This window comes from Phyllopteryx taeniolatus, chromosome 2, assembly GCF_024500385.1.
Source record: "Phyllopteryx taeniolatus isolate TA_2022b chromosome 2, UOR_Ptae_1.2, whole genome shotgun sequence".
Lineage (NCBI taxonomy): Eukaryota > Metazoa > Chordata > Actinopteri > Syngnathiformes > Syngnathidae > Phyllopteryx > Phyllopteryx taeniolatus.
In genome coordinates, this window is record NC_084503.1 from 2,376,529 (window position 1) to 2,620,321 (window position 243,793).

General features: G+C 41.8%; 15 protein-coding genes across 41 annotated transcripts in view; 9 read left to right on the forward strand and 6 right to left on the reverse strand.

Annotated features, from left to right (window-relative positions):
- The window catches only part of pde8a (phosphodiesterase 8A), a 67,792-nt gene extending 31,270 nt beyond the window's left edge, over nucleotides 1-36,522 (forward strand). For 4 of the 5 annotated variants that reach the window (XM_061752183.1, XM_061752145.1, XM_061752164.1 and 1 more), the window contains 21 exons: nucleotides 6,069-6,125; nucleotides 14,108-14,298; nucleotides 16,670-16,726; nucleotides 17,748-17,802; nucleotides 18,086-18,174; nucleotides 18,627-18,705; nucleotides 18,783-18,923; nucleotides 20,255-20,343; nucleotides 21,508-21,559; nucleotides 21,644-21,686; nucleotides 23,084-23,161; nucleotides 23,357-23,427; nucleotides 24,668-24,832; nucleotides 27,535-27,583; nucleotides 27,726-27,861; nucleotides 27,946-28,144; nucleotides 31,201-31,418; nucleotides 32,483-32,615; nucleotides 32,957-33,121; nucleotides 34,590-34,719; nucleotides 35,156-36,522. In XM_061752183.1, coding sequence (XP_061608167.1) covers nucleotides 6,099-6,125; nucleotides 14,108-14,298; nucleotides 16,670-16,726; nucleotides 17,748-17,802; nucleotides 18,086-18,174; nucleotides 18,627-18,705; nucleotides 18,783-18,923; nucleotides 20,255-20,343; nucleotides 21,508-21,559; nucleotides 21,644-21,686; nucleotides 23,084-23,161; nucleotides 23,357-23,427; nucleotides 24,668-24,832; nucleotides 27,535-27,583; nucleotides 27,726-27,861; nucleotides 27,946-28,144; nucleotides 31,201-31,418; nucleotides 32,483-32,615; nucleotides 32,957-33,121; nucleotides 34,590-34,719; nucleotides 35,156-35,262 — 2,274 coding nt within the window. In that variant the 5' untranslated portion in view covers nucleotides 6,069-6,098 and the 3' untranslated portion in view covers nucleotides 35,263-36,522. Of the gene's footprint in view, nucleotides 1-6,068; nucleotides 6,126-14,107; nucleotides 14,299-16,669; nucleotides 16,727-17,747; nucleotides 17,803-18,085; nucleotides 18,175-18,626; nucleotides 18,706-18,782; nucleotides 18,924-20,254; nucleotides 20,344-21,507; nucleotides 21,560-21,643; nucleotides 21,687-23,083; nucleotides 23,162-23,356; nucleotides 23,428-24,667; nucleotides 24,833-27,534; nucleotides 27,584-27,725; nucleotides 27,862-27,945; nucleotides 28,145-31,200; nucleotides 31,419-32,430; nucleotides 32,616-32,956; nucleotides 33,122-34,589; nucleotides 34,720-35,155 lie in introns of those variants that run through there. The other variant, XM_061752175.1, reaches the window with a different exon arrangement.
- A 1,821-nt stretch (nucleotides 36,523-38,343) lies between these two features.
- On the forward strand, nucleotides 38,344-48,997 carry LOC133467391 (KH homology domain-containing protein 4-like). 2 transcript variants are annotated; one of them, XM_061752218.1, is made up of 14 exons: nucleotides 38,344-38,519; nucleotides 40,259-40,523; nucleotides 40,609-40,728; nucleotides 40,818-40,894; nucleotides 41,868-41,920; nucleotides 43,221-43,411; nucleotides 43,658-43,866; nucleotides 44,965-45,025; nucleotides 45,276-45,333; nucleotides 45,526-45,761; nucleotides 46,480-46,584; nucleotides 46,930-47,012; nucleotides 47,091-47,209; nucleotides 48,259-48,997. In XM_061752218.1, exons 1-14 carry the CDS (start codon nucleotides 38,359-38,361, stop codon nucleotides 48,387-48,389), a joined length of 1,869 nt encoding a protein of 622 aa, XP_061608202.1. In that variant the 5' UTR covers nucleotides 38,344-38,358; the 3' UTR covers nucleotides 48,390-48,997. The 2 variants fall into 2 exon arrangements, with proteins under 2 accessions (XP_061608202.1, XP_061608211.1); XM_061752227.1 differs by lacking the exon at nucleotides 46,480-46,584.
- Nucleotides 48,758-56,959, reverse strand: LOC133467398 (fibronectin type III and SPRY domain-containing protein 2). Its single transcript, XM_061752238.1, has 13 exons — nucleotides 56,169-56,959; nucleotides 55,951-56,100; nucleotides 54,836-54,931; nucleotides 54,303-54,536; nucleotides 54,178-54,200; nucleotides 53,936-54,057; nucleotides 52,715-52,879; nucleotides 52,493-52,627; nucleotides 52,149-52,305; nucleotides 51,170-51,303; nucleotides 50,928-51,060; nucleotides 50,216-50,392; nucleotides 48,758-49,291 (listed from the first exon to the last, which is right to left on the reverse strand). The coding sequence occupies exons 2-13, from the start codon at nucleotides 56,089-56,091 to the stop codon at nucleotides 49,033-49,035; spliced, it is 1,776 nt and encodes a 591-aa protein (XP_061608222.1). The 5' UTR covers nucleotides 56,092-56,100; nucleotides 56,169-56,959; the 3' UTR covers nucleotides 48,758-49,032.
- A 223-nt stretch (nucleotides 56,960-57,182) lies between these two features.
- On the forward strand, nucleotides 57,183-68,301 carry LOC133467381 (WASP homolog-associated protein with actin, membranes and microtubules). Of its 2 annotated transcripts, XM_061752195.1 has the most exons (11): nucleotides 57,184-57,874; nucleotides 59,448-59,621; nucleotides 60,401-60,551; nucleotides 60,696-60,865; nucleotides 61,355-61,574; nucleotides 62,073-62,257; nucleotides 62,923-63,009; nucleotides 63,179-63,274; nucleotides 63,483-63,864; nucleotides 64,770-64,915; nucleotides 65,583-68,301. In XM_061752195.1, the coding sequence occupies exons 1-11, from the start codon at nucleotides 57,287-57,289 to the stop codon at nucleotides 65,730-65,732; spliced, it is 2,349 nt and encodes a 782-aa protein (XP_061608179.1). In that variant the 5' UTR covers nucleotides 57,184-57,286; the 3' UTR covers nucleotides 65,733-68,301. The 2 variants fall into 2 exon arrangements, with proteins under 2 accessions (XP_061608188.1, XP_061608179.1); XM_061752204.1 differs by lacking the exons at nucleotides 62,923-63,009; nucleotides 63,179-63,274 and having other exon boundaries at nucleotides 57,183-57,874.
- A 2,487-nt stretch (nucleotides 68,302-70,788) lies between these two features.
- Nucleotides 70,789-100,880, reverse strand: homer2 (homer scaffold protein 2). 6 transcript variants are annotated; one of them, XM_061752285.1, is made up of 10 exons: nucleotides 100,742-100,880; nucleotides 97,966-98,099; nucleotides 88,401-88,557; nucleotides 80,221-80,352; nucleotides 79,941-80,033; nucleotides 78,899-79,038; nucleotides 76,501-76,657; nucleotides 75,380-75,490; nucleotides 74,329-74,409; nucleotides 70,789-72,205 (listed from the first exon to the last, which is right to left on the reverse strand). In XM_061752285.1, exons 2-10 carry the CDS (start codon nucleotides 97,968-97,970, stop codon nucleotides 72,017-72,019), a joined length of 1,065 nt encoding a protein of 354 aa, XP_061608269.1. In that variant the 5' UTR covers nucleotides 97,971-98,099; nucleotides 100,742-100,880; the 3' UTR covers nucleotides 70,789-72,016. The 6 variants fall into 6 exon arrangements, with proteins under 6 accessions (XP_061608269.1, XP_061608279.1, XP_061608260.1 ...); XM_061752295.1 differs by lacking the exon at nucleotides 97,966-98,099; XM_061752276.1 differs by lacking the exon at nucleotides 100,742-100,880 and having other exon boundaries at nucleotides 97,966-98,396.
- LOC133467444 (RNA guanine-N7 methyltransferase activating subunit-like) lies at nucleotides 95,550-103,793 on the forward strand. Of its 2 annotated transcripts, none has more exons than XM_061752333.1 (3): nucleotides 95,550-96,275; nucleotides 102,175-102,345; nucleotides 103,223-103,793. In XM_061752333.1, the coding sequence occupies exons 1-3, from the start codon at nucleotides 96,181-96,183 to the stop codon at nucleotides 103,413-103,415; spliced, it is 459 nt and encodes a 152-aa protein (XP_061608317.1). In that variant the 5' UTR covers nucleotides 95,550-96,180; the 3' UTR covers nucleotides 103,416-103,793. The 2 variants fall into 2 exon arrangements, with proteins under 2 accessions (XP_061608317.1, XP_061608308.1); XM_061752324.1 differs by lacking the exon at nucleotides 95,550-96,275 and adding an exon at nucleotides 100,788-100,945.
- Nucleotides 103,794-106,877: 3,084 nt separating this feature from the next.
- On the reverse strand, nucleotides 106,878-116,109 carry LOC133467405 (BTB/POZ domain-containing protein 1-like). 2 transcript variants are annotated; one of them, XM_061752253.1, is made up of 8 exons: nucleotides 115,549-116,108; nucleotides 112,406-112,562; nucleotides 111,615-111,720; nucleotides 111,334-111,531; nucleotides 110,215-110,344; nucleotides 110,043-110,130; nucleotides 108,488-108,634; nucleotides 106,878-108,391 (listed from the first exon to the last, which is right to left on the reverse strand). In XM_061752253.1, exons 1-8 carry the CDS (start codon nucleotides 115,959-115,961, stop codon nucleotides 108,233-108,235), a joined length of 1,398 nt encoding a protein of 465 aa, XP_061608237.1. In that variant the 5' UTR covers nucleotides 115,962-116,108; the 3' UTR covers nucleotides 106,878-108,232. The 2 variants fall into 2 exon arrangements, with proteins under 2 accessions (XP_061608237.1, XP_061608245.1); XM_061752261.1 differs by lacking the exon at nucleotides 108,488-108,634 and having other exon boundaries at nucleotides 115,549-116,109.
- A 1,120-nt stretch (nucleotides 116,110-117,229) lies between these two features.
- Nucleotides 117,230-127,075, forward strand: LOC133467453 (transmembrane 6 superfamily member 1-like). Its single transcript, XM_061752346.1, has 10 exons — nucleotides 117,230-117,498; nucleotides 117,619-117,722; nucleotides 119,058-119,155; nucleotides 119,241-119,344; nucleotides 119,448-119,530; nucleotides 120,259-120,377; nucleotides 122,106-122,210; nucleotides 122,287-122,379; nucleotides 122,806-122,925; nucleotides 124,891-127,075. The coding sequence occupies exons 1-10, from the start codon at nucleotides 117,407-117,409 to the stop codon at nucleotides 125,080-125,082; spliced, it is 1,110 nt and encodes a 369-aa protein (XP_061608330.1). The 5' UTR covers nucleotides 117,230-117,406; the 3' UTR covers nucleotides 125,083-127,075.
- Nucleotides 127,076-127,726: 651 nt separating this feature from the next.
- zrsr2 (zinc finger (CCCH type), RNA-binding motif and serine/arginine rich 2) lies at nucleotides 127,727-134,513 on the forward strand. 2 transcript variants are annotated; one of them, XM_061752436.1, is made up of 11 exons: nucleotides 127,727-127,981; nucleotides 128,707-128,786; nucleotides 128,863-128,944; nucleotides 129,091-129,199; nucleotides 130,033-130,119; nucleotides 130,689-130,727; nucleotides 131,080-131,210; nucleotides 131,359-131,572; nucleotides 132,285-132,340; nucleotides 132,442-132,551; nucleotides 132,770-134,513. In XM_061752436.1, exons 1-11 carry the CDS (start codon nucleotides 127,938-127,940, stop codon nucleotides 133,573-133,575), a joined length of 1,758 nt encoding a protein of 585 aa, XP_061608420.1. In that variant the 5' UTR covers nucleotides 127,727-127,937; the 3' UTR covers nucleotides 133,576-134,513. The 2 variants fall into 2 exon arrangements, with proteins under 2 accessions (XP_061608420.1, XP_061608429.1); XM_061752445.1 differs by lacking the exon at nucleotides 127,727-127,981 and adding an exon at nucleotides 128,050-128,315.
- Nucleotides 134,408-140,773, reverse strand: ap1s2 (adaptor related protein complex 1 subunit sigma 2). Its single transcript, XM_061752472.1, has 5 exons — nucleotides 140,591-140,773; nucleotides 139,363-139,541; nucleotides 136,322-136,430; nucleotides 136,085-136,222; nucleotides 134,408-135,527 (listed from the first exon to the last, which is right to left on the reverse strand). Exons 2-5 carry the CDS (start codon nucleotides 139,539-139,541, stop codon nucleotides 135,480-135,482), a joined length of 474 nt encoding a protein of 157 aa, XP_061608456.1. The 5' UTR covers nucleotides 140,591-140,773; the 3' UTR covers nucleotides 134,408-135,479.
- A 465-nt stretch (nucleotides 140,774-141,238) lies between these two features.
- phka2 (phosphorylase kinase, alpha 2 (liver)) lies at nucleotides 141,239-162,463 on the forward strand. 5 transcript variants are annotated; one of them, XM_061752358.1, is made up of 32 exons: nucleotides 141,239-141,626; nucleotides 143,316-143,474; nucleotides 144,064-144,111; nucleotides 144,281-144,449; nucleotides 144,575-144,657; nucleotides 144,771-144,851; nucleotides 144,928-145,026; nucleotides 145,593-145,739; nucleotides 146,097-146,150; nucleotides 146,309-146,431; nucleotides 146,534-146,629; nucleotides 148,295-148,402; nucleotides 148,465-148,543; nucleotides 149,657-149,791; nucleotides 150,071-150,180; nucleotides 150,261-150,405; nucleotides 151,899-151,977; nucleotides 152,253-152,404; nucleotides 152,515-152,685; nucleotides 152,980-153,083; nucleotides 154,965-155,101; nucleotides 155,228-155,390; nucleotides 156,368-156,447; nucleotides 156,514-156,592; nucleotides 156,669-156,798; nucleotides 156,970-157,071; nucleotides 158,547-158,665; nucleotides 158,747-158,770; nucleotides 159,009-159,062; nucleotides 159,959-160,192; nucleotides 161,062-161,262; nucleotides 161,336-162,463. In XM_061752358.1, exons 1-32 carry the CDS (start codon nucleotides 141,549-141,551, stop codon nucleotides 161,507-161,509), a joined length of 3,717 nt encoding a protein of 1,238 aa, XP_061608342.1. In that variant the 5' UTR covers nucleotides 141,239-141,548; the 3' UTR covers nucleotides 161,510-162,463. The 5 variants fall into 5 exon arrangements, with proteins under 5 accessions (XP_061608342.1, XP_061608350.1, XP_061608367.1 ...); XM_061752366.1 differs by having other exon boundaries at nucleotides 152,518-152,685; XM_061752383.1 differs by lacking the exon at nucleotides 159,009-159,062.
- A 460-nt stretch (nucleotides 162,464-162,923) lies between these two features.
- On the reverse strand, nucleotides 162,924-176,445 carry ppef1 (protein phosphatase, EF-hand calcium binding domain 1). Of its 4 annotated transcripts, none has more exons than XM_061752415.1 (19): nucleotides 176,097-176,400; nucleotides 174,748-174,908; nucleotides 173,632-173,661; nucleotides 172,423-172,550; nucleotides 172,274-172,334; nucleotides 170,233-170,396; nucleotides 169,282-169,396; nucleotides 168,291-168,337; nucleotides 167,979-168,145; nucleotides 167,694-167,730; nucleotides 167,476-167,625; nucleotides 166,891-167,027; nucleotides 166,571-166,811; nucleotides 165,396-165,581; nucleotides 165,184-165,326; nucleotides 164,794-164,900; nucleotides 164,564-164,727; nucleotides 164,246-164,330; nucleotides 162,924-164,127 (listed from the first exon to the last, which is right to left on the reverse strand). In XM_061752415.1, the coding sequence occupies exons 2-19, from the start codon at nucleotides 174,824-174,826 to the stop codon at nucleotides 163,916-163,918; spliced, it is 2,253 nt and encodes a 750-aa protein (XP_061608399.1). In that variant the 5' UTR covers nucleotides 174,827-174,908; nucleotides 176,097-176,400; the 3' UTR covers nucleotides 162,924-163,915. The 4 variants fall into 4 exon arrangements, with proteins under 4 accessions (XP_061608399.1, XP_061608391.1, XP_061608409.1 ...); XM_061752407.1 differs by having other exon boundaries at nucleotides 166,571-166,814; nucleotides 176,097-176,398; XM_061752425.1 differs by lacking the exon at nucleotides 173,632-173,661 and having other exon boundaries at nucleotides 166,571-166,814; nucleotides 176,097-176,396.
- Nucleotides 176,446-178,387: 1,942 nt separating this feature from the next.
- Nucleotides 178,388-183,684, forward strand: rs1a (retinoschisin 1a). The gene is made up of 6 exons (XM_061752459.1): nucleotides 178,388-178,696; nucleotides 178,990-179,015; nucleotides 179,527-179,647; nucleotides 181,556-181,697; nucleotides 181,779-181,974; nucleotides 183,010-183,684. Exons 1-6 carry the CDS (start codon nucleotides 178,579-178,581, stop codon nucleotides 183,160-183,162), a joined length of 756 nt encoding a protein of 251 aa, XP_061608443.1. The 5' UTR covers nucleotides 178,388-178,578; the 3' UTR covers nucleotides 183,163-183,684.
- A 4,197-nt stretch (nucleotides 183,685-187,881) lies between these two features.
- Nucleotides 187,882-214,276, reverse strand: cdkl5 (cyclin dependent kinase like 5). Of its 4 annotated transcripts, XM_061752504.1 has the most exons (22): nucleotides 214,146-214,276; nucleotides 213,961-214,027; nucleotides 211,263-211,582; nucleotides 210,390-210,424; nucleotides 205,954-205,999; nucleotides 205,727-205,863; nucleotides 204,292-204,412; nucleotides 203,784-203,843; nucleotides 203,011-203,101; nucleotides 202,272-202,374; nucleotides 201,312-201,398; nucleotides 200,837-200,917; nucleotides 199,058-199,233; nucleotides 195,928-196,775; nucleotides 194,447-194,787; nucleotides 193,760-193,864; nucleotides 193,514-193,619; nucleotides 192,575-192,710; nucleotides 192,203-192,308; nucleotides 191,355-191,519; nucleotides 189,521-189,733; nucleotides 187,882-189,341 (listed from the first exon to the last, which is right to left on the reverse strand). In XM_061752504.1, the coding sequence occupies exons 3-22, from the start codon at nucleotides 211,297-211,299 to the stop codon at nucleotides 188,931-188,933; spliced, it is 3,405 nt and encodes a 1,134-aa protein (XP_061608488.1). In that variant the 5' UTR covers nucleotides 211,300-211,582; nucleotides 213,961-214,027; nucleotides 214,146-214,276; the 3' UTR covers nucleotides 187,882-188,930. The 4 variants fall into 4 exon arrangements, with proteins under 4 accessions (XP_061608488.1, XP_061608498.1, XP_061608481.1 ...); XM_061752514.1 differs by lacking the exon at nucleotides 213,961-214,027 and having other exon boundaries at nucleotides 214,146-214,228; XM_061752497.1 differs by lacking the exon at nucleotides 214,146-214,276 and having other exon boundaries at nucleotides 213,961-214,053.
- A 2,201-nt stretch (nucleotides 214,277-216,477) lies between these two features.
- Nucleotides 216,478-243,535, forward strand: scml2 (Scm polycomb group protein like 2). 3 transcript variants are annotated; one of them, XM_061752536.1, is made up of 14 exons: nucleotides 216,478-216,629; nucleotides 221,891-221,964; nucleotides 222,104-222,169; nucleotides 222,632-222,702; nucleotides 223,261-223,495; nucleotides 224,262-224,350; nucleotides 224,482-224,725; nucleotides 234,411-234,721; nucleotides 235,402-235,531; nucleotides 235,628-235,834; nucleotides 237,959-238,132; nucleotides 239,032-239,244; nucleotides 241,027-241,181; nucleotides 241,383-243,535. In XM_061752536.1, exons 2-14 carry the CDS (start codon nucleotides 221,943-221,945, stop codon nucleotides 241,506-241,508), a joined length of 2,043 nt encoding a protein of 680 aa, XP_061608520.1. In that variant the 5' UTR covers nucleotides 216,478-216,629; nucleotides 221,891-221,942; the 3' UTR covers nucleotides 241,509-243,535. The 3 variants fall into 3 exon arrangements, with proteins under 3 accessions (XP_061608520.1, XP_061608530.1, XP_061608539.1); XM_061752546.1 differs by having other exon boundaries at nucleotides 241,030-241,181; XM_061752555.1 differs by lacking the exon at nucleotides 239,032-239,244 and having other exon boundaries at nucleotides 241,030-241,181.
- The last annotated feature ends 258 nt before the right edge of the window (nucleotides 243,536-243,793 follow it).

A 243,793-nucleotide genomic window follows, 5' to 3' on the forward strand; every position in this document is an offset into this window, starting at 1 on the left:
GGGGGGGGGGGGGGGGGGGGGGGGAGAAGTGACAGTAGCAGATGCACTTTCTGCCATTTATTCAATGTGATGAAGACATGGAGAACCACATAGCATGGCCTTTCAGTCCGCTCGATGAATGCTAAATAGCATTTATGTTGCAGTGCTATAACACTTTAAGCGACGCATTGAACAAACATATATAAGTCATATATTATTTAATCGCTGCAAAGAACGACTAATGTTAGTGTCGTACTGATGAGTTGGGAGGAGTCCCTCTGTCTTATACTGCTCCCAGGTGGCCAAAGCGGGCATACAAGAAAGAGCAGTACAATGGCCATTCAACTGATGCAGTGTGACAAAAACTGTTTACCGTAATTTCTCGTGTATAATGCGCATTCCCCCCCCCCCCCCCCCCCCCCCCCCCCCCATAAAAAATGTCAAGAGTCAATAGTGTACATTATAGATAGGTATAGGGGAAAATGGAAAACAACTTTCACATTTTATAAATGCATGCCGCCATCTAGTAGTTATGAAAAAGCTGTACACTTTCATTCCAAAATGCCACCGTCACCTAGTCGTTATAAATAAAGTGTAGCCTACACTTTCATCCCAATATGACACGGGTACGTATGACTGCATATATGAACAGTTGTGCCCATAAATTTACATACCCTGGCATAATTTGGAAAATATTGTTTTTTTTAAATATGACTGATGATTGAACAACAACCATCATTCATTTCTTTATGGTTATGTTTTGTTTAACGATCATGTTTTTCTGGAATGCTTGACCGTTTAATTTGAATCCCATTCAAATAAAATTACAAGTTTCGCCTGGTCCATCTTTTTTTTCAATAATTGTACCCGTCTTACAAATTCTACCTGGGTAATCAAACATATGAGCACAACTGTGTGTTTTCTCATTTACTAAATATAAGTAGGGCTGTGAATTTCAAAATAAGAGCAAATCAATTTAAAAAAAAAAAGGTTTAAAAAAATGAAAACTAACAAAATACAGATAATACTTCATGTTTTGATCATATAGGTAGAAGCAAAATCATGCATTGTAAAAATGCATTATACATCGGCAGAAGGGTTTTCCAGAATTTTGGTCAACTTTGGGGGTGCGTATTATACATGGGTGCGCATCATACCCAAGAAATTATGGCAATTATTTTTAAATATAGTTAATTTTGTCATTGCTGAATTTTTTGGGAGAAGGCTGGAACGGATGAATGGCATTTCCATTCATTTCAATGGGAAAAGATTTGAGATACAAGTATTTTGAGTTATGAGCGTGGTGACGGAACGCTCGTACCGCAAGGCACCACTATAATTGAAAGTAAAAATTCATTTTTACTTTTTTTCTTTTGAGTCCAGCAGTTGAGGGCAGCAGTGGAATCAGTATAATTCTACATACAGTACATCTTTTCTTCCCCACACAACTTATTTCTACTTCAGTACAGAGTGCGAGTACTTTTGCCTCCTCTGGTTTGCAGTTAGTGTACAAAGCGTTTTCCCGACTTCTCGCACTGGAGCTGTTTGAGCAGCTGTCACGTGCTCCGTGTTAGTCGTACAGTGTCGCATGGCACTCGCCATGTTTGGACTGCCTGCCCGCTGGCCTACATACTCACTCGCTCACTTCCTGTGCCTTGTTTGTCTCTGCTTGAGTGCCAGTATGATGTTTATGGGATGCAAATGTTTGGCTGATTCATTGCACAGTGCGCGCTACACACAGCATTTGTGTGCACTGCATTTGTGGACTGTGTGTGTGTGTGTGTGTCGGGTAGGATTTGTGGGGGGGGGGGGGGGGGGGGGGCACACAGCAGCTGCAGTTGGAATGGTCATGTCAGTGTCTGTTAGAGAGGGACGTCTCTTTGGATGGAGGAGCACTTGCACTCTGCTAAACCTCAGCGAGCTCAAGGCCCCGTGGCCAAACTCCTTACGTCAAGGCTTTAACCTCAGCTAATTCCCTAACAATCGGCATCGAAGGGAAAAAAAAAAAAGAAGGGATTTTGAGAAAGAGAGACAGCGCAAGCAAGAGGGTTTGTCTTCCATCAGGGACATTTACCCAGCGGTCGCATGTGCAGGAGAGAATGTTCTGTTTCACATCTCCAGGAAAAATGAATGGCTGGTTGGAATCTTTAGTCATAGTTCATAAAGCTGACGGCCGAGTTATTTGTTCTGACACACATGGTCAACGTCATCGAAATCAAATGTGACAGGGGAAAGTACAGCCTCTGTTTCGACTTCTATGCATGCAATGAACAAGCGTGAAAGTGGTCTTGGCTGCATGCGGGATTTGGACTGTTGAAAGGTGTTGGGAAATAATTGGAAGCTGTAGCAATTTATTGGATTGAAATATCTCATTTTACAGCTTTGTAGTTAATAGAGTGCATCTATGTATTCCAAATCCACATTTTGTTAGTGTTATACTAAAATGTAATAAATAAAACATTTTCCTTCGACGTCTATGCAAAACACCCCATATTGCCATGTTTTGTTGTTGTTGTTTTTTTTTTAGGGGGGGGAATTCATTAAGGATTAAAAAACTCAGAAATCACCTTCTACATAAGTAAAAGTACTAAGGTATTTGTAGCATTTTTAACAGTTGGTGCATTGATGAATCAAAATAACTTAAAGAAAGGTGTATCACAACTGTGAGTTGGCAACCTGATTTAAATCTTTATTATTGTATTCTAGCTATTCTATCGGTTGTAAAGATAACAATGCTGACTTTGAATTGGCCCACACAGAGAGGTATCTTATTATTGTACTGTATTGTTATACTGTATGTTTATTATTGAGATTATAGTTTGCTGCAGTGTAGAACTGTGCTTCATCATATTGAGATGGTTTTGTCCTGCTTGTGGTTAAATAGGTCCCCAAAATATTTGTTATTTGTCAATAAGATGCAGTATAGTTAACCCTGCTTATTCCTGGTTCGACATTCCAACATTGACTGATTTATTTATTCATTTATTTATTTATGTTTTCTTTTGGGGTGCTTAAAGTGTTATGACATAACATGGAGGCTAGTTTTTTTTAATTTAATTCTCATATATGGCATTTTTTATTGTTAGCATTATCCTAGCACACATTCGTCAAAGTTATGTGGTGTTTTGGGAAATACACTGTGTAATTTTTTAGGAAGTGTTAAATCAGATTAATTGTTGTTTCAATGTCAAGAACTATCCAAGCAAGATATAATGAACTCCAATGGTGGGCAGTAACCAAGTCAAAATACCTTTACTGATTTTTCAGGCACTGTATCTGTGCTTTACTTGAGTATCCATTTTTCCGATGACTTTCAATATTTCTCCCTACATTTGTAAACAGATACCCTAATTTCTCGTGTATAATGTGCATTTTCTTTCCTCCAAAAATTGTCAAAAGTCAATAGTGTGCATTATACATGGGTATAGAGGCAAATGGAAAAGAACTTGCACATATTATAAATTTATGCCGCCATCTAGTGATTATGAAAAAGCTGTACACTTTCATTCCAAAATGCCACCGCCACCTAGAGGTTATGAGAAAGGTGTGCACTTTCATTCTAATATGCCACTGCCACCTAGTGGTCATAAAAAGATGTACCCTACACTTTCATTCCAATATTACAGGGTACACATGACTGCATATATGTGCAGTTGTGCTTATAAGTTTACATACCCTTGCAGAATTTATGAAATATTATTATTTTATTTTTTTCAAATATGACTAATGACTGAACAACAACCATCATTAATTTCTTTACGGTTATGTTTTGTTTAATGATAATGCTTTTAATTTGAATCCCATTAAAACAAAATTAAATGTGTTTCGCCTGGTCCTTCATGTTTTCTTTAAAGAATTGTACCCATCTTACAGATTCTGCCTGGTTGATCAAACATATGAGCACAACTATGTGTTTTCTCATTTACTAAAAAAAAGTAGGGCTGTGAATTTCAAGATAAGAGCAAGGAAATAAAAAAAGTATCACGTGTTTAAATAAAGTGCTTAACTTCAGAATAATTCAGAATAAAAAACTCACAAAATACAGACAATACTTCGTTTTGATCATATGAGTACAAACAAAATCGTGCATTGTAAAAATGCATTGTACATAGGTAGAAGGCTTTTCCAGAATTTTGAGGTCAACTTTGGGGGTGCGTATTATACACAAGAAATTACAGTACCTGTAATTTCTATTATTGTCAAAATAGGCTTGTTACCTTTTTCAAACCTAAAAAAGAGGTAAATGGAGAGAAGTAAAGACAACCGCGGTTGCGATCTTCTATTGACTGATTGAGATCTTGATGTTGTGGGCATGGTTCATGGAGAATGCGTTTCCTTGTGCCAGATGAAAAAGAGATGCAATTGACAAAGATATATCTACAAACATGTCCTTCTTAGCCACATTAAATTTGAATACTATTTTGCCTTGGTTTAGTGACATTTAATGTCCAGGAAGCATTCAATGAAATTGGCTTAATTGCTTTCACTACTTCCATTGTTTCAACGTCAGAAACCTCCCAAGCACGAATTCTAAGCTATGAATTGTTATCAGTCAACACTTTCAAATGGGCAATGTTTACAATTCAAAATAAGGGAGAAGCTTTCCTTCATGATCGTGGTGACCCAATTTTGACGAAACAACAAGAGAAAGTATACACACACACACACATACTCAGACACACACACACACACTGTTTCTGTTCATGAGTTAATTGGTCATGCGGCCAGTGTCCTCATGACTGTGAGAGATCAGATGATCACAGGGCATTACTTTGATCACGCAGCGTCATACTATCGCAACTTCTTCGACGGCAACAAACGGCCCAGTGTCAGGATGACGTCAGTGGCGCTACTCCGAGCGCTAATCAGCTTTGTTCCCCCTTTGTTGTCACTGAGCACGCAGAAGGCTTACAGTTCAGCACGAAGTGATTTACGGCTGACGGACATGCTCAGAAATTCCTCTCTGGATTCTGCTCCACATGTGTAGATTGTTTACGGAGAAGAGGAATTCTAGTGGGATCGCTGTCCACAAGGGGCTTGGTTGCTATGGTTACTAACCCCTGAGCTGGGTTCCATTTAGCAGACAGGAAGTGAAATGTGTTGCAGACAGAAACAGGCTTAAGTGTATTGGATGAAATCCTATGAATGTAAAGTTTTCATCTGACGATTAAAAAAAATATGAAATCTATACATCTAGCGACGTATCAACTGACATTTTATTGTTCCACAGTTTTAATTTATGAGATGTTATCAGCTGCTCACTTTTGTTATATACTGTAATACAGAGGTGTCAAACTCATTTTTGTCACGGGCCACATCGTAGTTATGGTTTCCATTTTGAATGTAAATCCATAGAAATGTACGATCACCTCATACTATTACATATACACAACTAATTTATGGATACCTAGTTTTGAAATCAAAAGCCAGTAAAAAAATTGTCAACTATTATTCAATTTATTTTAAAAGAGGGATTGGTAAAGAAAATGCTTACAGTGTAGGCAATTAGAAATGTTGGTATTTTAACAAGAAACAAAGTTGACACACATGATTTGCTTTCACGGGTCCCATAAAATAATATGGTGGGCCGGATCTGGTCCCCGGACCTTAAGTTTGGCATCTGTGCTGTAACATATTAAATTTTGTCCAACATATTGTTTTTACAACAGGTAATGATGCTGTATTTTTGGTACTAAAGGAAGTACAGTAAACTCCCGCATTTTCACGGTTCGGCATTCGCACATTCACAAACTGAGGACAAAAGTTTTGCTTTGTTGGGCTTTGCAACTATCGCGCGGCATCTTGCTGCCAAGGAACTATGTTGAAGTGACCTGAGGAGCTTCATTGAAACAAAAGTTGGGCTTTGCCACCATCTTGTGGCATCTTAGTGCCAAGGAAGGAACTAAGTTGAAGCGAGTTGAGGAGCTTCATTGAGACACTGGCAATTGTTGATAATGACTGATCTGGTGTCATATGGTCATCTAGTGACATACTGTCCATACAATAAATGCCTTGTTGAACCTCAAAGTTGGACTGAATGTGACGAGAACGTTTTGTTTCTAACGATCCTGTTTTTCTTGTTCTTTCAGACCACATTAACAGACGTGCAATTTGGACCAATGAAGTTATTTAAAGACCCACTTCAGGTATTGTAAAAGCGTCCTAGACGTCTGAATGACACTTGCAGTACGTGATTGATTGTGTTTTACTTTACCTTTACTGAAGTGCCTCCATGAAACATTCATTCATTCAAGTTCCTAATATTTAGGAGCTTTTTATACAATTGCAATACTAAACTTGACATGAGTGTTATCTTTTGGGGACATTTTTCTTGGAAGGAACCCATTTCTTAAGTTAATTGAAGACTCTAAATTGTCCGTAGGTGTGAATGTGAGTCTGAATTGTTGTTTGTCTATACGTGCTGTGCGGTCGACTGGCGGTCAGTTCAGCTGGGGTAGGCTCCAGCTCACCCTTGACCCTATTGAGAATAAGTGGTACAGAAAATGGATGGATGGTATTCAAAGGTGCATTTTCCTTTTTTGTTTTAGTTAGAACTGTGCTTCTATTCAAAGAAAGTGTATGTGTGTGTGTGTGGGGGGGGGGGGGGGGGTGGCTGCTAATGGATGTATTGTGTGCGATGCAGCTTTCGGTTGTCAAGGCAACAAGGCCAAACATTTATGACCAAACGCGTACTATAATGAACAATGCATGTTATGGAAAAAGTATACAGAGAATCCATGGAACAGTTGGGGCTTCGATGCATTTTGTGATGTTCAACGCTCCCTTATACATTTTGCTCGCTGTGTGCTTCCGCCATGTCTTGCAGAATTCACTTTGTTTGTATTTCAAAGCAATCATTTTCAGACTGAATAACATAAAATACAAATAACTTTGAATGAATTTTTGTTCAACTTAAGAGACCAATGTTTGTTTTTTGTGTGTGTTGGGGGAGAATTTATAACCAAAGGAGCTTTGGGGCTTTAGTAGTTCCACTGTATTATGAGACAGACTACTTATTGATAGTCATTTTGATTGATTCTGTTCAGTCTACAATTTCCACAAAGGAAAAAACTACACAAACATTCCCAGCAGGTCTAAGCTCAAGACAAGAGGACACAATGGCATGCATTCAAAGTGATAAAATGAAACAATTCAGTGTAAATTGAAAAACTTGTTGAACACATTTAAAATGCAGAACTGATAGTGTAAAACTTTATTGCTTTATTTTACAATGACATCTGTTGGCTACCCAAATACAACACAGTAGCTACGTTACAGTGGCGTCTCTTAAATTGAATGCCCGTCAAATATGTCTCTAAAGTCGCACAAATCTGAAAAGTTTGAACCACCTCGTCTTTTCTTTTTCTTTTACTTTTTGTGGCTTTTTGGGTGCATTTATTTCAGAAGGTTCAGCCTCAAAACGGTTGTTAAGAGAATATGAATGTGAGAAGAGAAGAAGACTATACACCAAATGCCGGCTGATGTCTGTTGATGTCAATATTAACAGAGGTGAAGTATTACAGTACAGTACAGCAGTGCACCATCAACACTGTGTATAGTGGGGATGCTCACCTCGACTCGGGACGTTTTGAGCCGGTGGGGAGAATACTTCGAAGACCTCCTCAATGCCACTGAAACACCTTCCCATGAGGAAGCAGAGCTCCTCGGTGGCAATGCCCCGGGGGTGGATGAGATTCGCCCGTAGTTCCTAAAGGCTCTGGATGTTGTGGGGCTGTCCTGGTTGACACGCCTCTGCAACATCGCGTGGACATCGGGGACAGTGCCTTTGGATTGGCAGAATGGGTGGTGGTCCCCCTTTTTAAGAAGGGGGACCGGAGGGTTGTTCCAACTACACGGGGATCACACTCCTCAGCCTCCCTGGTAAGGTCTATTCAGGGGTGCTGGAGAGGAGGGTCCATCGGGAAGTCGAATCTCACATTCAGGAGGAGCAGTGTGGTTTTGGTCGTGGAACAGTGGACCAGCTCTACGCCCTTGGCAGGGTCCTCGAGGGTGCATGGGAGTTCGCCCAACCAGTCTACATGTGTTTTGTGGACTTGGAAAAGGCGTTCGACCGTGTCCCTCGAGGATCCCTGTGGGGGTGCTTTGGGAGTATGGGGTACCGAAACCCCTGATACGGCTGTTCGGTCCCCGTACGACCGGTGTCAGAGTTTGGTCCGCATTGCCGGCAGTAAGTCGGACTCTTTTCCGGTGAGGGTTGGACTCCGCCAAGGCTGCCGTTTGTCACCGATTCTGTTCATAACTTTTATGGACAGAATTTCCAGGCGCAGCCGAGGCGTAGATGGGGTCCGGTTTGGTGGCCTCAGTATTGCATCTCTGCTTTTTGCAGATGATGTGGTTCTGTTGGCTTCATCAGGCCGTGATCGCCAACTCTAAAAGGAGCAGTTCACAGCAGAGTGTGAAGCGGCTGGAATGAGAATCAGCACCTCCAAATCTGAGACCATGGTCCTCAGTCGGAAAAGGGCGGAGTGCCCGCTCCAGGTCGGGGATGAGATCCTTCCCCAAGTGGAGGAGTTCTAGTATCTTGGGGTCTTGTTCACAAGTGAGGGAAGAATGAAACGGGAGATCGACAGGCGCATCGTCTGCAGTGATGCAGACTTTGTATTTGTCCATTGAGGTAAAGAAGGAGCTAAGCCGCAAGGCGAAGCTCTCAATTTACCGGTTGATCTACGTTCCTACCCTCACCTATGAGAAAGAACAAGATCCTGGATACAAGCGGCCGAAATGAGTTTCCTCCGCAGGGTGTCCGGGCTCTCCCTTCGAGATAGGGTGAGCAGCTTGGTCATCCGGGAGGATCTCAGAGTAGAGTTGCTGCTCCTCCACATCGAGAGGAACAAGATGAGGTGACTGGGACATCTAATTCGGATGCCTCCGGGACCCCTCCCTGGTGAGGTGTTCCGGGCACGTCCCACCGGGACCCCGGGGACGACCCAGGACACGCTGGAGAGACTACATCCTTCGGCTGGCCTGGGAACGCCTCGGGATCCCCCTGGAAGAGCTGGATGAAGTGGCTGGGGAGAGGGAAGTCTGGGCGTCCCTGCTAAACCTACTGCCCCCGCGACCCGACCTCGGATAAGCGGTAGAAAATGGATGGATGGATGGTGAACTATGACAGTGAAACTTAAAACCTCGCTTGTACTGTTCATAACAGTTCCATAGTGGCAACGGTTTGTCCCTGGAACACCAGATTCTGTGAAATCCTATTTCGCGGTGCCTTGCCTTACGATTCTAATTTGTTCCACGACCAAGTTTATAATTTAATTTACTCAATATTCCCCATGAAATTGAATTGAAATGCCCTTAATCCGTTCCAGATCTGTTACCTGTTTTTAATCAAGAAAAATAGCACTGTATTGTAAAATATAAGTATAAAAACATAATAAAAGAGGATGCAAGGAAAGAAACCAGTTTTATGAGGTGCCATTAAGCCCAAAGTCTCACACGCATACACGCAGTTGTATTGGTATAATTTGTACCTTTAAGGGGCGTGGCCTAGTGAGTGACTTCAGCAGCTCTGACTCCTGCCCGGCTTTGCCATTCACCACGCGGTTAGTCTGTCAGGATCTTCTCCATGCTCCTTGTGAATGTTTTCATTTTGTCTTTGTGTGTTTGACGGTCCCGTTCGATAAAAGGCTGAAAGTGCTTCATATTGCTGCCCCTTTTTCTTTTTTCTTTTCCCTCCACTTTACTCGAGTGGCTGAAGCTCGCTCGTAACTAAAATTTTGGCTCGCAACACAAAGCAACAACGGAAAAAAAACGCTGAACTCGGGGCACTCGAAAGTTAAGGTACCACTGTATTTTACTTGGGAAAACCACAGAAATTTGAGGTTGGCCAACATCCTGGGACAGAGGTTTGGCTGCATGATTTAGTGCCATGTTGGGCCAGGATTATGGAGATTAAAGTCAAAATAAATCAAATCAGAATTTAACAGAAATCTAGGAATTTTATGACATTTGTGTTATAAGGCCAGTGTGACTCAATGGAAAGTAACGAATTACACGTCCTGTCATTTAAAATGGGAGTGCACAGAATAGCTTTGACTGTCTGATGCGCTCCAGTAGGAAAACGAGGGAGAGATAACCCCTTCCTGTTTTTGTCGATCCCAGCTGATCTCTACTCCTCCTCCTCCTCTTGTGGCGCACACGATTTGGCCTGGGCGTCGTGTTTTCAACATTTTCATCTTGTTCTTCTTCCCTCTCTTTATTTTACTGCATGTACATACATTTCCCTTTTGGTTTTATTCTTGCAGGCCTCCTGACTTTAGACATGAAATATATGTAAGTTTTCGTCGATTATGACTGCTCCAATGCCAGCACACATCAGGAGGGGGGGGGGGGGGGGGGGGGGGGGGGGCGGGCTTCTTATCCTAGCATACAGTATGTCACCCTGCTGCAGCTGGAATGTTGACTGTTTCTACAAACATCCCAATGTGGAATTCTGTTCTCCAAATCTGTGTGAATACTGCATGTCAGTAGTGATGTATTCACGAGCAAGACGCTTTGTGGTACATGTAATGAAAGTGTTAAAATTGCCAAATATGGTTTGCATTAGTAAGACTCCTCTCAGGTTTACAATGATCTTCTTGCCTTTTGGCTTTAAGCGTGTTTTGTTACTTCAGACCTGAACCAATTGTCCCAATGAATCAAACTTGTCTAAACATCCAACTTTGGGCAGACAAAAGCCGCTCTCTTTTTTTTCTCAATAAAGTCTGGTCTCTGTAGCCGAACTTGATTGAACGTGATGTAAAATTGCAGAACGAAACTTTTGGCTCTCTGCATTGGGTCTGCTCCCCGCTAAGAGCAGGAGGTGACGTGTGTTTGAGAGGGTGACTCATGAATCCACTTAGTGCAGCGCTGCTCTTGGAGGCGGGCCCAGATCGCTGGTCCAGTATTTCCGCAACGAAGAGGTTCTAAGGAAGTCTTCTGGCAGAAGCCAAGCGGGCTCTCAATGACGTGTTTGACGCCATAGGCGTCACTTTCGACTCCGGGGGAGGGCTGACAGACGGCCGTGAGCACCTTGAGTGATTGTATCATACATCATGGCAGCGCCTCGGCTTCGGTCAGGAATTTTCATTTCAGTGCATCGTTGTTGAAAGTGTTATACATTTCAGTACGCTACCACTTTTACTGCAATAGCAGCTTTTAATTATATGGCAGAGCCCTGCAAGATGACTCTTACCTACGAACCCTTTTTAAGGATTGTAGAAATAACACAAAGAAAAGGAACAGACTATTGTGAAAATGATATGAGTGGCATTTGCCAAGGGCAAATGCTACAGTAAAATTCACATCAATTTACAGTCAATTTTAATTGAAGTGAATTATCAGTTTTGTTTGCTTTGGTTTTGTTCTTTCGTTTTGATCAGTGATTTTGTGTACAACTAATGTGTGGTTCGTTTTGTGCACAAATAAAATACATATCTGCATATACCTGTTTTGAATTTGAAATAAACCACATTAGCTTTTTTTCTGCGCCAATTTAGTCAGGCCTCAAAATACACATTTATTCCTTCACTCGAATGGTTCTATTCCACAGGCTTTATTAAGGCAATTAAGGCACATCTCATCATAATCTGATCAAGAGATACTGAATATGATAAGAATGAAGATCAGTGAATAAAGGCTAAAAGTCAATGAATAAGTACAGACTTTGTCATGTTGTATTTGAAATGGTATTCACTTATTGATTCGAGGTTATACTTTCATAATATTGATGCTATTGATGCTATTGCTCATGGGCAACCATTTCCATCTCCATTTCTCTGTTCCTCTGTTCCCCGAACCAAATCTTTAAAGACTGAGGTTGTTGTTGATGCTTACAATGACAAATTTGAATAATAATAATACAAAATATATTTATATACTGTAAATATATTTATATACTGTATAGTTCCGTTTTTCATAAGTTTCCCCGTGTAGTCCAAGCCATCTCGATTCACACAGACCTGGAAAATCTACCGAAAATGATGTAATATAAATGCAAATCAAGTAATAGGAGAAGAAAAAGAAATGGTGCTCGTATGCATGGAATGAAACTAAACTAGCAATTGATTTAGATGGAAACTCTAACACTAATCACCAGACTTGTGCTTAAAGGTTCGCATTTGTAAGGATCCCCAACGCTGTGGTCATATATATCAGTTTTCATTTCAAAGGTGTTGCGTACATGCCACTGGAATCCCTGCTGCATTAATTGCAAATCATGTTCAACCTATATTTAATTGAATACACTACAAAGATATTTTATGTTCAAACTGATCAACTTTATTGCTTTTAGCAAATAATCATTAAGTTAGAATTTTATGGCTGCAACACGTTCCCAAAAAGCTGGGACAGGTGGCAAAAACGAGTGAGAAGGTTGAGGAATGCTCATCAAACACCTGTTTGGAACATCCCGCAGGTGAGCAGGCTCATTGGGAACAGGTGGGTGCCATGATTGGGTAGAAAAGGAGCTTCCCTGAATTGCTCAGTCATTCCCAAGCAAAGATGGGGTGAGGTTCACCTCTTTGTGAACAAGTGTGTGAGAAAATAGTCAAAACAGTTTAAGGACAATGTTCCTCAACTTACAATTGCAAGGAATTTAGGGATTTCATCATCTCCGGTCCATAATATCATCAAAAGGTTCAGAGAATCTGGAGAAATCACTGCATGTAAGCGGCAAGGCCGAAAACCAACATTGAATGCGGGTGACCTTTGATCCCGGAGGCGGCACTGCATCAAACACCGACATGAATGTGTAAAGGATATCACCGCATGAAAACCAATGTCAGTAAATACAGTTCGGCGCTACAGCCGTAAGTGCAACCTAAAACTCTACTATGCAAAGCAAAAGCCATTTATCAACAACACCCAGAAACGCCGCCGGCTTCTCTGGGCCCGAGTTCATCTAAGATGGACTGACGCAAAGTGGAAAAGTCTTCCGAGAGAAAGTTTCTCATTGTAACGAGAAAGTTTCTGGTTGCAATGAGAAACATCTACCTGTCTGTTTATCTGTGAGTGGTATCTTATTTACACACACACACACACACACACACACACACACACACACACACACACACACTAGAAAATATGGCTCAGCTATTCTATAGCCTATGCTGCTATATTCGTGTGGTGAAAGTTTACATTTATACTCACCTTATCCTCTTTTAGTTGGTCGATGACACTATCAGGTATATTCCTTGTTCTGCGGAAAGAGAGCAAGTCCTTTTCTGTTGCCATTCTCTCAGCTGACATTCGCTGGAAGCAAGTTGTAAATAAGCTACTGTACGGCTACCCGAACCCAGGAAGCTACCGCTAGCAGATGAATAAGCTAGCGCTCACAGAGTAGACGTTTCTCATTCAAACGAGAAAGTTTGTCATTCGGACGAGAAACTTTCTCGTTTGAATGTGAAACAAGTTTCTTTCTTTGTTTCCCCCCCCCCCCCATGTCCCTTTAGGGGCTCCGTAAATTGCTTTGATTCAACCTTTTCGGATTACCATGACCCGGGTGACTTAGAATCTACACAGACATAAAGGAAAAAAACAATTAAAATTTGCAAGCCAGTTTTTTGATTTTGTGACAGTAAGTTAAAAAATAACTTGGGCGGTTGTGCTATTAGGCTAACGAAATAAAAATGTTTGAGTGAGATAATCACAAATACAGCACATCATACTTTAATTACTACAGAATCAAACACGATGTTGATTTCCCCCCTCCCTCCTTCCCTCCACACACACACACACACACACACACACTTAGAACTTAATGCGTCATCAGTACTGTGCAAAGAAAATCATTATTTGCAGTATGTGTAATTCAAACTGAAAAACTCAAATTTACTCTTGACTGGATATGCATGTAAACAAACAAGTACTTGATGTTCTCTAGGTGTGAATGTGAGTGCAAATGGTTGTTTGAATGCGACCATTCCAGGGTGTCCCTCGCCTCTCGCCCTATGTCAGCTAACATGGGCTCCAGCTCACTCATGAGAAAAAGCTGAATAGTAAATTAATGGATGGACAGTTTATTATTAGCTAAAAGTATAGCGTCATGACATTGCATAAGGTCAGCGATATAAGTCATCAAATGAGTCACAAGGCTAGATGTGCTGAGTCATCTCTTCTGTTGCAGGTACTTTTAGTTTTTGCCAAAGAGGACAGTCAGAGTAATGGCTTCTGCTGGGCTTGTGAGAAGGCCAACTACAGGTGCACCATGGCACGGACGCCCGAGTCGGCCCTCGAATGCTTCGCCGAGAAGCTTCACGACCTCGTCATCATTGACCACAGACATTCCAGACACTTTGACGCTGAAGCACTATGCCGGTAGGACAGCTCACCTCATCGCTCATGCTCTTTTACTTCTCTACTACTCCTTACATTTAAGGTGCCAACCGCTCAGTTAGCAAATCTTTTTTACGTCGTGTCATCATATGCAGAGGTTAAAAAAAAAGGAGCGAGCCTATTTCAACAAATTAAGGAGTAGAAAGTGCACATATCTCTTTTTAAATGTCGAGGCTAAAGGTAAATGGTTGTCAGAAAAAAGTATGGATACCTACTTAAATTTGAACCGAAGTCGTTGTCGTGTTTTGTTTCTAAATGTGAAATACATGAGATAAATGTGAAAAGACTGAGAACAAATTACTGCTGAATTGTTGCGATATAGCTTAAAACTCTTTTTCACCATCTCAGTTGGCCGGATTTGTAGGGCGGGGCTAAAAACTGCCCGTGACGACAATGAATTGAGGCGTATACTTTTTATGTCATCAGGTCCTCCTTCTCTCTATAACTAACAAGCGCTGTCTACGGCTATTTGCCAGAATTGCAAGTTACCTAGTAATATTAGCTCGGCCTCTTTCTAGCACAACTACATCATACAATTAGCCATCAAGCTCTGCCTACAATCCCAAAAGTAAATCTTCCCTGTAGTGTTTGTCTTTGTTGTGGTGACCCACGCGAGCATGCTGACGGCGAGTTGGACGGCTCCACAGTGACGTGGCCTGCTACTAGCGGCTAGGCTAGTACGTATTAGCAGCTAGTGGGCTCGTGGACCGGGGGACCAGCGTCGGCTCTATCCAATACTCCACAGCCTTGCTCCAAGCGCCGCGCGTAGATCCACATAACAGAGAATCTTAAGGGAAAGTTAACTGTTTCTACGTTTGCTAGTGTACAAAAGACTCAAGTATTTGTATGTTTCAGGCAGGCGATGTTCGGCCAGCTAGGTTTGGCTCGTGTGTGCGCCAGTGGGTGAGTGAGGGGGAAAAAAAAGAGAGATAGCTGCACTGCGAGCGGTTGTGTTGTTAGTGTGATGCAGTTAGATTTACGACCTGTCAGTTAAGAGCGAGAGGTGTCTGCGTTCCCTTACCGAGTGCGCGACCATGAGAGAGACCACAACCACATAGAAACCGATGTAAACATAGACACATACAAGACACCGCAATCACTCCAAATTCCCTACAAAAACGGAAAGCTACTTGAACAAAGTTCATGTGGACAATATTGGCTGTTCTTGGAAAGTGTAGGAATGAAAGGACCTTTATTTGATAGATTTGGATCAAGTTGAATTGCATCCGCCTGCCTCCTTATTCCGCCACCTTGCCTTCACCCATCCTGGCCTCGAAGTAGCGCTCTGCCCGGCGCTCCAGCTTGCGTAAGATAGAAATTTGGACTGCCCCTATTATAGTCATTATTCACACACCCGCTATCGACATAGCCTCCAAAACGTTAATGGTCCTTCGAGCCGGATAGTGCATCGCAATCAAGCTCGACAAAATGGACGCTGCTCAGTTGGAAGCCTATGGCGCACGTCCACGACGCCACAGGCGACTCACCCTCCGTTACGAGGACTATGATACCGACCTGGATGGCCCCCGAGCTAACAAGTTGAGGAGCTCGCTCGAGCTCGGCGGGGTCGTCCAAAACATCAGCGCCTCGCTTGGAGTTGATGTGTGTGGATCTCCCCACATAACAGACAGAACCACAACGGCGCACGTTATTCTGCCAAGTAGCTGACTACTGACACTTGAGCACATCGCGTATGAGTGAACGTATTTCATTTACAGGTGAAGGGGCTGTGTACAGCGCCCTTTTTTTATTTTTTATTTTTTATTTTTTTTTATTCATTCAAATGTACAAGACATTTTGTTGGCCTCTTTGGTTCAGCTTTAAGTATAGTTACTTTGTGTTTGTACTTTGTTACCTCATTTGAGTACATTTGGTAGTGTTTCGAGGATCAACTGTCCAATGTTGGGATCTCCAGTTTTGAGCTCTTTTTTTTTAATCACGTTAACTGGTGGGGTAAAATAAATGAGAAATGAGCCGTGTCGGCCCATACCGCGTTTCTATCTTTAGTATCTGCCCAAACCAAAAGCACATTTACAAACATTCATTTGCCCTGCCCGGCGTGTATGTTAACTCCATTCATTTTGGCCGCTCCATATGTTCAGTGTACACGCTCGGGCTCAGACGGGGGGGAACTAAAGGCCCTTTATGACCACTGGCCGGGGAAAACCACAGGCGGATGAGTGGCCCTGTATACTGCATTCTTTCACAGGCCTCGGCCTGCTCGCAGAGCTCCGTCATTGGAGCTGCCCGGGAGAATTGGAGCGTGAAAAACTGAAAAATACATTGATTTGATGCCACAGGCTTTTCCGACAGTCGGCTGGCGGGCTAAAGGACTCTCTGTGTTTACCTTCAGGTCAATGAGAGCGGTCAGCTCTTCAGAAAACACTGTGATAGTCGCTGTTGTGAAGAGGTAAGTACAACTCACTGACCCCCTGCTCAATAGCTACATTTTCACCAAGTGCTGCAGTTCAGCTCTGCACGGAACAGCTTTGGAACTGTAAACCCTGGTTTTGCGTTTCCGCTGTGGAGGGTGTAGGTGGGATGACATTCATCAAAACAGTACTATATGTCCAACTCTCAATGAAAAAGCTGACAAAAATAATGTTAATAATAAGTCATTTGAAATTATTATCATATTTAATGGTTTATTATTGAATTTGTAATCATAATAATTATAACAAATACAAGTTGTCTACCCGGTATTTTCGCGGCTTTGTAGTTATGTGTAGGCATAATGAAGATGTGAGACGTAGTAGCATCCATTTTCGTGGACAGGTGACACTCAGCGGACGCGCCCATCGTGTTTAAGAGCGGCAAGAATAGCTTGATTATTCATCACCCTGAACTGGTCGCCAGCCAATCGCAGGGCACATACACACAAACAACCATCCGCAGTCACATTCACACCTACGGGCAATTTAGAGTATTCAATTAACCTGATGTGCTAACCAGTCGGCCACTGTGCCGCCATTACTTTTTTATATCATTCAAATTTGTCAGGGTTGTTAACAACACTTTTCTTCTCTGTGGTGTGTCGAATTTAGAAGATATAGTTATTTTTTACTTTACAGGGACATTAAAATGATTTCATGGCATGAAAGAAAACATTAATTTTACAAAATAGGTATATTTTAGGTAGGTATAGTCAAAGCATGAGTAAAAAATTTTGGGACAAACCGTGCACTGATTACAATACACAGCAAAATCTCATTTCTTCAGTGTTTGTCCCATGAACAGCTATAAAAAAAATTAAAAAAAAGTTACAGAATTGCGAGGAGTGAACTTACTTTTATTACTTTTGGTGTGGTGCTGTGCTGTGAATTTTTTTTCGAATGTAAAATATGTGCCTTGGCTTAATAATGGTTGGCGAAAAGTGGTTAATACTCATTTGTCAGGCTGAAGTTTATGTGCTGACGTGTTCTCTTTTTAAGGCCAGACAGGGAGGAAGCCTCTGTGATGCCTCTGATCAACGCTGGCTTTAATAGGGTGAGAGACACAATGTGTTTGTGTATGAGCTCTACCTATATTTGTATTACTCTTATGAAATCTTTTCATACCCCTTCTGTCAACACTATATATCAGGCAGGGATATGGATTGTAAATCTTTGTTTGCACGGGGGGAGACATCCATTGAGATTCCTATACCAGATCGTGGCTTTTGTGGTGTGGACTGCACTGCACAATTACAATACCATGAAGACCGTATCAAAATGTAACTTTTGTCACCTTTGACTGATCGTATTTTGTGCTGTTGACCTCTGACACTCAGAGATATGTGGAGAATGCCAACATGATGGCCTGCTATAATGAGCTACTGCAGCTGGAGCATGGAGAGGTGCTCGCACAGTTCAAACTGAGGTGAGTTGCGCAACTTTTTGTTTGTCTTTTAGTTAGATTATACAAAAGTACACCTTGCCGGGGGGAAAACTGACTTCCGAATATCGTATTGGGACATTACTTGCAAAAAAAACAAAAAAAACAAGGATATTCGCCTTTTGGGTCAAATTTCATGATTAAACCCAAAATGCACTTTAACCTTTACCGATGAACTTTATTTCACCTTCTCTAAACTTATGAAAACGCATTACATAACAAGGTGCTAAATGACAAAATTCACAACAGGACAGACAGAATTATACAAACATGTCCCGTTCAGATGAACAAAAAAAAAACCCGAATTGGATATGTAATTAAAAGGAGTGTTTAATACTTTTTTGTACAGTATATTAGATTTCCCGCTTAGATGCTAACAAGTCGTTTTGTTCACATGGTAACAATGAACTGTTGTGTTCTCTCACCACCTGTACAAGGGCTGGCAATGCTATTTTCACAGCTTTAGAACAAAGCCAAGAGGCCATAGAGATCACTTCTGAAGATCAAGTCATTCAGGTGGGTTTGTTGCAGTACTGTGATGCAACACTGGAATGCTTCCATTATCAAGCCTCACTCTCGGTTTTCCTTCACAGTATGTAAATCCTGCCTATGAGTCCGTTATGGGCTACCAACAAGGTGAGCTCATAGGGAAGGAAATAATAGAAGTGCCTAAAAGTGAGAAGAATAAGCCTGATCTCCTTGAAACGATAAACTCCTGCATCCGAAAAGGGAAGGTAAAGAGCATCCAGTTTGCATAGTGTATTTTACTTACTGTTAGGATTTCTGTACTATATATGGGTCGTTTCCGAATTAGAAGACAATTTAGGCGCCAACATTTTTGGAAAAAAACAGACTATTTGTTTTGTGTTTGTTTGTGTTTTCAAGGCAACCATTTAGTAAACCATCACATTCATATTTTAAGAGCTGTTTTATTTGTTATCATATACAAAATGTTCTGTATTTCAAATATATTGCTGAATAAATCCTCTGCAATTAAATAAAGAAGATACATTTTTTTTAAAATACTTATCAAATTTCAGTATTAGTCTAATTACAGTCACAGGGTTACAAACAAATCAATACTAATGAGACTTTTTGCTCAAAGGTGCATGCTAGCTGTGTGGACTGCTATGCTAACCATTTCTGCTGAGTCATATACAATAGCTCTTGCATTTATGTTGAGAAACATAACTGCGGCGCATCCTTAAATGACTATTTAAAACGTGTCTGTGATAAAACAAACAAACGAACAAAAAAACTAATACAATGAAGGTTTACTCCAAAAATCATACGCAAAAAGTTGATTTAAAACTTATATTCGATATGTCACTTGGTTATCCAGACAGATGGACAAAGGAAAGCCAGCTATTTGGTATTTTAAATAATAGTTAGGAATCACTTTCACAACAGCTATAGTTACATCACTCTAATTTACATGACAAGTGCACGTTTCTGTTTTTTGTGCATGGATTATTTGAAATCTCATGTCGGGGACAGGAAATGTCCACCAATCCTGGAATGAACACTTAAACGTAGTCTGATTGTTGATGTATTTTGAGAAATGTCATGGAACACACATCAGAGTGCCGAGTTATTCTGCACTACTGGTCACACATTTGCTGTGTTTCATGTAGCCAAGACCAGCAGCTGATGGCTGTGCTGTAATCTTACTACACAGAGAGCAAAGGTCAGTCTCAGAGCTGCGAACAGCAAGAAGGCTCTTTTTAAATTGCCACAACAGTCTGTAGGTGGGAAGGGAAGGGAAGGGAAGGGTAGGGTAGGGTAGGGTAGGGTAGGGTGGACAGGAAACAGGTGCTCTGGACTCCAGGTGCGCCCCTGATACTTTTAAAAGCCGCTTAGTGCTCTCTGTAATACTTTGAGCGACCCTTTGACCTCACCTGTATCACAGACATCACTGTCCTATATGCATTACCCACCTTGAGGAAAGAAATGATTCACAAGATCTATTTTACAATGCAATAATATATATATTTTTTTTTTCTGTATTTGCGGTTACTTCAGCATTATTTCAATGTTTGGCTGCTTGTGTCTTGATGTTTTCGAGGAGTGGCAGGGGATTTATTATGCCAAAAAGAAGAATGGAGACAGCATCCAGCAAAATGTGAAGATCACACCTGTAATTGGACAGGGAGGGTAAGTGACCGCATGCTAAATGTCGAATTGTCAGTGAATTACAGTGAATCCCAATTTGTCGCAAGGGATACGTTCCAGACCCACCCGCAGTGGGAAAAAAATCTGCAATACAGACTTTATAACGCAGCATAACACTAAAACACATTGGAACTTTAAAAAAAAAAAAAATTTAAGTATTCCTTCGTGCCTTTTCTCACTCTCTCGAACTGTTCTTCAAATGAGAGTCAAAGTGTGCGTGCTTCTGTTTATTTGCAACTTCCGATTGAAGTTGACTGTAAAACTGACAAATAATACAAAAGAGAATTAAACACTGTACACTTAAACACCATAATGTTCAATCGACGCATATATTTTCATCTGAGATTGCACTAGCTTAATGCTAACATATTGCAAAACGGGATAGTCAGACAGATTTTATCTGCAGTATACAGTGCCAATTGACGATAGACGTTATCTCAAGGCACGCTACACATTGAGCAGGTCAACAACCCCACTCCTCATATGTCAAAGAAAACCGACTGAACCCCACATGAGCAAGTACTTGGCAACGGAGTCAAGGGGAAAAAAAAAAACTCTCTTGAAAGGAAGAAACCTCGAACAGAACCCAGGCCCGGTTGGGTTTAACGTGGAGAGACAGCGTAGAGGGACAGACGGGTAGATAGAGAGAGAAAACGGGATAGAAGAAGGGTTAAGCAACCGGGCAGTGACGAGAGAACAATGGGCACAACAACACTAAAGGTCCTACCAATCATGACAGCAATAACGACGTCTCGGGTCCGGTTCCAATACCTCCGTCCCTGGCCTTGCCGCCGTCAATAACAAATAGGACAGTCGAATGAAAATTCCCATCATTCTTATTGTACCGATAATTATCAACCTTTGAGCACCTGCTGCTTTAAACACACACGGAGCAGCAACACATACAAATAGAGCATACAATAATACTTGGACTTATATTCTCTCTGCTCTGTGGGTCAAAATTAATATTAAAATGGTAAAATGTGATACAGTACTGAAGTGGCATCCTTGATCACTTAAAATGAAACGAAAACGATATCTTAAAAAGACGTAGCAGGGGGCGCAAACGATAAACTGGAGAACGCTGTATCGATTATGCTGCTTTGTCTATCTTATGCACTAACAATAAGCTTTTGCAATTCGCAGAAAAATAAGACACTACGTGTCAATCAACAGGCCTTTAAATGATAATAATAAGGTGAGATGCGATTGCAGTTTTCCAGTTCACGACTGACAGTACCTCATGCACCGTACCGTTTTCCTTTTCCATGTGTCCATACAGACTGATAAATCAAGTGAACGAGTGCAAGCCGAGTCGCAAACAGGTAAAACCTTTTGGAAATTCGCCCCGGTGCATGGAAAAGATGACTTCTCTGTTGACCTTTCCGTGATTTCGAAGTGCAGTCGTGACAGATTCTGCGAAACCATTCGAAAGACTGGACTTGCGCAGATTTGAGTGTCGGGGGTTCTCTCCGAGGGGCAATTATCAGCAATTAGCGAGGGATGTTCTTTCCATGACAACATCGGCAGAAGTGTTTGTCAGCAGGAAACACAACGTTGACTTCCATTGTTGGGGATTTAACATTGGGGGGAATCTTTTTACATTGAATTGAGCAGGGCCAACACAATGACAGAACATTTCATCATTCCGCAACCGCTTCGCGTAGGAGGGGTTATCCTTTCCTTTCATGTTGCATGTTAATCGCTATCAGGGAATTTATCAGATGATGTCATGGCTATAAAATAACAACTTCGAAGAGTTCACGCCTCGTTCATCACGCTGCATTCATATACAAAGTACACGCTCACCACTGACACCGTTAGGTTCACTTTTCACATGAAAAGAAGGTGTTGTCACGGACACGGATTTTGATGGGCCGGCATATAAGCAAATAATAAAAACGCGCTTTAAAGAAAACAAACTTTTCTTTTCATGGCTGGGCACCAGCTCCATGTTTGAGCGGCATTGCTCGTAGCAGTTGTAGGTGGCAAAAAAGTCAGCTGGCACCGATATTCTTTGCCAATAAATGGCATGACTGAAACGCTGTGATAGCCGACTCACAGCGACTCATTGATCAACTCGCTAAAATATCTTTTGTTCAGTCTCTCTACCTACTATGCTATAAGTGAAGTGCAATATGATTTATTTTTTTCCCCTTCTCGGGGTGCTGGACTTAATACGGCCTCTTAAGGGAACGTCCACATTTTAGAGTTGCTGCAGCCAGCATGAAGCTGCGCAAATGACGGACTTACGTGGACGAGAGAATCTGCGCAGCCAGAAAAGCGCGCAGCTTCGCCTTTTTCCTCCCACGCAGACGGCAGAATATGGCCCCTAGTAGCAGTTTAATCTATTATTCATTGTTTTTCTTCCCCCCCAACCCCACATTTTGGCTTCCTTTGATGTGCCCCTTTGCCTCTTTTATCTCGTGTGTTTTAACACCACTTATTTATTTGCACTGGATGGCGCAACATAATGTAACTCACACATTTTATTGGTGCTATATTTAGTTGAGTCCATAAATTGTCCCGCCATCTCTGATCGCTCAAATACCGCAACACCTTTGAAAGGCCACAAAGCAAATACATATACAGAACATACAATAAGCAAATGTGGAGATTTTGCTCATAGTTTGTTGGATGCCTTTGTGGCGTGGGGGTGATTTATAATGTTTTTTCGTGTGTGTGCGCGTGTTTAGTTAAGACGTTGTTCTCTTCTCCCCAGACATCCAATCCAGTAAGCACAAAGACCGGAGGAAAGGCTCTCTGGATGTGAGATCCACAACGTCTCGGGGGAGCGACGGTGGGAGTGATGGATGGAAACTAACACTCTTATGAAAGCTCCCCAGTTGTCTGTTTGTATCAAGTGTTAATTAGGCTCATGCAAACACTCGTTAGAAAATAAAAAAAAGTAAAAGGGGAGAAAAAAAAATCATAAACGTTAGTGATATGACTTTTTCTTTTTTTTTTTCTTTTTTTTTTTTTTTTTTTTTGGCAGGGAGCTCACAGCGAAGGCACTCCTCAATGGCCCGAATCCACTCCATGACGATAGAGGCTCCCATCACTAAGGTGGTGCCTCAGACTCAGTCATATGATCATTAGTGTGTGCAGATGCTTTGAATCTCATGACAACACTGCGATTATAAAAACCACCACCGCCGCCACGAGCCCTTTTTGTACATCACCAGAAATAGATCCAATTTTATAGAAGCCACGCAAACATGTCAAGAGGGTATGGTGATAAAATGCCGCATTTCACGCACAAGAAAGCATGCCGCGCCAGTCTGACCTGCTGTTTGTGGGCCTGAGGTTGTCGGAAGGATGTACTGCAACGACGGAAACACAAAGTCCCAGGGGAAGGGTCATATAACATACTACAATTTCTCTGCTGTATCGTTTGATTGTGTAGGCAGTCCCCCGTGGGCGTCATCCTCTCCAGAATAAACCACTGTTAGATGTTAGAAGGCCTAATGCTGTGTGCGTGTGTGTGTGTGTGTGTGTGTGTGTGTGCGTGTGCGTGTGCGTGCATGCACAGGCGGCCTTACGATAGCAAACCAATGTAATATTTGAATGCTTCAATTTAAAGCAGCCATCCATGAGGTCGTGATCGTCCGTTTCCATATAAACGCTAAGAAATTCCCACATCCTTTTTGTGCGCAATATCGTGTTTGATTAAAGCAAATTTAGCCGTTCATGTAAAGTGAAAACAAAAGGAGAGCAATTTGCCATTGCACTTTTATCTGTTTATTGAACAGAACAAACGATCGTACAAAAAAAAATAAATAAATGAAAACGGTCACAAGGAGGATGGAGAAAACGCTCACGCTGAACTAACCACATGATAACTGGCCAACCAGAGCTGGAGTCAGAGCTCCTGATATCACTCACTAGGCCACACCTCTTAAAGCAACATATCAACACACGAATACTACACTGTGTGTGACGTTCAGCCTTTACAACACCAGTTTATTCCTTTAAATTCTGAAATTCTCAATCTTAACTCTAAATTCTCATATGCTGTTTTACATTTCCATTTTACAATATAGTGCTATCGACCCTTTATTAAAAAAAAAAATAAAAAAATGGTGGTGGTTTTTTTTGTGTTTCAGTGGAGGAAATTAATTTGATACACTAATAAAATGAGTTACAAACTTTGCTACGTAACGAATTAAACTCCTAAGTCAACGTAACCACTGTATATTGTCAAACTGTCGAACGATGTACTGGATCATACAACCGTACCAGCCAATAGAGGATAAATACCCTGATGAGTGCACATCATAATTTTTGCACTTATTTTATCCTCCAGGTCATAAACATCATCAATGCAGCACAGGAGAGCAGTCCCATGCCTGTGGCAGAGGCCTTAGACCGGGTACTTGAGATCCTAAGGACCACGGAGCTCTACTCCCCACAACTGGGTACCAAGGATGAAGACCCCCATACCAATGACCTCGTTGGAGGACTGATGACGGTAAACAGACCTAACAAGACCGGAATTACAAATGACATCTTAGACAGAATTGATGTGACAGTATGCTGCAAGGAACACAACATACATTAACTTATCACAAAAAGCCTTTTGTCAAAAAATGCATGCCTGCTCGACAATCATTGGACTATCTTGTAACTTTTTACTCAACTGACCCAAGACCAACTCTGAGTTTGGGAAACACTGCTGTAAATACCCAAACAAGCCAGCAGCTGTATAAAAGCCAACTTTTGTTCATTGAACTTGTCACGAGGGTGTGGGAATTGCATGGAATTGCCCATCTTGTGTCACACCGCGTTTAAAGCCAGTGGCCACGGTGCGCTGAAATGACCCAGCGCGAGGACATGCAAGATCGAAAGGAGTTTTGTCATGGGTGGGATGGCATGACTCCATCTTGTGACTTGCTCCATGTCTCAAAGTTTGGTGCCTGGGCTCCCGCTAGCGGTTTGTGGGGGGAGAAAAATCACTGGGCAAGAACACTTCAGTTGTATTGAACCTTTTGCGTGTAATCTTTAAAAACTGTTTTTCGTTATTTATTTCGGTACTTTTTACTTTTATGCGCGATACATCTTAAATGAACCAGTTTTTTATTTGTATTTATTTCATTTGTATTCTCTGTCACTGGTTAGAGCGTCTGCCTCACAGTTCTGAGGACCGGGGTTCAATCCCCGGCCCCGCCTGTGTGGAGTTTGCATGTTCTCCCCGTGCCTGCGTGGCTTTTCTCCGGGCACTCCGGTTTCCTCCCACATCCCTAAAACATGTGTGCGGGGTTAATTGAAGACTCTAAATTGCCCGTAGGTGTGACCCTTGTGAGGATAAAGCGGCTCCGAAAATGGATGGACGGGTGGATGTTTATGTCTAAGGTGATATTTGCAAAGCTAAGCCTTTTTTTTTTGAGAGGGTACTTGGTGCAAAAAGTTTGAGAAATCACTGCCTAGATCATTCAGAAGCTCAAAAATTGTATTGCTGAATAGGCGATATGTCTTGATCATTTCTGTTTCTGGCATTTCCAAAATGGCTACGTTCCCTGTCACCTCTGTTTTTGCCTCTGCCTCCACCAGTCATTGACACCTGCCCTTCCGACGCGATATTTAAGACTCCAAATCCGCCATCGCAATTTGTTTCAACTGTGATAAATCATAATTGCATGTACAAGACTAATCTATTCCTCCCAGCATTTTGCGTGTTTTGCAAACCAACCTTCAGTATATCAGGCCTATGGTGTTTCTTTATAATTTATTGCATCGCCAACTCCAACGTTTCATACATTTTTGCAATTTTTCATGGCAAAAGTTTTAACAACATTGTCATCTGTACGATGGGGGTGGAAAGAAGAAAAACAAAAACCTTTACTGTTGAGGCAGAGAGAGAGAGTCATCTAAGTGACATTACCAGGCAGCGATGGTGAAGTTCAGAAGTAGGCCAAGTGCCAAGTTGGCAGTCTTGGCAACGACCACACAGGAAGTGTGAGATTGTCCTTTGTGCTCCTGGAGGCTGCAGAGAAAAGCCCGCCCTCTCTTCCACTCACCAAATCCCCCCCCCCCCTCCTTTCTCTCTGTCCCTGCACAGTAACGCTCACATGTACCTCTCGTCTCCTGCTCGTGCAGGCTCGGAAACATCCTGTTCTCCTTTGGATCAGATGAATAAGCATGACTTTACTCCGAAATGTACAATGTGGATTCCTAAAACGAGGGGAGGGGTTACGCATACACATGACCCGCCCTGTAAAAAGATGTTCAGTGAAAAGGGATGACGAAAAAAAGTTATCAATTCATGATCACGTTTCATATGATGATTTTGTTTTGCGGTCATAGTAGAATAGAGGGCGCCCGTGTTATTTTTGCTTTGTTGACGTGAGACTGAGCTCAAAAGACCCGGTGAACATTGCGAGAGGAGTTGTCATCTTTCTGAAGAGAAAGTCTTAAAATAGCTCGTGTGTACAGAGGCAGTGCCACCATGAGAGGTCAAAGATGAGCTAGTCTCCTCTTCCTTTTTCACTTGTCAAGTAAACATTTCACTCGGCAACACACGCCCATGTACACTTAATATATACATATACTGTGTGCCTTTTTATAACAAGGCCTTTTTGTATATTCCAGACAACGCAGGCTTTGAGCGGATAGTTTTTTTTTTGCCTTTCATGCATGTAGTTAGTTAGTTATGTGTACATACAAAGAAAGATGCTGGCTGAAATAGCATCCATTCTTCCAGGTCGCGGCAGAGGTATTTGATTGACAGCTGAGCGGGTCAAAGCGGACAAAGATTTTTCATGATTTTGAAGCCTCTTTTTGCGTACGGGTGCTTGTTACTTGGGTAATCGTTCAAATTTGACAGGGCTCTTCACAACACTGTTCTCCAATTCATATGTTGGAATGATCTGAAAATCACAGTTCTGGGACTTGCCACTCGCAAAGATGTGTTCTAGTATTCTTAAAAAAATATCTGGAAAGTCTACGCCTTGGTTCCTCCCTTTCTACTTGATATAAAGTTACAAAATGCTTTCAATGTTTCAACTTCCCTTTTCCATGAATAAAGCTTGTTGTCGCAGAAGTGCTAGTGATTATGTAATCTGTTTAATTTTTGTAGCCATCGGGTCGGGAAATTTAAAAAAATTCCAGTTATACTGTGTAAAGTGAAAGAACGTACATGTTGGCTTACTAAATCTCCTTTTTCATCGTTTGCAGGACGGTTTGCGCAGATTGTCGGGAAATGAATACATCCTTTCCACAAAACGTGAGTTGTAATGTGTTTGTTGTGAAACAATCAAATGCGGTTTAGAGGTGAGGTCATTATTTGTTTCAAATACGTTTTCCTGTGTAAGATACAAGAGCAGTACAAGACACATTTTTTTTTGTGTCTCTTCCTTTTCATTCAGAGCCCCACCACATCCCCAGTCACCTGGCCACTCCTCTTTCCCTAAACGACATCCCCCCTCGGGTAGCTCAGACCATGGAGAGTGAGGACTCTTGGGACTTTGACATTTTCAACTTAGAAGCTGCAACCCTGAAACGGTGAGGCAACCATTTGTAATTATGCTGTTGTGTCTAATACAGAGCAAGGGTCAAATATCGCCATGCTGTATATCCCCATTCCAGGCCTTTGACCTTCTTGGGTTTAAAGATCTTTTCTCGCTTTGGGGTTTGTGAGTACCTCAACTGCCCTGAGGCCACTTTGCGCTCCTGGCTGCAAGTGATTGAAGCCAACTACCACTCCAGTAACTCCTACCACAACTCTTCCCATGCGGCCGATGTCCTGCATGCCACCGCGTATTTCCTGTGCAAGGAGAGAGTTAAGGTACATTCACAAGCCTGAAAACAATCCTGACAATGCCACAATACATCATGGCCTGCCACAACACGTTCCTATAAATGAGCAGTATCTAAAATGTTTCTCTACAAAGTAATTATCACAGTATTCGTTTAACCACATGCTAAGTTACTATTAGGTTGTTGGTGTACAACTGCACTGCATTTGTTTCAGATATTTGGTAAGTCTATTTAGCTCGATAATTGAACTGTTGTGAAACAACCCTTATTATTAAGCAGGGCAGTCTACACTACTGTAAACTGCAATCCCATTACTTAACACGGTTAAACTAGAGCAGAGGTCACCAACATGGTGCCTGCGGGCACCAGGTAGCCCCCAAGAACTACATGAGTAGCCTGTGGGCCTGATCTAAAATAGCTCGTCAGTAATGGGACAGTGTGTGTAGATGTGATCATTTGAAAAATGTAAACAGTGAGAAATCATTCACACGACCAGTCTCTTCACAGAGATGAATATTATTAATGGTAACAAAATTAAAGGTAATTAACGCAAATTTGTTATTTTTGAAGTGTGTATCACACTGGTAGCCCTTCATAGTAATTTGTACCCAAGAAGTACCGTAATTTCTCGTGTATAATGCGCACCCACAAAGTTGAGCTAAACATTCTGGAAAACCCTTCTACCTATGTATAAGGCATTTTTACAATGGATGATTTTGCTTCTACCAATATGATCAAAACATGAAGTATGATCTGTATTTTGTTAGATTTTTTTTTCAAATAATTATTCTGAAGTTAAGCACTTTATTTGAACACATAATACTTTCTTTTTATTTACTTGCTCTTATTTTGAAATTCACAGTCCTACTTTTATTTAGTAAATGAGAAAACACACAGTGGTGCTCATATGTTTGCTTGCCCAGGCAGAATTTTTAAGATGTGTACAATTCTTTCAAGAAAATATGAAGGACCAGGCGAAACACATTTAATTTTATTTTAATGGAATTCAAATTAAACTGTCAAGCATTTCAGAAAAGCATTATCATTAAACAAAACATAACCATAAAGAAATTAATGATGGTTGTTTTTCAGTCATCAGTCATATTTAATATATATATATATATATATCACAAATTGTGCCTGGGTATGTAAACTTATGAGCACAATTGGAATGAAAGTGTAGGCTACACCTTTTTCATAACCTCTAGGTGGCATACTAGAATAAAAGTGTGCAACTTTTTCATAACCTCTAGGGGGCGGTGGCATAGTGGAATGAAAGTGTCAATTTCTTTCATAACTTCTAGATGGCGGCATACATTTATAAAATGTGTAAGTAATTTTCTCCTATACCCATGTGTAATGCACACTATTGACTTTTGATAATTATTTGGGGGGCGGGGGGGGGGGGGGGAATGCGCGTTATACACGAGAAATTACGGTAGCTCTCCTTTAAAAAAGGTTGGTGCTTTGTCTGTAGAAATTGCATAAAAATGCTGAAGACCAAAAATTGCACTGTATGGTGGAAAGAACTTGACTCCACTCACTTCACAAGAAGAAACATTTTGACAGATAGTGAACAATTCTTTAAAAAAAAAAAGAGGCTCTAAGCTGTTCATTGCCACGCCCAGTTGAAGTAAACTAAACATAAAGTCAAACTAAACATAAAACACAGAGAATTACACCTTGTTTATTTTAAACAAAGACATGGCTTCAGCATGGCTAATAAGTCTGTTTAGCTTAATGCTAACAAACAATGCAAAATTCCATAGATGGGCTAACGAATAGCATTGGTGTTGCGCTGTTCTAACCCTCAAAGCAACAGATATTTGAACACGTTGAGCAACACGTACAGATCATATATCAATACTCACAAGCATATATTCTTTATCCTCTGCGAAGCTGTGACCGTCTGCATGTATATCCGTGTACCTGTATTATACTGTCGCCAGCTGGCCAAGGCACACACACCAGAAGGAGCAGCACAATGTCCATTGAACTGAATTGTGAACTGTTGAATTCTTTACATTCTATTTCATTGTTTTTACTGTATGTTTTTATAAAGTAAAATGCGATAAAGTGCTATTTTTCTTATTTAAAAAAAAAAACGTATTGTTGGTTATTTTGAGAGACTGGAATGGATTGATGGCATTTCCATTCAATTCTATGGGTAAAAACAGATATGAATATATTAATAAATTCATAATCAGAATAACTGACACAATATTTATTACCGGTAAGATTCAAGTCATTAGCTTTGCATCCATCCATCCATCCATTTTCTTCCGCTTATCCGAAGTCGGGTCGCGGGGGCAGTAGCTTTAGCAGGGAAGCCCAGACTTCCCTCTCCCCAGCCACTTCCTCCAGCTCTTCCGAGGGGATCTCGAGGAGTCCTCAGGCAAGCCGAGAGACATGGTCTCTCCAGCGTGTCCTGGGGTGTCCCCGGGGTCTCCTCCCGGTGGGACGTGTCCAGAACACCTCACCAGGGAGGCGCCCCGGTGCCCGAGCCACGTCATCTGGCTACATCTACTCTGAGCCCGTCCCGGATGACCGAGCTTCTCACCCTATCTCTAAGGGAGAGCCCGGACACTCATTAGCTTTAGCTTTAATATTTGTTATAGCAAGTATTTATTATTCTTAATTGTGATGATTGATTTGATGCACTGTATTGGTTTATCAACACCAGATATTTAAAATATATACACACAAAGTTTAATAATACCAAAAAGGGAGGTGCCTCATGAATATAAAACCTGCGCGTATTAATAACAGTACAATTGGATACTCTGTGTTCCTTTCCTAAAAGTAAACTTGTTTCAACGTTTTTCTTGAGATGTTCAGTATTCCTCCCAAACATCTCATAATTAAATGTCAAGTTCAGCATGTTTTAAAATATATTTAACAATTCAACCTGTGAGCCAAAAGTGAATGCACACCGTAGCTAATAGCTGTTTACAGTGGGATGTGGCATGTTTACGTTACACTTGCATGTTCACTTTTACTTTTGATAGCAGCCCGGTGATTTCCTCCAAAGTAACATCCCGTGTTCATATTTCCTCTGCTTTGCATGTGGCTTGTTTCTAACAGCAAAGCTTGGATCCCATTGATGAGGTGGCCGCCTTGATCGCTGCCACCGTGCACGACGTGGACCACCCGGGCCGCACCAACAGCTTCCTGTGCAACGCGGGAAGCGAGCTGGCCATCCTGTACAACGACACCGCTGTGCTGGAGAGCCACCACGCAGCGCTCGCCTTCCAGATCACAACCCGAGATGATAAGTGCAACATCTTTAAGAACATTGAAAGGTACACCGGAACACACTACACATAGCTGATCACAAACCAGAAATATCTGTCAACATCTGCAGTTCATCAGTGATCAGTCACCTTGACTTGTTAAGGTTGTTTAACTGATTATTACAGTGGTCCCTTGAGTTTAATTCATGCCGTGACCACCCTCCTAACTCAAAACATTCGTATCTCAAATCATCTTTCTTTAGAAATGCCGTTAAATCTTTTGGGTTTTTTTTTTTAAATAAGGAAAGTAGCACTCTATTCTTTATTTTAAAAAATACACTGTAGTATAACATAATTAAATAGAATGGAAATAAATAATTTTATGAATCATGATTCGTACATTGCAGCTCCTTCTGTTATTTAAAAGGCTGCACGGTGGGGACTGGTTAGAGCTTCTGCCTCACAGTTCTGGGGACCGGGGTTCAACTCCCAGCCCCGCATGTGTGGAGTTAGCATGTTCTCCCCGTGCCTGCGTGGCTTTCCTCCCACGTCCCAAAAACATGCATGCGAGGTTAATTGAAGAGTCTAAATTGCCCGTAGGTGTGAATGTGAGTGCGAATGGTTGTTTGTTTGTATGTGCCCTGCGATTGGCTGGCGAGCAGTTCAGGGTGTGCCCCGCCTCCTGCCCGATGATAGCTGGGATAGGCTCCGGCACTCCCGCGACCCTTGTGAGGATAAGCGGGATGGATGGATAGTTCAAAAGTGAGTATTGTAGAACATTACCAAACCACAGCGTTCGCGGACATAAGCTTGCATGTGCAACGACAATTCGTTTATTTACCCCCAAATAATTGATTTCGTTTAATCAGTATCCAAGAAGTAGCTGTGATTTACAAATGGAGTCAAGTGAATGTTTTGAAGTGTTTTTTTTCCTGTTGAATTGTAAATTTAGGGCTTCCGCTGTCATTTAAGCTGCTCAAAACCCCAAATGTCTGATGCAGTAGGAGTCTCAGGTTGTCAAAGTTGTGTGTGTTTGTTAACATCATCTGGGTAGTCATGTGATTTGCCGCTGTCCCTGCAGTCGGACTGGATCGCTCACTTTCCGTGTTACTTTGTGATCGCCACCTCCCCAGGAATGAGTATCGAACACTACGACAGGCGATCATCGACATGGTGCTTGCCACTGAGATGACCAAACACTTTGAACATGTCAACAAATTTGTCAACAGCATCAACAAGCCGCTGGCTGCTCTGGAGGAGAACGGGGTGAGCCGAACACGGTCTTAGTCCAAATAATGCAGTTTAAAACAAGAAATAAAGAAAGATTCAGCTGACTTGTAATCTGGTGTTGCCATGGACACGTATATCTGTGCGAGGGGAGAATTTTACAACTCTGTACCATCTTTCTCGTCTTAGTGTGGAATGCCCTGCGCAGACTTTTTAAAGCTTGCCTGGTCTTTTTAAGGCAAGAATGATATGGGCAAACCATCAAGGGCTTACTTTCTCTTGCCTTTTTACACAACATATGCAAATTGAGCGTTGAATTATTTGATGACAATAAAATAAAATAAAAATCTCTTTGACGCATATCATCTGTCTGTTTTCAGGGAAATAACGATGAGGAGTCTTCGAAAAGCATTTTGACGTCCCCTGAGAATCGTATCCTTGTCAAGCGAATGCTGATTAAGTGTGCGGACATTTCCAATCCGTGCAGGCCACTGGAGCTGTGCATAGAATGGGCCGGACGCATTTCAGAGGAGTATTTTTCACAGGTGATTTGAAATCTATACTAGGTGGCTTACAGTTTACAACAACCATGAACCCGTTTTGTACCTTGGTTTATTTAAGGCTCAAGCTCTATTACGTGGTGCTGGTGTCATCAGTAGGTGAATGAGGAGACAATGTTAAAGCGCTTTGAGTAAACGCGCTATACACGTGAAAGCCCAAGGCCAAAATAATTCATACGCTGGCCAGGTTTGGAGTTAGTTATTTAAAAAAAAACAATTATTATTATTGGACTACGTAGCTTGCAATGACGCAATAAAGTAGCAAAAGCCGTAAAGAAATCTGATACACATGGGAGTCGTGAGAGTTAACTTTCTTCTCCTGAATCAAGCTCCCTTGAAAAGTAAACACATTTATTTACATTTCATAAAATGTTTTCCAGAGTTTGTAAGCGAGAAATGTGGACTCGAGTCATTGTGACTTGGACCCGAGTCCACTGGAGTCACTGCTTTCATCACCTGTGACTTGATGAAAACTTGGACTTTCCTTAACTTGGGAGTTAAAAAACGCAGGACTTGACTTGAGACATGATGACACGAAGCACTTGATTGTTTTTCACTTTGTATGTTAAGTTAAACGATGACAGTTTGCAAGGCCCTACTGGGAATGTCACTGTCACGATTGAGGGCTTAGCCTGTCAGTTATTCAAACTTTATTGAAACTAGCCTCATTTGAGTCCCAGCAATATGCAGCCATCTGCTGTAGCACACTACCATTATACTGTAAATGTTGACACTTCATTTCAAGTAGAGAGCTGTTCCTTCTTTTTAACTTTTGTTGGTCAATAATCCGCCCGACATTATAGTCTCCTTTTCCACGATTCTGCGCGTGTCCCCGCGAGGCTCGTGTGCTCTAGAAGTGCGTGAGCAAATGATCGACATACTATTCAGTCACGCCGACTGTCTATACACCCACTCATTGGCTATTCTTGTCCGCCATGCCCAGTTCTAAAAGAATGATTCAAATTAAATTAGAGGATGATTTTTCAAAAGATAATTTCAATTCTATTCTGCTGTCAGGTCCAAAAGACAAAAAGTGTTTTTTTTATTATTATTATTTGTTTTAAAACGGCAAATTCCGGCTTTAACAATTGAGTGAACCAAGGGCTAATGATTTTAAAATGGGGTACATTTATGTTAAAAACAGTAGATGGAATACATCAACTTTGAGATAAAAAATTGTTTTGGGTCACTTGACTTAAGACTTGCTTGAGCCTTGAATGTTACGACTGGAGACTGACTTGAGATTTGCACATCCGTGACTTGATCCCATCTCTGTTCTAATACGTTGTTTCATTTAATCGGCATTGTAATTGGCCATAAGAATATCATATTCTTAACAGGACTGAGAAATTGTCCTCTTTTCCGAGAAAGGAATTTTACCATGAAACTGTGATGAGTTCTAATTTGATGTGTGAAAACAGTGCGGTGATGGCGACTGTTGTCTTTGTTACAGACGGATGAGGAGAAGAGCCAAGGCCTTCCAGTGGTCATGCCTGTTTTTGACAGAAACACATGTAGCATCCCAAAGTCCCAGATTTCTTTTATAGACTACTTCATCACGGACATGTTCGACGCTTGGGATGGTAAGGTTGTGAATACTAAAACTTAATAATGAATGTACCTTAAGAAAGGGTTACTGTACATCATGTTCCTTATTGTAACCCTCTTACCTGAACAATATGATTCTGCATTTCAATAGGTCTGGAACATTAAGATTTTTTTTAAAAAGAAGGGGGAAAAAAAAGGGGGTTACCTAGTGTTGTGCGATGCTGCATATTTTGATATCGATCCGTTACTAAGTAAATACAAGGACAGTATCTCCAATACTGCTCCGGCTCACCCTTGACCCTAATGAGAACAAGCAGTATAGAAAATGAATTCATGGATAGTTGCAGTGTAATAGAATATACCTCATCACACTGTATGTACACCTCCTGTGTAGCTAAATCTGGTAACCAAAATAATACACGCCCAAAATCTGATAAACGGTGATGAATAACGTTTCTGAACTGTCTCCAGCTTTTGCAGACCTCCCCAATCTTATGCAGCACTTGGACAACAACTTCAAGTACTGGAAAGGCCTGGATGAACGAAAGCTGCACAGCCTGCGACCGCCTCCGGAGTAGGCGCTGCACTCCTGCTTGAGTTGTGTGCGCGCGTACAGAAAACGCAGTCCTCAACAATGACGTTCTGACAGGCAGCTGCGGCGCTACTATTATGCCGGCTCTTACAAGCTTGTCCGAGGAGATCTATGGGGGGAAGAAAAAAAAAAAAAAAGAAAAAGAAAAAACAAAAACGGACGTGGACACACGACAGCACCCTTTGGGAACTTCTCATGCCTCTCAGGCGTTTGCAGTGTAGCTTGAGAAGGGGTCCGGACAGGCCTCGTGAATAAGCTTCAATCCCGCATGTACCGCACGGGCTCTCCTGCCCGCCTGTGAAGCTGACCTTGGCGTTTGAGGAGAAACTGCTTGTTACTGAAGGAGCCAGCAACACTGGAGGACAGAATGGAAACACGGTGCGAATGTATGAAGGCGTTCAATACGAGGCAGGTCATACAATCGCCTTCATGCTCCATCCTTGTTCATTCAGCAAGGCAGGACTGTTCCTTCTGCCTCTGGAGGCTGAAATATGAAACGCTCCCCCCCATGCCCCCCCCCCCCCCCTCCCTCCCTTCAATCATTGCCCGTGTATTTCCAGGTGTCCTACAGAAACGCATCAAAGTGGCATACAGTAACTGGCACGGGGGAGGGGATCTTGTCCTGGACAAAAATTATATTATTCTGTATGCTCACGTATTTAGACTTACCATATTTTCCATATGAAATATCCTAATTGAACTTGCTGGTAAATAAGAAAATGAAGAGAGAAAAAAAAAAAAAGAGCCAAAGTTAATGAATTCAGATACTACTATAACTCTCACTATTATTCATATGAAACATTACCATATTCAACATTTTTATTTTCTTATCAAAAGTACAGTACCAGTTCAAGACTTTTGTATTGCACTGTAAACCATATAAGAAATGTCTGTCTCAATGTCTGGGGATTTGGGTTGTCGCATTGGAGAATAAGCTGTCATCGTTGATCATCAGGAGTTGTCATGTGGATGCAAGCAACAATTCCCCGCTCTTGCTTTCATGCTGTAAACCGCTTGACAACAGCAGAAATGTGAAAAAAAAAAAAAAATTTAGGACTTGAAATTATTATTATTTTTTCCTCTCACAGATTTGTTTTGTATCTGGTTTATCCTACTGAAAAGACTGCCTTATTTTATACAATATTTATACAGTACATCCCACTGTGCAACTGCAAGAGACATCTGGAGTTTTTATAACATAGTCGGGTTATGTTCAAATAAATCTCAATATTTTTATAGACTTTTACACTGGATTTGCAGCAAATGACGTCAACCATTATAGCGATCTGAAAACCTGTGAATTTGGTGGTCACGCAGAGCATGTGTATAGAAAACAACATAGTTAATGAAGGAGGATGTGCGTCATAGAATTGTCTATCACTGTTTTAAGGCGGTCACCTGGAGGCCATCTTGCATTGATTTCAATCCAACAACATTCTATTTTGGCCACTTGTCCAACATCCTTCTGCACAGACCCACAGAGCAGATTTGTCTTCAAGGGTGGATTCGGATTGGTTACTAATAATATATGTCGAAAAGATTGCTGATGAAGAATATTTCCTTGTTAAACAGTATACAAATGCCATTGACAAATAAGTTTGTCGGACGAATGCAGTTACTTTGTATGTTAGTTTCTCGCTGATGACACAACTGTACACGGAATCAGGAGACCTGTTTCTTCCTTCTGATTCATATCTTGGTCTGAGGGCACGGGGGGGGGGGGGGGGGGGGGGGGGAATAGAAACGATTCAATGAAAAATAAAAAGAAATTATTCAATGTCTGTGGCTGTAACTCATGTTACTGCCTCTTTCAGTTATCATTTAGCGCAAGTTGTTTTCTGTCAGAGCAAACTTTTTGTCAGGAGGCAAACCTCAAATTTTCATGCCGAGACACGTGCCACAAATGTTTCACTTGTGATGCAGACGTCAAATGCACAATGTTGACCACCAGATCGCCAATGTAGACGGAATGACTTATAAAACTTTGCAGTGGGAGTGACGCACGGATTTTCTCTATTCCGGAACGGCTCTTTCCCGATCCCTAACACTGTATGCATATGTATAACTTCTGTATATGTATACGTATATGTATGCATATGTCCAAACACAAAATGTTTACACGGGTATGTGCCAAAAAAAAATTACATCAAGGGAAAGTCCATTTATTTCAATAATTTGTTTCAAAAAGTGAAACTTGTATGTTATATTAGTTCACCACACCTAAAGTGAAATATTTCCAGCCTTTATTTGTTTCAATTTTGATGACTATGGCAGAAAGACAAAAAAAAAATCAAATCCAGTATTTTACAAAAACATATCATCATGAGAAAGTTCTACATTGTAGGTAGGCTCCCTGTGTCCCAATCTTATCAGCTAATTGTCCCAAAACAATTGTTCCTCCGCCTTTACATGGCCTCAGTCTGGCTTAGTAGGCTTCAGAATCATGGTGTCAGTGCATCAAGAACCACCACATACGGACGTACGCATGACATGGGCCCCAGCTGGAGAATTCCACGTGTCAAGCCACTCCTGAACCAAAAACAACATCTGAAGCGTCTGTGCTGGGCTAAGGAGAAAAAGTACTGGCCCCAAGTCCTCTTTTCAGATAAAAGTAAACTTTGCATTTCATTTGGAAATCAAGGTGCCCAGAGTCTGGAGGAAAATTGGAGAAGCGCAAAAGTCAAGCCGCTTAAAGTCCAATGTGAAGTTTCCACAGTCAGTAATGGTTTGGGGAGCCATGTCATTTATCAAGCAGCTGTCTACCAGGACATTTAAAAATTTTAAAAAATAAAGGCTTGAAATATTTCACTTGCGTGTGGTGAACTAATATATAATTTCCACTTTTTGAAACCAATTGTTGAACTAAATGGACTTTCCCTCGATCTTCAAATGTTTTTGGCACATAACTGTAAATAACTGTTGAGGTCCCCCGGAGAAGGTTGCGTAATGAAACAACCGCAAGCCTCTCGCTTCTTTTTTTGTATTTTTTTTTTTTTTTATTATTTTTTTTTTATTTTATTTTGTTTTGTTTTATTTTTTTGTCTCCAACCGCTCTTACTTCCGTTCGCTCCCACTCACGACGATGACATCGCAGGAAATACGTCACAGGAAGTTGCCGGCAACGGGAGCGGGCTTCTCAAGATGGCTGACGCAGTGGTCGTCGAACGGCGTTCCAAACACTTTTAACTCTCATGCAGGTTTACGTACTGTTGCTATGTCTTCAGGAATGGCTCGGCAAACGCCGTAAGTTTCTATTAACGTCTATATTTACCCGTGTATAAACCACGTTAAGTCGTGCTTTGTAACAAGGGCCAACGAGCTAATTGCTCGTGGCCTGCTAGCTTTTAGCGTTTGTGGAATCTTGTGTTGCGTGGTACAGCCAAAACGTGTCTTCGAGTTATCGCATAAAATATGACAGATTTTTATTAAGTTTTTAAACTTATGTTATTAGGCATGTGTGTAAAATTTCAAAGATTGATTTACATAAAACCAGCACCGGACCACACCTTTTAAAGACTATTCCAGTGATATAACTATCATTTTTTTGTGACATACAAAGTCAATGGGGGAGCTCGAGATTTTAGTTATGGTCTTTTATTATTGAATCAGTCTCTCCCAAGTTTGACTTTCCTCATCTTTATCCTATTTTCAGAAGGCTGGGATCATTGGAAAGCTTGCTAAACACCTAAACAAACAACAGATAATAATGATGTTCTAATTAATGAATTCCAATCACTACATGTAACAATAGGTCACTCTTGAGATGACCAAATGTTCATAAGTTGAAAAAAATCATGTTGCAAACTATAATGAATATTAGGTCCAAAGTTACAATACAGAATAATGTGAGGACCTTATTTTAGTAAAGTATTATAATTTACCAAAGTATGATGAATGTAGTTAATAAATAAAGCTATATAAAGGCTTATTGCTTTACATATTTTTTTTAATAGGTGCCATCAGGTAATTAGGTTTGTATATACAGTATGTACATATATTTGTACATAAATGTGCTATAGAACATTTAAATCTGGTGATCTTTAATCATAGAAAGCCGAGAGCCCAGCTTTAGAAAATTATAGTTAAATGTCGGACAGAGTTTGCAGATGGCGGTCAGATGATGGCACTCAAACAGCCAATATAAAAAAAAAAATAAGTCGTGAATTACCAAATACTCCATACGTCCCAAAAAGGTGTGGGGGTCAACTATAAATTCAGGAAATGGTTTCTGTGTATTATAACATTCCATTCTTCCCTCACTCGCGAACAAGACCCCAAGATACTTGAATTCCTCCACTTGGGGCAGACTGAGGACCATGGTCGCAGATTTGGAGGTGCTGATTCTCATCCCAGCCGCTTCACACTCTGCTGCGAACCGCTCCAGTGAGAGTTGGAGATCACGGCTTGATGAAGCCAACAGAACCATATCATCTGCAAAAAGCAGAGATGCAATACTGAGGCCACCAAACCGGACCCCCTCTACGCCTCGGCTGCGCCTTGAAATTCTGCCCATAAAAGTTATGAACAGAATTGGTGACAATTCCCCTGAATAGACCTTACCAGGGAGGCTGAGGAGTGTGATAAAATGTAATAATAATAATTTCAGTGACCTCACCGGCGTGGAGTCTTAAGTGCCAAACATATATTCCTTTGCAGGAATGACCCGTTCAGACTGTAGGATTTAAAAATAACAAGATATGGTGTCTCATATCCATTGTTTTACCACACAAGTCCTGCCAAAACTGTACCAAGAGTGCACCGTAAACAACAGTGTTGGAAGTTTGCACGATGGCAACTATAAATAATAGGGCCAAATTAATATATGCATGTAAAGAACTCAAGTAAAATGCCACATATTCTCATATTCTGCATATCTTTTTGGCAGGACTTGTGTGGTAAAACAATGGGTACGACTGAGTCCTTTTTTTCCTTCTTTTTTGGGGAGGCGGTGGGTGCTAATCCTTCAATTATTGTTGTTTCAGGTGTCTAACCAGCCGATGGGATCAGCCAGCCCAGTCTGAGCAGAACGACAGTGGGAATGTAGCCCATCGTGTTTCAGGGGTTATCGGCGCGTCTGCTTCAAACAGTTCCCTCCCTCTGACACAGCAAGAAAGCAGCGTAATGGCTGGAGCAGAAAAGCCAGAACCTCAGGGAGGGGTTGAAATGGCCGCTGCCATGGCTGCTAAAATAAATGCCATGTTGATGGCAAAAGGGAAACTTCTGACTCCCCCACCATTGTTGACAAAGGTTGCTTCATGTTTATTTAAATCCTGTGCAAGTCTTTGTCCCATACTATCATGAATGTGTGTATTTATTTTAAAACTTCACCCAGACCCCCGTATGCGTGCCAGTGCCGCCTCCCACAGAAGAGCTGGCTGTCACTGAGGTTGACATAAATGATGTGCCTCTAAATTGCAGAGACCTTCTCACTAAAGGCAAAACCCAAGAGGAGGTATGTGCACCGTTATGGACGTTTTAACGCTTGCTTTAAATGCTTTCAAAATGTTGTTACTTGTGGTCATGTTTCTTGAACTATTTCAGATTCGGCTGTGTAGCGGGGCAGTTGTCTCAACTAGAGGACATTTCATGTCTGATGTTGAAAGGGAAAAATCTGGAGGGTATGTACTCAGACACACAACTTTTGCATTAAAAATAGTCTAGGATACATAGTATAAAATATAAAAATAGTAATGGGAATTGTATGTCCAGGGTGAATACTGCCTCTTGCCCAAAGTCAGGTGGGATAGGCTACATCTCACCCTTGAACTAACAAAGATTTGCGCAATACAAAATGTATGAATAGTTATCAAAATTCAGATTTTGAGGAAGTAGATTTATGATTTAGTATCTATTGGTTTTTATGATTTAGGTTGAATCTTTATTATGGCTAGCAAAGCTGAGGTTTTTATTTATTTATATATATATATATATATATATTGAAGTGCTTTAGAAATGAAGTTGAATATCCTTACTGTAATGCCCTTGAATGAGGGGAAAGAAAGTCACTGCATGTTTATTGAACTCCGGGAGAGCACTAAAATTTGGACACTCATGCGCACGCATACTTGCTGATGTCACTGTTCAAATCCTTTTACAGTGTCTTTTTTTTTTTTTTTTTAAAGTGTTTGTAGAATATTGGAGGGGCAAAACTCTAAAAACAAATGCTTATTATATGTTCTCCGTCGCAGATTTTCACCTATTGGGTGTAGGCCTGAAACGTGTCCCCCGTGATAAACGGGGTTCACTGTGATTAAGTTAACAATACCAGCGCTTGTGGCTACATTTGACAGTAATGATGCCAACACAAGCAGTATGCTAAACCGTTTGAAAATATTGCAAAATTGGTTTGATTTCTAGGTGTTTTGTGCATTTGACAATCGCACCATTGTTTCTCTTTAAAATGAGAGACTGTTCTTTGCTAACACACCAATAGCGCTATGCAAGAAATTTGACAGGCAAGCAGGATTGAGCTGTCTCCGCAAACGCCACGTAAGCAGAAAATGTTTTGTGTACATGTTCCTTCATGTGTAATGATCAGAGTGTGCAGAACTTCCCTGTTGTCCATGACGTGTCTAATTTGTCTCCTTTTAGACAAAGACCTTTGTATTTGCATGTCCAGGCAAAGACCCAGGAGCAGGTCAATAGTAAGTGGCACTTAAATCACCAACCCTTTTACCTACAGTGAGAAGAAAAAGTATGTGAACCCATCCATCCATCCATCCATTTTCTACCGCTTATCCGAGCTTCTCACCCTATCTCTAAGGGAGAGCCCGGACACCCTGCGGACGAAACTCATTTCGGCCTCTTGTATCCGCTTGTGAACCCTTTGGAATTTATTAAGTTTCTGCATAAACTGGTCATCAAATGTAGTCTGATCTTCACCTAAATCACAGGAATAAACAGAGTCTGCTTAAACTAATGCCATGCAAACAATTATATGGTTTCATATTTTAATTGAAAATAACGTAAACATTCACAAGACTGAGAGGAAAAGGTAAGTGAACCCTTGGATTTAATAACTGGTTGACCCTCTGGAAGAAATTACCAAACCAAATGTTTCCTGAAGTTGCAGTTTGGAGGTGCACGATAATCATGATGAATTTTGGACCATTCATCTTTACAAAACTGTTGCAGTTTAGCAAGATTCCTGGGGTCTCTGGTGTGAGTGACTCTCCTGGGGTCATGCCTCAGCATCTCAATCGGGCTGGGGTCAAGACTTTGGGCCGCTCCCGAACACATTTTGTTTCTTCTGAAGTCCATCTGTTGTTGATTTGCTTCTGTGTTTTGTCCTTTTGGAACATCCATCCTGTTTTGACCATGATGCCCATTTCACCATGCTTCACATTTGGGTAAGGTTTCGATGTTGGTGTGTGTGCTGTGCCATTTTCCCTCCACACATGGCATTCTGTGTTGTTCCCAAACAATTACATTTTAGTTTCATCTGTCCATAGAATATTTTGCCAGTAATGCTGTGGAACATCCAAGTGTTCTTTGGCAAACTTCAAACGAGCAACCTTTTTTTTTTTTTTTTTCAAGAGAGCTCTTCACACCAGACATCCCAGGAATCTTGCTGAACTGCAACAGTTCCAAAATTCTGATCTGGAACTACAGGAAAAGTTTGGTTGAGGTTATTGCTCCCAAAGGAGGGTCAGCCTGTGATGAAATCCGAGGCTTGACTTACTTTTTCCTCCGTGTCCTGTGAATGTTTACGTTATTTTCAATTGCAATATAAATTGAAAACGTAATTGTTTGTGTGGTATTAGTTTAAGCAGACTATTTATTCTTGTGATTTAGATGATCAGACGACATTTGATTTATGCAGAAATTCCAAAGGGTTCACATACTTTTTCCTCCTACGATACATGTATTCATTATAAAGAACAAGTATCACAAAGTCTCTTTGTGCCAACTGATGTCTTTCCCATAACTTTTCTGCAAACGTAGAAGCTGTCGCGAGAATAAAAGAGATCATCGCTGAGGATATGTTGAGGGCCTCTGCGGCTTCGGGGGGTCAACCAATGCCCATAATTCCCCCGCTCACACTGTACCCTCAGCCTCCTCGGCCCGTCATCCAAACACCTAATACCAGCTCAACACAGAGTCAGGGGCATCGGCCAGCTGCGCCTCATCCAGGGGTAGGCAGTCTTGATCGAAAAACCTTTGTAGCTAGATGTATTTTTTAAGTATGGAGGTAAAGAAAGTGAGTCAAATGAAGACCATGTTGCCTTCACTGATACCCACCTCCCAAATTAAATAGCAGAGAGAAGATCCTTGGTCTAAAGATGAGAGCCATGGGTTACTGCATCTGCTGACATGTTTTGTTGCATGTATTCTAGTACCAACCCAAAATGTGTGTTAAAAATGTAATTCTTTCTTCATAGAACTTTGTCCACACAAAGATATTTGTTGGCCTAGAACAGTCGATGCCATCATTCAACGTAAATGAAAACGTCGAAGGTCCAGGAGGGACATACTTGGGTCACATCCAGACAGAAACGGGGGCTCGAGTCTTCCTCAGGGGCAAAGGTTCTGGCTACATTGAACAGGCGTCCAAACGGGAGTCTTTTGAACCGCTTTATGTCTATATCAGGTAATATACAATTTCTTAATAATGGTTGGGAAACCCTGCCCTACTCTACTACATGCTCATACTGTACTGTATATGCGTGGTTTGTAGCGGAGTCCACATTACAGTGGCACTTTAGAAGGCCAGTCGTGCTCACCATTGTTGGCACCCCTTCATTTCTTTGCAAAACCTGGATAGTATCTTCAGAAATAAATGGAAATGTACCAAAGTTATGTCATCATCAGTTTTTCAACTTAGATATTGTCATTTTAAAGAGAAGAAAAAACAGAAAACAGCCCTCCCTAATATTTGGTTGCACACCCTTTGCTAGCGATGACAGCCTCCAAACATTTCTTGTATCCTTTTTGCACTTCTCAGATGGTAATGTCTTCCACTCCTCAAGCTCTTTAACATTTGCAGAGCTTTTTCCCCAATGGCAGATTTCAGCTCCACCCAAATATTTCCCATTGGCTTGAGATCAGGACTCGTTCTTGGCCATTTTTGAAACGGTCCATTTTTTTCCCTTTTCAACCATTTCTCTGTGCTTTGGATCTATGTCTCGGATGATCTTCGCCACAAACCAAGTTTTCTTACACCGGGGTAAGACACTTCGATCTAAAATCTCTTGAATTTTTTTATTTCACAATACTTGTGATGCAGTCAAGGCCTCCAGTACCAGATGTAACAAAGCAGCCCCATATAGCATTATGGATCCTCCTCCATGCTTGACTGTTGGCAGGGTGTTCTTTGCCTTAAAGCCTTCATTGCGCAGTCTGTCTGTGTGGATCACTAAAAAGCTCTATTTTTGTTTCATCTCTCCATAAAATATAGTTAATCATGTGCTGTTTTGTATCAAGCACAAGTTCTCTATAGAAAAGTGTTTCACTTGATTGATTTTCTTGAAGACATTCCAACATTTACTCATTAAACTTCATGGGTGCCAATAATGGTGTGCATTGACTGATTGATTTGAATAGTTATCAAAAAATATTTTTTGGGGTGGGGGTGACGTTTGCAAAACATTTATCGATCCCGAACGGGCATTGCATAGAAAACAAGCTGTTTGATCCATTTTTCCTTTTGGCCCTGTCATCACACTCTTAACAATGGAATTTGTTACAGCCACCCAAACGTAGCGGGACTGGAGGGAGCCAAGCAGCTCACAGAGAGTTTGTTAGAAACTGTAAGTTGATCGCTTCTCTGAACCTGAATGAGAGTTGTACGGAGGTTTAAGAAGGTGATGCTATCAAAGCATATAGTTATCACTGATACCCACCTCCAAGAGTAACAGCGGTAGTGTGAACCACCCGATCTCCAGAGATAGGTTCTGGGTGCTCTGCACCTACCCACAATGCATTTCAACTGTTGATCAACTCTGCTTTTGTACATTTATTGTTAATTATCTTTTTTTTTTTTTTTATCTCCATCCACAGGTGAGAGCCGAGCACGCTCGCCTAAAGTCGTCGTACACGGCCACCACCTCAACTCAATGTGAGTTTCCTTTCACTTTTTCTGACCGAACAGGGATGACAATATTAAATGTCACCTTAGGTTTCACTCTTCTCATGACACTTCCCACATCCTGTCTTTAGTGAGTGGTCAACTGTAGGTTGGTCACAGGCTGTTACTGATTGATGTATGTGACCGACGCCGTTAATGCCACATTCTATACTTTCCTTTCAGCATACGCAGCTCATGGATTTCCACCTAATAGCAATTACTCTAGCCAGTCATCCTGGTATAACTACCCAGCCAATGGGTATGCTGGAGGCTATTCAGCGTACCCAGGAGCCGGTGGTTATTGGAGTAATGCAAATGGTCCCCCAAGTCATTCTAACATGTCGACAACCCCTCCATCTTCTCAGGCAATGGTTCAGTACCCGGTGTGTCCACGGAAACCAAATCCGTATATTGTGGAGGTAATCGCAAAGATTCAAACTTTTACAGTCTGTTGTTATGGACTTCTTTTATATTAACCTTGGTCTTTTCAGTACTTGCTAATTTACCCACTTGTGAAAATACTGCAGCGCATAAATGAGACTTGCCTCTCATCTACCCAATCAATGAACAATGAACTTAAGCCACCACTACACTGCACTACTAATGAATAAATCAGTTAACACGTTACTGGACATAACATTTGGATAATAATTAATCAAACACACCAAGAACTTTGTAAAGTGGAACTCAGTTGACGTTGATATGATTCTGCATGTCATTGATTTATTAATTTGTCAAACCTACGATTGGCTTGTTAACCTTGAAAGGTGATGTCAGTCCTTTGGTCCCCTTAACGTAATGCGACACAAATAGGGTGAAAGCAAATGTTTTCAAGTATGCAGTAGTCCGATGCTGACATTAGCTATGATTATTAATGATCATAGTTTTGGAATTTGGTGACTAGTGTCTCTTTTTTTAAGACTATAATAAAACTATAGGTCATTGCTAATTTCTATCATATGTGCTCTGCTCACTTTACCTTTACACTTCTAAAATAACGCTTGTGAAAATGTGTTTTTAATGTAAAAGAGGTTTGTAGCATTTGTGTATGATTACCCAATACAATTGCCAGTTGTATTTTACGTTGTTTGACAATACAGTAAAGATTCTGAATGCGTGGGGTATTTTGTGTTAAAGGGTGTTGGTAGCCGTGACACAGCGGACCCTGTAGGATCTTTACACGCTCAGCAGGACGCAGGAAGTTCAAATCAGAAGTTCCATGAAGTCACTGAGGAAGAACAGGTTAGATGTAGAGTCTGCACTCACTCTGAATGTGATGTGATGGACGTTGCACAGACTTCATTAGGATAACGGTTTAACACACTCTTCAAACATCAGTTAGGGTTGAGGAAACTTTGGTGCTCACGGGCTACCTATTGTTTTTTTTTTTTTTTAAATGTACAGTGGGGCAAAAAAAGGATTTAGTAAGCCACCAATTGTTAAAATATAATGTAAATGCCCAGTGGCCCGGATTAAGAACAGAGTCATATGTGCCCAGGGAGCCTTCCATAGATGCACAGCTTTACATGTTAAATGCTTGGGTGGACTAAATAAAGCTCTTCATGGACATTTTGGGCTTGTGTTTAGCCAACCAGCTCCTCCCAGGAGGCTCCTGCTCTTCGAGAGTCCACGCTTCCTTCTCCTGTCATCCAAGACAAAACAGTCGAGAGGTTTGTCCTTCTTAGTTCTCCTTACTGTACTTCTTCCTGAAGCTCCACTTGTGTTAATGGACATTTTGGACCCTTCAGGATCCTCATGCCCCCGCCACCGCCTCCCTTTGCTGCTCTCATCTCTGGCCCCCGCAAGCGACCAAGCGACACGACGCCCCAAGATCCAGGCAGTGCGCCCGACAGCGCCGTATCTTCGGGTACGCACCTGTTTGTTTTCTCATATTCTGAGAGAAGAAGCGTACCCATCAAGAGACCTTTCCACAATGGCATCACACACATTTGTGGGTGGCAAAAGCCTTAGCTTTTCTGATCACACCACAAGTAAATAAACATGTCACTTAACCAAAGTAGCACAATTGAGAAAATAGGCTAAATGGTTTGAATGACGACTTTAGTCTTCTTCCCTACTGTCATAGTTTCAATGTTTGAAGTGTCAGCCGAAAAGATGATGTTGCATGAGGTAAATTGCTTGGGAGATAGAATGCCGGTCGTAATTTTACATTTTAAAAGGTAAGTTGAGTCAAAACAAGACATGGTAGAAATTCAAACATAATTAAAATATGAACATTGACGAACTATTGCTTGGATTAATGGCACACACGTGTCCTCTTTTGACAGAGAAATTGATAGATAGCGCGCTGATGTCAGCTAGCAGGCTAGCCATTATGTTGTGCAAATTTACTCAGACAACCCGACCAAATGTTTTTTAAAAACCTGTGAGGAAATGTCTTTCTACAAACCTGATGTTGGAGGTTTCGTTCCCAGTCTGTCCCTTTTAAGAAGGTCACAAGTAGCCACTTCTAAAGTAAAATGACACGGAAGATTTGTTTACTGGTGGTCCCGTTTGGAGAACTTGCCCCTTTTGCTACCCAGAACGTGTGACGTCATGGATAACTGGTCTTTTGACAAGTGGTCTCTTGCATGACATGGCATCTCCACCCCCTGTGGAGCAATGGAGGAGGAGTAAAGACGTGAGATTTTCTCTGCTGCTAGAAGCCACTAACATTGTCTTTTTCTATATGTCTTTTTGTCTTTCCCTTGTTCTCTCTCTTTCTCTCTCTCTCTCTCTCTCTCCACATGTCCATGGACCTACCTGCTTGCCACGGATGTCCTGACCTGGTTGACTGGGCGATCAAACTGACTGTAAACCACCTAACATGGGGCTCATCAATGGGTTTCTCTTGTTGTTTTTTCTCTCCCTCTCTCTCTCCCTCCCGCTTCTGTTTGTTATGATGTTTTCCAACAGGTCTTGTTGAAGATGTGCGCGAGAAGAAGCCCAAAGTGGTGATGGATGCATCAGGGCTGGTGCCCTACGGCGGAGACTCTTCCGATGAGGAAGAGGAGAGGACGCGTAGCAGTAAGAGCAGTAACTCGTGACCCCTTCAGAGATGTGCTTGAATTCCCCCCCAAAAAGAAAAAAACAAAATCCACTTTCACACTATAACACCGGTTTGAGACGTCTGTTTCTTCAAGTTCTATTTGAAAAGAAGACACACCGTAGTTCAAGTTCTTATATAGGCAGGAAATGTTAAGTTAAAAAATTTGCAGTTTTCCCTTGCCTACTTGCAAATAAAGTTTGAGGTTTTTGGGGAGGGAATATTCTATGCCGTTTGCTGAAAACTCACCTATTTGCTGTTTTTGTGCACAGGCTACAGCTGCCACCTTGTGGCAATCTATAGGCAGTTGCAAATGTTTTGGGGGTTTGAATAGCCGAGGAACGCTGAAAATGTCCACCGAGTACTTCATGACTACAATGTAGCACAGTTTGTTTGTTTTTTTAATGAAAATCACCAGAGATTTATTAATCAGGACATATTTTATTTTTGTTGATCACAAATCAGCCCCGTTTTGTTTTTTTGTTTTTTTTTTGTGAATAGAGTTCCGATCAGTTTCAGATGGTATAACCACATGTGAGAGTGTTTTCTTCTCCTGGAAAATGGATGTATGTTCCCATGGAATACTATAATAAAAACACCTTAAATTGACACTTATTTCAGCTGACTCTTTTATGGAAATGTGATTAAGGATGACCTATGAATGTGTATTTTGGAGCCTCTATGCCATTGTGTATGGTCAGAGCTCCTGGGCTGTCCAGGCCAAAGCAAGGCTGGACATAACGTCGAAAGTGACACTGGAAGGTGTGCAGGTGTTGTTCCAGATCTACGTTAAAGAATGACAGAGTGCCCCGGTCATAGTCCAAAGCCAACCCTATTCGGAATGGGTTCACCGTGATCCTCAGGTCAGGGCTCTGGCCGTTGTGCAGAAACTCATACTTGTGCCTGGGAAAATGGAAAAAAATGGTTTCTTAAAAGTCTGACATCATTGAAATATGTAATGATATGGTTTACAGTAGTACTGACAAGTCACTGGTAAAAAATGGAATTTCATCAAGTACTGGACTACACTCACTGACAATTTATTAGCGCACAAGCTAAGATCCTATTTAAAAAAAATATATACTTTTGCAAAGAAATTCCTTGTATGACACGTTTAATAATAATCCAGTTTCAAATTCAAAATGAGATATTTGCAAAAGAACAATAACTCTCATCAGTTTGAACATGAAATATCTTGTCTTTGTAGTGTATTCGGGTTGAAAAGGATCTACCGATCATTGTATTCTGTTTTTGTTTTCACATCTCAATTTCCTTGAAATTAAGGTTTGTACTAGTGCACTGTTTGTCCTCACTAGTAAGACAATTCAAACGACGGTCTTTCCAGAATGTCCTGCACACTTCTAGGACAACTAGAAGGCATACTAGTACTATTTAGTTGACATTGAGCACTACTAGGTGAAGTGTTGAATGTTAACTATTAGAATTTGATAATGGTACTAGTAGCATGGATCTTTCAACTTGTGCAGTTTCATGGTTACGAGTGAGGTCAAAGAGTGTATGAGTACATGGATCTTAAGCTGAATAGATGCTCAAACAGCATTTTTTTTTTACAGCAAGGATATCAGATATGTTTGAGTGTTTTCTACAATATCCTGTCTATGGCATATATTTGATATTAATGAGATGGAGAGCGTTTGATCATTTATTCATTTTCCAGTATTTGTAGGCCAAAGTAGCATTAGAAATGAGGAATGCTAGTGGGCTGATTCTGGATATCAAGGATATTGTCACGTTTAAGGAGGGACATCCATGTTCTGTACAGAACATGGAGATAAATGACATCGCAGTGAGATGGCGCTCTGGTACCTCGAAGTAGTGAGGATGTGTCTCATACACCAAGAGGTGTCGTTGCCTCCCAGATAGGAATTTCTCTCCGTGTCCGCGTATGCGACTCCAATCCTGAACTCAGTCCTGTCGTCCACCTCCACTTCCCAGTAATGCCTCGCTCGCACCGGAGTCAGATCCCCGAGAACCGCTACACACCTGATAAGACATGTTAAGAATGTTTCCCACGAGAAATCTCGAATGGAGACATTTTCCAAGTCATATTTAACAATCTATTCAACCAATTTGAACCATTACAACTTCAAACTGTTCAACTCATTCAAGATATCTTGGGAACTATTTTTCACATTCCAGAAGTTTCCACATTTCCAATGACCGCTCCAAATCAATGCAAACATTTGTTCGATCTACAGTAACTCTTTCTTTATTTCTCAACCGATTCAAACAAGTCCAACTTCATCATTTCCAGTTCATTCAGCTAGGACATACACATTTACACAACTGTATTCACATTCGCCAAATCCCCAAACTTTCCACATACACTAGCTCCCAAATTACTTTTTTAAAATTTTACATCTCTTCCATATTTTTTGACTGACTCGAACCATTCCAACCTAAAAGTCTCACATTCTACATCTGAACTCAATTCATTCCACATCATTTCATTTCAGTGTGAGCTCTTCAGCATTCTCACCCAATTTCTTTCAGAAATTGCATTTTCTAGTTTTCCTACCTGGTAAAGTTATTATCGTCTAAGGCCATAGCGCTGATTGGCAGTTCTTCGTCCCCATAAAAAATAGTGAAACCATCCTCAGAGATGGACAGACATGGATGGGCAGTGTCCTCGAGGAGATAGAAGAATGTGCCTGCCAACAGAAGAACATCATTTTATTCATTTGTTTTTTTTTTAGACGGTGTTTACTGTTTATTCAGTAACCTGTATCCAAAACAAAGTAGGAAGAGGCTGCTTCTCACCGGAGGTGGAGACGCTGATGACCTCACTCGTGTCACTGGACCCACCGATATTGACTGCTCTCACAGAGATGAGGTAATGCTGACCTGCTTGAAGCCGGATCAGACACTGACACGTGGGCACTGCTACTACAGACCTGGGAATTAGGACAGACATTTTCAATATATGAAACACAGTATAATTTCTTACTCTTAATTTCTCCCCCCCCCCCCCCCCGACACACACACACACGTGTTTTATAATTGATTTGCATTCATCTTTTCACTCCCCAAAACATTGTTATATCTGGACTCAAAAAATGCACAAGTGTCCAGAGAGAAATCATGGAAATGACCTCAACTGCTGAGGATAAGCGTGCTGAAGGATCTGATGCTAAGAATAGATTTTTCTGGGACATGCATCTTGATTCAGCAGCCCAATAACCACGCTGGCTTGTTTGTGGATGGGAAAAAAGATCAATTACTAGAGGAATGTAGGCTACTGTTGACTTTTTTTTTTTTTTTTTTCTCGATGGCCCAATTTTGTAATCAAATGTCAACTGGGACCGCTTGCTAGTTTGCTACTGAGCACTGCTGACGTGCTTTTATGCAAGGCACCGACCGGCACCAACCTGCTCAGTGGCAAACCACAAGGCCTTCTTTGCTGGCCTAAACACTATCAGAAGTACTGATGTAAATTTACAATAATATTTGTTGCTTGAAATTGTATTTCCAACAGTCTATTCTCTTGGCCGCACTGCTTCCAGTAAATGTATGTGGCTATGACCTTTTTTTTTTTTGTTCAATCAGATTTTAGCCTCTGTGTTGTCATGTCAGTCTAATTGGCCCAGAGCCTTCAGAATCAGTCGGGCCTTCCCGGTGTAAACTATATTAGCCATGGGACTTTTCCTTAAAGAAATGACATTTGAAATTCAACGTCCCAAGGCCACCTAGCCGGCTCGTAACAATAATCGCTGTTGTAAATCTTGTAATGCCCTCTTACTCAGTGACCCCCTTCTCAGTGCCGTTGGGCGCAAACAGCTCAGTAAACTCCACAGTATAGGAGTCGACAGGGTCAGGGTTTCCAGACTCCCAGCGTATGAGAGCCGCCTCCGGACAGTTGCAACACTCCCTCTGCTTGATCACCGGAGGTGACGGAACTGCAGCAAATTGACAAAAGATTCGGCTTTGATACTGTCCGTCAGTCACGTGAGGTAGAAAAAAGCACTGATTTCTGTTTTCCAATGAAGAAAAATGAATACAGTAAAGTACAGATCCCTGAAAAATAGTACAATCATGAGGTATTTGTACTTAGTTTCTTCCCACTAATGATTGATAGTTTATTACCCGTCATGTAGAAGGCCTTCTCACTGGCCGGGCTGATGCCTGTTGTGTTGGTGGCCGTCACCCAGAGCTCATATTGTGCACCGGGCAGAAGCTCTCTCACTGTGCAGTGGGTCTCTTTCACTTTTAACTTGCTTACTAAAAAGGGGAAAAGAATGGGTACCGGTTAAAAAAAAATGAATAAAACGTGCATCGAGAGCAGATGGGGTCGTGACGCAGGCGTACCATGTGGGCCAGCGGTGCTGTCCGCAGGCGCGTCCTGCAGCACGGCTCTGTAGTACAGCTCATAAAACTCCACTGTGTCGTCGGAAAACAGACTCCAGCACACACGCAGGGACGTCTGGGTGGCCGAGTTCGCCATTTGCGGGTTGATAACTGGGGCGGATGGAGCTGCGGACACCCTGTGGTCTTTACTTAGCAGCCAGTGTTGCATAGTTACAGAAAGCAGCTCACAAAAGTGACTACAGTGGTGCCTTGAGAACCGACTTTAATTCGTTCCTCGATTACGCTTGTAACTCAAAAGAGTAGCTATCGCAAATAAACTTTTCCTGTTGAAATGAATGGAAATAAACCCCAAAATACTGTACATCCTATAAACATACAGTAATGATATAATTACGGGTAAACAGAGTTTTTGCCACACTTTCTCATTCAATTCAATGCACATTGTGTTGCTCATCCTGGTGTGCGCCCCTTGGCCACCTGGGGGCAGTATAAGATAGATCCATCCATTTTCAACGCCGCTTATCCTGGTTAGGGTCGGGGCGATGGAGCCGATCCCAGCTGACTTCGGAAAAAATGTAATGCAATTATAATGGCTGTCGATTATCTGCGGATTTTCACTATTTGCGGGTCGTTTTTTTTTTTTTTTTTTTGCAGAGGATAAAGAATATATGACGACGAGGACCCTTATATTGTCCGCCTACATGTGTTGCTGAACATTTGTGTTCAAATATCAGTTGCTTAAAGGATTATAACCCTGCTCAATAGATGCTAATGGTTAGCCCCGGCCTATTACGTTTCCCATTATGTGTTAGCATTAAGCTAGTGGAGTAAAGGGTAAGCCATGTGGTTGTTTTAAATGCGCAATTTGTAATTCTCTGTTTTACGTTTAGTTTGACAGTAAGCCTCGACTGGGAGTGGCAATAAACATCTTGACGTCTCTTTTTTTGAAGAAAACGTACTAATTCTATCGGACAAACTGCTGCCTGTTGTGAGGTGAGTCGAGTCAATGGTAACCATACCGCGCTCGTATCTCAGGCTAACACTCCGAAGTCAAAACCAAAAAAGATGGCCGAACGACAGCTCTTATCTCGAAAAAGTCTCAATTCAAGTCACTCGTACCTCAAGGCACCACTGTCGACCACTCGCATTTTTGTAAATCTATTTGTCATGGGACAACTGACACAGTTGTCATAAAAAAGCGCCACAGCATGGAAACCAAACCTGGGACGACGTTAATGGAGTCCATCATGCTTTTGACATCCGACAAGTCTGCGAGCGGCGTTTCAAAATCAAGACTTGTCGCCAGCGTGAGGTCCCGCTCCTCTTTGGCGAACTCCTCAATTCTTACAATTTACAAAAACCGAATGGTGAATTCTGACATTTCCCTGGATTAACGAATACGAATCAAATGACTTGGAAAGTACACATTACCACCTAGTCACACTGGATGCGATCTTGCTTACCGCTTAATGGTGGGAACAACTGCCTGTCGAAAAAAACATGGAGATGATTTTAATGATGTGGATTGTAGATCGATGGGAAGATATCATACGGGATTGACAGACAGGGGAAGTGGATGGCCGAATACCTTGAGAAAAAGTCTGTCGTCCTGGCTGCGGTAAACCTCCTTGGCTTCCTCGATGAGCTCCTTGGAGGCATCCAGCGCGTGCCCACAGGCCAGCAGCTGAGCGTACAGAGCCTCCAGCTTCCCCTTCTTTTCCGTTTCCAATCCGGCCGCACGCTCGTCATAACGCTGCGATATTGTCTGAAGCACGTCGGCGTAGTGACGCTCCAAGTGCTGCTCCCGTCGGCCAAAGTTCTCCTGCGCGTGCGCGTTTGCGTCATTTAGCAAGTTGTCAAACTTGACCTTACCTTTTCCCAATGACGTCATATGTACTGTATTTCCGGGTGGCAAAAGAGGGCGCTTTCTCTTGTGGTAATACAAGTAAACAAACATTTTGGGGTGTATCTGGCAGTGTAACGCAACAAAGTTTTTGTCATTGGTTGAATTCAAGTCAGTGAGAGTCAATCACTTTTCTGCCACCCGGAAGCATCTCGGCGCCCACTGTCGACACAAACATTCCGATTTACTGTTTCATTCTTATTAGTCCGACATTTTACCTCTACAGTCAGAAAGATTTCTTCCAGGTGTCCTGCAAAGTTCTCCATCTCGGCCACCTTCTCTTGCAACTGATTCCTGGTGCCGTCGATGTCGCTCTGCGAGGGTTGCGACAAACTTAAAATAGCCCGCATATTCAACGGAATGAACCGTGTATGAGCATTTTTAAAAGTGCCGCGATTTATTATTTTTTTTACCGACAATAGGAGTCAGGGCCACCATAAGGGTGAGAAGAACGATGACAATACTACGGCCCCGTGACTGACGAGAGCCCTAGAAAGCAGTCTTTTCAAATTGTGACATTGATGTAGTCGGGTATGGAAAGCAGTTTGAGCGTAGTAGGACAGACAAGTCAGCGCACTAGTAGAACGACTAAGCCAACCTAGTAGAATGTCTGTCTTACTAGAAATGTTTTATTTCCCTCTATTAGTGCCACTTTTGGCCTACTAGTATGACCTTCAATTTGATATAAGGGATATGGAATAAATACTCGAGTGGCTTTCTGTATGCTACTAGTGCGTGCCATTTTCTGCATGCTAGTAGGTTCACTTTGTCATGCAAGTTGGACAACTACACGTTACTATAAGGCAAAACTGGGCACTAGTTGACAACTGTGTGCTACTAGTACTAATAATGACATGCAGTGCTTCACGAGTAGTACTAGTAGCATATGTAGTAGTAGCATATGTCAACTAGTGCACAGATCCGTGTACTAGTAGGCTCTTTGTCCTTGATAGTAACACAATCCACAACTACAGTATTGCCACTTTTGGCCTACAATACATAATGAAACCTTACTGGTAAACTACTATGTGTCACACACTAGTAGCCTCCTGGACCCTACTAGTAATAGCAAACTGTCCGTGTAGTGTACTGTCTGCTATTATGGCACAGTTGTCCTTTTAGTGTGCAGAACTGTATAAGAAAAAAAGTGTGTGTGTTGGAGCTTTCAGGGGGGAGTGCAAGCCCAGTATTAGGGGGGCACTCCTGTCACTCTACTAGTGCGCTGAATTGTCTCGCGAGTGAGCACGAACTAGTCACTGGACCTTTAGCTGGATTTCAAGCATATGGAATAAGCGCTCAAAAGGCTTTCCACTGTGGCGTTTGTTTTGCCCACCTCGATTCGAGCATCGTGAAGCACATCGTCACGTGCGGCCTCAGTCGCCCCAGTGGACTGCTGGGGGCTGGACATGTCCTGGAGTTCAGCTTCTTCTGCAATCACATCCAGTCGCGCTCCCCTAATCTCATACAGATCCATGGGGAATGACTGTGGGAGAACATTGTAATACGCAATGAACACAGTAAGACAACATGAAAAGCCGCAGTGATATTTACCGGAATAAATCAGCGTTGACGCGACCATTGCAGGCCAAAAAAAAAAAAGTCAACTCTGCCCGCAGCTGCAACACAAGCAGAAGCTGTGACAGAAATAGACGAGGCAGGCCCACACGGACGGATCAAATGTCAGAAACATGTGAAACATCCTGAGAATAGAGGCCAACGCTGCATCTGTTCAGACTGAATCAAATCTACAGTTGCAACAGAAAAGGAGATTCAAGTGACATTCAAGGGTTCAAATACGTTACGTTCTGTTTATGTTAACACAGGATGGAAATCCCCAAACTTGTGACTCAAAAGTTCAGCACTACACCAGGGGGTCTGGTGCCTTCACTGACCCTCGACATTTCTACATTTTGTTGATAATGGATTCATTTCACATTACTTTTCATTCTCCTTTTGTGTGTGTGTGTGTGTGTGTTTTTTTTTAAATAAACAAATGTTAAAAAGATGCAGCAACCTAACAAAAAGTATCTTTTTTTTTTTGGAGCTGGATCATGGTTATTAGCTATTCAAACTTGTTTTCTGTGTCCTATGTGCGTGTGTATTTCTTTCGCCCCAAATAATTATGTAGGTTCAACCCTCCCTATGCTAAACTCAATTTCAAACTAGAAAATGCAATTTCTGTAGAAATTGCGCATCATTGATGAAAAGTTGAACTGAAAATTAAAATTGCTGTGACGGATAGCCACTGATGGAAATGATGGCGCTCAGTACTTATATAGTAGTTGACACTTATGTCAGAAGCCCAAGTGTGTACTTGGGCTCTGTTTTAGCCACGCCCCACCCCAAGACAAAACCAAAAAAAAACAACATACGACTAAGATGGCGAAAAAGAGTTTAACGCTATATCTCATCAATTGGATTTAGAACGGCAAAATATAATATTACTAAGAATAATAATAATAATGAAAAAGTCGCATGAACGCTACATCGACGTGGTCTTGCTCCTGCGGGGCGGGGTCACTTGGATAAAGAAGCCGTAACCTCGGTTGTTAAAATCCCCACTCTCTCTGCGGTCCTCGAATGCACCCCGCGTCAGGCAATATGGCGGCCGTTGTAAACAGAGGTGCACTTTCGACGAGGCGGCCCGTCTCCCAACGTCCCCTCGAACAATGACTAACCTGGAGTGCGAGCGCCCAGACAGCCTGGAAGGCTGGGTCGCGGTCAAAAGCAACATATTCGAAGAAGCCGAGGTGTTCAAGCTGGGTTTTATCGTCGAGTGGAACGTTATCGAGTGCAAGTTCGCCGTCACCTGCCACGACAGGACGCTCCAGCGGCGGCGGCGGCGAGACGAGGCGAGCGTCGCCGGGGGCCATCAAAGCAGCTGGGCCGGCCTCTTCTCGCCCGGCGACTTGAAACGCGTCCACCGGCAGCTAACGTGCGTCGGCGAGCAGCTGGCGGCTTGCTTCCCCGACTTGTCCGAGTTCGAAGACGGCAACATTTGGGATTTGCTCTTCCCGAGTCGGAAGTGCGCTTCCGCCGAGGAGCACAGGGACTCGTCGGACTCCTCGGACGCGTCGTGTCGCAAGCTGGAAAAGTACTTCAGCACCGCCATCGACGTTTGCGGGAGGACGATCGTGCTCGACACGCTCTTCGCCCAGGATGAGCGCGACGTGGACGACTACTTCGAGAACCTCCAGGAGTTCAAGAGGGCGAGCATGCGCGAGCAGATGTCGCGGGCGAAGGCTCACCTGCGGCAGGTAGCCGAGTCGCCGGCCCGCATCGCAAACTAGTCTTAAACTAACTAACAAGCTCTCTCTCTCTCTCTCTCTCTATTCCCGTATATACGCTTTTCTGCTTAAGAAAATGCAACTGGCAGCCATTTCCAATAGGATCATTATCGCCAGTTAACTCATTGCCCCGGGAACGCCCCTTTTTCCTTGCCCAAATGGACTGTGACGTCAGCGGCGGACAGAGGAATGTAATTTACTTCTATTTTATATATCGTCAATTTCTGCCAGAAACCCCTCACTTTAGAAAATGCCAACATTTCAGCAAATAAAAACAACTGTTGGCGTTCTATCTTATATTGCTATCGCCAAGCTGTCACATAAATAGTAAAACAAAACAAAAAAAATACTCATCTTATTTGAGCCTAAAATAGTCATTTAAGTTTCGCTAACTTAATTGCCCACCTTAAAATTTTATCGAAGCTTTTTTTTTTTTTTTTTTCCCCTTTTTTAAACCGTGTACTGTTGCACACTCACATGAACACAACACAAAATTATGTCCAGTCGCTAATGTAATATGCCAACTTATTACGGTGCCATCGATTAAAATGGCACAAAGAAGCACTTGCCCGGCACCAAATTAACAACGTGACAAAATTTCCCAAAAGTGACATTCTGTCAAAACTGTCATGTTTTTCACTTTTCCACTTTATATGTACAAACAAGTTATTGGGAGAAAGAAAATCTGATTTCTTGCTAAAAAAAAAATGCAAAATGTGACATCCCACAAATATTTGAAAACTGTCAACAGATGCTCTCTTTGTGCATTTTACTGACTGAATTGACAATCGAAGCGTTTAAATCAGTCTGGATTCCATTGAATCACAAGCCAATGAATCGAAATTTGGATGGAATCACGAGATTCTTAGCGCTACTCAGCCCGCGATGTTGTTGGGGAACGCTTGTTGAAATGCAAACGATGGCGTCGTGACTCTCGTCTCGATTTACTCGCCAAGTGACTTCATGTGAAGTCTGCCAGCCTGGATGATGCGGATGCCCAGGTGGATTGCACCTTCTGCTATCTAATGGAAAAACATTTATTTGGTCTGCCTGTCACTATGTGTCTCTGGCATAGATAGACAAAGATTTATGACCATTTTTATTCTAGACTACAAAAAAATGGAATCCACAGCATGTTTGCTGGTTGCGGCCAATTAGTGGAGCCCATTTTGCCTCAATTGCTTCAACACAGGCTGTCAACAGTTGTTGATATCCTCAAACCTTTTGGGACTTTGACTTTGTGGGAAAACTTGGAGCAGTTGCTCGCAATCTTGAGTAAACATTTCAATAACCAATGTCTTTGTACTTCGGGACTTTTTGCAAGGGAATCGGGTGATTTTACTTTTGAGATGACTTCAAAGTGGTTCGCAAGTCCCATGATTTCGTTCCCGTCATCCGCACACATTCTGCCCCCCGCCGCAGTGTCATTCCGCACAATCATATTTATAGGTTATTCATAATTGTATTGCATTGTAATTGCATTGTAACAACGTGCGCGGCGTGAGTCAGCAATGAGCGATCGCGTCCCGTCTTCCTCTCTCAGCTGCTGAAGAGCCACGACGGCGCCGACCGGTTGGTTGCGCTGCTGGCCGTCTACGCGGAAGAGGACGAGGCCTACCAGGAGCTGGTCACCGAGGCCACCGCCTTCTTCCAGTACCTGCTGCAGCCTTTTCGAGACATGCGAGAGCTGGCCTGCCTCTACAAAATGGAGATCCTGGTAAATGAAAGCATGCCATTTGAAGGTCAAATTGAATTAATTGAGCTAATTCCCTTTAGCCGCCCATCGCTGACGTATTGTAATGGACCATAGCAAAGGAGAGGCACAGCCGCCGCTTTCAATCACTTTATTCAATAAAATGAAACAAAACATGTCATAAGCACATACGAGCTCCAAAGTCAGTAGAATGTAAGGATGGCAAGCCAAGGAAGGGGGGGGGGGGAAAAAAAAAAAAAAAAAAAAAGTGAAATGCTGATATTTAATCACAACAAAAGCTCTGAAAATTTTGCATTAGATTTTCATTGCAATTTTTGGAACATGCTGCTGTGAAATCTGGCATTTTAGGCCATAACACAAAAAAAAAAAAAAAAAAAAAAAGCCTGTGATGTTAAGAGGGAGCGTAATCCAAGAATTAACTTGGAAGGAGACGACTCATCAGTCAGGCTCTAAATTGTCCTAAAGAGAAAACAAATAAATACAAATAAAAATCATCATCATCATCATTTGTCCATAAAAGTAGAAGCACAGCGGACAAGCAGTGCGCCTCACATTCAAGAGGTTTTTGCTTCGTATCTCGACTGAGGACCTCCTGTGTGCAGTTTGTTGTCCATAGGAGCGGTTGTTTGCCTCGCATGAATGTCTATGTGTATGCTTTGACACTAAATGGACTGTTTGAGTCCATTTTTCATCCATGCAATTCTAATGTGCCCCAAAATAAGTTTACTCAAATGTTGAAGCAGCTTTAAAAAGGTGGATGTTCCCGCTGCTGTTTTACGCAGAAGTCCCTGGAGTTTGACGACTTGGGTCCTAAGAGGATTGAAGCTCTGGAGAGGGAAGCGGAGGAGTGGCGGGCCAAAGCGGAAGATGCTGTCGCTTCTATTCAGGACATCACCGTCACCTACTTTGCGCACACTTCCGAGGCCCTGGCTGGTGACGCATAGTGTTGAATGACGCGTAGTGTTGAATCCCCGTATTAATAACATGAAGGCGGCCTAATGAAGTGACAATAAGTGCAGAAACGAGGTCACGTGCGCAATGGCAAAACTGACTTCTACCGCTACTGCGCACGCTCAGGTATGGTGAAGCAAATGGAGGAGGACAAGCGTCGCTTCGGAGCCGCTGCCTGGGCTTCTGCGGCTCCCCGGCTGGAGAAACTCTGCTTCCTGCTGGCCAAAGAAGCCCTGCAGCACATGAGGTCAACTGAGATGTGTCTGAACAGCAAGAAAGCGAGCATCAAAAAAGAGGTGAGCATCTCGCTCGCCGCTTCGGCGTGAGCACGCTGCTGATTTTTCTTAGGTTTTGGGGGCCGGCGACGCTCTATTGGGAGACGGTCACACTCGCACACTTCCGCTTGATATTCCTGTCTGTTGTGAAACTCCTCCCATCTACTGACAAAGATTCCCGTAAGCGCAAAGTCCGATAAAACCTGCCCGGGAAAGAGATTTTGTGCACGTTTTGAGTTTGTGTCTTTTGGTGTGTGGGTCTGTTTTTGTATTGGTGTGTACATGTGTTTGTGTCTCCCTATTAGTGTGCGCGTGAATATTTCTGTGTATCTGTATCGTGTGTGGCCAAAGTGCTTTGCAATTTGTATTCCCATTTTTGAAGACTTGCTGAATTCTGGAATGAAGGAAGTGTCATTACAGATATGTTTTTGTTGTACAAATGGGACATCACCACACTCTGCATATTTCATGGAACTGACATTTCATTCTTCCATTTTTTTTTTCTTCCAGTTTGTCAGCTTGTACAGCAGAAACCAGAGTCAGAAAGCTGATTCTGATTCTGATTCAGATTCTGCGTCTGCGCAAGACCGACAGCAGGACTCTGTCGACCGATTGGAGTTGCAGTTCTACGAAACGCAACTGGAACTGTACAACACCAAGTTCGAGATCCTGAAAAACGAGGAGCAGCTTCTGGTGACTCAGACAGACGCCCTGCGACGTCAGATCAGAGGTATTCGTACTGCACGCATTCTTCAATTGAATTACGATGTCGAAAAAACGCATCTTTAGAGTGATCATAACAGTACCAGATGCTCTAATTCCGGAATGGTCAGCCACTTGAATAGAAGATTCGCCAAACTCCGAAAGGCTAGGCCAGGCCAATCGCGTTCCTCGCCTTCTTTTTGCAATGCTGTGAGCGCAGTAGCGCGCTAAACATGAGTGGATCAAAAGTGACATTTTTGCTTGCCTGAAAGCCTAAAAATGCTTCGTCCGCTGTGCCCATTTTATACAAAAATCTATGCAAGCGCATATGCAGTACCTTACAAAAGTGACTACACATTTTTAAATGCTGTAATATAATTAAAAAAAATGCCACCATCAACAAACTACGCCATAAAAGTGGGCTGGACAGACTGAAGCACGTCATCCTGTCGCACAAGTTGGTGAAAGAAAACAAAGGTTGGACAGAAAGTTCAAGATGGCTGACCGAACCTCGTTTGTGTTTTAGAGCTGAAGGAGGAGGTGTTGTATTATGATGTGTGTGAAGATCCGGAAGAGCTTCACAGCATGGTCCGCACAGGACCTCAACACGCAGAGCCTCCAGCGATCCGCCAGCTCAAAAGACGCCTGCAGAACCTGGAGAGCAAGAGAGGCCACATTTGTGCTCGGCGAGCATACCTGCGCAACAAAAAGGTGCCGCAAGCCGAAAGCTTTTACCCTCGCAAATGCGCATGGTCCATGTGAAGAGCAAGCGGCGTTGCGTTATTTCACACTGTCGTCGTGTTTGTATGTAGGCGAGGAGCTAAGTTGAGTTTGGATTGTTAGTGGAGAGTCTTTGCCGCTTGTGCATGGACATGCGCGTTTCGGGTTCACATATAACGATTATTAGTTGGCAAGGAGGCTGAGAACCGATATTTGGAGCCGATATTCATTTTTGCCATCAAAAATAAATAAAATGCATGCAAACTCCAACGCTTAACTTTGCTTCAAGGCCTTTCAGCATGAACAACAACTTTTCAGATTTGCAACATGCTAAAAGTTTTTTTTCATCTTCGACAATAGACATCTTTGTTTGAACATTTGAACAAAAAGTGCAGAGAGCTCCGGACCATGTCTTTATCAAACTATGACCTTTACGGGTGAGCTTCATTTGACCTTTTGGAACCTTGCACATGTCGGGCCTGTTCAATTTTGAGTGCATTTGATTTTATTTTTTTTTGGTCACTATTTTTGAACAAAGTTATTGATTGTAATACGCCCCGGTTGTGGGCCGTCATGGAGCTTGCGATTGGACAAGCTTAAATGTCCGCGCTAAAGTAACAAGAGATGATTCCTTTGGTCGTGGTGCGTGTCTGTAGGACCAGTGTGTGGAGGCCCACGAGCAGAAGCGGCTCGCGGCCGAGCACAGCTCCGTCGTCTTCGCCCGGCATCATCAGGTCCACTTGGTATGTCGCCGTGGCAACGGGACAGTCAGAGTAGATGCTCCCGCAACGGCGGCAGCGCTTAATGATTCACAATCGGATTCTCTCGTCTCCTCGCCGTGTCGGCTCCGATGTTTTTCTCTCTCTCTCTCTCTCTCTCTCTCTCTCTCTCTCGCTCTCTCGCTGTGTGCAGAAACGAGAGAAGAGGAAGGAGGAGGAGCAGAGGAGGAAGCAGTGGGTGGACCAGGAGCGAGAGAAGACTCTGAACAGATTAAGATCCTTCAGAGAGGTTAAGCCTGCTCTTTAAATACAACTTTAGCAATATTCTTACCTTTTTTTTTTTTTTTTATATAACTTGACCTTGTCATGCCATAATAATGATTTTTGTTTTGTTGACGTCAGTGTGAATACGTGTTTGACAACAAAGTTAACAATACACACGCAATTGGGATACTTTCGGTCTTCACTGTCTTTCTTTCTCTCTCCGCTCTTGAAAGAAATGTCACGGGCAGTATGTCCTGAAGACCCCTCAGTCCCGGAGGTCTCCCGCAAAGTCGTCCCGTTTCTCCCAGCCAAATTCCATCATCAGCCTTGGCCCGCCTCCCTCTTCGGATGGGCTCGCCTCCGTCCGCGCTGCACCGAGACGCAAAAAAAGTCAGCTGACGCCGCAACCTCAAGACCTGCCGGTCCAAATCTACTCTTCACCGTGGCCTCCATCTGGAATCACCTCTTCTGTCGCCCCAACACGACCTCCTCCGCCTCCTCCGCCGCCGCCGCCGCCGCCTCCGCTCAGTACTTCCTGTGAGGACAAACCAATGCCGCTCAGTGAGCGAGAACAAGCGCCTTTTCCAGCAAAGACCACACTCACACAAAACATAGGTGAGGCTCCAACTTTTTATCTCGAACATATATACAAAAAAATTACTTTTAAAATGTCTTTATTGCAAAAATACACAAAAGTGTACACCTTGATCTTTTTTTAATGTAAAAAATATGCAACCGTTTTATCTTGAAGATACAGACTTTTTCTTCCAATGGTTTTAGATTTTTTTTTTTTTTTTTTTTTCTTTTTGGGCTAGGAACTAACTAAATATGCAACTTTTTATCTTAATAATATAAATATATAAAATATCCTCATTGTATGTTGAAAACATTTTTTAGATTTAAAAATAAATGTTATCAGGAAAATATACATTTTATCCTGAAACTGTGACTTTTTATCTGAAATATAAGGCTTATTTCAAATATATGACGTTAGCTCGAAAATGTATCATTGCAAATTATTGTTTATTGCATTATTATTGTGGAAAGTTATTTTATCTTTACTTTTTGTTTTGCAAATATACAAATTTGAGAAAAGATATTTCCTTTTGAAATGTTGAAACTATGTAACTTTAATCGAGAAAATATGCAACTTTTGAGTCTTTACACAAACCCAAAGAGCAAAATACAAACTTGGTAGCAAGTCCTTATACCCTGGCGGACATTTTGTCAAATGTTTGTGCGACTTAAGGCCAGAACTTGAACGTGTTCCATTAACGAGCGTTTGCAGGCAGTGTGTTTTGCGCGTACACACTGTTGTGTCCTAAATTCCCGTCTCCCCCCCCTTGAGGCCACAGGAGGTTTTTTCCGCCCGTGCCGCTTTGCGTCCGCCCTCGTTCCAGCCAACACGGCTTCTTTTTTTTTTTTTTTTGTTTTCCCCCCCCCCCCCGTGCTATTACGGAGGATGAAGGTCATCGACAGAAAGGTGAACTGCTTGCGGATGTGCTGTGTCGTTGCTATAGGAACCATGGACGAAGTGTTAGCCTCGCTGCAGCGCGGGCGGATCCGCCTCCGAAAGGCCCCCGGACCAGAAGGGCCGCCTCCCTCCGCCGGGGACCCGAGAAGCAGTCTGATGTCGGCCATCCGACAAGGAGTCACCTTGAAGAAGGTCAGATGTTCCTCAGTGGAGAAGCTCCGAGGTTTTCTTAAGATAGCGCTCGTAGTTGATGATCCTGCATTCCAGACTGCTGGGAAGCCCGAAATATCCGACACCTCGAAAGAGAAGGACTGATGGTGGCGAATCGGGATATTTAACCTTGATTTACAAGTCGAATCTGTTCTGTTGCCGTCCTCGCATCTCAAATCATCTTTCCCCATTGAAATGAAGGAAAAAAAAAGCCCTTGACAGTATTGTACTTTATAAAACGATGCACTCGAAATATAAGTTAACCGAATGTAAAGAAGGAAAGATTTTATGCATCGTCATAATTCAATAGGCATTGTACTGCTCATTCTGGTGCGTGCGTGCGTGCGTGTGTGTGTGTCCCTTGGGGTCATATGGTACATACACGCACGCATACTACAGTGGACCCCTGTTATTTGAGTTATTTATTTTTCTGAACTTGTTTTTGATGTATGTAAGAGAGGTAAATGTTATTTTTGGTCCGTACGGCTCCTCATACGTGACAGTTGTGTTACGTGACATCACCCTTTTCCTCGTCGGATGTGGTAAATTCCCAGTTTTCTGGAATCATTATTATTATTATGGTTGTTATTATTATTATTACCGCGGAGTATTTTGCACCGAAGAGAACGCGGTTGTCGCTGTGTTGCAGGTGCTTCCGACTCGCGCCGAACTCCACGGCGGCAGCCGAGACAACGACCTGGAGCGCAGCATCAAAGCCGCCATGATGAGGATGAAGAAGGTGTCGGCCGACTCCGACGACGACGACGAGGACGCGCACAGTGGAGACTGGGACAGTTGAGGACTGAGATAAAGTCATCCGCTCTTCCGACACCTTTACTGCTTTATCGGCTTACGTGACGGCCAAATTTGGGTGCGGAAGCTCGCTCGAGTTGTTTTTCAGTCGCCGTCTACTGTTATGGACGCCACGATCGGGACTTGCGTCTTCTCTTTGATGTTTGCAGAATTCACGTTTAGTGGGGACGTACGGAAAGCTGTTGGAGCATTTATTCCATAAACCTGACGTCCATCTTAAAGTCCATGTATTTAGTGCGCTCGCGACCCAGACAATCCACTAGTAGAGTAGAAGGACTCTCCAACTAGTAAAGGTTATTCCCTACTGCAGGGGGTGTCAAACTCATTTTTGTGGTCAGCCATGTTGTTGGTATGGTTTCCCATATTCATCTTTCGTCGCCTCGTCGTAGACGAAACATGTCAAACATAATAATACGCATCAAATGATGTGATGGGGCCAGCTTTGGCCCCCCGGGCCTTGACTTTGATACCTGTGACGTTTCTGCACAATACAAGGGACAACTTCGGCATACTCGTCGGACGACTACTTGTTGCTCGTGCGGCAAAACTGTACACTCGTTGACATATGTGTGCTAGTAGTGCTACTTGTAAACTGCTCCTGTAGATGTGAACAAGTCGAGTTTGATGTCACCGGTACTAGTGGCACAAAAGTATGCGTTCATCCCACGTGTGTTTATCAGCGCCGAGCCAACTTGTCTCATCTGGAACAAGGAAGTGAAGTGGGCGCTGTAGCGGCCCAGCTCATTATCGTGCCTTGACAAAGGTCAGCTGGCGGGCTGGGTATAATTGGCGGCGGGCCGCTATTTGCCAACCACTGCACTAGTAGTTTCCTGGACCCTATACTCTTAGCGCCGAAAGGCCAACGAGTATTTTTGCCTCACTAGTAACATGTTGTTGTCTTACTACTATGCCAAAGTTGCTCTACTAGTGTGCAGAAATGTCATACGCTAGTGGAAGAAATGTTACTAGTAAGACACAGTCGTTCTACTAGTGCACCCCAATTGTTCTACTCGCATGGAAAATTATTTTACTAGTGAGGACAGAGAGCGTGTGCTCAGTCCGTGGACCTTCAGCTGGATATTGACGAAATAAATGCTGAAACGGCTTTCTGTGTGGTGAGCGCTCCCGCATCAACGGCTGAGGTTCAGGGTTCCAAACGTGCACGTTAGCTTCGCTTCGATGAAGACTCGAGATGTGAATGTGAGTGGGACTGCAGCGAAGGATTATTTTAGTAATCCATTCGGCTGTCGATTATTTTTCAGATTAATCGACGAATCGGATTTAAAAAAAAAAAAAAAAAAGAAATAATAATAATAATTTGAATTTTCCATTCTGTTATTCAAAACCAGGAAATAGGTTTAAAAAAAAAAAAATTACGATTCAGCTACTGGTTTGGTCTATAACGTCAAAAAAATGTGCAAAAATGTTGATCATAGTTTCCATAGTAAAAGATGTTTGCAAATGTCTTCTTTTAATTGCACACAAAGATTATCAGTCTGCGTTGTTAATACAGTAGACTATAATAAGTATAATTATTATTTCCTGATGAGAGGCTGACATTCCGAGGATTTGGGCAATTTCAGGTTAAACGAGGTCTCTAAACGGTTCATCGATTATCAAAAAATGATCGATTAATTTGATAATCTATTAGTTGTCGCTTAATGGTTGCACTCTCGAATGATTATCGGCGTGGAAGACGGTTGGCTGGATTTTGGCTTCTTCTTGGGATATTTCTTTTCAGTGCGGCCTCAACGCTTCACTATGAGTGACTCGACTATTTTTCTTGCTGTTTTTTTTTGTGTGTGTGTGTTTTTTTGTTATCCAGTATTGTGAATGTATTTAAACCCCAGAAATCGAGATCTGGATATTATTATTATAATTATTTGTATCCTCAATGTGTCAAAACTTTGTCTTGGACCCGCAAGCACTGAAATTTGGAAGTTTAAGTATCGTTTGTAAACCGAGATTATTATGGTGTGTGTGATTCAGCTGTGGGATGTCATTAGGTTGAAATGTTTATATGCACTCCATCCATCCATCCATCCATTTTCTGAGCCGCTTCTCCTCACTAGGGTCGCGGGCGTGCTGGAGCCTATACCAGCTGTCATCGGGCAGGAGGCGGGGTACACCCTGAACTGGTTGCCAGCCAATCGCAGGGCACATAGAAACTAACAACCATTCGCACTCACAGTCATGCCTACGGGCAATTTAGAGTCTCCAATTAATGCATGTTTTTGGGATGTGGGAGGAAACCGGAGTGCCCGGAGAAAACCCACGCAGGCACGGGGAGAACATGCAAACTCCACACAGGCGGGGACGGGGATTGAACCCCGCACCTCAGAACTGTGAGGCTGACGCTCTAACCAGTCGGCCACCGTGCCGCTATATGCACTCCAGCGAAAGAAATTGTAAAATGATGACATATGGCCGTATTTGTCCTTTTGAGAATTATTATTCTTATTTTATTCTTTTTGCAGAATGTTTCTGTTGCTGCAAAGATTGTATGACAAGTGTGTGAGAATGTTTGTTTTAACAATAAACAAGTTACGATTGAACACTGACAGAAGTGCGTCATCGGAAGGAGTCATCCTCACCCGCAGTTGTTTATTCATTCGATATCCTTCGTATCAATCTTAGGGTCCGTGTTACTAGTACACCCTTTGTCCTCAGTGGTACTATCACTTAGCACACCATTTCACTGTTTGACATTTCTGCACAGTAGGAAGACAACTACATGTTACTAGTGAGGCAAAACTAGTACTTGGCGTTTCGGTTCTACTGGTAAGAGTCCAAGAGGCTGCTAGTGCGTTACAAATGCCTACTTATTGGGCGTATCTTACTAGTGCAACACAGTACTGTGCGTAGTTTATTAGTAAGGTTTAATTGCGTGCTCGTCGGACAAAAGTTACACTAGTAGTGGGGGGGGCAAAAAAAAATACAAGACACTGTAGTTTGACTAGTGTGCTGTTGTCATTCTACTAGTGCGCTACATTGTCTTACTAGTGAGGACAAAGAGTGTACTAGTACATGGAGCAGGATATGGAATAAATGCTCAAGTGGCTTTCCATCCAGATGCCTTGTGGACATGTGATGTGAGTGTACTCGCGTGGATGAGCTGCCCACGTGAAGATGATGATGATGATGATGATGATGAGTCATATTTGTTAATGTGTCATAGCGGCTGTCAATTTCCCATCGCTTGCTCATTGGCTGAGACACTCCTCCGACTCTCCTGGCGGAGGAGCTCCGGACGCAAGCCGCCCGTTGCTATGGCAACAGGGTGTCTGGATGTCTCCTTGGGACGTTTGTCCCAAAAGTTGAATACAACTGAACTGCGCTTGACGTGTGTACTTTACTGTTTAAAGAAAGAAAAAAAAAAGCCGCTGCATCATATGATGCACAGTTAAAACATTTAATTCAGTCTTTTTCTTATACCACTAGTGGTATTTGTACATTTTTGAGAACCAATGGATGTAAAAAAAAAAAGTTCATTTCTCATAATTGGTGAATTGATGTATTGTAAATCAAATGAATTTTGCATACACTTTCAACATTTTTGTTTTAACAAAGATTAAGATTGCACACCTATTCAAACTCATTACAAGAAAAATAAAATACAATTGATTTACTTTTACATTTCAACTTCAAATAATCTTGGCACACGGAAGCGCAAAGGTTACTAGTTGTGCCTTTTAGGACTCAAACTGAATTGAGAGAGGTCTTGTTGCAGGGTCGTCGGTCTTCAAATGCGAGCGAACTACCGAGGAGGAAAATAGACAATTAGGTTAGTTTTAACTTTGACCTGTTGGTGGTGCTGTCGCGCTGCTGAGGTTAAAAGGGCAGACGGGGGAAGACTAAAAGCATGCTTTCTAAACTGTTTTTTGAAATAACTGCACAATATTCAATCAACTAAAAAGTCCTGTTAAGAATTACGATGTATTCAAGTCAACCAAAAGAAGCGCCAGTATTGCCAAACAGTGACAGTTTCCCTCAGGGGTGCACTCACCTTTGTTGCCAGCGGTTTCGACGCTAATGTTGTTCTTGTGAGGAGACCGTAAATACGCTACTTTAAATTGCCGCAAAGTCTCATTTCGTCGTCGTTGTCCCGTGAAAGAGGAGGAGATGTGAGATCCTGACCATTTCTCATTCACTCCCATTTGGTTTTGGAAATGAAAAAAGAAACCTCAGTGAGTGGGATTAAGTTGCCAAGGCAACCTGTCCTGCGATCCTCCACTGCAGATATTTCCTCACTGGGGTTTTTCCATCCTACAAACAGCTGCTTTTTCTGTCTTTTTTTTTTTTTTTGCTCTGACATGAGAAAAACCGTTGGTCAATCCCTGTTCACTTGTTGGGCTTTTAGCCATGTTACAGTACATTGTACGGAGCTGCCTCCTATTTAGGCACCAGAAATGTTTCAAATAATCAAATCAAATCATATGTGGCTCCCGTTGAACTCCTCTACAGTGCTTAAAGTCTCTGTAAAGTGAAAATGGCCTGCAACACAACTACAACCGAGAAAAATGAACGCTACTTCGTCAAGCGTCTTTCTTGCACTCGCACATCCCTAAAATCAATCGATAGCTGAGATACATTAACGGGGTTGTCGCCGGGCTTTTCCACGCAGCAACGAGGCCACACGCTGGCTGTCGCGTCAAGACGTTTACAAAATGTTTCTACCTCGCTCCTCCGCCTTCTCTCTGTGACCTGCGCACACTCACGGCCAACAACGAGGCGCTCTAAAGCTGCCACGCCAGCCCGATGCCTCTGTGCACGCACTTGCTGTCACAAGGGGACTTTGGGATTATTATTTTTTTAAACCTCACTGTTCCACCTTTCTCTGCATGAAGCACATGCACTCATGGCCGACAACAAGGCGCTCTAAGGCAAAAAGAAGCTTCTCTGTCCTCATGGAGGCGAGAGAGAGAGAGAAACAAAATATATACTTCAACGCAGCATTGTAATGAAACTAACTTTTAGCAATCGCGTCATAATGTACAATGAAGAGAAGCCACGCCGCCACCGGTGTTCACAGGAGTCATTGGTTCAAAAGAAAAGCTCATTTTGTTTGTCTTGGTTTCACATAGAATAATAAATTCCAATTTTATGACAGAGATGCAAGTACATGTGTTTCTTGTAAATATTGAAAAATAGATTGTTGTACAAAGTAGCTCTGATAAAAACCTCAGAAGCCAGAAGGTTTGGTATATTATTATTATTGTACATCATGTGGATTGACTTTGCTCATACTAGAAACACATAGGAGTGAGGCACCCAAATAAATAATAGACAAAACCCACAAGTCCCTCAGTAGTCGTCGTGTTGTTGTTCACATTATCCGCCCGTGTAGCAGCACCACGTTCAACGCGCCCCAAAAATCACCACCAACACACACAAAAAGAAACGCTTGAGTGGAAGGAAGCACATCAACAGCCTTGTAGACAAGTAGACCCCCCAAAAACAAACAAAACAAACAAAAAAAACAACCTATTGCACGCTCTCGCACAACAGGTGGTTGAAAGTGACTGCCAAATTGGCTTCGATTCATTTCGGATGACTTGCGGATGGTGAAGAAAGCTATGGCGACATCAGTTGTACCCGTCTGCGGAAAGGTTTTACAAATTAGTGGGAAGTTGCAGTACCACTTACTCGTACTACTGTGGCATTTCACTCCATATCCTTGATATCCAGTTTGAGGTCCACGTACTAGTACACTTTTCAGAACGGTCTTACCAGTGAGGACAAAGAGCACAGTTGTCGATGGACCTTCAGCTTGATATGAAGGATACGGAAGAAACGCTCAAGCAATTTTGCGTACGACTGACTTTGAGCGCCGCCGGTTTTCATGTTGGGCCGCTTCTCCTCACCAGGAGGACTTAGCTCAAAAAGCCCCCCTGGAGGCACTTATTGTCACGGCCATTCGTCTGGTGGGGGCGCGTCTTGCAAGTACAAAGTGACACACCTGAGCGGGAGGGGGAGGGGGGGGGGGGGGGGGTTCACGATAACACCAATTATTACTTGAGTGACACTCGGCAGCATTCCCTTTGTGTGTTGTTACTTGTAGCCCTTAAAGCAGAACCCGCCACCACCAGCAGCGCCCCCCCCCCCCCCCTCCTCTCCCCATCACAAACTCCAAAGTATGACTCCGCTCCTCCTCCGAGCACGCCCACATAGTCTCAGAGTGGACCTTTTTGAGAGAGGGGGGGGGGGGGGGGGGAGCGTGCGCCAACGAGTAGTTTGTGCCCCGAAGACGTAAGCGGCGGCCCGACGGGCTCAGTTATCGATGCCCAGCCGGGACAGGCCCCGCCGGAACTCGTGAAGCTCGTCCAGCTTGATGTCCAGGACATCCATGAGCTTCTTCAGCTCGCCCTTGACGTTGCCCTGCTTCTGGCGACTGTCGTCCACGTCCATGTGAAGAACGTCGATCCTCCCCTCCAGCTCTCTGTTCTTCGTCTCTGCAGTCTGGAAAAAAAAAAAAGGGAACTGCATTTGGGGCGGGAATAAAAGTTAACTCAGCAAATAGGTGAATTCCACTCGTAGTTCCCGAGATGTCCTGAATGTGCTGAACAGTCGGTTGAGAAACGTGGAAGACGGTCCGGTAAATGTGTCAAACATCTCTTAATTTCATTATGAAAAAGTGGATTGAAACATTTTGGAATGAAGTCTTGAACGAGCCGAATACTTTCAAGTAGAAATGGTTTGAATTTGTCAAGAAATGTGGACAGAAGAGGTAAACGTGTAAAATCTCTCAAAGTTTGGGAATTTCATGGTGAAAAGTGTGACGTTTCAAAATGCGGAAAATAGTTGCCCGCGTGGCCTGAATGAGGTCCAAAAAAACGCTCCAAAAAAAAAAAATGCAGAAGGAATTCAATGTGTAAAGTCGAACAAGCATTGTGTCTGGAACATTTTTAGAACTTGTCTGTCGTGTGTCTTTGACATATCACCTCTGTGCTCGGTTTGGTCACTTGAGTCGTAAGTGTGAGGTCAAGCTCAATAAAATTGCTGAAATGGCGGCTCAAATTGCGGGAGAAGCCCCGCATACCCGAGGAGGAAAGCTCGGGAAAGCGCGGCAGACAGCTCTCCTCCTCTGTCCTGTCGCTTTGAGCTTCTGAAGTCTGGCTAAAGGTAGTTAAAAAAAAAAAAAAAAAAAAACTTGATTCCAAATGCTATCGAACTGTTTGTACTTCTATTTGTATTCTTTTCCTCAACACATCTTACTTCCGTTTTGATTCTGTTTTGAATCTACGTCAATATCTGTATTTGAGTCTTCTTTGTCGGCGAGCCAAAGACATTAAAGAATGATTCTATTCTTTTCCATTCCACGTCCGGAATGAGCTGAACACTTTGAAATTGGAACAGTGTGAATTTTGGAATTTCTCAATTTTGGAATTTTGTTGTGAAAAGTGTGGAATTTTTTGGCGAGGTGGAAATGATTGGAATGCATAGAATAGTTCCCAAGATGTCATGAATGAGCTGAACATTTGGAATGGGGAAAATGTCCTTGAATGAAATGAATATGTTGACGTTGGGAGGAATGTGGAAGGAGTAGAATGGCAAAAACTGGCAGAAGAATAACTTTTCCGGGTGCAGAAAAACACGGGAACTTGCCCGAACTTGCGGCAATTGAACAATCTTTCAATAGCATTTTGCCGCCACGTGTTTATGAGTTTGTCGCGAGGGGAAGGTGAAGCGGGTCGTCCAGAGTGTCAGGCAACACTTTAATGCCACAGATACTGACGAAGGGGAGAGTTTCAAATAGGAGCGCTAAATAGATGCCGCACCCGCACGGCTGGGAGCTCCGGCTGACTCCTGAAACTTTATCTCTACTCCCGTGTCACATTTAAGCAGTGGAGAGACATGAGTGCAAACACGTGCATTTTTTTTTTTTTTTTTAAACAGCCACAGAATTAAAAAGAACAAAAAAAAACAAAAACAAATGGGATTTAGCGCTAGACGAGTATTAGAGAAAAAAAACTGTTGTTGTCATTTTAGGAGCCATCCGAGTGGAGGAGAAGGCTCAAAGTCTTTGTTGTTGCTCATCGAAAACAAAGCAGCCGGTTGAGGAACTCGAGGCATGTCATTGTTGCTTTTATCCTGCCCCCCCCCCCCCCCACGTCCCCGCCCGGCCTGAGAGGCGGCACATTCTGTACACCACGCGTCATGCCGCTCAGGATTATTTCAAACTTTGTCTTGGAGCATAGCCACAGGTGCTGTGACGTCACACCTGGCTCTTAGCCTCCCGCCCGCCCGCCACCTGCGCACGCTCGCACTTCAGGTTTCACCGACTCTGGCGAACAGGCGCCCCTTTGTTGACGACGGGAGGGGGATGGGCGGGGCTTTTCTGGGAGCAGCCGACTCCACAGATAAGTGAAATGAACCTAAAAAAAAATAGCAACAATTGAGAGCCCGAGGAAGTGCTACCACTATTTTTTTTTTTTTTTTTTTTTTTTTTTTAAACATTCTTAAAATCTGAAAGAAAATACCATCTAAAACAACAGTAATCCAGCCTTGGTGTGCGACATCACTACGTGTGCCTTCACACGTAAATAATGACAAGCAAGTAGACGGGTGCTCTCAAAGTGTACCTGCAGTTTGGAAGTGATGCTCTCACACTGAGCCATGAGTTGCGGGATTATCTCTGCCTGCTTCCGCAAATTTCCCAGCTCCTGGGTTGAGAGAGAGAGAGAGAGAGAGAGAGAGAGAGAGGGGGGGGGGGGTGTATAATGAAGACTTTTTAACAGAGAATCCAAGTGACGATTCCTCGATACAACAATAGTCACTGGTGGCGACATTTTGAAATACGAATAGAATGGTGGCCCTTTTATTGTGGGCAGCCAGTGCAATAATCATGTTGTCCAATCAGTCAGCACGTGAGACGGATGATCACATTTGGACAGATTTGTGACAAATGGACCTTCTGTGTGGAAAAAGAAAAACCTTTTTTTGTTCGGTGTATGTAAAGCACTTTGCGAGTCTGTGAAAAGTGCTACACAAATCAAATAAACGTACCTGTCACAATGATACTGTGCACGTCTACACCGCTACAACCACAATAGTAAACAACGTTAAATTCATTACTCTGGCAGGGTCAAAGGGCAGAATGTTGGATACAGCTTTTGTATAACAGCTCATTCGATTGTGTCGGTGTACTTTAGGTCGTGCCAAGTTTGTATTTCTAAATTTTGCCCTGAAACCTCTTTCCCTCCTTTGCTTCATGAGAAATACTTCATAATAATAATGAAAATCTGATGTTTGTCATCACCTGCGGCAGTCTGCTTCTGCTACGTCGTGACTGGCCAGTTTGTGCCCACCACCTCAGGTGATGGTGTGTGTGTGTGTGTGTGTGTGTGTGAGTCACTGGGCAGATGCGCCTCTGTGGGCCATCTGCGAGCTGAGTGTGATTTCAGTGTTGGGGCATAAATGACTGGAAACGCTGCAGCCCCTCCCTCACTGGTCAATGAGTAAAGAAAAACGCGTGCCAGACTCTCTAATTGCCGGTGGTCGATTCGAAGCGCGAGTCTGCAGAGAGACATCGAAGACGTTGAAGCGAGCCACGAGCCAAAGGTCAAAAGACCGTGTCCTCTGCAGGACTCGTTGTCATTAGACATAAGAGCACAAAAGCGAGCCGCGCCTCACCTGCTCTTTGTCGTGCAGCTCGGCCTCCAGCTCCTGCACGCGCACGCTCAGCTGGCCGTTCCTTTGCTTCTCCTGACTGGCCTCGTTGCACTGAACCTCAAGCTCCGCGATCTAAACGCACACAAGCGACAGACGCATTTTAGACAGACGTCAACCACGTTTAACACGCGCGATGGTAGGAGATGGCTCAAGTGGAATTCTTTATTTGACCAAGAAATTGTGGACAGTTGTACAGTGTTTGAGCGTTGCGCGCCCTCGGAGAAGTACCACGCGGCGCGACAGCAGTCGTCGTTCTTCTCACAGAATGGAGAGAATATATGCCCGTGAGTATTGTTGTACGTTCTGTTTGTATGTGCTGCCACTCCATTTTCTGCAATTTTCTGAGGGTTTATAACTGGCGCAACATCAATGCTAATTTCTGTTAGTCCGTCTGTGGTGTTTCACGTCACGTGTTAGCATTAAGCTAGCAGACTTTCGTTGGACGAAATGATACAAAGGAATACTTAAAAAAAAAATATAATAATGGCCTTTTAATTAGATTGTGTTCAAAATGTGTTTGTTTAAAACTATAAAACTTTTTCTATATGGTCTTGTTATTTTTCATATTTTCGCCTATTGCAGGTTGGTCTGGAACGTAGCCACGGCGATGACTAAATAGGGGTCATTCACTATACATTGGCAAACTGTTTTTTTGTAGTCGAATATCATTAGGACTCTGTAAAAGTATCCAGTAAAAATCACAACCACTAGAACGTATTAACCAAAATCTGTTATGATCGTAGAAGCCTCGGCAGTATGGAATTGGAGGGTCATGTTTCGAGTCCTGCTGCTACGACTTGGTGGAAAGATACTAGTCCGCATTGCCCCCCCAGTCTGGGCTCGCGCCGACATCTGCCCTTGCAGGCCCGCGCGTGTGCGCGCTGCTCTGCTTCTCTGTGCGCTGTGCCACCAAAGATATACAGCAGAGTGTAAACCGAGTCATGTGCAATTATCATCCCAAAAATACATATCTTTATTTCTTGTCAAGCGTTTTCCATGTCGAGCGAAGTAGACAAACAAATGGGTCAATGCGTTTGCGCAGACCTTCTCAATTCCTCTTGGACGTGCACAAACCGCATTACCTTCTCCCTGAGCATGTCACTCTCTTCCTTGCAGGCACCGAGTTGTTTCTTCCAGCTCTCTACATTAGCCGAGGACTCCTGCAGCGCATCCACCAGCCTGGCATTATTCTCTCTTAACGTCTGCAGCTCGGTTTCCCACTTCTTGGCGTTGGTGTTGCTGTCAGACAAGATGGTTCCGGAGGGGGGAAGGAGCGTTATTAAAAGAGAGAACATTTATTGAAAAGCCTGGCGTTTGTGCCCGCTGCTGTGATGCTGAACGAAGCAAAATCAATCTAATGATGATTTCTTGTTTATATGTGCGCAGTCCCGTTGGGGGATTTTTTATTTTTATTTTTTTTCTTATTCAGACTTCATCAGTTCATGCGCATAGGCTATATAGGACAGCTCCGGCCTGAGTGTTGGTGTGGAAACCCAACTACTCCATCTCTGACGAGACGAACAACTTTTGTTTGGGTGGAATCACGCTCGCTAATGTTCCATTCAGTTGTAACAATGGTGGTAGAGGCACCTGAAGTCCAAAAGTGGCTTTGTTATTTGTTAGAAGGTTCCATTATTTTGCCATAAAGATCCTTCAAACCCATCATTTCTAAAATACACAAAAAAAAGTCCTTTGAAATTTACTGCGTTTGAATATGTACGCCGGTTGCACATGAAAAGGTGGTAAACTGATTTTTCAAGGAGATGAAGAGACATTTTAAATATATATAATATCAGTTTACCACATTTTCGTCATTTGTACATCTTCAAATTAGCTAAATTCAAAGCAGTTTTTTTTGTTTTTGGTTTCAGTTTATAAGCTGGAATTGCTTTGATTTTAAAATATTGCAAGGTACAAGGCAAATAAAAAGCGTGAACAACTACAGTTTGAAAGGAACGGAAGTCTTGAAAATACCCAGCTTTAATTCCGGCTTATCCTGGAATTTTACGAGCAGTGTATGCATATATATATATATATATATATTTTTTTTTTTCAAAACCTCTTCAGTTCCCTGTTCTTGTCTTTACGCGTGACCGTGTTGACGAGTGCGGCTCCCAATCACATGCCGACAGCCGTGTTCTAAAACCGTGCCGGTCTCGGCCACGTCGCAGGCTGCCGCACTTCTCCAGTGAGCCCCAAAGCCTTGTAGAGGCCAGTCAAAGCAATGTGAAACAAGAACCAAACAAAACAAACAAAAAAGCAATAGACTCACACATTTTACGCCACAATATAGGAAACTATGTAATTATGATTACTTGCGTTTCAGTTTCAGTTTTGCCAGAGGTGGAACGATAATTGGCTGACGTATTTTGAGTTGCTAACCAAACGAGGTCTGACTAAAAAAAAAAAAAAAGGAGTCGCCATTGTTACAGTTGACTGCGATGTTCTGGGGTCATCGGAAAATCCCATCTGGAGCAACATCTGCCGTGTCATGCAATTATAATTTACTGCACTCTGTATTTGGGATTAATGAGGCTAAATGGCTGCATGGAGCAGTCTCACCCATCAGAGTACTGCGGCTCGAATGATTTCGATGCACGCGCGGGAATCAAATATAATAATATAATATAATACATATAAAACGAGACCATTTTCAGAACAGTGTCAAAGTCAACACGTGAGAAGGAACAGTTGGAGTAATCCCTGATAGCCAGGTTGCTAATTAATAACAAATGATGTCCCCCGGAAGGGACTTCTTCAGAATTTGGTGACATTATTTCATAATGTTAAATGAAGCGGTGCCTTGAGGTGTGAGTTGAATTCATTTTGCGACCACACTCGCAACTCAGGTCACTTGTAACTCATATCCTCGTGCCCCGCTGAAATGAACGGAAATGCCATTAATACGTTCCAGCCTTCCAAAAACAATCACATTTTTGTAATATGTTTTTTTTAATAAAGAATAATAGCACTCTATCTATAATATTTCACTTCATAAAATCACACAGTAATTAAAGACACGCAATTAAATAGAGCGTAAAGAATGAAACCGTTTTTTGTCGCATTTTTTGCTTGAGGTCAATTGATATAACACCGCGATGCTATTCGCTAATCCGTCTCCACGTTTTTGCATTGTTTGTTAGCATTGAGCTCAACTCATTTTATCAAGGCAAAACTTGTAATTCTGTTTTATGTTTATACACAAACTTCGACAGGGAGTGCTAATAAACGGCTCGAAGACTCTGCTCGAGGTGAGTTGAGCTCACGGTCTCAAAACAGCGCTCGTGTCTAACATTTTGCTCGCGAGTCAAAGCGAAAAAAAAATAAAAAAACCTGGTATTTCAAAGCACCACTGTAGTGGTCCTGAAGAAAGTGGAATAGATGCCACTGCTTAATCTTCAATGCATGGGTAAAAAAAAAAAAAAGAAGAAAGAAAAAATGCTTTGAAAGTGTAAGTCAAAAACCCAAAGGAAGCGTCACCTCTGTTCCACGGTACTATTGAGGAGATCACTCTCATTCTTCAGCAGGACAGCCTCTGGACCGACATGAAAGATCTTCTCATCATCGGTGCCATTAATGCTGGAAGCCTGGTTGCTTGATGGCGTTTCACGTCCCGACTCCTGGTGGGGGAGGGTGGGGCACAGGCAACGAATGAACTGCCTGACACGCAGCTTTTTCAAGTGCGATGGCCTCTCAGAAATCCTGCACGGACTGTGAAACTGGACACTCTTCTGACACCGTAAACAATCGTGACAAGTCAACTATGACTACGTCCAACGGTGTTGCCGGTAAAAAAAAAAATAAAAAAAAAAAAGCGCCAGCGACACTTACGAGTTTATTTCGTTCTGTCACCAAGCTTGTAAGTCAACGTACTCATATAAAGTAGATTGAAAGGCCATCAGTGTTCTGTTTTTTTTTTTTTTTTTTTTTTTTACATCTTCAACAAAGACAAATAGCCCTGTATGATATAAAAACAAAATAGAACGTAGAGAAATCTTTTTTTTTTTAATCAAGTGTAATTAGTGCACCACACGCCCTTCAAGGGGCGTGGCCTTGAGACTTTGATGTTTACATTTTGTATTTGCGTGTCTGATACGCTCGCAACATTTACAGTGTTTCGTCCCCTTTTGTTTTGCGCCAGTTTTACAGTCAACCTCAAGTGGGAGTGAAATGTTGTTTTTGCGCGAATTGCGCGAGGAAGCGAGAGTCTTCGTTTCCTCAAAGTGATGTTATAGTCCCATTTGTTGCCAGTGGGAGAGCGCGAACAGGCGGAAAGGAGTACTTAAAAAGTGTGCTTTAGTACGCTTAAAGCATGTGGAAAGGGTAAAACTACAAAAAATAGATATTAATATGGTCTCTATATTGTGTGTAGGTCTGGAATGTACTCCCTTCGATTATTCTAATTTCACAAGAATGTCGCTCATGCATACAGTGGCGCTGCTCTTCTTCCAGTAACAATTGTGTGTAATTACAGAGCACTTGTACAGATTGAGGATTTCAAGTTTGCCGAGTGCTAAGTTACCGGGGAGTGATTACTCAGCACCTCCGCCTTCTCCTGAGATTTGTCTCTTGCCATTTTGGCTGCCTCTTTGACTTCGTGGAACTTCTCAGCAAACTGAAAATCGCAGGAATGAGCTGTAGTTAGTTTCAAACTAGTGTGAATTGCCATACAGTACATACAGCGATGATAAAAGATGGAAGCGTTCAGGTTTCTGTTGGCAAACTGAACTGCAGTGCTCGGTCAAAGCGACAATTGTTGTTTACTGTGTCACCTTCCTCCCCTTTGCCGAATACACCCTCACCTTGGCGAGCTGCTGCTCTGAGCTGAAGCCCAAACCGAACACAGTGTTGGCCCTGCTGTCCGCCCACTGGCCGAATTTCTGGGATGTCTTTGTGAACATCATGTTGGGGGTGATGGTGCTGTTGATGATAACCTATGAGGGGGGGGGGGAACAAGACATATGAAACTCCTTGCGAGGACATAACTGCACTGATGAGTTCCAAAAGCTCAACTGACGATTTAATTGCCGGCTCATCGCAACATGTGTAATGTATACTCATGTATACTGCTCACAAAATGTTGGGGGAGCTTTCGGGTGGAATTTCAGGATCAACCGAAAATTCATCATAACCTTTCCATGTGAACTGAATTTGATCTCTAAACTTGTCAATTTCCCGCTGTTTACTGTTTCAGTACATTTTGCACGACTTGCCCTTTTCTAACAAGGAGCTGAATGGCAAAATTCACAAACGGGGCGGGGGGGGTCTGATTTAGAGATTCAACAACGAATCGAATAAACAACAACTAATCAATTATCAGATTAATCGACTATTTTGATCATCGATGAATCATTAAGAGACAGTATTTAACGCAAATTGTCAACGCTAAACATTCTCTGATTTCTGTCGTCTTCCATGAAAGCAAAGCGATTATCTGTGTGTTTTATCAAAATAAAAGACATTTACAAACATCTGCTTTGACTTTGCAAAACAATGATCAACAATTTTATGCATTTTCGGACGCGTTACAGACCAAACCAGTCACTTCATCATAATCAGTTGATGTTTGTGGATTTTCTGCACTGTCCATTTAAAATTAAGTCCTGTTTTTGAATAAATGGATGGATTTTTTTGGGAAATCTGTATCACAGATTAATTAAACAAAAATCATTGACATATTAATCGATCTTTGAATTCATCATTTTCAGCCCTAGTTTGATACATGAAAAATGGTCACACTAGCATGTTTTGTGTTTATTGGGGGGAAAAAAAAAACTCACTAATCCGTCCAATCAATCATAGTTAAACAACCAAGGTGCTTTTTCTTCTGCAAAGTGTTCAATTCAATCATGTTCCGTTCCGAACATAAACAGCACAAGAATCGCCGTCAAACGATGACATACTGTAAATATGTCATCACTTTGGCTTGCCAGTCTGTTCTGCACTGGACTCTGGAAACCGAATGAGGTGGAAAGCAGCCTGAGCTGCCCTGTTAACATTTGCTTTGAGTTCATATAACAAACCTGCTCTACTCAAACTTGAATGCGAAATGTGCCAATTCAGCACTTCATATTTTCCCCCATCAAAAGGCACATCACAGCAGTAACCCACAAAGCTCCAAGTTGTCATATTACATCCTCCACTTGCTACAGTACTGTCACCTGTTGCAGCGATGCATTAAATCAGCTGCAGTAAAATTGCACAAGTGCATAAAGCCACTATAGTAGATCTCAAAACCCAAAACTCAGCCTGACCATACTTGGCTGAATTGCACTGTGCTCTGCATGTTGACAAAAGCAGTCACTTTAATGCATTCGCACGCACACACACGTTGCCCGATCAGAAAGATCCGATCGAGCGGACCATAAAAAGGGACGTCCGTATAAATTATCTCGACGATTAGCAACCACTGAAGACGGTTAAATTACTGGGAACCCTTGTTTCATAGCAACCTGGCTGCGCACACAGCATTGGAGAATTCAAAATCTGACACACTTGTCCTTTTCAACACCACCGAAATGTCCCTCCCCACCTTTTCCAAGGCTGCAAATACACACACACACACACACAAACCTAGAAAGAAAAGCCTAGTGACTTTTGTTGTAAGTAAGGATTCAGGCTGCATTCTGCAAGCTTCATCAATATAAAAAAAAAACAAAAAAACACAAAGGCGACTCCATTTTCTCAAAGGGGAGACAGTACTTTGGAAAATCCTGAAAAACACTTCATCTCAAGCAGCCGAGTGAATTTCTAACAGTTTGTCACATTAGTTCGAAGACAAGTGTGCGACGTGAAACTTTAATGTTCACAGTGGGAAAACAATGTGACGACAAATGCCCCATACTTGATCATAATACCAAGATGTGGATCATTAACCTATAGCATAGGCCAGGAAAAACAATGGGGGGAAATGAGATCAAATAACAAAATGGGCGGAACCGTAAAAATAAACTCAGTGACACCTGCTGCGTGAACGGTAATTAGCAGCTCAGATCATCAGAAACTTCATTTTTGTTTTTTGGTCATTTCACAGCCAGAGCAGGCAGCCACTAAATGTATTACAGTACTTTCGACTCGCCCATCTGTTGCAGTCACCGGACCTTTGACGCTCTGTGAAGCAGAGAAATGTCTGACCGACGAGGCTTTACGACAGTGAACGCAACATTCGGTATACACTCCGTCTAATGTACGGCCGTGGAAATAGTTGGACCCAAAACGCACTGTACCGTGCAGAAAAAATGTCAATGTCATCAATTAATGGACTACGACCTGATGTTCATTACGTTATAGTGAGTCAACTCCAAAAATCTACAGATGTTCGACCCCTCATGTGAACTGTACTGTATTCCATTTGAAGTTATTTACAGCACGACACTGTCCGCAGCCCATAGCACATCGTGTGATTTGAATTGCATGTCTCCCCCCCCCCACTTCTACTATATCATCATAATACCCATTAAAGGGTGCTGTAGATGGTCTGAATGTGCATGCGAGACCGTAATCAAGCGAGTAGGCAAGTGGAAGAGTGCGACAGAGGGCGGGGGAGTGGAGTGACATGAGCAGCTGTGGGGGTGGACTGCCAGGCCTGTATCAAGTGCAACAGGAAGTGCAAATGAAAGTGCTCCTGGCCAGTGGAATGAGGCTCGCTTTCCCAACGACAAGCCCGCTTGAGCGGCCCCTATGGAGATGTGTTCCTTGCCCGGTTACGCATGCTGGGAGTTCACAGAATAAGCAGTCATATTGAGTCACATTGTATGTCTACCACAGGAAGCGGTGATCCCTTGTCAAGTGGTAAATACCGCACATTCTTGTCAGAGCTGTGAAAAAAAACCCAGAAAAAAACCTGCAGATTGATTGAAGCACTTACGGCAAATAGTAGAAGTCTCGTCGATTACAAGAGTTCCATCTCTGTTCCTCCATCTCTGTTCACAACCAGCTAGCCGAAATGCTCCCATACAAGTGACCTTAACGAGCTTGGAGGCTCCACAATTTCGGGTTGCTTGTACATCCAGCTCCTGTTCTCTGCTCTGCTTCAGGTAGTCCAACTAGTATTAGCGTTAGCCGCGATATTGCTCACTCCGGTCAGAAGACCGTCCCTGGAAAAAGTAGTCCTACTGTATGGCACGCAGTTGTGGGCAGGTTGAAGAAATGTATCTCAAGGCATGCTTTGTTTTAATTAACTTGAAATATAATATGAATCATATTTAAGTTGAGCAGCACTGTGAGCTCACGTGGCTGGAACTGGTTTGGAGGCACAAACGCTGGGAGTTGGCAGGGGTGTGTTGCGGTTCTACATTTCAAAAGGCGACACAGGTTTGCGTCATGAGACTACCGCAATTTTCAGTTTCGATACTGTATCGTTACAGGCTTTATATGTGCGGACTAGCGTTGAGCCAAAGATAATATATCAAATAAATTCAATATTACAATTGTATTTATGATGTATTATTGTATTGTTTTGTATTTATTACTATATATTATATGTTTATATTTATTATTTATATTTACTTGATAGGATTGAGCATCCTGGCACAATTAGCCCTGGAAGGTGGCAATCTTTGAACAAATTGGGTAAAGCAAGTCATTTTTATTTTCCACTTTATGCGAGTAGCACAAATCAGGGCAAGGAGGAGTCAGAAGTGCTGGGAATGCACTTCCACTTACTATGTCATCATCATTGAGCTGCCTGGTTCTCCCAGTGAACCAATACAAGCTGACAGTTTGTCACGGTTAGTGCATACAGCAGCAAAAACTATTGTTGTGGACAGACCTGGTTTGTTCACAAGGAGTGTGCAGACAACACACACTATACGCCGCCAGACATACCCCAAAAGGTTTTGTTTATTTTGGTTTCTGTGGGAAAATCTAAATTCATCCAGCGCAACCCATGGGTGAGCAGGATAAAGCGAGTGAACATTGTAAATAGTTCTACTTCTAAAGGAACAGACTGGGTACCAAACCTCCATCGTCGGGTGTAAACTTGTTAAGTGTTAAGTGTGAAGTTTGAAGTGAGTTTGAGCGAATGTCTCACTGCTTAGGCTCCAGCACGCTATTCCAATTTCAAAAATTCATGTCTGTGCCATTTCTCCGAACAAAAGAAAGTGATCATAGCCTTCCTAGATGGATATTAGGGAAGGGGACCCGTTTCAGAAAGTCCGGCTAAAACCAAAACATACAAAAACCAAAGCAATATTTCTCATAGGAAATGAGGTCAAATCCAATTAATCCATTCCAGACATCCAGAAATATGAACAAATACATCTTACATACAGACTAATGACGGGGATAAATTAACATTTAATATCACGTTTAAGTTTATTGAAGACTTTTGATGGCGTATGGAAGACAAGGTGAGGGGAGGGAGGAGCCATTTTTGTACTTTGCTAAGAGTTCTCTCTGAATTGTATCATGTTTCTTACCTCCATTATCTAATGGCTGGCACTCTGAACTTTGTTATATTGTGTAAAAAGTGGTCCAACAGGCAGCATGGTGTATTAAATAATGCAAGCTTTCATTAACAACTCAAGGCAACAACAACTCTCCCGGTCTGCTTGGCAACACTCTGGCAACACTGGCGCAACACATCCAGTCAGGGCTTCAAAATAAAAGCACACCCTTTTATTTTGAAGCCTCAACCTTTGACAGGATGTGTTCCACCAATGTTGCTCAAGTGAAGGCTTGCATTATGGAATACTTCTTGCCGTCAATTGAGCCCTTTTTAAATAATATACAAAATGGTTTGAATGAACGCGCAGGATGATGCTCACTCAATGAGAAACAAACGCAAACTGAGTCACAAGCGCATACCATGAGTGCATCAATTCCAGCAAATGAATGGCTGAGTCAATGTTTTTTTTTAGCACGAAAACTGGGAAGAAATGTTGACCAAATAAAATCTCCTGAAATACCTAGCTGTTGAAGGCTAAATGACGGCCAGCAATGGGTATCCCTTCCAAGCAATTTACCGTAATTTCTCGTGTATAATGCGCATTTCCCCTCCAAAAATTGTCAAACATCGAAAGTGCGCATTATACATAGGTATAAGGGGGGGGGAAATTACATTTTATTAATGTATGCTGCCATCTGGAGGTTATGAAAAAGCTGTACACTTTCATTCCAATGTCACCGCCACCTCGAGGCTATGGAGAAAGGTGTACACTTTCATTCTAATATGCTGCCACCTAGAGGTTGTGAAAAAGGTGTAGCCTACACTTTCATTCCAATATGACAGGGTACGTATGACTGCATATACTGTATGTACAGTTGTGCTCATACGTTTAGATACCCTGGCAGAATTTGTGAATTATTATTATTTTTTTAATATTACTGAACAACAACCATCATTCATTTCTTTATGTTTTTTTTTGTTTTTTTTTAATGATAATGCTTTTCTGAAATGCTTGACAGTGTAATTTGAATCCCATTTTATTTTTTAAAAGTAAGTGTTTCGCCTAACCCTTCATGTTTTCTTTAAAGAACTATACCCATCTTACAAATTTTGCCTGGTTAATCAAACATATGAGCACAACTGTGCGTTTTCTCATTTACTAAATAAAAGACTGTGAATTCCAAAAAAAGAGCAAGTAAATAAAAACAAGTCTGACATGTTCAAATAAAGTGCTTAACTTCAGAATAATTCTTTGAAAAAATACTTGCAAAATCATGCATTGTAAAAATGCATTATACATAGGTAGAAGGGTTTTACAGAATTTTGAGGTCAACTTTGGGGGTGCGCATTATACACGAGAAATGACGGTAACTCATGTAACATCTTTTCGACTGGCACTTCACACATTCAAACTATGGCAGTAGAGAAAAAGAAGCCTTCCCGGACCACCTTGCAAGAACAAAATGATTCACTGAAGCCATTTACACTGATTTTTCAGTGGCTCTGCATTGGTCAAATTACACAAAAAGGGTTTGTTCACTAGTGGTACCATACGAGAGCGCTTCGGCTTTTGCCACCCAAGCTCCATTACTCGACGTTAGGGACATGACAAAGAGGGACGCATGAGTGGGAGAGCCGAGAAAGAAGTTCTGACCTTGGGGAAGAACTGGAGAGAACATATTCAAATACTGTATAACTGAATGCAGTCAGAAATAAAAGTAGCTCTCCAATCTTTTTTTTTTTTTTTTTTTTTTTGGTATACGAATGAAGATCTTTTCTTTTAATAAAAGGGCCTGCAAGATAAAAATAAACCAATGTAGTCCAGGCGTCGCCAGTTTTCTGCTGTCAGTACTGCGTGATGACATAAGCTGATGAGTGTTGCCTCGCTGGCTTCACGCAGTGGGAGTCACTTGACTAAACAATGCTTTGCAAATATACACGAATAACTCGCATTTCATGTCTCTGAAAAGATTTCAACCTAAAAATTGCCGTGTAATCCTATCATCGATTTACACAGAAACCTTTGTGATAAAATCCTGGCTGTGCAAAAATTCGACCTATAACGATAAGGTTTCCTCCCAAACCTTCAGCTGTTGCGTTAGTTATTCCAACAGTGAGCCCTCCAGACTTTTTACCCAAACAGCGAAGCAAAAATCAACCGCCTGCTTACTGCGTCTCTCCAATCACTCACAAGCAATCAAAGGGCTAAATATGATCGCATGACATTGTCTGCGCCTTTTCACAAGCAGAGGAGGCTCTTATCGCCATGGAAACAATCTACACTTTTCACCAAGCTGAGGAACGGTGGTGTGAATATAAATATTTATACAGTTTAAATGCTGTCTATTATTACACATAATACCAATATTGACTGTCTGGCATCAATTACAGGAAAGCCTTTTTAAGTCAGACTCACCATGTAACGTTAATTGACCAGCTATTTAGTATGTTGTTTCAAATGAATGAAGTTGAGTTTGAACCTGTGTGACAGACAATTTCGACTGTTCCGTTCTGAAATCGCCAATTAGGGCACATTTGTCAGCCAAACGTTAGTCTTTGTACATAGTCTAAAAGACTATTCTGTACATTTAGTAGTTTTTCTTTATTATTCATTCAAATGTGTCAGGCTTTAAAGACATTTCTTTTGAGTCTCTTTAGTGGCTGCGCCTAGAAATTCTGTCCATAAAAGTTCTGAACAGAATCAGTGACAAAGGGCAGCCTTGGCGGAGTCCAACTCTCACCGGGAACGAGTTCGACTTACTGCCGGCAATGCGGACCAAACTCTGACACATTTGTATTTGTGTCAGAGTTATTGGATTTGTTTTATCTTTGTACAATATGTGAAGATCTTTCACTACCCAAAGTCAAGTTTACGCCACAGCTCCCCTAAATTAACAGAAAGGCTAATTACTGAAATCGTATGTCTGTAATGGTTATGTATGCATGCGTACACTATAACTAAAATCCTCTAACTTTAAAATATAATTACATATAAAAAAGGTGAATAGTTTGAAATTCTTCATTCCTGTACAAAAATGGTACGATCAAGCCAAGAGCTCACAGAAAATGAAAGTCTGCATTAAAGCACTTCATTAGGCTGGATGCTCTCCTTGTTTTTGTCGTAAAATTAAGCACCACGTGTTTGCTTGTTACCAGCATAACTCAAACTGTTATTATTGCATTTGAATCAAATTCTGTATACAACTAAGGAGAAAAGAAAGAAGTGATTAACATTTCATTAAGACCGCAAACTGGATCCGGAAGCAAGGTGTGGATCATTTTTGTGACATGGAGTCAACTCAAAAAGCAACCAATTTGGATGAAATGTGGCGTGAAGCTGTTATGGGAAACATAGACAATTAATTTGCCCACCATCCAGATGCGTATGTCTGATGCTTGGACACCCATTTAGAATTGCTCAGCCTTGGCTGAAGGCTCATTCTAGGTATCCATATCTGGATAGCTATCAATATCAGGCGATAGATATCTGATTCATGAAAGTAGAAACATTATTTTCTCGCCTCTTCAGAACAGCAACGTTTCTCACCACATCCCACTAATATTGTCCGTCACGGGTACAGAGTACACTCATACCTTCGATCCATCCACGCTGATGATGCGGTAGCTGTTGCGTGTGCTGTCATAAAAATAGGAGACGGAGACAGCCTGCTTGCTGGCAGGGACCCAGTTCTTCTTGGTGGTTGGGTCAATTTGGAAGACATGAGCCCTGGTGGTGTAGATTGGCTGCTCCCTGGGGGGTTAGGACAGAGGAGCGGGACAATTGTAAGCGTTATGAGAGCAGTAATTACTAATGACAATGTACTTGGCGAGGAGCTACCCATTTTAAAAAAAAGAAAAAGAAAATTGTCAGACGCAGTTACACGGCAACATGATAAAAGGGGAGGTACAGTATCGGCATGATTCCAGCGATAATGTAACACTGACACACACAAAACATCCTCATGGCCACTCAAAGCTATTAGCACTTCAAGAAACATTCTCCTCTCCGAGGTAATAGCAACCTATATTACAGGTGTATCATCACATGTATTTCCTAAAGCAGGGGTGTCAAACCTGTTTTCAGAATTGACCACATCGTAATTAAGGTTGCCCTGGGGTGGGTGGGGGGAATTGTGTCACGGTTAAATACACATTCAGTTCAGAGAACACAATGCTAATAAAAAAAACATTAAAAAAATGCTTAGCTTGTGTAATCTAACAGATTTAATGGCATCAACATCTTAAAGCTTTTCATTTAAACAAAGTGCAACATTAATATTTTGTCTTCTTTTCAGCAAATGAACAGTGCAGACAAGTACAACAGTAAATTGTTGAGTACTTTTGAGTCTCAATTAATAATGAAATTTTGAGAGCCTGAGTGAGGCTGTTTAAACGGAAGTCACGTGGAAAAAAGAAATAAAAAAAAAAGGCTAGTCATTACATTTGCTCGCCACAAGTTCAGCAGCATTGTTCAACAGCGGACATAAAAGGATGGCGTGGGCCGGAGTTGGCTCGCGGGCCTCGAGTTTGACACCTGCAGTATACGGGAATTTCCCCCTTTGTTGTTGAAATAGCATAAGGCTATCATTTTAACCGGACTGACAGCAAGACGGCTAAATCTAAAAAAAAAAAAAGAACAATAAATAAAACCACTAAAGCGTCTCGTCGTCATGACATTCCAGACACTGAATCATCTCGCTCTCTAACCTGTACATGACTCACACGCTGGCTACTAGAGTGTCATTTTTTCCTTTCCCCCCCCCCACTTCATAGAGTGGCAAAAAAAAAAAAAAAAAAAAAAAAGTCACAGAAATGTACATATCCTTGCAAAGTAGTATAATATCATGTAAGGAGCTGCTGGACACATTAAGCAGTTTGAGACAAAAAAAAAAAAAATGAAATGGAAAGAAACTACATTAGCAAGAGAACCCCCGCAAAGCATTTAATCGTCAAGCGAATATGCAGAACGTGTAGTGTGTACCGTGGCAGGGTTATATAACACCTTAATTTCCTCAATTCCCACAAACTATCGATGCCAATCGTCAGCGCGTCAACGCCGTTTTCCAGTATATGTATATGACGGCAGTAAACTTAAACTGGGGGTGACGGTAAACAGCTGCCTTGAAGCCTATTTTGGAAGAATTGCGCACCATTTGCTAAACAGCTGCTTATTGTGGAGTTGAGTTCACTGCCACAAAACACGCTCGTGTCACAAGTTTGCGATCGCAAGGCAACACAAACATTTTTTTTTTTTTTTTTTTTTTTAAATCTGCCAAAAGACAGCTCGTATCTCGAAAACCTCTTAAGTCGGGTCACTCATATCTCAAGGTAGCACTCTAATGAGTCATCTCATTCACATTCGTAAATAATCAATGGGCTCAAGTCTCAAGCTGCACACTTTAGGTATGAGTGAGCATAAGGCTTATATATTTCCGACGTGATGAGAGGTTCTGCAAATGTTTGGCACGAGCATACCATCAAGAGGACATGCATTTGAGCATTTCTGCCAGTTCAGGAAATTCTGACAGATAGGGAGGGACAGAAATTCATGAGCTAATCAATCTTTGACTTCCACCGGGGATTACAGTTTTCACAGAAATCAAAGCCTAATAAATGCACAGTCCCCATTTAAGCCTAATCTCAACAAAACCTATTCTACAGATCAGTGCTGATGCTTTGCGTATAGACACGTACACACATACGCTGACCTTTGCGGCGGGCGATGTCAGGAGCCAGCTCACACTGGCAGGGAAGGAGGAGTAAAAGGTCAACGCTGAACACACGAGTGCACTCACACAACTGTTGGTTGACTCCAGTGCTCTGCTTTTCTGAGATATAAAGCATTAGATTGATTGATTTCACCGGATAAAAGGGGAGGTACAATATCGCTTTTAGAATTTTTGTATTATTAGCATTTTAGAAGTGAGGGAGACCGTAAATAACCATCCATCCATTATTTATGGTGCTTTTCCTCGTGGGTGAGCCGAAGGCTATTCCAGCTCGCTTTGGGCAAGAGGTGGGGAACACCTCGACTAGTTGCCAGTCATTTGCAAGGCACAATTAGACAAACAACCATTCAAGCTCACATACATACTGATTTTTTTTTACAAAATCACAGTACCAAGTAGAGGTTATCCAGACTAGTCGACTAGTCAACTTTTCTACTCCACAATCGCATTAACGCATGATGTCACATTTTGGCTTGAGGAGGCAGACCCGCTTGCAACAACAGTGGCATGCTTTTTTTGGTTGTTGTTGTTGAAGGCCTGATTTTAACAGCGACAGGACGCTTCCGCCGATGACGCCGGAGATTGTCGAGCAGACCGGGAGCCTCGTCGTTGCCTGCGGTTGTGAATAAAAGCTTGCATTTGTGGAATACACCATCCAAGTGGAAAGGAGAGCGGGGAATTAATCCACTGCATACGAAGATGTCCACGATTATTCGCAAACACTACAAATTCCCACCGGGCAGAATGTGCTGCTGTGGTGAGTCCATGAGGACTGGTTTCCATGTTGCGCAAATGATACCTGGCTGTCTGAGTGGCAAGCACACCGAGTGAGATTTTTTTTTTTTCCCCCCTCCTGCTGGAAATACCATCAGGCGAGCCATGAGAATGCGCTTGTGTTCTAACGAGCATGTTTGGCATAAATTCGCTGTATAAGCTGTCCGTTGTCAGTGAACATAGATTTCAAAGTGAGGAGGTGCACTGTGCAAGGCAGTCAGAAGTCTGGGGGGGATTTCCACCACCAGACTTTAATATATTTAACATCAAATTGTATTACAGTGGTTCATATGAATCAAATAAATGTGGGATAAGATGCTGAAGATATCTTTACCTATCAATAGGTACAGACTAATGTCTGGAGCAGGGACACACCAGCCTCACACAGCATTTCTGCACAGACGCGTGAATCACCGCCAGAAAAATGACCGGAAATGTTTTGTCACTTTTGTCCAACTCAAATGACAGATGAGGAGAGGAGTCACTGAATAAATTACCTCCAGTATGTATCTACACCTAAGACTTCATTTGGGACTGAACGGCAGCAGTTCCTCATCCAGTTGACTGTCACCTGCGCTCCCTCTCCATCTGATGCTTTAAATAATTCACAGGCGGGTGTGAGTTCTCAAGGGAACATATTTACGTTAGCACATACTGTACTTTTTTCCAGCTCACGACACTTCGGTGATGGACGAAAGCAAACCACATGCGGTGCATTCAAGCCTGCAAGATGTTTCCTGACTTACGCTCAACAATTACAACTATAATTCAATCAAAAGTACTTAGCAGTGTTTTGTTCAAATTTTGTTTTCAAGAAATGTATACCAAGGTGGAATATGGGCTGTATTGTGAGTGACGACCAACCAGGTTTTCTTGGTCTTTGGTCTTTAAGACTGAAGGTACTGCTTGTAGTCAACCTTAATGCACTATTTTGTGAACTGATAGGACGTGTGAAAACGTTAGACTTTTAGTTGTTCTTTTGAGTGTCTACAAGGTAGATTGGGATTTGCGTGCGGCTTCTTATACGAGTAACGCAACAATCATTTTCCAGATGATGGCAGGACATGGTGTATAAAACCAAGGACACTGTTATCGTATCATAGTGAAGGTTCCAACAACCATAAGAACCAAACTCTTTTTGCAACATCAAAGTTTTGTGTAACTCTGACTAACAACAGTTTCCTCTCATAAATCCAGGAGGTTTATCAACTCACCCACAAGGCGAGACAGCTTGATTGTAACCATCAAGCACAGTGGTCCTACACCACACCGACATCACCAGAGCCTAACTGATTCTGTAAGGCAGAGAGGACATGAGAAGTCTCCACCGAGGCACAGCACGGCAGCAGATGGCCTCCCGGGCCATAACCATCTGGCAAAGAGACTTCCAATCCGCAGTCAGCCTGTCTTCTTTCATTTACTCGTGTTTCTTTAACACCAAGTGGTGCATCCACTTTCCTTCTACACCTTCTCAGGCTTCCTCTCGAGCAGACGGAGAAGGGGACACACAGATTAGGTTTATAGTCTGCTCTCCCGGCGGGGCGGCGAGAGACCCATGGCCACGTCACATGTGAGCCTAATCAATGAGTGTTAAGCCTTTCGATGTCCGTCTCTGGCCAGCCGGAAGATTATCATCTATCCCTGCGTTAGCGCTGCTCCCAGCAGGACTTACTTTAAATAGCAATACGCAGATTGCATTGCTGTCTCTGCGTAAGAAAGGTCCATCAAAGGTTCATTCAGGAATATTTCCACAAGCCAATAGAGGTGAGAGAGTGAAATTTACAAGTAAATTATAATCACTGTCTCATTAAAATGCACGACTCTTTCTCTACTACCTTTGTCTTAATTAACCCATTACATGGTTAAACATTTTCAATTTTACATTCAAGTGATCCAGAATTATAAATTACCCCAAGGAAACCAGATCAATACGAATGTGTCAAGGTCAGGAGAGCAGTGAAGGTTCACATGATGTATGCGATTTATAGTTCATCTATAACTACATTTAGTAATGAACGGACCAGGGCCAAAGTGGCAAAACCCAGACGCTCAACAAAAAGAAAAACTGACACACAGACATAGATTGCATGATTAAAAAGAATAACAGGTGTCACTCTGAATTTGTACTTATTCGTAGTATCCCAAACGTCACTATACACTTCCTTTTTTCTATTTCATTTCAGGTATCATTCAGACAGAGGTGAGGCTGGCAAGAAGTTTCTGGCGTCCCTGACTGCAGTTTTGCGGCAGTTTGAGAAGATTCAGGTTGTTGAGCATAATAATCTTCCGCTCAAAGCCTTTGAACATCCTGAAGTCGGTCCGGGTAAAGCTTGATCACTCTCGGAAGCATCCGCTAAATTGAGCCTTTGTTAATGCAGAGTTCCAGTGCAGCCGTCGGGATAGAATGATTAGTGGCTATGCCCCACAGGTGAAAGAAAAATTCTGGAAGGAGCTAGACAAAGTAGTTCTGAGCGTCCCGGACAGAGAGAGAGAGAGAGTCGTGATTGGTGCAGATTGTTATGGACATGTTGGTGAAGGAAATAGGGCTGATGAAGAAGTGATGGGTAAGTACGGCATCCAGGAAAGGAACTTGGAGGGACAGATGCTGGTAGACTTTGCAACAAGGATGCAAATGGCTGTAGTGAACACTTTTTTCCAGAAGAGGCAGGAACATAGGGTGACCTACAAGAGCGGCGGTAGAAGCACGCAGGTGGATTACATCTTTTGCAGACGATGTAACCTGAAGGAGGTTACAGACTGTAAGGTAGTGGTAGGGGAGAGTGTGGCTAGACAACATAGGATGGTGGTGTGTACTCACAGTACAGGAAATCATACAAGGAAAAAGGTTAGCTAAGAAGAAGTGGGACACTGAGAGGATCGAGGAGAGGCGAAAGGAATACATAGAGATGCGACACAGGGCAAAGGTAGAGGTGGCAAAGGCCAAACAAGAGGCATACGATGACATCTATGCCAGGTTGGACACTAAAGAAGGAGAAAAGGATCTATACAGGCTGGCCAGACAGAGGGATAGAGATGGGAAGGATGTGCAGCAGGTTAGCGTGATTAAGGATAGAGATGGAAATATGTTGACTGGTGCCAGCAGTGTGCTGGCTAGATGGAAAGAATACTTCGAGGAGTTGATGAATGAGGAAAATGAGAGAGAAGGGAGAGTAGAAGAGGCAAGTGTGGTGGACAAGGAAGTGGCAATGATTAGTAAGGGGGAAGCCAGAAAGGCATTAAAGAGGATGAAAAATGGAAAGGCAGTTGGTCCTGATGACATTCCTGTGGAGGTATGGAACCATCTAGGAGAGGTGGCTGTGGAGTTTTTCACCAGCTAGAATTCTAGCGGGCCAGAACATGCCTGAAGAATGGAGGAAAAGTGTGCTGGTGCCCATTTTTAAGAACAAAGGTGATGTGCAGAGCTGTGGCAACTATAGAGGAATAAAAGTTGATGAGCCACACAATGAAGTTATGGGAAAGAGTAGTGGAGGCTAGACTCAGGACAGAAGTGAGTAACAGTATGGTTTCATGCCAAGAAAGAGTACCACAGATGCATTATTTGCCTTGAGGATGTTGATGGAAAAGTACAGAGAAGGTAAGAAGGAGCTACGTTGTGTCTTTGTAGATCTCGAGAAAGCCTATGACAAAGTACCCAGAGAGGAACTGTGGTACTGCATGCGGAAGTCTGGAGTGGCAGAGAAGTATGTTAGAATAATACAGGACATGTACGAGGGCAGCAGAACAGCGGTGAGGTGTGCTGTCGGTGTGACAGAAGAATTTAAGGTGGACGTGGGACTGCATCAGGGATCAGCCCTGAGCCCCTTCCTGTTTGCAGTGGTGATGGATAGGCTGACAGATGAGGTTAGACTGGAATCCCCGTGGACCATGATGTTTGCAGATGACATTGTGATCTGCAGTGAATGCAGGGAGCAGGTGGAGGAACAGTTAGAAAGATGGTGGCATGCACTGGAAAGAAGAGGAATGAAGATTAGCCGAAGTAAAACAGAATATATGTGCATGAATGAGAGGGGTGGTGGAGAAGAGTGAGGCTACAGGGAGAAGAAATAGCAAGGGTGGAGGACTTGAAATACTTGGGGTCAACCGTCCAGAGCAATGGTGAGTGTGGTCAGGAAGTCAAGAAACGGGTCCAAGCAGGTTGCAACAGTTGGAGGAAGGTGTCAGGTGTCTTGTGTGACAGAAGAGTCTCTGCTAGGATGAAGGGCAAAGTTTATAAAACAGTGGTGAGGCCAGCCATGATGGACGGATTAGAAACAGTGGCACTGAAGAGACAACAGGAAGCAGAGCTGGAGGTGGCGGAAATGAAGATGTTGAGGTTCGTTCTCGGAGTGACCAGGTTGGATAAAATTAGAAAAGAGCTCATCAGAAGGACAGCCGAGGTTCGATGTTTTGGAGACCAAGTTAGAGAGAGCAGACTTGGATGGTTTGGACACGTCCAGAGGAGAGAGTGAGTGAGTGAGTATATTGGTAGAAGGATGATGAGGATGGAGCTGCCAGGCAAGAGAGCTAGAGGAAGACCAAAGAGAAGGTTGATGGATGTCGTGAGGGAAGACATGAGGGCAGTTGGTGTTCGAGGAGGATGATGCAGGAGATAGGCTTACATGGAAAAGGATGACGCGCTGTGTCGACCCCTAACGGGACAAGCCCAAAGAAAAAGAAGACAACTATTGTGTTGCACATTTAAAAACAGAACTACTGTAAATTGCTGCTCAAATGAAAACCTGATGCTTTCTATGACATCGGAGTGTCGTTGTGAAGCATGGCTAGATCGATTTGGCCTTGCCAGACATATTGAGGTGTCAAGTGTAACTACATGCTGGCAGTGAGTAAAAGCGGGCGAGCGCCACGTCACCATGTCGGCGACACGAGCTGAGAGCGGCTCTCGGCCGCAGGTCCGCTGGGGCGATTTTCACGGCAACACGATGGAGGACATTTCAGAGCATTTCGGGTGAGTACGCTGACCTCTTGAGAGGGAGTCAGGGCGCTTTTTGAAAACAAAACTGTGGTCTGGGAAAACGGGTAGTGCAGCATTCTCTTGTCATTACTGGAGCCAAACTAACCCATTTTACTGTACCTGGCCAACAAAAGTCCCGTAGGAGAATTTGACAGATACTCTACTATGTCTTCATTGTACCTTTGCAAATTTACACACATACACACAAGGAAAAACAGCTACGCATATGCCATAACCAAAACACTCACACAGAGAGTCAAAATGTTAAGAACACCTCTCAGCGTTCTAAAAAAAAAAAAAATAAATAAATAAAAAATAAATAAAAAAAATAAATAAAAAATCACACAAAAAAATGGAACAAAACTGTCAGGCATCATAAAACATTTAACTGTGCTTTACGTAAAACATTTGCTCGATCGCGACGCTCATAAGTTTGAAAGGAAAATATGGGTTTTTCAATTTACGGTATATGCCGAGGATTATACGGTTTGGCGTCAACGCTACTTTTCTGTAGTGGCCTCACCAAAACAAAACAAAAAAGCCAAAGAAAAAGCTGTTCAGTTTTACTTACGAATTGTATTTCATATAGCCACCGTAGGACAAATCAAAGTTCTAATTAAATATAAATAGGTAATAAATTTCTTCTAAATATCTGGAAATAAAATAATACTTGAATTTAAAAATATATATAGAAAAATGAATTCATAGGTGAAACAGATCCGTAGGGCAAGACATTTGAGCATTTAGTCTTGATATCCAGCTTAAGGTCCATGTACTAGTACGCTGTCCTCACTAGTAAGACAATTCAGCGCACTAGTCGAATGACCTGGGTGTACTAGTAGAACTGTGTCCTACTAGTAGCGTTCCCCCCCCCCCCCCGACTACTATATGACATTTCTGCACAGTAGTTGGACAACTTTGTCACAGTAGTTGGACAACTCGTAGAATCTTATGCCATTCGTAGTACTAGTAGCAGTTTCGAACCAGTGCACAGTTTTGCCCCACGAGTAACATGTAGTTGTACTACTAGTATACCAAAGTTGTCAAGGGCATCGAATAAATGGTTTGAACATTCATTCGATAACCTTGATGTCCATGTACTAGTAGGCTCTTTGCCCTCACTAGTAAGATAAGTGGAAAGTCTAGGGCACGCTCGTAGAACGAGTGTCTTCCAAGTTAAGGTTGTGGCATTTCTTCACACTAGTAGGATGATTTTGGCACACTAGTACGACTACGCTACAAGCGCAGCAACAGTAATTTACGCGTAAAGTTTCATTGCATGCGTTCCATATTTAAAATCGCATATATAATACTGTGGAGGGATAATCAGCTCCAGTGCACCGTGGGCGTCCGCGAACGACCTGCGCGCATATTTGCATTTGCGCCGGCGCTGAGTGACGCCGCCATATAGGATTATCCCAAAAAGCACATTTTCCAAGTACACCGCAGTCTATGGCAAGAATCATTCCGTTCAGACGGTTACATATATATTTGGAGATGACTGCACACTCGTTTGGAGTCCGAAAACCAAATGATCTGTCGCGCATATAGGCTTCGCGTGACGCGGAAAATTGGAAGTGAATGTATTTTTTGCAGGAATACAAAAAGAAAAGAAAAAAAAAAACAAAGAGAGAGAGAGCAGGTGTCGGTCACATGCAGTCAATGAGGACAGGAGCGTACTCACCCCATTTGGCACTCGGAGCTTTTTTTTGGGGGGGGGGGGGGGGGATCTGTGCGCTATAGCGTGACGCGAGGAGATCGGGATTCAAAGTCCGCGAGCTTGGAGAACTTCGATGTTATTTCTCCTCCCTTTTGTCGCTTCCGGAAGACAAAAAGAAAGAATTACAAATGTGAGCGCTTGTTTCTTTCGAGGGGTTGAAGGTTTCGCCGAGCTCTGCCTCCTCCCGATCCTGTCAACCAAGTTGTTGGTTTTTTTTAGTTGTTGGGTTTTTTTTTTTTTTTTGTCCGCTGTGTGCTCAACTCGTCACGCACACGCGGCGGCGGCGGCGTCCAAATGACAACAAGAACAATTCCAATGACAGCTTCCACCTCGCTGTCCTCGTCGACGTCGACCGCGGAATTAGTTTACCTGCCCGACTTTCTTTTTTTTTTTTTTTGTTCTGTTCCTCCTCCCCACCGAGTGAGTGGGATCGAGTTCCACGTCCGCGCGTGAGCAGCGACACGGAGCGGCATTATTCAAATCATTATTATTTATTTTCTTTCTCCCATTTTCAATTCCAAATAAACATGTGCGATACTCCTAACGTGATTCTTCCGATCCGCAATTAGCAATTCGGATGATCTGTGACGTCATATGAGAAATGCAATTGTCGTCCCTTTTTTCCATTCATGTGATTGAGGTTCATTACAGATTCAGTTGCGGATATCCGCTCGTGCATGACATACATCTACAATTAGATTGCGACTATCCAGAACTCCAGTTGGAGATATCTACCATTTTGATTTCGCCTAGTCGTAATTCCAGTTTGAGATAGCTACCATTTTGATTTCGCCTAGTCGTAATTCCAGTTACAGATATCTACCATTTTGATTTCGCCTAGTCGTAATTCCAGTTTGAGATAGCTACCATTTTGATTTCGCCTAGTCGTAATTCCAGTTACAGATATCTACCATTTTGATTTCGCCTAGTCGTAATTCCAGTTTGAGATATCTACCATTTTGATTTCGCCTAGTCGTAATTCCAGTTTGAGATAGCTACCATTTTGATTTCGCCTAGTCGTAATTCCAGTTTGAGATAGCTACCATTTTGATCTCGCCTAGTCGTAATTCCATTTACAGATAACTACCATTTTGATTTCGCCTAGTCGTAATTCCAGTTACAGATATCTACCATTTTGATTTCTACTAGTCGTAATTCCAGTTTGAGATAGCTACCATTTTGATCTCGCCTAGTCGGAATTCCAGTTTGAGATATCTACCATTTTGATTTCGCCTAGTCGTAATTCCAGTTACAGATATCTACCATTTTGATTTCGCCTAGTCGTAATTCCAGTTTGAGATAGCTACCATTTTGATCTCGCCTAGTCGTAATTCCATTTACAGATAGCTACCATTTTGATCTCGCCTAGTCGTAATTCCATTTACAGATAACTACCATTTTGATTTCGACTAGTCGTAATTCCAGTTACAGATATCTACATTTTGATTTCGCCTCGTCAAAACTTGAGTTTGGATATCCCAAAAGGTGACATGTAAATATCTTGAATTGAGCTGAAGTAGCAATATCTCGAACTGGAATGATGACTACAGTCAGATTCAAATTGTAGATATCGCAAACTGGAGTTCTGGATAGGTCGTGATCTAATTGTAGATATCTGTAATGCACGTAGCGGATATCCGGAATTGAATTGTAGAGATCTGTGACGAGGGAGCCCATACACAACGAATGGCAGAAGTGACGTCATTTGTCCGAGGCGAAATGACGTTGCAGAAACGCTCGTTGCGGATTGACGGAATCAAGTTCCGGATATTGCTTATGTTCTTTTCGAACAGGCGAAATTGAATTACATGCGTGGCCCTCTTAACCTTTAAAAACTAAGGTTGACTATCCGGAATTTCAAGTGTATGCCGTCCTGACTCGGCGAAGCTACATTTTGAATAGTTGGAATTTTGATTCAAGATCTGTAAAGTAATTGTGACTAGTCGAAACCCTCTGATTCAGTTTCGCCTAGTCAAAACAGAATTACCGATTATTATGATTTATGACGTCACGCTTGCCATTCATGTGTATGGGGTTCGTCATGATAGATGTCTACTATTACAGATATCGCCATAATTCCATTTGTATTTTGACTAGTCATAATTTCAGCTCAAGATCTATACATAACAATTTCACCTCGTCAAAACTTGATTTTAGCTGAAAAGGGACGTGTTGAAGTTATCAAATTAAATTTTACCTGTGACCCCCCCCCCCCCCCCTCCTTCATTTATGTGTTGGCGTATCGTTCGCTCGTAACTCAAATTTTGGCACGCAACACAAAATATTAATAATAATAGAAAGATTAGGATGGTTCATAACTCGAAAAACTCGGAAGTCGGTGCACTCAAGGGGTCAAGCACCACTTTTAAAATTATGATTAGCTAATCTATCATTTTAATTGTATTTATTTATTTACTGACGTAGTTGCTATGGCGTGTCCAGTGATTTTTTTTTCCCCCCCCATTTTATTTTCATATGCCATCTTACCAAAACAGCTATTGTATATAATTTACTGTGAACAATCACTTTTACATTTGGTCTCAAGTACATTTCAGTCCGAACAACTAACAATGAAATGAGTTGACAAATACTTTTGCAGCCGGCATTATTATTCCGATACGAGCGACATTTGTGTGTGGAAAAAACAACAACATAGACGTTGACCACCTTCCGGCTCGAGCAATGAAGAGACGACGCGACAGTTTTGCTTTTTTTTTTTTTTTTTTTCTCGAGCACTTACATGGCTTCCGACGAGTTCGTACGCCTCACTCTCCACGAATATAACGATGAATTATTTACATATAAATGTAGCTAGACTGAATGCGGCACACATGGGCGCGACTCACTCATGTTTCGATATATTTTGCTTTGGAAGTAACCAAATCGACTTTGACCTTTGTATGTTTTTATTTCCCAAGTGGCAGGTGATCGCCGTCAATCAAAGGCACGTGTGCGTGTTCCCGCGGAACCATTGTTGGCCGATTCGTTGTTTCCAGAGGGAATACTTTCAGCGTGGTACTGTATTATATTTTCTACGGTGAACTTTGCCCGTGGAAGTCCATCGTGTGTTTTCAAGTTGTACTCGGGTATGTTTTTAAAAAGTATAATGGTTACGTGGTTGTGAGTTACTGCTTTGTTGTTTACAGCTTTGGCCAATGCTAATTTGCATCTAGTCTCGTCTGATTATGCATGCGTGTTTTTTTTAGGCTTACTTCATTTTGCAAACACACATTATATATATAGACCAGTTGAGAATGCGTGTAAACAATCAGGGCCGGGATACGTAAGCGGTTTAGGCATTTATTCGATATCCAGCTTAAGGTCCTTCCATGCACTAGTACGCTCTTTGTCCTCATTAGTAAGACAATTCAGCACACAAGTAGAACGACTTTGTCTTTCTCAATAACGTTTTTCCACAACGAGTACCACTTGGCTTAGTAGTACGCCATTAAAAATTACTAGTAAACTACTGAGCTGCACTACTAACACAGTCGTTCTTCTAGTTTCTCTTGCTAGTGAATAAATGTCCTTTTTTCCCCTCACTAGTGGGACAACCACGCGTTACTGCTCTAGTTGGCAACTGGGTGCTACTATTACTACTAGTCACGTTATAAAATTTTGCTAGTTAACCTCTAGCGCTTCAGTAGTAGTACTAGAAGTGTGGAGCTGTCAACTAATGCACAGTTTTGCTTCATTAAGAACATGTAGTTGTCCTACTAGTATGCAGTGCCGAAATGTCATACTGGGTTAAAGCATTTAATTCATTGCTATCTCCTGAATTTATTAGCTCGTCCCTCAATTATCATGTTAACTATGTCTGAATCTATTTTTGAGTCACCTTGCCAGTTGAAATGTAAATTAAGATCTCCCTACCCAGCAGTTTGTCTCGTGTAGCGTCTTCTTTTCGACTAACACTTCACACTTACAAAAGAACGCTAAAATCATCATTCAAGCCATTTAACCATTCCAACCCCCCTTGGTCACATGATGACATATGTATGGCACCACAAACAAAGCCTTCTATAGAGAGGTTTGTTTACTAGTGTTGTCAATGGGGGAGGCTTCAGCTTTTGCCACCCGCGTACGTGTGACGTCATTTGGAATTGCCGTATACATGCAGTACAACAGAATAAGCCGTTTGCCTCATGTTAACCGGAGTCTCATTCATTTCAGAATGAGCGAAACTATGGAAAAACAACAAAGTTACGAGGAGATGTTCGCGCACAGATACTCGTCAGAGGACCGAGAGTACCAGGAGTACGTGAACAGGCCGGCTGATCCTCCTCCAATCGTGGAGGACTGGAGAGGTCGTGGGGGCGGAAACCATCGAGGAAGAGACAGAAGGTCCAGTTCATCTTCGTCTTTTTTTACTTGGAAGTTGGCACACATGCAAACATCCACCCACACAATCGTAGACAACTTCAAAGTACAGCGGTGCAGTGCGAGCCAAATTTTGACCAAAGAAGTGATATCGGTAATATGTCATCAGTAGGGCTGTCCCTTGATTGACTTGATTTTGAGTATCTGCCGAATACCGAGTCGCGATCCGATACTTCAGCAATGCGTTAAGAAAAAAAGAGAGTAAATTGTCGCAATTGTCTTAATTTTTTTATCTGAATAAAACTAAGCCAATATGATTCCTTTTTATATGGTTAGAAGTCTCGTGCAACAATGATTCAAACAAAGTATCCAACCATTTTCTATAATTCTTGTCCTCATTCCAGCCAATCGCAGGGCACATATAGACAAATAAACATTCACATGCAAAGACAATTTAGTAAAGACATAAATTCTTTGCATAGATTATTAGTGGTGAAGCGCAAAATAACGATGCAAACAATTTACTTTTAAGAAACTATAATCTAAAAAAATCAAATATCAGAAATCCCACTTGGTGCAGTCACAAAATAAAGATCTGAAATAGTCAACGAATCAGTTTCGCACAGTGCAACATCGCAGATGTAAAACAAGGGGACTTAACTCCACTTCAAATAATAATAAAAAAAAAGGTTAAACACATTATTCTTTATTTATCAAGAAGTCAAATTGCAGTTATTGACTTGCATTCCTGAACAGGAAAAACAATTAGAATTTTATGCTTGATTAACAATGGGTCTGCAAATATTGTTTACAGTCTGTAAAGCATTGACAACACATACAGATGTATTGTTACAAAAATGAGTTGTTAAGATCATTTGTTAATTTCTTTGCCTCTCTGTAGGTACCAGGACCGTCAAGGGGGTCGCGGCTGCGGTGGAGGCCAAGAGTGGGGGGGGGGCCGCTCTGGAAGGGGAGAGCATCACAGGCAGCAGCAAGACAGAGACCGGTACGGGGGGCATGATCGTGGCTCTCAACCAAACTCCTATCAGGAAAACTCCTCGCACTATCATAGGCCTCGTTATGACAGGTACTGATCTCTGTTATTAGGATGAAATCATTTGTATGCGTGGCAATGTTGTAGCTGGCGGGTTTTTTTATTTGACGTTTGACCACAGTTTCATACTGTGTCAACAATGTTTGTATTCTCATCATTCGCCTTGGGTATACAGTACATGGAAATTTGGCTTTAAAAAAAAATAATAATAATCAATGCTTGCAGAAATACAGTGTTTGAAGATATTGTGGATATTGTCTGCTAGCTGTTAAATCCATGATGTAGTTCATGACACATTTTACTGACGATTGTATGTGAACTATTAACAATTAGCATGTAGCTTCATGTGTGCTGACTGTTTAAGGTTGTCAAAGTTGCTCACTATGAACCGTTATGAATAAAGTGCTACCTTGACTTACCTGTGCCCCAACCTTTTTTTCGAATTACGAGCCATAACTTTGTTGACCCCCCCCCCCCCCCGTCTTTTGAATCTTCTTACTAGTGACGACAAAGACCATACTAGTAAATGCACCTTAAGCCGGACATCAAGGATAACTCAATAAATGCTCAAACAGCTTTCCATAAAGCCATTTGAGCATTTATTTAATATCATTTGTCCTCACTAGTAGAATACTAGTAGGACAACTACTAATACTAATAAGGCAAAAGCGTGCACTAGTTGAGGTCTGCATGCTACTAGTAGTACTAATGACAGACGTCTCAAAGTTGTCCGAGTGTGGAGAAATTCTCGTCTTGGTAGCTGTGACACACCCACTTACTTGTCAGAAAGGCACTTGTGACCCCATTCAATGTCCATTACATTTTAATTAGTACGTCGTTAATGCGTTACGCGAGGTGGCGAGCGCACCGCGAGGGAAAACAGTCGAGAGAGCAACGGCGGTAGCGAAAGGAGCCGTGACCATCCCCTCGGCCTGTCTGGCAGCCTGTCAGACTTGGTGTGGCCCGTTTGGAATGATGCAAAGTGACAGTGCGCTGGGGGCCGTGTCCTTGGTGGAGACTACAATCATCAGTCTCTCCCCAACCCATGTCTAAAGTCACACGCACATACACACAATCCCGCAGCCCCTGCAGCACTCTGCGACCTACATCTGGTGTTGGAAAGTGCAAGGGGGGCTACGGTTGGCCCAGGCCAGTGCAGTGTTCACGCAGCTTGTGACGTGTGAATAGAAAAGTAGTCTCGCTACTGAATTAAACGCCCCGGAGCCTGCTGGAGAAGATGTATAGAAGTGCGAGTAGTTGCAAGGATATACACACTGGCATACTGTCGGACATAAGAGGATGCATTTTATTCCTTGGCTCATGTGACTGCACTTTAAATTAATCATGCAGACGCTCAGGTCATCCGTGTAAAGACAGTGCTCTCTGCTTGTTAGTCTGATTATATCTAGCGGGGGACATGCAGAATACGCACACTGCATGGGTCATTCCGGAATTGGAGGAAAATTTGGCCAGTTGACTTTTTTTTTTTTTTTTTTTTTTTTTTTTAATTGAACATTTATTTTAGTTGTTTTTGTTTTCAAGAAAAACGGGTAATAAACCATTATATCATTTTATTCGTCCAGGTCAATCATCAACCGGTACACTTGAAATTATTATTTTTTTTTTTTGCCTTATCATCCATTTTGCTGTGTTTGGTGCAACAAAATGTCTCTGAATAACTCCTTGACACTGAAATAAAGGTACATTTTATTTGAATACTTAGTTTAGGTATCACTAATTACAGTAACAGGGTTGCAAATAAATGCCGATTTTAACAGTATGTGGTCAAGAGTAAATAGTGTTAGCAGCTACGCTAACTGGTCAAGCACAAACCTGGCTACGCAATGAAACACTTGGATATTAATGTCTTTTACTGATAATATGAGAATATGAATAATGGAAGAGATCTACCCGTGGTCAGAGCAATGCTTTTGATGATGTCATTTCTGCTGAGTCATGTGACTCCCTTTTTTATCTCGCCCTCTAGATTTCAAAAAAGTTTAGCAGGGTTGCACGCTAAAAGGTACGGTAATTCTATTTAAAATGCCTGCGATCAAACTAAATGTATGAGCAATTGCAAGGAAGCCATAAGCACAAAATCATACCCAAAAAAAAACGCTTATTTAAAACATAATTCACCCAGTGGAAATGGTATTAAAAGGAATCTGAAATGGAGAATGTTTCCTGGCTATGACCACATCCATTTACTTATTCTAATAAAATGTCAACTTCTTGAGGCTTTAATTAAAAAAGTATTACATCGACTTTATATTTCTCAGTTAGTAACTCAGGAGTTACAGTAACAAGCTTCACAAGTTATACAGTAGTCAGCAGCGCCAGAGCCACAGAGCTCTATATACAGTATGTTTAGACGTTAATTCATTGGCAGTCAGTCCTACATCATTCAAATACTGATTGCATAACTGTCCCCAGCTGGACACACGCACACGCTGCAACGTGTCCCCCTGCATGTTGCCGGTGCTGGAAAGAAATGCACGTCACACAGGGGAACCTTCTGAACATGCGGTGCAGGACATTAGATGGGGCCCAGGCCAAATTGAGCAGCATATCACTTCGTGCCATTGTTTAAACATGAATACTTGAATGCAACAGTGAATATTCAATTTCTGGATGACAAACGGATACGGGCGCAGCTATAGCACGGGCGTCAAACTCAAGGCCCGGCCCGGCCGGGGGCAATCATTCTATGTGGCCCGCAAAGGCAACTCGCGTGCCAACTTCCATGATTGTTGCTAAAATCTGCACCAACATTTCCAAACGGTTATATTTAATACATTTTCAGCTATTGCGAAAGTATGTTTTTGTTTACCAGCCCCCTTTTAACTTGCGCAATAGCTGAACAAAACTATTATCTTTGACCTCTGATTTCAAAACTAATTATCCATCAATTTGTTGCATGTAATATGAGTCAATTCAACATTTATAGGGGTTCACAAACATAAGTCCTCTAAAGGAAGCCCTAAGTACAATGTACAGTCATTAAGGATAAAGTTGTCTTCATAACGCTCAAGGCTCTAGAGATGATCGGGGACTTCAAGAGGCATCCTTCGCCACAGCGGCCCCTCACGCCGTCCAGCGACCTTGTGTCAACCGTCGAGACCTTCAAGTTCCTGGGAATTACAGTCTCTCAAATTTCTGTCGGGCCAATTATATATTACTCGTCCACGCTGCACTATTTGCATATCTGTTGTTGAGCAATACTGGCCACTCACGCCAGAGTAGCATCTGCCCCATTTGCACACTGACTGAGGAGTATCTGCAACATTTGCACCATCAACATTGTCCCAGACTATCGCACTAAAAATTAGTCATGTGTTGGTTTTGATCTTTTCCTCACCCGCATTCCTCACCTCTTGCATCTATTCTACACTGGTCGACTCCAAATGGGGCGTGGGTGGAAATTCCCCATAAAAAAACGGCAAAGCCGTGCAGCCGCACATACCAGAAACCGCCACTGGAAGCGTGCTTTATTGACCAAGAGTGATTTGTGAAACAACCTTTTTTATTTTATTTATACAACGATAAGCATAAATGTTGCAAGAAATGTATAATAATGCATACATTTACATAGCCGTATCATGACCTGACATGGCCAACATATTTTGTACCACCAAGGTAATAGAAGTTTTCTTGAAGAACTGCAAGGATTACATTTGACACATTATGATCAGTTGTGTACTGCACTCTGGGCCTTGCCTTTTGGCTACTTGACAGATGAGCGTGTCTGTAATGAAAAATGAATATGTATAATACAAAAGATGTATCCAACAGTGACCTCGCCGGGAGTTCGGAAATGTCTTCAATCTGTAATATGAACCGAAAATGTTCTTTTAATTTCAACGAAGTGCCAAGCAAACGTGTATGAATTACAGCAGGTACCAATGACAACGTTACATTACACACAAACAGACTGTGATGGAAACAGCATGTACACACACACACATACTGACAATAGCAGACCAGTACATTTGCGTATACTGTACATTTCTGTAAATGCTTCAGCAAAGATTTATGAAAAGCCATTTGAGCATTTATTCCATATTCAACCTAAGGTCAATGTACTAGTATCCTCTTTGTCCTCCCTAGTAAGACAATTCCAAGCATTAGTAGAACGACTTGTCTTACTAGTAACGTTTTTACACTAATGCCTTTCACTACTGTGACATTTCCGCACACTAGTAGGTAGGTGTTACTACTACTCAGGCAAAACTGTACACTATATGACACGACTAGTACTACTACTGAAGAGCTGTTAGCTACTCGAATTTTCCTAGTAGAACTCAGTTGTCAACTAGTGCATAGTTTAGCCTCACTAGTAACGGTAGTTGTCCTAGTGTGGACAAAGCGCATACCAGTGCGCATCTTAAGACTGTCATTCTACTAGTGTGCTCTTGTCGTTCTACTAGTGCGCTAAATTGTCTTATAAGGACAAAGGATGTCGACCACGAGCTCAAACGGCTTTCCGTAAAGACCGAAACTGTGGCATTGTTGACAATTGGCAGTTGACTCCGAAGGTTTGAGTAATGCAAGACTCACACGAGCACTAGCAGCTTGTGGGGAAGATCATTCGACCGACCTCTTCAATCTCGATTACCCCGATGGAGGACATTTGCTTCGTCTCATAATTTACATATTTACATCGAATACAATTGAAGCAGAAAGTGTCTTTTATTTATTATTATTCTTCTTTTTTTTTTTTTTTAAACACCTCTGCCGCTTGTAACAATCCTTGTGTCTGGGTTTTTAGCATATAAACAAGCTGCCACTCAGTGTTCATTCCCTGGGATTGTGAAGCATAAAACAATTTAAAGTGATGCGATGTCTTTCTGCGTCAATCTAGGTATAATAGATGATCTCTGGTATCTGGCCGTCCTCCACCGAGGTACCATTGTTGTTTCCGGGGGATTTGAAGAAGACAAATGTTGTCTTAGTCCCGGTTGCTGACTCCTGGGTGACTTTCTTCAAGCCCTTCGTGCCGTAGTGGGAGTCAGGTCCCTAAATAAAAAAAAAATGTAAAAGAAATTGAGCAAACATGATGAATCCTCACCGGTTGTTTGCGAGTTGAAAGTTGATGTTTGAAAGCCATTTGACCTTTAAGGTGGCGCATGCTGTATAGCTGACGTTAGGAAGGATTTCCACAGGCTCGGTGAACATTACTCTGAAGGTGTTTGACGAGCCGTCACAACTGAATCCTGTGTCGTTCTGGCCCACAGTGAGGTGTTTGTCATTCTCCATTATCTTCAAAAAACGAATGAATGGAAATGCCTTCAATGTGTTCCAGCCTCAATGAAACAGTTTTTGTCACAATTTGTGCTTCAATTCAAGGGACATTGTGCTGCTCCTTTTGCTGTGTGCACCTTGGCCACCTGGGGCAAGTGTATCACATGTATTTGATCACGATCCGCTAAACTTGAATTGAGTTCACTGGCACCATACAGCGCTTGAATCAGGTTTTTGCCCACAAGTCAAAGCAAAAAAATTGGGTTACTCGTACGATTTTATATAGTTAGTTTGTATTCAAATTCAGTTAGTTTTAATTAGTTCTGAGAGGTGGGTTTGCTAGTTTTTTTTTTTTTTTTTCCCCAAAAATACTTTGTTTTAGTTTATTTTTTAATTAGTTCCAGTATTCGTTTTTGTGTGTTTTTCTTAGTTTTTTTTTTCTGCCTTGGAGGAACTGTTTATAGCGCGGCGGCGGAACAGAACCTTTGTGTGTGTGTGTGCCGTTCTGTGTTGAGATTATCACACACAGTACGACCAAAACTGTTAAATGACAGATTTTTTAAAAAATCTTCATGTGTGGGGTCTGTCACAGATTAAAAAAATAATAATAATAATTTTAAGATTTTTAAAAATCCTTCTGTGTATCAAAGCCTTAATGAAGCGTCTCAATTCTCATCCTTGGCAACAAGATGCCACGAGATGGCGCCAAAGCAACACTGTTATTGCTTTGACGTTAGTGTAAAAAACAGTGAATATGTGAGCTTTTCAGCAAATGGTGGACAATATCCGCCAAGAGGCGATTTTGCAAATGCCAAACTGTGAATATGTGAGTGTTCCAACACTAGTGTAACAAACTGTAACATTTGGAAATTTGATGTTCTGGACCTGAAATTAAGAGGGAATTGATAATGTTTTCAATTTCTTGAGCTGCATCCTTAAAAACTATATTACAGTAAAGGGCCGGGCATGTTAATCTATTATTAAGAAATCAACTGAGGCAAAATGGAGTGATTGAGTCAATCTCAACTAGTTTGTGGAAAGTAAAATCTTTCCAAAAATTCAACTTGTGCATTGCATATGCACGATTTTCAATCTAAAGCGATACAATTGAGACTGCGTATGAGAAGAAAAACATGACATTTAATTAGCACTCACTCACTCGGCAAGAACACACTTGACATTTGACATCATCGTCAGCAGGGCTCTTTTATGACTGGAATAGTTATGTTTATCAAAAGGTGAGACGTTCCATTGCGGGTTATTTAGGGCACTATGTAATGCATATGTAATGCATACTGAAAATTGTAGCGGTAATAAAGCCTGAAAGACTCTAGACTGCAGGAAGTGTAACATTGTCAATGACGACATTACAGCTGTATCGTGTGACATGCCAATGACATCACGTTACAAACACAAGAGGAGTTACCTGTATGTTGACCTGATAGTCCGTGTGTCCATGGATGGAACCATACAGACCAAAACCCACTATGGAGATTCGTCTACTGACGTTGAATCTACATACAGAGACAGCGAGCGATACAGTTGTCTGTTACCGGGTCAAGTTCGCATTTATTAGGCCAACCGTGTCGTCGTCTCACCTGATTCGGTCACTGGTACCGCTGTAGCCCCATCGACTCTCCACATGCTGGAATCTATTAACGCTGCATTCCTCTCCGCGGAGGCAGCAGCGGGGCCTGTCGATGTTGCTGGCCCGTGGTTTTGGGTTTGCTGGGTAAAGTGCAAAAACAGTTTTACTACCTCTTGTTCGAGCACAGTTCCAAACTGGGCAGACCCTGTTGCACAAGAAATAGTATCAAACTGGTTTGTGCGTTTGGGGAAGTGTAGCAACACTTTGATATATTTTTCAATTTTCTTATTAAACCTCTGCTTGTGAGATTCATGTTTTTTCCCCCTCTGGAGCACAAAGTATATTACTGTACTTTGCCACAATCTGTCTGGCATCTTGGCGCCAAGGTTGTCGAAGTGAGTTGAGGAGCTTCATTGGGGCGTCAATTACTCCCAGATTTTCACTATTTGTGGAAAGGGTTCAGTCCACACCGCCTTGAATAGCGGAACACTTTTGCACTAGTGGTCCATGGGCTCGCCATAATGGGATGCAAAAGAATCCCTGCCCAAACACAGTTCAGTGGTATGTAACTTTTTAGTGTATTTGCATCTCTTTTTTAAGAACCATTTGTTTTTGAATTTTTATTCAGATACAATTTTTATGTGTATAAATTTGTATTTTTTATTTTAAGTACCGTTTATTATTTTCCTATAATTAAGTGCAGTGTTAATGTTCCAGCTGCACATGATGATACAGTGGCTTAAATATGAAATACACTTTGTCGGAATAAAACCGGTTTCATTTTGGATGGACACTTACTAACACCTTTACTATGCTATTGTATTTTGTTGGTCATGATTGCGGTACTACGAGAGCTAAGTCATTTTTAAGGTAGTACTTGGCGTAAAAAGTTTGAGAACAACTAATATCGGCAGTTTTCAATATTTTGGGGTTTAAGTCAGTTTCTGGTGTTTTTTGTTTTAGTTTTTTTGCTGTTCGCGGCAGGGCTCGGTTCCTCTCACTGTATTATCTTTGTAAGGACAGATTATTATTATTATATATACTTTTTTTAAATACAGATCTTATATTGGATCATTAGATTGTACGTGTGCGCACCCTATAATAGCCAGTGAGTATGTACTGTGCTTACCTGCAGGAAACTTCTCAACACTCATGAGGGGGTAACGGATGAGCGGGAGGGCTTTTCCTAGTACCTTCTGCAAGTTCTCCGAGGTGGCTGGAAGCTGTTGTCGGCTACACTCAGCTTCGGCCCAGCGTACCACAGCCCCAAAGAGACGGTTCTCCCTGATGCTCAGTGTGTCTCGTTCAAGGACTGCACAAAGAGTGTCTACGGCACATCAAATAATCAGTAACTTAGCCCAGAACAAGCAACAGTTATGGAAACGTTATTTTGGTAGAAGGCTCGCTTACCAAGGTCAATATCAGTGAACCCCTCCGCATTTATTGCCTCTGTAGTGCTTTTGTCTATAGCGTCTAGGCAGAGACTGGCAATCTGAGGGTAATCAAACAACCTTGCCTGTAAACACAAGAGCATCATACAATGCATTTGTTGACGATCATCTTTTCCGATACATCACAATTCTAAACTGTAAACACAACAAAACATGATCATGCTTTTGATAATTAACCATTCCGGTTGAAATTGTATTCAGGGTTCATACCCTTCCTACGTTTCAATTCAAGCAGTCAAAAACAATTTACGGTTTGTATAAATGTATACATACTCGAAATGAACAGACTTGATAAACAATACATGACAGGGGACGTTTTAGTCTTGAAGAGAAACAGTAGCAATAAAGACAATGCGACGGAGTTCAGTTCCCACTCAGTGACGCTGTGAATGGTTGTCTGTCTCTATTGTACGTACCTACCCTGTGATTGACTGACAAAATGTAATTCACCTTTTGCCCAAAATCGGGAGAGTTTCCAGGATAAGGATAAGTCGTATAGAAAATGAATGAATGGATGGATGGATGGATAATGTAATGGAATACAGTGGCTCTTTCCAAGTCTGTCCCAGAGGTCATAAAATGAGCTATCTGTCTCAAATTTTCAGGAAAATACACCCCTCAAATAGCATTGCTCAATTGTCTTCATAAGCATGTGAGACTGCCATTTGTAATAACCGGTGCTTGAAGGGAGCCAACGTACGAAAATAAACTTTGAACTCGGTCATGTGTCACGAAAGTGAAAGCAGGGACCTGCGTGAGGAGCATTAATGCGTTGTCTGCTTTGAGGTGCTTGCTGACAAACTCCACGCAGTGAGTGGCCAGAGCGGGGACAGCGTATTTCTTCGCCATGTTCAGAGTGGACATCACAGTCCCTGGACCGATGTGAACGTCGTCTGAATAAAGGAACCTGTGCGAAAGAACAGAGACAACTTTGCAGTGATGAATGCGCACAAACATCTCACAGATCCAATCTAAGTGTTCGTGTTTCAACTGGAACAAAACACTGGGCATGAAGTACCATCTTAGTATAAATTAGGGCTGCAACTATCAAATATTAAGAATGATTCCATCGGTTAACCAGATAATTCATTTTGCATTATCAAACAACAAAATGTGCATGTGAGGTGCAAGTATTATTGTCGTCCACTTGGGGTCACCAGCCTCACGTTCCACGCTAATATCTGTGACTTTGAGTGTGTATGGCTTTATAAGGTGAGCGACGTGGGGGTCAGCGAGTTGGGAGTCGTTACTTGGCTAACCGTTAGCCAGTCTGCGTGTTGACCGCCTGGGCGTCGATTATGGCCGTAGCAGCAGTTCTACGAATATGCTTATTGCGTGATTATTTTGTTACCATTTGTTCACTTAAGCAATTGAAAGTGTACCGTTTGTGTAATGTGTGTTAAAGTATACATTCTAACTAATGGTTAAAATTAGCCAACACCGATATCGTGTGTTGGTGATCGAACACATGCTGGCGTGCGAGAAAGTTCTGCTCGTCAGTAAATATATTGCACTTTGTTGTCTTCTTTTTGCGTGTGAAATGATCCCAAACTTTTACATATTTTTTTTTTTTTTAATGCTTTCCTCTTCAGTCACCGCCATCGCTAAGCAATTAATTGATTAACAAAATCGTTGTGGGTTAACTTGATGATCGATGAGGTGTTGCCGAATCGATTCATCGTGACACCACCTATATATATCTGAAGGACTTGCATGTCTTTGGGAACAAATCAAGGACAGACTGGACTGACAAGACAGGTGTTTTGACAGTGAAGTGATAGCGATGGAGGCCATTGATTACAAAGTGGAAACACAGCCACTTAACACGAGGGTGGCCTATGACACCACTTACAAAGCTCTCCTTTCATCCCATCGCAGGCACATTAATACCAGTCACAGCTGGACAGTGGACCCGTAGTGAGAACATAAACAAAGTCCGCTCTGATGACTTTCCCATTCGAAGAACTTTGTGAACAGCATGCGACCTCACTGACCCTCAAGGTGTAAACGACATGGCTCGACCGAAAACCGCCAGTAAGTGTTGGGTCTGACGTCGACGTCATTGTTCAGCAGTTGCTTGTTTCCACTCATCGTGATGCAATGGGACATACAATCAATCAATCTATCCATTTTTGATACTTATCTGCATTGGAGTCACTGGACCCCGTCGTCCCAGCTGATTTAAGCAGAGAGGCGAGGTAGAATCCTGGACTGGTCGCTAGCCAATCACAGGGCACACACACACACACACGTAGACAAACATTCACACCTATGGACAATTTAGTGCCTTCAAATAACTTCACGTGCATGTTTTTGGAATGTGGGAGGAAGACGGATTACATGGAGAAAACTCACGCAAGCACAGAGAGAACATGCAAACTCTACAGGAAGACTGGAGACCAGATTCAAACCACCAACTACAGAGAACGTCGAGAACCATTACTCAGAAACTCTTGTGACTCCTAATCTTCGATTCAAGGGTTCTAATCCAACCTTGAGTCATTTACTTTTTGGTCTCTTTGTACTTCTGGTTAGATCCTAAACTACATTTTGCTGTCGCAGTACTTGTAATCTGGCCAATGACAATAAACTCTTATCTGGCGCAATATGGCATTGCCTGGCATATGTCCATTTGAACACTAGGTGGCAGTATTCAGTGTTTCTTTGGTTGTTTGGAAGTTTTTTCTTTTGTACTTGGATTCTGTATTTTTCGTTTTGTTTACTTAAGTAAATGAGTTGAATCACTCCATCTACTTTTACCAGAGTCTGTTTTTAGGAGTGTTTTTAGTGTCTGGAAATAAAATTGATTCTGAATCTACATAAATACAGCATTTGAGTACTTTTGTCACCTTGGCAGCTGGTCAAATAAATGAGTTGACAAATGGTAGCTCATGATCAGGGGCACAGTGGGGTTAATATACCCCGTACGAAAACTCGAGTACAGTATATATTTTGGAATTATTGATACTCGTCTCAAATGTTGAGGTTTTGGTGGGCTTCAGAGGCTTTCAAATTTCAAAGTGTCCGACTCCCTCTGGGGGTGGAACACAGACTTCCTGACGGGCCAGAAGAAGCACACGCAGCTGGCGAAGCCTGCCTCGAACACTCGGACCATCAGAACCGGATCCCCTCAAGGGTGTGTACACCACCATCATCGTCGTCATCCGGAGCATCAGGTGGGAACCGATGTTCTTCCTGCAAGCAGCTGAGGAAACTCAATCTGGCAACCGAGATGTTGGTGCAGTTCTACACGACCATCGTCGAGTCCATCCTCACCTCCTCCATCACCGTGTGGCCCAGCGAATGGCACAGACCGCAGCGCAGTATATGCTCTGCTGACAAAGTGATCGGCTACGGCCCAATCGGAGGAGAACCTCCCGTCACATGAACAGCTTTTTCCCCTTCTTTCACTAAATAAGCCTGTATCACCCGATAAAAATTTGACACCTTCACCTGACACTTATTGCCTAATGTTTATGTTCCTTCTTCAACTTATTATTACCATGTATGTTTCGTGTTGCACCATCGGACCGACCAAAACTAGGTGGGAATGTACCTTTCACTGACAATGGCAATAGAACAATTCTGATTCTTAGAAGAAAATAGGGGGACATGTTAAGTTTTCTGTCTAAGCTGATATCCACAAATGTCTTGTTTTGCCTGCTTTCACTGGGGACTAAACAAATCGTAACTTTTTCACATTTAAGAGGTTGGAAACAGAGGTTCGGCGTTGCCATTGGGCATCGAATTATCTGGCTACTTTGCTGTCAAATCTGTTTAAACTCGAAGAATACAGTTCAAAAGCTTGGTTATTTAGTTGAGACAGGCAGTGGGGACAATGGGGCTTCAGGGAACGCCCCTGTAAGCACCACCTGTGCCAAGTGTCAACCTACCTGAGCAACGAGAGGAAAGCTGCTGGTTCGGTGTCGGGCAGCTCGATCTCGGCCGAGGCGGTCGCCATCCCCCCGTTGAACATGGCATCAAACACGGCACTGCCAGCCGCCAAGACGAACTTATGAGCCGGTATCCTCTGCGCCTGTCTGCCCTTGCCGACCACAAACCTGACGTCGCTAAGCAGTTCATTGTTGAAAAGATAAGCGAAGCGCTCCATCAGGGAGCTCTTCGTCGCCTGCCAGTTGTACACGCCGGGCTCCCGGTGAACGGCGAGCACAGGCGGGGAGGCGGACGGGCCGAGAGCGGCGGTCGGCACATTGGAGAGCGCTACCGGAGCTCCGCCCTGAGCCGAGTTGGACTCTTGGACGTCACGGTTGGACGCCGAGCAGCCGCCGCCACCACCGGTCGCCATAGTCGCGCAGCTGTTCCGAAGTCAGAACCGTGTTTATCTGACTTGGTTACGTGGTAGCCATTGAGCTTTGATGTCCAGGCACCTGCTAGCTTAGGCTAGCTAGCTACGATCTTTTGCGTCGCTCCAGAAATGACGCAGGCGCACAGGGAACCAAAACACGCACAACTTTATTGATCGGCACACGTTGACAAGAAATATTTATTTACTTATTTCGAACTTTTATATCAATTTTAAAAAATACACACGTTGCTGTTCACTGCTACTGCCACATGATTTATTGTGTGGAAATATGGGGTAACGTGTAAAACCAACACACACCCAATCTTTAAACCAAAAACTATCCCAAAAAAAAAAATCCCCATCAGAATTATAAATCGAGCTGGCTACGTAGACGATCTACTACTACTATTAATGAACTAAAATACATTAACATTTTATGACTCAATGGAACTCAAAACAGCACAGGTAATGAACAAAATATACAACAATTTACTCTGTCACAATACTTAGAGTCTGTTTGAAATTAGAGAGAGTTGTTTCAATTTAAGTGGAACAGGTGTATTTAAAAAGAAAAAGTCCAAGACAAGAAGAAATATAAAAAAGTGATTGTCCCCGTAAGAGGAGTCAATTTGTGGGATGATAATGATAATGAACTGAAAACATGTAGCTCCCTTACTCTGTTTAAAAGATGTTTAAAACAAGAGTAAATAAAAAAAGCATGTGAAATCATTACCTTACATGGACCCGTTATATTTGGATACCCATCGATCCATTCTCTAATAGAGTATATTGTATATGAATAGTTTGCTATTTCATTGCCAATTAAACATGAACATCTGTATCAAAGGACAAAATCTTTATTCCTTTTCTTTTTATGATCTGTCTTGTGTCGAATTGTTTGTATATGTCCAAGAAAGAATTTAAAAAGAGTTAACCTTGTAGATATAGCATTTAGATTCAACATATAGGTGTAACAATTAATATTTGGATTTAACTGTCTCACATAGCTCTAAGTTGACAAATACTCTATTGTTATACATGTGCAAGAAAGTGACACCCGTTTGCTAAACTGTATTTGGACCTAAAGATTTAGATTTAATTAAGTTTACTATTTAATAGTTGCATTTCCCCCCTTCCTTCTGTGACTGGCATGCATGCAAAAAGCGAGAGAGAGAGAAAGAGAGAGAGAGAGAGAGAGAGAGAGAGGGGTATAGAGCCACCCACTGAAAGCCTGCTGCTATCATTACAACTCCAGCGAGCACGTGGAAGTACCTCTGGAATATTGCCATTCATTTTTAGATAATGTTAGAATCAATATTAGCACCATCCATAGATTAAACATGGATGATTTATATGGCTGAATTATTATTATTATTATTATTATTATATATTTGTTTTAATTAGCATTATTTTAGGAGGACTAAAAGGCAGTGAGGAGGTCAGCAATGAGTGCGTCTGCAGGGACTGGCGTGTTCGTGCTCTCCTTGATGTCCATTCCCATCTGCTACTTGTTTAACTCCCTTGTCTCCAACAACAGGTGAGCGAGTGCAAATAAACCGTTCATTCTGCGATGTTTTGACCAGACAAGTTAGACAACAATTATTTTGTTCCTACGATCTCTCCACTGTGCATAACCAGCTCCATTTGTTGCCCTTAGTGCTGACGCCTTCTTCTTAGCCGGATGTGCAACATTCGTCTTTCTGGTCATTTCTGCCCGTTTTATACGCAAGAGAAAAGCTCCATTACACTCTCTTTTCTATGGTAAAAATACTCATTTATAGCTGAGTCATTACAGAATTGAAGGACAGAACCAGACATTATGGTAATGATGGAAATTATAGTTAACCCGAGGCAAAATATAACTGTAGGTGGATGAATTCTGTCCAGGCCCTGAGGTAACAAAGCACATCCATACATTTGTCCTCCAGACATGGGGTTGTGTATTCCTCCCAAAACAATTCAACTTTCATCTGTCCACAGAATATTTTGCCAGTGGCACTGTGGAACATCCAAGTACAACTTCAAATGTGCTGCAATGTTTTTTTTTTGAAACAGGAACGACTTCGGTTTTATGTATGGTAGATTTGTCAACGGGGATTTTAGAATGCCCATCGATTTCTGTAAGTCTTCAGCTGACACTTTACTTTTCCCCCCCTCATGAAGCATTCTGCGCTATGAAGTCATCCTTCCAGAACAGCCCACTCCTATAAGCGAAGCGACAGTGCTGAACTTTCTCCATTAATCGCCAATTTGTCTCACCGTGATGAACATCAAGACTTTTAGAGCTGCTTTTGTCACCTTTTTCACCAATTCTTAATCGTAGGTCGTCGGAGAGCTCTTTTTTACCGAGGCAGAATACACATCAGGCAATGCTTCTTAACAAGAAACAATTCTAAACTGGTGTGTATTTTCTAGTGGTCAGAGCATCTTCAAGCCATTTTGTCTCATTGTTTGGACTCCAGGTTGACTCACACCTGACTCTGCTTAACTCTTGGGAATCTGTAACCAAGAGGTTCACTTACTTTTTCCTCGGTGTCCTGTGAACGTTGACATGTTATTTTCAATAGAAATGATGGAAACATATAATTGTTTGTGTCGTATTAGTTTAAGCAGACTGTTTATCTTTGTGATTTAGATAAACATCACTTTATGACCAATTTATGCAGAAATTTAAGAAATTAGTGTTCACATACTTTTCCCTCCCACTTTAAGTCCTCTCTTCTATTTTTATTCCCCCCCCCCCCCCAATGTTCTTATTTATTTTATTGTAAAGGATTGTTTTAGTAATATTTTTGCAATATGTGTTTTTCAGGTGCCTGAGTTTCTGTAGCCAAACACAACAAAATATATAAGACGATAAAACTATCTCATAAAATGTGTTGATGGCTGAGATGAACGGATCAAATTGTATAATGGTTTATTAGCTCTCTTTTTTTTTTTTGGTGAGGGTGGGGGGGGTGGGGGGGGACTACAAAATAAATGATCCCTTTATAAAAATGTTGCTGCCTAAATTGTCCTCCAACTCTGGAATGACCCAGCAAATGTCTTTTGACCTTCGTGTGGATGCAGCTAAAATAAACGTATGTATCCGTTCAGTGTATGCAATTCATGCATTCTTCAGTGTGGTGAACTTAATCATCGGACTGGAGCAGGACAACATCATTGATGGATTTGTGACCTTTTACCTTAAAGAGGCAAGCGTGGTGTTCCCCGAGCAATTCTCGAGTGTGTGTTTTCTCTGTCTCTCTCTCTCTCATGGACCCCTCTTTGCGTTTCCAGGCAGACCCACACATTAATACAGCACACGGGCACATGATGTCCTATTGGGATGGCTGTGTGCATTATCTCATGTATCTGCTCATGATCGCTGCAATCACTTGGGGGTGAGTACTGCAGTCTGTACTTGTTTATTTATGAAAGAGGACTGGATGAAGTATGTTTAGCAATATTTGAAATGATAATGGGACGTTGCCGTGTGGTTTGCAGGGACAACTTCAGAGCGATTGGACTCTACTGGGTAGGGTCTTTTGTCATGCGTTCCATTATCTACCTTCTTGGGAATGCTGTCGGTAGGTACACTACAAATAACAATTTTGTATTTTCATTATGGTGCTAATATTGCATTTTTGCTGTTGCATATAATTTATTTCCACGGTAAAATTTTAAGGAATGTATTCTTTTATTGAATTTAAATATATTTTGTTTGTCAAATTGAGTATTGAATTGGAATACGTTTGATAAAGCTATCAGGGGAAAGCTGAAACTGGCTAAAATTGCTTCTGCAGTTACGACATCTATTATTTTGTTCTGTCCATATTTTGTTAGCCTAATAGTATAATTGCCCATGTTGTCTTTAACTTACTGTCACAATAGCAATAAATATATGAATACCAATATTCTTACTCAAAACTGTGTCATTTTTATGTAGATTTTCAGGAATGAAGGCGACTCTTCCTGTTGGTTGAATTTGTTGAGGTTTTTTTCTCATTTTGAAAGAACTTGAAAAATCCATCCATCCATCCATCCCTCCATTTTCTGAGCCGCTTCTCCTCACAAGGGCCGCGCGAGTGCTGGAGCCGATCCCAGCTGTCATCGAGCGGGAGGCGGGGTACACCCCGAACTGGTTGCCAGCCAATCGCAGAACATGAAAAATGACGTTTGCAATTATTCTATTAGGCTAACGATTTTGTCCTTTGTTCACACTGGGATTTACTGTAACTATTAGAATAAGTATTTCTACATATCTACATATTCGCTTAGGAATTCTGATGAACATTTGCCATCATTTTCCCCCCAGGAAAATATGATACAGAAATTGGTCCTCTCTTCTTCCTTCACTTGCTGTACATCGCAGTGTCTGTCTGGGCTTGCTTTCGCGTCTTCAGCCATCCTTCCCCACGGACTGTTGATTTGACGGTAAGTTACAACCCCAATTCCAATGAAGTTGGGACGTGTTAAACATAAATAAAAACAGAATACAATGATTTGCAAATCATCCATCCATCCATTTTCTGAGCCGCTTCTCCTCACTAGGGTCGCGGGAGTGCTGGAGCCTATCCCAGCAATCTTTGGGTGAGAGGCGGGGTACACCCTGAACTGGTTGCCAGCCAATCGCAGGGCACATACAAACAAACAACCAGCCGCACTCACAATCACACTTATGGGCAATTTTAGAGTCTCCAATTCATGCATGTTTTTTGGGATGTGGGAGGAAACCGGAGTGCCCGGAGAAAACCCACGCAGGGTTTGTTTGTTTATGTTCAAACTGATAAACCTTATTGTTTTTAGCAAATAATCATTAATTTAGAGTTTTATGGCTGCAACATGTTCCAAAAAAGCTGGTACAGGTGGCAAAAAAGACGGAGAAAGTTGAGGAATGCTCATCAAACACCTGTTTGGAACATCCCACAGGTGAACAGGCTAATTGGGAACACCACATGGGCTCAGGAACACTTTCCAAAACCAATGTCAACAAATTCAGTTCGGCGCTACATCCGTAAGTGCAACTTGAAACTCTAATATGCAACGCAAAAGCCATTTATCAACAACACTCAGAAAGGCCGCCGGCTTCTCTGGTCCCGAGCTCATCTAAGACTGATGGACTGATGAAAAGTGGAAAAGTGTTCTGTGGTCCGACGAATCCACATTTCAAATTGTTTTGGGAAATTGTGGACGTCATGTCCTCCGGGCCAGAGGAAAAGAACCATCCGGACTGTTATGGAAGCAAAGTTCAAAAGCCAGCATCTGTGATGGTATGGGGCTGTGTTAGTGCCAATGGCATGGGTAACTTACACATCTGTGAAGGCACCATTAATGCTGAAAGGTACATACAGGTTTTGGAGAAACATATGCTGCCATCCAAGCAACTTCTTTTCATGGACGGCCCTGCTTATTTCAGCAAGACAATGCCAAACCACATTCTGCATGTGTTACGACGCGTGGCTTCATAGTAAAAGAGTGCGGGTACTAGACTGGCCTGCCTGCAGTTCGGACCTGTCTCCCATTGAAAATGTGTGGCCCATTATGAAACGTAAAACATCGACAACGGAGACCCCGGACTGTTTAACAGCTGAATCTGAACATCGAGCAAGAACCGGGAAGAATTCCACCAACAAAGCTTCAACAATTAGTGTCCTCAGTTCCCAAACGTTTATTGAATGTTGTCAAAAGAAAATGTGATGTGGTAAACATGACCCTGTCCCAACTTTTTTGGAACGTGCTGCAGCCATAAAATTCTAATTTAATGATTATTTGCTAAAAACAATCAAGTTTATCAGTTTGAGCATGAAATATCTTGTCTTTGTAGTGTATTCAATTAAATATAGGTTGAAAATGATTTGCAAATCATTGTATTCTGTTTTTATTTATGTTTAACACAACGTCCCAACTCCATTGGAATTGGGGTTGTCGATGTACAGTATGTATTTCATTATTAAACTTGAAATGTACATAACAACGACAGAGTAGGAAATGTCACTGCAAATCAGTGTCATCCTGATCCAATAAAAAGAATGCATGATTTCCTTGTTTTCCCCTCAAAAAACAAGTTGCACTTGAGTTTCGATTTTTTTTTTGGGAATCTGTCAGACATAAATGGAGGAGCCTATGAAATGCATGTTATAGCGACGTCTCTCTATCCATCAGAATATCCAGGAAGCTCAGAGAGTGACGTTGTGCCACAGACCTTTGGACTTGTGTTTTATTATCTACCTCATCCCAGCTCTGACTTTCTGTGTCTTCAGAGGTCTGGTAAGAAGCACAAATTGAATTGAAGTACACAAACACATAAGGTATCTTTCCATTATTCTAAGAGTTGGTGCTTTAGGTTGCCCTGGACTGTTCCAATACCCTTTGTCAGCACTACACGCAACATTATGAGCCGTATGTGAAAGACCCCTCGGCCTACCCTAAAATACATGTAAGTGCGCAGGGAAGTTCTGAATACAGGATGTCCCAAAATACGCTATACGCTTCCTTTTTCATTTTCATTTTTATTTCATTATCAAGTATCAGTCGGATGGACGTGAGTCTGAGTCTTTGCAGTTTTTGTAAGCATATCATTCTTTCGTTTGTGGCTCGCAAATTGACAGTATTAGAAAATTGCCCCCTGGCAAGAGAGTCCGCTTGTCACCGACTGCAGTTTCAGTTATCCTTAACAAAAAAAAAAATTGCAAAGCCTAAGCTGTCAAATGCTGATAACCTTGAGTCTGTTCAAATGATACCCGAAACGAAATAGAGAAAAAAGGTATAGCGACTTTTAGGACACCATATACTAATACTGTAATTTCTCACCCTAGTATTGTTGCCTGTTTCGGAAGCAGTAACTCCTATAATTGTTTGTCAGATGCTGGTAAGCATGCTGTACTCGGGCCCGTACTACATCATGACTCTCTACGGCTTGTTGGTTCCAGGATGTGAGTGGATGCTGGACCTGACTCTTGTACATTCAGGTGCAGTAGCACAAGTAGGTCCTATTTAAAAGATCTTTTTTAATTTTTAACAATACCATTTCAAATGGTTTTCACTGGTAGAAAGGCGTGAACAGGTATAGGTATCCATTATTGTTTTGCACAGGGAGACTCCAAAATGCAATAATACTTTATACGCAGCAGGATGCGATTGACCAGTTTTTGAAAATTGGAACAATGCACTCAATCAGAAATGAATTCGATAATTTTCATACACACTGTACTGTTTTTACTGCTACATGGGTAACAGGCAGTGGGTGGAAGTAATGCAGAACAAATACTTTACGATCTGTGCTTTCTACTCCTTACTTCATCAGAAGTGGTTATTTGTTTTGGTTTTTTTCAACCTCCGTGGATGATGACAAGACGGCAAAAAAAAAAAAAAAAAAAACGATGCTCATTTGCGCTTCATCTTATTTTAATGAGTGAATTTTTGAGATCTTTAGGTCTTATAAGGTGGAAAAGAAAAATCAGGGGCAGCAGCAACGTGGAGGGACGGGAGGTTGATTTTGCATGGAGAGCAAACAAAAAAGTTGGTCCAAGCAGTCAGAGCGGCAGTGAGACCCAAACAGCACAAAGCAGCTGTTGTGTCGGCGCTGCAGGCTGACACGTCACTCACTGGCGGGATGAGGACGGAAAGTGACTTCAGACCAGGGGGAATGCTGCTATTGGTGGTATTCATAAATGTCAGCTGTTGAACTAAAGTTAAAAATAGGGTTGGTGATGCCCTGACAACCACGGTTGCTATGAGACATGTCGAGTCCCACCCTGTCAAAGGGTAACTTAAAAGAAACAAAGCTTTACAATCAGGCTGGTGAATAAATAGTTTGTATCTTGATCATTACTTTGTGTGTCAACTTGTAAAAAGTGTAGACTTAAAAAAATACTACTGCTACTGCAATCTCTACTTTTGCTACTTATAAATGGTCGCTGCGTGTGATGAATTTACAACACAGTCAAGTGGTTCTCAAAGTTTTTACATAACAACAAATGTTAAAATACAGTATCGTTGTAGGCCCATCCGTGTTCATCAAAAGCGTTTTATTCCTAACATTTTGTGTAATTAATATTCATATTATTGTAACCCACAGTAGGATTTTAGCCGACATTCTTGGAGCAACTGTATTGTACTTCAAAGTTGAAAGTCAACTTTTTCAATCGTTACTGTTTTTGTTGATACTGTAACTTTTTATACAGGATACAATTTAAAGTCAAAAGGACATCATCCCTAATCATGCGAAAATTCTTTTTAAATTATTATTATTATTTTTTTTTTACCTCATTCTGGTTTAAGTTTATTATAGTTTTTTAAATGGTGCCGTCAAGTGTCTTCCTCTATATACATATACAGTAAATTAATAGCTGCTGTGTCCCGCCAGGTGTGTCATCCACTTGAATAAATAACACAGATATAAACACCGTACCTCAAATAGACGACTTCTTTTTTTTTTCTCCTCGGGAAAATAATAACAGGTGTTGTCACTAGGTGGATGTAATTACCTTTCGTACGACAGCTGACACCCTCATGTGTTGCAATAGACTTCGTTACCGCAGCACACACTGCCCGCACAGCAGACATGGCACCTGTACATTTGAATGTTTACATTTTGACAGTGGATTTAAATATTTGTGGCGATACTGGCAAACAGACAGTTCAGAATCCGTATTTTTCGAACAATGTGACAAAAACATAAAAGGCCAGATTGGATACACATAGAGGCTGAAATCTGATTGGACAAAACTGTAGCATCCACATACTGTAGAGAATGGCTACAAAATGAAGACAATAGACTTTTTCACAATAAGTAAATATTGTAAATATTTCATGGAGAAAAAGAAAAGAAAAAGAAAAATCATTTTCTTTTGTTTTCATAAATACCCCTTGTATCCTAGCAGGAAATACAGTAAAATATGGGCAAAACTCTGAAGCTTCCTCTTCTTTTTTTTTTGGTTTCCACCAGGCCCAGTTCTCTCATATTGGCGCCTCTCTTCACACACGGACGCCGTTCTCTTACAGAGTGCCAGCCGACAGCCAACCTGTCTTCTTGCTGGTTAATATCCTGTATGCTGTGGTGCCTCAGGCTCTGTGCTACCGCTGCACGACGAGGCCTGCCTTCTTTCTCAGGGGCACGTCAGACAAGAAAAGTGCATGAGTATTGTATAAATATACAGCTGGTTTCAAAGCTGCATTATCACATTTTTTTTCAAAGTAGATGATGGCTTAGTGTGCAGTACAGTCTAGATATATACAGTACAGTTTCTCACGGAAGCGAGAACACCTCGCACATTTTTTGGGTAAATATTTTATTATAATGTTTTATGGGACAACACTGAGGAAATGACACTTTTCCACGATAAAAAGTAGTCAGTGTTCACTGTTCAGCTTTTATACGAGTGTAGATTTACTGTACCCTCAACATAAATCAACCCACTATCATTAATATCTTAATTGATGGCAACAAAGGTGAGTATACCCCAAGTGGAAATGTACAAATTGGGCCCAATTTGGCCTTTTCCTCCACAGTATCATGTAACTAGTTAGTGTTACAATGTCTCAGGTGTGAACAGGTGTGTTTAATTTTATGTTATCGCTCTCACGCGGTCTCGTAGTGGTCACTGGAAGTTCAATATGGCCCCTCAAGGAAAATATCTCACTGGGGATCTGAAAAAAAAGAATTGTGACTAATTGGGCCCAATTTGGACATTTTCACTTAGGGGTGTACGCACTTTTGTTACCATCAGTTTAGACATTAATGGCTGTGTGGTGCGTTATTGGTGCGGAAAGTAAATACACTGTGATAAAAGCTGTTCATTGATTACATAACATTGTAGAAAATTGTCAGTTCTTCAGTGTTGTCCCATGAAAAGACAAAATATTTACAAATATGAGAGAGGTGTACACTCAATTTTGAGAGATACAACATATGTTTTATTAATTCTGTGAGAGGAGAACAGGATATTGACTGTTTTTTTTTTTTTGTATTTAATAGTTTTGAAACCTTTTTTTTTTTTTTTTTACTCAGAAGAATTCAAGAAATTAGCTGGAGCGTGCTTGTTTTTTGTGTCCAATACTTTATTGATGATAAAACTGGCTGGTGTTTGATTTATTGTTTGAAGCACCTTTTACAATATAAAGTGTACAGCCCTTGACACATTTATGAGACCACCACCCAATGTCAGGTTGATGCCGCATCTGCCGTAAATTAACAGCAGTGGGAGTTATACAATTATTTTTTTATGCAAAAATAACATTATTGCTTTAAAATGTTTTGAAAAAAAAAGTTATTTACTTGCCCAAACAGAAAAAAAAACTAATTTTAGCAGTTGATTCCTATGCTTAATTAATTCCTAGCTTCTCAGAGAGGCAGTGAGCTGGCTCAAATGTGGCTATAAGAAAGTGAATTCAGTCGAAATTGAAAGAATCTGCTTAGTTTTCTCATTTTTATGACAAGCGGTCTCATAAATCATAAATTAACACCACCCTCGGTATTTCATAGTTGGGATGGCGTTCTCAGGCTTACAAGCTTTCCTCTTTTCTCTCCAAATGTAACGATGTTCATTATGATCCATCAGCTAAATTTGTGTTTCGTCAGACCACAGGAGGTCTCCCAAAATTAAGGTCTTTGTCCCTGTGTGCGTTTTTTTAATCTGTCTTTTTCTTTTTTCCACGTTTCTTTTGGAGTAATGGCTTCTTCCTGGCACAGTGGCCTTTGAGCCCATGTTGATACAGTACTTGTTTCACAATGGATAATAAAACACTCTTCCGAGCTTTAGCCAGCATCTTGACAAGGTGCTTTGCTTTTGTTCTTAGGTTGATATGCCCATTTCGGACCAAAACATATTCATCTCTGGGACTCAGAACCCGTCTCCTTCCTGTGTGGTTTAATGGCTGGACATTCCCATGGTGTTTATACTTGCGTATAATTGTTTGAACAGATGAATGTCGCACATTCAGGCATCTGGGAATTGCACCCAAGGATGAACCAGACTTGTCCAAGTCCACAATTCTCTTCCTAATATCTTGGCTGATTTTTTTTTTTTTTTGCTTTCTCATGATGTTACACAAAGAAGTAATGTGTTGCAGCTGTGCCTAATTGAAATATATCCACAGGTGTGTCTTTAAGTAAGTCATATGTTGTCAATAAATCTATCAGAAGCTTCCTAAGAAATGAAATCATCATCTGGAGTTTCTCAAATTGTTTAAAGGCATAATAATCTTACTGTACTATATGTTAACTTCTGACTTGAAGAAAGTAAAAAAATCAACAACAAAAAAACAAAAACAAACAAAGAAAAAAAGCCTTAAATTTCCTCTCTAATTATTCTGGTGTTTACAAAATATAAATAAAATTAGTAATCCTGATTGACCTAACACAGGCAAGGTTTAATAAAATGTCATGTTAGGCAGTGACAAAGAAGTGCATTTTTATAGAGTGTATGGAAACATCTGGTTTCAATTGTATATCATAATAGTGTAAATGCACACTAAAAGACAAACACAACCATATAAAAACATAGTCCTGCAATATTTGTTGCATAAATTTAGCCCTTCTTTCCTAAACATTCATCCATCCATCCATTTTCCGTACTGCTCATCCTCCCTAGGGTCAACTCAACTCAAACTCAGGGAACTAACACAATTAATATAAATCTATTTTATTTCTAATAAATAAAATAATTATCAATAAATAAAAACATTAGGAAAACTGATGGATGGATGGAAAGTGATTTAAAAAAAAATATTAAAATTCTTAAAATATTTCGTCGGTCGAAACTGTTATTCACACCGGAAGTAGTTCTTTCTCACCCAGGAAAGTCTTCAGTCAGTCAAGACCTAAACAAATGCCCATGTAGCTGCTAGCCAACGCAAGAAGCACGTGAAATGAAATCGCGTAAACAATGCGTCACGTCGTCGAACTTTACGCACCATAACTTGATATTTGCTAATATTAAAGTATCCTGGCTCGTAAACATTAGCTGACTTGCTAGTTAGCTGTCGTTAGCTTTGATGGCAGCATCTCTTCCGCCATTGAACTGCGCTCCTCCTTTAAGGTGAGCGTTTTTGACAGCTAGTATTTGAACGCAATGTTCCGTGATGAATTTAGGACTAAACGCGTTCCGAGATTGTGGTCTTAATAGAATGTTCCGAGCACTATCGAACGATTCTGTTGTTGATCATTACTTCGGGCTATTGTACACTTTACGTCGCTTCATGACTGTACTAGTTTGTGTATTTGTGTATATGTCCTAAAAGTATATTTTGTATCACGGTTGTACATCAACGCAGATTTTTTTTAAAAAAAAACCTATCCTCCGCTATTGACCCAAAAAAAAAATCTATTCCACATGTTTTGCGGTATTCTTGGTGACAAGGAACTCTTTTGAAGTGAGTTGAGGAGCTTAATTTAGACAAAAGTAGTCCTTTGGCGCCATTTTGGTGCGAAGGAAATATGTTGAAGTGAGTTGAGAGATTCATTTATGAATAGTAGTGCTTTGTTACCATCTACTTCCTCGAGATAATCGTCCTTTTAAAGTTTTATTGTATGTTGTGGCATTTAAATGCAGTTGAGGCAGGTGGTCAATGACTTGCAGATTTTTTCTATTTGCGGTCTCATTTCCTCTGCTTATACAGACAGCAGTGTAATTAGAATTTACAATCATTATAATCAAAATATTAAATTGAATTATGTTGTGAAAACACCTGAACTGCAATTCTGTTTGGGTTCCACACTCGTTAAAAAGTGTGGTTTAACTTTGGTTTCTTCTATTTAATTTAGTAACAAGCAACGCAAGGCTGCTTCCAGGAAAGAAAGAAGAAAGCGGAAACGACAAGCAATCGCCCGAGCCAGGGAATGTGGTATGAAAACAAATTGTATTAACTGGGCTATCTTATCATGCCAAACTGTAAACCCATACCATTTGTTTTGTTATAGACGCACAAAATGGAGCCATTGTTGATCCCAATGAGGAAATGGACAAAGAGGATGATGATGATGCCAGTTTTGTTCTTGAAAGGTGGGATACAGATCTGAGCATTACTTCGTTGCTCTGTACAACAAATTCAGCACTGGTGCACACAGAAGAAGCCTCACCACCGTGATTGCTAAACTGATTCAGTTCAGATGGTGTTTGAGTCATGTCTCACTTTTTTTTTTACCCAGGCAACGGCTACATGACGAGTGGCTAGAGCGAGAGCGGCTCGCGCAAGAAGAATTCCTTCTGAGGTCTGAGAGGGAGGAGGCTGCAAGGAAACGGAGAGAAGATGATGAGGTAATGTGATCTTTTTTTTTTTTTTTTTTTTTGCTTTCATCACATGGAGTAAGAATCCCTAGCGAATGTCACGGGAACACCGAATAAACATTTTTTGTAAAAAAAAAAAAAAAAAAAAATCCCCATTCATTCACCCCATTTGAGTGCTAAGAGAAAGGAAGAATTTTCTTCATACAAGGACCATGAGTCAGATGTGTTTTGTAATGCTGAGAAGTCAACTGTACTTTACACCGATTTTTATCGACTGATCGGTATCGGCCGATATGTAGCATTTTACGCTGATCGGCTTTAATGTCATAATGTCATAGTTCACGTACTTGGAATACGATACGGCTCACAAGCAGGCAATAAAATGTTCTGTGGCCTAGCAAGCTAGCGGTAATACGAACGGTTGGATGTAAACATGCCGCTGTTCTGTCGAATCATGCTCTAAAGTTTCGGTGTGGGTGAAGTCATTTAATTAAAAATAAAGTAATATGTCACAGAAATTACTCTATTTACTTCCTGCCATCTAATAGAAGACCAATCATTTGTTCTGTTGTCACTATGCCTCACGAGCATAAATAGAGGAACAAAGATACATTATTGATTGTAAATATATAATTTTTTGAGCAAATAAGTACACAAGTATATATAGTAAAAGAACAGGTCATGTAAATAGACATTCCTCCATCTTGTGATCGGATCGGTGATGGGTTTTTTTAAACTCACTGATCGGTGATCGGCCCCAAAAATCCCGATCGCGTAAAGCCTAAAGTCAACTATTCAAACTCTACCAAAAAAGAGCTTGTTAGACGCGTTGTGATGTTTACATTTTATTGCTTTGTCCGCAGCGGAAGATAAAGGAGGAATGGGAGGCCCAGCAGAGAAGAGAAGAACAACAAAAAGAGCAGAAGCAACAGGAGAAGCGAGACAGAGAGGTGAAACGAGCCGTGGGAGGATAAATCCGGAGAGAAATATATCCACTTCTACTTTATCTTTATTATTGATTCGATCCATCCAAAAACTTTATTACAATCAAACATGTACACGTACTGCCCACAATATACCATGTACAGGCAATGAAATCCTATGGAAGAGCTATACCTAAAAAAGTCTGCAACGGTAACAATCCTCAATTTTGATCTGTCACCGTAAGAGAAGTATAAATGTAAAAAAAATATTGAGTTATCATGTTCTTGCTTTTTTTTTTCTTTTTCTTTTTAAATTTACTTGGTCGCTATGAAATTTTTCCTTGACAAAGTGGCACAAGCAGCATCCCACTCCTTAAAGCTACTGTTGAGAAAGTCCTTTTCCAGCTCCCGCAACTGTCACAGCAAGGATGTATCTTTTAACTCTGTGTTCAGTGTCTGAAATTGACGGAAGCTATCTTATGTTTGTCAGAAATGTTGTGACTATCTGTCCCTGTCAGTGCGGTCTTAACAAGAAGGTACAGATATGCTCCGCCTAATTCACATTTTCACCTGACATCTCTTTACACCATTTGTAGGAGGCTGTTCAGAAAATGTTGGATGAAGCAGAAAATCAGGTACTGCCCAAGTGTTTTGCCCCTTTAACACATTTAACAATCGCTATCTTCAGTGAGTCTGATGTATTTTATTTTCATTTTGTTCATTGTTTTGTCGTTTTGTTGTTGTTGTGTTATTAGATAAATACATTTGCTGAACTGCTCCAGATGACACAGTGGCGTGCTGTTATATTGTGTGTTTTGTGTCGTATTGATGGTTTCTATAATTGCGGCGCAGCTACAAAATGCAGCCCCCGTTGCTGCTTTTACTGTTGGTGCTCAGAGGAACGTGCTAACATCAGCCTGTGAAAAGATGTTGTTATTGAGCACATTCCATTTCCCCCCAAATTGAAATGTGTCGGTTGTTTTGCAGCTAACTAATGGAGGGCCGTGGATGAATCCTGAGGCTCCGGTTCCAGACAAATCTCAAAATTATGGGACGGAGCGAGATGCAGCCAACTGCCCTTTCTTCCTCAAGACTGGGTCCTGTCGATTTGGGGACAGGTACAATATCTTTTAGCTTTTAGGAAAATTGAAACCTTTGAATCAAATTTGTGTGGGGTTTTATTTATTTGTTGTGACTTACAGTGCACTCACAAAAGGTGACCCAAATTCTTGTCCCTTTTGTATTTTTACCCCCTCGTGATTTCAGATGTTCTCGAAAGCACGTCTATCCATCGACCAGCCCCACTTTAATGATCCGGGCTATGTTTATAACATACGGCATGGAGCAGTCTCAACGTGACGACTACGACGGGGATGCTTCTCTGGAGCACAGCGAGGAAGATCTGCACGAGTCCTTTACTGAATTCTACCATGACGTTCTACCAGAGTTCAAGACTGTTGGCAAGGTGGTCCAGTTTAAGGTAAGTTGCGTCACAACCCCCAGCTTGGTGTAAACACTCAAAATGTTGCTTTTTTTGGGGAGGTAGTGTTTATTGATTTGAAAATAATAGTACATATACACTGACCACCAAGTCACATCAGTCATTTCCACAAGGAAAATAGTTTGAAATCTAACTACACACATGTACAAACATTGAAGTCTGAAAACAACACACTAAATTGCATTTCAGTAAATTAGAATATTTAAAAAAACAACAACTTTTATTTCAGTATTCAAACTTGTAAACAGATTCACAGAGGGTGAAATGTCATTATTTCATTTTGGTGATTAGAGCTTGCAGCTAACAAAAACCCACAATTCGCCATCTCAAGAAATTGGAATATTACAGAAAAAATCTAAATGAAGAGAAATTCGGTGCAAAATGGTCTTCTGAATAGTATTTTCCTGTGTTTAATAAATTAGTATGAAATTAGTTTCATGTTTTGAATTGAACTAATGAAATGCAGTAAATGAACCTTTCTATAATAAATCAAATTTATTGAGATGCACCTTTAAATGGGATGAGGACTCAGCCCTGAGGTACACCAGCAAGGTCCCCTCTATTTAACTTTGTAGAAGTGGTTATTAGTAATATAGGATGAATATAAGGTAACCAGGGGTGATTAAATCTTAGTAATCTTTATTTCATCATGGTGTTGAGACTAAAATTCTGATGCGATCTTTGATTTTAGGTTAGCTGCAACTATGAGCCACACTTGCGAGGGAATGTTTACGTTCAGTTTGACACGTAAGTATCACGCGAGGCACGGCAAAAATCCTGCATAATAAATGACCTGTGACCTGGACTTGACTGGAATCAACCTTTTTAATATGTTGTCTTGTGATCAGAGAGGAGCAGTGCAGACAGGCCTTCATCAAGTTTAACGGAAGGTGGTACGCTGGCAAGCAGCTCCACTGTGAAATATGTCCTGTAACACGGTGGAAGAATGCCATTTGTGGTGAGTGAAGGAATTTTTCTAAAGTTTGAAACGGTCTTATGGGAACTAACAGGAATTTATTTATATAAATGGGAATTGACAAAGTTGAAAGTTGGCTCCTGAGCTTAGTTTCCCATGGAAATTTATCAGATGTTATGAAAATGTCCTGGAAATGTTCCACCTTTGCAACCTTAGAGGCTGACAAATTTGTATTGTTTTTTTTTTCTCTCCCCCTTCAGGACTGTTTGACAGAAAGAAGTGCCCCAAAGGGAAACACTGCAATTTCCTGCATGTATTCCGAAACCCTGGCAATGAATTCTGGGAGGCTGACAGGGACCTTCACCTATCACCGGACCACAGCATCAAGAGGAGTCAGTCGGAGAGACACTCGGAGAGATACTCGGACAGACACTCAGAGAGACGCGGAGACCGATCACGGAGGAGCCACTGGAGCAGAAGCCCACCGAGATCGGAGCGATCTTACGGCAAACGAGAGGACGACCGCCGCAGCGAGAGGAGTCGAGATAGGAGGACGTCACAGCACCAAAGAGACGACAGCAGGCGCTCATTCAGGTCAGCGCGGTATGACAGGGCGAGTGATAGGTACCCAAGCAGAAGCAGAGAAAAATCCCGCAGTAGAAGTCGAGACCGGAAAAGGAGTCGAGATCAAGACAGAAATGTAAAAAGTCCGAATAAAGGTGAAGAAAAAGACAGAAATGGAGACACGGAGAGAAACAAACCAGGCAGAGAAAAGAGCAAGCGTCACAGCCCGGAGAACGAAGACGAGAAAAGACGTCCCGATGAGGACAGCAAGACACGTCGCCGCCACAAACACTCGAAAAAGAGCAAAAAGAAAAGTAAGAAGAAGCACAAGAAGAGGAGCTGTTCACCTGAAGGCACGACTTCATCTCGAGAGTCAGAAGACGAGACTGAAGAAAAAGGAGAGCGCTCTCAGAACAATGAGGACTTGAGTGCAAATCCAAGCATTGATGCAGAGAATAGTTCCATAACACAAGTTGATGAGCACACACAAAGTTGTTCTTAGTGGCTTTTTACAACTGAAAATCTGTAAAAATATTTTTTTTTTTTTTGTATATTTAGCAATATTTTCACCGTGACGTCACACATACTTTCTCCAATAGATGAAGATTTTAGATTCTTCTTCTGTATCGCCGTTGTTTGAGTGTCTGACATGTCAGGCGAAAAAAAACTTAATTCAGACATTGCGAAACTGGCTAATTGACTTCTGGTGCTCGGATTAATGGCACTCACATGTTGACACATCACGTCAACAAGAAGGCTAGCCATCATTGTTTGGTTAAATGACTCGACGACAACCCAACCGAACATTTTGTGCGTACTTGCGAAAACTTGATATTCTCTGTACAGTAATTTATGACAGCTACTCTATTTATCCTCCACTAAGCCAAGCACACCGTGGTTATTTGCATAGCTTAAATATAACTTGATTGATCAAAGAACAAAACATAACAGGACGATTAATGACAATGAACAGAATCGCAGTAGATGAATCGAATCGAGACCTGTGGATTGCTGCAGCTACTCCAGAGATGATGACCCACACTAAACTTCCATTTAGTCCAATTACCGCAAGGTTATCTTACTGCTGTGACTCTACTCTAGCTGTATACTTTCACATGATATACACAAAAAATACATTTTACAAGAAACTGTGAAGGCCAAATAAGCTCCTTACTAGTCACGTCTTGCAACTGAATGTGTTGAAACTGATGTTCCTCATCAGTGCTCTCGATCAACGAAACTTCTTCCAATTTTTGGAGATTTCAAGTGACCAGTTGCAATTTTTAAATGGTTGATGGAAAATGTTAAACTGCAAAAAAAGAGGAAACATTGGCTTCAGTTTGAGGATGTTTATTAAATACTGTCAAATTTAAATGTCAATAGGATGCTGAATACAAAACTGGTTTCTTTTTCAGAAATTAAAGATCAAGTTAATTTGTTTGGATGAATACTGAATTTTTTGCATGAACACCAGGTGGTAGCATTTTTTTTTTTCTTCCTGATTCAGCAATATGACATTTCTTAGTTACTTTTGCTGCTGCATACAGAGAAGTAGACAATTGTCAGTGTCTTGCATTAAATTGAAATGAAAAAATACTTTGCTCCGCAGATCTGACAATAATAGATCCCTTTTTAGTCACAACAGGTTTCCATAGACACCATTAAGAAGGTAAAATAAAACACAGTTCTTTGGTCATAAATGCCAGGGTTTGAATGTAAACCAAAGCATTGTCATACAGAAAATAGAACTATTTGGATTTGGGTCACGTTTCAGTAGGTACTCATTTCTCCCTGGACATGACTCCCAAATAAAAATGTATTAAGGTTTACAAACATGACACTGCACAGAAAGAACATATTTTGAACTGAATTTCTAAGTGTGTCGTTTTCTACTGGGTCAGCGTATGGGCAGATTTGCATTGTCATAATTACATGAAATTGACAGCCACGCGTCTGCTTTTCTGAGGAGAGCTCGAAACCCCCCCCGATGTTATTTAAACGTGTACGTTCGTAAGTTTCCACAACACTTAAAAAACGTCAAGAATGAAAACAACTGAATGTACTAAAAGCTGAATTATTTGAAAATCCTTTTTTCAGATGTAGCAGCAGAACCACAACAGGAAGGGATGATTGATTGAACACTATTTGATACCGAGGCGATGTTCATGTTGCTACATTGGTCTCGCAGATGTTGCACATAAGACGACTTGACAATGGAAGCTGCTGCAATGGAGACGCATAATTGAACCACTCTTGGCACCGACCACAGTCACGGGACGTTACAAGAAAGCGCAGTTGAGAAGAATACAGCACAGACATGTTGATTACACATACATAACGAGTACAACACTGACAGTAAACGGGAGAGAAGAAGATGGGCCAGCGCTGGTTCAGGCCACGTTAAGCCTATGTCAGCCCGATTTCTTCTAAAACACTCCGTGGGGCCTCCGCCTCCTGTAGATAAGGAAGATGTCACACGGTCATCAGCCTTTCTCAAATTGAATATAAATGTGTTGCACATAACAATTGTGCCTAGATAAATGTTAGGGGAAAAACAACGTTTTTATAACAAAATGCAGTGATTCTGATCAAGAAAAATGGCATGCATAATATTGTACTTTATAAAAACCCACAGTAAAGACAATGGAATTAAAGGATTAAACAGTTTTTGTCACGGTAGAGCAATTGAATGGCCATTGTGCTGTTCCTTCTGCTGTGTCCACCTTGGTCAACTGGGGGCAGTATGAGACAGACGTATATGCTGTCCATTGAGATGTCACAACTCCTCCCAGCTCGCCAGTACGTCACTAATATTAGTTGTTCTTCGCAGAGGATAAAGAATATATGACTGCAGTACTGTCATATTGTTTGTGTTCAATCCGCCGCTAAAAGACTTAAAGAAAATATTTGACATTTTTGCTGTTTTCCTTTGTTTAACGTGAGGGTACCAACAGTTTAGCCTGCAAGTCCACTGCCCCAGTTCCTTTGTGGATTAAGGAGCATGTACGTACCTCCTGCAGCAGGTCTGCCTGCTCGATGGCTTTCAGAACATTCTTCTTGGAGGTTTCCTGGGCCTCTCCACCCAGCAGGAACTCGTCAAGGATAAAGTAGGCCTTCTCAAAGTTGAAGATGATATCCAGCTCACACACCTACAAGCACACAAAAATCAAAGGAATTCATATTTGGGTTTTTCTCTATCGGTTAGTTCTGATAGTCAACATTTGCCGTCACATCCAACATAAACTCACGCTGCCAAAATATTTGTCCAACAACTCCACATATCTGTGGATGATCTCCAGGGTGATCAACTCGTTGTCCTGATCCTCAACTGCACAGCAGAAATACAGGCTGGCATACCTATCACATACACAGGGAACAATACGAGGTAAGTCGGGGTTTGGATGTGGCTACCTGTGCCAAAACCTCGAACAACATGACAACTGTTATCTGACCAGCGTTGGGTTATTCATTTATGGCAAATGCGGTATTATGAATTAGAAACGGTCATGAACATTTACACAGAATTTCTTTCAAACATTTCCTCCATTTTCAAACTGGTAAATGTTGTTTTGTAAGCAAGAACGTCTGATTTCGCAGGAAACGTACGGTGTGTTAGGGACGGAGCCCTGCTGCTAATAGCGCAAATCTGCGAGTAATTGACACCTTATAATTACATACAGATGCCAAAAGCTTGCGGCAAAGCACTACATGAAGCTCCTCATCTCACTTTGACATAGTTTCTTGGCACCAAGATGGCGACAAAGCAATACTTTTGTCTCAATGAAGCACCTCAACTTACTTGAACATACTGTCGCTGCCTGGCATAAAGATAGCGGCAAAAGAGAGCTGTGCGAAATAACGCTATATATTGTAGATATGATATCAAACCGTCTATCATAGGATTTAAAACAACTATCGTTTATATTGTTAGATATAGCTTTCCGCCACTGAGGGAATCCTGTAATTAGTTTTTTTTCTCCGCTTATCATACTTTGACTGGATAAATGGTAGACACACTTGAATGTTACTTGAAGCGCTGCGATGTATTTATTTTAATTATTTGCACTTTACTGCATTCCTTGAAAAGTGGTTATACCACCAGATATTTGGAATGGTACTCATTTGACCACTGGGTATTTGTGTTTTCTTTTCATTAAAACTTTATTCATTTAATTGAGTGGTCTATATATTTTTTAAATAAATAAATGGAGAAAATATCACAGAAAATAGCCATTAGATTCATGTAATTTTAAGAAAAGATATATCAGGATAGACTGTATATCGTTATGAGGGTATAAAATTTTGTCCATATTGCACAGCTTTACGGTGAAGCACTACTTTTGCCTAAATGAAGCTCCTCAACTCACTTTGACATAGTTCCTTGGTACAAAGATACAACAAGATGGTGCAAAGCGATAGTTTTATTTGGCCTGAGCCACAAAAACTGTGAAAATGTGAATTTTATAGCCAATAATGGCAGATAGATTCAGAAAAAGAACAAAATAAACAAATCTGGTGATTTACAAATGCCAAACTGCGAATATGCGGGGATTTACTGTGTCTGAAGTGAGTGTTACACCTCATGCTACTTGCTTTTCAGAGATGTCTTGTTATTTTTCGAGGTAGGTGGCACTTTTTAAGAAAGAAAAAAAAAAAGATACAGTTAAAGAACAATAAATAATTGTGCGAATGATCAAAATGGTACCACCTCTGCCTTAGTTTCAGCCAGGAAAACCCCTGGTAGTTACCATCACTGTTTTGTAGCCTCTGTGACATCATCTTTATATACAACCTATATCTAGCTGCTTTATTTCACGTTTATTTGTTATTATAGTGGGCAGCCATGAAGAAGAGTGCCATTGTATTTGAATGGCTCGACGACTCTTATGTCCTTCATTGTTGAGCAGAGGCGGTGTTTCTGGCGTGCCCAACTCAGCAGAAGGTGAGAGCAAAACGCCAGTGCCTGGCAATAACTGATGCAAAATATGACAAATGGTGGGATAGGCTCGCGCGACCCTTGTGAGGATAAGCGGCTCAGAAAATGGATGGATGGTTGGGTATTTAAAGCTTATCAATTTTATTTTATTTTTTTTAAACAACCGTAATTCAGATTTGGTGTTTAACGCGTGTTCACGACTTTGGAATTGCATCACAGCATTGCGTGAACATTATGGAAAGCTGCAAGAGCATTTTATTTTATTTTTTTAATATCCATCATTAGGTGCACTAGTACGCTCTTTGTCCTCACTAGTAAGACAGTTCAGCGCACCAGTAAACCAACCAGGGCACACTATAGCTTGACCTGGATAACTACATGTTACCCATGAAAAGAAACTGTGCACTAATTGACAACTGCGTGACTACGAGTGACATAAAATTCTAGTGCTTCACTGGTAGTACTAGTAGCATGCAGCTGTCAACGAGTCCACTGGTGCAGTTTTGCCTGACTAGAAACATGGATATGGACGTTGTGTTTCCACATCACGTCAGGGTCAACTATATTTTCAATGCAAACTAGAACTAGTAGACATTCCAACAGCTTCTTCCCTCTTGCAATCAACTTCTTGAACAGCTAACTTACAATTCCATTACAACAAGCTGGCAATTTTTTGACTTGAGTTCGTTGTCACATTTCTGTATTATGTATTACTCGTGCACTCACTGTAGTTGTCTCGCCGTGCTGCACTATTTGCATGTAGTGGCCACTCATGCCAGAGTAGCATCTGCTCCATTTGCACACTGATTGAGGAGTATCTGTAACATTTGCACAACCATTGTCCCAGATTATCGCAGTACTCGTCACTTTAAACCGCATACACTCCTTGAAGTCTCAGTGCCCTTTGCACAATGGTCATTGCACCGGACTATTGCGATATTAGCCATTCGAACTGAGGACTCTGCATCTTTTTGCACAATTGTTGTTTGTTGTTGTTTTTTGTCAATGTCTTTATGTCTCCAAAGTGTTCTGTAAATTGACTGTCTGTTGTACTAGAGCGGCTCCAACTACCGGAGACAAATTCCTTGTGTGTTTTGGACATACTTGGCAAATAAAGATGATTCTGATTCTGATTCTGATTCTGATTCTTTGTGTAGTCGGCTGTGAATGTAAGAAATGACAGCTTTGTGGTCCGTTTTCAATGTAGATGTTGAACTCACCAAGGAGGATAACAGAAGGGGATATTGCACACACAGACCCGAGCAGTGATGAAAATGTGTTTCGGAAAACAGCAGGAGGCTTTATTCTGCTCGTTTTTTTTAGTTGTTAGTTTATGTTGAGGTTATGCCTCACCTCTTGTAGACAATCTTCAGGTCCCTCCACTCCAAAAAGCTGCACATTTTGGGCTTCCTCGCCAGGATGGTCTGAACCAGATCTCTGGAGATCTTCTTCCTTTCCTTATCAGAGAGAGGCACGTACCACTTTTGTAGGCGCAGCTTTCCCTGGCGGCTGAACAGCAGCATGAACTGCATCTGAGGGAGAGCCGAGTTTACATGTCAAGTTCACTATGGGCACAAATGTTCAGGAATGAGAAGAAATGAACAAAAAAGGTCTGTCTGCAACATGAATGAATACACACCCTTAGAAAAGTCCGATTTTTTTTCACCAGTTCTGATGAGACTCACGTTTGAATTCTTGAAAACTATGTAAAATTTAGGTTTGCCAAACTTTCACTGCTGCTGTATACACCTCTTTTCAACACTGAAATCATTTGTTATATAAACACAGTTGGCAAAGGTACTCACAAAGTTTAAGTAGGAGTGCATAAACCTGTGTAAAGATAAGTCTGGTAAAAGTAGAAGTACTAATTCAACTCCTTTACTTGAATAAAAAGTAAAACGTTCAGACTGAAGTGTACTTAAGTACAAAAGTAAAAAATGAATGTTTACTTTCTTGGGATATTTTGATTTTTGGTGGAAAATATCCAATAAATTTCTATAGTAATAAAACACAGGAAATGTATGGAAATTCCCTGAGATTTGAGGGTTAATTAATGGAAAGGTATCTCATTCAAGCCCAAATATAAACATTTGTTGTTTGTCTTAGTCATAAGCATACATCCATACAAAACAGATGGCTGTCCTTGCCCTCGCTTGTTGACCACTTTCAAATCTGGTTGTTTTTAGTCACGATTATGTTTAAATATATTGATCCAACAATATCTAAATTTCCTATAAAAAGTCAAACTACAATTGTATAAATTCATGGTTTGATCCCATGGTAAATTCCCATGGAAAGTCTTCAACTTTGAAAATTCCCAATATTTTACAGGCATAATTAAAAAAAAAAAAAAAAAAAAAAAAAAAAAAATCAATTATGGGTCCCTGCATTATTTATTCATACATTCATTTGTAAAATACAAACAACTGTGACGCTTCATTGCAAAGTTTCGTTAAGGTTCATGTTCGAGTCTGTTAATGTGATGACGGCAACATCAACAACATGCAAGATGTCACTTCGCCCCCTCCCCACGACGTTTATCAAGATACAATTCAAACCACATGAAAACACGTCTCCTTACCTTCGGTGTAGTCCTCTGGATTTAGATGTAAATTCACGTAAAAACACACACACACAAAAAAAAACAAGAAACGATCTTTACGAATGTGTGAAGCTAGCTCGTCCAGCTAGCTCGTTGTTAGCAAAATGATGGTGAAGCTCAGCTCGTCACTGATTGGACAAAACTAGCAGCGTTGAATTGTGATCGGATGACACGTACCGTTATCACTTACGTTACAAGGCTGCACATTCGTGTAAATTACTGTTATTTGTTTAAATGTTACTTATCAGTTTGCGCCGTAATAATGTGCTCAAAAACGACAGCGGGACCCGATGAGGTTACAATTTTTTAAATTGAAGGTGTGTATAATATACAGTATTTATATCATAATTACAGTTAATGTTAGTACAGTACATCGATTTTTCATTTTTTTTTTAAAAACGTTCCCAACTGATCTCTGTAAAATATTGTGTGTCCTTCCAGAATTGGAGCACATTTTCCGTCCCGACCTAGGAAATTTCAAATAACCCATGAAAAACCTGCGCTTGTGAAAATGATAGTTGATTCGGATTTACATTGGCTCATTTCCGTCAACAATCATGGCAAAGTCATTCAGTGCCCCCTGTTGGCAAATACGCGCAACTACATGAAGATGCATTATTATTTATTTATTTATTTTTCCTTCTGGTCTTCGGGCGACAAAGCGTCGTTATCGTTAATGACCAACCATTTCTTTTAACGTCTTTGCTTTTCTTTTTTGTTTTTTTTGCGTCCGCGTGTGTCAATAGTGTAAAAAAGCCGTCTTGGATGCTGCCGGTTAAGAAAGCATAGCCAAGCAAAGCCTTTAGCAGAGGCGAGTGCGTGGACGACGCAGTCAGCCAGGGATGGTTCACTGACCGCATTGCTTTTCCAATTGTGATTCCCACGCTAGAGATGTGACGTGGGCTTGCTCGGGACATAACCGGGCTGCGAAGCGAGGATGAGGAGCCGCAGTAATTCGGGAGTGAGGCTGGATGGATATGCCAGGCTGGTCCACGAGACTATTCTGTGTCACCAGGTATTCGACACTTGCGCGCATTTGACATTCATGCCAAAATGGAGACAGAATCCCCTCAAAATGGCTTCATGAAATGAATTTTGGACGCCGATAATTACTATGCATGTCTGTCGTAAATAAACAGATCATTGATTTTTTAAAATGTGGAACGCATGCTGCCCCTAGTGGTCTCCAAAAGAATCACTGAGTTCAGTTCAGTTGTTTTTAACTTTCAAGTTCAAAGCGTTTGCATTTCATTTTTAACACATTTTTCTTTTTAAACATTGATGTATGTTTTTTTTTTTAATTTAACCTCTATTTGCAGTACATTTTCACTGAATCAATATTTAAGTACAGTTTTTATTTTTGGTATTTATTTAAGTGCAGTGCTAACATTCAAATTGCATAATGTTATCTTACAATAATCTTAACTATACCTTTTAGTGATAAAACCTGTCTCGTTTTTTTTTTTTAAATGAACACTTAGGCCGACTATGCTCCTGCATTTTAATGTCGCTTATTTTTGAAAGGCTAAATATTTTTTTGAGGCGGTACTTGGTGTAAAAACGTAAAGAAACAGCATGGATTTTGTATTCAGTAGGTTTGAAAAAAAAATGTATATATATAAATATATATATATATATTTTAAAAATTTCACATTTTTTAATTATTTTTTTTTAAAGCATCCAACAGTCATAGTTATTCAAATCAGAATCAGAATAATCTTAATTGCACTCAATTAAAAACACGCAAGGAATTTGACCCCAGCAACTGGAATCACTCTAATCCAATCATTGTCAAAATGTTTACCGCCCCCGAAAAAAGATACTTGGCTCTCTGAGTGAAGTATCACCAATAAAGACCAACATTAAGACACAGCTGCGTGAAAGGTCCAAATGTTTATTGAAAAAAAAAAAAAAACGAGGCAAAGGTTGTTTTTATGTAAAAGGGTTTATTTGGGCCCGTTACACTAATACAAGAACTACCGTACATAATGATAAGGCTCATTTTAATTGACAGTATTAGTACAAAATGTATTGTGCGTATTATTTTGGTTTAAACAAGTGCACTACAATTTCCCCTGATTTGACACAGATTACCGGATCCAAACACTTCCCAGCATTTTGAGCAAAACACTATTTAGAGGTCGATTATGGGTTCTGGGAGGCCCAGTCAATATTCAGGGACATGCCGTGTATTTGCTTGCGTGTTCAAATCCGGATGTTGCGTTGTCCCTTGAGGTTCAGTGCGAAGCGCATAGAAACAAAACAGGGGCAAAGGTCAACCCCGGGCCTAGATTGAGGCCCCCGCCGCCTGGGATTCTGGACCTTCATCTCGCGGCTCTTGAAGTCACTCGAAGCACGTCGGACATGTCTGCTTTGTACCCGTGTCCCAAATGAACCCCTTAACCAACCACTTCTTTTTTTTTTCACCATTCCCCCCTCGAAGGAGATCATTACATTTCGACCCATTTTGTGAACAAGTCCCCTTTTCGGGAACAAGATTGCTTACAGCCTACCAAGAGTTACAGTTAAAAATAGGGTAGTAGTCTTTCCATTAACAATCGACTGCAACCTTAGCAAAGAAAATGAGAGAAAATGCTTTGCGGTGATCTAATGGGCTAATAAACCTTTCAGGAAGCTGTCACGTCCTTTGTCTTCTGCCCGGTATTGATTTATGTGATGCAATCGTGTGCGTGTGTTTTTCCAGAACCCGGTGTCAGGGCTCCTGCCTGCCAGCACCCAGAAAAAGGATGCCTGGGTGAGGGATAATGTGTACAGTGTTCTGGCCGTGTGGGGGCTGGGCTTGGCTTATCGCAAGAATGCCGACCGAGACGAGGACAAGGCCAAAGCCTACGAACTGGAGCAGGTGTTTGTGAGGCAGCTGAAGCCGCGCCTCTTTTCTTTCATCGCTCACTCGCTCACTCCACACGGATGTTGGCTTGAAGATTACAAACATTTTGTTTGTTTGTTTGTCGATGTTACAGTGTACAAAGGCTACAAATACACTCAAATCTGCATGTATTTACCGAATATATAGATAGATGGATGAATAGCGCAGAAATGTTGCAACAACTGTTCGTGTAGTTTTTGGTGTCATTTTCTATTTTTCTGCCCTTTTTTTTTGTTTTTGAAAATACAAAACCTGGACTCCAATTGCATTGTATCTGCACTATACAATGACAAAAAAGGCTTTTTTTTTAATGCTATTCTATTCCAATGTAACAATACAATTTATTATTATAAAAACAAATCAATATTTTCCTGCCACTAAATAGCACGCATCAGTCAATTTTTGGGCTTCAAAAAACAACGAGTTTCATGTTTTAATGTGTACGCCAACTTCACGGTGGAAGAAAGTCCTTTTGACTATACGAGTTAAAAAAAGAGTGTAACATTGAGTATTTGTATTTTTTCAATTTTTCAATTGCATTTATTGCCATGTGCTTTGTCGGCAGAGTGTTGTCAAACTGATGCAAGGACTTCTGCGTTGCATGATGAGGCAGGTGAGACAGACCCGACCCGTTTTGACATTTGACACCTGCGGAAGCACACTAAATAAACCGAAGCCCTGAAATTTGATAACGCTTCCTAAAGTACAATGTTTGAAAAGTGTGTGTACAGTTTGTCCACTAAATTGGGTTTTGGACTTGCCAGTATGTGGTTTTTTTTCAGGTTGCCAAGGTGGAGAAGTTCAAACACACCCAGAGCACCGAGGACTGTTTGCACGCCAAATATGATACTCCCACTTGTGCCACAGTGGTGGGAGATGACCAGTGGGGTCATCTCCAAGTGGACGCCACCTCCATTTACTTGCTGATGTTGGCACAGATGACGGCATCAGGTTTGCGGCTCGGCTTTAGTTGTACAGGCCGAAAATAATCCGAATAATCGATGAGTTTAAGCTGCTGCTCAATGTTCTCCTAGACATTGTATCGTACACACTTAAGAATTCATGAACTCATGCAGGTCTTCGTATCATCTCAAACTTGGATGAGGTGGCTTTTATCCAAAACTTGGTCTTCTACATAGAGGCTGCGTACAAGGTGGCGGTAAGCATCAACATTTTTTGGGTTTTTTTTTTGGGGGGGGGGGGGGATTTAGATTTTTTGATTTTTCAAAGAAAAGAAGACATTAGGAGTCACTGCCCGCTGCCCTCTCTTAGGATTATGGGATGTGGGAGCGAGGGGACAAAACCAACCAAGGCATCCCTGAGCTCAACGGGAGCTCTGTCGGAATCGCTAAGGTATTTCATCGCAAATTTGACGACAGTGTACACTGAAGCAATCCCATGTGTGTGTGTGTGTGTTATGGGCTTCCAGGCAGCTCTCGAGGCGATAGACGAGCTGGATCTTTTCGGCGCCCACGGTGGACCGAAGTCCGTCATCCACGTTCTTCCCGATGAAGTGGAACACTGTCAGGTACGACGCGCCTTCAACACGCTAAGGGCGCAGAGTCTCAAAAACCGTTTGAGCAGGTATTTGATATCGAGCGTGAGATGGTCCGCACTAGTAAGACAATTCGGCACACTAGTTTTGCCTCACTATTAACATGTAGTTGTCCAGCTAGTGTACAGAAATGTCATTTATGTTACAGAAATGTCTTACTAGTTGTGTGTAGTCATTATAAAATCCAACTTACTTGCTTCACGTACTAGTAGCACCCAGATGTCAACTAGCGAACAGTTTTTGTCGCACTCGTAACATTTAGTTGGCTTACTTGTGGTCATACTCGTTTGGAGAAAGTACTGGGAGGTAGTAGCTGGAAAAAAAAAAAAAAAAGTTACGCGTAAGATACAGTTGTTCAATTCATGCGCCGAATTGCCTTACGAGTGAGGACAAAGCGCATACTAGTACATGGATATTGAGCATATGGACTAAATGCTCAGGCAAGCGTTCCATATGCGGAGAAGTGGAAGGTGTGCACCTTCCAATATATTTCCGTTTATACTGTTATCTTATCTCTTGTCTGTTTTCACGTGCTTCAGTCCATCCTGTGCTCCATGCTGCCCCGAGCGTCCACTTCCAAGGAGATAGATGCCGGCCTCCTGTCTGTTATTTCCTTCCCTGCGTTTGCAGTGGAGGATGCTGAATTAGTGGCCATCACCAAGTCGGAGATCATCCGCAAATTGCAGGTACTTTTGTTAAACTCGACTCAGAAATGGTCGCTATTATTCCAGTAATTCCCAGCCACTATGCTGTGGCACATTAGAGGGAAATCATCCCATTTCACTCACTTTCTCCAAAAAGCATTCTTTATTTCCCACATATAATGCATCTCTGGTCATCTGTGCCGGTGCCTAAAGTGACAGGCAGAATGCGATTAAATGCGATCATCATTATTTCAATATATAGATGTACTTTTTGTGACGTTTTTCTTTGCTGCTATGCCATGAATTACTTGAATATAGAGTATGCGTCTTGGATCAGTAAAGGTTTGGAAAGACCGCATCCTTCTGTCGTACTACCGCTAACCTCGTATTCCATATCAGGGCCGCTACGGTTGTTGCCGCTTCATCAGGGATGGATATCATTGTCCTAAAGAGGTGAGCTATTCAGCACTCTTCAATTTGAAGCCTAAATGGTAAAGTGCAATTGTTTCCTGTTAGTGTATCAACTTTGATTTTTTGATTTTTCATCAAAATGACATGACTCATGCAGTTCTACCGGTATTGTGAATGTAATATTTTGTCCTATCTGCCAGGACCCAACCCGGCTACATTATGATCCCGCTGAGCTGAAGCTGTTTGAGAATATCGAATGCGAGTGGCCAGTCTTCTGGACCTACCTCATTCTTGATGGTATCTTTGCGGGCGACCAAGTGCAGGTAAGAAAGACAACCTCGCCGGTTCACTCGCGTAATTATCTTTTGATGGCTGGCTGCGGATGTACAGTAATGTTGGACAAAACCATTTTGTGTCGTGCTCAGGTGCAGGAGTACCGTGAGGCACTGGAGGGCATTTTGATCCGAGGGAAAAATGGCATCAAATTGCTGCCTGAGCTTTATGCTGTACCAAGCGACAAGGTACCTTGTTATAGCTGGATAGCTATCTAGCTATTTATCTCCAGTATCTAACTAGTGAACTGGCCGGTTAGCTTTGCCCTAAAAAAGTCAGCTTAGCTAAAGCTTGGGTAAGACTAAATGGAACAGTCCTTGGATGGTGCAGGTCCTACTAGGACGAAAGGAGTTATTTCGTGGCTACTGAAAGTTTTGACTCGAATCAAATGGCAGTGACATAAGGGGTTCCTCGGGGGTCAGTTTTTGGACCCCTTTTGTTCAGCCTGTATATGCTACCTTTGGGTCAAATTCCACAGAACTTTAATCTGGGCTATCATATGCAGATGATACACAGCTGTATCTAGCAGTGTTTCAGTTGAGGTGTTGTATCACAGTCTAAAACAAATAACGCAATGAACCAAAATTTCTTTTTATTAAACCACAACAAAAACTGAGGTAATTGCTTTTCCAGTAAAGAAAAGAGGATTGCTGTTAGTAAATACCTGGAGTCATTATCATTAAAACGTCATTTCAAATCATATCAGTCATATACCAGTCATATCAAATCAATCATGAAAACAGCCATCTACCAGCTGAAGAACATATCCAGAGTGAAGGGTTTCATGTTCCAAGCAGACTAGGAGAAGCTCATCCATGCTTTTATCTCCAGCAGACTTGACTATTGTAATGGTTTTCCAACTGTACTTCCCCAAAAAGAGCATTAAACAGCTGCAGCTCACTCAGAAGGCTGCAGCTCAGGTTCGGACCAGAACTGAAATATCAGCGCATATTACTCCAATTCTCAAGTGTTTACACTGGCGCCCAGTCAGCTATAGAATTGACTTTAAAGTTCTGCTTCTGGTCTATAAATCACTAAATGGTTTGGGTCCTGGCTACACGAAAGAAATGCTCATGGGATGTAAACCCAGTAAGGCTCTGAGAGCTACAGATTCAGGTCAAGTGGCGAGTCCAAAGCAAGCAAGGTGAAGCAGCATTTAGCTGTTATGCTGCATAAAAATGGAATAAGTTGCTAACAGAAGTCAGCCCCAAAAGTCAATGTTTTTAAGTCCAAGGTTAAAAACGATTCCATTTTTCTCATGCTTGCGATTGAGCTCTTTTCAAAGCATTTTACAATCAATTTGTAATCTTTTACTTGCGCTGTACGTTCTTTTAATAATTTTAGTAAGCCGTCTTTGATTTTAAATGCTCAAGTCAATTTGCTTCACGTGATTAAAAGTACATTTAACTTTTAATCACGTGAAGCAAATTGAGTTGAGCAGTATACAGAATAAAGGTGCCTTGCCTTAATGCTCACAAACAAATGCAAAATGTTATAGCATAATTGCGGTGGTGTTATAATGCGATATTTGAACACAATAATAATAATGCGATAATGAACACAAAGCGTATTCTTTATCCTCTACGGAAAACGACTAATATTACTGCACCTTCCTGTGTCCAACAGTAGTTGTGAAACTCTTCTCTGTTTATGTCTGCATGACTGTATTATACTCCGCCGCGGTGGCCAAGTCGCACACACCAGAAGGAGCTGCAACGAATGAATCGTGATGCACAAACTGTTTAATTCCTTACATTCTATTCATGTTGTTAGTATGTTTTTTTTTTATTTTTTTTATGTAAAGCATGTTTTTATTATCCTATGAATAAGAATGAAGCTGTGTTTCATTGCAGGTGGAGGAGGAGTACAGCAACCCGCACAGTGTGGCGCGAGTAGCCACGGGTCAGGTGCCTCACATGTGGGGACAGTCGTTGTACATCCTGGGCTGCCTTTTGGCTGAGGTAACTTGGCTGGAGCACATGGACCCTCGCCTACGTGTACAGTATGCTCCTTCTCTCCTTAGGGCTTTTTGGCACCAGGAGAGATCGACCCTCTCAACAGGAGATTCTCTACAAATCTAAAGCCCGATGTTGTGGTACAAGGTCGGTTTGAGGGTGAACGCTTACAAATGTACGGAAAGCCGTTTGAGCGTCTATTTTATATCCTTGATATCCAGCTTAAGGTCCCTGCACTAGTACACTCTTTTGTCTTCACTAGTAAGACCAGTAAAACACTAGGGCGCACGAGTAACGACTGTATCTTACTGGTAATATTTTTATTCCACTACTAGTGCAACCTCTGCTCTACTAGTACACAAATAAACTTTACTAGTAAAGTACTGTGCTTCACTAGTAACACTGCGAGGCCCATATAGTATATTATGCATGTGTTGTGCACTAGTAGCCTTCGAGGTCTTACTAGTGCTGAAATGGCCTGCTACTCACTGATAGATGTCCTACTAGTATGCCAAAGTTGTCCTATTATATGGCTTGGGTGCACTAGTAGAACGACTGTGTCTTACTAGTAAACAACAACTTTGCCATCCTCATGGGACAACTGTTACTAGGGAGGCACTAGTTGACATCTGCATATTACTAGTACCGCGCTAGATGTTAACGAGTAGAATTTAATAATGACCTATTATTAATAGCATGCAATTGTCAAGTAGCGCACAGTTTTGCCTCACTAGTAAGATGTAGTTGTTCAGCTCCTAGTATGCTGAAGTTGTCCTACTAGTGAACACAAAGCCTGTACTAGTACAGAGACCTTAAGCTAGCTATCAAGGATATTAAATGAATGGCTTTCCATGAAGCCATTTGAGCACTTCTTTGACATTCAACTACTAGTACTAGCACACTATTTGCCCTCACTAGCAAAAAAAATCAGTACACTAGTAGAATGACTGTGTCTTACTAGTAATGTTATTTTTCCGCTTCTTGTGTTACTAGTAGGGTCCAGTTGGCTACTAGTGTGTGAGACATGCCTACTAGGTGGCACTAGCAGCGTTAATAAGTGCAGCTCAGTAATTTAATTTGGCTCAGTAGGCCAAACAACATTACTAGTTAAGACAGTTGTTCTATTTGTTTGCTGAATTGTCTTACTCATGAGGACAAAGAGTACTAGTGCATGGCTCTTGAGCTGGATATCAAGGATATTGAAACAAATGTTCAAACGTCAAACTCGGATTGAAGGTTTTCCATTTCTGTTTGCGTCAGTTTGTGTCTTGGCAGAATCTGAGGACATCCAGAAGTTACTGAACGAGCACGGGATGACGGTCCAATTGTTGTCCGGGGTTCTGCCAATCCGGGTCCTGCCCGCTCGCATCCTGAGCCACATCTATGTCCGACTGGGTACCCAAACACCAAATGCAAACAAAATACTGTTTTCTGAAAGTGTACGGGTGCATGGCCTTCATTGGGCAAAACATTCATGGACAACAGCTAGCTTAGGAAAAACATGTCAACATTTTTTGCTAGCTTAGGAAAAACATGTCAACATTTTTTGCTGACATGTTCCTCGTCAAATATTAAAAACTCAAAGGGTGACGGGGTCCAATTCGTTCATGATTTATTTTTGCAAAGTATTCAAGTGTGTGTATAATGACACGTTTCTGTGTGTTAATGCCACAGGGAATTGCAAGAAGCTGAATTTGAGCGGGAGGCCCTACAGACACATCGGCGTTTTGGGAACATCCAAATTCTACGAGATCCGGAACCGCTCGTACATATTCGCCCCTCAGGTCCAACGAGCTTCTCCTTAAAGATTCCCGACCTTTAACCTTTGACTGTGCTGTTCACAATCCTGTCTTGTCTTGTGAAGTTTCTGGATCAGCACCATTTCTACTTGGCCCTGGACAACCAGATGATCGTGGAGATGCTGCGTACGGAGGTGGCCTACCTCTCCTCTTGCTGGAGGATGACGGGACGACCCACCCTGACCTTCCCCATCACCCGCAGCATGCTTGGTAAAGAGCCTCTTTACTCCCATTTCCCGACCACAAATTACAGAGTTTTCCGTTACGTTTGAGTTTTTTGGTTGTCGAAATATTTTTGGCTTCTACAACTCTTCAAAACACATGTTCAGAAATATGCAAGAAATCAGTCAATTTTCCATAATATGCTTTAAGGCACTCTTTTATTGTTTTTTGGTCCTTTATATTAAAAGCGGGTAATTTAGCAATTTTTTTGCAATTGCTAAACATTTTAAACTTATTTTTACACTTTTGTGACAGTTGTAGATCTGTTTTATTGTATAACCCCAATTCCAATGAAGTTGGGACGTTGTGTTAAACATAAATAAAAACAGAATACAATGATTTGCAAATCATGTTCAACCTATATTTAATTGAATACACTGCAAAGACAAGATATTTCATGTTCAAACTGATAAACTTGATTGTTTTGAGCAAATAATCATTGACTTAGCATGTTATGGCTGCAACACGTTCCCAAAAAGCTGGGACAGGTGGCAAAAAAGACTGTGAAAGTTGAGGAATGCTCATCAAACACCTGTTTGGAACATCCCGCAGGTGAACAGGCTCATTGGGAACAGGTGGGTGACATGATTGCTTACCTGAATTGCTCAGTCATTCCCAAGCAAAGATGGGGCGAGGTTCACCTCTTTGTCAACAAGTGCGTGAGAAAATAGTCGAACACTTTAAGGACAATGTTCCTCAACGTACAATTGCAAGGAATTTAGGGATTTCATCATCTACGGTCCATAATAGCATCAAAAGGTTCAGAGAATCTGGAGAAATCACCGCATGGAAGCGGCAAGGCCGAAAACACACATTGAATGCCTGTGACCTTCGATCCCTCAGGCGGCACTGCATCAAAAAACAGATGCAGTGTAAAGGATATCACCACATGGGCTCAGGAACATTTCAGACAACCAATGTCAGTAAATACAGTGCGGCGCTACATCCGTAAGTGCAGCTTGAAACTCGACTATGCAAAGCAGAAGCCATTTATCAACAACACCCAGAAACGCCGCCGGCTTCTCTGGGCCCGAGCTCATCTAAGATGGACTGATGCAAAGTGAATAAGTGTTCTGTGGTCCGACGAGTCCACATTTCAAATTGTTTTTGGAAATTTGTGGCCGTCGTGTCCTCCGGGCCAAAGAGGAAAAGAACCATCCAAACTGTTATGGACGCAAAGTTCAAAAGCCAGCATCTGTGATGGTATGGGGCTGTGTCAGTGCCAATGGCATGGGTAACTTACACATCTGTGAAGGCACCATTCATGCTGAAAGGTACATACATGTTTTGGAGAAACATATGCTGCCATCCAAGCAACGTCTTTTTCATGGACTGCCCTGCTTATTTCAGCATAAAATTCTAAGTCAATGATTATTTGCTAAAAACAATGAAGTTTATCAGTTTGAACATTAAATATCTTTTTTATTTTTTTTATTTTACGAGTGACGTTGTTGTAGTTCACAGTTTCTCGTTTTCCCCAGTTGAAGACGGAGATGCAATTGACCCGTGTATCCTAGCAACGCTGAGAAAGGTGCAGGATGGCTATTTTGCTGGCGCAAGGTGTGTTTCCTCGTGTCTCACATAAGGGGCATGACTCTATCGAATAATTCAATATTACACTAAACTCACAACAAGTTCGGATTTTTGGTGAAATTTCAAGATGAAGCTAAAATGGTGAACTCAATTTGACCTTCTCTAAACTTTTGTTCAGTGTTTTGACATAATTACTGCGAGACTGGAAGAGTCAACGAATCATCCTGAAAATTCATCCAAAAAGCCCAATCTCCTCCACTTCTTGTGAGTGGTGTACGTCTTAAGATTTGGTGTGCCTTCAGGATGCAGATGTCGGACCTCTCCTGTCTCCAGACCACTTCCTTTCACACTCGCCTCAGCTTCTTGGATGAAGAAAACGACGACAGCTTACTTGAAGAGGACGAAGCGGTTGATAAAGACTATGGGGAAGAATACAGCCACTGTGAGCCTTCAGGTACATTATGTGGCCAATGTTTGTTTTCCTTTTAATTTCTATTGTAATTCCCATTAAAAGCAATCTCGTGGAGTCACTAATCAAATGACTTGCTCTGACTTTCTCTCCAGAAGGCTCGGACGACATGTTTGATCAGTACCTCACCCAGCTCCTCCACAGCACCACCACCAGATGTCATCTTCCTCCCATCCAGAGAGGGCAGCACCACGTGTTCAGTGCCGAACACACCACCAGAGATATCCTGTCGCTGATGGCCCAGGTTCAGGGTCTTAACGTGCCCAGTGAGTTGGAGTTATTTCTTAAATCCGGCCCACCAATCATGTTACGTAATCGTAACAAAGTTCCAACAAACAGGAGCTAAATGAGGGGAGAGTAGAGCAAGGTGGAGAAACACAGAGCGCACACAAAAAAACAATCCAAGGATCAATATCAATTAGCATATGGCAGTAATCTCTAGTCAATAATATCGATAATATTTATTTGAAAGGAAAACTAATGTACAATAGAATTTCCAGTCAACGGCGTGTGTTTCACAAATACGAGCGCCGCAGTATGTTTATTGTTTTGATTTTCAGAGTCTTCCATGTATCTACCCGTCGTCCCGCTCATGAACAAGCATCGCAAATCTCTCAACCTGTTAGAAGTTCCTCCCGCTGCTCCACATGCAAAGCAGCACAAGGTAAGCAAGTCTGCAATGTTTCTATTGACTTTATGCGACTGATCTCACTCTCGGAATAGAAAGACCTTTTATTAGCACATATACAGTAAAACATCCTTGATATCCAGCTTAAGGTCTACAAACAAGTGCACTCTTTGTCCTCACTAATAAGACAATTCAGCCCACTAGTAGAATGACATACTTAGTCTTACTAGTAAGATTAGTTTTTTTCCCACTTCTACTACTTTTCATTCACTATGATTTCTGCACACTCAGTAATAGGGCATCTTTGGCATGCTAGTAGGACAACTACGTTTTTAATCGGGCAAAACTGTGCACTACATGACACCTGCATGCTACTAGTACTTAATCAGTGATAAGATAATTCAGTGCACGAGTGGAACAACTCACTGTGTCTTACTCGTCACATTTTGTTCCACGACTGCACGTCATTTCTGCACACCAACATGACAAGTTTGGAATACTAGTGACACATGCCAACTACTTGGGCCGAGTAGTGTTACCAGTGCAGCACAATAGACTATTAGTAAGGATTAATTGCATACCAGTAGGCAAAGTAACTTGTAAGACAGTCTTTATACTAATGCGCCCTTGTCATTCTGCTAGTGGGCTGAATTGTCTTGCTAGTGAGGACAAAGAGCATACAGTACATACAGTGGGTACGGAAAGTGTGTGTTTGATTATACTGAGAGCAATATGAGAATCATGAGGTCAAAGGAACTGCCTGAAGAGCTCCGAGACAGAATTGTGGCAAGGCACAGAGATCTGACCAAGGTTACAAAAAAAGTCTGCGGCACTTAAGGTTCCTAGGAGCACAGTGGCCTCCATAATCCTGAAATGGAAGACGTTTGGGACGATCAGAACCCTTCCTAGAGCTGGCCGTGCGGCCAAACTGAGCAATCGGGGGAGAAGAGCCTTGCTGAGATAGGTAAAGAAAAACCCAAAGATCACTGTGGCTGAGCTCCAGAGATGCAGTCGGGAGATGGGAGAAAGTTCTAGAAAGTCAACCCTCCACCAGTCGGGCCTTTATGGCAGAGTGGCCCGACGGAAGCCTCTCCTCAGTGCAAGACACATGAACGCCCGCATGGAGTTTGCTAAAAAACACCTGAAGGACTCCAAGATGCTGAGAAATAAGATTCTCTGGTCTGATGAAACCAAGATATAATTTCTTGGCCTTAATTCTAAGCGGCATGTGTGGAGAAAAACCAGACACTGCTCATCACCTGTCCAATACAGACCCAACAGTGAAGCATGGTGGTGGCAGTATCATGCTGTGGGGGTGCTTTTCAGCTGCAGGGACAGGACGCCTGGTTGCAAGTACAGGGATATCCTGGATGAAACCTTCTCCAGAGTGCTCAGAACCTCAGACTGGGCCGAAGGGTCACCTTCAAAAAAGACAATGACTCAAAGCACACAGCTAAAAGACAGAAGGAGTGTCTTCAGAACAACTCTGAGACTGTTTTTGAATGGCCCAGACAGAGCCCTGACTTAAACCCAATTGAGCATCTCTGGAAAGACCTGAAAATGGCTGCCCGCCAACTTCCCCATCCAACCTGACAGAACTGGAGAGGATCTGTAAGGAGCAAAGGGTCAGAATACTTATGGCTGTGTGATAGTTCAGTTTTTCTTTTTTAATAAATCTGCAAAAATTTCAACAATTCCGTTTTTTCTGTCAATGTGGAGGGCTGTGTGTACATTAATGAGGAAAAAAAATAACTTAAATGATTTTAGCAAATGGCTGCAATATAAAAAAAAGGAACAAAATTAAAGGCAGTCTGAATACTTTACGTACCCACCGTAGACCTGAAGCTGGATATCAAGGATATAGAATACATCCTCAAATCAGTGCGTGGTGGATATTTACTAATTTACCGGCTAAAGTGTCGCAACGCAGCTGATCTCCACCTGCCTCGAGACGGCCAAGGCAACACGGATTTTGCAGCGCTGGTGAGGCAGCTGAAGGAATGTCCCACTCTGCAGGACCAAGCGGACATCCTTTATATCCTCTATGTGATGAAGTACGGGAAAAAAAACAACAACAAAAAACACGGCATAAGCATGCACGCACAGCCTTGCTATGATGGGGGGGGGGGGGGGTGGGGAAATCCTATTTAATTCCAAGTTCCTTTGTGCTCGCCGGTCAGAGGAGCCGATTGGCTGGTCGAGGTGTCAGGGCCGGGCCACGGTTGGGTGAGCGTGCGCACGCTGCTGGAGGAGTTGTACGTGCAAGCCGGAGCCTGCAAAGAATGGGGTCTCATCAGATACATCTCTGGCATACTACGCAAGAGAGTGGAGGTCCTCTCTGAGGTCAGCGAATCCATTTGGAGTTTTCATCATAGCAGTTCAACTTTGAGATGATTTTGATTGACTTGACTTTTTTGATCCTACTCGAGCGCAGGTGTCAAACTCAAGGCCCAAGAGCCAAAGGTGATACATTTCACGTTTTAATGTGAAAAGTTATCACGTTAAAAGGTCAAATAAATTTCACTTTTGCATTGGGCTAAATAAAACCAAGCAATTACTTCCAGTTCAGGTCACTGGCGTAGCCCGAGGAAGATGAGAGAAAGGTTTGTGTGTCTTCTTTTTGAGCCTTATAAAGCAAATGATACCAGCTACATTACTAAGTTGCTCTTCGTTTATAATGTAAAACAATTTTAAAAAATAGAATCGTAATAAGGCCAAGTGTTTAAAAAGAAAACCGGAAACCGGAGGTCAAACATGTCGTGTTAAAACTTTAAATTTATCACGCTAAATTGTGAAACTTACCACGTTATAACATGATACTGAACTTTTTTATCCCTGGTGTGGAAGCGATACGCCTCCGTATATGTGTTGTACTCTCTTTAGGGGAAAAAAAAATATGGTAACAGTGTAGCACGCACATTGTCAAACTCAAGGTCCGGGGGCCAGATCTCGTCCGCCACATCAGTTTGTGTGGCCCGTGAAAAGAAATCATGTGTGTCACCTTCCATAATTCTTGCTCAAATCTGTACTACCATTTCAAATGGTCAAAGATAATAAATCATGTATTGATATTTTGTTACCAAATGTTACCTATGCCAGTAACTTGAACAATAGTTGAACAAAGTTACTATTCTTGACTCGTGATTTCAAAACTAGTTATCCATCCATTTGTTGTGTATATTTAATATGATGAGTCGTTTAAACATTTCTATGGTTTCTACAGTGTGGTCCGCGACAAAAATGAGTGAGAATGGATGGCTAGATGAGAACAAGGCACGCTTTCCAAGCCGCCATTTATGTGTATGTGTTGTGTTACACAGGCCTGTACAGATCTCATTTCCCACCACAAGCAGATCACCGTGGGTCTTCCTCCTGAACCCAGGGAAAGAGTCATCACAGTGTAAGTCAAAAGTTGCAAAAAACTGTCAATTTATGCTCGAATCCTTCACATACGTCTCTTATCCAGTCCACTTCCTCCCGAGGAGCTGAACGCTCTCATCTTTGAAGCCAGCGGTCAGGACATCAGTGTTGCCGTTCTCACTCAGGTGACTCTTGCAATGACGCGTCATGTTGTTATTTTCTTCAGTGAAAACCAGTGTGACATGTGTGCTGGTCTTGCAGGAAATCATGGTCTACCTAGCCATGTATGTGCGCTCCCAGCCCGCCCTGTTTGGAGACATGCTCCGACTGAGAGTAGGACTCATCATGCAAGTGATGGCCACCGAGCTGGCTCGCAGCCTGCGATGCTCTGGTAGGAACACACTTACTCATAAAGGCTGTTTATGAATCCATTTTGAAAAGGTCTTTCGTTCATAATTTGATGGAGACAATTGTTCTGAGGATAGTCTTAGCCTGGTCCAAATTAACTGTGTAAATGAGCAGTATGCAAGGCTTTAAAAAAAAAGGTTTCATTCCTTTGTAGGGGAGGAGGCCTCGGAAAGCCTGATGAGCCTTAGTCCTTTTGGCATGAAGAACTTGCTCCACCACATCCTTAGTGGCAAGGAGTTTGGGGTGGAAAAAAGCAGTAAGTTTTACGCTATTTTGTCTGACTTTGCAAAAACTGAGAACAGAAGCTGCATGGTTTGAATCCCAGGTAATAAAACGGACCTAACAATTTAGATACACTTTCAGTGTTTGTCACTCTTTCGAAAGGCCCTTGGAGTGAGCTTGGAAAATATATTCGCAATGTTAAAGTCATCTACTTCTTGAGTATTCGTCTTTTTGTTGTGTCCATCCATCCTTCCATTTTCTGGACTGGTCGCAGGTAAGCGGTAGCCTATCCCAGATGACTGGACGAGAGTCAAGGTAGACCCTGAACTGGTTTGCGAACTAACAGCAGCATTTTTGTGTGTCTGTACATTTATTGGAATAATTCAATATGTACCGTAATTTCTCGTGTACAATGCGCACCCATATATAATACACACCCCCAAAGTTGACCTCAAAATTCTAGAAAACCCTTCTACCTATGTATAATGCATTTTTACAATCCACGATTTTGCTTCTACCCATATGATCGAAACTTGAAGTATTATCTGTATTTTGTGACCTTTTCAAAGAATTATTCTGAAGTTAAGCACTTTATTTGAGCATGTAATATTTTATTTTTATTTATTTGCTATTTTTTTGAAATTCACAGCCCTACTATTTAGTAAATGAGAAAACACACAGTGGTGCTCATATGTTTAATTGCCCAGGCAGAATTTGTAAGATGGGTACAATTCTGGAAAGAAAACATAAACGGCCAGGCGAAACACATTTAATTTTATTTGAATGGGATTCAAATTAAACTTGTCAAGCTTTTCAGAAAACCATTGTTATTGAACAAAACGTAATCATAAAGAAATTAATGATGGTTGTTGTTCAGTCATCAGTCATATTAAAGAAAGCAATATTTCACAAATTCTGCCAGGGTATGGAAACTTATGAGCACAACTGTACCCATCATATTAGAATGAAAGTGTACATAATCATAATTTCATAATCTCTAGGCGGCGGTGGCATATTGGAATAAAAGTATCCAGCTTTTTCATAACTTCTAGATGGCGGCATACATTTGCCCCTCAGTTGCCCCTATACCTATGTATAATGCACTTTTGACAATTTTTTTTTTTTGGAGGGGGGGGGGGGGGAATACGCACTATACATGAGAAATTACTTCAACTATAACATTGTGTCTATGCAAGTATACCAAGAACAGATGCTAAATGTGCATTATTTCATAGGTGAGTGCACATTGCAACTTTTATTAAAATGGGATAAGATTGCTTTAGATCATTTCCCCTTGAGTGAAGAGGAAAAAAAATTCACTTTCGCTGCGTATTGAACAGGACAAGCAGCCAAACAAAGAGGGATGGATGGATATCTCATCCAACTCTGCATTGTCATAATATTTTAAAACTAGTATTGCATTTCATGAGTTTCTGCTGCTGTACTGGACTAAATGTTCCGGCTGCTGAGTGTACGTCAGAAGTGGTTTTCCTTGTCCCTGTGCATCAGTGCGACCTATCCAGTCAACAGCCACCAGTCCAACCATTTCGATCCGTGAACTGGGGCACACTGGAGCCACCAAGACGGAACGCTCAGGAATACGCAAGCTCAAGAGTGAAATCAGACAGGTGGGGGCCGGATATGAACTTAAACAAAAAATTACATGAAATGAACTGTGTCAAATATCTGTTTGTTGCCTCTGGTTGCAGTTGGATGACTCCCGGCCACTCAGTGTGGGTTTGAAAAAAATCAATCAATAATGTGACTCTTTCTCACATCAACCATCTGCTATTTGTCTTGCCATATTTATGTACTGCAGCTCCATTACGGGAATGACCGCTCTCTCTGTGCGAGATCATTTCAGCTTCTTTGTAACCCGCTTGAGCTGATTTCATTCATCGCATCACGCCTCTTAGGGCGCGTGAGGGTATCGCAAACTTCACGTCGTGTGTCATCCATGTGCATACGCAGATCCTCAGCGGCGGTTTCTCCGCATGCAGCAATGTCACCTCCCCTCGCTCCACGGTAAAAACATTTCAACTGCTTTCGCTTCATTTTCTTTGGCAGTGCGAAGATTTTGGTGTACACTGAGCAGACTCAATGTGAACGCATGTTCATTGACACTATATTTACATTCATGTAAATAAAGTCGTTTCTGGAGGTACAGCTTTGCAATTTGGCTTTGATTTTCCTTATCCTCAACGTGAACATCCAAACAAGCAGGAATTTGGCAGCTAGTGAACCGGTTTTCAAAAAAGACGCAAAACGCTTGCTTGTTTAGTCTCACTCCCAGTTGAAGCGTAAAGCAAATAAAATGACACGTGTATTTAAAACAACCACATGACTTTACCTCATTTGAAACAAACACAATGCAAAATGCCATAGACAGGCTAATGAAACTAGGCTTAAAAATACAAGCATACTTCTTCATCCTCTGTGAAAAACAATGAGAAAACAACATATCAGGAGACGCACAATGAATTTATCCTTATACACAAACGTTTTAATTCTTTATTCTTTTTAATCATGTCATGTCGTTTGTGTTTATTAAGTTCAAGACTGTCGAGTTCCATTTTTCCTATTGCAAAACAGGTTCCAATTTTTTGAGAACAAATTCATGGCGTTTCCGTTCATTTCAATGGAGAAAGATGATTTTGTGCGTACCTCATGAAGTGGCGGCAATCTTGCAATTAACAAAATTTCATTGTTCAGATAAATGAATAGAGATACCTTATATCATGTGTATGTAGTAAATACATGATTTTTGGACCAATTCAGTGAAATTGGATAACTTTCCATGGCACACTGGTTGGGAGTCACTGCAGTAGTGCATGGTTCATAGCAAATGCATTCAGGATAGAGCAGTGAAACATTGAAATATTATAGACGCCCTCTCACGAAAGTGAAATATCTCTCCACAGCGTTGCAGCAGCCCCTCCACTCCCAGTGGGATGCTATCGCCAGTGGGCTCTGGGCCAGGTGACGGGCAGCTGCACTGGGAGGAGAAGCAAGGCCAGTGGCTGAGGAGACGCAGGTTGGACGGAGCTATCAACAGAGTGCCGGTGGGTTTCTACCAGAAGGTGTGGAAGATTCTACAGAAGTGCCACGGCCTGTCCATCGACGGCTACGTGTTACCCTCGTCCACCACAAGAGAGGTGGGTGTCCAGGTCTGTTTTCTGAAGAAAGCAGGCAGAGCGACGTGGCCGAATGAGATTGAACCGTCGCGCATTGTTTTCACGAGCGGCCGATCATTTGGAAATGTTGAATCGCAGGTGAACGAGGTCGCAGTCTTGAATGCCGTGCTTGCGCACATCAGCTTTCATTGCAGAAATTACGGTAACACATTATTAATCATTTCAAATGCACCTGTGGCTAAAAAGCGTAGCGTGGCGACTCTCTGTCCCCAAAATGCAAAATAGAATTCGCAACAACAACTCCGTATAGCCAGCTGCTGCCAAACCATAACCGTCACATTCTGTACAGAACATATATTGTGTTTTACAATAATACTTAACATTTCATATTGTCACTGTTGGGCGGAAACCCAATACTGTCCAAATTCGGCTAGAAACATTCCAGTAAGCCTATTTTGTTAAAATAGATTGTGTAATGCTTCAGTGCATAAGGAACTGGTCAGCCACGAAGTTAAGTATGGGATGTGCAGATATTTTGTCCTTATTTTGGAGCATATTAATGATTCAACATGATTTTGGAGCAGTGTTGTGTTGATGTTAGTGTGACACGCGATATTGATAGGAATATACAGTAACACCAACTTGAGCGATGCGGTATTTGTAGCGGTGATTTTGGTGATCCGAGGATTCCGCCCGACGGCAATATGTACCGCTGGCCGAAGAAGCAAAGTGCGGAGCGTCTCTGTCGCCGGAAGGCACGAGTGCGCTCGTTGAATGGGACGATCATTACCAAAACAGCCTCTCGAATATCCACACTTGCTTGGCTCCATGAAGGCCGGGAAACACTGATGTGCATCTGTGGACACATCCTTCTGCTGCCTTTTGTGTAGATGACAGCCAGAGAGATCAAGTTTGCAGTGCAGGTGGAGTCGGTTCTCAACCATGTCCCTCAACCGGAGTACAGACAGCTGCTGGTGGAGACGCTGACAGTTCTGGGCCTGGTAGCCGACGTTGACGTCGACAGCATTGGGGGTGTGATCCACGTGGAACGCGTCCTCCACATGGCCAACAACCTGTTCCTCAGCGACCAGGTACTGCGCACTGACATGAACATCCGAAGTGGGGGACATGTCCACTGAGTGCTTCTTTCTCTACATCCCCCAGAAATCTCACAGTGCCTGTGATTATTTCCTCGAGAAGGACCCGGCAACAGGAATCTGCAACTTTTTCTATGACAGCGCCCCCAGTGGCCGCTACGGCACCATGACTTATTTGTCCAAAGCTGCGATCACGTATGTCCAGGACTTCCTGCCGAGTTCCAGCTGCTTAATGCAGTGAAAATATAAATCATTGCCACTAGTATGGAAAGCTTCTTTGAGCATTTTTCCTTATCCTCGATAGCCGGCTTAAGGTCCACGTACTAGTACGCTCCTTGTCCTCACTAGTAAGATAATTGTGCATTAGTAGAATATCTGTATCTTACTAGTAATGCTTTCTCCATTACTAGTGCCACTTTTGGCTTTCTCGATGCAATTAAATCTTACTAGTAAACTAAACAGTCATTCTATTAGTGTGCCCTTGTCGTTCCACTAGTTCTGTTCTACACGAATAAATGCTAGTAACAGTGCAAGGATCTTAAGCCGGCTATCAAGAATTATATGGAATAAATGCTCAAACGACTCTCCGTACTCAAGCTGTTCCTGAAAGAACAGCTTATGAAGAGGCATGTGCGCGTAATATTTACTCCGAAGCTATCTTATTAACATCTTATTAACGTCTTTATATTTCAATCGCCAACTTGGACTGTGGACGACATTGACATATGCCTTCTTTTAATCAGGATCTGTTGTGCGTGAATGTAAAGCGATGTTTACAAAGGCGGGACGATGGAGTTACAAAGGCGGGTTATCGTGTCCGTCTGACAGTTTCGAAGTTCTGAGTTCGAGTCTCAGCTCTTTCTTTGCGGAGTTCACATGTTCTCTCCGGGTACTCTGGAGATATTGGTGAACTGTTGTTTTGGTCTTGATGGTAGTAGTATTTATTAATGCGTTATGATAATGCTTAACCCATGTGAACGCCATCATCACACAGTGTCGTCCGATTATAGCCAATTGTCTGTTAGATTGAAGCTTTTATTTTATTATTATTTTTTAGGCCATATGCACCCATATTACTGTACAGTACAAAATGATTGTTTTTGTAGTATTTTTTTTGTGGCCTAAAATGCGCAGTACAGTACAAAGTTAATGTAAATAAAAAAAAAAAAAATAAATTTAAAAAAAAGCTTGAAAATGTTTGGAGGTTTCACATTTTATCCAAACTTACCATGCTGGTGTGTTTGATCATGTTGACATTGTTGACGTACAGTATTCGTCATAGGCACATCACTTTCATGTGCCGCAAGGAATTAGTGTGCTTCCTAGTTCCAGATCCATTGCCAAAGGCAAACAGCTTGACAAAAAAAAATTTACTGTACAAAAAAATAGCATGTTCCAGACTCCAGAGACTGCGCTCTACGGCACCATAGATATAACCCACATTCAACATGGCCACCACATACGCACAGGAGACCCCGTATTTTAGAATTAGACCTAGTCAGTCTGTGACCCGGTAATACCCTAGTAAACAAAAGTGGCCAATTTCAAACTAATAGACTTTGTCAACGACATTTTAAGTGACAAACGGAAACTATTTTTGGACACATTGTTCAGTCCCGGCGGTTTGTTTTGTCCAATATCCGTTGTATCGGGGGTCTGTTTCATCGAGGTTCCACTGTACTTTTATTGTAAACCAGCATTTAAACACATATACTATGTATGATGCTCAGGGCTAGAAATTGATCAGGTGCAGCCTACTGACCACAGTATGCTGAAAACAGAACTAGTTTACTAACAAACTAACAAAGCAAGTGTGGGCGTGACTGAATTGACAGCTTATCCTCGCTGCTTTTAAAGGCACAACAGTACATACTATCAGGGAATTTAGGGGTGAGCCGTATTTCCTCATTCCCAGCAAAAAAAAGTCCCTATTTCTAAGCTTGAATATACACTACTCCTAATAATAATAATAATAATAAGCATGTTGGCCTTTCAGGTGAAATTTCATGATGAACCTAAAACGCACAAGAACCTTTCGTTATCCCCGATTACCTCATGCATTTGACCTCGTGGCTCATTACCAGTTCCTTGTACCTTGTCACATTTTCAGCATTCCTTGTTCTCGCCACTGAGTCATTGTAAACTTCAACCCTGTTTGATTATTAAGCTCACCTTTTTTTTTTGCCTCCCATTTTTTTGACACTGATGCCTTTGCTGACTGGATACCAGTATACGGACTCCAACCTGTTTATGTTGAAATACCAATTCTATGACAGAACCAGGACATTTATTTGTCAAGTCATGGATCAAACCCTTGTGAATTTTGCCATTCAGCTGCTGCTTAGAGAACAGCAAGTTGTGCAAAAAATACTGAAACATCCTTTGTATTACGTTCACCTATGAAGGTTAGGTTCATCCTAAAATTTCACCCAGAAGCCCTTTTTACTTTTTGTACATTTGTACATGTACTGTACATTGCAGAATGAATAATAATCATCAACAGTTCAGAAAATCTTAACACAGTCACCGCCATTGACGGCTTTAGAAGTCAAATGTCCATGTTAGCTGGGAAGGCTGGCAGTGAATGAGTTAATATAATACATTTCCAGATAAAAGACAAACCATCTAAAAACAAAAGGTCTGCACCCTACGCTCTATCTATCTTGAGTTGCTGATCCTTGTTGTCCAGCTTGTGCACAACGCGGAAAGCCTCCAGGAACTCCGTGAAGTCTATACTGCCGTCCTTGTTGAAGTCGATACTTCGAGCCAGGTCATCAATGGCTCCGTTGGTGATGTCCACCCCCAGGTGAGCACTGAAGAGGCGCCAGGTATGACGGAACTCTTCGATGGAAATGAGACCTAAATGTGACAACATGGATGATCACCACTCATTTCAAGAAAAAAAAAAACATACAAACGTTTTTTTTGTATTTTTTATTTTTTTTGTCTTTACAAACAAAGTGAAAAGCTCCTCTACCTGAATGGTCTTTGTCTATAATGTTAAATATGATCTCAATGTCTGTCCTGTATCGAAACAGAGTCTCTGCCAGGTTCGGTGTGACCTAAAATGGGGAAATTTCAATAGTTCAATAGATCTCTATCAGCAGATATGCAAAAAAAATAAATAAATAGTTCCCTCTCTAAGATTTCTATCGAAAATGGGTGGATCGATAGTTATTAGTTTGTAATGTTGTAGAACTATCTTGTATGATACAAACGTAATTAGATTGTATAGGTCTACTCAATGTTGTGGCTAGTATAGAGTGTACTGTATGTACAGTGTACGGTTTCTGACCTGAGGCAGCTGTATCCCTGGTCCCATATCCTCAAAGCAGGACCTATAGTCCACATTGCCGTCTGGTGCCAGGTGAGCTAAATGCGGACAGAGCGTCCTCCATGGCAGGTCCAGCCTCAAGACGGACGCCAACACCTGAGCCCATTCACTGACCGTCACACTGCCTATAGAGATTTTTTTTTTTAAACCTGAATAAGTATGAGCACAAGGGATGAGTGCTTGATGCTTACCAGTATTATTCTGGTCATACTTCTGGAAGCCTGAAATGAGGTCAGACCGATGGGCGAACACTTTCTCTTTTAGGGCCCGGAGAGCGGAGCTCTCAGCAACTCGAACTCTGTGAACGCCATCAGAAATCGATATCAAGAACAAGTCATTTTTACCAACAGCGCAAAGTTCAGATCCTCAAAATGTTGCGTGTCGTGGGGCAGGAAATGGAGGATATTGTTGTAAGCAGACAATAAGTGTCGGCGGAAACCTCTGTTTAGAAAGGGTCTATCTAGAATTTGGACATTGTCATCAAGGGAATGGCCCTTCTCTTTGAGATGCGAATGATCTACGCATCGACCGCAGCAGCAGATGATGGGCCTAATTTAACACACACCAGACACCTGATATACCTTTGAGTCAATGTGAGTTTGCGTGTTGAGCGGCTGACTTGGTACTGGTAGAAGCGTGGCGTCAGATCTCTCCCCAGTTTGATGTAGGCGCCTCGGTTGCTTCCCTCCTCATAATAGTTGGATGCAGAGAAGATGGTGATGACCTGAAGAGCCACGATAGAGATGTTTTATAAGTATTGCAATGGGGAAGTGAATAAACGTTTTGCAGCTACCTGTCCGCCGTGACACAGCTCATAACCTTCCTGTTTACACTCGTGGGATCTGATAATCAGCTGCAGGCCGTGTTGGAGCAGCAATCTCCGCGTGACGTCGGGGCCGAAGTAGCAGCCGCCGCCTCGGAATGTGTTGGGTCTGCAGCCTTCTTGGGTTTTGGGGTCACTCCAAAGTATGTCGACAATCTACAGCAAAAGGGAGCTGAGCTACACTGCGATTCTATGATTCTGATAAAGAGGATTCTGATTCTGTACGGTGTTCAGGGCTCAGGCCCTACCCCCCATTTGTGGGGGATAAAGACCGAGTCCTGCCAGGAAGAGTGAATAATTAAAAATTATTGATGCCTCCCTAAAAAGGTTTATAATTACCTATCGATGCCACAAGATGGCGGCAAAGCACTACTTGTGGCCAAATGAAGCTCCTCAACTCACTTCAACCTGTTTCTGTGGCACTAAGATGCCACGAGATGGCAGCAAAGCACTACTTTTGTCTGAATGAAGCACTTCAACATAGCTTCTTGGCACAAGATGCCGCAAGATTGCGACAAAGCACTACTTTTGTCGAAACTATGCTCCTCAACTCACTTCAACATAGTTCCTTGACACGAAGATGCCACAAGACGCCCCCTTCAAAAAGGTTTATAATTGCCGACTAATGCCACAAGAGGGCGGCAAACCACTACTTTTCTCTCAGTCAGCGCAATGGCTTGTCCAAAAGAAGCACCAAGCAGCGCAAATTGTACTGTACTGTATAAAAACAACCAAACAAAAGAAAATGTAAAGAAATAATTGCTCGGTCATGTCACGCTATTTGTGCGTATTGAAGCCATCTACTCTTTTCTACGGAAGGGCGAGTACTGATACCAAGTTTATGGCCGATACCGGGCTTATTTCAAGGTATTAGGTACTCATGAAGTTCTGCCGTTACGAGCCACTGATACTTGAGAGAAAAAAAGCTTTGCCTTACAGTCCTTCGCGCCAGTAGTTGGCAGTACGCTGCGGCAGTTTGACACATCGGCGAATCATCAGAAAGAAAGAAAGAAAGGTCTTTGTTCACATTAATCTGTCATTGAAATCGTATGTATTAAAAGTACTAGTGCAGCGGTGTCAAAATTCATTTTTGGCACGCGGGCCACATCGTAAATATACTTGCGGCGGATTTCTAGCTACAACACCTGTTTCCATTCCTGCTCATTTTGCGGAGGCAAAGGAGACGGAATGGACATCGCAGAATCCAGGAAAGGCACTTGGAGGATGTTGATGTCGTACGGCATATTGGGAGAGGACGGGAACGGGTTAGGCGAGAAGCACGACGGAGTTTGTGGGGAGCAGAGCGAGGAAGACGAGGAAGAAGAGGAGGAAGACGAGGAAGAAGGGGAGGCCGACCTGCCTTGCCGGTTCATTCTGGAACTTCTTCTTCTAAATTGAAACACAAAAAGAAAGGGCCTTGAGATGTGATTGGCTGACAGAAGCCACCTTCTGGTTGAGCGCCCACCTCAGGTTGGGGGTTCTTTGGTTTTTAGCGTGACTGCGAGAAGTGTCCGTCGCTCTCATTCTCTTCATCTGCTTGAGGGACTGACCGATGTGCAGCTGTTCCAAACAGCGTCTGGGAAGCCTCAGGGCTGATTTAACCTTGAACGTAATGAATACGTTCAAGAATAAGTGAGTGACTAAGTACTTTCACAGAGAGGACTCACAAAATAATTTTGTAATTCCAAGCAGCAGAAGCAGAGAAGAAGTAATGCGAGTATTTTTGTATGCTCTGTTTGTATGTTTATAGCAGTTGTTTGAAGTTTTATAATTACTGTAACATCTATGCTCATTTCTGTTACCCAGTCTGTGGCGTTTTGCATTATGTGTTAGCAATTTTTTTTTGTTTTTTAAGATTAAACGATACGGTAAAGGTTGAACATTGTTTGAATATACAATTTTGAAATCTCGTTTTCTTGATCAGTTCAACAGTCAGTTTCAAACAAACAGTTTGAAGCAAGCAGGCTTTTGCTTCACGTGTTACTTGATGCTTGAATATGTTTAAACTTAAAAGCCAACTAAATGGCAGATATTTGCTTCTCTTCCTGACCTTGTGCCGGTCAAGGACACTGAGGAAGTCGAGGTCAGTCTGATCGGATATGCCCCCGTGAACAATTAGGACCTTCCCGTCTATCACTGTGGCAACGGGCAGAAGACTGAAGACGTCCTGAAAAATCTGCAAGATCTGACATCCGTTAGCCTGTGCACAGGAGACATAAAACATGCTACTTCCACAAATGTGGGCATTGAGGACACGCTAAACCATACCTTGTACTTCTGCATGACCTCTTTTGTGAACCCATATCTGAAATGAAAAAATAAATAAATGTTATTCCCTGCAATGACCCTTCAAAAATACATTTCATTTTATTTTGTATTTTTTATAAAGCATTTAGGCTGTGTTAATGCAAATGTAATGAAATTGGGTGTCTGATTTTATAACTTCCCGTAGTACCTGGAAGCCGCTAATGGGCTCGCGGACCGGCGGATTGGCGTTTGGGCCGTCCAATTCTCTGCAGCCATGCATTTTCAGCGCATCCTGCTCCTGTTTACCTGAGGTTCATGATGTGGTCCTCATGGTTTCCTCGGTTCAGATGCATGTAGTCGGGGTAAAGTAGCAGGTAAGCAAATAGCAGGGTGACCACCTCGATGGACTTTTTCCCCCGGTCCACAAAGTCTCCGTTAAACACGTACGGCGTCTCAGCAGAAGGAAGGCCGTTCTGATGAATGCAAAATCAAATCAACCGCAGTAGTGCAGTGGTCCTCAACTGGTGGGTTGGGACCCAAAAGCGGGGCGCGGACCCATCTTGGGTAGGTCGCGGACAGGTATTCATTTTCAAAATCAAATCAATCCTGAGACGTTACCTTATAAAATATAAGAAGTAAGTCATCAAGTTGCCCATGAAGATCACCTAAACAAAATAGAAAACATACAGTTGAAGGGGGCTTACGCTACGGTAATGGTGTACAAAGTTGAATGCCCCCAAAAATCATGCAATTTTGATTTCAACATTTTGTGGAGGAGTTTAAGGGTCACAAAATTCTGGTGGTGTTTTTTTTTTAGGTAACACCACCACAGAAGGGTACTAGTGATGCCAAAGAGGAAAAGTGTGCTGATGATCATAGAACCAAAAATGGAGCTTGGACAATCAAAACTGCGGAAAAGATTGTCGGTACCCTCCTACCAACCCTTGAGGACTTCCACGCTGCCTGAACTAAGACAAGAGCGTGCAAAATCCTCTCGGACCCTCCGCAGTACTGGCCACTCATGCCAGAGTAGCATCTGCACCGCTTGCACACTGACTGAGGAGTATCTGCAACATTTGCACAATCAACATTGTCCCAGATTATCACGCTACTAGTCACTTTAAACTGCATCCACTCCTTGAACTCTCGGCGCCCTTTGCACAATGGTCATTGCACCGGACTATTGCAATATTAGTCATTCGAACTGCTCGAAGTGCTAGAGGACTCTGCATCTTTTTGCACAGTTGTTCCAAAAAATAATAATAATTGTACCGGCATTACTCGATAACTAGCAACCCTTTATTGCTCAGTGACTGTTTTTCTCCAAAGTGTTTGTCTGTCACTTGACTGTCTGTTGTCGTACTAGAGCGGCTCCAACTACCGGAGACAAATTCCTTGTGTGTTTTTTGGACATACTTGGCAAAATAAAGATGATTCTGATTCTGATAGCCAGTGATTCTTTCACAGACCACGAGAGGGAGCCCGTGTACCCAAATCACTGACAAAAAACATTGCCGGTAGAGTTTACGAATGGTTTGATAATGCAGACAGTTAGCCATCAGCAGGTTATTGTCGTTTTGAGACAGGTGTGCAGGCAGCATCCACCTACCGCATATTGTGATCTCCGTGGTGTACGATGTCGACAGCTGGACGACGTTGGGCATCTGTTTGAGGAGCTTCTTGGTCTCGTAGAGTAGCTGCAGCACGTATCTGGCGTGGAGAGTCTGTACACAGGACGCACAACGGGACTTTGAAGAGCAGACGAAATGGATTGAGGCACACTAGTAGAATGGCCGGGTTTAGCTAGTGGTAACGTTTTTACGCTACAGTGCCACTACTGGCCTCCACTTGATGAGCTGAATCAACACCTCTCTATGGAAACCTGTTTCAGCATTTATTCAGATATCACGCTCAATGTCCATGTACGAGTCTAGTACCCTCTTTGTCCTCATAAGCGAGACCATTCGGCGCACTAGTTGAACAACTAGGGTGCACTACTAGAAACCCTGTGTCTTACTAGAAATGTTTTGCCACTACTAGTGCCACATTTGGCGTACTAGTACACAATTAAACCTTTCTAGTAAATTACTGTGCGTCACTAGTAACAGTACTATGCCCAACCAGTAGGCATGTATAATGCACTTGTAGCCTCCTGGACTGTACTGGTAACACCACAATGAGTAATATGTAGCTGTCCTACTAGTATGCCAAAGTTGTCCTACAAGTGTGCAGAAATGTCATATAGTAGCAGACATTTTTTTTTCTAGGAAGACAACATTTTTCCATTTGCTCGCCTTAGTCAATCTACTAGTTCTTTATTCAATATCCTTAATCTCCAATTTAAGCTCCATGTACTACTACACTCTTTGTCTTTACTAGTAAGACAATTCAGTGGACTTGTAAAATGACTTCATCTTATTGGTAATGTTTTTTTTTTGTGTGTGTGTTTTTTTTTTCCAGCACTAGTGTCCCTCTTAAGATGAATATCAAAGACATTGAATAAATGCTGAAATGGGTTTCCATGTACACGCGTCAAGCAATGAAAGCAGTCACAATGTACCCGCTGATCTTTGAAGGCGCTCAGAAGTGCGTTTGTGTCCGACACCGAGAGGGGAAATGACAGTCGCGGTCCGATGTATGACTCTGGAACGTGGATGGAGTCGTAGCACGCCTCTCGGTCTAACCGGGGGTCAACGACAGGCTCCAGAAGCTGGGAAATCAGATCTATCGGCCACGGTCAGGGGAAGTCGTAAAGGAACAGAAAGCAGAATCCCAATCAGGTGTGCTGCAGGGTTACAGTGATAAAATGGCGTGGGGGAAGCAAAATCCTTCGTATAATCCATTTGGACAAGTGCACACTGTTAAAAAAAACACACACACGCATAAATCTCAAACTGTGCCTTTAAGACTGGATGAAGTAGAAATCTTTTGGGAAATGCTAATCTCTCTGTAATGTCTGTAATGCTCTTTCGTGCTTTCTGGTTTAGATGTTAATCTGCAGTTGCAACCAGAAGGATTGGATTTATTGCTACACTGACAGTTTATAATACAGAGCGTCACAAATAAATTGGACATCATTTGAAATATGAGAATCTGAGCAACTAGTGGTTCTCAAACCTTTTCCGCCAAGTATCACCTCGAAAAACAATTGGCACTCTACTACTATTGTAAGCCACTGTCCCATTCGGCACAGTTTTAACATCAACGGTGGTCTTAAATAAAAAATAAAAAATAATAATCATTCACTTCACTTAAATAATGATTCAATTCAAATGTACTTCACATAAAACTGCAATCAAAATGCACCTAAATAAATGTTTGAAAACAAACACTGCAAATGTATTCTACTTCAAAGTTAAATACAACTGAACTGTACTGAGCAAATGTATCGTAATGGATTCCCAAAATGCGTCCAAGCCTTTTTAACATGAGGCACAGTTGGAATCTTTATTTCAGTAATTCTTTCACATACCACTCGAGGGACTTGGCATACCACACTAAGAATCACTTTCCTAGCCTGCCTTAAACAAAATTAAGTAGGCTTCATTTTGAGAAATGGAAATGAGTTTTTAAAATTCCAAGAACATATTCCTATAGACAGTACTGTATCACCGAATTTATAACCGAAGTTTGACAAATGTGTAAAATGCAGATCGCCGTCGCAGTTGATAATCCAGCACCTTCCCGATATGTCTAATTTAAAGTTAAATATGTCGTAAAAAAATGTAGATGACTTCAGTGACAATTGTTCATGTTATTAGACAACGAAATTATGTAAAAAAAAAAATTTGTGGGGGGGGGGGGGGGGGGGGGGGACACCCTTTTACAGTGAATGAGAATTACACTCATCCCAAAACGGGCGTCATTCTCCTCGCAGACTATTTTGTGAATTTGCCCCCAGTGCTTAATTAAACGCCCTCTGTTGTGCCACACGCGGACGTTGCGTGTCGTAAATGTCAACACGGGTCTGGCCTCTTTACATCACTTAATTCGACTCAAAGGAAGACCATCGAGATGATGAGGATTAGCTTTACAATGGAGCACAAGGCTTTTTAGCGGAATGAGTGGGTCAGCGCACCCTTAAGCCACAGCTGGCTCAGTGCGACTCACCACATTCACATGAGTTGCTAGGCGACGCAAAGGGCCTTCCACATCAAATAAAAGCGCATCGCGAATGAAAGTGGCGATCATTTTGATTGACTGAAACACACACAAACGTGATGTGATATAAACATTTGAATTGCTCGCTACGTTGCTACACAGCAATGTTGTGTGTAATACAGTTACACAGTTTTCTATTATGTGTTAGCATTAAGTTAGTAGGGTCATTCCTGAGGCAAAGCTGTTTTGGTTTTTAGAATACACGACATGTTTTGTGTTTATTGGATAGCAAACTTCAACTGGGAGTTGGGTTAAAAAGATTGAAGCCTCTTTTTCTGAAGAATTATTAACTATCTGCCAAACTGCTGCTTAATGTTTGCTGCCACTGTGCGAAGCTGATTTCGGGTCACTCGTATCTCCGACATAGTTGATTTATTTTTATTTTTTCTCAAAATGTGGTTTTTAGTTTATTATTTGGTTTACGTGTCTCATCTTCTTACCTGGCCTGTCTCCATTCAACTGAGTGAAATTGTCGAGCATGAAGCTGAAGAAACCGGACAGCTGGGGAAAACACAATCGAACAAAAAAGCCACCAGTGAAATGAACTTTTCAAAGACATCTTCCAGAACATGCAGTCCTGGAGACTCACCTGTAGCTGGTCCTGTTCACCGGCATATTCGATGGATTGGAAGATGTTCCATGTGTATCTTCGCCTCATCTCCAGACGGGCCATGTAGCGCCGGTACCAGCGCTGGATCAGTACAGCTGCCTTCATAGCTAGCACAACAACAATGGGAGAGACAAAAGCTCAACTTCACGCATAAATGTGGTTTCAGATTCCCTGTACAAACTATTCAAATCGAAGACATGAGCCGAATCAAAACCTCTTTTATGGAAAGCCATTAAGCATTTAGCCAGCTTTCGGTCCATGTACTAGTATGCACTTTGTCCTCACTAGTAACACAATTCAGCACACTAGAAGAACGACTCGTCTTACTAGTAACGTTTTTCCACTACTAATGCCACTATTGGTCAACTAGTGTGGAATTAAACCTTACTAGTAAACTACTGTGCTGCACTACTAACACTACTAGGCCCAACTAGTAGGTGTGTGTCACGCACTAGTAGCCTCCTGGACCCTACGAGAAGCACCCAAAAATCCACTAGTAGTTTTAGCTCATTAGTAACATAGTTGTCCTGGTAGAATGGTAGATCCATGTACTAGTACGCTCTTTGTCCTCACTATTAGTACTTCATGTTACTTCATGTGAGGCAGTGCTTACACAGGTGGAAAACTGTGCCCTACTAGTACTACTTGTGACATTCTAAAATTCTACTAATTAACATAGTCAACGCAGATTTCAACTAGTGCAGTTTTGCCTCACTCGCAACATGTACGGTAAGTGTGCTACTATACTAAAGTTGTCCTGTATGCCATACAGAAGTGGAAAATTATACTAGCTGACATTTGGCATTTCACCAGCAGTACCAATAGTGCGCGGATGTCAACTAGTGCGCAGTTTTGCCTTGCTAGCAACATATAGTTGTCCTACTGTACAAGTGTGCTGATAAGTCATGCATTAGTTGTTTTACTAGTGTGCTGACATGAGTACAAAGAGCTTACTAGTACATGGACCTTAAGCTGGCTATCAGGGAAATGGAATAAAAGCTCAGACAGCTTTCCATGCCTCTCAATAAGTAGTAAGATGTGCAATAGTACCAAAAGTGACTGGTGGTGTGCTTGCTGCATCACATTAAATAGAATATTTAATATTTAAAACATCATCCACTCAGATTAGCATACTGTAGGCTAATGGCCATATCAGATAGTTCTTTAGAAATAATAAATTGCCCGTACTTAGTGCTGGACTGGGCGTCTTTGCTTCATCTGTGTGTGTGTGTGTGTGGGGAGGGGGGGGGGGGGGGGGAACAAAAAAAAAAAAACAGAAGTCGGCACTGAAATGTGTTAATTGAATAAAATGACTTGCAAAGCAACGTAAACACAAGGCGACAACAAAAGAGGGGGGGAGTGTTAACAAGACACAAGGGAGGAAGTGCAGGACTGGGGAAAGCACCACAAATGACACAGCCTTCAAGACAAACAACAAAAGAGGACACGCTAGAGATCTGTCGGAAGCGTTCAGCAATCGTCTTTGTGTTGCGACGCTGCCACAACAAACATTCATCGCCTTGCATGATTTTGATCTGCGTGGGACAGGAAGCAAACCACACTACAGCAGTGCCTTGAGATACGAGTTGAATTCGTTTCGCGACCGCGCTCTCAACTCAAATGAGCTATTTTCAAACTCAGCAGTTTTGTATTGTATAAAAACACACTAATTACATTTGCTCTCCACATAAACAAAAACATGACTTTACCTAATGTATTGTCCTTCCGTGTTGTTATTTTTATATATTAACTCATACTGTCTTTCCACTGCAAGGAAACCAACGCGAATTGATGGTGGCCGGAAGGGGTGACATAGTTTTGCTTGTATCTCAAGACAAAACATCGACTCATATCTAAAACGAATACTGTAAGTCAAGGCACCCGTATCTTACGGGCCCACTGTGCAGCGAGCCTGGAAGAGTCACAGAAAGGTACGGAACTGGACGTCTATAGAAAAGTATTGGTCGATTCATGGATCAACTTGTTGTGCGAAAAGTATTGAACAAGGGAACACTTGTGCATTCACTAGTTGAGAGAAGGTCCGATTAAGTTGTAGTTTTAAAAGTTCTAGTGCATTTTAGCATCATCTGGAAAATTCACCCAAAACCTCCAAATCCCTCTTTTTGTGAGTCGTCTAATAGTCCTCAATTCATTCCTTTTAGTTTCGGAGGTAAAAGTTGTTCCACAGAATAGTAACGCAACACATTCAATTTGATGTGAGCTTTTTTATATAGAGTATATACACCAGCACAACCCTCCAGCTAAGACAGACCCAAAGGGCATGTCATAGCAACACCAGAGTACCTGTCTCAACCCTTGCCGATTGTGTCTCTATGGCAACAGAGGCGCCGCATCCCATGATGACCAGCACCACCGGTCGCATCAATAGAAGGAAAAAAGGCTCACATCTGGGAGATGGAATCTGGTAGGGAGCCGATGGTGAGGCAGACGCACTCAGCACAGCACTGCGAGAGAAAGAGAGCGCCATGAATATACTTCGGGGGGCGTGGACTATGGAAATAAAGTATACAGGGTGCCAGCTAAGTTGGAATTTGAATTCAAGACATTCAATCTTTTACAATGATTTTTTTTTTTTATTTACAATAAAATTTCTGATATATATATTTTTTTTTACCTTAAAAACAGTATAGAAAATGTGTCTGTAAAAAAACAAAAAACAAAAATTGATATACATCTTGTAGTATTTTTGTGCCATTCATTTGAATTTAAGATATTGACATTTTTAACACTGGCTTTTTAAATTAAAAAAAAAAAAAACATTTTTAAAAAGCCAGTAAAAAAACATTACAATTAAAAATCCAAAATCAACAATACCGCAAGATCTGACGCGGATTATTATTTTTTTTCACCATAAAAAAATTCAGTGTAAAAAATGTAATTTCAGGGAGCACTCATATAACTTGTGGTATTTTTCTGCCATTTGAGTTTGAATTTTAATTGAAGATATTGAATTTAAGTGAATCTTTTTTTTGCTGAATTCTTTCATATTATAAAAAAGATAAATACAAAAATCGGTATTAGATTTTGGTATTTTTTTGTGACATCTGAGTTTGAATTTGAATTCTTTCTTGATACTAGAAAGGTAAAAAGGTAAGACATTTCATGGTAAACGTTTTAATAGTAAATTTTAATTCAAACTCAGATGGCAAAAATATACCATATAGTTTTTTTACATCACAAAATTAGTTTGAATTTTAATTTAAGACATTTCAGACAGATTTTTTTTTTTTTTTTTTTTTTTTTTTTTTTTACACAATTTTTATATGGTGAAACAATGTTAAAAATGTATGTAAAAAAAAAAAAAAAAAAGGCTGGAAATCAAAACTGAAACTTACATGGCACAAAAATACCGCAAGCTATATCTCTGTCACCTGATCTTAAATTGTAATTACTATATTTATATAATGCAGTATTTTTTTGCGCCATATGAGGTCAAATTGTAATTACCTATTGTTATATATTTAAGCTGATTACAACATGAATTGAGAAACTGTTTTGATTGCAACCGTAAACATGATTGCATTGCGTCGACAATCGGGTTCATTGACAAAACGTGTGGTAACCGAACCTGGAAGAATAAATAGCAGCGGTGAACAGATGACAAGCCACTGAATGAAAGTGATGCTCCTTACCCGCACAATGTTTACAAGCGAGGCAATCCATGTGCTCCACACCCAACTTCAGATGAGACCAATGGATGTTCAGGCTCTTTTTCATTGCAATCCCTTGCTATTTTTATTCCGTGCTCATGTCTGAGGTGGAGACGCTGCAGCCCGCGAGGAGGAAGAGGAGGAGGAGGATTAGGAAGAGGAGAAGATGAGGCGGTCGAGGCGGCGGAGGGATTGTCAGATGGCTTTGCCACAACATGGATCTGATTCAGTGATTCCCAAAAAGGGTGTCGTGAGATGTCGTCCGGTGAGATGCAGGAAATGTTCCTATCTCACTTATTTTTGTCTGAGAAACTCATAAATTACAAATATCTTTGTTCATCTATCTATACCAGCAACGTATAGTAACTGGCAGATCAATTAAATGCGCTTCCACAAGATGGTAGAAGGTATAATATACCCGTTGCCGTTCATACAACAGAATAAGACGATTATATCAGCTTTATATTCAATTAAACAGCCCCAGATTTCACACTATGTCCATTTGTGAGTCAATTGAGACGATATTTCTGAATATTACTTTTAATACGTTTATTTGGCGATGTGCCGTGAGTTTCATATCAAATGTACCCGCGTTTGGCAGGCTCAAACAATGGAACACCAGAAGTCCACCAAGCCTTAATAAACAGTACTGCAATATTATTTATTGTATACATATTAATTGAACGGCGATTGCGCTGCTCCTTCTGCTGTGCCTGCCTTGGCCACTTGGGGGCAGTATAATGCCGCGATCAGACGACAGGCTTTTAGCCCCGATGTTGGCCCGATTAGCTCACCACAACATAGATGCTATTTAGTGCTAGCATGACGATAGCAAACTAGGCTAAGCTATGTGGCTGTTTTAAATACAGAAGGTGGAATTCTTTTTGTTTAGTTTGACAGTAAACTTCAAAAAGCAGTGACCAACACATTGAAGCCTCTTTTTCAAACGAATGGTTCACTAATGCTACCTACCAAACTGCTGCTTGTTGCGAAGTAAGTTGGAGTCACTGCCACCATGCGGCACTCGCATCAAGTTTGCACTCAAAAGAGGGAAAAAAATAAAAATAAAAAAAACACTTCCAAACAGCAGCTCATATCACAAGGCACCACAGTACTGTATTAAAAAGTACCCCAGGTTGTTTTACAATGTATCCATTGAACAAAATACATTTAAAAAAAAATATATATATACTAATGTAATGTGTACTAATTTTATACTGATCTTAGTTAAAAGCTAGTGAGAAAAAAATATAATTTAAAAAATCCAAAAAGGCCTGAGGGTTAAAAAAAAATATACGCTTTAATAATAAATTGATAAAAACAAAAGTAAAAAGTGTGCATTTCACATCCACCAGTTCATGCTGCAACTTTGGTACGAGTCTTGCGTCGCAACAGTGTGACAGCAGCGTTGATCTCAGACCAGGTGATCACGTTGCGTCCCTTTCCTCTCGACAGCCTCGAAGCCTCCGAGCTCACCAGTCTGAGCGCAACCGGCCTGGGCAAACCGTGCCCACCGAGCAGGAAGTCCAGAGCGCCCATGCCGGCTGGACTGACCTACACAGGCAGATGACAAGGAAAACAACAATTTCACTCCAAACATAAAACACAACAATTGCCCCTGAAGCTTTGAGGCCTTCTGACCTCCTTATGAGCTCTGTAGATGAGAGCGGAGCGAGCACAACGCCTCCTCTTCTTGCACGCTGCTCGCTGGACACGAGCCTTCATTGTTGTCTGCAGGATCACGAATTCTTCTTTCTGAAGTGCACCAGGGATGGAGCGCAAACTGAGCATACGTGTGTGCGTCTGTTGGGTGAGAGACAGCCACACACAGTGCGGAAGGGTGTTTTTAATGAGCCCAAATTAAAAACAGCTTTTGCTAATGAGGCCTAATTACTCTCTAACAGGCAGCTTTAACTGCGTTGCTCGGCGTGCAGCTTTTGAACGACATGCGTCGGTTCCTGGGTATGGAAGTTCAGGATATTTGTGCCATCTCACTTTGACTTTATAACACACACACACAAAACAAAACAAAATAAATAAAAAAAAAAATCAGTGTAAAAAAAAAATCTATATCTTAAATTCTAATTTAAAAAATTGCTATCTTTGTCGTGAACGCGCAAACATGCATGCGCATAAAATTATTTAAAAAAAAATGTCCGTCCATCCATTTTTCCTATTTTGCCACTTGCTCTCATTAGTTAGGGTACATTCTGGACTGGCACATATGGACACAAACAGTCACACAAGAACTATTTATAGTCTTAAATGAACTGAACATTCATCTTATTTGGAATGCGGGGTTTGAGTTTGTTCGATTCGCTTGATGTCCACCAGCAAATGCAGTTTAATCTCATCCCAAACATGCGTGTCATCGTTGTGGTGCTGTAGGAGGGGCTTTGCCAGATAAGGATGGCATTAGGTTGGGTTGCCCGTGTCCTGTGGATTATTGTAATCCAGATTTTGTATGGGTGCTGGTTTGCTTGCTCCTTTCACGCTCAGTGCTGTCCTGTGTGAAGGCTGCTGCAAGATGGCTCACAACGTGCGTACTTTCCCGCCTGCCCTGCTTTTTATGGCCGCTAACGGTAAGATTTGAGGCTTTTTATTCACTGGTGATGCTAAAATGTATTTCTTTGTATATGTGGAGTTTGAATTTATAGCAGTGATATTTTTCCATGGTTTAAAACAAACGAACAAACAAAATCAGTTAGAAATTCAAACTTAAAATTAGATGGCACAAATATACTTCCATAGCTTCTTTTTCAGCTTTATTAACAATGACAATACTGTGAACATTCGTGCGTATTAATGTGTACTAACCGTCTTTTATTGCCTGCTGCCTGAACATTTATTTTGTGTGTGTGTGTGTCTCGAACAGTGATCCTCGGCAGCCACGCTCAAGAGGTACAAGGCAACGCCACTCACGCTACTGTCGTGTCCATGAAAATGTGGTTTTACACACAAAAGTTGTTCTTCAGACAGTAGAAATCAAAAGTCCATTTGACTGGCTCATAATAGGTTCACCTGCACACACTAATATGTTTATTATTTTGCTTATAGCTTGCAATGATGTCTTCTGCATCATACTGAGAGCTGTTTCTAATATTTTGGTTAGCTTTTAAGAGCCCCTCTTAGTATGATGAAGCGCAATATGGTGGGGGGGGGGGGTAAAAGTAAAAGTAATTCTACAAGTGCGCTGGATTACTGGATTGAGCTTGATACTTTATTTATCTGTAAGGGGAAATTAGATGTTCACAGTGCTAGACCAGTGCAAACTAAAAGCACAATATTAAACATGCGGTACTGCTAATTCTAATACATCTCTGACATCGCCAGTCCGAGCCCAGCATCATTAAATTGTTGACACTTTTGTCTTGTAGTGGTATACATTACCGTGTGTGTGCGTTTCTTTGAGGCGGGTGTGTCTGAGGCGTGGACCAGCAGTTCGTGCAAATGCGACTGTGATGAAGGCGTGTCGCCAACTCAGATCTCCTCCATCGGTTCCTCTGCAGTCAGAGGAGTGGACTGCATGCCAGGTGAGAACCAATTACGTCGCGACGTGCATTTGATCCTGTAGGCAAAAACAGCCACAACTGAGAATGGATTTCAAACTGAGGAATGCTCTTTAGAATTGCCATCATGCATTGACAAAGAGGCCCCACTGTGTGCCTCAATGACGAGGATGTCTATTTATACATGCGCGCATGCATGAATGCATCGCACTGCCGGGTAAATGTGCTCCAATGGAGAGAAAAGGTGGCGCCATCAGCGAGAAAAATATCAAGCTTCTTCACATGCATGAATACAGTAGCTCCCAAAAATGTGGACATTTTCATGCAGGGGTGCACTCACTTTTGTTGCCATTGATTGAGACAATCATGGCTGTGTGTTGAGCTATTTGGTGAAGGGGCACAAGATAGATAGATAGATGTATTCATCCAAATTCTAAAATGTAACTCTCATTTCAATTTAAAATGTTGAATTTTTACACTGTTTTTTTTTTTTTTTTTTTTTTAATTTAAAAAAAGTATTATTTTTTTGAACAGATGTATTTGATATTTGAGATGAAAAACACTGCTGAACTTTAATTTGAATTTAATTAAATTTATTTTTTTGGGCGCAGATTGAGTTGATGTTAAAACAAGAAAAATCAGTGTTAAATTAAAATTCACTCTCAGATGGCACAACGAATACCACAACGTCCAACACAATTTTTGGTTTTTTTTTTTTGCTATGAAAAAACATTCTGTTCGATAGAAATTCAAAGTTACACGGCACAGTCTGTTACCTACGATTGACACAGCCAACAATGATCACTTAATAGACCTTGTGTGATGATCGAAGATGTTTGAAGGCAACCTGTTCAATTCTTCCAATCAACATGTTCTCTTATATTTTCATATTGCATTCAAGTCCCAGGCTTTGCTGTTTTGTACGCACTTATCTCCAGCAGATTTCCATGCCCAGAATTGCTGCCAATGTGTTCTAATACCGGGATTAAAGAGAAAGTGCAGCACGTCGCTCTCACGACACAACAATTTTCCGAAGGACCAAAACAATCTCGACATGACGTGTTTCTCATCTTGTTTTTACCTCAAGTAGGATGAGGATTCACATCAGGACATTTTATTTTTTGTTCACGGACGTGTGGGCGCAGATTGAACAGAGCTAAAGCTTCCGAGGGTACAACATGGCCATCTGTCCGCCTGCTCCGCTAATGGTCACGCCTGATCTCTCGCAGTGGAGAATTAAAAGTGGATCTGATGTGGGTCACTGCGGGGATGCGTAACCGTCTGGGCTCTGTGCTGGCCATTTGTGTTCACCAACATTTACATTTGTTGTTGTTGTTGTTGTGTTAATGCAAATGTAATGAAATTTACGAAGGGTGAGGATTTTTTGTCTTAGTTGCGCTATTTAAATTGATCAGTAATATACAGTTGAAATCAAATTGTATCTTTTGGCTCTCGCTTGAAACCCATGGAAATGACATTTTGAGATATCTAGATTGATGCATAACATTTGGGTAAAATTGGTTTCATGTTCAATTGAAGTTTTCTACTGGATTATTATTTTTTATAAATACATTTTTGGACAAGGGAGCGATTTCAAGTCATATCCTTAGGTTCCCATCTGTGGCGTTGCTAGGCCTATTTTAGGGGGGCTACAGCCTCTCTAAATGATTTGGTTGTTAAAAAAAATATGTATATTCCGTTTTGAGAGTAGGGCAATTGGACGTATGTGCCCCTCGTGCCTAACACAACATTTACAGTTTGGGACAGCACACCCGAAAAACTGCTCTGGTTGTGGCCAGTACCGATTGCCTCAGTGAGCTGAAATGCAGAGTTGAAAGGAGTTTTGTCATCGGTGATATGGCATGACTCCTTCTTGTGACTGGCTCCACGTATGCCTTAACATTATTCAGAAGCTGCAAAATTGTATTGCAGAGTGTCCGTACCATAAGCCTCTGGGCTTCGAGGCTGGATCGGTGAGTCCAGACCAGATTACCTGCTCCAATGAGGACCAGTATAGCGGATGGTTCTCCTCTTGGCTCCCAAACAAGGCTCGGCTCAACAGTCAAGGTTTTGGGTAGGTAAAGCGAAAAAAGTGGAAAAGCCTGGGCTCCAACTATATGATTATGAACTAACTAATACTGTCCTTGTGCTTCAGGTGTGCGTGGCTCTCCAAGTTCCAAGACAACAGCCAGTGGCTGCAGATTGACCTGAGAGAGGTCATGGTGGTCTCTGGGATCCTGACTCAGGGCCGCTGTGACACAGACGAGTGGGTGACCAAGTACAGCGTGCAGTACCGCACTGACGAAAAACTCAACTGGATCTTTTACAAGGACCAGACTGGGAATAACAGGGTCAGTTGAACAACAACTAGTTTACATTTTTGTGGGGTTAGATACAATCTGATTTGATCTTTTCATGTCCATTTTGTAAATCAGTGTAAATTTACTATGACCTCAAAATAACTCGAAACAAAGCCGTTGTCTAAACTGCTGACAACAAAAGTGAGTACACCCCTAAGTGAAAATGTCAAATGTTTACATCTCAGCCTACAAATATTTGTAGTGTTAAGGATTTACAAAATATTTGAGGAATCTACTCATTTTTTGTGAGATACTGTTTTTTCTCGTCTTTTTCTGTGCCCTAACCAACACATTTCCAAGTTACGAGCCATTGCTTGGTTAATTTCGACTTATCTATTTATTATCTTTGTGTTATGAGTCAAATTTTTAGTCACAAGCAAGCTTCGGAGACGCCGCCGCCCGAGTGAAGTGAACAAAAAGTCGCTAGTGTGCTTTCAGCTGTTTATTAAACGGGACAAACAGTCAAACACACAAATACAAAATGAAAACACTCCCAAGGAGCATGGAGCGTGATAAACGGCCAACCTGGGCTAGAGGTAGCGCTCCCGATGTCACGCACTCGGCCATGCCCCTTAAAGGGACACGTTAACACAAGAACGTACGACTGTGTTTGTGTGACTTTCAGCTTAAATACACTTTTTTTTAATTTCTTCACGTTCTCTTGCATTTTGTTTTAATATTGATATTTTACAATGCAGTATTGTTTTTCTTTATTAAAAACGTAACAAAAAGGTGCATTTTTTTTAAGGACTGGAACAGATGAATGGCATTTAAAATCATTTTAATGGGGAAAATGGATTTGAAATTCAAGTAAATTGAGTTACAAACTTGATCCCGTAACAGATTAAATTTGTGAATCAAGGTACGGCTGCATGTACTTTTTTTTTTTTGTTCCGGATTGTGTGATTTTTCTAATGCAAAATATGTCTTAGCTCAAAGTTTAGGAAACACTACACTATAGTTGAACGAAAGGTGATTGAATTCCATAAATGCCGCGGTTCTCCTGCTTCTGTCCGCTTTCAACAGGTGTTTTACGGGAACTCGGACCGTTCGTCGTCCGTGCAGAACCTCCTGCGGCCGCCCATCGTGGCGCGCTACATTCGCATCCTGCCCCTGGGGTGGCACACGCGCATCGCTCTGCGTCTGGAGCTGCTGCTCTGCATGAACAAATGTGCCTGAGCCTCGACCCCTGCTCTCCTCGAGGCCTTCCCCTGTAACCTCCTCCGTCCAAGCGCTCTCAGTGTGTGTGAGTGTATGTTTGTGAGCTGTGATTATTTGAACCCTTCCATTTTTGTGGTATGCGGGTCATTCCAGAATTGGAGGACAATTAAGCCACCAACATTTTGGAAAAGGGACCATTTCTTTAAAAAAAAAAAAATATATATATATATCCATCCATCAATTATCTGAGCTGCTTAGTCTCACAAGGGTCGCGGGCGTGCTCCGGGCAGGAGGCGGGGTACACCCTGGACTGGTCGCCAGCCAATCGCAGGGCACACATAAACAAACAACCATTCGCGAGCACATTCACACCTACGGGCAATTTAGAGTCCTCGATTAACCTAGCATGCATGTTTTTGGGATGTGGGAGGAAACCGGAATGCAAACTCCACACAGGCGGTGCCGGATTTGAACCCGGGTCCTCAGAACTGTGAGGCAGATGCTCTAACCAGTCGTCCACCGCGCCACCATATATATATATATATATATATATATATATATATATATATATATATATATATATATATATATATATATATATATATATATATATATATATATATATATATATATATATAATTTTTTTTCAAGTTTTAAAGAAATACAGGTAATAAACCATACCATTTTGATTGCAGTCGCGGGGTTGCAAATTAACGTGAGCGTGAAAGAGTTTTTGCTCAAGAATACATGCTAGCAGTGTTAGCTGCTATGCTAGCTGATTAGGAACAAACTTAGCTATATAATAAAGGAAACATTTAGATGTCTTTCTCTGATAATATAAGAAACAGTGTTGTTGGTTTGAGTGACACACGCCATTATGATAGAATACATTTAAAAGAGTTTGAAAAATAGAAGTGAGAACTTACTTTATTGATGATTAGGTCAATTAGCTTGATTATGTCATTTCTGCTAAATCATGTTGCTAACTTTTTTTTTTGTATCCTAACTCCCTCTTCCTTTAGATATATAAAACGTTTTAGTAGCTACGTTTAGTAGCTTCAGAGCATAATTAATATTCACAATATGTATGTGATAAAACAAATGTTTGAACTACAAGAAAGACCAACTCGATCATACCAAATAAAAGATAATTTAAAACTTATTTTATTTATGTGAAAGTTGGTCATAAAAAGCAAGGGACAAGATCGTTTTATTTAAATTTTTAAAATGTTTTATTTCTAATTTATTTATTTATTTTAACTACATTGTGCAATTCTAAAATGTCCTCAAATTCTGGAATGACCCATTAGGAGCTAAAATATTTCAAAAGGTGTATTACGGCTCTATTGAATTTGATGTTTGATATGCAAATACAGGCTGTACAGGTTGTACATTGTTTAAACCAGTCTCACACTGGCTGCTTTATTTTTATTTCAAAAAGTTCAATTATTACCATTGCACTGAAATGGCATAAATTCAAAGCAATAATTAGTCATGGCGCAGGAGAGCGAGCGTTGCCATGGAGGAGGTACGCACAGATGTGCAAACAAGCTGAACCAGAACACGCCTTTCATGTGTGACAGCTCCATGAAACGCTCGCTGCATCTTTTGACACAAGGTGGTCAGCAGGGAATTCTACAGCACTCGCCAAGCCTCTTACTACCCCTGTAAGTAAAAGGTGAATTGGAAATGGAAAAAAATATATAAAAATAAAAATAAAAAAAACAGCCTGGGTCATGTTCCTATATCTTGTCAGTGTGTCATAATTCTACAGTTTTGTTGTAATACATGCTACTAATACGGATTTTTTTTTTTATTAAAAAAAAAAAAAAAAATCCCAGTACTGTTACTGTATGGAAATAGTTCTGTGTCAGCTGAGTTTAAATAAAACAATTTGTGGATGGTTTAAAATTCTGTTAGAGCTTGTAATTTTGTGCCAGCCGAGTTCAACTTTGTGATGTTTTTTTTACACTGGATATTTTTTATCATAACAATTCTACAACTGACTTTTCTTATCAAAATATTCAGGGTGAAAACATTTTATATCTTTGAAAATTGTAACTTTAAGCGGTACAGATATATTTTTGTGCCACTTGATGTTGAATGTGAATTTAAGACAAAATATTGGAAACAGATTTTTTCCTACCATCAAATTTCAATTTTTTTTAACCTTTCAATTTCTAACAGATTTTTTTTATTTTTTTTACTACCAAGAAATTTATTGTAAAAATTAAGAATTTGTAAAGAGTCTAATTCAGGTGGCACAAATATAATCTTGTGGTATTTTTGTGCAATCTAAATTGTGAATTTTATTTTAAGAGGAAGAAGATTTTTTTTTTAGTCAATTGTTTATTTGTAACTGTTTTTTTTCATTTCTTTTTTACCATAAACATCTGTAAAAAAGAAAATCTAATTCAGCTGGCAGGTGCAGTATATCTGAGCTGTTTTTGTGCAAACTGAGTTTGAATGTAGTTTCAAGACCTTGAATGCAAGACATTGAATATTCGATTTACTAATTTGTTGATGATTACAAAACAAATACAAGTTCAAACTCAGATGGCAGAGATATACTTCCATACGCCTGTATCTATTTCTTCCTGTTTAATTTGAATGCAAAAATTGACCCTATATTTGTTAAAAGTTGTGTGTCTCGTAATACTTCCCCACCATGAATTTTGTTATTGTTAATAAAGATGTATTGTTCAATTTATACAGTGAACCCACGGGACTGGGACAACATAGTGTTTGTAGCAAATGCAAATTAGCATTCGCTACAGCCACTATGACATTTGAATGTGTTTGTCTTTGTTTTTATTTATTTTGAAATCTGTCTCTCTACACACACACACACGCACACGCACACACATTCAATCCCAAAGACCCCATGTCATCAGTCACCTTGGCACAAGATGTCAACTGGACACTTTCTGCCATTATGAAGTAAAAACTAACATTATGTTCTCTCCATAAAATGTGTTCTTTTTGCCAGTGAAATGAAGCAAACATAGACCATTCCAAAAAAAAAAAAAAAAAAAAGTATGTTTTTATTATGATCTCATTTATGTGTAGACTGATCAGGATAGATACACTATTATTTCTATTTACACGTTGTAAGAAGTGGGCATCTGTGTAATGAAAACAAAGAACTGCTGTTCTCGGAAACACATTCATAGTTCAGAGCAGAAAGAAACTGTGAATGTATGTGAAGTTTTGGGGCTTTGAAGGGGGGGGGGGGGGGGGTTTGAACTAAAGCCTCTGTTTGCATCTCAGTAAGCGAATGTAAGGCTTCAGGTCACAGGCAAGGCAAACTATGTCAACACTGTTTCTAGTGAAGATGTAAACAAACCAAATGCAATCAGCATTATTCATAACTACAGCAGCTCAAGGATAGTCGGATATTAAATGTGCACTCTTAATCAGTCTCCCTCTTGACTATATTAGGCTCCAATTACACTGATTACTCCATCAGTCAAGAAATTGTGTCAATTAATTTGATTGCTTTCAATCAGCAAAGTATCTAGATATAGTAGTTTACTATTTTGATTGTGTTCCCCTTTTGAGACAGATCTTTTTCTCTTCAGTGGATATAAAAAGTCTACACACCTGTGTTCAATTGCCAGGTTTTTTTTTGAGTTAAAAAAAATGAACGAAAAAAGATGTATTTTTTCTTCAACTGAGATGCACAGGTTATAGGTCACATTAATGCTCTCATTTTTCATATCCCGAAAACCTGACATTTGAGCAGGGGTGTGTCGACTTTACATATCCATTCTCAGAATGTGAATAGCGCAGCCAATTAATTGAAAACAAATCCAAGCTTTTCAGAGGTCAGGGAAAAAAAATGCATCCGTGGTGTTGTACTCAGGATACATCATAACGACACCGACATGAATGCGAGTATTAGTACGATAGTTGCTAGCTAGCCACTGGAAGTCAGATTGAGGTTGAGATCAATGATTCAATAATAATCATTTGTAGTCTTTTGACTGCGGGTTTAGTTCACAAATGATCATCAGATTATTCCTTGAAGACCTTAAAAGTTACACTCCACATTTTATCCTCATTCCAAGATGCTCACTTTTCACAAAAACAATTTCTTGAGACCAAAAGTCAACATAGCAGCAAGGGAGAGGAGATCTGCTGTCAACATGTGGACGAACAGCCCCGAAATGCTTTTTACTGCTGGACGCGTATATTCTTGAATGAGATGTCTAAGACAACATTTTTTTTCTTCTTTTTTCCCCCACATAGGGTAATCATTGTCGTCTGTCGTCTAGGTAAAAAAAAAAGTGGAAAAAAAATATGAAAATCTGCTGATACAATATCAAATTAAGCAAAAAGGACATTCACTATTAAATAATCTTGGTGACATATTGTATTGTCAACACGTCTATTCGTCTCTGTGTCAAACTAAAACTCTTGTAATTGCACATTTAATTCTATATATACTTATAATAGAGCTTATTGGGGATATAGCTTTATTTTATATCCTCAGATTTAAAACAAATAAGAATAAATTATGTTGATATAAACCATTTTGTCTCTCTCTCTCTTATCAAATATTTGAAAAACATTTTGCTGTCTTGGCCACCAGGATGAGCGCAGTGGTCAGATGTGCTGCAGTTGTGTTTCGTGACCACTAGATGGCAGCAGAAGCACTTTCTACTCCTCCAGAAAGACGAACAGTCCTGAAAAAAGGGGGGGGGGGGGGGGGGGGGGGAGGCCTAGGAAAGCCGCTTAAGCATGTATTCCATGTGCTAGATATCCAGCTTCAGATCCATGTACCAGTACGCTCTTTGTCCTCACTAGTACGACAATTCAGCACACTTGCAGAAATGTGTCCTACTTAAATTCTTATTTTTTTCCCCCACGATGAAAGACACTTTTGGCCTACGAGTGCACATTCAAACCTTACTAGTAAACTACTGTGCTGCACGAGTAACACTACTAGGCCCAACAAGTAGGCATGTGTCACACACTATTAGCGTCCTGGACTCTACTGGTAACAAAATGCCCATCATTAGTTTTGCCTCACTAGTCATACAATAGTGGAAAAGAAAAGATTACTAGTAAGACACGGTTGTTCTTGGAGGCCGCACTAGTAACACGACTAGCGCTGACTTATCTTACTAGTGAGGACAAAGCTGGATAACAAGGATATAAAATAAATGCTTCCTTGATATTCAGCTTGAGGTCCGTGTACTAGTTTGCTCTTGGTCCTCACTAGTAGGACAACAACATGTTACTAGTGAGTTAAAACCTTGCAGTAGTGGACACTGGTGAGGTACTAGCACTACTTTTGACATTCTACATTTCTAGCGTTTCAGTTGTAGTACTAATAGCAGCAAAATACCAACTAGTAGTTTGGCCACCAGCAACATGTGGGGGTAGTTGCCCTACTGGTGCGGTAATGTTGTACAGTAGTGGAAAAAATCACGACTAGTAAGACACAGATGTTCTGGTCGTGGGCCCTAGTCGTTCTACTAGTGTGCTTCTCAGTAGTAAGACAATTACTACTGAGAAGAAAGCGAGTACTAGTACATGAACCTTATACTGGATATCAAGACGATCGACTAAATGTTCAAACTGCTTTCCAAAGGCTGGACCCCCTTGCAAGTGCTCGTTTGTGGCGTGTCCACATCAGGTGTTCGTCACAGGTCACCAGGCGGGATGAGTGCAAGAAGCTTTCATGTAAACTGCAACTAAAGTCAGACGGCGCCCTCGTCCATCCGGCAGGTGGGTCCCAGATGAGCCGTAGCGGAGGTGGTACGGTTTGAGGTGGGCCTTTAGAGCGCCGTCTCCTTCAGGTCATTGAGGTTTGGCATTCTGGCGCGGGAGGCACGGGTAAAGATGGGTCCGTTTTGCCCCGGTTTGATGCCCAGCTGTTCGGCCGTGAACTGCGCGCCCTCGGCCCGCTGCAAGGCCGACACGTGCCAGGCGGACTCCAGCTGGCCCGGGAGCGGGTAGCTGGCCTTGCGGCTCTTGGCCTGGGACGAGCCGCTCGCCCCCGAGTGGCCCCGGCTCTCGGCGTGCCCTCGGCCCTCGGGGTAGACGGCTTTGGAGGAGGGCTGAGGGGGGTTGGGGAGAGGGGGCTGGAAGCGCAGGTCTGCGGGAGGAGGAGGAGGAGGAGGAGGCGGGCCTTGGTTTGGAGAAGGGGAGAGGTGAAGGAGCCTGCGAAGGGACTTCAGCGGTTGGCTCTGCAAGCGAGAGAGACATGAAGAAAGGTCATCAGAAAAATAACACAAGTTGACTTTAACTTCGACCAAGCTTATTTTCTATTAATACATTTGTACATTTACTGAAGCCTTGCTTACTTTATTCAAGACTGGCTGAACCCACTCATTTGCTTGTAGAAAACAGAAAGCATGTGCACTACCTGAGTGTGTGAGTCCACTGTTTTTTCTGTTGGCCACTCAGTCACTCTCTCCCTTCCTCTTTCCCTCTCTCTGTCCCTGTCGCGTTCTCGGCTCTGCTCCCGTTCCCGGTCTCTGTCTCGGGATCGCTCTCGGTTTTTCCGGCGGCTTCCGTGGTGCGAGGATGACTTGGTGCCCCTCTGCTGGGACAAATGCTCTGGAGCATTCCCAGGTCCCTTTTAGCAACAGAACGCCACGTAAGCATCACGTGTGTGTTTTATTTCACCAATGAATGATTCATGCTTTCCTGCGGTAGCACCAGACAAAACATCAATAGTGACGAGGGTGATTGGACATGAAAAATATGGACAGCCTAGATATCCAGCTTAAAGTCCATGCACTAGGAATGTCTATGACATTACTAGCGAGACAATTCAGCACACAAGTAGAACAACACTCTTACTGGTAATAATTTTTTTTCTCGAGATGGGCGAGTACCAATACCAGGTATCGGTATCGGGCCGCTACTGGCCTTTTTTCAAGGTATCGGGTACTGGTAAAGACTGCTCAGCCACCGATACTTCAGGCAAAAAAAAAATCGGACATTGACTAAGTCCTTCTTGCCAGTAGTTGGTGCTATACTGCAGCGGTTTGAGACAAAAAGAAAGAAAGTGTTTTTGGTCACAATTATCTGTCATCGTGTTAATTAGAATGCTATTAATTAAATTCAATTATTATACTATACAGTATATATATATATATATATATATATATATATTTATATATGTGAATGTGTTGACTGGTACCAGTAGTGTGCTGGACAGGTGGAAAGAATACTTCGAGGAGTTGATGAATGAGGAAAATGAGAGAGAAGGAAGAGCAGAAGAGGCAAGTGTGGTGGACCAGGAAGTGGCAATGATTAGTCAGGGAGAAGTTCGAAAGGCATCGAAGAGGATGAAAAATGAAGAATGGAGGAAAAGTTTGCGTGTGCCCATTTTTAAGAACAAAGGTGATGTGCAGAGCTGTGGGAACTATAGAGGAATAAAGTTGATGAGCCACACAATGAAGTTATGGGAAAGAGTAGTGGAGGCTAGACTCAGGACAGAAGTGAGTATTTGCGAGCAACAGTATGGTTTCATGCCTAGAAAGAGTACCACAGATGCATTATTTGCCTTGAGGATCTTGATGGAAAAGTACAGAGAAGGTCAGAAGGAGCTACATTGTCTCTTTGTAGATCTAGAGAAAGCCTATGACAGAGTACCCAGAGAGGAACTGCGGTACGCGCTGTGGCGACCCCTAAAGGAACAAGCCCAAAGGAAAAGAAGAAGAAGATAATGTGTATATATATATATATATATATATATATCCATCCATCCATTTTCTGAGCCGCTTCTCCTCACTAGGGTCGCGGGCGTGCTGGAGCCTATCCCAGCTGTCATCGGGCAGGAGGCGGGGTACACCCTGAACTGGTTGCCAGCCAATCGCAGGGCATATAGGAACAAACAACCATTCGCACTCACAGTCATGTCTACGGGCAATTTAGAGTCTCTAATTCATGCATGTTTTTGGGATGTGGGAGAAAACCGGAGTGCCCGGGGAAAACCCACGCAGGCACGGGGAGAACATGCAAACTCCACACAGGTGGGGCCGGGGATTGAACCCGCGTCCTCAGAACTGTGAGGCTGACGCACTTACCAGTCATATATATATATATATATATATATATATATATATATATATTTGTGTGTCTGTGTGGCTAATGTACATGTGTTGACATAAAAAGATGATGATGATGATGATGACCAAAACTAACACAACAGTGCACAGTTCGGGGAAGTAATTCCTTCTACTACTTACTGTTGTAGCAGGATATGGTGGTGGAGGAGCCTGCTGTTGTAGCATGGGTGAGGGCACCACCGGAAGGACTTTGACAGCTGAGTTGTGCTTTAAGCTGTTCTTGGAGCTGAAGAGAGGGAAAAGGCTTTTCCTGATACTGGGGTTCCTCCCGTCTGCCATGTCTGTCTGTGGAGAGGGAAATGCATCAATCTCAGCATCATCTACACATGATTGCCAACCATTTTGTAAGTCTGCCGCTAAGTTTGGTTGTAATTCTCATATCGGTGGTGAAATAGAAACTGAAACAAAAGTAAGACAAATGCAAGAATGCTATAGTAAATGGAAAGTCATTTAAGTATTCGATAGCCTTGATATGCAGTTTAAGGTCCATGTACTAGTACGCTCAATGTCCTCACTAGCAAGACAATTCAGTGCACTACACAGGCATGTGTCACATCCTAGTAACCTCCTTGACCTTGCTAGTAGCACCACAACACCCACTAGTGGTTTTGTCTCACTTGTAACGCAGTTGTCCCAGTAGTATGCCAAATTTGTATTACTAGTGTGCAGAAATGTCATACAGTAGTGGGGGAAAAAATTATACTACAACGACACAGTCTTTCTACTAGTGCACGATGGTCATGAATTGGTCTTTGTACTAGTACATTCGTTGTCCTCACTCGTAGGACAACTGCATGTTACCAAGTGAGGCAAAACCGAAATGAATAATGTACTATATTTACAAATACTACTCCATTGACCTCTGCTTGCTGTTATGTTTTGCATTTGTTGCCCCATTAGGCGTCAAGGTAATAATTTCCACCGACTGGCAGCAAATGCGCGGGTCAACGGCGGTTAAGTGTTCTTACTATTTGTGCCTTCTTCTTTTTCTTTTTAATGGCTCTGAAGAAGCCTTGTTTTTCCTTCTCTTTGGCGGGCTCTGGAGGATTCATCACCATTGCTTCTGCAGCGCTCCTGCAAGAGAAAACCTTCATCATCATCTATGTTCATAATAGCACGACCACATTGTGATAAATGACTTCGCTGTCATCCAGCTAGGAGCATTAAAAAAAATCAAAATTAAAAATAATCAAAATAAATCACACGAAGATCAATGCAATACAACTCTCACGGAAATTCTCTAAGTTTTTGTTACTATTGTTATTATTTTTTTAACAATCCCTTTTCAGTATGATGCGGCATCTATGTTTTGTAGAGTTCTCTTATAAGACGATTCTCACCAGTCAAAGGCAGTCTGGCGTTTGGAGTGGTTGGCCATGGAAACAGGGTTGCCAGGGACAACGGGTACGACTGGTCCTCGACCCTGCCCGACACCATCATGGAAAGACGAGGAGTTATCCGGTCTGGGGGACGGTACTGGACAGAAACAAACAAGAGAAGAAAGAAAGATTTGAACAGGGCCGCCATATTGAGTGACTGACCTGTGGTACCTTGACCTAGGAGTTTGATTTCTTCTGTGACCAGGCTCTTAACTAAATTTATTCAATGAACAAATTCATTTCCCCCATTGAAATTAATCGAAATGCCATTAATCCGCTCCAGCACCTCAAAAACCAACACTATCTGCCTTCTACCAGCTGAAGAACATTTTCAGAGTGAAGACTTGCATGTTCCAAGCAGACAAGGAGAAGCCCAACCATGCTTTCATTCCCAGTAGACTTGACTATTGTAATGATCTTCTGACTGGACTCTCCCAAAAGAGCATTAAACAACTACAGGTCATTCACAACTCTGAACAGAATAAATAGATCAGAGCATATTACTCTAATTCTAAGTCTAAATTCTAGTCTCAACCCTGGCTCCCAGTCACTTATAGAATCAACTTTAAAGTTCTGATAATGGTCTAGAAATCACTAAATGTTTGAAGTCCCGAATACATGAAAGAAATGCTAATGGATTTTAAACCTGGTTGGGCTCTTTGATATCTCAGGTCAGATCCTGGCGCAGAGTCCGAAGCAAACATGGTGAAGCAGCATTTAGCGGTTATGCTGCACACAAATCAGAGTCATCTTTATTTGCCAAGTATGTCCAAAAAACACACAAGGACGGAATAAGTTGCCAACAGAATTGAAGTCCGCCCCAAGTGTGAATATTTTGAAGTCATGTCACTACCCTGGACTCATTGATACTATTTAAGTAATTTTTAGTCAGGTGATTACCTCTGTAAAAACTGCCAACTCTTCGAGGCATGGACTCAGTGAAGATCATTCGGTTCTCTTTGGAGGACACTCCATCCTCTCCATGAGGGTCATGGTACATACCGACCTATATGTCGCACAAACAGAACAACACGATTCAAAGTGTCTCAATATCATTATCACACAAGACACCGAGGGAAGAAAAAAACTATTCTCAGTGATAACATTGATAACAGTAACAACGTGTAAGGAGGCAAGGGGCCAAACCTCATTTTTCGGCGGTCGCTGAGTATGAAAAGCAGCAGTGTTGTCCCTCGTGGAATCTTTGATGGGGGCACAAGGGTGGCTCATGTCTTTAGGGGGCTGCTCACTCTGTTGAAGAAAAGAACGTGCAGGTCAAAGCAGACTTATGGAAAGTCGTTGGAGAACTTATTTGATATCATACGTAGATATCCAGCGTAAGGAAACGCTAGCGCCGTTTGACTGAAACATAGTGTGGTGTGGAATATTTTTCCAGTATTCAAGTCTTGCTTAGTTTTCTCATATTCTATCACCATAGCAGTGATGGGCTGTGGGTGGTTGGGGGGTGGGGGGGGGGGGGTGGGGGTTGCAGCCTGCAGAGTCTCGGAGGCTTAAAGGCGCACTATGGTTCGGCACGTGGTTTACTGGTCTGCCAAATTGGTCTTGCGCTTGCACGAACATCAGGATACGCCAGCATTTGCACCCCGTGATGCATGAGCTCTCTCTGAAAATTGAGCCCTTGGTGTTATATGCAGTACAGGTATGCCACGGTGGGCATTGAAGGTAAATTGAAGACATGACTTAGAAGAGTTATACGTGTCGAGTGTGGGCACCTTTCTATACATTTGACAGACCCATCTAGCTGCTGGGACTATAGCGTAAACCTAGCCGAAGCAATGATAATGACTCCACTGACATCGTGCCAGCACTAACCCTGCTCATGCCATCCGTGCAGTCCTCCCTGGAGGAGCTCACTGAGTGTCCGGTGAGGGTAGTCCTGTGCTGCAGTTGCGGAGAAAGGAGCTGCAGACTAGAGGCTCGCGTTGGTATCGCCTGACCCGGAGTGGGCAAGCCCGCCATCCCGGCTTCTACGGCATGAGGTCGGTGGCGCTCTCTCCTCACGTACATGGAGTGGCGTTGAGGCCGTTGCTGAGAGGAGAAGGGGGACGAGTAACCCAGGCCATAATGGTACGAATCATGCGGGGAGGGCAGCGTGTGGGTGGAGGGCATCCCTGCGCCCCCTGGGTCTAAGAGCTCTGGAGCTTTCGCCTCCTCTGTGGATGAGAGGGGATATTTATTGCACATTCTCAATAATCAACCATCCATTTGTCCATTTTCTACTATCTACCATGTTCAGGGTCACTGGTATAGCCTGATCTAGCGTGAGGCGAGAAGGGCACTATTCTATCTGAACAATCCAAATCTGTCATGTGAATTTACCCTACAGTTGTGAAGACATATTTACTGCTATTATGGTAGATATAACGTCAGTGTACATTTGTTATCTGACAAAGTCGCGGTCAGAAGACAATTTACATGCTGAACACAGAAAAGCACGACAAAGTTATCCATCCATCCATCCATCCTTTTTTCTATACCACATATTCTTAGTAGTGAACTGGAGCCTGTCCCAGACCTCTGGAGTGGACCTCTGGAGTGGTTGCTCGCCAATTGCAGGGCACATATAGACAAACATTCACACTCACACACTTTAGAGTTCTTATTGGACTTTCTAGAGTTTTTAAATCAACCAAACCTAATCAGACTAATGGAAAGCCAGGGCCGAGATTCGAACGTGAACCTCAGAACTGTGACACTTGCTGTTCTCTGACAACGAAATGAATGAGAAAATTCACAACACATATTGGATCCATTTATTGACCCACAAAGTTCTACTTCTATGCCTTTCTGTGACACTTCCAGTCTCTTCACATCTCTGTTGCAAACAGCTGATGACACTCTGTGACACTATAAACTCTGTGGACATGTCCCTCAAAGGAGATTCTTGTTTTAAGGCAAGGTACTGTTGATCAATTGTTAGGTGTCGTCTTGGTCAAAATCTGAACAGCATGATGAAGATAACTTTTAGAAAATCAATCAATTGATCAAGGAAATGTACAGTATTGCTCGATTCATGGATCAAACATCTCTCTTCTCAGAGGGAAGTGACCACAAAGCTTCGAGTGTCATCAACAGGTTGCCATAGAGAAAAGAGGGCCTGGCGGAGTCTAACCCTTTCTGTGACTCCTCCAGTCTCTCTGAAATGAAAATGTATTTATTGTCAAACACCTGTTGCGAAATTTGGAGTTCAGCTCCTTGTTAGGGAACAGCAAGTTGTGCAAAAAGCAAGAAACAACAGTCGGAGATTCAAGTTTAGAGAAGGTGGAATTAAGTAGTGTAAGTATTCAACCTACCTGGAGCCAGATATTTTTGTCTAGACTTGTGCCTGGAGGAGGAGTCGAGTGTACTGCTCTCCATGCGGACATTGCTGCTGCTACGGGATGCGGGGCTGTGCCCGGAGTGATCACTGTGTCGTGCCGAGGGGCTGCCGGGTGGCCCCTGGGCCGCTGATGGGGCGTTGAGGTCTAGACAGCTCGTAGGGAAGAAACGGGCGCTGGGCCCCGCCGCTGCTGTTGTATTGGAGTTTGGGTCATCAGGGTGAAGTCGACCGTCGCTGAGGTTCCCTACGGATTTGGCATCGCTCAGAGCGCTGTGGCTTTTGGACAGGCTGAGATAAGAGGCTGAGCTTTTGGACGACGACGACATGGATCCGTGGGCTGAGTCGGCCACGCTGTGGGAGTGTCTGCCGTGTTGTTTGTCTCCTCCTGACTGCATGGTGTTGGTCTTGCTTTCCAAGAAGGTGTGGCGCCCACCTTGCTGCTGTTGTTGTTGTTGCTGCTGCTGCTGAGAGCGAGAGGAGCCGCTGGGCTTGCTGGGGCCATACTTTGCACCGTGTCCTTGGTCTGGCAACTTGGGCGAGGGTCCCAAATTGAAATCGAACTCAGATTTGTTTTTGACTTCTTTGGGACTGAGGAGGTGCGGCAGGTTGTTATTCACTAGATCTTTGCTGGACGAGGCAGAGCGATTGAGGGTCTGGGACAGGTACTGACTCTTGGGATGAAGTGTCGGACTTAAACTCGACGGGGGTTTGTTACCATTCAGGAAATTCTCGTTGCCGAGGTGATGGAGGTCTCCATGACGTGGGAGACTTGAACATTCTTTGCTGTTGGAGCGCCGTTGGCTTGAGCTTTTGGTATGACTCCTAGGGGGGACATGTAGAAAGTCAGTGCATTTGTTTTATAGCTGGCCACTTGTTGGCAGCACAACAAGTTGTGTATTATTACAGTGAACACCAGTTCATCACATAGATCTTGTTAAAACACACATATCCCTTAGCGCCGGTATCACTGTCAAGAAATGGGAGACTATCATATACTGTAACATCATGTTTCAGTTTCAGGTTCTTGTCACTTCCAGTTGAGCTTTACCGTAAAGTATTGTATAATTAAACACCAAAGTATTCAATCAAACTATGTAATTTCTTCTAACGAAAGTGTGCTACCTTTACGCTCATATATAAGGTGAAACACCGGATGGGCTAACAGAAATTAGCATAGATGTTATGGTAATTATAAAACCTTCAAACAACTGCTACTTTAACACACAAGAAACAACAACACATACAAACAGAGCATACAATGGTACTCACAGGCATATACAGTGGGTACGGAAAGTATTCTGACCCTTAAATTAACACTCTTTTTTTTATAATGCAGCCATTTTCTAAAATCATTTAAGTTCATTTTTTTCCACATTAATGTACACACCGGACCCCATTTTGACAGAAAAAAACAGAATTGCTGAAATTTTTGCAGATTTATTAAAAAAGAAAAACTGACACTTTGCTCAGTTTTTCATAGAAGCACCCTTCTGAGCTAATACAGCATTAAGTCTTTTTGGGAATGTTGCAACAAGTTTTTACACCTGGATTTGGGGATCGTCTGCCATTCCTCCTTGCAGATCCTCTCCAGTTCTGTCAGGTTGGATGGTGAACGTTGGTGGGCAGCCATTTTCAGGTCTTTCCAGATATGCTCAATTGGGTTTAAGTCAGGGCTCTGGCTGGGCCATTCAAAAACAGTTACGGAGGTGTTCTGAAGCCACTCTTTCGGTATTTTAGCTGTGTGCTTAGGGTCACTGTCTTTTTTTATGGTCACCCTTCAGCCCAGTCTGAGGTTCTGAGCACTCTGGAGAAGGTTTTCGTCCAGGATATCCCCGTACTTGGCCGCAGTCATCTTTTCTTCGATTGCAATCAGTCTCCCTGTCCCTGCAGCTGAAAAACACCCCCACAGCATGATGCTGCCACCACCATGCTTCACTGTTGGGACTGTCTTGGACAGGTGATGAGCAGTGCCTGGGTTTCTCAAACTCCATGCGGGCTTTGATGTCTTGCACTGAGGAGAGGCTGAGGAGAGGCTTCCGTCGGGCCTCTCTGCCATAAAGCCCCGACTGGTCGAGGGCTGCAGTGATGGTTGATTTTCTAGAACTCTCTCCCATCTCCCGACTGTATCTCTGGGGCTCTGCCACAGTGATCTTTGGGTTCTTCTTCACCTCTCTCACCAAGGCTCTTCTCCCCCGATTGCTCAGTTTGGCCGCACGGCCAGCTCTAGGAAGGGTTCTGATCGTCCCAAACGTCTTCCATTTCAGGATTATGGAGGCCACTGTGCTCTTAGGAAACTTAACTGCAGCAGAAATGTTTTTTGTAACCTTGGTCAGATCTGTGCCTTGCCACAATTCTGTCTCTGAGCTCTTCAGGCAGTTCCTTTGACCTCATGAGTCTCATTTGCTCTGACATTCACTGTGAGCTGTAAGGTCTTATGCAGACAGGTGTGTTGCTTTCCCAATCGAGTCCAATCAGTACAATCAAACACAGTTGGACTCCAATGAAGGTGTAGAACCATTTTAAGGACGATCAGAAAAAATGGACAGCACCCAAGTTAAATATATGAGTGTCACAGCAAAGGGTCTGAATCCGTATAGCTATGTGATATTTCAGTTTTTCTTTTTTAATAATCAGCAAAGATTTCAACAATTGTGTGTTTTTCTGTCAATATGGGATGCTGTGCATACATTAATGAGGAAAACAATGAACTTAAATGATTTTAACAAATGGCTGCAATGTAACCAAGAGTAAAAAATTTAAGGGGGTTTGAAAACTTTCTGTACCCACTGTATTCTCTCTGCTCTGTATACTGTAAAAACCATAAGAAAGGATTGCTTAAAAAAAATCAGCGAACTAGCGTAGGTACGAATGATGAACCCCGATATAGCGGGCAGACCCTGTACATCGCAGAATATCACAACAGCTTCTTATCCTTGGGCAAATCGGTACACGTAGGTGTAAGCAGCATGATAATGACATGTGGCAATCTGATTGGCTCCTTAGTGAGTGAAACGATAACATAACATGACGACATTAAACTATTTTGTATGAACATGATAACCGATCTGTAGTTGAACTGTGATTCTACGAGATGTTTACTGGACCTTGTAGGGACTGTGTTCTCTCCATGATGGTGTGTTTTCCTCTTGGAGGAGCGTGGAGGGTTGGGCGAGGCAGGCGAAGGCCTCTCTCTCTCCACCTGCCTCAGAGGCTGGAAGGCTGGATGATTCAGACTCTGCTCAGTCAGATAGCGCTCGGTAGGGTTGAGAAGCAGCAGGTTCTAATGAGTAAGACACATGCATTCAGTAAAGAGGAAGTATACTCTACTGGTGGGTCAAACATTTTAGGGCTAAGCAGACAATATGGAACACCATTTGAGCATTTATTTCAAATCCTTATTCAGCTTAAGGTCCATATATAGTATGCTATTTGTCCTTACTAGTAGTACGACAATTCAGCATACTAGAGAGTGTCTTACAATTAACATTTTTTTACATTAGTGCATTCCACAACGCCGGCACGGTGACCGACTGGTTAGCACATCTGCCTCACAGTTCTGGGGACCGGGGTTCAAATCCAGGCCCCCACCTGTGTGGAGTTTGTATGTTCTCCCCGTGCCTGGGTGGGTTTTCTACGGACACTCCGGTTTCCTCCCACATCCTAAAAACATGCGTGGTAGGTTAATTGGGAACTCTAAACTGCCCGTGATTGTGAGCGCGAATGATTGTCTTTTTCTATGTGCCCTGCGATTGGCTGGCGACCGGTTCAGGGTGCATTAGTTTACATCTGCATACTACTAGACTAGTACATACTACTAGTCAAGCGCTATAGGTATATTATTAGAATTTTATAATGACACGAGAAGTACAAGTAGCGCACAGTTATCAATGACTGCGCAATTTTGCCACACCAGTAACATGTAGTTGTCCTACTTGTATGCTAACGGTATCCTACTATTTAGATTGTGCAAGTCAGTGATTCTCAAAGTGTGGTACGTGTACCACTATTGGTACACAGGCTCCCTCTAGTGGTATAAGAAAGAATCACTCAAATCTTTAAACTATGCATAATATCAGTGGTTCGAAAAAATTTTTAATCCAGAATTTTAAATACAATTCAGTTGTATTTTAACTTTTAACTAAAATACATTTTTATTTAATCTTTTAGCACTGTGTTCAAACATAAATAATTGTTTTCATTAACGTGTACTCTAGGTGTAATTTAATCATTATGAAGGTACTGTTTTTTTTTTATATTGTCCTATATTCAAGTGAAGTGTTAGTGTTTAAAATGTGCATATTATTATATTAAATATTAAATATATTAAATATATATATTAAATATTAGTGGCACAGTGGACGACCGGTTAGAGCGTCCGCCTCACAGTTCTGAGGACCGGGGTTCAATCCCCTTCCCCGCCTGTGTGGCGTTTGCATGTTCTCCCCGTGCCTGCGTGGGTTTTCTCCGGGCACTGCGGTTTCCTCCCACATCCCACAAACATGCATGGTCGCTTAATTGACAACTCCAAATTGCCCGTAGGTGTGAATGTGAGTGTGACTGGTTGTTTGTTTGTATGTGCCCTGTGATTGGCTGGCAACCAGTTCTGGGTGATAGCGGGGATGGGCTCCAGCACGCCCGCGACCCTCGTGAGGAGAAGCGGCTCAGAAAACGGATGGATGGATATTACATATTTTTGTTAGGACTAGAATCTCTGCCTCAGTTGTGATGATCAGTTTGTGGTACTTGGAAAGCCAAGTATTTTTTCAAGCTGGTGTATAAAGTTTGAGAAGCAGTTGTGTAGGTGTACCTAATCGAGTGTCTGACGTTGACACGCTAATGCAAATTCTATGGAACGATGTCACTGTATTGTGTTTTAATTTTACCTTCATAAGATCCAACATCAAGCCGCTTAAAATGCCTTGGTACCTTCTCTCCAATGTCTGAGGATGAGTAACTGAGGGAAACTGAGACACACACATGCACAAACAGACAATGTTAAACCTTGATTATTATTATTTTATTTCCCTGCTTGTAAGACATTCTAATTGGCTAAGGTCGCACATCACTTGATGACTGCATCACAAACAAACAGTTTACTGCGCACGCTCTCTCTCTCTCTCCCTCTCTCTCTCTTTCTCTCTCTCTCTCTCTCTGTGTGTCTCTCTCTTTCGCTCTCACACACACATTCATATTAGGCCTTGTGGAAAATGTTCTCCTGTGGTTTGTTTCTATCTCATGAGTCACAGCAGTGCACTCAGTCATGAAGAAGCGAGAGAGCGATTAAGCCAGTTAAGACAGGAGAGGAAGAGAGGGAGAAAGAATTGGACAAGAAAGCCGACACAAGGGAGTGTGTTGTACCCTGATTCCGTGAAACCGAGGGTTGTTGTAGAAGAGTTTCATCTGCTCAGCAGGAAGCGGTCCAAGGACCTTCTGAATAGTGAATAACTATAAATAAAGAAATAAATAACATAATAATCGATATTAATATTGTGATAAACGTTGTCGAACAAGCATAGTAAAACATAAATAAGCACTACTATCCAGCTTAAGGTCCATGTACTTGTGTGCGCTTTTCCCCTACTTATAAGACAATTCAGTGAACTAGTATAATGACTGAGGCACACTAGTAGAATGAGCCAAAGTTGTCCTACTAGTGTGCAGAAATGTCATTGAGTAGTAGAAAGCACTATTACGGATTACAGATATCAAGGATATTCAATATACTTGATATCCAGCTTAAGCTTTATGTACTAGTACAGTAGTTTGACAAATTCAGCATTCTCGAGGGACAACTAATGTACATGTTACTAGTTAGGCAAAACTGTGCACAAGTTCACATCTGCATGCTGCTAGTACTACTAGTGAAATTCTAGATGTTAACTAGTAGATAATGTCACTAGTAGTACTAGTGCACAGTTTTTGTAGATGTCCTACTAGTATGGTGAAGTTGTCCAACTAGTGTTCAGAAATGTCATACCGTAGTGGAAAGCAGTCTTGTATAAAAAGGTTACTAGTAAGACACAGTCGTTCTAGTAGTGCGCCCTAGTCATTCTAGCAGTGCACTGAATTTTCTTACAAGTGACAAAGACGAACAGCGTACGTACTAAACTGGATATCAAGGGTATCGAATGAATATTCAACACTTCTGGACTTTTGCGGGAAAATATGAATCTGCAATACATGTTTGGAGGAACACTCTTCTTATGTTGTCATTATTAAATGTTTATCTAACAATCAAAACATTCCATGCTATTTCTCATGCTGGAATATTTTATGCAAGGGGATTTTCCTAGAGTAAATGGATGAGTCTTAATAAACCTGATCAATCTCGCTTTCGCCTGGAAACAAGGGCTGCCCGTCACTCAGCTCCCCGAGGATGCACCCCACTGACCACATGTCCACCGCCTTGCCATAAGGAGCCCTGACATGAGAAAGAAAATATGCCAAGTTGTTAACAGCCCATTATGACCTCAGTAGTCAAATGAAAGAACAAGGGTGGCGGCTCTTAAATTGAAGAGGGAACAATGTCGTCGGTGCAGGGAAATAAACAGAGAGATGGCGATGGCTCATGAAGCAAATAGTCATTTGCGAGAAGATGGAGCTGAGGAACGCGGTAAGAAATGGCGAGCGATCTGGCAGCAGTCAAGCAGAGGTGGTGTTGGAGGGAGAGAAGATTTGAGGGGGCGGCAGTCAAACAGCATCTCAATAAATGTTCCAAGGCATTTACTAAATCAGGCAAGCGCATCGAGGCTACGTGACTTCTGCTGTCTCTGAGCTAGACTGGACTTACAATGCGGAAAATCGCATTTAACAGAACATAGCTATACCAACAACATATATCTGACCGCAAGACTCGAAATGTTAACATAACTGCAAAAGGCCTACACCAACAAAAAACACACAAAAAAACAACACAAAGAACACTCAGTACTCTACCCAGGCTTTAAACGATTTGTTTTGCAGCACTTGTTTTGGGAAAAACATCTATCAAACAATGTAAAATGATGAAAACAAACTTCAGAATCAGTGTTCGACATTTCCATGAAGCCTTACTCACCCGAGCAGCAGCTCAGGTGAACGGTACCACCTCGTGGCCACGTACTCGGTGTAGTTGGCGTCGGTGCCTTCAGACAGGTTACGTGCAAAACCTGAGCCAAAACAACACACAAGGGACTAAAAATGAACACACTCGAGAGAATATCTGTCATTCAGTAATTGATGATCATATCTATCTATCTATCTATCTATCTATCTATCTATCTATCTATCTATCTATCTATCTATCTATCTATCTATCTATCTATCTATCTATCTATCTAGCTGGCTAGTAGCTGGCTAGTAATTAGCTAAGTAGCTAGCAGGCTAGCTGGCTAGCTAGCTATCTTTCCACTATAGATGTAAGATGACAAATTATGTATGTAATGTATGGGACTTGTTTTTTTTTTTTTTCAGGTCAAGCAAACAGCATGAATATTACTTTCTCAGGGAAAAAAAAAAAGACATTTCACAAATATTCATTACACAGTGTTTGTGTTAGGGGTGTCGAGCTAGTGGCAGAATTTCTCCTGCTGATACACAACCTGCAAGGTGATAAATTAACAGTGAGATTTTTCACAAGGCACAATTAAATGACAAAAATAACTACGTTGATTACTGCTAATTTGATACCATTGGTGACTCAGCCCACGGCGTTGTGTGCTTTAATGAACAGTAAGTTTATTCAATTGGCAAAAGCCTACGATGACATAACAATAAAAAAACATTTTATTTTCTTTATCGGCCCTGAGCATATATTTGAAATAGCTTTACCTTGTGACAAAAAAAACTCACCAAAGTCACAGAGCTTGAGGACATCCTCGGAGCTGATGAGCAGGTTCTCTGGTTTGATATCTGGAGCAGCAGGAGATCCAAACACAAATCTATTACTGACATATTTCCACTATTAACAAATGTAGCATCCTTCACATGTACACCCAACAACAGTCAACCCATTTGTTTTATTGTTAGCGTTCGTTAAGATACACTACTCACAAACATATTATACTGTATGTTATATACAGCTTTTGGGTGCAATTGCAGGAAGAGCCTAGAATGCATTAAAACCTTTTCAGGTGAACTTAATTTAAGCTTGTCAAAACCTTTGAATGCAGGCGTCCAAATGTTCAACGGTTCAACAGCGAAATTCACAACAGGTGTTTGATCAATGAATGAACAGAAGGTCAAATGAAGTTCACCTGTAGACGTTTTAGGTTCATCCAGAAATTTCACCCCAAAGGACTGACATAAGAGGGAGACAACCATTTACATTCCCATTTGAAATAAAGAAAAACCTTTTCACCTCTGTGCACGATCTCATTCTTGTGACACCAGTTGATGGCCTTGATAAGCTGGTAGATGTAACTTCGCACTTTATCTGGCGCTGCACCGTTAGGAAGTTCCTCCAACAGCTCCAGCATGTTCTGCAAGGCACACTCAGCAATTTAACATTAAATGAGCTCGAAAGACAAACATTCTCCATCTAATTTCTATCGTGCTTGTCCTTATTTCGGGTTGCATGTGAGCTGGAGCCTATCCCAGCTGACTTTGGGCAAGAGGCAGTGTACACCCTGGACTGGACCAAGCGGCATATAGCGGTAGGGGGCTATATTTAAAAATGGACAATGAGAGCGCTTGATTATATTTAGATCCCTACTGATTACCATTCTGGTTGAAAATGGTTTAATATACAGTACATCCCTGCATTTTTGTGGTTTGGCATAAATAAAAGTGTTGCTTTTGCCACCATCTTGTGGCCTCTTGGTGACAAGAAACTACGTTGACATTAGTTTGGGAGCTTCAGTGAGACACAAATAGTGCTTTGCCAACATCTTGTGGCATTTTGGTTCCAAGCAACTATGTTGGGGTCAGTTGAGGAACTTCCTTCAGGCAAAAAAAATCTTCTCAGTGCCAAAGAACTATGTTAAAGTGACTTGTTAAACTGTGTAAATGTTTTTTGAATCCACTACAGTACAGTACATTTAAAGTACATTTCAGTTGCATTTAACTTTTAAGAGCAATACATTTGTATTTAATCTTGTAAACATAAAAAAAAAAAACAATTAGATACAATTTGTATTTAACTTTATTGAATTATTAGTTATTATTAGTGTAGTATTAGTTTTTTTAAACTTTCTTATATTTAAACGCAATGTTAATATTCAAACAGTGCATTATGCTATAGTGGCTTATATTCACAAATGATTAAAACCGCTACCTTATTTTTGATGAGTTTACTACACGACTGCATTTTCATTTTGGTCATTGTGGTGGTCCTAGGACAGCCAAGTTTTGGTCCTTGGTGTAAAAAGTTTAAGATTTAGACACAATTTGTGCTTTGCGGCAATCTTGTGGTCTCTAGATTCAATTATACACCTTTTGGGGGGTCAATTACTCTCAAATTTTCATGATTGGCAGCAGGGCTCAGTCTATCTCCTGGGAAAATTGTTGATTGGTAGGCGTTTCCTAGAAAATAGTCCTTTACATTTTTTTTTTTCACTCAATAATGAAAAAATTCTGAGAGCAAAAATTACTTTGTATATGAAAATCTAACCTGTCATGAAAAAACTGGGCTCGATACCCTGGCAACGTAGTGAGGGAATACCGTTATGCACTGAAAACAAAGTTCATATGTTGCCATGGTGATGCTTTTTTTGTGTGCGTGTTACTGAATTGTGAGAGCGTGCATGCAGCATGGTGAAAATATTCACTCTACACCGACAGATGAAAGTGCGCACCCTCTCTACGTATTCAAAGACGAGGTAGAGCTTCCCCCTGCGGCGAAAGGCTTCCTTCAGCTCAACGATGTTGTCCTGCTTCAGCGTGCGAAGCATCTTCAGCTCCCGAAGGGTCGTCTCCTTAACCTCCTCATTTTCTGTGTGGACAGGTAAAACGCAGCGATGACTATGGAGAAGATAATGTTGAGGATGCTCCTTTTCTTTGCTTTTGCCGTTGTCCTGCTCACCTTCGCTGTCTTTGAACTTCTTGATAGCCACCAGCTCATTGGTTTCCTGACAATACACAAACAAGCATATGTGTTAAGGCCATGGATTGATTCAATGAATCAATTGAGCTGAAAGTCTCTCTCTCAGACACACACACACACACACACACACACACCGCGGCTCTGACTCGAGCTCCTGTTGGCCATTTACCATGCACACGGTTCGTTATTGTAGTTTTTCTCACAATGGGCATGGATGGATGGCTGGATGAACAGATGGACGGATACGTAGAAACAATGAAGCAGAGAACTGTTTAACCGAGCTGAACAGATACGGTATTTCCAGTTTATAGAGGCAAAAGGCAATTATTTCTCTGCAGCGCACCCACACACAGAACAAAACCAGGAAAAAAAAACAACAACAACAACAACAAAAAAACATCGCATGCAGGCATATAAGATGCATCTTTGGTCCCTTCAGCTTTTGTACAAGTTGCTTCAGTGAGCCTGCTGAATTCAACAATCTGGTCTATTTCCAGCTTTACTCTTTCGTGGATTTTGCTGCTCCACGAGCTGATGTGCTGAGGATTTAACACATCCCACATTTGTTGGAAAGGCTTGACGCATATTCACAGACAGCTTCAATAAAGGCCTGTATTTTTTATTTTTTTTTCCCCCCCAAACCTCGACAATAATCTTGAAAATAATCGCTTTAGAATCATGGTTCCAAACTTCATTAATGTCATTGATAGCTCGACTTTGAAGTCTGCTCAATGACGCTATTATAGTATGTAATACAGATCAATGGATGAGAGGTAGATTTCCCAACTGTGGTCTACACCGCGCCATCAATAATGTTGGCAAAAAGTGGTCGCTGGCCGAGCACACACCAGTTTGCAGTGTCATCAATCATCCGAGCACTGTGGACGGGAAATAGCTGCGCCATGAGTTAGAACTCTAATTCTCCATAGCATTAAACAAAGACCTAGTGCTGGCGACACAGGAACGCTCGTTATATTTGAACACTGCACTATTAACAATATGGTCATTGGCGACGAAAGACCAGCAACACATTTGTCTATGTTTGTCTATAAGTGTTTGTGTATGTAGGTGTTCTGCGATTGGCCGGCAACCACTTCAGGGTGTACGACGCAAGAACAAATACCCAGCGTAAATAGTGGAGAAGGGGAAGAAAAAAAAAAAAAATCTCAAATTCAGGAATCAGTAAAAAGGCAAAAAAAGAGAAAAGTAATGCGAGACAGGTGACAACCATCTATATTCAGATTGAACAAATGACTCAAAAGACTAAAAATAACTATCGCACACATGTGAGTCTCCCTCGGCCGCCATCTCTTCTATTCCGATGCTTCTCTATTGCGTTGTTATTCAAGAAGGGTCAGACATCATAGGTGCCTCAGTGCTGGTGCACAGCGTGAGACTGGCAGTGAGCTCTCCTACACAAACCCACTGTTTGGCTCAAGATGCTTCAGAGAGCGAAAACAAAAAACAAAAAAAAAAGAAGATCATTTTCACGTCGTCTGAGGAGCAAAATGCAATCCAACGACATGTTCTTGTAGCTGAAGTTGAAGGCGAGTGGATGTGAACGGCGGACGGGGACTTCCCAATTATTATTAGCGCTCATGCATGACGCAGCAGGTCGCCTTCGAGCTCTGTGACAGCATCTCGCAGGCTACTGAGGATCGTTTTAATCGTGTGTGGCGTCTCTGACCTTTGGAGCCACTGTGGTGTCAGCACAGTTATAAATAAACTAAAAAAAATAACAATAAATTCGTGCCCCTACTATGTTGTGCTTTTTTTTTTTTTTTTTTTGCTCATGTGTGATGTCACATACGTTTGTGCTAGGATAATCTTTAGGCTAGTAACCTTGAAAATACAGTGGAGCCTTGAAATACAAGTTCAATGCTTAAAAAAACACTAATGAATGCACCATTCTGTAACATCTAAAGAAACACATACTGTATGCAGAGCAGGCTTGTGGAGGAACAGAATACATGTCAGCATACAAAACAAACAAACAAACAAATGACATTGCTTTCATATTATGGTACTTGGATTACGTTACTACATTTAACTGCATTTTTTTTTTTAACAGGTAGCTAGTAACTGTATCAGAATACCTTATTCAAGTAAGCGTACCAACGCTGACTGCATGTGTTCACTATCAACAGCAACTGTTTTTGCTCCAGCTCGCATAACTTTTGTTGACAAAGTCACTTGCTTGTGTTTCATGTAATTATTTCACAGGTCATTTCTGGCAAATTGGCTTCAGGAAACGCCGGCTAGTATGTAGGTTGTGCTATTGTCACTCCCAAATTGAATCTAACAAGTAAGCCTCCGTGCACACCCACATACGCTACAACACTTGCACAGAGTGGCAGAACATTGCGCAAATGCTGGCACACATTTGCTTGCCTAATTCAATATTTTCTCCATGTCGCACCATCGTGTAGAAGTATGCATCCTTTAGATGTCCACATTTGGAATGCATTATGTTAAGTGCCGTCCCAGTCACCCGCTTGGGTCACAGCCCCCCTATCGCGCGTCTTTCTATTTTCTTATGATTGACTCAAGTAATCCCAGCTCGGCTTTCGACTCTTATTAGGGTGACCCATTTATCATCAGCAAGGTCTCCGTATTCAGTTCAGTACCTCCTCCACTCCATGGCAAATGCGCGTGCTCGCACATACTCACGGTGCTTCTCTTTCTCTGCTTCCAGCTGAGAAAAGTAAAAATAAGCGCTCTTGTACAGCGAATCTACTATTCATATGGTTGAGGCCAAAGTTAGCGGCGCCAAACGCTTGGAAGCGAAAACAAGAAAACAAGGATCGTGGAAGGAATCTAAAATACATATAGTAATAACAGTACTACTAGTGACGTTTTGAAATTCCATTAGTTAACATCTAGCACTTCACTATTAGTACTAGTACTACATAGATGGAGAAATCTCACACAGTATGGAAGGCGTTATTGGAAATAAACGTTACTAGTAAGACACTGTTGTTCTTAGTTGTTCGTTAGTAATATAGTCCTACTATATTATGTACAATAAATGTACTAGATTATGGTTGTTGAGTGTAAACAGTTTACACGGAGGGTACTCCCCTCAACAGATGGACTGATGATGACATCAGGAGAATATGTAAACAAGCGTCAACAAACAAAAGCTTTCCGCAATGCTGAATTCATGTATCTATTTATATCCTTGCTAATCATGTACTGCCGCCAGCTATGATGTTGTTGTTTTTTAAGGGACAAATTCTCTCGCATTCTTGAATTCTGTCTTTCAAAATGTATGAAGTAGCGTTGAAGAAAATTGTATTCGGGGGGCACACATTGGGAATTCAATGACAGCGAGCAAATCATTATCAAATGATTTTTTGTCTAAATGAACCCCTTCAACCCACTTCAACATACTGTAGATCTTTGGCAGGAGGATGCCACAACATATGTCAAGGCACTACGTTTGTCTACATGAAACTCCTCAACACACTTCAACGTAGAGCCTTAGCGCCAAGATGCCACAAGATGGTGCAAAGTTTTGGCCTGAAAACAAAACAAGACAAACAAAAACAAAAACGGTTGAGACATAGAAGTCTCTCTCTGAAAAAAATCATTAAACAGGGGAATTAAACAGTCCTCTTCATCATACTCTTCACATTTGGACATCACGAGATAAAAAGGACCCCAAACAATTGATCAACAGAGAACAGCAAATTGTGCAAAAAAAATTGAATAAATAAATACTGAAACACCGAAGCAATTGGACATGCGCAATTCAAAAGTTTAGGGAAGCTCAACTTAAGCTTGCAATACATGCGAAGGTTAGAGTGCGATTTTGGTGAATCCTGAAATGTTAGCCGGATAACCCGAACATTTGGTGAGTAGTGTGTTTGTGGTCAGGGCTCATTGTTGGGTTTGCTGATGTTGCGGTCAATTACTCTGTCCACTCCGCTGTGTCTTGTCTAAAAAAATATTTAAAAAATAATAATAAAAAAAAAAAAAAGGCCTCCGCTCATTATCTTCACTTGCATTTCAATTCGAAGCTAATTTCTGTAAGAGTGCCTCGCAATTTGTTTTGAGTGCAATTCACAAGACTTCACAGCCTGACGACATTGCCGATGCTTTGATAAACATACTGCTGAGAAAACGCAAGTAGACGAAGACGCGCGCGCATTCAAGTGCTGTGCATAGAGGCACCGCTGGAAGCGCAGTTCACGTCAAATAAATTCATTTCGTTCAATTCATTTGGAAACGTCTTTTTAAAGAGCTACTGGGAGTCAATCGCATGATTCATGAATCTGAAAACAGAGACTGAACCCCTCTTACATCATTTTCCCTCCCGAACTCTATTGTGGCTCAAGCACAACAAGGATGCTTCAAATACAAACTGTGAAATGTGATGCAATACAAATCAGTGCAGCGATGACAACACTTACCTTATGTCTGCACTTGAGCACCACTCCATATGCGCCTTCATAGAGAAACATACCAAAAAATTTGCATCAATAAGACATGTGTGTGAGAGGCACTTTCAACATGTAACCTTTTCATTTTTTTCACGGCCTCCTAAACATCATCGAGGCGAGGAGCGCCAAAGTCAAAACAGCTAAGACGCGCGTGAGGCATACATACTCTCCTACACGCTTCTTTCACTGTTTTTACAAATATGCGAACATAGGTTGTGGCATAGACCTTATTTGTTGAACGACCACGCCGTAGCCATGTATAAAGAAAAAGACGAAAGTAGAAGTGTGAACATAGTACAGTGTCCTTAGGGAAAACTGTGCATGCAGTGCTGCAGGAATTCATCCATCACCGTTCCCGGCTCTTGGTCCACAAAGTCTCATCCGGATCACAACAAATCTCTTCTTTAGCGATGAGCTATTCAGCAAACTGGTTGATCGTCATCTGATCTAATGCTTCCCACAGTTCCGCTCGTTAGAGAAGGACGAGATTTCCCTGGCGAAGAAAGTCTCATGGAAATGGATGGAAATATGCTTGACATATTTATTCATACATATTATTCTGAAGGTAAAGACTTATGCAATGAGCAAATGCCAAAAAAGAGCCGCGTATCTTTTGAGATGGTCCTTGGTGTAAACAAGTTGAGCACCACTGGCAGAGATCATGTGGCTGTTGTTTGCTTGTTGCAGCCACACAACAACCGAAATATCACGTGATCAACGTCAGCACACAAGCAGTGTGAACATGAAAACATGCAAATCAGATGAGAATGACCTCTGTCCCCGGCGGGCAAGGTACGCGCGCGCCTCACATACGAACGCGCGCAATCGAATCCAGCGACTCACCTTCACCCACAATGCCAAGGACTTCAAACTTATTCATCACATCACCGTTTGGCGGAGATCCTCCGGCAGGGGAAACGAGCCGCTTCCGTTTCAAGGTTGACCCTCCTGCCGAGAGATGGAGGCAACCGAAGAGTCCAGGAGAAATGCAGCGAGCCTCTGACCACGCCCCATCGTCGGAGGTCCTCTTCGTCTTCACGTCCTCGTCTGCCTCACGCGACTGCTCTGACGCTCGCAAATGTCATTGTCTTTTATTTATGACTCCTGTTCTCTTCAGGTTATTCCACTTGTTTTATTTTTTCAAAGCCTCCACTCAGCGGTGACTGGAAGAAAAGAACGAAAAAAAAGTAGAAGGTTAGAAGTATAACCGCCGCAGAGGACGACACGACGTTTTAGAACGCTTTAAGCAACTCACATTTTAACACAATCGGTGCAGCAGCACATGTAGACAGAGAATATCGTAATACTCACAGGCATACAGTCCCATTCCATTCAATGGGGGAAAGGTGATTTGAGTGTTTTCAATGATTTTTTTTTTCTGTTTTATGCATAACATGGGTCAAAATGAATCTTTGACCTGGTTTAAATATGACATCAGAGTAGTTTGTCGATTGAAACAGCCTTTGCCGCCGATGGTGTTTGCTAATTAATATTCAAGTACCTGCCCACTTTGTAATTGCTACACGCCCACTCATCTCTGGAAAAAAAAAAAAACCAATTGCGGCGCGATAACGCTTTAACTTTGCATCACCTGGCAAACTCAGACAAGTAGAGGGATAAATGGCTTCAATTCATTTCCCGAGAAATTACCCAAGTATTTCAGAACCGGAATTGTGTCGCGTTTGGGCCCATTTCGCGGAGGACGACGACCGCGAAATGAACTCTCGCACACTGTTGTAAATGCATTTCCGGGTTTGGAGCCAGCAAGCCAGCTGGCCGGGCAGCTGCCACAAGCCGTGCGAATAAAATATATCAAAGCATACGTGCGTTGTGTTTTACGACATGTGTTGAATGCGACTGCGGTCGCTGTCGTCAAAATGTGCGTGACAGATTGAATGTAACAGAGCATGGATGGAATTACTTACTAAAAGTCTTTATTTCAAGAACATATCAACAACAACAAAAAGTGCTATTTTGCCAACAAGTAGAACAAATAGTCATTTACAAAGTAATAAACAAATAGCTGCGAAGAAGAGAATACATGTTCTGTTTGTATGTGCGGCTACTCCATGTTGAATTAGAAGTTGGTTCAAGTTTGATGATTACCGTGACATCTGTGCTGATATTGTTGGCCTGTCTATGGCATTCAACGTTGTATGTTAGCATTAAGCTAGCGGACAAAATGATCTGGTTTGGTGAAGTTTTGTGTGGGTAAACATACAATGTTTAATTTTCTTTTGTTTCAACTTGAACTGGGAGTGACAAACAACTTGAAGCAAGCACATTTCGCCTCTTATTTGGAGAGCCGAGCGAGCGTGAGTCTTCTTTCCATTTCATCCAAGTGATGTTATATGATAGCGAGGAGGTATCACTTTCATATTGAGAGTGTGAGAAGGGGTAAAACTATTTTTTTTTAAATGTTTTTATACAGTCTGGAACATATCCCCGTATGTAAACAAAGCACTGTCGTTGACATTTACATTTTTTTTACACCGTCCCTTGACGATTCATTCTAAAGCTAAAGCTAAGGTTCATACGTTCGATCAGTCCAAAATTCAGTGGCAAAGCAGAGGTGGCGCACATCGTCGTGGCCAGTTAGGGAACTAGTTAAGAAATAGGTAACTATTACTAAAACAATTTTTCTGTTTTTTTTTCGGGAAGTGATTCATCTGCACGCCTACAGCCGCCCAACAAGCCATTTTGCCAAAAGATCCACTTACAAAAGGCCCAAAACTGACCAAGGCTAACGCTAGGCAATGGCGGGAATGGAGACCCTGGCTGACAACATGGATCCCATAAACCGTGTGACTCGACTTTAATACAAAACATCATGTCCCCGTAGCTTTGCTACCGTCGTGACCCGCATAGTCGGATTAGATTTGAAGAAGGTGGCTCTCAGGCGATTTGCAATCATCCAAGCGTTCCAGCCAACAACGTCGTGAAACAATTCTCGAAAACAAGGCCACGAGGCTTGGGAATATCTTGCTTCTCTGAACCTGTAGCCGTCGTTGTTCGTGCTCCCGAGTTCACGTTCAAAAGTAACAAAAGTACTGACATGTTGAATGAAGATGCGTCTCTCCGCTCCATCCTTGAGGCCATCAAAGGCTATGGATGCCCCCACCCCAAAAAAAATAATAAATATATATATATATATATATCTATATATATATCTATAGGTGTGTCCTGATTTTCTTTGCATCTTGCATGCACGGAAATGAAGAATGAGTTTGCTTGTGTAGATGTAAAACAAACACGCCTCCCGTGGTTGTGCACGGGAGGAGAGAATGAGAAATGTTGATGGAAAGAAGATGTTGCCCTGACACTGCTGCACCGTCTAACTGCGTTGCGGAGCGCGCCACCATTCCAGCACCGTGCACGCCTCCCCTCAGCCTCCACGCCAACCGGTGCATACATTAGACCAACCAACCAACATGCACCGATGAACACTCTCAATGCGATGTACAAACCGCTATTATGATGCTTTCAAAAAAAAAAAAAAAAAAGCCACCGGAGACGGTGCTTAATTAATAAACGTGGTTACCTTGAGGATGCTCAAGCAGGCGTCATGCACATCGGAGAGGAGGAGGTGGTGGAGAAAAAATGAAGAGCTGTGCATGTGTGAGAGAGAGAGAGAGAGAGAGAGAGAGAGAGAGTGGGGTAAAAAAAAAAATAAAAAAAAAAGCCCAATCAGGCCTATGCGTCGTGACATGATGAAAAATCACTCACTCAATCCCTTGGACGGAAGTCGAGAGCGAATCCTCGCGCAATAAAACGCCGACGACGGGGTTTGAGTTGCATGTAACACTTGGTCCCAGGGCTGCGCGTTCACTGCCTGGGCATCCTCAGCTGCTTAGAACTGCAACTACATATATATATATATATATTTATCTATATATATATATATATTTACAAAAATTAAAATAAAAAAATGTGTCAATCCTATGAGCGACGCCGCCGAGAGCCAATAGAAACCTCGCAACATCGTCTTGAGCGTCCAACATGATGAGCCGGGATGATGACATACAACTTTGGATTGGAATCTGTCTTTTTTTTTTTTTTTAAGGCACCGCGACTGCATGCGCGTTTCGTCTTCTATATTGACGCCTGTGTAAAAAAAAATTAAAAAATAAAAAGAAAAAAGAAAAAAAGAAAAAGAAGAATCATGCGGCAGCTTGTCCTCACTCTCCTCCACACACACCTCCACGGTCCAGCCCACCCCAGCATGAAGGCACAGGGGGAAAAAAAAAAAAAACAACAAAAAAAACGTGTGGGTCCCTTCTGGTGAAACATGTGCAAAAAACGCCCCCATTTTTACAGGCCACGTGTCCACTGTTCAATAGTGGAAAGCGACTAAGTGCAGTTACTGAATACCTTAGGAGACTTTTTGTTTTGGTTATGCATACTTGATGCAAAGGTGGGGAAAGTACTGGTAAATATGCTTGTCTTAACAAAAAAACAAAAACAAAAACAAAAAAGACTGGTAAAAGTCAAAGTGCTGGTTCAACTTCATTACTTAAATAATAGTAAACAAAACAAAACAAACAAACAAACAAACAAACAAAAAAGGACAGACTGAAATATATTTAAGTACAAAAGCAAAGGTCAGGAGGTTATTAGGTTATTAGTCAGGAGCCATAACTCCAACTTGGATTGGCTGTTTAACACGAGGTGAGTTCAGCGTTAGCGCGTACTCCATGCTCCTTGCAAGTGTTTTCATTTTGGATTGGTGTGTTTGACAGTTTGGCCCAATCAGTGAAGGGTACACTGGTTTGTTGAATAACACTGCTGCCATCAATTTAGAGGAAATCGTCAATATCATCCGCCGATATATTTTCATGTTGGCACAAGACACAACGGCTTTGCTACGAATCATAGTTGACAGGAAACAATTTTATTTTATTTTCTACAATTTGCTGTTTGATCTTGTCATCTTTGTGCCATCCGAGTTTCAATTTCAGTCGCTTGATTTTTTATTTTATTTTTTTAAACATTTCTTCTTCTTTTTTTCTTGTGCTATTTTTGTGCAATTTCAGTTGGAGTTTGACTTTAACGTTGATTTTTTTTAAATTTCTTTGTCTGATTTGTTTTCACCATCAAATTAATAACAGTTTAAAAAGGAATTCAACATCTTACATTTAAATTCAAATACAGATGGCACAAAAACACCACAAGATGTAATGCAGACATTTTTTTTTATCATAAAAAAATTCCAGTGTAGAAATTTAAATTCAGGCTGCACAGATAGATATATTTTTATGTTAAAAAAATATCTGTTAGATGTTGTGGTATTTTTGTGCCATTTGACTATTTAACTTGAATTGAAGACATTGAATTTATTTGACACTGATTTTTTTTTTTTTACCAACAAATTTCTGAAACGGATTTAAAAAAAAAATCAACTTCTTAAATTTAAATTCAAACGCAGATGGCACAACAATACCACAAGATCTAATCCATGATATTTCTTTTTTTAACATAAAAAAAAGTCCAGTGTAGCAATTTAAATTGATGTTGCCAAGATTTAGTTTGTGGTATTTTTGTGCCATCTAAATCAGGGCTGGATGACTAATCGAATTTTGATCAGGATTTTCACAATCATAACATTGTAATCAGAGAAAAATGATTAATCAGCCAACAAGTTTTGTAGGAGTACATGTAGATTGGTTATTCATTCATTGCAGTTATTATTTTAATATATTATTATCATCATCATTTCACTTTTTTTCTGGTTATTCTTTTATGTTGAGATTTGGCAGTTCAAACAAAAAAAAAATCCTCAAGTTTGGAAATCAATAAATAATCGTGTTTATTGACCGCGACTTCAATATCAATCAAAATAAACTATGATTATTATTTTTTGGGGCACAATGGTCCAACGCCAATCTGAATTTGAATTTAGGACGCGAAAGTGAAAACATTGAATGTTGTAGGTTGAATTGAAATCGAAGCTCGGATGGCGCAGACAAACTTTGTTTTCTTTTTCCGCGTCACATGTAGGTTATTATTAAAAGCCACCGCGGAACAAATTTCATCTTTTCTCTTTTTTTGTGTTTGTTGATGCGCGTGCGTGTCTGTGCTCGCGCGCTCGCTCGCGCGCGTGCGCGCGCGTGGCGGCGACGGACATGCGCGGAGCTGCAGCGAACATGGCGGCCGCCTGCATCTGACACAAACTGAGAGCTCGCCATCCAAAACAGGCGCCTGCGACGCTCGGTACGTCTTCTTTCTCCTTCTTCTTGCCCCGCGCCGACTCCCGAGACGTTATTTGACGCCTCTCTCCCTCGTCATTTGGCCCACAATGGCGGCGTTTGCCAAACCTGGAAGCTATGTGCTGGCAGTGTGTGTTTTTTCCTCCACTGTACTGCATGTTGCTTGTATGAAGCCTACTTCTTATTTTGGTTGCAGTACTGTGGCTCACATTGAAGTGCGCTGCTGTTTTTTTCCAGTGTTTTTTTTAAATTTATTTTTATTTATTATTATTATTTTAAATAATGTAACATTAGCATCCGTTAGCCTTGATAATAATGAGCGGAGTCCCGCCCACCAAATTGGGAAGACTGAAAATGCGTTATACACTTTACTAACTCCTCACTATTTATTTGATCTAGCTCATCTAATCTATCTATATTAGCCAGCGGTTCCAGTACCATGGCCAAGTAACTGTAAAACAACAAAACAAACTAAAAACACATTTCTTAAGGATTAAAACGTGTTTACAGCATGTTCTGCCCTAAGAAAATTCTTAGTTCTCCGAGTATCACCACCATCACCAAATAAATGTTCAAAAACAAACACTAGCTAATAATAAAAACTCTGGTTTTTCCATCGCTCTGAGAATCGGCCATGGTTGAGTCTTTCTCTAGAGGTGCAAAACTCATTCGATTACTCAACAAATCACAGATTTTCATGTTAATTGACATAAATTTTCACAATTGATTCATAGTTTCGAGCCATTGTTTAATTCAACTCGTTCAAATCCTGATTCCAGCTTCTCAACAGTAAATAGTCCTTGATTTCTATCATCCTCTATGAAAGCAGACAAATGATATTTGTAAGTAAGACATTTGCTTTTAGTTTATAAAACAGTGATCAACATTTCCCCCCCCCCCCCTGCCCCCTGTTTTATGACCTGTTACGGACCAAACCGGGAAATGAAACAAACAATTTACGGGGAAGGGGGGGGGGGCGGAAAATAAGAGTGTCTCAAAATCATTATTTGCAGTCGTAGTGTGAATAAGCAGTGGACGTCGTCGAGACTGAAGCAGCCCCAGAAACCTCAAAGTAGTAAGCCTTTGCGATTAATCAGTACCCAAGAAGTCGCTCGCAGTTTCACAAACGGTTGGCGAGTGCAATGTCACATCCGCTTGTGTGATATTGCTTGTGTTCTGTATTTGGTTTTGTTTAATCATTAGACAATACCAAATAACAAGCGGTTAATAAACAGCAATCCAAAAAAAATAAAAAAAGATTTTGCAATACATTTTGAAAGCAAAATCTATCTATCTGATTATTTAATTCATTGACGGACTAATCGATAGAATCATTGATTCTGAAAATATTCGATGGTGACAGCGCTTGTTTTGAGTGTTGAATGTTTAAATCGCAAAGATCCGTGATTCTCAAAATGGAGTATTCGTACATTTCGAAATGTTCAAACAGTTCATAATGTGGCTTTAACTTTTTTTTTTTTTTTTTTTCAATCCAGCACATTACATTTGTTAAGTACAGTCCAGCTATATTTAACTTTTAAGTACATATACATTTCATCTTTTCGAACTGTTTGTTTCCAAACATTCATTTCCTTTTTTTTTTTATTTAACTTTTATGTGAAATACATTTGAAATGAATGATTATTTCAGCACATATTCTTATTTTACGGTATTTAAGCACAGTGTTAATGTTCAAACAGTCAAATAAAAATAATAAGCAAAAATAAAAATTTCTCACTCAATGGGAAATGACCATAAAAAAATGTTTTTTTTTTCTTTTCTTTAGAGTAAAATCATGTTTGGTTCTACGCAACTTGGAAATCTAGTTAGAATTCCATAGTTGAGTGATTCTCAAAGTGTGGTATAGTGTCCCCTCTGAAGAAATTATTCATTGTGGTGTAATACTAAACTGCATCATAATAAGAGGTGTGTTTCATAATTCTGTCATTTAGTCGTGGCACAATGTTCGAAACGGCTCTCTGTGTGATGCAGTGCGGTTGTACGACCATAATAATAAACATATTGTTAAATAAAAAACCTTTGTCTGGTGTGAATCGTGGATGACTCACACAAACTACAATCTATTATTATTTTAACTTTACTGAAAAGCGCAATTTATTGTTAATATTTTCAGTTTTGTTTTTTTTGAGCAGCATATTCATTACTTAAAATGTGTATATTTTTGACAGATATTTTTATGCAGAGCAACATATTAGTTATTTTAGGTTTGTTATTTTGGAGTTATATGGTATCATGTCTGTTTTTTCGATTTACATTTATATAAAAATTTTTTTTAGTTTGTGTGTTCAATAAAAATGCATCTTGTTCATTTTTGTTTCTGGCATTTACAAAATGTTTACACGAGCGGAAAAGATCAGTTTTCCCAATCGGCTGTCTTTTGCCGAAGCCTTCTGCTCGCCTCAATTTTCAGATGTGGCATTTAAAGATTCAGGTCATCTCAGCTTTGCATTTACTTCTCCCAGTATATACAAGTTCAGGGTAGATATGTGCAAAGTCAATTGCGCTGCAATTTTGTCCGTTTAGCAGACGCAATCCCGGGTTTGCCCGGTTAACGGATCAGCTTCCGCATGGCTTTGTGCCCATTTTTACGCGCACAGACCTTTAATAAATCAGGAGCTATGCGTTCTCACAAGTTCTGTCATCATTTCAACCCTTTCAAGGAGTCACAACAAAATGCTCCTCATATTAACTACTCCTTCAAAAACTCACGTCAATCAAAAGTTACAACCGCTCATGAAACCACCAATTCCCCCCCCGCCCGCCTCATCTACTCTGTTTCAAGCATCATAACGCTAATCTCAGACCAGGGGCCGCTTGAGGGGAAATGGAGGTTGTAAAAATGGAAGTGCTTCCTGGTCTGCTGAGCTTTTACGCATGACCCTCATGAGTGGAGCAGACAGGGGCGTGCAAACACTGAATCCGTCTGTCGCTGAGCGAGTGGCAGAGCAGGAATCCTTTTCATCTGGCCCTGCAGATGTCCCATATCCACACATCTTAATGGCTTTTTATGACACCTTGGAATCTTTATGGCTCCTTCCCACTTTGTGGCTTTTTCTGCAAAGACATTAGAGCTTCACAGGGAGGAGCGGCGACACTACAATGCAGAGGTTGCAGTTCTGGGCTGAACATTCTGGATTGTTTTGGAATATTTCTGGCATTTTGATGTCCTTTTGCCTTGGATTATTATTATTTTTTCCACAGTTGAATTTTTGCTACTGACTGCTGGAAGGTGGACTATGGTCAGACCTTATCTGGATTATTCTAAAAAGATTTTTACCCTTAAAAAATGTGGTAACAACTTTAAAATGAATCTTAAAAGCAAATGTTGGTTGTGCTTCCATCGATCCATCCATCCATCCATTTTCTACCGCTTATCCGGGTCGGGTCGCGGGGGCAGTAACTTTAGCAGGGACGCCCAGACTTCCCTCTCCCCAGCCACTTCATCCAGCTCTTCCGGGGGGATCCCGAGGCGTTCCCAGGCCAGCCGAAGGATGTAGTCTCTCCGGAGTGTCCCGGGTCGTCCCCGGGGTCTCCTCCCGGTGGGACGTGCCCGGAACACCTCAACGGGGAGGCGTCCGGGAGGCATCCGTATCAGATGCCCCAGCCACCTCATCTGGCTCATCTCGATGTGGAGGAACAGCGGCTCTACTCTGAGATCCTCCCGGATGACCGAGCTTCTCACCCTATCACTAAGGGAGAGCCCCGGACACCCTGTGGAGGAAACTCATTTCGGCCGCTTGTATTGTTTGTGGTTAATAGTAGTTATTGTTTTTCATTGTAGGCTAAACTTGTTGCTAATGATTTAGCCCCCCCCCCCCCCCCCCCCCCTCAAAATGTGGATCACGATGCTCACTATCAAATCCTTTTGACTATCCTAGAGGTAGTTTGTCGAATAATCAACCCCCCCCCCCCGCATCCCACTTCTTTATTTATTATTATTATTTTTTACTACTAACATGCATTTTATTTTCATTTATGAGGACTGGACTTCATTCCTTAAACCGTATATGTTGGTAATGAGTGTGTTGTAAACGCTGTACAGTATTTGAGGCAAAAAAATAACTCTTGCTAAACAGTCATCATTCACGATTAGCATTAGCGCACTTGCAATGACCATTTTTGTTAAAACAACCAACAACAACTACAAAAAAACACTAACAACCATTCAGCTCACTCATACATCATGTGATATGTATATTTCACATCTAGTAGTGTTTTAAAAATCACTTACAGACGCTCCTCTGGCGTTTTTGCTAATTGTTTTCACTTGTCCAACAGTGTATCCGTCTGCGACAAAAGTCCGTGCGTTAAACATGGACAGTGGGCAAATTGTTCCGGGTGATGCCAATTGGGCCCTGGCGACGCAAATATGCATTTTTTTTATTGCCCCAAGGCAGAAATCTTCGCATCGACCTAGCCGAGTTAGCCAATTTCTTTTCACAGCCCTAAATGCAAATAAACCATTTAAAGCTTACCATTCATTAACTATTGCAAACTCCATTTTCAGGTTTGAAGGCTGTCCTGAAAGTGTTTTTTCACTTGTATAAATAGTTAAATGGACAAAAATATATAGTATACATTGGTATTTTAAGAAATTATTGATTTATAATAACCCCTCCAAATGACATAGTTGTTGTTTTATTATGACTATTACACTGCTTTTTACGAAGGAGTTTCAGCTCTTGCCTCTGGCAGTGGGCCATTTTCCGCGCCTCCATTGTTGAGGTGGGCGACCGGAATTATGGCCGTTAGGCAATCCCCGACACCAGCGATGACACCAGCGATGAGTAGAGTCATGGTACTAAATCGGAAAAGGGTGGAGTGCCCTCTCCAGGTCGCGGATGAGATCCCGCCCCAAGTGGAGGATTTCAAGTATCTTGGGGTCTTCTTCATATGTGAGGGAAGAATAGAGCGGGAGATCGACTGGTGGATCGGTGCAGCGCCTGCAGTGATGCGGAGTCTGTATCGGTCTGTCGAGGTGATGTAGGTGCCGACCCGAAAGCCGAAGCTCTCGATTTACCGGTCAGTCCACATTACTAATTTCCTACCCTCACCTATGGTCATGAGCTGTGGGTCGTAACCCAAAGCACAAGATCACAGAGGAGAGGGAAGTCTGAGCTTCCCTGCTGGATTTGCTGCCCCTGCGACCCAACCCCATATGAGAAAAAGGATGGATGGATGGTCACTGCTTTTTATTGTGGCGTGCGCGCGTTAATAACTAGGATATGTGCTTTGTGCTTTTAGGGAGGAGCTTGTCTGACTTTCTCTGCTGCTGTGGGATAACATCTTGGTCGTCATGGGCCGAACGCCACACAAAGGTTGGCCTTCTCTGGCTTATGTCACCAAACTCTGTAACAGCAGAATTTTGCTCCATCCCAGTAGAGTTTTCAGGTCTACTTAACTAAGTATCTGGTGACTGTACCGTTTCTAATGGTAATGACCATGGTTTGATTTCAGACCAGAAAGAGGAGAAGAAGGAGAGGCCGAGCATTGGCGCAGGCTCTGCACTCGACAAATCTAACGGTGAGTGCGCCACTTCATTTTCTTAGTTACCCCTAACACTGTCAGAAATTGGGAAACAATCGGAGTCCAGTCCAGTCCCGAAACATACATTCAAAATACTCAGTTAAGAAAATCTGGTTCCTCCCTGGGAGCCAAATTTAGTAAAAAAAAATAAAATAGTAATGTATTGTCTAAGCTGGCACGGTGACTGACTGGTTAGCACATCTGCCTCACAGTTCTGGGGACCGGGGTTCAAATCCCGGCCCCGCCTGTGTGCAGTTTGCATGTTCCACCCCGTGCCTGTGTGGGTTTTCTCCGGGTACTCCGGTTTCCTCCCACATCCCAAAAACATGCGTGCTAGGTTGATTGAGGACTCTAAATTGCCCGTAGCTGTGAATGTGTGTGCAACAACATCGAAGTGTCTTTCTTTTCAATATTCTGGGTGGTGTTGTCTGTTACAGCTTTGTTTGTTTCTTTTGCTAGAGCCATTCAGTTGGGAAGACTACCTGAGAGAAACTTCGTCCATTGCAGCCTCACCTACTTGCTTCAAACAGGTAGCTGATCATTATTGAATATGAAGTAGAGTGAACCCCCGTTTAGCATGGGTATACTTTCCAGACCCACCTGTGATAGGTAGGACCTCACGAGAGCTATTCACACCGGACGTCCCAGGAATCTTCCTGGGCTGCAACAGTTTTGTAAAGCGAAATGGTCCAAAATTCATCCTGAACCTTGTGCACGTCTGATCTGCACCTGCAGGAAATGTTTGATTGACGTTTTTGCTGCCAAAGGAGGGTTAACCAGTTACCAAATTCAAGGGTTAACTTACTTTTTCCTCCGTCCTGCGAATGTTTACGTTATTTTCACCCCAAAAAATGAAAACATATAATTGTTTGTGTGGTATTAGCTTAAGCATCCTGTTGTTAATTCTTGTAAAATTCTGTGCCTGAAATGTTCGTAAGGATAATGTTCTTAGGTACTATTAGAAATCTGTGACATAGCGGGGCCGCAAAGGACAAACTGAGATAAAACCAGCGGAATGTTGTAGTGTAATAGGTCATGTTCGCTCCAGTATGCTTAACCTCGCTGTGCATCTTTTTGTTTGGCTGCAGTCCAGAATCCCCCCCTCGAATGACTTCAAGGCAGGCATGAAGGTGGAGGCTCGCGACCCGCGCAACGCCAACTCTGTGTGCATCGCCACGGTGATGGGCATGATGGGTACTCGACTACGCCTGCGCCTGGATGGGAGTGACAACACCAACGACTTCTGGAGACTGGTCGACTCGTCGGACATACAACCGATAGGGACCTGCGAGAGGAATGGCGACATGCTGCAGCCCCCACTGGGTGAGACTGCATTCAGATAACGCCGTTATACCTCAATCCACCAATCACCGAGCTTGTTTTATCATGCAGCCTCTCACATTCGCACACATTGTAGAGTGTACAGTAAAAGTAATGATTCCAATTAGCGGCATCTCTTTTAGAGGCCTACTTAATTGGATGCGTTCATGGAGCAAATGCATTGTTATTGTTATTACTTTCACCAGTGTTTCCCTGCCAAGTTGAATCTTCTGCTCGTCTATTTTGAGTATATACAGGACACTATGTCTTCATTTGAGACAATTCTACACTTTCAGCATTGATCCGTTGGAGAAAACTCTTTTCCTTTCCAGCATGACTTTGTCCCAGTGCACAAAGCAAAGTCCATAGAGCTTGCATGCTTTTGGTGTTAAATAACTTTGAGAGCCCTGTCCACAACCACTAACATCTTTGGGATGAACAAAAACTAAAGTTGAAGCTGTTGTAACTGCAAATGAGAGACTCATGAGAAACTTCAATCTTTAGATAGGTGGGTAGGTAGATAGATTAAATAGTGTATGTGATGAACCTATGTTTTTCTTATTTGACTTCATTGATGTCCATTTCTGGTATACAGTGCTACAGTAAAAACGTAGTCCAACATTGGTTCGCGTAATAGCAGTCATCTCACAACCAAGGCTACTCTTACCCTGTTGCAAAACAACACGTTTTTAACCATCCATCCACTTGTCCTCATTAGCACCATAAAAGATGAAAATGTAATTCAATATGTGTTTGAATTTGTGTTCAGGTTTTAGAATGAACGCCTCCTCGTGGCCTATGTTCCTCCTCCGAACACTGAGTGGAGCAGAGATGGCACCAGCGTGTGCTTTTAAGAAGGTTTGTTCTGAAAGTCTGAAGCTCAAATAATTTAACTATGCATATTGTTGCATACCAATCCTTGATATACTTTTAAAAAATAAATGTAATGGATATTGTTTAGCTAAAAAAACCTCTCTGTGTGTTTCTAGGAACCTGCTAGCCCCATTAAAAACTATTTCAAGCCAGGTATGAAGCTGGAAGCCGTGGACAGGAAAAACCCTTACTTGATTTGTCCGGCCACAGTGGGTGAGGTCAAAGGTCAGGAGATCTTCGTCATGTTCGATGGCTGGCGAGGTGCCTTTGACTACTGGTGCCCCTTCGACTCCAGAGACATCTTCCCTGTCGGCTGGTGTGTGTTGACGAAACACAGTTTACAACCCCCTGGAAACTTCTGTGAGTGTAGCTTTCATTTTCATCCAAATGGCATCCATTTTTAGTTTCCATGTAGGTACGTATTGTAGATGTTCTGTCATTAAAGCAACAGCGGCGCCTGTATGGCATACAAACTGACAACTATAAACGTAAAAAAGGCATTGTAAGATAATGAACAAGCCAATCAAATGACTCTACAGTGATAAAAGGGATGACATTTGATGGTTTGCTTGAATGAAAGTCCGCTAGCTTCGTGCTAACATAATATGAAACGCCATGGACGGGCTAATGCAAATTAGCATAGCTGTTACCAAATGTCTAAACTTTTAAAGAACTGCTGCTCTGTGCTTGTATGTGGCGCTAGGATGGCACTTTTGAAAATACATTGAGGTGAGACGAAACCGCCAGCCTGGTAAAAATATTACAGTATAAAACAGAACATATTCAACACGCCGCACTTAGTTTTTGCTTAGAAATGCTGAATTTTGTTCATGTATTTTGGTCTGATGATAAATATGCCACTATGAATGCTAGGCAAACTAAAATAAAGTTGGTTCCTGATGCTGATACTCTTGCAAGGAGCTGTGACATTGACATGACAGCATTTTACCACTAGAGTGCAGTGCAAGCAACATTTCCCATCTGAAGGTGGCACGTCTTTATTTAATGTACGGAGTCGGATTACAATCTTTTTTTGCTGGCAAAGCACCAAAATGAATAGTGATACTGGGGCCATGAGGCCATCAGGCCAGACAGAAACGTTTTGTTGGTGTCATGTTAAAGCAGACTGCATCGAAAAACCCCATAACACCAGAGAACTGAGATCTGTGCTTGGTCTCGTGAAATAAATACAAACTTCTCGCTTTCACCTTTCAGGCTTTGATTTTCGCACTCATGTGCCCTCAACCTGTGGACCTGTAGTGGTGGTCTTTTCCATTAGTCCAGTATTGAGCCTGTTTAACCATTGGGGGCCACAATACTTTAACCCGAGGTGGAAAAAAGTGAGGAAAAAAAGAACCTTGTAGGCGATGCCGTGTAGGATGTTAAGGTGCTTCTTGAAACTATAAAATTCTGATATTTTCTTTTGGGCCCGGGGGGGGGGGGACTGCGTTCCTATCTTTAATACATGAAAAATTATAGCTGTTGCAAGTCAAGCTTGTGTAAGAAAAACAATCAGGAATCCTCCCCCAAGTTATAACTCAGTAGCAACATGCAGAGCAGTTAAGTCTCAGACAGCCCGGTGTTTGGGAGTACTCCTGATATTAGCATGTCCTTGTGCGGTAATCTGGCTGTTCAGACACAACCCATCCAGAAGAAGTTATCTTGGCACCCAAGGAATGGTAAACACTAGCTTAACACATATTACAAAAGCAAGAGGCTAGTGTCATCGTCGAGCAGGATGTGAAAACCTGCACTTGCACTGACACATCAGCACTAGTGCACAAAGCAAGCACCACCATGTAGCTAGATGGAAGGATAAATGGCTTTATTCATCCATAAATTCACTATTCCAGCGCTCTCCACAATGAAAACATCTCAAGGCAAAGTTGATGAGCCAAATTACTACAGTATTAATAATAAAAATATCAGAATAAGAATCATCTTTATTTTGCCTAGTATGTATCAAAGACACACAAGGAATTTGTTTACGGTAGTTGGAGCCGCTCTAGTACGACAACAGACAGTCAATTGACAAGAGAACACTTTTGAGACAAAGACATTGAGAAAAACAGTCACTGAGAAATAAAGGGTTGCTAGTTATCTGGTAATGCCGGTACATTTTTTATTATTTTTTTTATTAAATTTTTTTTTTTGACAATTGTGATGCAGAGTCCTCTAAAAGATGCAGAGTCCTCTAGCACTTAGAGTAGTTTGAATGACTAATTTAACTTGCAATAGTCCGGTGCAATGACCATTGTGCAAAGGGCGCCGAGACTTCAAGGAATGTATGCAGTTTAAAGTGACTAGTAGTGCGATAATCTGGGACAATGTTGATTTTGCACATGTTGCAGATACTCCTCAGTCAGTGTGCAAGTGGTGCAGATGCTACTCTGGCATGAGTGGCCAGTATTGGTCAACACCAGATATGCAAATAGTGCAGCGTGGCGAGACGACTACAGTGAGTGCACGAGGAATGTATAATTGGCACGACAGAAATGTGACAACAAACTCAAGACAAAAAATTTGGCAGCATGTTGTAATGGAATTGTAAGTTAACTGTTTAAGAAGTTGATGGCAAGAGGGAAGAAGCTGTTGGAGTGTCTGCTAGTTTTAGTTTGCATTGTTCGGTAGCGCCTACCTGAGGGAAGGAGCCGGAAGAGCCGGTGACCGGTGTGCGGAGGGTCCGAGAGGATTTTGCACGCTCTTGTCTTAATTCTGGCAGCGTGCAAGTCCTCAAGGGTGGGTAGGGGGGTACCGACAATCCTTTCAGCAGTTTTAATTGTCCGTTGCAGTCGTTTCTAAGAATGGAAGTCTAATGTGGAAATGATAAGTGTCTATGTACTTGTTGTTGTACTTCACCCATGTAAGTGATCCATGTAAAAATAGCTTTAAATTGTAATCATTTTCACGCTCAAATGCATCTTTGAAAGACCCAAACAAATAATCCAGAAGCACAAATAGGTCATTCAACAAATGAGCCAATTAAAATACGATTAACATACTGTACATTTCAAGCGTTACAAAAACATACATTAAATGAGACATGTATTTTTTTTCACAATTTAAAACTTGCCACACAACATATCTGTGCCATGCTTTTGTTAAAATACCCCAAGTATCAAGTATTACAAATGCATTTTTACTGCATACTTCTTGCCATGGTCAAATTGGATGTTTTTAGGGGCAGATCTGTTAGGGAAAGCAGAGCTCACAGTGTGGGGAAACAAGCGACTGCCCAAGACAATAAAAACATCTTTGTGGCACAGAGACACAAACACAAACCAGCCAAACTGCCACTTCATTGGCTGAGAAACTCCCTGTGGGGTTGATTATTATGTTTATTAGTCCTACTAGTAGGTAAAAGTGTGGCAAAAAAGCTCACAGATACACTTTCAGTGATAGGCAAATATAACTAAAGATTTTATTGTTTGATATCACACTTGCTACGTTGTGTTATGTTCCGTTCCAGGAAATCTTTCTAGATTAAAAAATAAATAAAAAAATAGACGAAATATTTTCAGATAACACAAACAGTTAAGCTTTTTCTTTTCATGTTGTTCCTTGTTCCATGGTTTTGTTAGTTGACGGGCCCTCACTCGTTAGTGATGGATGCGGTCTAGACAAAACAGTCTGTATGCCTGTGCAGGAATTGGTGGTGGAGCTTATGTTATTAAAATGTGATGGCAAAGCTGAGCTATTCATTTTAATCGGCATATAATTATATAGTAGTTATGCTTTGCAGACATGAGTATGTCGCCATGTAATTTGCAGTAATGATAACGTTTAATGCTAAGGCTGTAGCAGCTCTTTGGCAGACATTTAGACATAGGCCAGCCATTTATGGAAATCACTTTGACAAATAACTCGGCAGTGTGTCGTGTCTTTCCAAAATAGAGCTTTTGATCATGTTTTGCAGGTAGGCACAGTGTTGTGTATCTACAATGGCAATATGTACTATATAGATTATGAGCTCTTGAATAAACAGGAATTTGTCAGGTCCCACACAAATTTGGCGTAAGCATCCGTAAGCAACGTTTAACTCAATAACTATGATTCATGGTGAATGTGTGCCTGCTTTTGGGGAGTTTTTCTCAATGGAGGTGACTGCTGTGACGACAGATTTGTTCTCAGACAAGTACTCATATGTCCTCATACTGTATTTCGGTTCAGACAGAAATATGTTGATGTCTACCCAAGCTGTAGTTCCATATTAGACTCCATGGCTAACAGATTATATTATTCCTTTAGGGTGCACATAGACTGGTGTGACGTCCTCATGCGGGGGATTTAACACAGATTTGCACTCTGTGCGTGTGTGTGTGTGCATTAAAAAGGGGATAATGTGCACAGACAGTTGCCATGTTTGTATGCAGATACTATGTGAACGTATTGGGGGCTTGGGTGAACACTTAATGAGGTGTTAATCAGATTTACTTGCATGTGAGAGACTGCCGGTATACAGACTCCATTTAAAATAACTTTTTTATTCCCTTCCACGCTGTTCCGTACTTCATGCTTTTGAAAGAAACCACAGAACATGGCATCTTCGGTAGGAGTTTAACCCTTCATTTTGAAAATAACAACTTTTTTTTGCCTAGCAACCTTTTGCGTGATTACTCTTTGCTACTTGGATTTTGAAATTGGGTCAGTGTTGCGTTCTAAATAATTCATGAAGAAAAACATTTGTTTTGTATTTTGCTTTTCACATTCCAACTGGTTTGCAACCTTGTATTCAAACTAACTAGGTAAAAAGTTAATACTCAACATTGGACAGAAATCCATCCATCCGTCCATCCGTCCATCCATCCATCCATCCATCTTCTTCCCTTAGTCCACGGTCGGTTCGTAGGGGCAGCACCTTAAACTGGGAATCCCAGACACTTCATGTAGCTCCTCCGGGGGGATCCTGAGGCATTCCCAGGCCAACCGGAAGACATAGTCCCGGTGGGACGTGTCCCGAACACCTCACCAGATGCCCTAACCACCTCATCTGGCTTCTCTCGATGTGGAGGAGCAGTGGTTCTACTCTGAGCCCCTCCCTGATGACCAAACTTCTCACCCTATCTCTAAAGGAGAGCCCAGACACCCTGCGACGAAAACTCATTTCGACCGCTTGTATCCGCGATCTTTACCTTTCGGTCACGACCCACAGCTTGTGACCATAGGTGAAGTTAGGAATGTAGATGGTCCAGTAAATTGAGAGCTTCGCCTTTCGGCTCAGGTCCTTCTTCACCACGACAGACCGATACGGTCCGCATAACTGCAGACGCGACACCGATCCGTTTGTCAATCTCTCGCTCCATTCTTCCCTCACTCGTGAAGAAGACCCCACGATACTTGAAAAGCTCCACTTGGGGCAGGACCTCATCCGCGACCTGGAGAGGGCACTCCACCCTTTTCCAACTGAGTACCATGGTTTCAGATTTGGAGGTGCTGATTCTCAAACCAACCACTTCCCACTCAGCTGCGAACCGCTCCATTGAGAGTTGAAGATTGTGGCTTGACGAAGTCAACAGAAACTACATCACACAAAAAGTTAGGTACAAAATAGGTGACAAAGGGCAGTCTTGGTGGAGTCCAACCCTCAGTGGAAGCGAATCCAACTTAATTTGGAATGTGTCATTCTAGAATCTGTTTTCATTCTTTTGTAGCTACACCATTGTAATAGTCCATATACAAGGAGAATTTTATCATATTAAAAAAAAAAAAGTTTGTTGCAAAGTGGAATTTTGTGGTTATTGGTCAACACCTTACAGAATCATGCAATATCAAATGAATTGTGTTGTAATACTAAAACAAATCCCTAAGAACTCTGGACAGTCAAATGTTAGTCATCAGAGGATAGATATAGATATCAGGGACTTTTGTCAGGATTCCTGCAGCCGCTAAGCTCCCCATTGTTCTGCAGACGAGCTGATATCTGACCATGCCACTGTTTCCTGACATTTGGCCGGGCCATGTCCAATCTGAAAATGTCTGAAAAGGCTCGGGTTACAGTGAGGGGGGACCCCCGTCTGGTTCGTGTGTGGATGTGTGTGTTGCGTGAAAGCATGCTTCTGTGCACACTGCCTCCTACGATGACTTTTTCCCAGTTTCAATCAGGATTCTTCTCATCCAGTTTAACCTTTTACCCACCCTCCCAATCTGTAACCCCACCCCTCTACGCTTCTCCCAGGAGCCCCAGCGTTAACCCCTTTCCCCCTGACACCGCCCCCTCCCCCAGAGACTCGCTGAGAGCCAGGTGACTGATGCAGACTGACGATATGGCCTACAGATAACATGAATAAAGGATTCAACACCCCAAATCCCCCCCCCCCCCAATTCCATTCACCACACCCACTCACTCCTCTTGCTCCTAACCCCTCCCTCGCCCCCATACCCCCCCCCCCCCCCCCCCCCCACACACACACACACTTCTCATTCATTGGGAGGGAAGCTTCGCAGCAGCTTCAACCAGCAGCAGATGAGTGGGCTTTGTTGTAGACTCAAAACAGACGAGAGTCGTGCGAAGGCAGCGAGATTCACATGAAGCAATGAAGTGCAGAGGATGAGAGCACAGTCGCTAAAGTTTGGACTAGAACCGGATGAGGGAGAAAATCTGTAAACGGAGCGTTGTTTCAAAGAAAGGAACAGGAAGCGACTGTTATTACCACTAATACCACGGCTGCTGCTATCACTATTTGGGAAGCCGCAGCTGCAGCACAAGAGTTTCTGCTTTTCAGACGGCATTTCCTGGTGAGCATGTTTTTTTTTTGGTTTTTGCATCAACACTACCCGAAACTTTGTGAGGCTTATGTCTGCTTCTTGCCTTTGTATCGTAGCTGTGTTTGCGAGGAACCATGTGTGTTGACTGACTGCTTCTTTGTAGTAGCAAGACATTTATTCAGCATGCATTTTAAGACGAGCCACAGTCATGCATAAATCAGTGAGTGCTTCCAAGGCTTCAGATATGACAATGATCCACTTCAGATTCAGGATGTGCGGGTTTCTTGTCTTCATTTGAGCATGTTGTGGTTTTGGTTGTTTTCGAGACTTTCATCCGGATGCAAACAAATACAACTTGTAAGCATTTTTGCCTCCGCTAGATTGCAAATGTCTGTAGTTTGAGCTGTTTTTATTGGCTGTACATTTGGAGCCCCATTTGGTTTTGATCGTGTGTGTGTTTGTGGGTAGAGCATCAGGAAGCGGTTAACGCAAGATTAAGCCTCCCCATACTCACATTGTTAGGCACTCTCATTAACAATGGTGAGTGTTTTATACGTGGGTGTGTGTCAGTCAGGAGGGTTGTTTAAGAAAAGTTTTTCAGCTCGTTCGCGATGCTCACAACGAAAGTGTTTGTGTGTATTTTTAAGTGGCTGAATTAACTGATGATGTGAGGAAGCTCAGTTTTGTGAAGGGTGTGTGGGGGGGGTGGGGGGTGTGTGTTAGTGTAATTAGATGAGGACAAACTCTTTTGGGCCCCTCCCCCACCCTCAAGACAGCACACACACACACACTCAGCGACCTCATTCTGATGTATGTGCATGCACACACATACACGTTTCCCCAGGCTGTTACACAGGTCAGCGGGTCGAGTCATGATCAGGGCCATATGTCTATTGTGTGTGTGATGCCTGCTCTTGAATATTTCTTCTCAGGAAGGATTACCAAAACATAATGTGACAAATATACGCAGAACTTTTTTTGTCGTCAGTACAATCACACATTCTCATTGTTGGCTTTTCCTTCCTAACCGCAGGACTATTATTTTGCTGTCTTGTTAAGTCCTTTTAATTTCATGAGAATGATTTTGTGCAAAATAGGAAAAAGCATCTCGTAATGTAATGACTGCTCTCGAAGCTTGGGTCATACCGTTCTCCGAATTGTAAATCAACTGTTTGGGTAAGCAGTCAACATTCACGTGGTTGAATGAAAAAGGAATTTGTGCAAAGGTGAATTCAAAAACAGACCAAAATATTTCCATATCACTGATATGCAAACACGTGTGACTATTGAGCTGCCCCCCCGCCGCCCAACCGGAACAAAACACTGCATGATTCCACACCCACTTCCACTCCTTTCACAATTAAGCAGCTTTTAGTCCTTCCATAAGACCTCTCCAGGTGGCTTAAATGAAAGCCTTGGCCCTTCGAGAGCTTCCACGCTCACCAGCAGGCCCCTGCACACACCTTTTGCATCGAAAGTAAAAGTGAAAAGGTAGTTATTGCTCTCATTGCTCCATTTCCTTTTTCTTTTCACTCCACTTCTAATGGGATGATTCTGTGATGATGCGATGTTCAGGCAAATGAAGACAGAACGAGTGGTGGTGCCAGGTTTTTCTTTGTGATTTATTTATTTATTTGAACTTCCACACAATAGCCCTTTCTTCACATGAAACCGTTTGAATTTCTCTCCCCCAAGCAGTTTTTGTTTTTTGTTTTTTTGAGAATGCAGGATTTGTAATTTCAGCCATGCTTATTTTGGGTATAACTTTTTGGAAATGAGAAATGTGGCTATTCCGAAATCCAAAACTATACAACCACTGAGAAAGAAATCTGACTGACACATCATTCAGCATTTATATCCACTCAATATGATCTCACAAGAATTTAGTAAGAAATCGTACGAAACATGTAATCACTATATTACCCGCTGTATAACTAAAACTGTTTCTAGTCATTTGCCCAATAATGTCTTTTCATACTGTATTTAAATACATAGGTTTGTGTACTAATTACAGTTTTCTATCCTACTAAATTCCTGTGAGACTAAGCTCCAACAACTGTGATTTGAAAAAAAGCCAGCATTGAACCTGACTTGGGACCTTGGGAATCAAACCTGCAAATCTAAAGGAGAAGACAGCCTTTTAATGGACGAATTAAACATAAAGTGACTTATGATAATGATATGAAATACTCTCGTGGAGCAGTGTTTGTATGTAGCTTGAAGGATAAAACGTTGCTGTACAGTGGGAAATGATTGTTGTTGTTGCATATATTGAATTCAAAGGCTTCATAGATGGAGCCATGCCTTAAAATGTGTTTGGTTTGGAAGAAGTCAATTGTTTTGACCTCAACCCTCACCCCTTAATAGCCAATAATAAACATTAGCATTTTATGTTCCCTTAGACCAGTAATAATTTCAAATCAATACTTTTTTAAAAAATGTGCCTCTGTCAAATAATTCGGATGTCACTTGATGGTTAAAAAAAAAAAAAAAAAAAAAAAAGGATAATGGCTTTTTTAAAGAAATACACAGCCAAAATGGCGGCACGGTGGCCGACTGGTTAGAGCGTCAGCCTCACAGTTCTGAGGACCTGGGTTCAATCCCCGGCCCCGCCTGTGTGGAGTTTGCATGTTCTCCCCGTGCCTGCGTGGGTTTTCTCCAGGCACTCCGGTTTCCTCCCACATCCCAAAAACATGCATTAATTGGGGACTCTAAATTGCCCGTAGGCGTGACTGTGAGTGCGAATGGTTGTTTGTTTCTATGTGCCCTGCGATTGGCTGGCAACCAGTTCAGGGTGTACCCCGCCTCCTGCCCGATGACAGCTGGGATAGGCTCCAGCACGCCCGCGACCCGCGTGAGGAGAAGCGGCTCAGAAAATGGATGGATGGATGGACACAGCCAAAATGTTTGGGGATTGGATTCACTGTATTTTTGGATTGTTCTGTACTATTGCATAGTTTATTTTTTTGCAACACATGTAAATATTGAAGAAAATATGAACTATTGCCATAGTGACTATTTCTAGCTTCATCTCATCTATGTACGACGCAACAGATCACCTTTATTTGAGTTCTACAATAACAAAATGTGTTATAAAAGTTAAATCCATCCTCATCCATCTCACAGGCGCACTTCATAATCCCAGAGTGGAAGCCTTTGGTGGTTCTTACCACCATCGTCTTTGTTCATTTCGTGAGGCTTGTACTCTTATTCATCTAACAACTGTAGATGCATGCAACTTTCATCACCCATATCAAAACCGGTCAGATCTCAATTTCCAGTTTGTGAAGTAGCGTAACAGTGGAATGTTTTATTCAATCTGCGTCTCTTCCTTTTCCAGTCACTCTTCCAGGTGCTCTCCTCGCCCCCGTTTCGTCCTCCTCAGCCTCCCTCACAACGCGCCGCTCCACCTCCAACTCCTCCTCATCCACGATGCAGACGTCTTACCGACTGCCCAACCCATTGCCGCCCCTGCCTGTTCGCAAGGGTGTCCGAGGTCGGCGTCCTAAGTCGCAGACTATTGCTTTGTTGAAGGCCGCAGCTGAGGCTGCGGCGGCCGCAGCGGTCAATGGCGCGTCGCAGAGCCCTGTCAGGACCACTCAACTGGCCCCGAGACCACACAGGAAGCGAGGGCCCAAGCCTGGGAGCAAGGTGAGACGATCCTATGGTCAAAGAAAGATGCTTTTGAATACACTGAACCGCCATTTATTGCGAAGTTCGACCCATCTGCGATAGGTAACCACGATATTAAGAGATGACACACATTTTTTAAAAATATAATTTGACCCTCCCATGTGTTTGAAATACATTTAAGCATTAAAAGATACTTTGCTTTATTAAAAGACACTTTTCTAAGTACTCCTTAGTACCCGTTCTGACTCTCTTGCTGTCAAGAAATGTGAGACTTGCATAACAGACTTGCGCTCGCGCAGTTTTTCAAATAAAATGCCAAGCGTGTTTGCTTCAAGCCCTTTGTCACTCCGAATATAAGTTTACTATAAAACAGACTGATACAACAGAAGAAAATTAAACATTGTGTCTATCTAAATACCAGAATGTTAAACCAAACCACACAACAACAAAAGTCCGCTACCTTAATGCAATCTTTTGATGCGAACAACCATAGATTGATTTAGCATCAATGTTACGGTAACTATTAACCTTCAGCTGCTACTTTAACACATACGGAATCTGTTAGAAAGAACGTCTTTGTGATGCAAGCTGCGGTGTGTGCAGTTTGTGGTCATCAGGCAGTTAAAATACACTTTGAATATATAACTACCTAAGTTTGTTTGTTTTGTGTTTTTTAATTTTCTGTTCTTCTTTTTTAGAGGAAGCCCCGCGTGGTGCAGTCACTGGGCTCATCATCCATTCCAGCTTCTCCTCCAGAGACCAGATTGAGCACCAGCCACGTCTCAGTAGACAACCACCATAACAACAACTCGAACGTAGTCTGCACAGGTAAACTCATACAGTGCAAGTGGCGCTGCAGTGTATTACCATTGGAGGGAAAAACACTGATTTCTTTTTGTTTTTTTTCTGGTTGTGTCCATCCAGTGTGCGTTTATGTGAACAAGCATGGCGACTACGGCCCCCATCTTGATCGCAAACTGGTGCAGCAGCTCCCAGACCACTTTGGGCCAGCTCCGGTCAACGCGGTGCTACAGCAGGCCGTCCAGGCCTGTGTGGACTGCACATACCAGCCCTCGGTGCTGCTGTCGTTCCTACAGAGCCAGTCCCACACAGGAGGAGAGGTCATCCGAGGTCTGTAGACTTCAATTCGCGCGGCAAGAAACCAACACTTTGGGATAAAAATGCAATACTTTTTTCGGCAGCTTTTCATCTGGGGATTGGTTGCAGCAGCTGTGTTGCCTTTAGCTTGAGTTATGTATTGGAATTGCGCATTATTTGGAACAATGTTTGTTGGTTCTTCTTGAGGGGGTGAACTGCGTTGACTTGGGTAATCTGATGCCGGCGCTGTTCTGTGAACACTGCTAGGCCTGTCGCGATTTTACAACGATATATTTTCCCCAAAACTATCACGATAAACGATAATCATGTTTTTTTTATACCCATGAAATGAGGAAAAGCAAGATCCGCCCTTATTAATATTTTTTTTTTTGCTTTTAAATCATTATTGGTTTTTATTATTATTATTGTTGTTATTATTACAATTTCCCCTTCTTTTGCTCTTAGTAAATTTGTTCTTTTTTCTGTGATATGGATCCCCCTGCGTCTGAAATATACAATAATGAGCTGCAAGACGAGCCCTTCACCTGTCAATTAAATATACTGTATGTTGACGTTCGCTGTAGTCTAAATAACGTGTCACTGAGGTTAAGCTTAATATAGAGTTAACTTTCCCGCGTTTGTGTTCCCTGGAGACTAACAACAAACAGCTGTTTAGCTCCTTAGCTCGCTAGCGAACATAATAAACTGTTAACTTTCCAGTGTGTGTGTGTTAATTGGGGAGTAACACGCACAACAACTTGGAACGAAGCGCTGATGTTTTAAACGACATCGCCGCTCTGGAGCGAGCTGTTTTGCTCCTTAACTGGCTAGCTCGTTAGCTTTCAGGCTAGCTCGCGTTCTAGCGAACACAATAAGCAGTTAACTTTCCCTCAAGTGTCTCTGTTGTGCGAGTCTACGTGCTGCACATATAGAGCAAGGCTATGGAATATTGGACGGAGCCGACACCGACAAGAGTGTACAAGTCCGCCGGCGTGTCATGAGCCCACTAGCGGCTAATGACACAGCCGTCTAACTCTGTCGGCTCACCACAACAATGACATTTTATCGAGTCTGGAAAAACTACCGTGCCCATTTTATTTATGGAACGATAAGTCGACATAGTAATTATTGTGACACATTACTTGATTTGAAAAGTATGGCTTTGGGTGAGAGGCAGGATACACCCTGGACTGGACACCAGCCAATCGCATTGGCACATAAAGACAAAAGGAGCAGAGATTCGCCTCAGTGGTTCTAACCAATGCTTCCAACACAAGAGCTGGTTCATTCGTTTTGCTTTTAGAAATATAAATTAAGATATTCAGTTTTGATTGATATTGTCTAGAAGTGACAATGTGCGTGCTTATTATTGTGCTCGTAGATTGCAATGCATCATACGGATCGCTGTTGCTAATATTCTTACTCTCTTGTATGGCTAGACTAAAGACTCTTTGTGAAGGCTGGATATCAAATGCAGCTCTTGTATTGGAGGTCTTTATATTGTGCAGATGGCCGTGTATTGTAGGTCATTTTTTTTTTTTTTTTAATCTTGAGCCTGCTAAAAGGTCACGTAATCCTGCTAGCATAAATTTAGACAAATGCACCAACATTTACAGCAAATTGTTTATTTCTACATGTGTTAACAGTTTGGCCTTGGTAGAGGTTGTTCATAGTAATCATTATACGTTCCCTACTCCATATAGGCAATCAGCGAAATCTAATTGGAAGTCAATGTCAATGACCGTGCGTGTGCATTTTGGGAAGAAATTGCCGAGATACAGGAGGAATATAAAAGATAATGCCTGTGGCCGCATCTGATGTGAGCGCTGGGACTGTAATCACAAGTGACATGTGCATCTAACCTGTTTTTGGATGCTGGGATTGAGTCTCCCTCGAGGGGGTGAAATTGGGAAGAGTATGGGCCAATGGGGAGGGGGTGGGGGACATTAATTTGTGTGTTTGTGCAAGCTTGGCTTGGGTGGGAGGGTGTCGTGCAGATTGAGGGTTGTGGGTTTGTGCTGATAAAAGGAGGGCGCTTAACCCCAAACCATCTGCTGTTTTCCTTTAACTGTGAATGCATTCAGCCTGCGTGTGAGCAGGTGTGAGCCTACGCAGCACACACACTAATACAGTATGTGTTTATGTTGTGTCTTACAGTGCGCTCCGAGCACGGTATCCGTTATGTCAAGCTCCCCTCCGTCTCCAGTGCGTCCACTGTGCTGAGGTTCTTGGAGAACATGTGTCAGCATCTGGAGAGTGTCAGCTTGTTCAGCTCGCAGCCTTTCAGCCCCTTCACCAAAAACGCACGCTTCTTTGACAGGACAAAGTCAGGTTTGTGCCTAGAAAGATATACAAATATTCTGAAATGTGATGTAAGTTTCCCATTCCCTCCCCGCAGCTTTAAAAAAGGTTTCAAATAAGCATTAAGTAACAAGAACATAAAAACCATAGAATAGCCTTGATCAGGGCTTACCCCCCCCCCCCCCCCCCCCCCCCCATTTTCCCATCCAAATTCCAGTTAAATCATAACTACCATGTGTACCCCTAAATGGCATAGGACTTAAAAAGTTGCCTATTTTTGCGGGGGGAAAAAATGTAGAATGACAGTAACAAATTCTTTTTTTTTTTGGGGGGGAAAAAAATTGCGTAGTATTATTTTTGAAGGAAAAAAAGTCAATCTTTACAATAACAAAGACATTTTGTCGAGATAAAAAGTCGTCATCGAATCAGATTGTCGTGTTTTTCCAAGATAAAGTCGCAACATTATGATATTAAAGACAATGTTTATCCATGGAAGAAAGTCTATTCTAAAACGTGAATAAAAAAACAACAGCAACGTTATTCTCATAAGATTAGGCCTTTTATTCTGGAGAAGACACCTTTATCCGCTAAAATAGTGATTTTCAAAGTCTGGTATGGGTACCACTAGGCTGCATGATGCTGCACCACGTGGCACTAACCTGAAGTCGCGCAACTTTAAATGTTGTAAAACCCCATAAAAAAAACTATTGCATACAAAATCTGCGATATAGCGTAAACTGGGTATTTATATAATATATGCATTTTTTAAAATATTTTGATGCATAAAGATGTCAATTCACAAAAAAAACAAAAAAACAAGTAAACGTAAAGTAAATGTTTTTCCTTGATCAGATCAAGGAAGTCTCTAACATACAGTTAAGTCAATTTTTGAAAAGCACGGCTCATGTGAGGTTGATCTCTCCCTTCAGAACCGCTGTCTCACACGGAAAAGAGCCTGTCTAACAATGATTCCACAAAGGATTCCGCTCCCAACGCGCGGCCTCACATAGCGGCGGAGTATCGGGCAACAAAGAGGGAACGGCCGTATTTCGCCTCGCACTCGCACACGCCTCCACCTCTGCAAAGAGTCAGCTCCAACCCAAGTGAACTCGGACAAGCGCCCACACACAGACGCGTGGAGGGTAGGATCACGTATACATCTTCATATGTATACACATTTCATTTCTACACTTCAGAGTACAGTTTTAACATGTTTACGTTGAACTACTATTCAAATTCAATGTTGGCCTCGTTATAGTTCTTCATGGGGAACTTTGGAAATGTTCCAAATTGGAAACTTTCCATATGGGAATGAACTGGGAATTGAGCTTAATTCAATGGAAAGGTATCATTTCATTTTCACCTTGGTGTTCTGATAGATTCCGACCTGACTTTCAACAGTCATATCAAATCAATTACTAAAACTGCCTTCTACCATCTGAAGAACATACCCAGAGTGAAGGCTTGCATGTGCCAAGCAGACCAGGAGAAGCTCATCCATGCTTTTATCTCAAGTAGACTTGACTATTGTAATGGTCCTTCTGACTGCACTCCCCAAAAAGAGCACAAAAAACAGCTCATTCAGAATGCTGCAGCTCGGGTTCTGACCAGAACAAAGAGGTCAGAGCATATTACTCCAATTCTAAAGTCTTTACATTGGCTTCCAGTTAGCTTTAGAATAGATTTTAAAGTTCTGCTACTGGTCTAAAAATCACTAAACGGTTTAGGTCCTGAATACATAAAAGAAATGCTAACGGAATATAAACCCAGTAGGGCTCTGAGATCGACAGACTCAGGTCAAATAGTGGAGCACAAGAGCAAAGCAAAGCAAAGATGGTGAAGCAGCATTTAGCTATTATGCTGCACACAAATGGAAGAAGTTGCCAACAGAAGTCGTGACGTCCGCCCCAAGCGTAAATGTTTTTAAGTCCAGGATAAAAACTCTTCTTTTTTCCCCAAGCTTTTTAGAGCATTTCTACTTTTAAAAGATATTTCTTGCACTGTACGCTGTTTTAATTGTACTTTTATTTGTTTTCCCTCTTTGTTTTAAATGTTTATAAGTCATTTTTTTCTTTGTCTTTAAATGCTTTTAATCATGTAAAGCACACTGAGTTCCCTTGTGTATGAAAGGCGCTACATAAATACATTTGCTTTGCTTCAAAAGTAATTGTAAAAATTGTTGCGCCATAAGCAGCATCCATGAAAAACAATAATGTCATTATAAATGTAACGAGTTTTAGATATTTTATTGAACAGTCAATTCTTTCATTAAAGAAACTTGCATGTTAAAGTGAATATTACTCGTACTCCAGCTACCCCAGCACATTAAATAAAAAAGCCCCCTCTCCCTACCCCCCCAAAAAGTCCCATTTAACATCCATCCATCCATTTTCTGTCGCGCTTCTCCTGACGCGGGTCGCGGGCGTGCTGGAGCCTATCCCAGCTATCATTGGTACACCCTGAACCGGTCGCCAGCCAATCGCAGGGCACATACAAACAAACGAGCACTCGCACTCGCACTCACTGTCACACCTACGGGCAATTTAGAGTCTTCAATTAACCTACCATGCATGTTCCCATTTAACATGTTGATAAAAAAAGAATGTTCCCTAAAGCTTCTCAAACGTAGCCTTTGCAGTTTTGCTAAACCCTTTCATGCAGTTGTTCCTCCAATTCGCCTGGACTTGCATGAAATGTGGTTGTTGTAGTTACGCAGAAACATATTTGCCCCAACTTAAAGTTCTATTCAATTATGACATTTCCTATTTAGAGCCAGCCTTCAATTTGATAGATTCTTGGTTAATTCCCATAAATTCTCACGGAAAGTTTCCATCTCTGAAAATTCACCGAATTTTGCAAGCCCAAATGTCAAAAAAGGTCCTTGTGTCATTTTTCTTCTTCTTCTTCTTCTTCTTCTTCTTCAGCAGCTAGTTCAACCACAGGCCCAGACCACGTGACACAAGACAAGGACAGTTCAGGGAACGATGCGTCTTCCTGGTCAGTTGATGACGTGATCCGGTTTGTCCAGAAGGCGGACCCGCACACTCTTGGACCACATGTGGAGCTCTTTCGGAAGCATGTGAGTACTTCAGCTGTGTCCACTCCCTTCTGTTTACTGCAATTGGATTTTTTGGGTTTACATTCTGTACTGGCAATATATGTTAGATACGATGCAAGTTAGCAGAGAGAAATGTTAAGTAAGTGCTGTTATTCTTTTGGACGCTGGGATGAAGTGGTTGTCATCTGGTAGCCTGCTCAACATGTTTTGCTCTTTCCGCAGGAGATTGATGGCAAAGCCTTGATGCTACTGCGTAGCGATGTGATCATGAAGTACATGGGACTGAAGCTGGGCCCCGCGCTCAAACTCTGCCATCACATTGAGAAGCTGAAACAGACCAAACAATAAAAAGGCCCGACGCGTTCTCCACTCACTGGCAAACACAAACACAAGTACGTGGTTGCTCTTGTGCAGTGATGAAGCACTGACAGAAGCCACCATAACATCTGTCTTTGCACTCTTTTATGTACTGTACATACTGTATGTACATTTTGGGAGTTTTAGCAGTTCGCAGGCTATTGCCAAACGACAGTTTATACATTCTTGGTGTGTGTCCCCCGCCCCCAAACTCTCATGCTGATGATGTTTAGGACAAAGAAATGAACCACTAATGCGAGGAACCCCAAATCCGGACAAATCCGAAACAAGTTACTTTATCGGCTTGCTTGATGGAGAGGTTTAACAAATTTGAAGACTGTCAAAGTGGCCCTCGGAGGAGAAAGTTTGGATAGCCCTGCACTTACACTGTCAACACTTTGGATTTTTTTTAGTACGGACTACACAGATCCAGTTTGAGGAAATAAAACAGCAGAAATACAAGTTATAGATCAACGTTTTGGTCTTTTGGGGTGGGGGTATGCGCTCACGACCTCAGCATTGTTTGCTCTGATATCAACTATTTTTTTAATGTTACCAAGCATTTACTTTACATTAAAGCAGTACGTTTTTGGATCATTAGCCTAAATGTAATTAGTATCCAGTACGTGTGCGGAGGCATGTTTTTGTTATTATTCTTTTTGCCTGAGCATGAACATCATCAGGCCATTATTTAATGACATTATTTTGAAGAACATAACCTCAGACAGACACGGTAGCTTTGCTATTTCAACATTGTCGCACTGAAATGAAAACGACACCAATGTGATGTTCGCTACCAATGCGAAACCATTTGGGACTGATTCCTTGTTCGGGTGTAATAAGTCCTCAAATAAAGCTAGTCGAGTGCGCCAGTCGTGGGCGTGACAAGTGAGAGCAGGGATTGTCCCAATTGTCGGCGGTATTGTTTGGAATGACTGACAAATATTGACTCCCATCGGTTTGCTGCAGATCTCCCACTCCAGAAAATGTGTTACTCGAGCTCTTTGACCGCTATTGTATTATGTTTTGACAGTTGCACACGCTTAAACACCTGTGACGACTAGAACCTTGCAAGTGTTGATATCGCAATAAGAGGCAAGGTCATTTACTGCCATTGCTGTACAAAAAAAAGTGTTCCGAAGACAGAAGGCTTGTTCAAATATGCCAAACGTTTCTTAATCATTTCATTGTGTAATAAAGTGCATCAAGCCTGTGAATATTCTCATTCATGCAGGTTATTTTGTCAGGGCATTGAATTGAATCGATCGCAACTGCACTGCTTTGAATGTCTAAGGAGACATTTGGGCTCTCACCCGAGCAGGCGTGATCAATTGGTGCAAATGGGCTACACGGGACAGCTTGAGCCGGAGCGTTGTTCCGGAAACACGTTCCATAATTTCGCCTCTAACAAATAACAAACGGCCACTTTTGGCCTTCGGGTGCAACCGAATAGAGTATTAACATCCTTAGGAAAGCGAAAATAAACGTACATTGGACACACCACAGAGAAGGGTGTTAACAGCCTTGCCAAATTGGAACGATTCAAGCCATTGCCAAACATATGAGGCTTTCAAATTGGGAAAAATCAAGAATGTGCGTAACCACGCCCCACTGAAAAAGACGAAACATCCTTTTAGACAACCGGAATTCAATGCCCTGTGAAAAGTAAATCCAGTGTTGTGTTTAAAGTGACAGGATTTTCTATTTTCATTTGTTGCTTGCAATTTCCTTCCAAACCAAATCCGATGTTTGCTCGAAGCCCCACTCCACACTGTTGCTCCCCATAGTGGTGACAAGTTGATAGCTGAAGCCATCTCGCTTCAACGCAAAACTCAGGTTTTCGTATCAAGTTTTACAATAGCGTTTGCGTTCATACACTGCGTTGTAGAGGAGCTATAATATAACCAAGTATGTATATTTGAAATGCCTTGTCATCTTGTCGCAACTTTTTACTCTGCTCCCAAAAATGTTTGTTATATGTATGATATGCATTCAAATAATTAAACATTTTCACTTTACGTCATCTTAGTGTTTGACACCTGAGACCGAGCGGAAAAATGATTTGTGATGGATTAGGGCCCCGAAAGAGGTTTATACTCTTGTAATTGCCTGTGGATGCCACAAAATGGCAGCAAATGTCGAAATGAAGCTCCTCGGCTCACTTTTAACAGTTCCTCGGCGCCAGGATGGCGCTCGAAAAGAGCAAATGTGGGTTTTTTTTTTTTTCAGCAAATAATGAAAGATGGGTTGAATGCAGAGCCACAAATGGAGGAGGT

Excerpts from the sequence above, each read along its gene's own strand:
- homer2 (XM_061752272.1), bottom strand. The coding sequence starts at position 92,585 with ATGTCGGTGTGGTGTAGGACCACTGTGCTTGATGGTTACAATCAAGCT. Across the intron at positions 80,353-88,400 it reads TCAGCGTGGATGGATCGAAG|GTTATCATCAACAGCACCAT; the intron begins GTATGAGTGTAC and ends CCCCCCTCATAG. Across the intron at positions 80,034-80,220 it reads CAGAGCAGCAGCTCGCCAAG|TTTGCTGAGAAGTTCCACGA; the intron begins GTGAGGGTGTAT and ends TGCGATTTTCAG.
- ppef1 (XM_061752407.1), bottom strand. The coding sequence starts at position 174,826 with ATGCGACCGGTGGTGCTGGTCATCATGGGATGCGGCGCCTCTGTTGCC. Across the intron at positions 172,551-173,631 it reads GACGCCCAGTCCAGCACTAA|CTATGAAGGCAGCTGTACTG; the intron begins GTACGGGCAATT and ends TTGTTGTGCTAG. Across the intron at positions 167,731-167,978 it reads GACCACATCATGAACCTCAG|ATATGGGTTCACAAAAGAGG; the intron begins GTAAACAGGAGC and ends TTTTCATTTCAG.
- phka2 (XM_061752358.1), top strand. The coding sequence starts at position 141,549 with ATGAGGAGCCGCAGTAATTCGGGAGTGAGGCTGGATGGATATGCCAGG. Across the intron at positions 155,102-155,227 it reads TATATCCTCTATGTGATGAA|AGGAGCCGATTGGCTGGTCG; the intron begins GTACGGGAAAAA and ends CTCGCCGGTCAG. Across the intron at positions 156,799-156,969 it reads TCGCAGCCTGCGATGCTCTG|GGGAGGAGGCCTCGGAAAGC; the intron begins GTAGGAACACAC and ends ATTCCTTTGTAG.
- LOC133467453 (XM_061752346.1), top strand. The coding sequence starts at position 117,407 with ATGAGTGCGTCTGCAGGGACTGGCGTGTTCGTGCTCTCCTTGATGTCC. Across the intron at positions 119,531-120,258 it reads CCTTCTTGGGAATGCTGTCG|GAAAATATGATACAGAAATT; the intron begins GTAGGTACACTA and ends TTTTCCCCCCAG. Across the intron at positions 122,380-122,805 it reads CGGCCTACCCTAAAATACAT|ATGCTGGTAAGCATGCTGTA; the intron begins GTAAGTGCGCAG and ends ATTGTTTGTCAG.
- LOC133467405 (XM_061752253.1), bottom strand. The coding sequence starts at position 115,961 with ATGGCGACCGGTGGTGGCGGCGGCTGCTCGGCGTCCAACCGTGACGTC. Across the intron at positions 111,532-111,614 it reads GTTCACTGATATTGACCTTG|ACACTCTTTGTGCAGTCCTT; the intron begins GTAAGCGAGCCT and ends GATGTGCCGTAG. Across the intron at positions 108,635-110,042 it reads ACTATCAGGTCAACATACAG|ATAATGGAGAATGACAAACA; the intron begins GTAACTCCTCTT and ends CGTTTTTTGAAG.
- rs1a (XM_061752459.1), top strand. The coding sequence starts at position 178,579 with ATGGGTGCTGGTTTGCTTGCTCCTTTCACGCTCAGTGCTGTCCTGTGT. Across the intron at positions 179,016-179,526 it reads TCGGCAGCCACGCTCAAGAG|GCGGGTGTGTCTGAGGCGTG; the intron begins GTACAAGGCAAC and ends CGTTTCTTTGAG. Across the intron at positions 179,648-181,555 it reads AGGAGTGGACTGCATGCCAG|AGTGTCCGTACCATAAGCCT; the intron begins GTGAGAACCAAT and ends ATTGTATTGCAG.
- scml2 (XM_061752536.1), top strand. The coding sequence starts at position 221,943 with ATGGGCCGAACGCCACACAAAG. Across the intron at positions 222,703-223,260 it reads CACCTACTTGCTTCAAACAG|TCCAGAATCCCCCCCTCGAA; the intron begins GTAGCTGATCAT and ends GTTTGGCTGCAG. Across the intron at positions 241,182-241,382 it reads TGGAGCTCTTTCGGAAGCAT|GAGATTGATGGCAAAGCCTT; the intron begins GTGAGTACTTCA and ends CTCTTTCCGCAG.
- LOC133467398 (XM_061752238.1), bottom strand. The coding sequence starts at position 56,091 with ATGGATCTGTATGAGATTAGGGGAGCGCGACTGGATGTGATTGCAGAA. Across the intron at positions 52,306-52,492 it reads GAAGGCCTTCTACATGACGG|TTCCGTCACCTCCGGTGATC; the intron begins GTAATAAACTAT and ends AATTTGCTGCAG. Across the intron at positions 51,304-52,148 it reads ACTGAGAAGGGGGTCACTGA|GTCTGTAGTAGCAGTGCCCA; the intron begins GTAAGAGGGCAT and ends CCTAATTCCCAG.
- ap1s2 (XM_061752472.1), bottom strand. The coding sequence starts at position 139,541 with ATGCAGTTCATGCTGCTGTTCAGCCGCCAGGGAAAGCTGCGCCTACAA. Across the intron at positions 136,223-136,321 it reads TGGACAAATATTTTGGCAGC|GTGTGTGAGCTGGATATCAT; the intron begins GTGAGTTTATGT and ends GTGTGCTTGTAG. Across the intron at positions 135,528-136,084 it reads AGGCAGACCTGCTGCAGGAG|GAGGCGGAGGCCCCACGGAG; the intron begins GTACGTACATGC and ends CCTTATCTACAG.
- cdkl5 (XM_061752504.1), bottom strand. The coding sequence starts at position 211,299 with ATGAATAAGTTTGAAGTCCTTGGCATTGTGGGTGAAG. Across the intron at positions 210,425-211,262 it reads CCTTGGCATTGTGGGTGAAG|GCGCATATGGAGTGGTGCTC; the intron begins GTGAGTCGCTGG and ends TTCTCTATGAAG. Across the intron at positions 193,620-193,759 it reads AGCGACCGCCGAAAAATGAG|GTCGGTATGTACCATGACCC; the intron begins GTTTGGCCCCTT and ends TGCGACATATAG.
- zrsr2 (XM_061752436.1), top strand. The coding sequence starts at position 127,938 with ATGGCAGCATCTCTTCCGCCATTGAACTGCGCTCCTCCTTTAAG. Across the intron at positions 130,728-131,079 it reads TGGATGAAGCAGAAAATCAG|CTAACTAATGGAGGGCCGTG; the intron begins GTACTGCCCAAG and ends GTTGTTTTGCAG. Across the intron at positions 131,211-131,358 it reads TCCTGTCGATTTGGGGACAG|ATGTTCTCGAAAGCACGTCT; the intron begins GTACAATATCTT and ends TCGTGATTTCAG.
- LOC133467381 (XM_061752195.1), top strand. The coding sequence starts at position 57,287 with ATGACTAACCTGGAGTGCGAGCGCCCAGACAGCCTGGAAGGCTGGGTC. Across the intron at positions 59,622-60,400 it reads TCTACAAAATGGAGATCCTG|AAGTCCCTGGAGTTTGACGA; the intron begins GTAAATGAAAGC and ends TGTTTTACGCAG. Across the intron at positions 60,552-60,695 it reads CACTTCCGAGGCCCTGGCTG|GTATGGTGAAGCAAATGGAG; the intron begins GTGACGCATAGT and ends GCGCACGCTCAG.
- LOC133467444 (XM_061752324.1), top strand. The coding sequence starts at position 100,788 with ATGAATTATTTACATATAAATGTAGCTAGACTGAATGCGGCACACATG. Across the intron at positions 100,946-102,174 it reads GTGATCGCCGTCAATCAAAG|AATGAGCGAAACTATGGAAA; the intron begins GCACGTGTGCGT and ends CATTCATTTCAG. Across the intron at positions 102,346-103,222 it reads CATCGAGGAAGAGACAGAAG|GTACCAGGACCGTCAAGGGG; the intron begins GTCCAGTTCATC and ends GCCTCTCTGTAG.
- LOC133467391 (XM_061752218.1), top strand. The coding sequence starts at position 38,359 with ATGACATCGCAGGAAATACGTCACAGGAAGTTGCCGGCAACGGGAGCG. Across the intron at positions 38,520-40,258 it reads GGAATGGCTCGGCAAACGCC|GTGTCTAACCAGCCGATGGG; the intron begins GTAAGTTTCTAT and ends TTGTTGTTTCAG. Across the intron at positions 45,026-45,275 it reads CAGAGAGTTTGTTAGAAACT|GTGAGAGCCGAGCACGCTCG; the intron begins GTAAGTTGATCG and ends CTCCATCCACAG.